At 41.4% G+C, this 288,358-nt stretch overlaps 1 protein-coding gene and 1 long non-coding RNA gene across 9 annotated transcripts; both read left to right on the top strand.

Annotated features, from left to right (window-relative positions):
- Positions 1-122,806: 122,806 nt before the first annotated feature.
- On the top strand, positions 122,807-183,928 carry PIK3R1 (phosphoinositide-3-kinase regulatory subunit 1). 6 transcript variants are annotated; one of them, XR_005101829.1, is made up of 17 exons: positions 122,807-122,901; positions 127,449-128,208; positions 156,219-156,311; positions 158,025-158,099; positions 160,965-161,096; positions 161,982-162,174; positions 162,375-162,454; positions 172,696-172,798; positions 173,479-173,577; positions 173,701-173,881; positions 174,357-174,482; positions 175,547-175,689; positions 175,967-176,143; positions 176,254-176,322; positions 178,675-178,845; positions 179,303-179,689; positions 179,792-183,928. XR_005101829.1 is itself a non-coding variant. In XM_037372871.1 (16 exons), exons 2-16 carry the CDS (start codon positions 127,875-127,877, stop codon positions 179,490-179,492), a joined length of 2,166 nt encoding a protein of 721 aa, XP_037228768.1. In that variant the 5' UTR covers positions 122,807-122,901; positions 127,449-127,874; the 3' UTR covers positions 179,493-183,928. The 6 variants fall into 6 exon arrangements, 5 of the variants coding, with proteins under 5 accessions (XP_037228768.1, XP_037228773.1, XP_037228772.1 ...); XM_037372871.1 differs by having other exon boundaries at positions 179,303-183,928; XM_037372876.1 differs by lacking the exons at positions 122,807-122,901; positions 127,449-128,208; positions 156,219-156,311; ... (2 more) ...; positions 161,982-162,174; positions 162,375-162,454 and adding an exon at positions 163,254-163,276 and having other exon boundaries at positions 179,303-183,928.
- A 3,781-nt stretch (positions 183,929-187,709) lies between these two features.
- LOC119141092 lies at positions 187,710-211,693 on the top strand. Of its 3 annotated transcripts, none has more exons than XR_005101832.1 (7): positions 187,710-188,744; positions 193,389-193,482; positions 194,256-194,457; positions 204,841-205,348; positions 208,833-209,352; positions 211,040-211,176; positions 211,319-211,693. It is a non-coding gene; the product is annotated as an uncharacterized LOC119141092 (long non-coding RNA). The 3 variants fall into 3 exon arrangements; XR_005101831.1 differs by lacking the exon at positions 211,040-211,176 and adding an exon at positions 190,075-190,171; XR_005101830.1 differs by lacking the exon at positions 211,040-211,176.
- The last annotated feature ends 76,665 nt before the right edge of the window (positions 211,694-288,358 follow it).

Here is a 288,358-nt window from a genome sequence, read left to right as displayed (position 1 = left end):
TGCATCTATAAACTAAGCCCCTGTAACTGTTTCAGTTTCAGCTCACAGGAATAAAGTATAGTCTGCTCCAAGTGTGCAGGGCTTTTACCACTCGGTTTATCGCAGTTGCAGATCTCTTACCCTTGTTCAAAACTCTGTGCCTCACAAAGCTCTCCATGATGGTTTCCACTCCTTCAGGGTGACAGACCTTGGAAACTGCATCCCTTGTCACCAACTGTCCAGCACATCCTTGTATCTACTTCCTGCCTTCCTGGGTCTTGGAGCTTCAAAGCTACACTTTAGGAACAAGAAATAATCCAGAATATAACTGATTGTTTCCTGTTCCATGGTATTTTGGGGGTTGTTATCCTAACTACATTTAAATAACATTACTTTTTAATCAGGAATAAAAAAAAGAAAAGTGGTGATTTGCTGCCTTCTTGGGAATGGGGCCCTTTTGCAATTTTACTTGTTTTCTTCTCTCCTCATTCTGATATACTTACAATGAGGAATACACTTCTTCCTCATTAAATTCACATAATCTCAAACACATGCCTGTAGCTTACTTTTTGTGCTAGTAAATCAGTTCCTTTATACATGTTTGCAACAAAAAAAAAAGTATTTGGAAATATAAAATAATTCATAACAAATATTAAATAATCTTGCAACTGTTCTGTGAACATGCCAGCAAAACAGCTGTACTGTATCAGTCCACAGATCTATTTAGTCCACTGCTTTGTTTGTAACAGTACTGGATGCTTATAAAAGTATGAACAATGGAGTACCTGTCCCTAGTATTTGAGAGCTTGAAGACCTCCTGAGATTAAGATTGCATTGTCTTTGATGTCTCCTTTGTCTAACACTTTCTTACTGTATTTCTGCTTTTTGGCAGAATATCCTCCAACAATGCATTTCAGGATTTGACTCTGTGCTGAGCGGAAGGGGATTTGCTCCATGGTTTTCGCTTTTCCTGTCTCCTAGTGCTTGTGCTATGAGCCATAATGAATTAAGTGATCCCTATTCTCCTTCTTTGCTATTTTGGAGGCCTCTGCCACACTGTCTCTGTGCTGCTTCTTTTCCAGGATGGAAAGCCCTTCATTGAACTTCTCTTTATGTGCAAGCCACTCCTCACCTCTGACTACCTCAGCTCCTTTCATCTGTGCTGACTCCAGGGTGCAAATGAACCCTCCCTGATTTGTACTGCTGCATCCCCTGCTGCTGCTTTAAAAATTCATTGGGCACAAAGTGCAGGCAGTGAGGCCGAGTCGCGTGATGTGCCAGGAGAACAGGCTGCACCTTTGTGTCCAAGCCCATCCCAGTTCAAATAAAGCTCCTTTCCAAAAGGGCCTGGGAGGCTGGGTGTGCATATGGATCTGAGCAGGCAGGACAGCTGGCTGCTGGAAAAGGCTGTTGCTGAGGCATATGCTCTTTTGATGTCCTTCCACACTTTGTGGGTCCAAGGCAGTGCGGCGCCACATCTGCACTGCAGAAGCCCAGCACCTCCGTGACGTGCTGTGGCATCCACAGCTGCAGGGAGCTGCAGACACTAGGGCAGGATGGGGTCAGAAGGACCCCTCCAGGGCAAAGCCCATTTCACTCCCACCCAGGTGCCTGCTCCCAGTGGTGGGAGACCCCAGATCCTTGCATGCCCCACCCTGCCCACAGCATGGTTCCTCCAATTTTCTGAAAATCCTCCAGACCAACAGACAGCAACAGGACACCCATTTGCTCCCCACAGAGACCTGGCTGGTCACTCAGAGATGACAGACAGAAGCAAGGTGCTGGCATTGTTTCAGAGGAGGAGAAGCAAGTTTCTGAACTACTTCATGCAGCCACCTAAGAAAGAAAAGGGTACTCCTTAAAAGCTGGGGAAATTGGTGCTGGGCACATCTCTGCCTCTGTGGCTCCAGCCCGAGCATTGTTCCCAGCTAGGGGCAGCAAGGCTTGGTGTGGGACAGCACTTCTGGTGCTCAGGGGTTTCTCTGTGTGGCTTCCCACAGTACTACCTGTTGCCTAACAGCAGGGTAGGTATTTTCTTTTCTAGGTCTGTTTTTACAGCAGACAAGGACTGAAAGTCTGTAGCACATGTCTCTGTTGCCATCCAGGCAGGTTCCAAGGCTGGGTGGATGCTCCTGACCAGGTGGCATCAGCACCTAGTTCTGTGTCATGCTGCAGTATTGCCTCAGCCCCAGCAAGCTATGGCCTGAGCTGGGCTGGAGCACAGCAGAAACACCCTATTGGCCTCCTTGCACTACTACAAATTGAGATTTTAAGAGTTTCCTCTGTCCTGCACACAGTACAGGCTAGCTCAGCCTAGGCAGAGATTTTCCTTCGCCATTTTTCATTATCTCTGACATGTACAACAGAAAAGAAAAAATAAATTGAGCCTTTCAGAGCTGAAACATAGAAAGTCTTGAAATGTTTTTGAATAAGAAACAGTGTAAGTCAGCCTTATGTGTGTGCAATTATCAAATTATCCACTGAAGTCCAAGCTACAAAGTCGCTGTGCACTGCAGATGTGGTCACCCACCCCACTCTGAATGCACTGATATGCAAGCAGCTATAGTTAACTAATGAAAAACAGCATTTCAGTGTTACTGGAAGATGCAAAAAAAGGTGGAGTCTAAGACAAAAAAAAACTTGTACAAAAACGTTGAGAATGAGACACATTACTTACCAGCTGCTTTATTTTTTTTAATTCACAGTGTGATGCAGTAGCACACATTTTAAAGATTTTAAAATTTTGTTTACAAGTAGCAGGAAAATATGTTCAGCAAAGCACTATCTAGAAAATAAGAGATTAAAAGCAATTTCTAACTGAGGATCAGGATCCGTATTCTATTTAAAGCAACACTTTCATTATTATTCATAAGAAATCACATGAGAATCAAGCTGGTATGAACACAATAATAAGCCATGTGGCTTGACATTTTAATTCATAAATATATATATTTCTAAAAAAGCCCTACTGAACAACCAGGAAGTGTCCTTTGTAGTTCTAAACACAAACACATTTATGAGCTGAAAGTGTGTTTCAGATTTTATTACAAAGTGGGATTCCATATGGCAGCAGAGGTCCAGAACTGGGATGACTCAGGAAATTGAGAAGATGAAAAGATCAGCACAGTTTATTAAACAGGTCTGACAGTTCCTGAAGCACCCTCAGCTTCATGGGTTGAACAGGCAGGCTACTAACTGGAAGAGCTGGAGATAGATTTTGCAGTAGCTGGAAGTCATGACTACATTTTTCAAAGATCAGCTTCTTAGTAAATAAGCACATACTTCAGTCCAGCTCCTATTAAGGTGGTTTTGTATATGGGATTTTATATAGGGAAATAGTCAATAGGACATCTAATTGATTACAGCTGTAAAATGTTTCTGTAGAAAGCAGGTAATAAAAAAGGCCAGAAAATGGGCATGAAGCAAACAAGTTTATGAAACTTAGGAGCCTGGAAGCAACTTTTTGAACAGAGGTTTTTTAGGTGATAAAGAAAGCAGTAACCTCACCTGCTCCACATAAATGAAAAACAGATAAACACAGCACTGCCCAAACTTGTATTTACTCTTGACAATATTCTACTTTGACCGTTACTTTCCTGCCTTTGCTTGCTGAAGTAAAGGCCAACTTCTTCGCAAACCACCTGCAGTAATGGCACACAGAGGCTGTGCCTCCCTCCAAAAGCCCTCTGTGATGGGGCCTGGGGCATGGGACTTCATCCCTTGAAAAGGCAGTCATGCAGGCCAGGTGGAGAGTCCCACCTGCCCCTGCATGAGGGAAGCTCTTCCTAGAAGTGCCCAGCTCTGCCCACAGTGGCATCCCATCCAAAGCTGCCCAAGAGAAATCAATGACTGCCTTGCAGCTACGTACTGGTGAATGAGAAGGCACCTGCTTTAATTTAAGGTGTTATGTGGAAAAAACCATGATGATTCTTTGTCTGCTTATTCTTGTGAATTTCTCTTTCTGTGGTGATTTGGATTTTTTTTTTTTTTTTTGAAAATTTGAAGAATGTAATACAAGGTACCTTTATTTTCCCAAAGCAGCTCTGATCTCTGCCTCTTCTTTCACAGTCCCTGTACACAAAAGTTCCTCCCCAGGTTTCTCTGTGAAGTTGAGAGGCAATCTTATTCCATGCCAAGGCTGGATGATAGGATCTAAAAGAAATCAGCCTTTACAAATATACAAAAGTTTAGCCAGGAAGAGATGTCAGACTATCAAGCAAAACAGCAAACAAAGGTAGGTCTGTGGAAGGTGTGTTTGACTGAGGGCCTGTTTATTGCTGTCCTCAGATTGCTAGTGAGCCATGACAAGGATCAGTCTGAACTTGAGTGAGGTCTTTGGATATTTCTGAGCATGACTACGGATTGCATTACCTTCCCCATGCAGCATCCAGGGCAAAGAGAGCTTTCTGGAAGAGGCAAAGGCTTCTTCTGACCACCTCTGCAATCTTCATTTCCTAGACTGCCAACACATGGTTCCTCTGGCTGCCCCACTCCCCAGCACCCTCCTACGATGAAGCATGCTGCCTTTCTCCTCTGCTCAGCACAGGTACAGCGTGTCCTCCATGGCACTTGAGGGATGGTTGTGCAAGCCTGCTAACTAAGGCACAGAAAGCTCTGCCTGCAGCCAGCGCGTTGACAAATGCCATCCTCAGCCTCAGGCACAGAGCAGACAGAACCCCCCAGCAATGGGGAGAGCTGCTCGCTGAGCCTTGCAAGAGCTGCAGCAGCTGCCAGCGGCCAGTCTGTCACCACCCCGCTCGCCATTTTCTGCACCACGTGGGAATGGAGGGGGTGAGATGGCCGAGCTCCGCGGGTGGTGGCATCAGCTCAGCAGGCAGGCTTTGAGAGGGGAGCACAGAAAATGCTTCAGCAAACAAAGGGAAATCATGTACAGATCAGCAGAACAAATGAAGAAACAAAAGAGCACAGACATAAGGACCTACTCCCTCTCTGGGAGCCAAGAGATGAATGCAGAGGGGGGAGGCAGAGTGAAAACCCAAGAGCCTGCAGGATGCCTAAGCCAAAGCAAAGCAGAAGAAAAGGAGCTCTGGGGAAGCCACCAGCCCATCTCAGGCAGGGTCAAGCCTCAGGGAGTAAAGAGGGAGCTCTCAGGGAGCTTGTTTAAGCTTTGGCTGTATCGTGCTAGAAAAGCAGAAAGTGTGACCCTCGGTAAGGGTGGGGCGGTGTGAGTGACAGTCCAAAACTCAACAGAGACACTGTGTCTGCCCTGCCATGTGTGAATCCATAGTATTCCCCAGAAGCTCCCTCTGGCAAGATGATTCGACCAGAATAGATACGTGATGATGAGTGCTTGCATTTCTGCTTCACTGTGGGGAATCCAGATGGGGGTGGTAATAGCTTGAGCTTTAAGGGCATTTTAAAATATCTATATTTTTACAGTAGGTACAAAGAGCTGTTGATGTGAAAGCCCTTGACTTTTTGACATTAAAACTAAGCTTCAAGATTCAGCAGAATATATGTCTCTGTGTGTTCATATGGTTTCTGATGCCAAAACACACAGAAAATTAATAGGCTGTCACTGAAAAGTCCAAAACTGAGTCTATCAGGAAGAAAGGAAAATGTACTCTGTTTCCTCTCATTTTCACAGTTGTTGCTTTATTTCATATTGCTTTTGGCATTTTAGCTGGTGATCGAGATAATCCAAAACCCATTCCTGATTCTTTGTTCAGTTCCACAATTCTTATGTGCACTACATCATCCTCTTCTTTGAGTCCTCTTCCCAGCAAGCTCTGATCAGAAGATTTCCTTGTGGGCTTTCTTTTATACCACTAAGCTTGAAAGCAAAGACAGCCCTCGGTACACAAATCCTCATGGAAACATGCGGGTGGTGGAAGAGAAAGACAGAAGGGGGTCCTAAGTCCACAGAGCAAGGAGCTGCAGTTACTACCTGCTGTGAGCCTGTTCCTCCTCTCTTGGTAAGGTGTTTACAAGAACAAGAAGGGCAGGAAAAAACCCAAGTGATGGCAAGAGCAACATGAAATAAGCAGGCTCCAAAGCAGCAGAGCTTTTGGTAGAATTAGGAAGCTCAGACAGACATCTGCAGCCTTCAGCATGCCAAAAGCTATCTTCCTACCTATGGCTGTATCTGTGCCCCTGTGAGTGTATAATGTCTGGGAATCACAGCAAGTGTTTGCATTTCTTCCAGTTTTCCATTTGGACCAGCTCACTGAATGCTTTCCATATCCTTTCCACCTCTGCATTCCTGCCTGGGTCTGGGGGACACACTCTTCCATCAGCTTTGAGAAAGGGAGAAAGAGATGAGGGGAACCTGGTTCCAGATTTGGCACGGTCCCTTTGTATGTCATAGATGGAGAAGGATATGATTTCAATGAGCTGCTCTTTTCACACTTTCTGTTTTTCTCTTTTCCTGTCTTGTTTTCTGGCTGAACGAGGTCCAGATCTTCAGCTGAAGTGAATCCACAGAGCTCTCAAACTGTGGCAAAGCTACCAAAATGCCTATTTGTATCACCAGGATCTTAATTACCACCTTCTTCTGCCCTGTTTCTCCAAGATAAGCAGATTGCACTCTGCAGAGTCACTGTGCGTGGGAAAGCACCCCTGGAAATCATGGCAGTCATTGCAGTGGTTTTTGTTTAACTGCCTGACATTGGGCCTACAATTACGGTGTCTTAATATAACAACATATAGAGAGTAGTATATAACAACAGTGTGACAATGTGTAGGCGAAGCAACAATAGATAAAAGAGCCTATGAGAAGGGGTGGGAGGTCCCCTTACTGGGGCTGTGGGGATCTGGGCAGACGAAGGCATGTACAGTGTTCATTCTCCTTCACCTGCTACAAGTGTGTGCTCCTGCCCAGTGCAACCACAAAGCCACTGCCAGGACATGCTGGTGCTGGAGATCTCAGTGCAAACTGAGTCAATAGTGAACCAGTCCAAAAAAGGCCACAGCAGTGATGCAAGGGGTATGCCTGTTTGCTCAGGGAGCACTGCTGCCATGCTGAACACCCTGTCCTGCACCTGGAGGGCAGCGGGGCAGCCAGGGGCAGCCAGGCTGGGTACAAACCTTGCAGGTGCTGGGCAGCTGGTGGGCTCTGGTCCGCTCCAGAAGGTACCTTTTAGCTCCTAATGTCTGAGAAATTTGCAGTTAGTGGATGCCCTTTTTAGGTTTTGTCCCAAGGGGTTTCTCCTCAAATAAAGATCAGAGGCTGCTAATTCATCTTCACTCCTCTTAAATTTGGCAAGATAGATTTATTGCTCAGTTTGTGGTGCAGATACTATCTGAAAAACTACATTATTACTGTTCTTGTCTTTTTTATAAAGACAGGATTACCTTCTAGCACTTTTTATTAGCTTACTGTACTTTGTTTTATATTATTTAATCTTATTTATGTTATTTTTTGCCTGTGTATAGTGTTACTCTGTATTGAATATAGCAAGGACCTTGCCTGGCTTTCTATTTTTATTTATATTTTCCTTTCCATTTTCCTTTTAGCAGTCAGACAGTGCTCAGCAGGAAGCTGTTACCAGTGTAATCACTGCTGCAAATGGAAGGGTGTCCCCAAAAAGGGATCAAAGAGAGTATTCCTGTCACAGCAACCATGGCACAGGAAGTCTGGATGGCTGAGATGGCAGAATATTTTGAAACCAGATTAGGAAAGAGATGCAGCTTTGATATCGTTGCTCATGTCTGGGTGCTAATTACAGGGATGAAGGACTAGCCAGAGGGTGCTGGCCACATATAGGACACAGAGAAGTTCTCCTGGTTTCATCCGGTCTGTGAGGGCATCTCTTGTCACAAGGCCGGGTTCAGTTCTGAATTGTTAAAACATCCCAGGAATATCTTTCCTAACATAGTGTTTTCCAGCATCTTTCTGGACATCCAGAACCTCTCTCCTCAGTTTTATCTTCCTTTTCCCTCACAAAAAAACCCAGAAACCATCACAGTGCAAACCTAACCTTCCCTGATGAGCCACGCCTGTCTTGCTGTCTAAACAGCTGACTGTCTATTACAGTTTACACAAAGTCTATACATTAAGCCACTTACTCAGACCTTTATGTATAATATATCAATGTTTGATGGTATTCTCCCAGTTTGCTGCTTTCATCAAGGCTATCAAACTGAAATTATTCTTATCATAGACAACTTAAGGCCTGATCTTACAGAAGAGAGGGGACATAGTCATAAGCAGATGCCATAGCCTGAAATGGTAGCTAGCAGGTAAAGTATTCCTCGTGGAAATTATACCTTTTTAGTGTGCTGAAAGGTAGCACAAAATGCACACTGCCCACATATTTGCACAAGACAGGCATCCAAATCTCCATCCAAAGCCAGGTCGAAGGTGGATCTCAGAAATCTAAATCCAAAGCCAGATTTGCACAGCTCTACGTTTAATTCACAATACCAGCAAATGCTCCCAAAAGCTCAGACACCTTGAATGCACTGCTGTAGATTTGAATTCGAGGGTACCACACTGCTTTTCCCACATAGCTCTCCAGGAACTGAGTGATGAAGTTGTGCATCTTTGTAATTTTTTTTAACTATAAAGTTACTCTTTCTGAGGGAGAGGCTTTGTGATGCTGGTGATTAGAGTAAAGGGAGTCATATTTACCTGGCTACGTGATGATCTATAAAGGTAGTAGAGAGAGCTCAACAAAAGCCATCACAATCAAACCAGAAGGAGGATATGTCTAGCATGTGGGAAGCTTGGATAACCAAGGTACAGCACAGAAACCAAATGTATGTGGAGCTCTTGCCAGGTAGACAAACACTGTAAGAAAAACACTGTATGACATCCAGTCCTTGTGTTCCTCCGCTATTCGGTTAAGGGTTTTTGACTCCAACAGCTTCTGCTGCTGTTATGAAGCTGCAAGAATTTCCTGTATGATGAGAGAGTTAGATGATTCAGGACATTACTAATGGATTATGGAGTCTTTCACCTTGTAAATCACTGGCTTAAATATAAGGACATTGCTAGCTAACTATTAAGCTTTGCCTTGAATTTTCACAAGTGACTACCAAGGATCTGGCGGTTCTATGTAGTACTAGTTTGTAGCACACTTTGCTGAGCCCAGTATTCCTTCATCCACGTACAAAGGCAATGGGACCCCAGCTAGGAAGATCCCAGCTGCAGACAGAAATGTGATGCAGAGAAGAGGATCCTAGCTTGCATTTTTTGGCATGGGAAAGATGGGAAAAAGGTCACGTATGAAAACTCTGCACTGCTCAACAAGTGGAAAGTCCAGGGCTCAGATGCTGGGGGATACTGTTATTGGAGATCTATTGCAAAGGAATTGCAGTCTTTTGGGGTATCACAGACATGTCACCTTATTTTTTCCATTGAGTGCTGCATTCAGTGGGGATTGTCAAAATCAGAACTTCTTACACATGTCAGTTTTGATACTGCATCTGGACTGGTTTTTTTTTCATTTTTCATGGATCTCGACAAGAAGTCAAATTATTAAACTCCTTAATAGAATTGGAAGTGCCAAAATAGCTGGTGCCAAAATAGCAAAATATTTTGTTCAAACTTCTCAAGCTAAATGAAATTATTCAGAAAATCTGAGCCAAAACATCTCTGCTTTATTTTAAATGTCTTTTAATCTGTGATCTCAAGCTAGTGAGCCCTGACTCCTCCACATTATTAATCATGGCCCTTCCTGAGGGCTGAAATCTCTCTTGGCACAAGCCTGGCCACGGAAAAAAGGCAGTGCAAGGTGCACCTTGGCCCCTGCCATCACTTCACTCCCTAGTCATCCCCAAAAAGGGGAAAAGCAATCCCAAGCCTCACCTCCCTGGCTTTAACTTTGGTCTCGGCTAGCATTTCCATAAATGATGAGTGCTCAAGAAATTGGACCTGCCTTGCAACAGCCTTAGCAGTCAAGCACTCCCTTCTGATGAAATATTAAAGTTAGCAGGACATCACTGCTTAGATGGGAGCAGTTCCATTTTTCCTTTACAAGGCATAAAATGATTTTATTGATCCAACCTTATGCACAGAGGTCCCACTTTGACAGATCTGATTCCAACTAGGGAGCATGCAAGGAAAATCTTGCCCCCTCTCCATGCTGGGTAGGCAGGACAGGTGTCTTCCCCCAAAGGTGCTCTGAGTGCAGGAAAAAAGAGATTTATCATGAAAATCAGACAACCTTTGCCCATGATCTCTGAAATACTGAACATGTGGATGCTGCTGAAGTCTTTACAAAATGGGATTACAAAGAGATAGAAATCTGGTAAGAATAAGTCTAGGAAAAAAATGGAAAAACAAGTTTCTGTATAGCCTATATCTGATCATCTGACTGCTCTTCTCATAGATGTTGTCCCACCCTTCAACTGGGGTATAAATATAATTGATTCTGATAAAATCTGATGTGTTCATTTTGTGTTGCTAGAAGATAATGCGCTATATGAGTCACAGGAGAGTGGACGGTAAACACAGTGGATTTTCCTAGTATTTCTCGTCAACAACTTACTAATACTGCAGGTTATAATTAAGAACACTACCATTTTATTGTGCAAGAAGGTTGCTTGAACTCCTGTCCCTCTGAGTGTGGGGTTTTTTTTGCTAATTGCAATTATATGTTCTTGATAACTACCTAATTCCATTATTATTCAGCAGTGAAGTATTTGCAATTTTCTACTAACCCTGAAAGTATGAAGGAAATTTGCAAATGTCTTTTGGCTTTTGTAAGGTGAAATGTTACTGTCTACAGAAAAAATAGTCAGTTGTAATTACATCTTTGCTGTAACGTGTGAGTTTTTGTTCTTTCCTTCACTTCAGACTTGTCCCTCATTTGTTGATTTTGCTGCTCCCAGACCTCAGACGAACTACTTTTCTTTAAATATTTGTATTAGAGTAAATAGTTGAATCCATACTGTAAGAGGGAGGAAAGAGAGAGAAATTAAGAGATGCAATAAATGCCTCTAAAGGGCAAGTGAATAGCCCTGAGAGATTGGAAGTACTGTGGTTTCTGTGTTTAGATGAGGCACTGATGTCCAACAGTTTGTAAACAGCACAGATTTTTCTGCAATCAAAAGGGCAAAAGATAACAGACAACAGGCTCTGAAATTTGAATAATGAAAATTAACCAGTCCCCTAGAGCCTCTGTAAGGAGAAGATGATGACTTCCAGAGGACTTTGTGGTTACCCTTTATTGACTAAAGTAACAATATCATTCAGTCCCTGCACACTTCTTGACCTAACACAAAATTTGGTAAAAATTCTTGTTTGGGAACACAAAACTGACTTCACCTCTGTGGCTGCTGAGCACAGACAGCCTGCCACAGCTGGTGTCCATGCTCTCAAGCACCTTCATTCTGCAGAAAAACTTCTCGGTCCGGGTACTCACAGGGTGAGGTGTCGTTTCACCACGTACATTATGTGCGTGGCCTTACAGCTATTTCGGGCTGTGGGACAAACCAAAGCCATGGGAACCAGCACTGCTGTAAAAGAAATCAAACGACTCAGCACTGCAGATGCTGACTCTTCAGCATCTGTGACATTTCACCCTGGTGGGTGTCACTGAGGAGGAGCAGGGACATCCACGAGGTTCTGGGAGACCATCCAGCTGTTGCAGAGGAGCTACAGGCTTAGTTCCTGAGGGCCATGGGGAGCAGGAAGGGACACTGAAGTAAAGCACTGGCAGGAGGTCACTGGGGATGGACAACACAGGTGAGGGGTGGGTGAGCTCTGGTACAAAAGGTCATTTGACACAGGGACTGTCCTGCTGCATGGTCACAAGAGAAGTTGCCCCTTTCCTAGCTCTCTTTTGTTGTCCCCATCCCCTTATTCTAGATTTATTTCCATTAATTTCACACTCGGCTCCAGAAGGACTGGGCACGGGATGGAGGAGGGTTCTGGCAGGAAATGGCAGCTCTCAAGCCCTCTGTGTGGACACACACATTGGCCTTCTGCCCCACAGGGCTGAGGAACACCACTGGCAGAGTATCTTCCTCTGTGGCACTTCTGATTTTGGTCAACAAGCATCTCTCTCAAATCTCCACAGACCCCTCTGTAAGTACCATCTGGCCAGGCCTGATGATTTTAACCAAAGCCCAAGGATTTCCATTGTATTCCAGACATTTTAGGATTATGCTAAAGAATTTTTTCTTTCCTTAATTTTTCTTCAAGAAGTTCTTCAAGTTCTTGAAGAAACAATTCAGGCACAACTCTGATGTCCTACATAAGCATCAGATTACTGACCCATTGCCCCCACAATTTCCAGAAGGTCCTAATCACATCTTGAAGGACTGGTACACCCAGGTATGATGGGGAAGGCTGCATCGGAGATGCAGTCAGCTCTGAACAGGAGACACAACACTGCCTGCAACCACCAACATCCATAATAGCCTATGGACTGCACTACAGATTAGTTTCTGCTTCAGTCTGTTGCACCTCAAATTTAGACAAATCATTCCAGGAAATATCCACTTTTTCACTGATCTGGGGTTATTTCAGTATTTCCAGTCACCCTCCATAGCTATGCAAAAGATAACAAGGTACAAAGTAGCTTAAGTAGATGTTCAGTTTACCAAAGGATAATTTTAATCTAAACAATCCCAATTATTATTTTAAAACCTATATACCCAAATGTGATTGGACTTACTCTTGACAGCAAGAATCTACAATATTTTCAGTCATACCTGAGGGGTTTTCTTGCCAGATTTCATACAGAAACCAAGTGACATAGTTATTATGTTGCTCTTAATAAAAATAATCTCAAAACTCATCAGCTACTGATTTCCTAAAAATTTACTATGAAGTTTCTATTTGAATGTGGATAGATGTTAAATAGCAGTGTTCTGAAATATGGCACTTGGCTAAGGAAAATTTCAGTTTTATGACAACAGCAAATTTAAAACTTGCATTTGTCTTTTCCTTTTTTATGAAGGCAACCATAATATTATTCAGAATCAATGTCTTTCTACCACGTTATTTGGCTGTTCCTGTTTCTCTGAGCACACAGAAATTAGACTTTGGGGGTGAGATGTGAAGTACTGACCCAGTCTTCTTTGGAAGGTGGGCATAATTCCATTGAAGCTTATTCTTCCTTAATTCCTATATCAGATTTATTTCCTTGGGTATAGCTGTTGCTAATAAATGGTAAGAATGGTAAAAGAATCTAAGACTCATTTCCCAGTAGTTCTTAGCACTGTTCATGACTTCTACTGTATTTATTGCTTTTTATTATTATTATTATTATTATTATTGTGGATCCTAAAGTCTCTGTTCAGGTGACATTTTGGCTCTGGAGAAGTAAGCCTTGGGGTGAGCCAAGAACTAGTCACTAAATAATTATTCCTGCACATACAGAAGGTAAAGTTCCTGATCAAGGTCTGAAAAGACAACAGGGAACATGTGAATCATGAAGAAGAGAACTATTCCAAAACAGAGACAGATGTTGTATTCAAAAAAAGGACAATCTCTTTTTTAAACTTTAATTTCATAATACATGAATGAATCTCAGTTTGCTCAAAATGTCACTATTACAGGCTAGTCATTCTTTTGCAGACATAAATGGAAAAATTTCACATATACTATGTATTAATTATTTCTGTGTGTAAAGAGTCTGGAGGAAAAAGAGGAAACAGCTGCATGGGACAAGTTTTCAGAGTCTTTTCAAATAGTATAAGAGGAGAGACAAGAAGAAGTATAAATAAATACAGACATTTTGAGGCAAATGGCTATCTCAGGGCTGTTTATATAAATAATGATGATGCAGGCCCTCAACTGCAATGGTGCTGCAAATCCTAGCTGGAGGGAAAGTATATTCTGAGGAGAATATAAGCAAAGAACAGCTCCAAGGGGGAAAAAATATGTATGGTTTGAGTTTAAAACCAGAGCTCATTTACATTAAGAGATCAATCAGTGGGAAAATCCATTCTGCAGTGCTAGCCCATCAGTGAGCAAGCTAATTGAACACAGAGCAAGGAAGAGCATGGGTGGCCTCTTTCCTCTTTTATCTGCACAGAAAAGTTTGCAGCAGCTCCAAGATCCCCCTCTCTGCAAATGAAGTGCCTTCAAACAGGGCAACCATCCGACTGAGCTGGAGGAATTTTATCTGTGAGTACATAGCATCTTTGAAAATGATTTGCCTGCTTCTGAGCAGGGCTCGGCAGCATGCTGTAAAAGCGGCTGTGGTTCACAGCCACCCACCCACTCACTACTGTGCGGGTCCGGTCCGCTGGCCATGCGGGGTGGGAGTCGGGTGGCTGTGCTGGAGCTGGAGCAGAGGTGGCTGCATTCAACGCAGGGTGCTGTGAGCTCCCGAAATAAACACACTTACATAACATGCAGAATCATCCCATCTTTCCCCTAGGTTCTCTTGGCAGGAACACTCACAGAAAATATCCTGCTAGTGGAGATAAAAGAGGCTTGATTTACTTTGTTTCTGATAATGCATAATTGCTTAATCACAAGCACATAATTAAACTCCATTGGGAAGGTTACAGTGACAATGATTGCTAAGCAAAGATGAGCTCCCCTAGAGAGGCAATATTTGCATCAGCTGAATTTTTTTATAATGGGAAAGAGGGGAAATGCACTAAAAAGCCTGCATGTTTGGCAACAGCTGTGGAGGCACAGGGCAAGGGAGGCTGGACACAGCCTGAGCGGCACCAACAGAGATAAGCTTCTAAATGAATCCCTTCAGTAACTGAGCTGCTGGTGGAAGCAACCCCTCTAGGGAAGCACTTTTTGTGTGCTGTGGAGGCCACCAAGCTCAGCAAGCTCTAGAGAAGACTGCTCTGAGGGTGCTGAGAACTCTTCCAGCTCATGCCAATGCAAAGGCTTACCTGCCTCCCCCACCCCCCACCCCCCGAAGCTGTGCTGACCCTGCTGAGGGTGGTTTGTGCAGATAGCACAGGGCCACTAAGCCCAGAGGGCCAAGGGACGGACACCCAGTGGGCATGGCAACTGTAGCAGACCCACATCTGAAACAGATCCAGTGGGGAGCCACAGCTTCTCAACACAGAGACCACCAGCTCCTATAGTGCCCAGTCTGTCCCCTGGTGTAGGAAACAGCCTGCAAGGAGGGAACAGAAAGCTGTTCCTCCCAGCAACAGGAGGCAATTTTGCAAACTGGTGCATGAGTCATGACTCCTTTTATTGAAACCTGCTCTTCAGTCATCTGGAAGCCAGTGCTAAAGATATTTTTTAATTCCTTTGTCATGTAAATTCTGTGTCACTACTGCGTTAGGCACCACCACAAAGGAACAGTAGTTTGCTGAGGCCATCAGAGCCTTGTGTGCATGTCCACAGCTCCAAGGTTTCCTTGATAACTACATAAATGAATGAAGTCCTGCTTGCACATGGGAGAGCACTGTATTCATTTTCATCAGTGATGATGAAGGAAGTCTGAGAAGCTAAAAAAAAAAACAACCCACAAAAAACCTTCAGTACACAAGAGCTGCTGTGTTCCTAACAGGGAGGGGAGAGTCAGTTCCAGTTTGGGGTTCTAGTCTGTAAGCGCAAGTAAAAAGCACCACTTTGCAGCCTGCAGATCAAAAGAAGAAAAATCTCTGCTTCAGAAAATGGTGCTTGCTTTGAGCTAGCAAGATGTATTTCACTAACAGGTTGTGGAGAATGTAACTTCAGTTTTGAAGTTGATGGAGTTTTGGAAGCAGTTGCTGAAATTTGTATCCAAAAGTGATTTAACTTCCCCAGTAAGTGATGTGTACAAATGGCACACACCGCTAAACCACATATGCACGCAATGTATGAATTCCCACATTCTTGACTTCCCATTCCAGCTTTAAAATTTTTTCCAGTGCAAAAAGAAATGAATCAAGCTTGCAATAGGATACGTGTATAAATGCCAAAGAAAAAATCAAAATCAGCTGTTATTTGAAAATTACGGGCCTGTAGTACTTTGTTTAGATACTTAATGCCCTCGTAAATCCTGTACACCATTGTGGGTAACTGCTAAAGGCAGAGCTCTTTAAGCCAAAGCTATTTTGTGTTTGTTTGGCTTTTTTGGTAGTATGACCTTTTATAGTGACCCAGATGGCTATAAAATCATCAGATCCATGGGGCAAACTGTTCTGTGAACTGTTTTCTTGTGGTGTGGTAATTCATCCATTTTAAAAGCATTTTCATTGCTCCTGCCAGAGAAGAAATGTTGTGGCCAAAAAAGAGAAAATGCAGGGACATGCTGGAGAATATATTGCCCAATATTTTTCTTTGCCCCAACTTGCTCTGCTAAGAAAGTGAGAATTGCTGGGACCATATGGAAGCAGAACGGAACAGCCTGCAGTATATGAAAGATTTCTGCAGCAAAGCAGAATTCCTCTCACTCAGCTTAAAAGTACAATCAAAGCATCTCACTCAGAGTTTTTAGAAGAGATCTTTCTTTTGAGGGCTTGTCAGCATAATTATGGCAGGAGCAAATTTACCAAAACAAATCTTCTCTTAATGAATGTTGGTAGCTGTCATCTTTTAAATTGTTTAGATACAATACAGGAAAAGAATGAGACAGAGAAGTGTTACATTTTGTTTAAGGCCCTAAAAATAACACCATTACCCTGATAAATAAGACGGGACATAGTGGAACACTTGGAAGAAAAACAGGCAGTCATATTTTTCTTGATACATTTTAGAGTGAGTTCATCTGTACCTGTTACAAGGAGATTAAATTGTAGTGCAGGATGTAGAGGCTTGAGCCTCATCTCAGCTAGCAGGGAATTCTCTGTTTTTCCCCTCTGTTCCCTGCCTTCCACAACCCCCACCTCCCTCTCTGGTTTGGTTTGTCATTTTTGTTTTTGTTTTTTTTTTCTGAATAGCATCCTATCTTCCTTGATCATGTGAGAAGGTGCATGTGTCCAAACACCATGAAACATGAAGTCAGGAAGGTAAGAGTCAACCTAAAAGCAGCGCTGTATGTCACCTTCTGCACTGCAAGAGTAGCATAGCCATCTGCTGCGTTTCACTTGCATGACCACATCCGGAATTCTTTCTTCCAAGGGGAAAGGCAGGGCTAAGGGCAAATACAGGCTGGCGACTCTTAATTTGCATCAGGATTTAATATTTTTAATTTGCTTCAGCACTCATCCCAGCAGTGAGGTGAGGAAAGCAGCATGTGCTAGAACCAGTGTTTACCTGGCCTCTGCCTATTACAGGGCAGGAAAGTGGATCTGTGTGTGTCACAGTGGGAATGGGGAGGAAGACACATTTTTCAAGCCAAACTGCATGTATTTTGCTCCCTCTCTAGTTCCTTCACAACCGCATTCCTGCAGGCTGCTACCAAATATTGCAACGTCGATAGCAGCGAGCAAGACAAGTATGTTAGAGGTTTTGGACCCAGTAAGCATACCACTGGAAAACAGGGATCCTGTTATTCAGAGACTTAAACCATATGATGATGGGCATGGACCTTGAACCTACCTGCAGCCTGCTAGACATCTTTATGATGATACCCCCACAGAGTAATCACATGCAATTTTAAGGTAATGAGACCTTCCTGGTGAAAATGCAACTGTGCTGCAGTCAGCTGCAATCGTTTACTGCAACTAGAGTTTTGCTCCTAGGGGGAAGGGAACAGGATCTGGAGTATCAGGACCCACTGAAATACCTCATGGTGAATGTCAATGATGTAAATTCAATTAATACTTCTGCCTGGTCTATAACAGCTCTGCTCCCCTAATGCAGTGGAGTGGCTAGAAAGAGCAGCCTCTCTAATGGCACATAAACACTTTCCAAGTGCTGTCCTATTAAGGTTATGCAAGACCCAGGGCAGTCCTCTGCAATGTGATGTCAGCTCTGGCTCCTGGCCTGACACATGGTTACACAACAGGACAAGGCGAGGGGAGAAAATGGAGATGCTCTGAAGCTGTCAGTTTTTTGAAATACAGTTCAAGCATATGGTTTGTTGCCATCACTGACAAAACGTCATACAGGTGAACAGCAGTAGAGCAAATTAAGGTTGATCTAAGACTTGCTGGGTTTTTTCCTTTTCTTTATATCATTTATTCTTCTTTTCATGTATCTGTCCTGATTTCCCCTCTCTTAGAGTCTTGGCAGGGGAGCAAATGAAGCTCAGAAGTACATAGCTTATGACTGAGTAATGCTCTGATGAAGGAAGGGAATCTTTTTTTTTTCAGTTTTTCATGGTTTTTCTTACTTTGTGCATGAGGTGTTAGCCTAGAAGCCCTCCTGATATTTGGCATCCCTTGCACACTGGTTAATTCATGCTGGTTGCAAGAGTAATGGTCCTCTTTCCCATGTTACCCAGCCTTTCTGAAGACTTTTTTGTCCTCCCTCTATTTAAAACCATGCAGATGATCTTGGCTGAGCAGAAAATTGCCCAGGATGAGTGGAGTCTATGTGCATTTCAGGGCACAGATGAAGCCTTGCAGAAGGATCTCCTGTGGTTGCTCAGAGGACCAAGGGTGCATGGAGGAACTATGGATTCTCTTTGCTGGTGTTAGTGAGCGAGGAGCAGCTCTCCAAGCAGCAAGTGCAAGCCCGGCCCTCCACATGAGTGGGCACATGGGCCCTGGCCTTGCCGGCAGGTCTCCACGCCACAAGCTGGGCAGAGGAGTGGGCTGACAGCATGGCCATGGGCAGAAGAACTGGGTCCCACAACACATGCCATATGAGCATGGGGAAAGACACAGAGAGAAAAGGTGTAGCATACGCTGGACTCCGGGGTCCCTCTCTTGGGCTTGCTACCCAAAGGGAAGATCTCTTCCCAGCCAAGCTTGCTGGGAAACTCCTGCTAGCCAAGAGCCACTTGAAGCCCAGGGCTACCCTGTTCTTCCTCAAAATGCTCCCAGTCTTCTACTTCATTTCCTTATTCTTCCATTAGCCTATATAAAGAGCTTGACTGTTCACTCCATCGCTTGATCAGGACACTGCACTTGGCTGACATGTCAGAGTCCCATCTACTCATACATGTAGCTGTCCTCTGCTCTTATGCCCAGATTAGGACTTGTCAGAATAAAGCTGCTTAACTTCTCAGAGAAAACCAGTACTGGTAACGAATGTTTAAATGGTAAGCACTGATAAAGTTCACTCTGAATTAAATCTTTTGTCTAGAAATATTTCCTACAGTTTTCTCTCTTCTTTTATCTCTGATACATGCCAGCTTGCATTAATTTCTTTTGGTGGTATCTTGGAAGAAGACACCACAGGAAAAATCACCCAGCCAAAGATTTCCCTGTAGATTAAGAAAGTCAGACCTGGAACCCAAATCTAACTATTCTGTATGAAATGGGAGAGAGCAAAGCCTTGGATTAGAAAATCCCTGGAGTTTTGTGGAACGTTTGATCCTGCTCCGACCCATATGGCTCAAGACTTCGTGGCTCATTGTATGTCTTTTTATGATGAAGAAAATATGCAGTAAAACTGGGCCTGTATGGTCAGGATCCCTGGAAGTAAATGCATTAAAATAAACCAATTCAGAAAACTGGCTGCCTTCCTTTTTGCTCTAAGTTACTTCCTCAACATCTGCCTTAACTGCCCTTGGTAACAGAATTTTTCTGCAGGGTGTTTATTTTATACTTTGACAATTTGGTTCCAATATTTTATTGTCAGAATTGGGACACAGTTATGCTTGCAATCCAGCTACCTATTCTGAACAGCATGTGTCTGAACTTGTGCATGTCTATAAAAATAATTAAGGTTTTCTGCTCCTCCTCTAGTCTTCAAAATTCACTTGGAACCAGCAGTATCATCCAGCCAAAACAGACATTCTCAGAGAAAAGCATCTGGATTTCTCCTACTTTATAAAAAGAACTGGATTTCTCTGAAGCAATAAAAAATAATTAACATTTTGCATGAATGTTAATGCTACCTCCAAATGACATGTGCATGTGTGGAGTGTGTTTGAAAGAAAACCTGTTTGCATCAGGGGATGTAACTGGTGGACTACCATCTGAGTGTTGCTATTGTTCTATTCTCTGTCACATCTGCTTTTCTAGTCAGTTTCAGATGTAACTTCCCAGCCACAAGAGATTGTTTTGAGTTACTGGCAGTCTAATTCATCTAGATTTTCTTTGTTTACAGGAAGATTTTAATATCCAATGAGAGGAAGGGATTTTATTGTCAGCTCTTGTCATGGTCCACTCAGTGGACTTGTGATGGTTTGTTTACTATGATCTCGAAGCGCAAAAAAAATCAAGGTGAGCACGCTAAGGGGTTATGCTTCAATCAAACAGCATAATTTTATTGTTTGCCCATAAAGTGGTGTGCGATAGGTAGAAAAGACAGAAAGTGAAGGAAAGACAAAGTAATAAGAAAAGGAAAGAGGATTATAGCTACCGCCACAGGTCCAAGGCGTCCCTATGGTCCCAAGTCCAAGCAGCATCCTGCCTGTCCTTCCGATCATTGTGATCCTTGGTGGGGAAGATCTCCAAAGTTCGGTTGCTAGGGAGCCATCTTTTATGCCAAGCAACACATGTTGCTCCTCCTCTGGCCCATGGATTGTTGTCAGTCTCTTCCTTCAAGGCAAGGTTATCACACATCTTCTGGTTCATTGTTATGACAACAGTTGTGATTCATCTGGACAGCTGCTATGTGGCCTTATCGTAGTTGTTCCTTCCAGTGCCGGATGTCAGGAAGCGGCATAGCACTCCTCATACCATGCAGTTCTCCTTCAGGATCACTGGATCTCAGTGTCCATGAGGACCACGTTCTATCTCCAGGTCTCTGATAGCAATGCTGAGACAATATTGTTCTTTTTAGACCAACTCTTACAGCTCTTAGTCACTGCAGGACAAAACACAGGCAAGAGAGTAGATTTCCACAGGTTGAAATCCATAGGAGAGGAAAACTTTTTGTTCAGATTACTGGCTTTAGCCTAGCAATAACTTTGGCATAAAGTATCCATGCTGAGCTTGGAAAGAGCGGGACTGAAGACATCTGGTGCTAAACTAGGCCTCCGTGTCCTCAGCCCCATTTGTATCCCATTGCTTCAAATTACATGAGCAGAAATGTCTGTCCAGCCTCCTGTCCCATGGCAGGCTAAGCCACACCTGTATCTGACAATCCTGGCACTAGTTGGTCTTACCTGTTCTTTAAGATCTCTGAAGTTGCAGTGGCCACAGCTCACCACGACAAGCTATTCCAGCTTTTGTCTGTCCTCACAGTCTCCACCTTCTAACCTACATCTCTTCTAGGCAGTCTAAGATCCTCAGCTTGTTGGAAATAAGATGAGCTCTGCTGACATCAGTGAAGTTTCACCATTAAACATACTTTGAAGATATGACCTAGTACTGTCAAAACTCAGTCATTTCACTTCCCTCTTAATTTTACTCTGTTCCTACTTTTTATCTCTTGATAGATTCACAGTGTTCTTCCACTCACTTTAACATCTAAGCAGTGTGAAAGTGCTGACGCTCACTCCTACATACCGTCATCAACATTCAGCTCTTCTTGTGTTTGTATTTCTAAAACTTTCAGATCTTCATCTTCACACATGCCCACTACAGCATGCTGCTGGGGATCTAAAAAACACATCAGACATATAAAAAAGCTTCTGAGATCATCTTCCAGCCTTGTCTTTCTGAGCAAATAAATCTTTTTGTGACCCTCACCTGGCTTCTCAAGTTCAAGTTTTCAGACGTTACTGTTAATTCCACTCATAGTGCAAGAGCTCAGCCAATTTCTCTGTTACTATGTGTATCCTCCCACCTTTGTAATGACATCAGTCTCCAGCATCCATTTGACCTGTTGCCCAAAAGATACCTGCACGTTTCCTTGTTTTGTCCTTTTTGAAGGCACAGCTTTCCAGAGGTGTCCTTTAAGGCTATTCTTCTATATGATTTCAGACCTTTCCTTAAAGCCCACTCTCACTGCAAATGTCTAATTGGAAGACACGAGGTACTACTACCTTCTTTAATTAACTTATTTGACAAGTTTAAATACAATTAAACCAGAGATCATTGTCAAATGCCCAGGTGCACACATGCTAACCTTTGCAAGAATTACTTCCTTATCACTGCTGCTTTAATCTTCCCTCTGCTTCTTGTAATTCCTTTGCTCACTCATTTATTAGGTCTTGTCTTGAATTAGCAGCATGTAGGTAATATCATGTAGCTAATATTAACTGTTTGTACAGATGCTTACATGTCTGCATTATTTCCCACCTATGTCTGGGTTGTTAGCTGTATTACAAGTTCGGCATGGCCTAGCAGTTAGCTAAGAGCCCCATACGTCAGCCTGCATCTTGTCATGACGCCTCTGGGGTGTTCTTGCTATGTGTTCCTAGATTCAACAGTGCAGAGCACAGCAAAGGTCTCTTAGTCATGGTTCAAATTTTGTGCACGAGCAGGGGTGCACAGGCAGACAATGCTGGCAGCGGCAAAGGACTCTCCTTGGGGAAAAGGCTGCCTTTATATCTTGGATGGTAGGTAGGATACAGACACGATGAGCAAGTCTTCCTTAGGTTTTCCCTGAAGACAGCTGACAGTGGGGTCTTGCCCCCTGACAAAGGAAGCTCTGAACCTGTACAATTGAAGAGCAAGGGTGGAAAGCATTAAGAAAAGAGCCCCAAATGAATTTGCATTTGGTAGAGGTTCTTGCAGCCTATGTTATTCTATCTTGGAGGCCTGCTATGAAAAATGTTCACTTCATTGTTGTTTGGCTGATTGTTTACTTTGAACTTTGATTAAATAAAAATATATGAACATTTAGCACTCATACAGAATGGCTTACAGGTTTGCAAAAGATTTAAATACAGCAAAATTAAAAGCTTGTCCAAAAATCTCATTGGTCATGATCCACATATGGCTTTCCAGGTATTTTTAGGTTTTGTTGTTGCTGATTTCACTGTTTACTTTTGTCCTAGCTATAGCTCTACATAGTCTTGCTTTGCCCATGGGCTCTGCATCTATTGTTATATACATCTATTGTAAATCTGCTGTACCTGTACCTCTGCATGCCTTCACCTGCTTTCCTGCTTCAGTTTCCTATGCCTTCCTCTGATATTATTAATCACTTCATGAAAAGAAACCTGATACTGATATCCTACATAAACAAGTACCCTAACCCAGAGAAAATACTAGACTTGTTGAGAAGGCACCCACAGTGACAGGGTTGCTTCAGCAGCAATATTTGCCTTCAGGGGCTACTGGAATGACAAAAGATTGCAGAATGGGCCAATGTTGGCAAGCACCATGTTGGAATAGCAGATATGCTTACTTATCTCTACTAAAGATGCAGTCAGCCTCACATTGCTTCCTCTATCCACCTGAAAAATCATCTCTGCAGGGCAGGCACAAGTGGTTAAACATCAATGAAAGCCAGGCTTGTCTAGTCCTTTCAAGTCTTGCAGGGAAGAAACATTCAGAAGGCTACTGAAAAACTAAGGAAAACACTTCTGCTTTGGGACATGAGCAAAGAAACCTGGAATCAAAGCAAAAAAGCTTCTTTCTGTTTTGTTCTCCACCTGCAGAATCAGTGGACATCTGAACAATATGTACTGGCAGCACGGCCTGAGTGCAGGCATGGCTCAGGGCAGAGCCAAGCCTGGCTGCCATGCCAAGCAGCCTCATACACCAGTGATTTCTGAGATCTGCTCCTCACACAGAGCTGAAGGCCATACAAACCTCCTCCCCACCACCCTCCCCACGTTTCTCAAGAGCAGGCCAGATCCAGGTAATGAAACAGACTGTCTTCCAGGAACTTCAGTGTTTACCCTGAAAACAGAGGAAACTGGAACTGCCACAAATACCTTGTTATTGTTAGCATTGCTGACCAAACAATAATGCACATTAAAAAGCAAAGCAAAATGTAAACATTTTTGTGCACCATCTGAGTGCACCTCAACATGCTGGTAGCCTTGGCATTTTCTTGTCATGGTAGGAGAAAAATACTTGGCAAGCAAACTAAGCTTGCCTCAATGTCAGTGGAAGTCTTATTACGAGAACAAATAGAGATAAGAAGGTTTTTACCTCCTGACATTAGCTTCAAGAAGCTCTGGCAATAAATAAATAAATAAATAAAAATAAAGCTCTATGTGGCCGGTGCCTGATATTCAAAGAATAATATTTGACATGTTAACGCAGGTAGCTGGAGCGTTATGAAAGAGCCTTGGGCACAGTTAGATGGATTTTGCTGAATTCAGGTGGTGTGTAGGGGCTGCAAGTCACTTGCTGGTAAGAAGACATGAATCAAAGGAGTCTGATCCTCCATGTAAGAAAGCCAAGGTAAACTTGGTTGTTTCAAACATACCTTTGGGTTTGGTCCACTGTGTTGATTTACTTTGACTCTTTTCTCAGGATAATTTCAAGACTCATCATGTATTGTAGCAGGGCTTTGTTTGTGATGTATTAGACTGAGAAGGCCAGCTAAGTTGGCGTAACACCTTGAAGTTCCTCTCTCGGCTCTTTTCTTAATGCTTTCCACCCCTGTTCTTCAGTTGTACAGGCAATTTGTTCAGGCCTTTAAAGAAGCAATTACATGATTGTTTAGCAAAAGCACAATGCCAGAAGTGAGTAATAAGCTAAACAATACCACCTCTTTATTCCAATGGAATATGCACTTATGCCATTTCAAATTTCTGACTTCTAATTTTCCATTTTTGCAGTGTTGCAAAGCTTTGGAAAGTGTACTGTAGCTTCTGAGGCCTATGTGCTACAGAAAGCTTTTGCAGTAAAACCACTTTCTTTGGCAGTAGGTTCATTTTCCTAAAAACTCAAAGCACTCACCAAAAGGAGACCCTTTCAGAAATGTGCTTACCCTGCTGTCACACAGACCATAAACCTTATCACTCCTTGCCATGCCAACTGCCTGCATGCCTATCATGCTTTCTAATGAGCTCTTAAATAAGAAACACTTTATGGTTATTACCTACAAAATCAGAGTCCCAGATCCTCTGCGGTGCAAAGAAATATACTGAATCCTCACTGTGGGCTCCACCGATCACTGTGGCACACAATGAGACTTAGACTGCTTGGTTTCAACCTTCTCCATCGTGGTTTTCAAATGCTTCAAGAAAATGTGGTACAAATTTCCTGTGGTTCTTTCACAGCTTCTGCATTTGCATTCATCTCATTTTTAAGAACAAGCTACATAGCTGAAAATATTAAGCTGTTGAGTAATAAAAGTACAAAGTCATCAGCAGGTTGGGTCAAGGGTCCTCCAAAAGGATTGCATTAGTGAGGAAAGTGACAGCCAGGCACCACAGAGGAGGTCAAAACAGGCAAATTAGAATCACCAGCCTTGCCTTCTTAAAGCTTTTCATCCTAAGAGACACAAGTGCATCTGGTCTGTGTTTGGGTATTGGAGTACTGCCTACAGATGTGAGCAGATACACCTTGAAATGCATTAAGGAACCAGGACCAGTGAGAGGTTATAAAAAATTTTTACGTGGTGTATGGATCTTAGACCTAAATCAGAGGACATTTTCATTTCCTCTTGTCTTGTCTATCCATCTCTTTTTAACCTATACTTTCCATGGAGGCTAAACCTTGCTGAGACTGAAACGCTGACAGAAATATTCTCAATTTCATGTAATGCAGAAGCTGGTCTGTTATGCCAGCTCCGACTGACACCATAGCCTTTTTTTCTGGAGGAAATGACAATGAATGGAAAGACTTGTTTGCCCTTGTGCTTTTGGCCTTTGTCTGGAAGGAGAGAGACAGGCCACTTCTTTTGATCTTTCCAATGCACAAGGATGAAGAGAAACATTAGAGTTTAATAAGATAAAGAGCCCTGAAGGTAATAGGCTGTGACCTCCAGCGATAGCCTTCTGAGTGCTGAGACAAAGAAGAGAAAGAAGAAGCAGCTGAGTTACCTCCTAAGATCTGGGGTGGTTTGGGAGCAAGAAGAAAAGAAGTATTGACAAATAAGATGCAAAGTTTTGAGGCCTGGGGAAAGAGGACAGGACTGAAGAGAGGACTGGGAGTGGTCAAGGTTTCCTTGCTGTATGGAACAAGTTTTGATGCTATAGATTTGTGACTTACTTGAACTACAGCCTTTCTCTATACTTCTGCCAGACTTGATCTTGGGCTTGAATGGGAGAAATTACTGCAAATCTTGACAACCAACAGTCATACTGCTCAGATATTTTGATGTGTTTGGGCTGTGACCTCTAGTGCTTGAAGAGCTACTGCCTTCACTCCTGGAACCAGATAATATTATTGCAGAGTTGGGAGAAGGACACTGGTCTAGTGCATGCAAAGAAATAGGATATTACTCATAGCCACTGTGAAGCAGAGACATTTTTAGGAAAAAAGTGGTAGATACTGTGAGCTACTCAATTCCCCTGAGTCTTAGGGCAAGAAGTAATCCAAGGATGACAGAATAGTAGAATAATTTTTGCCCTTCATTACTATCACACAATGTTTTGAAGAGATGCAGATGACCATTAAATCATGAATGGATTTCCCTTTTTCTGCCCTCAGAACTGAAATCTTTATACAATATAGACAATATGCCTATCAAGCACTGATTTCCCTCCTCCCTGCCATCTTCCTCCACCACATTTCTTATTTGTTTATAAGAACAGATTGTCCTTGTGAGATGTCTTTGAACCTGCTTAAGAAACACGCTGTTCAGTTATACAAGTGACAGTCATGAACACCAAAGCTGGCTGGATATATTACACACCCAGTTTATCCAAAATGTAATTCAAGACAGGCTATTTATTCAGTTCAATTACATGTAAAGCAGAGCGACTTTTTGCAGGAATGCACGAGATCAGGAAGAAGGCCTTAAGTGGTGTTCATTCATGTTTGCACATGTCTTCTCCACCTGTGGAGAAGTACAACATGCTGGGGATTTTCTTGGCCAACTGCTTTAAGCTGCTTCAACTTACTATCTGCTAGATAAACACAATAAATCACAAGCTCGTTTAAAGGCAGAGCAAGCCAGTTTCTCTGATAAGCAAACCAACATCTGCAAAATCATTTCCTTTTGGTTCAGTCTTGTTTGCCCATTGCAAAATGAAGTCATGTGGCATTCAAGAATAGAACAGGATTAGAAGTGAATAGTACAGCAGTTTAATATTTCTTCCATTGCCCATAGATGTGGGCAAAAAAAGCAGGTGTTGAGATGTGTGCTCAGCTACCCATAGTTTGTATGTTAGCTCTTTCTCCTTGCTCTCACCTTATTTATGTTCTTACCTACCTTGTTTTAGCATGTACCAGCACATTGGTCTGTAGGGCAGGAACCATCATTTAGGAGCTACTGATCTTGCATAGATAACAACCTCCATTGACTAAAAATAGCCAAGGAAAAAAAGACACCCCCCATGCAGGGAAGAATGGGGCCTCAAGGCAATGTGGAAGGAGACCTTCCATGTCCCCAGGCAGCAGAAATGATCAGGTAAGTCTGAGGGGGCGCTCAGGCCACAGCACATGGGGGAGACCCACCCATGACAGGGAGTCTGTGCAGCTCCTTTGCAGAGATGCAGAAACAGCCCCTCCCCACACTGTCTACTCAGGTACAGGGACTCAAAGAGACAGGGGCCTCAAGACTGCCAAACACAACCCTCAGGACCTGCCACCTACCAAACCTTCTCAGCCTTTGCTGCCAGGTATTGGATCCCCCGCAACTGAAGAGCTTAGGTTGATAATTAATGAGAATGAAGCCATGAAGAAGGCATAAACCCCCACATTAGAAAGCTAGTTTATGACACTGTTCATTAGACAATTGTTCAACATCAAAAAAAAAGACAGCCTAATTTGGCATTTCCATTACCTGGTTTTATTATACTGAAGGATTTTACAGAGCATGTAGTCCCTGATTGGAACTGTGGCTTCTGAATGGCTTCTTCACCCTCCAAAGGTGTTACCATTCTCTTAGGTTTCTGGAAATGAGTCTTGCATTCAGAGCACCTCCAAAAAGACTTTGCCTCATGCACCTACACAGGATAAGAAGAGTTTTCACATAGGAGAGGAAAAGTTGTCCTGAGCCCTCACATGATTTTGGAGGAAAAAAAATCCTAACAGTTCCCTTTAGCATGGAGTTCCTTAAGATGCCAACACTCATATTCATTTCCATACTCCCACCATGATATCTTGGATGCTTTCCTAGAGGCAGCGTGAGAGCCAAGGAAGAATTCACGCTTGCTGTCATCACCCACTAAAAAGGAAGAAGTGGACAAAAACATACTGTGATGTTTGAGCCACTTGTGAGCTCAATAGATCACTGCTGTTCTCCTGGGAGGAAGGGGCATGGCCCAACAGCAACACCGAGCATGCACATCATACATGAAACCATTTAAATCCTTAGGCATATGTATATGTATAGACATGTGCTTCAAAACATGAGCTACAGCTTAAAAGACTTGAAAGCAGAGGAACAGACTATGAGGAAGGAGAACAGGGAAAGGAAAACTTTGAAAGGAGCAAAAAGGCCCTTATTTAGGCTATTTGAGCTCTATAAAAATGTCTAATTTTGGCGCTTTGCTGGAGGGAGGAGGATAAGAAGGCAAGTGTTATATTATTCAATCGATAACAGTTGGAAATGTGAAACAGATTAAAGAATGAGTCATTCTCATGGTCAGCTACCAAAGTCTGCTGAGGCAGCTCATACTAGAAGTTTTGTCGGTGCAATGTCACGAACCATAGTCCTTAGGGCGACACGAGGTATGAGCAGCCAGACCTCAGCCCACCATATGCAGAAGCTGGAAAGGGATTTCCTTCCCTTGCCCAGCTGAGGGGCTGGGGGTGAGTGTGGTGCCACTGCCTTGGTACCGTCCCTGTGCCAGGGCAGGGGAAATGCTGGCCCATCAAGAAAACCCAGTGCTGTAACGAAGTATCAGCAACACTCTCCATCCTGTATTTTTGGAGGAGGGGGATGGAAAAGAGATGGAGCACAATCCCATCTCAGCTTCGAACCCTTGTCTTCCTAGATTTGGATGCTTTTGAGTGTTCAGGTTTTATGTTTTCCAGAGCAAGATAAGGGAAGGGATGGGCAGGAACCAGGATTTGCCTTCTCATCTTTCTTGCCTCCCATTGGTAAATACAGGGACATTTGGGTGAGTTTCTCAGTAGGAACAGAAATCAAGATAAACATCTCAGAATATTCCCCTGTGGTCACATGGGTATTTAAAGCAGCCTTGATTTCTTGAAAGAGCACAAAGGCAATTTCATCTCTCAGAAAAAACCCAGTTGTGACTTCACTGTGCCTCTCACGGAGGAGCAGTTCCACTCAGTCATGTCTATTCAAGGGCAGCTGCTTACAGCACACTTCCCCTTCCTTACCCAGACTCTTGAGGTTGCTGCTAGCTCACAGTCCAGCAGCTAAACACAGAGGCTTGGATCCTTTTTCTACAGCTGCCCTGGACCAGAGGAATCAAAGAAAGATTGGATAGCACAGACAATGCAAAGGGAGTGTTTGCAGATACACAGTACCTCTACCAACTAGGAAGTCTGGTTGCCCTTTGGCAGCTTTGACTCCTTGACCAGAAAGTTTCATCACAGGTGCTTTTTTTCACCCTTGAAGTGAAACACAGTGACACTTGTGAACAAGTCATATTACCACAACATCTCCTATGAATAGCCATAAGCCCTTATCATGACCGTCCTACCATTTTATTCTAATAAGGCAGTGCCCATGTATTCCTTTTGCACATTTTGGCAGGGATGGGATCTGTTAATTAGGCAGACATTGCATTTTTAGTGGAAGTCTGCTGCAAAAGTCTTGTTTTCCTAAATCTGACCTGTTGAGTGATTCATGAGATCCATATTAATACATGTCACAGTACATCTCCATTGGTTAGCATCCGAAATCTGACAGATGGCTCAGTAAAATATAAGCAGCAGGAGAAAATTCACTCTCAAAAATAGCACTGTGACAGCAGCATTCATTAGTCTGAAGTTCACAACATAAAGCTACTATGCCACGGCATTTTTGAGTACACTGCACTCTCAACCAGGATGCAGGAGAAGATCAAATTTAGAAAAGAAGAGCTTTAAATAGAAGCTCAGTTAAAAAATAAAGTGTACCCTTGGAAGTTATGTTCCTGTAATAAATTTAGAAACAAGAGTAGAATAAAAATTTTACTAGCATTCTCAGGTGACAGGCAGTGTAGTCAGGTGGACATCCCTGAATATGACATACTGTTTCAAATACAGCCTTCCAGGAAAAACAGGGGCAGGACCATGTCTTCTTTTTCTGTTTATTACACAGCGCTAAGAACATTGGAGATGTGTGAAAAACTATAAATCTTCATATGTAGGCCATCTGGCTCGAATGGCATGACAGCTTATATCAATAGTTTTGTGTACTCAATGGTTGCCTCCTGGTTTCCAAGTAATGAGTATCTCTGTGGCCAAATTTTCAAACCTCTGCTTCCAATGAGGCACACGAATAAGTGCCTATTCAGATGTGCTCTGTCCATAACAGCTTCTAGTCTGAGATGCCTGGACAGATTTTTAAATGCACTTGGCAATAATAGTCCATCAATAGCCTGAAGAAAACTGGGTGAGATTGTGGCCAAAACTTTTCTGGTAGAAAATGTACAATATTTCCAACATTAAAATTAATTTCAAAGAGGCGAACTTTTTTATATCAGAATCCAGGGAACAAGGAACTGAGCATGGAAAGAGAAATAAAAAAGGGTGTTTATATTTATTTTTCCTGCAGAAGGGATTTATTTTTCTGTTCACTGATATTTTACTGGGAAATTCCATCCGATGTTTTGTTTTATTCTGAGAAATATTCATAATCAAAATGCAGTATTGTGTGAAATATTAGCAACACATTAGCTCCTGTGAGTTTAAACTACAAATATTTTCTGCAATCTTTCAGCTTTTTGAAGATGTTAAAAAATATATATTTGTTGTTGACCTAGGCTGATTTTTTTCCCCAGCTCTTGGAAGAACGACCACAAACCAGAAAATCAGTTATTCAGATGGTTTGAATACTGTTTTGTTTGGTGGGGTTTTTTAAACCCATTGCCACTTTTATATTAGTTTATGATGAAACAGGAAAAATCGAGCCCTATGTGTTTCCCTGAAAACACAATTCGCTGGATGAGCTGGAAAGAAAGAACGTTCCACCCCTGAGGGTGATTATCTCTGTCAGGAAACATGGACAGACTGCCGTTTTTATGCAGATAATGGAAATATAATGGAGACGTTACTTAAAGACGTCCTGTTTTTCCTACTGTATTTAAAGAATTTGTTTAAGGAAAAGAGGCAGGGTGGGTTTCTAGATTGCACTTGTCATATTATGCAACAAGATATATAATACTGCATTACTCATATTCCTTACTGGTGACTTTTTCACCAGTTCATCTCACTGATTTTTTAGATTATTCTTACAGTTAAAAAATAAAAACTTTCCATGTATATGCTCTTTTCAGGAAGAGAGAGTAACAATGTAATGAAGTTTCTTTTGGTAACAGAAATGTGAAATTTGCCAATGACTAACTAAAGTAGGAAGATCTGTGGACTCCCTTAAGGGTAGACAGACCTCACAAAGAGATTTAGATAAACTAGAGAGCTGGGCCAACATCACCAACAGTACGAAATGTAACAAGAGCAAGAACCAAATTCTCCACCTGGGACAGGGTAATCCTGGTTATACATACACACTGGGGGATGAGAGGCTGGAGAGCAGCCCCACACAAAGAGATCTGGGGAGTTGGGTTGATGGCAAGTTCAACATGAGTCATCAGTGTGTCCCGGCAGCCAGAAGGGCCAACCATGTCCTGGGGTGCATGAAGCACAGCACGGCCAACCAGTCCAGGGAGGTGACTGTCCCACTTTACACTGCACTGGTGTGGCCCCACCTTGAGTACTGTGTGCAGTTTTTGGCACCTCAATACAAGGAGGACATCAAACTGCTACAGTGTGTCCAGAGAAGGGTGACCAAGATGGTGAAAGGTCTCGAGGGCAAGACTTAGGAGAAGTGGCTGTGATCACTGGGCTTGTTCAGCTTGGAGAAGGCTGAGGGGTGACCTCATCACAGCCTGCAACTTCCTCAAGGGGGGCAGAGGAGGGGAGGTGCTGATCTCCTCTCTCTGGTGACCAGTGACAGGACACAAGGAGAAGGAATGAAGCTGCGTCAGGAGAAGTTCAGACTGGGCATTAAGAAAAGTTGTTCACTGAGATGCTGGTCAGTCACTGGGACAGGCTGCCCAGGGAAATGATACTGGCACCAAGCCTGTCACAGTTCAAGGAGCATCTAGACAATGTTCTTAGCCGTATGGTTTAGTTTCAGGTAGTTCTGCAAGGAGCAGGGAGTTGGACTCAATGATCCTTATGGGTCCTTTCTAACTTGAGATATTCTATGATTCTATCATGATATCTCACCTATTGTAAAAGCATATACTGGATTACAAGTAAGGCAGACATTTGGAAAAAAAATCTGTATAAAAAGGGGAAATAATAATGGAGTTGCAGAAAGAGGAAACAGTAATATGACAGCTTGCATCTCCAGCTTTTGATATTCTTCAGGATTAAGCAGACAATCCACTATGAAAAATAACATAATCATAAATCTGTTTAATCTATACATATGCCAACATCTTTGACTAAAATTAGACTTCAGCTTTTGGTGAAAGTACATGTTTGAGTGCTAGTTGAAAATCCCATTCAAAGACAATTTTGCTGTCTTTTGGAAAAGTTGGGCATCTTCAAAGTCACATAATTTTCATTGGGTGATGTGGCTTCTCAGCACATTTGAAAAATTAAACAGGCTGTGTATCGAGATAAGGAACTCATCAGAAATCAAGGAGGTTATTTACACAAGCCTTTCCATGGAAACAGGCAGTTGAAAGAAGAAGCAGCAGTCATGCTACACAAGAGTGAGAGGTAAAAGCTGATCTACTTAGCAGTAAAACTAAAATGACACAGAGATAGCATCAAGGGAATTACATCTGTCCAAAACAAGAAGGCAACATGTAAAGCATCTGGGTTTGGGCAGGTACATTAAGTATTAGAGGAGACACTGGCTAGTTACTCTGCAGTTCTTTGAGTGTGAATAGTCCAGATGAGGTTTATTCAGTAAGTGCTGGAGTGCATCTCCCTGTGAGCCAGCAACTTTGCCTGAGAAAGGGACCACAAAGTACAGAAGATGCACAGAAAGCAACAGCAAACATACAGATGGTGTACCGTCATATAAGCCAACCATACTTGAAAATCAGCTTGTGCATGACAGAATTTTGCTTTTACAAAGGACAATTTGCATGTGGAGTGGGCAAGGCAAAAAGCACACATTCTGGAAGAAGTGTGGAGATCAGGACTTGGAAGCAAAACAGAGTATAAGCCAACCTGACATTATGAACACAGTCCAGCCAAGTACTGTCTCCAAAAAAACAGGCAGCACCTGAGTACTGTTCCAGAAAACACAGAGACATGAAGGATTTCCTTGCCTTTTCACAATGCTAGCAGCTTCCCCTTTGTATAACACTTGAAAATAAAGGCAGAAAAGAAGGGGAGAGAGAAAAAGAGAGAAAGAAAAGCCCAAAGAGAAAAAGCAGAAAGGCTTTGTAAGAAAGCAAAGTCAAGACTACACACGTTGCCTGGCTAAAAAGAGAACTCAGGATGGCACAAGAAAGTCCTGATAGCTTTCCAAAAGCAAGGGTAAAAAAAGGTGTTAAAACATGCAGAGATGAATAGAGCAAGCAAAGAACTCATGACAAGCACAGACAAAGAGAAACACATTGCCAGTACATCCTGCCTTCTCTTCAGGGGCTTTCAAGGACACCAAAAAAAGAGAATAAACAAGTTCATTGAGGAAGAAAAAGTTCCACCAATACCCCATTGATCCAGGATGACTGCTGGTGGCAAAATGCCTTTGAATCATACCAGTCGGTATGAAAACTGTCCCAAGCATGGTACCTTGGCCCCACTACTGACACTGCTGGGCAAAGAAGCTTTTGTATGGAGTCAAAATATGGGGATGTTAACAGGTTTCACATCTGCTGTGGAGATGGTACCTTGCAAAGCATGGTATTAGGGAGGTCCATGTACAGCTCCGCTGCTGGATCTGTGAAGCAGGGAATGGAGGACATTTCTGGAAAAGCAGCAAGAACTGGCTTATGCTAATCTTCATGAACACTTCAGATACATTCCCTAAGCTCCTTCTTCTCTTTTGCCATCTGAGCTGTTATGAACCTATCCCAAAGCAAACCCTGACTGACCCCTGCAGCTTCTTTCCCCTGCATTACACACTGTGATCATAGCCCAGGAGAAACTCCCTGCCTGAACACAGGGCTGCTGCTCTGCAGACAGGTGAAATGGGTCACATGCCTTGAACAATGCCCCAGTCATCAGGGCTTGTCCTTGCCAGATGTGGAGAAGAGAGGTATTTAACTGTTCCTGCTTCAATAGCTGCCTGGAGACATGCTCCTGACAAATCTAGCTGAGGGGATGATACTGTAACTGGGACACCACCTTGCAGACTGGTGTTAGTTAGCTAAGCCATTGCCAGCCTTGTGACATCTCCCAGAGATGGGGTACTCAGGCCAGCCTTTCCTTGTACGTAGGGCCAGGGTGTGTGAGATCTGAGACAGGGTGCGCTGTGAGCAGCAAGCCCAAAAGAGACCAAAGCACCCTGTGTAAGCAGCTGCTGGGTCTTTCATGGGTTGCATTCTGGTCGTTTTGCCTGTAATCCGGAAGAGTGTAATGCAATTGGGAACCAGCATTATATGCATTTTAGAGGGACAAAGAATACAGTGATCATTTTAATTACATTAAAAGCTATGTGTCAGACATCTAACCATGGGCATCCGCTTTTGCAGCTTGGCTGGACTGGGATGGATTCAACTTGCACTCAGATTCAAATCTAGGATTACCCCTTAATTCTCCATCTCTTCATCATTTCACGTAATTTAATTCCATGCAACCTACTCAGCAAGAGCCCCTGACATGACATAGAACAGACTGGATGTCATTGTGCCATTCGCTTAACCGGGGCTTTCCCCCAAGATCAAGGATACACAGTTTGTTTGTTTGTTTGTTTGTTTATATATTTGGCCAGGCTGTGAAATCCAGTTTTTAGGAGGGACACAAAGAGCCTTTGATCTTTAGCAACAATCAGCAATAAGCCTTGGATTCCTCCAACTGCTTACATTTATTTGCCATGGCTCACAAACTCAGGGCTGCCTTCCCAAGGATAAGGACAAGAAACATCACTTTTGTCCTTGTTGTTCCATTTGTTTGTTTGTTTCTTAGATTTTAAGATTAAAGTTTAGCCTTTCTTTTTTATTTTCTGTTCCCCACAGCTGGTGAGTAGGAGCTGAGGAGGCAGGGAGGCTGGGGGAGTCAAGGGCAGGAAACAGAAGATGTTGCAGCCTGGAAAGGATGCAAAGACTGGTTTACTACTTATGATGGGTCTCTATGGAAAAGCTGAGACCAAAAGATTATTCATTGCTACAGTTTTGATGATACACTTTTGGATGTCCCCTGACTTCCGCATGTCAGGATATTACCAGGGACTTCTTCCCCTCACTATCTGATTTTTACTTTAAAATGCAGACTACATTAGGTGTTAAGAAGTGTTTAAAGCTTGAATAATCACTTGTCAAATACCCTATCCTAAAAGAAGCTGAGAAACAGTCTATTCCAAAGCCCTACATCATGTGTTTTCTTAGAAGATAATTTAGAAATTTCCAGACTAAGACTGTGCTCAACTCAAGAGATACTAAAGTAGCAGCAAACTGTAGACTGTGACCCACTGCCTGTCACGTTACCTTGTTAAATAGAAAACAAAAAGCAGTCACACCGTATGTTTTAGTATCACTTCTTCACTGTGGGATTGCATGAAAGCACTAGTTCCTTGGAGCATTATAGTGCATGAAGCAAATGCCAGGCAGCTAAGTGATTTCCACAGTTGTTGAAGTATAGAGATTGCACTTCTTTCTTGCAGCTGTGATGAAAATAGAGTGCTTTGTTTATTCATCAATGGAACAACAGAACAGGAAGGAATGGGGAAACACCACTGAAGGATTAGCCAAAGCAATGATTTCTCCACTTCTTAAGAGAGACACCATGGAGTTAGAGAGAATCACAGAGTTAACAGCACAAATCAGCCTTCCTGCCCCAACAAACAGCACGACATTGATTCAGTGAGTCTTATTTGCAAGGGCTGTCCTGTGACTGTGTAACTGTTACCCACACGGTGAGACTCTTTTCTCCAGGCTGTCCTCAGGTGTCCTTCTCCAGAGGCTGCTACACTGCCCTGTTTCCTAGAGTTTTAACTCCAGTCTTAAGGCTTTTGTTTTAGCTCCACACTCAGCCTCTTTTCCTGCTTTACAGCAATGACTGCTCTCAGTTATCAGACTTTATTTCCTAACTAGAGAGGAGGTAGGCAGTACAACACGTACAATGTCAATAATGTGGTATTATCTATGTCTTACGGATGTTTATCTAGTATCTGCCGAAACTGTAACTTTTTTTTTCCTGCCTGGCATAATATTTTGGTAGTCTTTTGACATCAGAAGAGAGATAGCTAAGCCTCATCTATGCCTCAGTGAAAATCAAAAGATAACACTCCTCTGTAAACTTGGAAAGCCATTACCACTCAATGCTGCACAGAAATTACAATGCAAAAAATGGGGCAAAGCAGAGATGGGATGCGATTTGAAAGCCCTGCCTTTAGTCCCCAAATCTCATTCCATCCATGCATGTGAATGTGATGGAAAAGTTTTAGCAAGAACATGTTTTGCTAAGTAAACAATAGCAAGTTAAGACAGAAGAAAAGTATTTCCGTTCCACTGATGTCTAAACAGCAGTAAGTTATGCCTAGCCATAAGTTATCAATAGCTTTCACGTTCTGAAACTTCACAATGCTCTTAAATTTTGTTGCCTATATTTAAGATTCTTTTAAAAACCCAAGTGAAACTAAGAAAGCTGCAGAAGTGACCTCAAGCTTTTCACTACATCTACAAAAATATTACTGTTCTGTTTTTGAATCACCTAGCAGTTTAGCTTTGCTAGCAAATGTTAGTTTCATGAATTCACATACAAAAACCTATTCTATAAGAATTTCTACTTGATTAATATCTTGCAGTTCTAAAAAGTTCAGTTTCAGATTTATTTTTTTTTCATCCAGCAATATTGTTTAAAACCAAAGTCTCAGATAAATTCCTAATGAGAATACTGGAAAAGAGAAATAGAAGCAATAGAGAAACTAGTTATGTCTGCTTGACAAACTGGTTTCAATTTTGAATATATATACAGAAGGCAACACTCAAAATTTTCCAGTAGTGCTTTTTACAAATGTGCCTGAATTTTTCAGAATAGAGTGGGGAAGGTCATACAGATGCCCCATTTTGCTGTCTTGCTTTTAGTGAAAAGCAGTGGAAATCTTCTGGACCTGTATACAACAGGATTTAGGATCGTATATGCAAAGTATTATCCCTGTACTTCAAAAAATATGCATGGCAGATCCTAGGTAATAGTATAAATACATGCCATAACAAACTTAACAAGCACTATGACAAAAATCTGCTCATTCAGGGCAGGGTATCAGAATAAGGGAGTTTCAGCCAAATTGTATCCTCATTAAGCACCTAAATCTGCAGCAACATTGAAGTAGGTGAAGATCATAGGACACTTATAGAAATTGTCTCCTACTTAGCATGCTGCTGCACAGCTCCTCCAGAGCTACCACTTGTGGGACTGCATGAAGAAAAAGAAAGGGATTGTGGATTCTATAAAGAGACCTCCCTTGCACACAAATAAGCCTAATTCCAGCCAAAAGAATCCCTGGGAGACACAACAGCAAAAGAAAAAATACCACAGAGAGCATACCAGCATGCATAACCTGAGGTTGTCTCAAGAAAACTTCTGAAGATGTTAGGTATTTAATAGCCATATTTTCATTAAATAATGAAAATATTGACAACCCCAGCCTTTCACGATCCTATAATGACTCCACTTGCGTGGCTTTGCAAGCCCACACTGCAGATGCTCCTTACCTGATTTGCAGTGGTGCTACCCTATTTCATTGGTGCAAGCACAAAGAACAGGGAATTCACATGGCTGTGGTATTTCCACAAGCTCCCTGATGCCTTTTCAGGGCCGTGAAGTACTCTTGCCATGATTTTTTAAAGAGTTGCTACTTGAGACCTGCAAACCTATGTCCCAAACAAGGACATGCTTTGAGCATATTTTGAGAACCGGCAGGAAGCATCCTATGATTATACTGCTTTCAGCTGCTCGCCCTCCCTGGCATTCAGCTTTCTAGCAAATTACTTTCCACTAATATTTCTGTGTGAAACTTCTATTATCTTATATAGAAAATTTCATTTCTGTCTGAGGGCATAGGAATCTTGAAAACTAGATATAGTGGATAAAGACAAAAGAAACGTATCCAATCAAGCACACAGCAGAGGGACAAGAGGCAACAGGCACAAGCTGCAGCAAGGGAAATTCCAGTTGGATCAAAGGGGAGAAAAATATTGCAATGTGAATGGTTTAAAGACAGGACAGATTGCCCAGAACTGTTGTGCAATCTGTATCCTTGGACATAGCCAAGTTGTGATTGAAGAAATTCCTGAGCAAAGTGAGCTGGCTTTGAATTCAGACCTCCTTGAATGCAAGAGAATGAACCAGATGATCTGCAGAGCCCCTTCCACGCTCAGCTACCCTGTGGTGCAGTGGCCCCACGTCCTTCCCACAGCATCACCCCTCAGTGCAGCTGGTGTGCCAGGCTACATCCCAGAGCAAAAATCAAGAATGAGCTTACTGTGTGGCACAGCTCAATTCATGGTATGAAGAATTCACTATTCAGGCAAAACACTTGCTACCTTGATTTCACCCTGTTATTTCATGAAAGCTTTCATGTGATGTTTATAAATTCATTCAAACTTGAGCTTCACAACTTTTAAATATATGAAGTATTCCCTTTTTTTATCTTTAAAATAATCATTCATATTTAAAGCTTAATCTTCTCTCTTAAATCACATCTAAACCCCAAAATGATTTTAGGTTTTCTTCTATTATTTTAACTGCTGTCCAAAAACAGATGGTAAGGGTAAAATCTTGACCCCTTTGGATCCAGTAGGACTTTTAAAAATTGATTTAAATTAAATTAAATTTTAGAAACTATTTTATCCTACGTCTCAGGGCTCTGTAAAAATTTTCTTCCCCCCACAGTTTACAAGACAACACTGTGTACTTAGTACTAAACCTGTAGAGGAATTTCTTGCAGAACAAGAGCATGCTGTACTCCTGCAGGAGTTGGGCAACCCTGGCCTGCTGATTACAAAGTTACTTTGAAAATCTTGTACTGTCCTTGAATAGGCAGAATAAAGAATAATGAGCATTGTACAAGAACAAAGCTGGATACCAAGCAAGACATGAAAACCGCTAAGGTAGCACATCCTTATTAGGCGCTTGCAACATGAATACATAATTGACAACCAATCAACAAGTAACCTGAATACGTAATTGCAGTCCAATCAACAAGTAATATGAAGACGTAATTGCAATCAGCTAACCAATGATTGTTACCACATGAACAGTGCATTAGAAGTATAAATATGACTAAGTTGCTGAATAAAGTAGGATGACATGTAGCCTCATTGGTGTTACTGTCGTTACTCGGCTGACTCTCTGATTTGGGACCCTCTTCATGAACCAGCTAATTTTTAGGCAGTAGCACTTGCTTAATGTCATGCCTGCATTTTGATCTGCCATACTACCTGCAGAATTAATATCTGTATCTGAGATTATTGTTTCTCACATTTTAGTTAATATTTTTTGAAATTATGTTGATTTATTATTTTATAACTAAGATTGCAAACAGACAGTGTTTCCATGTCTCTGTATGCATCTCTGATTTCTCAGTGTAATTCTGTTCACATTTCATTTGTCTCTCTGGAAACGCTGTGCGACATGTCCTCAACCTCTGCATGTCTATTAACTAAGACCGGACCTAACCCTGTTCCCAGAATCCAGTTCTAGTTTTATCTATATTCTGTGTCTTGAGTCCCAATTATATGACCTATTCACCACTCATGTCAGTTAATTATTTGCTGGCAAAAGTTCTGTATGTCCTTAATTGTGACTCTTCTTCGTTCTTTCTATTAGGGAAAATGCCAGTGCAGAACATAAGCTAAAATATATTCTGACAGTATATGACTTCCCAAAAGGAAAAGAGGCCACAAGGCCAGTCTGACTTCCTTGGTGATCTGCATTTACCACATCCGACTTTCTTTTATTAGATATATGTAAAATTAGTTCCATAATTATGGCTCCTATTATCCCACCCTTTCTAATCTAGTGACAGATATTCCCTCTGGCATTTCGTAGTTCTTAGGTACAAGATAAGAAAGATAAGTTTAGGAAGGTAAAGTATTAACTTGGATTTTCAACACACCATTGCCTGATAAGAAGTAGAAAGGCTAGATGATCAGTAGAAGTGGAAAAAGAAATTGTTACAAACACTACGATTCTAGCAGAGATGAAACAGTACATGTGAGCACATATATGGAAAACCAGCAGAGAGCTGCCTGACAGGTAGAGGTATGTGCTCAGCAACATTTTTCAGAAAAATCAAATTGGCTGGGAGAAAAAAAGGAAAAAAGCTTACAGTGAGGGAATTGGAAGTAAGCATGGAATCTGCTCTTCACATCCACCAGCTTGGTGTTTCAGGGTTTTTCCCTCCTTTCCAGACTTTTTTCAAGCTTACTTGACACAAACTGGAAGATAAGAGGTTTGGTTGAGGTTGCCAGGAGGCATGAGTACCCCCTCATTTTAGGAAACAAGGTTCTGTCTTCAACACAGGCCGTTTAGGTCATTCTGTAGGGTGCATGTTTAGGATCATAGAGAAACACCCAAAGAAATTATAAGAAGCTGTAGAAGACTCAAAGGAGAACATCTCAAAGGAGAGGTTCTTAATATGTTATTATTCTAGAAAATGTGGAAACAAGGTTCCACTTCCAAGAACAGTCAGAGGCAGAAAAGAACCGAGCAGGAGGATCTGGATACATGCAGTCACCTGTTCAGCCCTAGCAATAACAGTGAGGCAAACCTCACACATCAGTTTTTCATATTGAAGGTGGAGGGCTGGTTTCAGTATAAGAGGAGAATGAGCAGGGAAGAGAATAAGTATTACAAATATTTTTTTCCGGTATTAACACTCCATAGAAACTGAAACAATTCATAACGATTCCTATTTAATGAAACAGTACACAACTAACATAAAACCCCCCAGAATTAAGTCAAGCCTTATGTGAACTGAGACTCTAGGCTAAACTGCATCTTCCATGGTCAGTACAGATTTCTGTCTGAAATGTGCTTCTCCAGCTGGCCTAAATTTTCTGTGCCAGAGTATGTTTCTGAGTAGATTAAGGAAGGGCTTTACAGGCTCACCAGACTGACATCCAGGCCAGACTTCACGTTTAAACTCCCTCAAAGCTGGGGCAAATAACGTAGCTCTTTCACCCCACCAACATCAGTTCACCAGTCACCTGCAGCAGCAAACCACACTAACACACTAGTTCTGGGCAAAATAAGAAAGCATAGGATGGCTTAAAGCAGAGAGGCTGCTGTAGACCTGCTGGTCCCATCTATGCTGTTTTTGAACTTACTCTCCAGGTCCACTCTGGGGCTGTAATACCCTTACTCCTACTGCAGGCTCTTGGGGCACATCCATAGCATCCAAGGCATGTCTGTGCTGCAAGCAGCTTTCCCACTTTTGTCCCACAAGCCACTGTGGGTTGTTTCTAACCAACCATACAAAAAAAAAAAAAAAAAAAAATAAGGAGGGGGTGGGGGTGTTGAAAGAAGGAGGGGGAATGTGAGTCACAGACCAGTTCTCCAGGCCGTCAACCACTCATTCCCATAGCCCCTCCTGAGCAGCAGCAGTACCTGCTTGTGCCCACACCTGGTATCCCACACAGGTCTGGTAAGCTGGCATACCGTCCCAAGGCTACGTACTGTACATGTGAGTGCCTTTGTGCACATATGCCTATGTATATATGCATAGGTGAAATGCTAATTTTAGACAGAAGGTGCCTGCATGGGTGCTGAGTCAGGAAACAAGCAGCTCATTGTCAGGTAAAGCATGCTTCATCCCCAGTGGAAGGCAAAATCAGTCTGCTCTCCAGGACAGCCCATGTTTAATTTCCACACTTGCAGAGGCCATTGGCAGAGAAGAGCCACAGCTAGCCCCTTCACAGCCCCCCCCATTCCCACAGCTGTGAGGAGCACCAGGCAGGCAAGCTCATGCCCTGAGTGCCTGACTCCTGTGTGTTCTGGAGCTGGCACCTAACGGGAAGCTAGGTCCAAATGCATGGGGTGGAGATGGGAATGGAAGAGAAGCAGTATTTAAAAAGCTGCTTACCTAGTGCTGGACACCTCCAAGTGAACATGTGTTGGAACTAGCAGTGTATTGGCCAAGGAAGCAAAAGCCCCTCAGAAAGCCATGTGTCATTGTGTCCCTTCAAATCAGCCTCCAGGTCAAAATGACAGCTCTCTGCCTGGGAGATGCCAGCATGTGACCTAGAAAGATGGAAGATGGTGTAGTTGCTACAGGGAAATTCTGGGGAAAAAAGAATGACATAAAGGCACTGCAAGTTCCCTGTGGCTGTCCTGCCTTCCTGCAGCTGCCACCATCATATGCCTAGTGTTCCTATCCTTGGGGCTCCTAGGCCACCATACATCCAAGCCGATGGGAGACCTGACTCCAGATGTGATCCAGGGAAAGATGGGAAGGACTTTTCATGAACACAGCCCTCATTCTAACACTGATGAATCGCTATGTCCTCTGAATCCAGCTGACTGAGAAAAAGAGGTGCATCCCCCATCTCCAGAAGGGTGAAGAATCAAATGAAAGTAAACATCAAGCATCTTGTGACAAAGTGGTTTGGGTGGAAGTCCCTAGTTGTGGCCCCATGGTCTAGCATGGCTGCCTGAGCATGGAACAGGTGCGGACAGGGGGACAGGTGCTACTTGCAGAGCTGCTGGTCATCCATGCAGTTGTGTCCTCCAGCTCATGCCACAAATGCACACCGCAGCGTGTCAGCTCAGGGAGTGCCGACAAGAAAAAAGGAACTAGGGCACAGCACAAAAGCAGGGAGAGTTTGTGTCTGTGTGAGATGGTACATACCTGGTTTTGATTTTGAAGTGCAGAGGTAGTTTTCCAAGGTAAGGCCAGTGTAATGTCATCGCCTCTCTGCCTTAACTGGAGACCTGGCAGGCTGACCTCCATGACAAACCAGAGCAGCAAGAGTTGTACACTCCTGAGCTGTTCCATCCCTCCAGCAAAGCAGCTCTGCCAAGCAAAGGGGTGAGGAGCGAAAGGGTGTCCAAGGGGTGGCCTTGTAGGGATGATAAGGACTGTGCATCCTGAAGGATGTTTGATATCCTTGACAAAACCACTGGTGCCTGGCTTTCCTCCACATGCAGGCATGTCCGTTTTTGTGCAGCAGCTGCTGGCAGCTGTGTTTCTCGTTCCCAGCTGGTGCAGCAGGGTCTGCCCCACAATGCTGCTCAGCAGAGCAAGGGCAGACAAGCGGGATGCCAGATGGCTCTGTAGCAGCAGCCCCAGTGGTGACAGCATCTGGAGGGAGAAAACGGAGTGCCATGATCATGGACATAGCCAGCAGTGACTGTTTAAGACTGCTGTGAATGGCCTGTGCTTTAAAGCTGAGCAGAGCTGAGTATCCCAGTCACAACAGACTACATGAACTCTGCTTCTTTGTTCCATGGAGACTTCAAGGAGGGCATTGAGATGCTCTGGTGTGGAACTAAAGGCTGCGTTGACCTGTTCTGTTGGATGTGTTGTTAACTCACAGACACTCTGACATGGCTGTTCCCAGGGGTGGTGCTCAGGGGGACTCCACAAGCCTGGAGGTTTCTGCCCAGAGTTGCATTTGGGTGCTTCCTTGATGCACTGGGTGTAACCAGAGCTGCCAGATTAAATTGTGAAGCTGTGGTAAAGCATCAGGGCCTCACCACCACTTTAGTGACCTTGAGCCACTTTGCTCCTTTTGCCTCAGGTTCTTGGCTATAAAAGAAAAATAAATATGCCTTATGTATCAAGGGTACTTTTAAGTTAAGCCTGTTAATTACTAAAACATGTACAGTTATTATGGTAAGGGAGACCATATAAGCAGATAAATTCTGCTGTGCTTAAGCAGGGGAAAACATCATTAAAGAGTGGAAACTGTAAATATCTTGGTTTCTTCACAGAGCAAGATGTCCAGTGCTGTGACCTAAGTAAGTGTATCCCACATGAGCTCAGTCCACATTGCATGGAAATAAGGCCTTTTGCAAGACTGTGTGTTTATACAATACAGTGTGGGCAAATGAGAGCTCTGTCTGCTCCTACTCCAAGCTAAAAAAACAATGAGGCTGTATTAGTGCAGATAACACAAGGTAAGCACTGCAGGTGAACTCCTAGAGCAAACTGCCTGCACAAACCGATGGCTGAACCACTCTCGGGTCCCCCATACCCACTGTACAACAGCTTTCTGCAGAAAGCACCTGCATTCCCTTCTACTCCAATGCAACAACAACCCATCTGGAGAAAGTGGTTTGAAGCAGAAAAAAATGTAGCAAGTGAGAAGAGGGAGGAAGTGTAGCTCTCCTATGCCTATGATGGCTGTTTGCTAACTCTTCATAGAAATATTGCACTGCTTTTTACTGAAGTCAGAGAAAGTCAGCTCTAAAAGAAGAAAATGTTTAAAGAAAGGTTGTTTGCCTCCACACCAGACTGATTTTTCACAGTCCATTTCTAATTATCTGAAGCCAGGCATTGATAGTAGGAGCCCTGGCACTGAGTGCCTCTCTTGAGTGAGCGGCACTGGCAGCTGCTGCTTCTGTGGACTCCACAAACAGGGGAGCAAATCCTGCAGCCTCTGTGCAGCCACAGCTCCATCGCCACAGACCACTCGATTTGTCCTAACTTGCTTTTGCACTTTCCTCCAGTGTTTCAAAGTTCCAAATGCTCCTCAAAAGATTTCCACTTTTGAAAAGATGGTACTAACCTGATCGATAGAAGTCTTTAACTGATAATTTCTGATTTTCTGTTTTTCTGAATAATCTGCTGGCATTTGTACAAGAAGAAACATGATCTGATGTAACAAAGTGGCTAAGGAGGTTCTCTAAAAGTATTTTTTCTTTTCCAAAATACCTCCTGTCAGTGCATTTTATGAGGGAAAAAATTCCTTACTCTTATTAAAGCAAGACCTGTGGTTTGAGCTCCCCTTTTAATCCAAAAGATTTCTGACATAGGGACATTTTCTTGTTTAATGCATTGTTAAAGTATGCTGTTGACAGATAATCTGCCAGTAGTGATTTCCCCTGGGAAAGTGAAGTAGTATAGACTTCCTTCCTCATCTGAGAAAAAAAAAAAAACAAAAACCAACAGTGAAATGTGTTTTTCCAGGCAGCTGGTCAAGGAAGCAGGTGTCGGGCTCATAAGAAAGTCTGTAAGTTCTTCATCATAGCCCCCTTCTTCCCCTGCTCAGCTGATGGCAACACTCGACTCACACTGAGACCATTCCTTGTGTGAGTAAGAAAATACTTCCTTGTTGCCCTAAGGCGCATTTAGCCTATGCTATATATAATGTGACAGTCATTTCTACTGCAAGTTATAAAAACAACTTCCACTTCCTGTTGTCTCTATTTCCTGCCACAGCTATCTGTCATTCGTGGAAGCTAATGTCTCTCTGCAAGTTGTCTGGCTGCTTGGTTTGGATGCTTGGCAGGCTTGGTTGTATTTTCTAATTTTGTAAATCTTTGCAGCCTTCCTCCTCTCCTTTCTTGCCTGCAGCGTTTATATCTATCCTTCAACAAACCCACTAGTTTTCCCCTTTCCTTTCCAAATCAGCATGAAAATCTCCATCCGTCCGTGCATTTAAACCTTCTGAGGACTTGCTTGCCTTACACACTGGGCTCTGTTATGCTTGCCCTCGCCCCACACCTCCCGCTCATGTGGTACCAGCCTCCTCTCCGCACTGAAGCACAATCTCTCCTTGTTGAAGCAGTCACTGCCGGCTCACCCAGCCGAGCCATCTGGACCCCCAGCCTTCTGCTCCACCAACTCCTGTGGCACTCAGCTCTAGGAGCTTATCTGCACACCCTTCCCTTGACAATTAATTTCTTTCCTCCCTCCCGCTGCTTTTCAGGCTGTAAATCAAGGATTACTATTACACTCTGTGAAGCATTTCAGAAAGCAAGCTTAATCGGGCACTCTGCAGATTGAGAGGAGATCATGCTGTATTTGATTGTCTTAAGAAGGGTTTGGTGGGTGGGTACTACATTGTGTACCATCACAGCAGCTGATGGAAGGGAAGATGTTATAAATACAGGCATTGCACATAAGTCACTTGAAAAGCTGGTATTTGCAAGGGTCACCTTCACAGTGCTATATAAGACATCATTATTTACTTCCTTTTATTATTTACTTCTTTTATATACTTTTATATACTCCAGCTTTGCAAAGAGGAAATAAATGTCAGCTTCCCAAATTCAGGTAAATTTTGGCATAATTTGTATGCAGGTGCTTTCCTTCAGTAAGGGTTCAAAATGCCTTTTGTTTTTCAGTAGACAGTGTAAAGTAAATCCCTAAGAAGATAACAAAAGGAAATAAAGCTGAAGGGAGAACGCAGAAACAAGTGGCCCACAAACATGAAGAAACAGATTTACTGCCATAAACAAAGCACCAAAATCCTGTTAGTGACCATGGGAGGTGCCAGCAATAAAATAAGAGCTCAGCTTGTCATTTTACCATTAGTTCTTTTTTTGAAGGTATATTGCTCAAGGACCTGCTTTAGTCTGTTTTCTTATAGGTCTGTTGTTTTTGTCTCCCAAATCTTCACCTACTACCAAAGAAAATCAGCTGCCCCCAGGCTTGCTGGCATCCTCACCAGGTAAGAGCCTGAGCAGCACTTGGTCCAGGCTGGCCCGGCTACACGCCAATGCGTGCCAGTCAGAGTGGCACTGGAGGCTGGCCACTCTGATAACAGGCTGCTAGCAAATGCTTAAAGGGACTTCCTATGCTTTAACTCCCACATGAATCACTAATTTTGTTCTTCTATCTGGCTACTCACTTCCATAAAACTTAAAAGAATTTATCTCTAGACTTCTGCTCCTCTTCTAAATATGGCTGGAACTGACCCACAGGCTTAAAACTTACTAGTGGGAAGCTGGCACGAAAATGAACAGAAAGGGAGTTAAGAAGAACTCTGGGGCCTTGCTCTGGCAGGAGGCCATGCTGCTGCTCTGATGGCACCACCACTTCACATTAATTTTAGCACTCCTCACTGAGCAGGTCTGACACCCCAGCAGTTGCACCCTCCTGGTACAGCCCGAGCCCGTGTCAGGAAGAGAAGGCAGATGATCTTAGTTCATGCAGTGAAGCAAGATACTCAAAACCACATCTGGGTCTTTGCTGTAGGGCTCGATCTGAAAAATTCCTTGCATTTTTTAAAAGATGTAGGAGGATTTTTCTCCCACACTGCAGCCCAGAGCCTGCCTGGTCAGTTTAAACTTGACAGGATCACCTTGACCAAGCTGCTATTTGCACAGACGCCAGGAAGTCTATCTGCAGAGCATTTCTCAATCCAACTGACCTGAATATCAACAGCTACATCTGTTCTATGAAAACTTCCCAATTCTAGGACACCAATGGATGACCCAGCTATGTCCCTTGTGGTATCAGGGTGAGACCTGGTCACCCCTGAGCCCCACAAGGAGAAGCAGCTTGTGTACCATGGCTGTGAGATACAGTACTCCTTGGCTAGGTGCCCAGAGCTGGGATCTGAGTCCCACTCCAGGAATACAGTGTGGCAAAAAGCTGGAGACACTGTATGCTTCTTTTGATGAGCATTTGGACCCCTATGTTCCTCATACCACCCTTTACAAAATGCAGATGGTAATAACACTTCTGACTTGCCGGTAATTTCCCACACGAAAAGCAGCAGAGACTGCCTCTAAGCCTGTTTTGACTGTGCCCAGCACAACTGTACCTTGACACCATTTCAGACTTTTGCATGCTACTTGAATAAAAAAGCATAGTAGTATTACATGTTGCCAGTGACAGAAAAATATCTGTGTGCTTGACGAGTGGTGATTCAAAACCTAGTTTCAGCTTTGAAACCCATTGGCCTAACTGTGCCTTGCATTATTTCCAGGCAACAGCACTTTCCTGACATTGGTAAGAAGGGGAGGATACTTGCCCAAGTCAGATGGTAAAGTGGGATAAACCCTGCTGAAAAGCCAGGCAGACTCTCTGCTGGTGCCTTTCAGCTACAGTCAAGGAAAATCTGCTGAGCTAGGTAAATTGCTAGTGACAAGAACATGTGTTCATCCCCCAGAACTGGTTCATACATGTGACAAAAGAACCAGGAAGCAGACGGTGATATTCTTCTGCTGCATGGGAGTCAGTACTTGCCACTTCTTTGCAGCTTGAGTACATATAGTAAGCATAGCTGGTGTGTACTTGGTCTTCTTCCAGGACCCTCTAGAGAGTGGCAGAATCAGATCTCCAGTGAGCTAAGAACACCACCTTCAGCCAGTATTTTGTGAGACTGTTGGCCTGTCGCAGTTTATATCTGAACAAAATCCTGCCAATAACCTGGACAGAGGTTTAGCATGTCACGAAAGTGGTCTGCATGACATCTGCACAAAAACAAGAGCGGGTTTCTTATTTTGAAAGAAAGCTCATGAAATTTTCCATCAGTATTGCCTTTTATGGGATATTTTCAATGACAATCTTAGGCTCCTTGTTATGTTGCTGATTAGTGTGTGAGTAACAAGTCCTCCAAGAGATTAGAGCATTCATTTGAATCCATAGCTGCAAGTGTGAGTGAGAGCTAGCAGCCCGATAGAGGAGACACAGAGATATCTCACATTTTCTTCTGTTATTTTCCCTGCAATTAAAATAGTCATTCTAGTTAATAAGCTTTGAGTCAAACTTCCCTTTAGCCATGATGACAGAACACTGCTATTAATTAGCTACGCATGTAACCACCAGTGAAATCCTGGGAATTACAGCTGAAAGAAGGAACGACCCTATCTGAGAGCAGCTGTATTTTGCTTTCCTGCAATGTAAATGCATTTTTTACAAATATGTTCCTGTATAATGCAAGTTTTACTTGTAAGGACTTAGTTTTGATGTAATCAAACTTACATTCAAAGCAGATTCAAAAGCCTTCCAGTACACAAGCTGAGAAAATATGAGCGAGATTAAAGCAGAAAGTATATACATCCTCTAAAATGATTTGAGGAAATGAAATGAGCTGTGCTATGAAAACTAGAACTAAGCAAGCTTCATCTTCTAAAGATTTGTATGCATTGCCCCATAACCTTCCCCTCAAGCAGTTTTCTTGAAATAAACGCAGCTCCCTAGCACCCACTCCTCCTCTGCCTTTTCTGCCACGCCATGAAGGGCAGTGTGTGTTGTAACCAGACAGCAACTGCCAAAAGCACTATATAACAGTGAAGCTCTGCCCATCATTTCCTCCATGGGGTACTCATTTGATTCTCTCTCTTCCACCCAGGATCTGAGTTTCAAAAAACTTGTAGAACTGCCCTTGCTCACTTTTTACAACATCTCTTCCTGTACTGTACTTGCTTGAAATCCACAAATGGTCATTGGGATAGAGAGGAGGAGAAATGCCAGCAAAAACAGACAGGCAGGCATATGGTCAATCAGACTGGAAATGTCTTCTTCCATTAGAAGGTCTGGCTAAAACCCAGCAAAAGGTAAGTTATTCACGAGCCATCACAGTGGAGGCACTCCCTGAGGTAAGGGAGGTATTTTTTAACTACATGGAGAACAAGATCCGTATTGCTGCTTAGCCCGTGATTTTATCCTTCACTATATGCTGACCCCTCTTGTTTTCCTTTCCCTGACCTGCCGCCTGGAAAATTGGGGTGTTGATCAAGAACTTTTAATGTAATGTAGCTTTTAAGGTTAGTGAGAAAGGAAGCAGGGTTATTTCCATATCTTTAACAGCTACAATAGTCTAATAATTTGCTGTTAATAATAGACCTTAATTTATAGGCTTACCTTAGCAGAGTATTTCTGATGTGTATTTCCATGTCTTATGAGCTACTTGCAGCTGTTACAGTCTTAAGTTAAAGATGGGCCAGAAGTATTCTATTCCTGAGAAATAGCCCCTGTGATATTTTGCAGTCAGGATATCTGTGTTGCCAGGCATGCTCCATATCCATGAAGTGATAGGCATGTAACAAGCTCGTTGTCTGGCTGCTGCATACCACAAATTAGTTGTCATGCCTCGGTCAAAACAATGAAGCATGAAATACTTTTCCCTTTACTGAGAAATACAGCATGTCATAATAAAAGACAGGCTCCTCTTCATTCTTACAGAAGCAACTTCTATTATCCATATTTCTTAGGAAACTGTCTGAACAATCAGGTAAAATGAAGAATATCTGCAGTATCTGGTGTCCATAATTTGTCTTGAGTTACGTGGAATTAAGAATATCACTTGTGTGTCTTTTGTCATAAGATAAAAATCACCACAGACAAATGCAAACCATTCATTGTTATGGACTCCATGTTCAAGAGAGTTTCATCCATGTCACCACATGTTGGATATATTTCAGTTGAAACAGGGCTACAACCACAAGTAACTAGGCAACTCCTGCTCATATTCTGGGGGTTTGTGATATTCCAGCACACATATAGAAAGTGTTGGGATCGTGAATGCTGGTAATAGGAGCCCAACTGTAATAGAAAGACAGCTAACACCTTTTAAGATTTCTTGAATGTGGCATTTCCTAATCCACCCTCAGAAACACTGGATACTCTGCACCTTTTGCCCAGATTTTTAGAAATGTTAATTAGGTGCATAACCAATCTGTGGGAGAATTCTCAAAGACCATTTAAAGGACAAGTTTGACCGGAACAAAAATTATACAGTACTAAAGAGCCTGTTTACATTGGTCTAAAAAAAAGTTCAAAACTTTTTCTTCATCTCACAGAAACACAAGCATTTTGCCTTTCTTAGTACATCACACATGAACTGTAAGATTAGAACAAAACCCAGCCTGAGATGAATCTGCAACAAGGAAAGCACTAAACAAGTCTTTCACAAGCACACAAAAAAAAATGTACAATCCAGAGGACAATTTACAGTTAATTGAATCAGTTCGGTGGGTAATTTGTGAGCCACTTTTTATACTACATCTGGCATAACATGCTTAATTATTTTTTTTTAATCATTATTGTGCCAATTTTCATGTGTATTCTCCTGTCCATTTACTGTGTAATTGTACCACAAATTGTTCTGCTATGCCATTTGAACAATGCCATAGGGTGATGGTAGGCTTGCTTTGGGCATCTTACAGTAATTGTCACTTCTTGTCTAGAATAATTTTCCAGGTTATTAAAAGGTGACAGCCACCAAGGAATGCCTTGTAAAATCTTGCCTTCTCTGTCATTGTCTGAAAGCCATTTCAAATACCTGTCACAGTGGTAACTGCAGTGTTGCAGCAGCTGTGATGGTCTGAGGACACAGATGAAGAGACGTCAGTGGGAAGCGAGATAATTTCTTTTAACAGGCCAACTAGTACAGCTGGAAAAAGTAGATCAAACTTGCAAGGCCCATATCCTTCTCTTCAGGTCAGAAACATTAGGAGCAAAATTTAAATCTAAATACAGGTCAGACAGAAGGAAAATGATTCTTAGGGAGTAGCGAAGGTTAAAATTCTCACTGGTCTTACCCTCGCACTTGACAGAGGTAAAAAGAAGCAACCCCAGCACTACGAATATCTTACTCTGGTTCCTGTTAGGTTTTTCATACACACTTCCCTAGGACTAGCTCTTTTAATTGAGCAGATACCCGTGGTCCAGTTCAAAGCTGAATTCATACCTGAGCACACCACTAGCTGCATCTCCCCATCTTCCAGCAGGAGACCATCTTCTTTTCCATATACGTACATACATATATATATTCTTAATATTGCATTTCCACTTAGTTTTATGCATCTTTTTCTTGAGCTTTGTTGCTAACTTGCAAGGAACTTTTGTTACATAGTGAACAGTGAGCATGCATCACAACGGACCACTAAAAAATCACAAGCAGTGGCTTAAATGGGAAGCGGCACATTTTAACATTACTGCGTATGTGGAGATTTTGGCAGTTGATTTGAAAAGAGAACAGAAATAGAATTATGTATGAAGCAGCAAAGAAAGCCCTCAGTGTGAAGGAAGGCTGATGGTACAAATTTTGGCTAATACAGAAGAAAAAGCAGAGTTCTCTGTAGTTGCCTTTAATTCTCCCCCTCCATGGGCTTAGCTGTCATTTATATTTATGTCAACAATCTCCTGCCTGTTTCAAAGATATGTTTGATTTTGTGATCCATATACTCGTATAACACCAAAGGCTCTTCAGACACTGGTAAGGAACCATGAGCTAGGAAAGCTCAGGCACTTATCCATGTGCCAGGGTGAGGGACATCCCAGGGTGGAGCTGTGGCAGTCACTGCACCTTATGGAACTGGCTTTTGCAAGAGGGACAATGAATGTGGAACTACTTTCAGAACAAGACACAAAACTTATGTTCATCTTGGCTTTTCACACCCTCAAAGCTAAACAACGCAGCTACTCCCTCATACAAAGACAGACTACGAAGCTCACAACAAGAAATATACTCACAGGCACTTTTCCACCTAACCAAACTGTTCTTAAAAAAGTTGGGAAGCTGACCAGGTGAGAGACACATTAAGGTGATGGGGTGAGATGCTGCCCTTGACAGAAACAAAACAGACAGAGTAGATGCAACACAAGTCTTTGAAGAAATCCCATGCACACATCTCATAAGAGACTACCCAAGGCATCTCCATCCTTCATGACAAAGAAGTAAGTTCAACCACTTTTTGGGTGGTCCTGGCATTCTCCATCTCCTCAGTTTTCTATGCCAGTTCACATACCATTTGGGACCAGTGGGGATGAAGTGATTCTTTTCTCTCAGATCCACTGGCTCTTGGTTTTTGGTTTGGGGTTGTTTTTTTTTTGGGGGGGGGGGTCAGAAATAAACAAAGAGTAAGAGAGTGCAGAAAACCCTCAAAACATGCCCAAGCCTTCAGAATCATTTTACTCAAAGTTGAGAGCTGGCTGGTCCATGGACAAGGGTGTTTGCTTAAGCACATCAGATTCACCAATCCATACAAATGAAAGTGGCCAGTGTTGGAGTATTCTTCAGCAACATAAAATCCCAGAGAAAGGATATTTTTGCCCCCAGCACACATACACCAGCTTCTTAGTTTCTGTTTCTGATGATGATGTGATGATGGAAAGTGCATAAAAAACCAGCAAGCACAACTGCCTCTTCAAATTCTCATGTTGTGATGACATAAAATTCTTCCTGGATTGTGAAATGAAATTGGAAGATGCTATTGCTGTAGGTAACAGACAAAGAGGCATGAGTTTCAGATAATGTGCAAAGAAGCCTATGAAATATGTAGCTCCAAAATGAAAAGTTTTGGATTAAAACAGAGAATTGTTAAAGGACTGATGACAGTTTAGTTGCTAAAAGAAATAAAAATCTGACATTTTATAAATTGTGTTCAAGCCTGTCTCCAGCCCGTAAATCTAATATGTGTACTATAAGATCACTGCAAAAACTTTTGAACACTACTCCTGCTAGTGCAAATCTCCTTGAAATGGCAGCTCTCCCTGGCCAGTGAGTCCTGTGAATAGCTACAGACTTCTTCCAATTCGCAGGATTTGAAGAATCTGTGGCAGGGCTTTGGGAAGAACTGCTGAGGGACTTTGGTTTTCAACAAGTGCAAAGGATGGAACTTTTTCCCTAGTGTGAGAGGTACTTGCAGTGTGATTAGAAAGAGATTCTGCACAGTACGTGGTTTTCTGTTCACTAAGAACACCAGAAAGAAAGAAGGTACTGTCCTGTATTAAGCAGTGAGGTCTGGAAAGTGCAGCATTCAAGTAGCATAATTTGATGATGTCAAATTTCACAACAGGCACATCTAACTTAAAAGTGATCATCCACTGGAAACAAACAAAATCAATTTGATATTTACCAGCTGCACACTAAAATTGACTGTTTCTGGGACATTTCACTTAAGTTAACCATCAACAGATTCCTATATCTAAGAGCACTAAGTACAGACAGTAATGTGCCTTTATTGTATCTTTTCACTTGTAACTTAAAGTGTCATAAGAGCCATGAGTTTTAAATGTAGGTTAAGGCAGAGAAAAGTGGATGACTTCTTTTTAAGGAAAAAATGTTTTATCATTAACATGATATGTAATTGAATTACATTGTTTTCTCCTCTTAAAAATAAGTGTAACTAAAATTAAATGTGAAATTATGGCAACCTACACTAAAGCTTAAATATATTGTGACTTAAGAACATACATTAAGATTCAGGAAGCACATAATTATTACCAATATTTTAAAGAAAGTAAAAAAAAAAAACAACAACAAAAAAAACCCCACCAAGCAAGCAAACAAACTAAGGAAAACCAACGGGAGTTAGAACCAGTTTGCTAAAGTGATAATCTGACTTTGGACAGATTCAATCTCAGAAAATGAAGAAAGACTGTTTCCTTCATTTTATTTTTCCAGTGTGGGTCATGTCAATGAGGTATTCTTTCAAAGCTGAGAAACTGCAAGTTAAAAGGAAACTGTGCTTTCCCCAAAACAAGGTGTGGGAGCCAGGAATCTATTAATTCTACCATCTGAAAGAACATAGGTCCTATGCCAGCAAATGTCCAGATCAACAAAGTATTTATGTCTTCCAGAAGGAAGTTAGAAACCTGGAAAGGAGTTAAAAGTTTAAATATTTAATCAATTCAGTTCTATGATGTTTCCTGTATTTAAAAAATTGTTCTGCTTTACATGCAGAAACAAAATAACATTCAAAATGAAAACTCAATGTGCAAAGAAATGCTGAATGGCTCAGACGACAGTGTTGACAAAGCCTGTCCAGAGAGTCTTCAGAGCGGTCCTGGGAAAATGGAAGGGCCACAGTTCTGAAATCCTGGATGGGCCATTAACATGTTTGTTCTTAATAAAGAACTGTCCCTAAAAAGAACAGGGTTAAATATATTAGAGAAGCAGGCATACTAGAGGAAAAGCCAAGAGGAGGTGAAGGGCCAGCACCTCTACCCCTTGGGTACCATTTGAGATGGTACTGGAAGACGTGTCTCATGGTAAGGCTGCTTGGCTATGCAGAGACCTGCCTAAATATTTGGTTAAAATTGAAGACATAACTTTTCTTCTGAGTAATACAGCTGAGATAGAATGAGTTTCTTTTCACCTTCTCCCTAAACCTTGTCCCACCTTACGTTGTAGTACAAAGCTGTGTGACAGCATAGTGTAATTTTGATGCAGTACAGTCTGCCACATAAATGTAAGTGGGGCATAAAGGACCTACAAGACATGCTATGATTCAGAACCTTTGGAGACATTCAAGGAGCAGGTCAGCTGTGATCAAGGTTGCCCTCCATCATTTTCTTTTAGTTGTGGACTTCGATCGTTCATTTCTCGGACAATGTAAGTTTGATTTGCCTTATGTACTTTACAACAGAGAATAAGTTGCATATTCCATGACCCAGGCCATGAGTCTAAGTATAGTAAACCCATCACCCTTAATTAGTTAATTAATTAATTACCTCACCCATCAGAAAAGGAAAGAGATGCAGAGTGGAATGAAGTTAACTGGTGCTCATTTGGCAATAGTTACAATCTTACATCTCTAAACACTCAACTAACATGATGATGAATGCAGGGAAGTGGTTTATGAATATTCCATATTTTACAACTTCAAAAAATACATATAGTGCAATGCTGTTTCTAGTATAGAAATAACCATTACTGAAACATATGAACAATTCCCAAGTCTCCAGTGTCAACATGCCATAGGAAAAAAACGCTGAGAACAAGTACAAGTATGGCTTGCATCAGCAAAGTTTCAGTCTCCTTTTATTTGCTTTATCAGAATTAACAGATCTAATCAAACAGATTTTTAAAAAGTGAAACAGATCAGAAATATGCAGTTTCTGTTCCTTGTGAAGCTGAATACGTTTTCATTGCTACATTCAGATGACAAGCTGCTTTGATTTTCCCCTGATAAGCAAATGGCCATCTCTTGGAAAGAACATGTTTTGAGAGATGAATAGCTCATGTGCATATTTTATCTACTTTGAATTGATTCAGTGTGGTTTCTTCAAAGCAGATTTAAAGCTGAGCAAATGTTAAGGTGACCTAGTTGTACAAGCCAGGAGCAATTAATTTTGTTCGGCAAAGTCTCAGCAAAAATACTTTGAGCCTCTTCAGTCTATTTTGAAAAAGTGAAGTGAGTCACCCTGATAGAAGCGGTGTTTTCAACACTGTTGAAACAGAGTTGATTGAACATCTCTGTGTTTTGAACATGGGTGGAGCTACCCTAACTCTGTATCTAACTTTAATGCATTAAGATTATCTTCATTCATACTCATCAACAAAAAGAAAGCAGCTGTCAATCAGAAATCCCCAGCAGAACAGGGAGAAAGCTGATCAAAACCAGACTTACGTCCCTTGAAACTAAACAAGAACAACAGCAACCTGCTCCGAATGGCTCTGAAAGGATGAGGCATACAACAAAAATCCAATTTTTTTTCCAAATAAACAGCACTTTATGCCATGTGAACTCTAAATTATATTAAGCAGTGACTTAATAAAAATAAAACTATCTGTGGAGAGTTATGTAAACATCCTACTACAATTAGCCATCATCATTTTCCATTGTAAATGTTCATAAGAATATTCATTCTTACCACACTGGCTGGAGGCCAGCTACAGAAAGTTATAAAAATGCATTCAAGACAAGGAAATCCTAAACTATTACTTCTCAGTAGTGCCCATTCCCATCGCATTTGATGACACCAGGACTCTGGCTCCGTAGCAATGAGGCCACATAAATATAACACTCACTAGCAGCCATCATTTTCCTCAGAAAATCCTGCTTCCTCATCTTTCCTAGCAGCAGCAGCAGCACAGAGTTAGCACATTAGGGCAATCTGGACTTTGTAGACTTCCTATATGCTGAACTTTTGCTACAGGAATATGAGAAAACACCAGATACTGCTTAGCAAAAAAAAAGGAACCTGTTCTTTCCAGACCGTTGTTCTGACAAACTCTCCATCCCTTCTCTTTTTTTTTTTTTTTGTTTGTTTTGTTTTGTTTTGTCAAGTTATAAAAAGACATTCTTCACCTTTCCCTTTGTTCATTTTGCCTGAGACAAAGACCTCTGTGACTATTATCCCCTTACCGACATGCTTCTTCAAGGATGTCCAGACTCTACCAGCTATGCAGTTTGGACCATCCATACTTAAGATCAGGAAATTATTTCCTGTGGCAATGATGGATTTGAAACAGAGTCAAGCAGCACATACTCACCCATCACTGACAACCTTTCCTTAGTGTTGGCAACCAGTGCTGCCAATTCCCTCCCAAATTATTTGCTACCCTGCATTTCCCTCTCCTTTTCTATGTCTGCCACCAAGACAATGCTCCCTTGTTTCCAGTCTTCTCTCTCGCACTTCCCTACTTAAGTCTGTCCCAGTGTTGCCACCTTTCTATTTCCCATGCTACTGAATACCTTCTTTAATTTCTTCACTTGCTTTTTTTTCTCCTTTCTATATGTTTGAGGCATCCTCCCCACCTGCACAGTTCTCTGTCTCTTCATGTCCTGTTTCCCTTCATGGTTAGTAGAATGTTTTATCTGTTACAATGTACCACAAACACTCAAGCTGCCATGTAAATTACACAATGTGCCAATGAAAATAAAGAAAATACTGCAGCCCAGGTACCCACTGCTCAGCTGCCAGAGCTTTCCTTGTTCTTTTAGAGCTGCCTCAGATGCCGATTCCCATTTATACCCACTTGATTGACCTGCTGGCACTGCCAAAATGGTATAATGTGGTTTAGACATAAATCTGAGTCCGGCCATAATTCTGCAGTGCAATGCTCTCCCTGAACAAAGTCCTATTCAGTGGACTTGGGGACATATGGGATTGATGAAAGGGTTATCCACAGAAACAGAGGTGCCACACCAGGACCTTGGTGTCGCAGCTGCAGTTGCAAGGACAGGATGGGTGTGTGAGGTCTGGGCCAGAAGCCTTTCCCCTGCACACGCTCATAAGCTCTCTTCCTCATCTTGGTGATGGCAAAATGAGATTTCAGCCACCGTACTGCAGCATACAGCAGTAACAAGGAGCAAGACCTCAAACATGTGGATCTTTCTGTTTCATAACTTCCAGCTCACTACCATAGGTAATCATACTTGTGCCTGCCTCTCCATCTTGAATAGTGAATGCTGTACCACTTATCTAAAGGATGACACAGCTATGTTTAGTTAAAAGTCAGGAAGGGTCCAAGGACCCTTACTGCCACATGACGGATGTACAGACTGCTAAGTCCTTGGGTTGGTTATCTTTAGAAGGGACATTTTGTCTTAGATCCCTGTTGTACATGCAACATGGTGAAGATGAAGGCTTTAAACATGGCAGCTGAGGAATAGAGTCTGCGTAGAGACAACTCCTCAAGGACATTGCGCAGGTGCAAAATACGTAAATGAATTCTCAGAATTGTAATGAATAAACAATTTCTTGGAAAACTAATGAATAGGTATGAGTCGCTTGTATAAAGGGGGGACTGAAAAGTCCCCTCGGGGTGCATGACTTCGGTGGGGCGATCCCCCATGCACCCAGCGCTGCCGAATAAAGATAACCTCCACTCGCCTGCATATTGCTGACTGATTCTTCAAATCAATTTGGCACCCCAGATGGGACCTCCTCTGCTCGGCTGCGGGACCCATTGAGAGTGGGTACTCCCTAGGGTACCCCTGGGGATTTTCCCGGAGGGGCTCCTCATCTCATCTGGATCACCGCAGGAGCAGACACAGACTCCATTTTACAGAGCGAAGGTACTATCTTTGTTCAAATATATATTAATTGTAGATATTATATTAACCTTATACTTTAAACAGTACTGATTCGGATTCTGTTCTGGGACCGGTCCATCTGTAAAGCTGTCTGTAAGGCGTAAGATCATTGTATACTTATGCAGGATGGCGTATACCGGGTAGCTAGCATCCCAGGTATACATCTGATTCTGTTTTGGTACCTGTTCTGATATTAAGAAAATATCAGAACTCTGATTCTGTTCCGTTGTTGGTACCTGTTCTGAAATATCGGAACTCTGATTCTGTTCTGTTTTTGGTACCTGTTCTGGTATTGAAGAACTCTGATTCTGTTTTGGTCAGAAGACTAAAAAATATATATATATATATATATATTTTATATACAGGATTAATAATTATAAGGTTACTAATAATTGTTATACTCATTTATGCTGGAAATGTGAGAACATCTCTGTATTAAGTATATTGTAAATGTTGGCATATGGTTATTTTCATGAACATCCGAGGGGTGAATGTGAACCCCTATATGTTTTAAAGTGTATATGGTGTAAAGAATTATTGTATGTATGGTGGGGACAAGAAATTGAATGCCCTAACTGTAAGGTTTGGACGCCTTAGGATAAGAGAGAGTGAGCTGTAAGTGAAATTAAAGTGGTCTGCTGTAAGTGAAATTAGAGTCATCTGTGGCTGGGATAGCGATTGAGGTAATATGGGGGGAAAACAAAGTGGTGGAATAGTAAGAAAGCGTCCGTTGGGATGTGTTCTAAGTCACTGGAAGGAAACAGGAGGGCAACCTGGAGGAAGTGTGAATAAGAGGACTTTGGTTAAGTACTGCAATCAGTGGTGGCCCCTGTATAAGTTAAGGGATGGAGAAATGGCCCTTAAATGAGACACTGAATTATAATGTTTTGTTACAGTTAATGTTATTCTTGAGGCGAGAGGAAAAATGGGATGAAGTAATGTGTGCAGATATGTTTGTGTGACAGAAGGAGTGTGGGAAAAACTGAGACCTAAACTAGAAAGTGTTCTTGTTGAATTTTTTGCTTTAAAAAAAAAAAAAAAAAAAAAGAGAGAGAGAGCTCAGGTTGTGGTTCCTTCTGTGGAGCAACCAGAATGAAACACGTTGTAAGATAAAACTTGTACTACTATATGTAAGATCTGAAGCTGGGGGTGGGGGTAGGGGTGTGGAGAATCAAAGACCCTGTGAAAAGTGTTAAAGTATTCCCGTACCTGCTCGAAAGTGCGGCTGAGTCCGCTGGACGCATGGCAGGGTGTTTGCTGTTTGCCTGCGGAGGCTGATAGGTAAGAACGCAGACTTAAAGCAACAAGGAGCAGATTTGCATTCAGGGTCAGAAAGAGTTAAACCAGAAGTGCTGTAGCAGAGGCAGGCTTGTGTAACCTGCAGAGCAGGAAGAGCATCTCCTGCCCCGAACCCTTCTGCTGGTGGGGAGGAGGGGGTTGCTCTTGCTGACAATTGAGCAGAAGGACCTGACAATGTCACCCCGAGTGCTGCAGCATTTGCAGCACAACAGGACCGGTAACGGCCCCTTTAGGGCAGGCAGTGGGTCTGAGGAGAGTAAAGGTGAATCTCTGATGGGAAATTTAGGAGAGTTGGTTGTGAAAGACTTATCAGGATCATCTAATAGGACTAGATAAAGGTTCGAGTTGATTGTTACTAGATAATCGTGATGTAGAAAAGTTGATAGAAGGAACAGGGAACACGTATAGAAGGTAAGAGAAGAAGAGCTGGGCAGAAGTGAAAGAGTGAATCCCTCTCCTATGGGATCGGATCACTGTGCATATTGTAGGGAAAGTGGACACTGGAAGCGAGATTGCCCTGAGCTAAAGAACCAGCAAGGCGTTCTGGCGAACTAGGGACTAGGAAAAATGAGGTGGAATTTTTAGTGAATGCAAAACCAACTTATTTGATGTTAAACTTCAGTGAAAAGTATTTGTTACAGTTGTGGGGGAGCTGCTGGCCACCAGGAAAACATTCTGAAACCTTTAAAATACAAACTAAGAAAACAATAAGAATGCTAAATTCACCAAAATCTTTGTTGGGATGAGATTTATTAGAAGATCTGGACGTTTAAAGAAGGAGAAATGAAACTAAAGGCTAAAAATAATCAATTAATTGAAATCTTGAGCTTATCTTTAATTCAACAGAAAAGTGGAAAAGAAGACCTCCCTGAAGTAAAAAAAATCTATAACCAGGTATATCTGGAAATAAATTCCAGGTAAGGCAAAAAAAATGCTTTACCTGCTACAGTAAAAATGATAAGGGGAAGGCCTGTCTAGTTCAGGTAAAACAATATCCCTTGGTCAGCAGGGCTGTAGGGGATATTGGCATGAAAACTGAAATAAAATACACTCTGTAGTAGTTCTACTAATGTAAATCTGTGTGTTTTGCCATGACAGTGACTTGTTATGGGATGTGCAGATGAAACTCTGCATTGACAACGAAGTACAAGGAATAAGGTTGGTCAGGTGCCTCCTACCATAGTCAAGGGCAAGACTGGGTTGGCCTCTGTGTTTGCCACCAAGAAGAATCTTGAGCTCCGCTGTTGGCTGCAACCCAGTAGGCGTTGAGCGGTGGGAACATGTGCCATGCCAGACCTTGATGTGAGGAATGGCCCCCGCTGTTATAAGAGGGTCATCCAGGAAGGAAGAACGTAAGATGACCCATTGAGGCACTGATTTGGAGATTGGAAACTGCCTGGCTGACCACGAGGCCAGACGAGCAGCAGAGAAAGTAGGAAAAGAGGAATTACCCTTAATGCCAGACGGTAAATTCCAAACTGTAAGTGCAGATCAGGAACCAAACTATTCTAAAGAAGACCTAAAGCTAATTCAGGACATGAATCGTAAAATAAAATTAAATAAGTGGGCTTATTTGGCAGATGGCCGTATAGTGGTACCATCCAATTTAATATGGACCACAGCCCTAACAGAATATAATAAGACTCATTGGGGAGCTGATACTTTATATAAAAGGCTAAATCAAAAATTGATAGGGCAAAACTTATACCGTACAATAAAGCAGGTGACTCAGCAATGCGAAGTGTGTTTACATAATAATCCCAATGTAACAAATAGAATAAAACTAGTGAACATTAGTAGACGAAATTATCCAGGATAACAGTGGCAAGTTGATTTTTCTGAACTCCCAAGAAAAAGGGGGTGCCAATATTTATTAGTTATGACTGATACATTTTCAGGTTGGCCAGAAGCTTTTCCTTGTCAAACAAAGCAAGAGAGGTAATGAAGGGATTGTTGAATGAGATTATTCCCCGTTTTGGGGTACTGGCAACAATCTCTTCTGACAGAGGCTCACACTTTTGTGACAAAACAATACAAGTGAGTACAGTGTTAGGAATAGATTGGCAATTACACACTCCTTATAGGCCTCAAGCAAGTGGACAAGTGGAAAAAATGAACCGTTTAATTAAAAACAAATAGCAAAAATAAGGCAAGAAACAAATCTAACTTGGCTACAATCTCTCCCTTTAGCATTATTAAGAATCCGAACTAAGCCAAGGACAAAGGAAAATTTAAGCCCTTTCGAAATAGTATACAGGAGACCATATCAGTTACAATTTGCTGAACAAGATCTGAGACAGCTGGGAGAGGGATATTTGTGTGAATATGTGAAGGCCCTCCAGGGACAATTAAAGGTTATAAATAAACAGATATTGGGAGCAAGGGCCAGGGGGTTAGATCAACCAATCCACTCCTTTAAAACTGGTGACTATATGTATATAAAGACTTCTTCAGGGAAACCTTTAGAAGAAAAGTGGGAAGGACCCTATCAGGTGCTGCTGACAACCTTCACCGCCGTCAAGATAAGAGAACAACCAGCCTGGATTCACTACTCTTGACAAAGAAGGCTTCTGAGAAATCACGGGCTGTCACCTCAGCAGGACCCATGAAACTACGATTTATTAGATCATAATTGTAATAGTAATAATTTTTTAAATTTAATAACTTCTAGAAACACAATGGACTGTCAAAGGATCAGGGATATTTGTGTAGAGTTATTCTGATCTTAATTGTAATAGCTGTAGAGATGTTAGAAACTGAAACATGGATAAACAATACCCGTCTTCAACACTCCAAAGAATTGTTAATGCTATGAAAGCTAAGGAATGCTGGATATGTACCTCTCTTCCTAAAGGAGGCTTGATAACACCCCTATATGGGGTGGCGTCTCAAAACTGGAATTATGTCAATGACAAATGGCCTACCTGGCCAGACTTTTGGAAAAAGTCAAACAATGGTGGAGGATATTGCCTATTTGATAACAAAACATTTAATTTGGCTCCCAGATTTGATTTACTAGTATTAAACCTAACCACCACAGTAGTTATGAAAAGTGATAGTAACTGTCATCAGAAAGCTCAAACAAGACAGGAGGAGCATGTCCTGGAAACCCAGAGCAAAATACTTGTTCCCAATCTGATGGATGGAATGATTAAACAGACATCCATAAGATATGGAACATGGTGCAGATCCTGCATGAAATTACTAAAGACAATTTATCATGGAGTTTTGAAACTATATGGAACAAACTGACTTCATGGTTACCTCATTTAGAATGGTTAAAACATGCTTTTGTTATAATACTTATTGTAGTAGTTTTAGGAATATTAATATGTATATTACTTCAGTGTTTTGTTTGGTGCTGTCGAAGAATGATCATAAGGCATAATAATTTTTTTGTAGTTGCAAAAGAATTTGCAAAAGTTATTAGAAAAGGAGGGAATGAATAGTGAATGCTGTACCACTTATCTAAAGGATGACACAGCTATGTTTAGTTAAAAGTCAGGAAGGGTCCAAGGACCCTTACTGCCACATGACGGATGTACAGACTGCTAAGTCCTTGGGTTGGTTATCTTTAGAAGGGACATTTTGTCTTAGATCCCTGTTGTACATGCAACATGGTGAAGATGAAGACTTTAAACATGGCAGCTGAGGAATAGAGTCTGCGTAGAGACAACTCCTCAAGGACATTGCGCAGGTGCAAAATACGTAAATGAATTCTCAGAATTGTAATGAATAAACAATTTCTTGGAAAACTAATGAATAGGTATGAGTTGCTTGTATAAAGGGGGGACTGAAAAGTCCCCTCGGGGTGCATGACTTCGGTGGGGCGATCCCCCATGCACCCAGCGCTGCCGAATAAAGATAACCTCCACTCGCCTGCATATTGCTGACTGATTCTTCAAATCAATCTCGAGCCTTAACATTTCCTCAGACAAAAGCACTTATGACTCCATCCTCCCAGTGTCTGGCAGCAGCACCTTACCACACTGTAGCAACACAAGGCACTTGTGTAGGATAAAACACTTTGGTGGATAGTGTTAGTAACTCCTCAAAACATAGCCAACAGAACCACAACGAAACAGCATGTGGCTCTGACCAATAAAAACATGCTTGCAATTTACATTCTCTTTGAAATGTATCCAAAAACTCTCAAAAGCAAGTATGCCATACAAAAAAATACACATTTTTGCTATGCAAAATGGTATGCTCCACTTCCTATTTTAATACTATTGAAAATCATCCCAGCTTAACAACACATCTCACAGGGTACAGATAGTGGGAAGAAATCTTTGCCATGTGATTGCTTCTGAGGCCGGCTTTGTAAGCTTCAGAAAAGGATTAGGTATTTGAATGGGAAATAAGGGTCTCCACAGCTGAGGTATCTAATGCTCTAGATCTAACAGTCCCAGGGAGTCCAGGAATGGAAGCTTCCTCTGAGCTTTGTTCTTGGTGTGCCCCTCCTGATTCAGCATGTAATACCATGCCTTATCCTTTCCTAGTTCAAGCTCCTCTTCCAGACATGTATTCTTTCTGTGCACCACTGACTACTATTTACTTGACTCTGAGGCTCATTCACTTGGTTTCACAATAAAACAAACCCACTGTATCTTAAAGTGTGTGTTTAATCATAAAACAAAGGGAGAATTGCCATGGTTTTATGATAAGGTGCAAAATCCTTATTTTACAAGCACCACTTGAGGGGGAGTTGTTTTTGTTGTTTCAGTTTTCTGCCACATACAACTATTTCGTTGTTCCTTTCAATGGCCATTTAGAGTATGCATATTTACTGGATACATCATGCATTTTCACCTCTTGAGAGACATCTAGAAAGCTCTTGTGTCTTCATGATTACTAGTAACTAAACACCATATACCCATCTGCCTGCGAATGAATCTCATTCACACCTACTGTTATCTTGCCCATTTCAGAACACATTGTGAATCCTAAAAATAGCCAGAAATAAATGTCAGCACAATAAAGGCTTCTACCTCATGTTTACGGAACCTGTATCTGTTGGTACACTAAAGCTTGCTGTCAGTATTTTGCTATAATTTAACCCTGTATTTTACTATCTTATTTATGACATTATTTCTAGATCTCTAAAAACCTAAGCTAAAATAATTCTTAAGGCAACTGCATAACTCTGCAGTACATCCCAGATCAGCCTTCTTGTAAATCTGTAGTTACTGAGATTCGCCCTGCAGAAGTTACTTTTCCCCTAGGACAGAAACTACCCTTGCAGCTCTGCCAGAACTGGCTGGATGTGGGCTATTGCTTGAACCATCAGCTGCTAGTTATCACTGCTCAGCTGAAGCAGTTAGCATAAGCACTTTCCTGTTTCAGTCCAAAGTCAAAGAGATTAGCTTACCCACAAGAGGGAGGTGGTATGAATTAACCTGACTGCCCTGCTCCAAAATGGATTAAGCTTGCTCACACGATCAGCTGTAGAGACTAGGCAGTGTATGAGATGGTCTCTCCCCTTCTGCTCTCTGCCTCTGAGCTGTTAGCCGCCACATCTTAGCTTGAGACTCTGTGTGATTTGCATAGACCCCATCTGCCGTCTAGACAGCACCCAGGAACTCACAGTTGCCCAGCAGGGTGGTCTCTATCCTAGCCCTTGGCTCCAAGAAAGTCTCAGAAATTGGAAAGGGTGAGCATCAGAGGAGCATCAAAGCCATGCATGGCTGATAAGTTAGAAATCCAGGCTGGATGCAAGCTGTGCTTAACAAGGTGAATAAACTTGATGGGGGATATTGTCACATATTCACATTGAGTTCTTTATAATCTTTTCTTGTAAAAGCTCTGTAAAATGTGACTTTACAATAACACCCATGGAAGTGCTTAATTTCAGTATTCATCAAACAGTGAGCTAAGACTTCCAGAGGGTTCATGGTAGCTTCCCAGTAGCAGACTAGGAACATTTCAGTGTTCAAAATAAATCGCAGCTGAACACTAAGTTGCATGCAAACATCACAGTGCTGTGGTAGTGCCACCATTTGTATCCGTATCTGTCATGGGAGATGCTGATACCTAGGGGCCTGCCTACATTTAAAATTTCTAATTCACATCAAATATGATAACTGCAAACAGAGACCTGCACAGTCACTTCAGCTTGTTAGGCCAAGCACAGAAAATACACCTGTTTCCAGGACTGCATTTGTTAACTGAACAGGTATCTTTTCTCAGCACAGAACTGCTTGCACAGCTTCCATTGCACTGGCAGACATGCCCCAAACAATACTTGTAGTAACTGCTGCTGTGTGGACATTTTAGTGAAGATTGATGTGACCCCTGCATTAAGGAGGGTCTATAGCAGGTGCATCAACACAAATGACACCAAATTCCATGACATCATCAATGCGCTGTAGCAGCCATCACTGTCACAATCCTGTCCCCAATGATGGCACTAGCACTCCCCTGGTGATACCACACTTTAGCTTGATGCTGTTCCTGCTGGGTGACAAAACTTCTATTCACACAGATGGATTCAGAGTTGGGTTTGTGCTGAATAACAACCCAAATTCATGAGATTCGAATTTCAACCTGCCACTGGTGAAATGGAGGGTTCTGCTGGAGTCAGAAGCAGGACATCTACTGCTCTTACCAAGGTTTGCTCACCTAGTGTTCCCAATGGAGCCAGAGAAAGGGTCAATCACATACTTATTCAGAAGCTATGCTGTCTTGCAAAGAGGTTAGTTATCTGTCTGAATTATCCCACGTTCAGCTGGATCCTGAAAGCTACTCTGTACCCCAGTGATGCCAGCATTACTAAATTCAGCCGAGTATTCACTCTAGTGGGAATATAGCAAGTCACATGGTGATATTGTCAGCCATCTAGACAAGAATAATGCAGGGATTTTAGTCGCAATCATCACATCTTACCTTCCTGAGCTAAGACATTTCATAAGATGTTAAAAAAACACAAGATGGTTAATTCCCTAGTTTTTACACAGACTTTAATTTTCACTAAGGTTCAGCCCTCACAGAACAAGTCATCTAGGAAGGATAAATCTCTGAATCTGCTTCTGTGCTTGAGGAAGTGTAGGGTCCGCTCCATCAGTCTGTTGCTGTGGGACATGTAGCAGGACTACAGCCCTGCTGCTGTCCAGGTAGAACAGCCTGGCAACATCAGGCATTAAGGAAAGGATGGTTTCTCTTTCACTTCAAGGAAAAATCCTTGCCTGATTGCTCATGAGTAAGTGCCATCTGTCCTTTCCCCCTCCCTAATGCCACAGCTCCATGCTGTGTCAAATAGAGCAGTGCTCAGTTGCTTCTTCACAGCAAGAACATCAATATCATTAAAAGGTCTGCAATGGTCCTTTAAGCTCAATGCCAGACCGGCAAACTATACCCTGAATTAAAAGCATGCACAGACTTCACCATATGTCAACAGGTGGAAGATTTTACTGTTTCCAGACCTTCCTCATGATGGAGAGTTATTATTATGATTACATGGCAGAGATACAGCAGCACAGAGAGACACGGTCATTCACAGCAGTACAGTTAGCAGAGGCACAAGCTGGGTAAGGGGATTAACAAGGTAAAATAGATACATGCCTTGGGAGTGCGCACATGTGTGTGTGCTCAGTAGGTGTCAAAATAGATAATTAAGGATTACATTGTATTAAGAAGATCAAGTAGGACTTAGGGCACATTCATGTCAGCTGCACTGATAAGTTGATCACAGCACCTACGAAGTACTTTCTTCCCTCCTCCCCACCATGCATTTTCCCTGTTGTTTAGTTAACTGAAAAGCCTCAATGCCAAAAATAGAAGCTTAAGCAAAAGAATTTATGCCAGTACATTTCTAAATTGTATAGAAGTATTCAAGACTGTTCCAGTGTATTAACACCGGAACAAATAAGAAAGTGCTATGTATTACTCCTCTTCTGTTTCCTAGAAGCCAGAATGATAAAATTTTCTTCCTTCTTCTGTCCTGGGACAGTTTTTCTCTATTAATAATTGTATGCCCACATTGGGAGGGAATCAATGTGACTGAGGTGTCAGGTATCCCTTATGGCAACTGCAGACTGGAATCACTAACCATGCAAAGCAAATTCCTGAGAGAGGGACAGGCATATGCATCACAGTGCTTACTTTTTTGATATACACACCAAATGGCAGCTACAACAGGGAACTCAAAAATCTTTCTTCTCTATTTCATTTTTGCTGTTCTTTGAGTATGGCTGTGTATTGCACAGGCTGTGTATTGGAATTGAGCAACAAGTCCCCTCAGGTGTTTCTCCAGTTCTGTTTTATAAAAGTCTTCTTTACGTAAACTATGCTCATACATCACATTTGTTATATTCTCCTCTTGCCATTAGAAGCAAGGTGGTAAATCCAAGGCTGTCTCTGCAGGGATATTCATATCACACAACAAAATAACTGCTGTATTGTGGCCAAACCAAGTATTCGTAAACAGTTTGCATCTCCCTAATTTCATTGTATTTTCTATTTGCTACATGTTATGCTGCTGTGTTCAGCTATAGTTCAGCAGTCATGCAATGGAAGCAGCAATGGTCAGAGATGGTGCCTGTGTGGCAGAAGAACAGGGAGTTTGAATAAAATCAAATAAGATCAGAATCCAGTAATGCTCTGCACTGAACCTGAGAGCACGATTCTTTGTGCTTTCTCCTAGCAGTTTTAAAAATGTATGATGGCGTTACTGGGTACATACAGTAGTCTCTCAGCTAAGCACCCATAAAGCTTTCACATCACCCTAGCATGCATTTCCTGTGTGCTCTGTCTTGAACTGAGAAACAAGCAGTGCTCGTACCAGTAAGGAGGATATGGCTGTTGGTGCCCCTAGCACAAAGCAATCTCACTACCTTTCCATGCTCATCAAAAATTGCTCTGCACTCAACTACCTTCTCTAATATGAACAAATCCAGTACCTCTGATTCTAATCAGAAACATAAAAAGAAGAGACAAGCTTTTTTCTTCCCAGTGCAGGAGGTGAGCAAATACAGCCTCTCAAGAGTCTGTGGGGATATACAAGAAGGTTGCTCCCCTTCTGTGGACCATCTTAAGCCTGACACAGTGTAATCCACCGAGTGGAATCTGAGAGATAAATTCAGCATTTGTGCTCTCTTTCATTTACAGGGATACGAACTAGGAATGACTCCACTGGAGAAATGTAGTTACAGAAGTGTAACTAAGAGAAGAACTATGTCCTGGGCCTCCACACTGACGTGTATCCCCAGTGGGAGAAACTGCTGGCCTGAACAGTCATGCCAAAATGGAATGCAAGCCTGCCTGGCTGCAGGGAAGGTTTTGCTGTCTGCCTGCAGCACAGGGAAGGCACTCCTCAGCTGCACCCCCATCACCACGGCCTCATGCATGTGAGGGAGGGAGGGTGGGCCTTTGCACACAGCCTTTTTAAAATGTCACTGAGTAGGTTTCAACTGAAGTGCACAAAAATAATCTAATTCCACTCCTACTCTAAGAGGATAGCATATATTGTCTTTCTCTTCATCTATTTTCCCTGAAAGCTTTCTGCACCCAATTGCATTAACAAACGCTGCAGTGATGATGACAGAGATCAGATCAATATGGATGCATGCAGAATTAGGTTATTCTGATGGAGAGCAGGCCTAGCTGCTCCAAAGCTCTCTGTCAGAAGAGAGGCATGGAGCAGAGCCCTTGTCCCTCACTTTCTCTTTTCTTATATGATATGCATGATGGCCAAACCCAGCATCCTAGTGCTGCATTTTACAGAGACAGAAACTTGCTCTGAATGTGAGTTTAAAACATGAGTACCTTGCACACCAAAGTACCAACACTTGGCCCCTGTCTCCAGTTATTGAGGCCTCTAACAGCTAGATAGGAGCCGCTCTTTACAAGCAAGGAAGCAGGACAGTTTGGGAAGGGGAGATAAGGATCTGTTCATATACTTTGCATGGGGAAGTTACAAGTATTCAAGACTAGGAGAAAGCAAGAGTGAAGCCAATGGGATCTGTTGCGGGGCAGATTCACTGTTACGTCCCATCTTCTGCCATCAGAGAGGTGGGTAGGGCAAACTGGAAAGTGCAAATGAGTCCCAGAAGGTCAGGTATGTTGTTCTAGACAGAGCCACTTTAGAACAGAGCCATTGGGAGCAGGCAGGGGTTGAAGAGCAGGTCTGAGGCAAACCTTGTTGCTTCATGGTTTTTCTGTGCCGGTGTCTGAACGTTCCAGAGTGCTGTCCACATGTTTATATTAAAGGTTATAAGCTTTATTTCTGAGCAAGCTAGAAGAGCAATGTTCCTGAGCTTTACCTTAAAGAGTTACACTAAAAACTCCAGGAAGTTATCTTGTAATGAGGGTATGATATACTTCATTAATAATAAAAAAAGATACAAAGCCTGAAACCGTTACCCAGCAACACTGCAAATGTATCAGGTATTATGGCATGTAAAGCTACTGTTATGCTGCTGCAGCCACCTCCTCATACCTTACATTAGCAGTACTGAAAAGAAGTAGGTAGCTTCTTGAAGCATTACGGGCCCCACAAGCTAAGGGACCTTAGAGGATGGTGGCAGTAATGCACCTCTGTTGCCCTGACCATGGTCCCACCATAAACTGCACAGACTGTGAATGAAGGGCATGCCAGTGTTTGGGACCTCCACCCTGTCTAAGCTCTCAGCAGTGTAGACCAAATGGGAAGTTGATACAGACTACAAACACTACCAGGAGGTCACCACCTATTCAGGCCCTAAACTATGATCTTACAAAAGTAAGCAATGAAATTTGAAAGACTTGGTTACTCTTATGAAATGTTAATTACCACGATAATATTTCAGTTCCTATATGATCTACTATTTAAACAAACCAGACAGAGTTTTCCTGATGTGAAGAATGAGAATATGAACTGCATACTGGTGTATGATGACTAGATGCTGCCAGCAGAGGCATGCATGCTGGCTGTAAAGACAAACAGCAAAACATTCCTGCCTGTCTGGAGCAAGAAACACAGCCCATGCAGTATTAAGTGGCCAGTATGAGAATGAAATTTGGTTCTAAAAAAGCCTGTGCTAAGGAAGAATGAGGGGGCTGGGATTTTTCATTTTAAAATAGATCCTTTCCCCATTGTAGGTTGGTCTCATTTTGCAGCAGCTATATTCTGCACCAACATGTGGTAGACCAAAGATTAAGTCTCAAATTCCCAGACACTGGGTTAGGAGAGGCCAAGAATGTCACAGAAGTGACAAGCTTAGTGTCAGGAGACGAGGATTTGGTTGCCATACTTTTCAGCACCTCTTGTTACTCGAACCTTCCAAGAACCTTGACATTTGTGATTGAAGTGTCTAATTCCCGCCTTTGTCTTTCCTAGCAATCAGCAATCAGTGGGAGGCTTAGCTAAAAAGAGCCATATAGTTTTTTTCCAAATGGCTGTGGCTTACATCCTCCCCCCGGCAATATTAATGCCACTCTGCTTTTTATGAAGTGGTCAGGACTTCATCGGAGTGCACAGACTTGGAAGCAGGAAAATATCAAAATAAATACTATAGTTTTCAGCCACAGTTCAAATATGTGCCAAGTACTTATTCAACTGCTTTATGAAATGAACACCTTTATTTAAAATCATTTGTGGCATGTGTGTCTGAACTCCTTTTGACTATAAAGAAAATCATTAAGGGTGTTTTCAAGGACAAAATCTTGCCTGAAGTTAGCAAATACAAACTATGTGCATAAAAATATAAGAAAAAACAAAAGGATACAGCTACACTACAGTGTGAAGGGCATTTCTAGGACATCCTGCAGTCCATCTACCCTCTCCAGACATTCAATCAGAATCACAGCCAAAAGTATGGGTGTAGGCTGCTGTCGAAGGCACGTGGCTCTATTGGTGCCTGAGCTCATCTAGTGGCTTAGTATATTGCAGCTACTTTTTTAGGTGCTTAAACAAATTTCCTGTTGCCTGCAAGGTATCAAAGTGTACAGGACACATGTTGACTTGGGGATCAGACTGTTCTTCTGTATGTTCCTGAGAGCATTCCACCATAGCAAGGTAGGCACTGACCTCCAGCATAGTTTGACGCTTTTTAAAGACCTCATTAAAACAAGAGTCTGATTCTCAACATCAGCCTTGTTCTTTAATCCACATACTTCATCCTTAGCTCAATTATTCTAAACTTCAAATTTTTTGCTGTCTATATGGAATCACAAAACTCCAAACTCACCCATTTTTATCTGCCAGTGCCCCAGGATGGAATGTTCTTTTGGTTCAGTTCAGGGATTTCTGATTATGTGCTTCATGCTCAGAAGCAAAGGGTTGAGCTATGCACTGGCTAAGAGCCTACTTCAACCACTTCAGCAGAAAACCAAGCTAAGTTCTCGAAAAGGAATGTAGAATAGTTTTCAAATATGCTTTTCCTGGATTGACATACTCTAGAGTATCTGGAGGACAAAAAGCCACCTTCAGATCTCATAGGAGATGGCAGAGGAATGAGCCCAGAGCATCTCAGTCTTTGACAAGCTATCATACCTTTTCCTTTTACAATCCAAATGCAACAGCTGTCAATAACATTTAATTTCACTCACATCTCTGAAAAGGAATTTTCATTTTTTCAAAAGAAATGCTCATCTATACCCCAATAAGCGATCAACAGTGCCTTGAAAAGCCAAACCTATGGAAGTCACAGCAATCTTCACCCACCTTTCAGACCCTAACCCTAACCTTAATTTTCCCCAATCATTAAACTAATTACTGACACATCAGCCTTTTCTACTGATACTCACCACTGCTCTCTTCCATCTGCAACATCTATGCCAGTCCATATAATTTATCCTACTGTTCAGGTGTCGCCTGTGTGCTCAGTAGCACACTGTGCTGCTGGTTTCCAGCAAGGCTCGGGGTATTGCAATTATTTCAGGCTACTGTTAGCATCAGACTTGCAGAGTATTCCTTAAGCCACATTTTGGGATGCTCTGATGTTTACTGAAGACTACAGGAAGCAGAAATGGGGTAAAGCAGCTCTGATGTCTCCCTGTAACAAGTCATAGCATGACAACCTCCATTTCAAAGTAGAGTTGCCAGTAAAAGGTACATTTCCCAGCTGCTACAGCTGCTACCTTAAGGTCTAGTCTAAAGACCAGCAAAGGTAATGGAAAACCTCTCATTGACCTTAGCATTTGTCCAAATTAAGGAACCACTTTCCATAACTACCCATAAGTGTCTCACTGTTCTTGTATTGACTATGCACTAGCTGACATAAAAGTGACCAGTACACCTCTCCACTGTACATTTATATTTCACTTGTTAATTGTCTGTGAACAAACTTAAACTTCCCTAAATTAATTTCCTCTTCAGCATTCTTCTTTGTTTTCACAGCCCTTGTGTTAGCATATAGATATTTGTTGTTTGCATCTTTGTGGATAGCTGCCATAAAAATCTCAGGCTGCTTTGTTTTAACATGTAGGTCATGTTCATTGATGTAATAATAATAACAATGATATTTTTGTTAACAACCATATTTTAAGTGCAGATTATCATTACCATGAATCTGAAATCTATTCTTTCTGAATATTCTCAATCATCATTTTAAATTCACTACTTTCAAGAGTATTCCTCTGTGCAGTTTTGGAATTAATGGAAACTGGATAGAAAAGAGGTATAAAGTAAGCTGAAGCACACATTAGCAATTGAAAAGATTATCTATGAATATGTTTTTTGTTATATTTGTTTAAATTTATTGGTACACAAAGGTGTATTTGACCCAAACTGCCATCCAACTTATTCAGGGAATAATGTCATCTTTTACTTTTTTAATGAGTTACTAGTATAAATCATGAATTGTGAGTATCAAGGAAATATAAATATGGCAATGCATGTATTTTATATCATGTGTGATTTCTTGGTTTTGTTGTTGTTGTTTTTTTACCTTTTCCTACTCCCAGATCACAACTGAGTTTTGAGCATATGGAGAAGCAGATGTGTCAGAAGTATCCCAGGGTGTACTAAAAGAAAGAGGAAAAAAGATTATGCAGTCCTGCATGGTTTAATAAGGTTGATGTGAGCATGAATATCCACTAGCTTAACAGCTTTAACTAAAAGCTGAGCATCATAGTTCCTTTTGTCTCCTGTGCTGACTTGCCCTTTTGCATAGTTTTACTGAAGTTGCACTAAGTTTTGTATTTCAGCACATTCCAACTGCATATTAAAAAGTGGAGATGCGCCATGTGAAGATATCTGATATACGGCTAGAGCTGGGCAAAACTTTTTTGACCATAATGTTTTTACTGAATAATAGTGATTCAATGATGTCCATTTCTGGTAAGTTGCTTAAAGAAGAAAAAAAATAAATCTTAAACCTAGAAAAATGTCAGCATTTTAATTTTGAGAAACTTTTGATTTTTAGTTCAAAGCTTTTGGAAATCAACTTCAGTTTTATGAAAGAATGCACAAGGAAACAAGTAACCCCTCCCAAACTCCAAAACATTTTCCCAGTTGAAAATTAATATTTTTCCTACGTTTCATTTGTGTGAACACTTCATTCCAGGTTGATGCAAAATGAATTCTTGTAGATCTACCAGTGAGCCCCCCAAATCAGTTATTTGCCTAGCTCTGGATACAGAATTGTAGTTAGGAGCATTTCTTTGGCAAAAACACCAGCTGTAAATTTTGTGTGTGTCAAACTCTAAAGTAATTTTGAGATAGATGAACAGTATGCTTTCAAGTGGCTGTTCTTCCAAACACTATCTCTGTTTGTGCTTATCATGCACCAGTAGTTTTGCTTTCACATTTCAAATGTATAAAGATACAACTCATGGTCATGAAATCATGCAAGAACGATGCCAATATGAGGCCAAAAAGGAATATCTGGCTTTGAATCTACAGCAATGCAAATATGAAGGCCCTAGTGGTTTAAAGGGTATGCTGTTTTGAACCCTGGATCCAGCTCCTCATGACATGAAGGGAGAACAGAAGAATTTGCAAATAAAATTTGTTGGGATTATCATCATAATATTGGTTGAAATAAAAATCATGGACAATTAGGTGCCTGAGGCAAGATATGTACTAATGTCTCTGTTACATAAAAGCCTTGCCCTCCTGTCAGATGGCAGTAGGAGATATGAATGCTTTCCTCGTCTGGAAATCAGGACAAACCCTTGCAGAATGATACCAGCATGCCATGGGCCTATGCAAAGCCCTTTCAGGTTTCCAGGACAGCACGGGGAGTTCATGAACAGTGAAGGGGGAAAGACCACCTACCTACACCTACACCAGACATGAAGTCAGCATTTGTGAGAGGCAAGTCACTTTATGAAAGGTAAGAACCTTGACCATTTGTGAGAGGTGAGAAAAGTCTGGACAATTTCCAAAGTCACTTTTTCACAAAGGAGTGTTTTCAATAATGCTTTGAGCATTACTTCATGGGAGCACAGATCTGAATCTACTGCTCTTTGCCCAGCCAGAGAAGATAGTAAAGCCTGCTGAGGTACTAGGGATGGAAGAAAAACGGGAAGTTCAGATGGAGGTTCTGCTATTCAGTGCAAATCGTGGCAAAAATCCAGTCCTGAATTCAAACCCAGAGTATTTTCACACTGTGATTGTTTTCCCATTTCTCCAAGGTTTTCATGTTTGTAGTGAAAAAAACCCCACCAAAACCAAATAACATTTTTACAGATTTGGCTTCACAATTCCATCTCTTTGGTGTGCATGAAACAAAACGAGGAGGATACCAAGTCACACATGAAATACAAATGATCTGAGGCTGAAGTGTCAGGTGCTGTTTTACTGGTTCCCTGTGTGCTCCCCATTACGGGAGAAGTTCACAGCCACACAACTCATCTCCATGCCAGAAAAGCACCAGCTTAATGGAAGCAATTCAAAGAGGGGCACAGGTGGTTATTAGAGTGGTAACAGAGATGATGTGCAAAGTGTGTTGAGGACCGCCGGAGCAGGCATGTCCAACAAACAAGGGTGAAGTGCCGGAGGAGGCTGCAGGCCGCAGCGGCCCACGCGCAGCAGTGCAGGGTGAGGCGCATGCCAGATCCAGGCAGCCAGGCTCTGCCTCTGGCCCGGCCACCTCCACCAGCTCCCCGCTCCCCTCACTCTCACACCGGGCAAACAGCGCCATTGCAAGTGGTTTCTGCACACCATGACAGGAAAGGATCCTCGCTCTTTGGACCCTCATACACAGGCCTATGTGGACAAGTAAGTACCCAACACGTTCCTCAAGTACCATCCACACAGACCCTACACAGCAATACATAATTAGGGTCCTTTTCCCATTAAAGGACTGAGTAACTGAGTCTTCCCTCCCTTCATACCTTTTTTGTTTGCTTTCCTTTTTGTGAATTAATGCAGATTTATTGCCTTGGGTGAGTTTTTCAAAGCACTCACAGTTGGCCTAATCTTGTTGCTGTTGAAGGCACTGGGAGTTTTGCCAATGCTTTTAATGAGAACTGAGTTAGGCCGGTGCTGTCAGCTTTGAAGCCCCCGCTTTGTGTGTACTTATGTGAAGGTGGGGAACAGGGTGCAGATAAAATGAGAACCAGTCTAAACCTGGATCCAGCAAGGGAAAATAACACAAACAAACCTTTCCTGTGGTTCAAAGGAATCTCTTCGGCCATTTCTTGCACCATTCCCAAAAAGCATGAAACTGATTTTGTAACCAGCATGCAGTCTGTGGGGATGCTCCACTCTGTAGGGTTATAGCTTGGTTTAGTGGTGATTCAATTACCTTTTGAGGCTAGCTGTGGTTTACTTTGGAAAAGTGTGCAGAATCCACCTTTTTTCTCCAAGTGCACCCATGAACAGTCTGCCAGTAATCCACATTCAGTCAGGAATTTCAAAACCAGAAGGGACCATCATGATCATATAGTTACATCTTCAGCATAGTAACAGTTTGTAGAGTTAAGACCAATAATTTCAATATTCACCCACAACTTCTGACTGAGTTATAACAACATATAGGAAATTTAAATGTGTGTGTTTTCAGTACTATAAATAGGGAAATATACATATAATCTACCTGGGCTGGGTGTGCCATGAAAGGAGAAAGCATTATCCAGACTGAAAGAGGCAAATGGTTGTGAAAGATGAACTAAAACAAAACAGGGATTTTTTGTTGTTATTTCTGTGTTGCAGTAATATTTTCTTGTTGCCCTTAAATATAAAAATTGTATTGATTTTGATTGGCTTTGCCTGTTTTAGATTGCTAGATTGGACAAAGGTAATACTCATCAACAAAAAATGTTTTCAGAAGTTCCATTTCTTCATCTGTATCCAAGAGTAATACTAAGAACAGCATTTCTCCAGAATAGATTACTACCTTGCCCTGACTTAGGCATTGCCAAGAGAGACAATAAACAAGCTTCAACTTGCTTGAAATATTCTTCCCAGTGTTAGCATTTCATGCAAGAAAGCAATGACAGTTTTTGCAGATTATAGTATTTTTCATAAGCTATCAAAGGCAGCTGATTGTAAGACCTTATTGCCTTGAAAACCCTCAAGCCCTAGAGAATCTTTGCTAAAAAAATTGCAGAAAAAGTACAGTGCTGGAATAAGGAACCCTTGAATTTGAATCCTGGTCCTATAGCCAGATACTCTGCGGCCTTCTCGGTATGGCCAAGTCTCATAACAGCTCAGTTAACTTGCTACAGTCTTTGCTGCTAGTGCCAAGTGATTGCATCAGAAATAAAACTTCTGTGTCAATAAAACAAAAAACTGTGGCCTTCATGGTAGTGGAGGGTATCTTCAAAACTATCTCTCAAGGCTCAACACTGTACAAGCATTTAAAAACTCTCTCTCCTTTTTTCCTCTTTTCCCCCCCCAAATTCCAGTAAGGTTGTGGAGTAGGCTGGAGTATCATTTGCACATATTTAGGCAAATCAAACTTAATGCTCAGTTTCTTATAATTATAGACAAGTATTTGTGTTGTAGATGCTATTAAACAGAAGTAAACAATCTCCACTTCAGAAAATCCTTGAGAACAAAGTATCACAGTATAAGAAGGGAAGTATTACTTTCTGATTGGTTTGCATGTTTTTATACTCCTGCTCCTATGTTCTTAGACAAAGAAGTTGCGTGCAATGGTCCTGATGGATATTGGGCTGTATGGACCTTCACCTGACCTATTTGATATATCTGTGCAACTGAACACAAGAGGCCCAGGGAACAATGTCAAGGTTTCTAGAAAGAGGGCCAGGGACTGTGTGAAGTAATGTGAAGAAAATGCCAGAGTGGATTTTTATTGACTGAAATTCAGGATAATGACTGCATGCACCTGGGTGTAGAAAAGAGGTACAAAAGGACATTAGGGGATGCAAAGGCTGACAGGATTGCTTTCTTTGGAGGACTGTGTATTGTGAAGGAATGAATATTGGTGCAACACCTACACTACCAATTTGTGGGGAATGGCCCCTGAAGATACCTGTCTCCAGAATCAAGAATAGTTTCATCTTGGACAAAGCTAGTCAAGCGGCTCAAATACAGCAAAGGAGAGAGTTAGTAATCGATTTGTCTTAATCCCTCTCTCCTCTGTGACGAACCCAACACTCTTGTTTGCTTCCTGGACTCTGTTTATTTAGCAGTGTAAAGGTAGCCAGTGTGGCTATTACAAGTTTAGGGAACAACGTTTAATTAGTAATTACATTGTCCTTTAGCACTGTACAGAAGTACTTATGTTATGCAAAATCAGGGAAAAAATGGTTTCTAAAAATGGTTCTTAGAATTACTCTTATAATAATTGATTGTTCAACTTGCAGGTATCTTCTCTAGCATAACTCAAGAGCTTGGAATGGTGTCTCTTTGGAAAGTGTTTCCTAGTCTATTTTAAACCATGTTTTCATTTCTGCTTTAAATGCAATAGTTGACTGTGCTTCTTTTAATGTTTTTAATGTACTCTTACTGTAAGGGCTTTGAATGTCCCTCTGAAAACCACTAAACAACAAAATTGTTGTTTGCCATTGCTGCTTGATTTTTCTGGGAGGCCAGTCCCACACAAACGTCCTTCTCTCCCCAGAATACTGCATATTGTAAATACAACAACAACCTTCAGTTTAGTCAGAGGAGAAAAATGCAGTAGCTTTCTGTTCTTTCAGATCATGAATTAATTGTTTCATGAATACCAGTTTCAATAGCTGCACAGCCATTTATGTTAATCAAAAGACCTCAGATATAATGAAAAGCATGAATGATGTGGTAAGATGCCATTTCAAATTTGCCGTTCTGGGACCGAACAGAGCATTATATTTAGATGTGCTGCCAGATTTTAATTCCTTTTTACACTATTAGAGCTCTACATGTGCTTTAATCACATGTATTCTGTTGAGAAATCACATAAAAAGGTTATTATCATCATATAGCAGGAAGATGTATGCTTTCTGTCTGAGTCAGCTAACTCTGACACTTCATACTGTGATAGCTCTAGCCCTATTCATGGGACTGAAGAGAAACTAAGGGAAAGGCAAAGTAAAAGAAGAGGAAATAACAATATTATTCATGTTATATCTGCTCTCCAAATCTAAATAGAAAAGTATTATTCCATTCCCTAAGAGATTTTGAGATTTGGCAACTTTTTTCCCTGTGCTGAGATGAGAGAAAGAATTGAAGGGTAGGAAAATATCATAAACTGATACACTGGGGAAAAATAATTTGGATCAGATTAACTGTATAATTTTATTTAGGCATGTTAGAAATCTTTCATCTTGATTGTGGCCTTTTTATTAATGTGATTATTTATTATTGTAAGTGAGTTAAAGGTTTCAAGGAAAGACATAAAATTCAGGGGCAAATTGAAACTTGTGTGTGTTTGAAATGTTTGCAAATTGTGTTAATAGCTTCCAATAAAATTGGAAATTCCAGGTAGTTTTTAAAGCAGAAGACTTGTTGAAATAGCTGCCTTCTCTCTGGCAGCTTCATTTTGACTAGTTGACATGAAAAATATAGTTTTTAACTTTCTACCCATATCATGTGCCTGTCCTCTTTTCTGCCATTTGCCACCTCTGGTCATTTTGGCTACAGAAAAGGTGATCGTTTGCAAAATGGTTCTAAGCATGATAGTTGTGCTGTTCCTTTGAGCATCACTCTGCCTGCCCTGCTGTTGCACCTACAACACTTCCTGGCAGCCAGGGAGAGGAAACACTGGCATGCAGCTGAGATCTGGATGGGCACAAGATGGCAGTAAGCCCAGCAAGTGGACATGGAGGCATGGGGCAAGGAGAGAGCCACAGGAAACATTCCTGTTTCACTTGTCTATTTTGACACTGCATCCAAGCTACAGATAGGGAAATGGAAAACACAGGAGGAGGTTAAAGTGGTATAGGAGATGGGGTGGTGACTAATCTAGGACAGTCAACAAAAATATAGATAATTGGATCAGAGGTTTGAAACAGTTTGCAGAAGACAGCTAAGAATGAATCCAAATCTCAAAACAGAAATGGGCAGGCAATTCTGATTGTATCTCATCTCCCAGTCTAATTTTACTGCACAATCCTGCTCAGCTAACTGTTGTTGCCTGTCCTAATGTACTTTTAAAAGCTAACAATTTTTTAGCATGAAAGATGGATAACAAGCTATGAGCTGTTATTTCAGTTTTTTTAGCTCCAACTCAACTAAATAATTGAGCATGTTTTCAATACGTTAAGATTATCTGTACAAGCCAGAAAGGGCTGCAAACCTCAGACCAGAACTGCCCCATGTACTTCACCACATAATGTAAGTGAATATATCTTACTCTTACACCAAAGCCAAAGCTGGCATTCTGACAAGGGCAGAAGAAAGTCTGTGTTTGTGGAGGCAGTGGGAACCTGACTATGAGGAAGGAAGGAAGGAGAAAAAAACTACAGTTATGTAGTTTGTGTAATATGTTATTGCTTTAGGCTGTACATTAGGGCATCCTGATGCCCTTCCAATAAAATGGAGAAATACCTTTTGAATTACACTGTTGTCAGGAAAGGTTTCAACCCAAGACATTTTATAGAATTGTAGAATGGATACAATTCATAGGTAGGATTTTCAAAGAATTCAGATTTTCAAAAGATCTCCTTCCAGCAAATTGAGTTGGATTCTGAAGACCTGGGCTTCTGCTGACAGAATAGATAGCATGCCCATCACCCAGCATGTGCCTGGGGACTGGTGCTGCAGGGCAGTTGGACAGCCTTGAGCTTCCTTGAGACCAGGAATTTCAGGGCCTAGAGAGTCTGACTCAGAGCCAAAAGTGTAGAAAGCCAAAGCTTCTAGTGTTAGAAGCTGTAGGGCAGCCCAAATGTTTGGACTGCACATATGTCCATACCTCTAAAAGTCTGGTTTGGACCTATCCCATACGCTACTCCATTTATCACTGTTGGAAGAGTTCTTTAGTCTTTCAGATTAAAGTGGAATAAAATGCCTTTTAAAACAAGAAAGGAAAAAGAGTCAGATCCCCTGAACTAAAACAGACTTTTTACATCCCAAAAAATAGCTTTTAGTAATAACACTGTCAGCATTATTCCTTCCTCTGTGAGGGGCAGCCTTCCCTTATGAAGGGAAGTCTCTATGTATGTTGCCTTTCTTACTCTATTTTTTTTTTTTTAATAGATTTCTAAACCTGTTAGCTCTGTCAGCTACTGTGCTTCTGATTTTAGTTATTTTCTGAAGGCTGAGTATTGAGTACCCTATCATCACTGATCAAATCCCTGCAACACAAAGATTTTGGTGTCACCTGATTCTTCCACATGTCTTGGCATAGAGTCCGAATGAAGCAGAAAAGGTTTACTTGCTATTACAGAGGATATGCAAAGCTCTGCAAAGTGCTCTACTTACTGGGAAGTAGAATGAAGATCTTGTAGAGCAAATGGAATAGAAGTGTAAATCAGCACCTCTCAGTACAGTCAGGCAATGTGTAAGTATGGTTGCTAACAAACCCCCAAAGCAAAGAGGTTTCCTTTCTCACAAGAAAATGCTTATCCTCAATCAAAGCAAAACCTAAATCTTGGGGGGGGGAAGAAAAAAAGAATTGAAAGTTTCAGAGTAAAAAGAAATTCCAAATCAGAATGGATTTTTTTTTTTATAAATTGGAATTTCCCACAAGAAACAGATTGCACTAAAAAACCAAATCTCAATCAACTCCTGTTTCCCTGTTTGGTTTTCACAGCAGCACATACTGGATTTGACCTCCAAAGTGCTGAAGCCCAGACTTCTATTACTGTACGCACTGTAGTGATCACCAGTTTAAGGATTAGTGTTCTGGATGAAAGGAGCCCTTAATTTAACAGCTATCAGCCATGGCTACACTTGTGGTTCTGCCAGTGTAATCTGCTGTTATATATAACTGTTATTCCTCCCTGCTTAAGGAAATGATGTATTCCTTCATTGTTTGTGATTTAAGATGTAAAGCAAACCAGGCTCTTCTAAGTGTCTTGTGCCCTCCTCTAATCTCCTCTCTCCATTCCTCCCTCTATTATAGTCTGAATGGATCTTCCTCAAATATGACACCAAGTTTGAATTTAATGGTATACAAGAAGTTTCATGCATTCTTGGTAATCTGACTGTATTTCTGTTCGAAGTACTTCTAAAACACACTAGTGTCATGTTTGCCTTTCTTTCTGATGGCATCATATGTGCAGCTTATAGCTGTTCTTCACTCAACTTCATACCAAGCTCTTACTCCTCACAAGTAATTTCCAACTGATATTTTTGTTATGAGTCACTACAGGGTCAAATCTGCCATAATACAAGTACAAAGAATTTCCACTGCACAAAAAATTATTTTTCTCTTAAAAATGTGGAGTAGTTTCACTGCAGTGTTTGTGATAGCATGAGGTGCTAAGAAGTTTTAGCTTGGACTGATAGTGCTCTGAAGAGTACTCTGTGGCTTCCCCATGCACAGAAAAATGCTGAACAGCTGTGCCAATAAAAAGTCTATTGCATATCACATCATTGATATTACTAATCATATATCATTCATTTGGATCTTTTTAAACCTGAGTCAGCACAAAAACTATGAATGATATTCTGAAAGAAAACCCAACAATTTAAAATAACAATGAATTTAAGGAATTTCATAAGACTCTTGAAGTTTAGCTTTCTACATGTAAAAACCTTAAAATAAATTCCAAAACCATTTTTTGCCCTCACCATTGATCGTTCACTCTATCCAATTCTGATGATTGACATGAGACTTGCTAACAACTGCATCTGCATAGAGCTGCATTAGACATAAGTTTTACAAAAATCTTAATGGTAATGCAGAGAAAATGTGGTATATTTCTTCTTCCACATCGAGGAACAACCTGTACAATTGTATTTTTAATATCATAGCACTGAGAGGTCACTTTGCCAAAGGAGAATAACTGCAGTATTCGCCTAATTTTCAGAATTGCCCATAGTAAACCAATTTTATTTTAAACTAAAAATCCCATGCCAAGGAAAATGGCAGTACCTGACATTATGCATATAGAAAGACTGCAAACATAGATGTATTTTGTAAGCAGAAATTGAAATTTCATTATTGAAACTTTTTGCATTTGTCTTGAAAATGAAAATTGCTTGTAAGTACATCTGATACCTTCCGTTCCAGGTATTTGTACCCCTATGTGTTTAATTACAAAAATCCATCTGTACTTATCAGCTTCTATCTCTCCATCCAATATAAAAAAAGATAATGAATCTCAAGCAGTAAAATGTTAAGAGTTCTAGAAACAGGCTTATACACAAGTTACATGGACATCTAAATCTTACTAGTGGATTACATTTTTTCAGTGATAAAACTACTGAGATGGAACATTTTTAGAATTTCTTGCTATGGAGCAGTATGGTGTGTTTGTCAGCCTTAAGTGTTCAAAAAAGGAAGAAAAAAAAGATCCAGGTCATAAAACATTGACGATGTTGGTTTAAAAACAATGAGATTTTAAATAAAAATACATGCTGGGGTTTGTTTATTTACCTAAAGATGTTTGAACCAATTGTGTTCCTTTTTCACGTTTTGCTCAACTGGCCAGTTTGTGAAGTGTTATTTACTTATGTATCTATTTTTTTAGTGAAAGATGAGATTCCAATGTAGTCGTTAACTGCTTAGGAGAGATGTTAAACTGTGACAGCTGTCAAAACGGTAAGTAATTATCACTGACTTGAGAATATTTTATCCAATTTTGAGGTACTTCTGTCATTTAGAGTAGATTTTTGAAAGTACAGTAAGAACTGTCTCTGAAACTTGTGGTGCCAGAATTAGAAAGACATGTACGCAAATATACCCACTAAGTAGCACACTGTCACTGCTGTGTAATGCAAGGCTACTAGAAATTATGCACTTAGTGGCTCAATATGATGCCGGACTTTTTCTTTTAGTATCAGTATAGTTATAGTGCATATGGGCAATTGACTTGGCATTAGAAGACAGACGACCTCAGCTAATGACACAAAAGACTTACTGAGATTAGAAAGCTCTTGAAGGAAGTAGAGTCTCTGAAATAAGCAGAGTAGTCCAACACAATCGAAAGTTATGAGTCTTGGTAACAGAAAAGCTAATCAACAATACTGGTACAACAGCAGTGAAAGAACACAAAAATGTTGGCGTTTGTCTGCTTCCAGACAGCCAGGTAGCAGTGTCTCAAGATTGCCTCGCATTGTTTGTGGAAAGCAATGAGTCTGCCAGTTTGTCCCCGAGTTGCAGGTCTCATCACATCTCAACATACCTTTGTCACATCTAAATGGGTCCTAAATGCTGGATGATAGGTTTCCAAGAGGCTCACATGCACCAGGACAAATCCTGGGAATATCCAGGAAATTATTCTTGGTGGTAGAAACTACCAGAAACTGATTTTGCCACCCTGATTGTCACATTACAGAGCATAAGCCGTGTCAGCCCAGTGATTTTAAGCAGATATTTTAAATATTAATTTGGATATTAGCCTTAAAATTGTTTATATCCTTACTATAGAAGAAGTCCTTCCCATTTCTTAGATCAGTTGAATTCGTGTTGATTTATGTCCACTCATCTGACAGCTTTGTTCAGTTTCATCCTCCTCCCTCTTATTGCAATTTGACAAAAATTTTGAAATGGAAAACAATTCTAAACAAAAAACTCACTCTCTTTTAACTTCATTCTGACACCAGAGGATGTTTTCGCTGATTTGTGAATCAGGGTATTTTTTAAAAAACACTTCTACTATAGTTTTGGTTTGAATGAACAGGTATTTTGACATATGGGAATGGGAGTTTCCCAGCTAGCTACTTCTGTGCGATTTGTATTTTTAGATCTAAAGCTACTGAACTGCAGTGTTAGTGTAAATGTAGAGAAACCATAATAAGTGACCAATTATAACCAACCATGACTAATCAGTAATGGAGGGATTTTAGAACCAGACCCCTTGTAAGACAAGAATGACCAAGGACAGAATGTGTTATATTTTGTTATATTGGTCAGTGATAACATAAAATGTATGCAAATCTCTAAGCATGCTTTATCAATATAAGGCCATAAAGAGGGAGTAATAGTTTACCTTTTTTCTTCTACAGCAGCATGGTTTAGTAATTCCAAGATGTATTTCAAGTGATTCAGAGGCACATCAAGAAATGAGAATAACTGTCTTCCTGAATAATTATCATTCATTCTGGACATGTTAGGTAAAATATATTCACCTAGATCTACTCTACTGTGTAAAAGAGGACCATCTTAGATTTAAAACTTAAAATTGTGGCAAGAACTACTTAAAAATATCAGCATAGTTAGTCTGCTCAGAGACAAGCTACTGCATAGTACTGATAGTACAGGATATTCAAATTATACTGGGTACTGGCACTTTGCCAATATGTAATTATGTCGGTTGCAACACAACCACATATATATTTTATGTGTTGTATATAGCCAATTGGACATGGTTATATTAGTCTCACATGCAAAATACAAAAATAAAGATTTGCTGCCTACGTTTCTTCTGAATCCTGCCTGAGGGACAGAACAAGGAGTGGTGCGCAGGCAAGCCTTTTTCAGCCCTCACTCTCAAGCTCGTTGACACTAATCAAGGAAGGGCACCAAGGAGGTAGATGATGAAAGTTGTTCCCAGGCTCTTTCAAGCTGATTTGGTTCAGAAACCACTTCAAAGGATGTGGTCAGGTGCACACCTCTTGGTTTTACGTCTGTGGAGCTGCATCTGCAAGGAGTCTCTCTTCCTTACCTTCTCCAAACACTCTCTCCTGGGCTGGCTGGTGCACACTGGAATCTGGCTGCATGGCTTTTTACACATGAATCTTTTACAGAAAAGACATAATTATACCATTTTTTTTTTCCCTAGGTACCATCTTAAGAATATTCTAACCAGCATTACATACAGTATCCAAAATACAGAGCCAGCCAATCACAGCAAATAAATCAAAACTTGTACCACGCGTCTTTTAAAAAAGAATTCCCATCCATTACAGTTAATGGATGGGAACCACAATCTTTCAGTAGCTTGAGCTATATCTGGTTCTACTTCGTAAACTTCCAGTTGTCTGCAGGCTTCTCCTCATTCATGTCTATCTTCTGCATTTGGAATAAAAAGCCAAGTATGAATCTGAATATGTTAGCCTTTTGGGACATGTGAGACAGCCTAAATCACCTGCTGCAGTTTCACTCTGTCTGCAGGGTCTGTGTTGCTCACAGTCTCTGGATTTTCATAACCTATGAAAGACTTAAGTCTTCAGGGTTGCTACTATTTCAAATTCATCTGGAGCCTGATATAGCTCTGCAGTTAAATGCTAAGCATTTTTGTCAGTCTATGGGAAGGGTGGGTCTGAGAATATTGACAAAGATGAGAAAGGATAAACTGAGATTCATTCATAGACTTCTATTTTAATGGAAGACCATAAGGATTCTGTATTTCACCTTCTTTACATTAGTTCATTTCTAGGACATGGAAAGTAAAACATAAGACCTGAAAGCACAGGATCATGCTCTACCTTCAGTTCCTGACAGTTTTGCCTGAGCAAGAACAGCAAGGCATGGTGCGCAGTAACAACAGATACTTCTGTCAGAGCTAGTCAGATTTCTGCATGCATGGACATTAACCGGAATTACATGCACAGAGTGTTTAATTGTTGCTTTGCTGCATGGTGACAGCTGATGCTGCTCAACCTTTCCCCTCTTCTTTTTTGAAATTTCCCTCGAGTGCACAGTGTCTAATGAAATGGCCAAATACGGCTTAACTGGTCTAACTCTGGTGTGGGTTGGTGACAGTAATATTCAGGCTATAAATACCCTAATTCTGGCTTAACCTTGGGCCACCAGACTGCATGACAAATATGCAGAGGACCAAATATGTGCTTGGAGGACTATAACTTATAGCTGCCACAGTTGACAGGCATTCCTGTTCAGAAGACCCCAAAGGATTCACACATAGCCAACACACCACACCCTGAAATCTTGCTGGCAAAGACTTATATAATTTTAGGACAACTGATCTTTCTCAGGACAGTTGCACGTCTGTCATTTCTTCCCACCAGTACTTGCCCTTTTTATTGCATAGTACTTAATAGTGTCAGTATTGATAGTCCTTTAAAATTCACCTATAATTTGTAGTAGAACAAAGGAGCTTTGTGCAGGGTTATTGACTTGAAAACAGTTAATCAACCTCATTAATAACTATCTGGAAAGTAACCCTGATATTATTGGTTGATTCCAGAAGAAAAGAGAAATCATATTTGTGCTTCTTTGTTAGGAAGCTAGATAGAACTAATAGGAAAATTACAGAGTTCCATAAATATCTATAATTTAATTTGAGAAAAAATATCAGCAGCACTCAGATATCTATGAGGGAGCCTAAAGTGTCAGAACAGGATTTAGAAAATGGATCACTTTCACATTACTCGTTTTAGACCCACTAATAACTAACTCACTCTCACTACCTGCAGCTAACACACTGTAGCAAGGAGGAATATCCTGTGAATGCTAGAGAGCAGAAACTGTTTTAGCTCTAGGAACAGCAGCAGCTGAAATGCACTGTGTGAATATGGCCAACACACGCAAATCAAACACTATAAATTAGACTGAATATAAATGGCACTTAAGAAATGGCACACACATAGACTCTTCAGAAGTACTCCTCTAATTCCGGAAACTCCTCAAGGACTTGCACAAAAAACACACTGAATGATTAATAGGGAAAACTCATCTGTCAATGGATTTATTTGCAAACATTGTGTTTCATTGTCTCTGTCTTACAAATCTACACATTACTTTATCCTGCTAATAAGGTTGCATAGTATTGACCAAGGTTAAATAGCACTCACTTTATTTCAATCTATAAAGTGAAGCCAATCAACATGCCTTGATATCAACTACTCCAAATTCTCAATAGGACTGAATAATAGAGAGGAGGTAAATCAAAGCTAACTACTTTAGCTCCCGCCAGTCTGTCTCCACTCAAAGCATCCATTCAGCTGGGAAGTACATCAGAATTTATAGCATAGACATTTACTGTGAAAGGCTTTAACACTATGAGGAATCCTATACTCGTGCCTTGAAAGCCAATAATATGACACACAGCCTATATTTGCACTGTCCTACAGGAGCGCTCAGTGGCTGACTTCAACAGCAAACAAAAGCATTTATTAGCCTGTGAATCTTATTTCATCTGTGTACACTGACACTGGCTTGTTTTTCTTGAAGCTGAAATCAACAAAAGATTAGAAATTATAATAGCTTCAGCCTTTTTCTTCCACTTCCAACTAAGAGTACAGAATCACAGAATTTTTATATAATTCTCCATCAAAAATCTGGGCAGTGCAGCGCTGTGTTTCCAGTGTCATAACTAAACAACACAGAACATAAAAGTCCTTGCACAGGCAATACACAGCAAATCTATTTTCCTACTCAGTGAAACTAATGTTGTGTCAGGCTCCTGAAAAGAACAAAGATAGCAAACATTTATATTGCTGGCAACTTCATGCCTTAGTTCTCCATATTGCCAGTGATGATGTGAAAGAGATGAGCATATGAATTACTCTATTAGGGTGAAATGATAATCATCTCGTTTGGATGAACTCTCACAGCTTTTAAGAAAGACCCTTGAGTGGATCAGATAGCAGAAGTATATTCTTGCTTTGTTTTTAACTGTAGGTTTGATTTCATTGCATATTCCTCATGAGAAACATACATGGCTAAAGCAATGCACAGGGTATATATGTTCCACTGTGTTCCCCTTTATTTTGGACAAGTGGAAATCAGGTGAATTAGGTCCCACACTGTTTTTCCACATTGAGGTCCAGCCAGATGTAAAAGGTAGTTGCACAGCTCTTGGAGTGAGTACCCTTTGCAACATTTATGTTGTTTACAATAAGTTTGACAAAGCCTGAATGTTAGTACAAGAGATTATTCTTTCCCTCATCAATGTAACAAGGTGTTGTTTGGCAAAGAGGAAGGACATGAGAGGGGCTGACCTTGAAAGGCTCTTGATTTCATCATGACCTATGATTTCTTCTTGCTTTGAAAAAGATTTCTTTCAGATCTGTGATCTTCAGACTGTCTTAACATTCTTTACACCTGAGAGGATGAAAAGCCATTGCAGCTGTGATCTACATTTTGTAGAGGAGTGAAATGCGTTGCTGCTTGCAGAACATTGATTGTTTAAGATTACAACCCAGAAGCAAAGAAGGATTTTTGTTGGCACTTTGATATATCCCCAAGTACCAATTTTATCAAACATGCCAAATCAGAAGTCCAGCCTAGCAGAGGGATGCCTAAATGATAGGGACTTCCTGAGGTCCTCAGTGGACAGGCAAATGGGAAAACAACCTTGCGTTAATGTAGGAGGAACCTTCATGCATTCATGAGTAATCAACTCACAGTATGTTATAATATAGATTCTATGATTTCACCAAAGAGAACTATGATAGTTTTCAAAGGTTTCTGCTGTCCTAGCCATAAAAGGATAATGTGCCTGATTACATGATGCATGTAGGGGAGAGTTTCCGGCTATAATTATGTTTACTTAGCAATTCATTTGCTTTGTTTCTTTGTTTAAAGGTTCACATTTAGAACTGTGGGACTCTTCTGTGTTTTGTTTGGGTTTTTTTATAACTGATTTGGTAATAATACTTACCCCTTTCCTCTTCCCATCCAGAAAAGTTCAGTGGTTCAATCTCCCCTTACCTTTTTCTCTCTGAAGTTTTCTTAAGCAAATCTAGGGAAGGAAGTTGTGGTTAGAACTTAAAAAATGTAATAGCTGGTAAGGGATAGAAAGTTTAAGTTTGATAAACCATCATAGTATCCTTTCAAAAGCAACTTCCCTTCCTGACCTACATTTACTCTGAATAAGTCACCTTTCCCCCATTCTGGTGCCTTTGTCTTTTCTTGTGTTTGCTAATTGCTTGCCAATGGCTATGCATCCACTTTTCAGCAAGAAGGTTTTCAGTTTCACATGACAAATGCATATTATGGAAAAAACAAAGTAACAAATGGAAAAAAAAATACCATAAGGCATACTATGAGAAGTCAAGCATGGCCTGTATTGCTTGCCCTGAGAAGTTTATCTTCTGATATAACTCCACTTTGCTGCTAAAGTAAGTATAGGGGGGAGTGCTGGCCATCCTGTTATAAAACTGCTAGATCTGATGAAACGAAGAATTTCCTTTCCATTAGGTATTACAAAACTGGAAGAGAAAGGTATTCTACATCGTTCCAAAATGTCTTCAGAAATTACACACTTCTTTGGAAAGGGAAAATTCACACCACCTTTCATTTTGAAATCACAAGTATTTCATTTCAGATATTTCAAATCAAACTTCTACCAACCACAGAAGCAACCACAGCTCTTCGTTGCCACTTACCTGCATTTAGCAAATCTGAAAAATCCTGGATTGCTGATCTCTAGGGCAACACACAGGATGGGAGCTTCCAGAGATGCCAACAGATTAAAACTTAGGTCGTGAACCTGAGGCTGCATTATAGGTGGGTGTCCAGGCATACAGCTGAGCAAACCTCTAACAGAAATCTGTCTGGAAGGCAACTTCTGCAGTTGTAGAAGTTCCCAGTCTGTCCCCAGATTCCCAGATCAGTATTTTGCTGTAAACTGATTTCATGCTATTTATTTCATATTTTATAATAGAAAAAGAAGATCAATTTGGACATTTCTCTCCACACTAGTTACATAAAATCATGCATTATTCCCATTGCTTTCTATCTCAGATTCCCTTGATTTTCTTTTAGGTGAATTCATTTTCACTGTAGACAACCTATTAGATCCCGTTACCCGTCACATCCTTTAGCCCACAGCTCCTGTTGAGCTTGAGTTCCAAGCTGGGTCCTTCATACCACATTCGTCGGCTTGGTCTTTACCGACTAATGCTCTTTCCCTTGCTAAACTTCCAAATTAATTCTGCTGCTTCTTGAAAGTACTAACCACCCTTCCTGTTGTGAAGAAGTTTTTGATATTCTCTAGGAAAGGAACATTTACCACACAGTAGTATGTTAGGGAAGCTAGTTTAACATACATGATGTGCAAGCAATGCTAAAACATTCAGAGACACCTCATTAGGGAAGATGTAGCTCTCAGCTGACTATTGTGCACTGTGCTATATAGGATCGTGCTCTGAACTGACCAGCATTACTAAAAGCCTGAGGCCCCCTTGGAGTCCTGATAAACTGTTTCTGGTTATCAACAGGTTGTCAATGACTGACAGCATATGCCGTCTTTCCATGTTAATGTGGCTTTTCTAGTAATCCCTTACCTTGTATCAGCAATGGCACCATTTCCCAACACACCTCATACTGAATACATGTGAAACACCAAACACAGATTGATGTCAGATATGCAGTTTTCCATGTGATGTGTGTTTTGAGCTGAAGATTTTACCTCATTCTCACTGAAATTCCTTCCTACTCTGAAATATATTTAAGGCCAGATGTGCACACCTCCCATCATTTGTCATGGATGACCTCAGAAAACCAGTAAGATTTGCTCAAACATATGCTTCCTCAGAGGCTGCATCACATACACCTTTTCTGTTTTCTGAAAACATTAACTGGAGATACTTTCAAGACTATATGTTATTCAAGAAATTGTATTTTCACTCAAGATACATCAGCCTTCACTCTCTGTTAACACCTGCAACTCAGATACTTAATGTTTTTGGATGATCCCTGAATGAATCTGTTTCCATAGGGTAAAGCTAGGCTACATTTAGTCTAAATTCTGTATGTTTTCTGACAATACTACTTCAAGAGAAATTTTTCTCACATGTCTTAGAGTAATGTTTCAGAAGCAGCTCCACAGGAATCCATAAGATCAGGAGAATAAGTTGTTGTCACCTTGAGAGCTGTCAAGCACAAAGGTTAACAAAAACAGACACAGCTCTCTTCCAGCACATTGTGGTTACTGTGTGTGATATAGGAAGTATAATATTCCATGACAATGTCTAGTAGAGCACAAACAACAGGAACTTTCCTCACCAATTATTACAACCCATTAACTAATTTCTCCCTGTTTGCAACCCTTGCATGTTCTCACTCCATGAATAATCAAATTCTTTCCTTTAAGAGCACAGAAGTTAATTAAAAGTGAATCTATAGCTAATTTTCTGAAAGTATTTGCTGTTGGTGCCAGTTTTAATGCTGTTATCTAATAATAGGGTTTCAAATATGGTATAAGGTTGATGAGTTAACTGCATGTAGCAAAGTCTATTGCCAGGGCATGACCAGGGTGAAAGGTCTTAGGGCTACAGGCTGGAGAGGCAAAGGTCACAGTCACCTGTGGCTTATTAGCCTCCTAGGAAGCAGCCTGCAGCTGCAGCAAAGAAGAGAAAGGGAAAGGCAGCTTCTAAGCAAAATGCAAAGGGTAGGGTTTGATCTTATGTTGTAATGAAGGGTTTCTACAGATCTTTTGTTTCATACTATTCCTAGATGCAAAGTATATTCAAGCAGTGTTCTTATCTTGCTGTGGCTTTCTAAGAACCCAGTGGCGAAGAACTCCCAGAACTGTTTTTTCAGACAGTAAAGTATATCGTATGTTACTCTTTCCAAATTGGATGGAAGAAGACACAAAAATATTTATAGCTATGATTAAACAGATAGGGGGTGTAGCATGTAACAATCATACCTTCAAGACTGGTTTGTTGCAGTGGAGATTCTGTGGTTCTTCAAAGCAGCAGACTGTTTCTTTTCCCCAGACTGAAAGTACTAGTGGACTATAACCAGATTTGTCATTGTAGGCTGAGTTCTTGGGATGATTTCTTAAAAGAAGAATGGATGAAGGCATTTCCTAAGAACAGCAGGTGAAGGTACCTGCATTCTGCCTGAGTCACAGGTAACGCAAAGATCAGAGATCATAATCCCCTGAAAGAATTCCATTAATTAGCAGCAACTTGCTTTTAGCTAGTGTGTAGCACAGGTCTGTAGCAAGTTGTATCATGCTATCATTACAAGCAGGAGCCTGATAAACTCCTCTAGCATGATGGTTGTATTCATTCAGCAATTTCACAGTTTGCTTCTGCTAACTCTGTACCCAGCTGGAGGAAAGGCATGTCATGCTTGTCATTCAATCACATCATGCCACCAAGTAAATGACAAGGAACACTTACTTTGATAAATGCCAGAGGCTGGCATCTACCAGGAGCATAGCATAACTCCTACCTGAAGCAAGTTTTAAGAATGGGAAGAGGGAAGAAAAAGAGTTGTCCCCATCAAAGTCTGTGTCTTGCCTTGACATGGGATTAAAATAGGGCTGAGAGGCATGAACTGGAAATTGTTCCCAACTGTTTCAGTATAGATGCAGTTGTAGAAAATATCTGCAACCATTCCCATAAAATGTATTATAATATTGCTGGAACTATGACTTCATTGCAGTTCTGCCTGGAATAACTACAGCAGAACTAGTGTGCAACCTCTTTATGAAAGACAAAATATTTTACATAGACAGCCTGCACACACCTCCACAAATACCCATCGTTCTTACTCACCCTCCTTGTAAATTAGGCTGGTTTTCTGGCTTTAAACTCACTATTGCTAAACAAAGAATTCAGTAAAAGCTTCAGTGGCCATCTCGAGTCTTCAGCAAGTTCTTCTGCAAGCACATGAAACAAGATCAGAGCCTACGCAGAGAGCAAGCTGGGGGATATAGATGAAAGATGAAAAGAAAGAACCAAAAGTTTTTGTTATTTTGCTGGGAGACTAGGAAAGACTCTGAACTGCCTGAGGCTCTGCTACCAGCTCTGAGCCTATGGCAGAGACAATGTAGGTGTCTGTCTGTGTACTGTGATCCTGGACAGAAGGGTAGTACAGAACGACTCACAAAATTCTTGTGAAACCAAAAATGAAAGACAAATTTTAGTCAGGTAAAGACAACCTGATCTCTACGTCTGACTTCAAAGATGTTAAGGGCTTCTTATTTAAAGATCAGGTTGTTTGGGAAACTAATTACTCCCCCTTATAGAACAGACTGAGAAAAATATATTCAATCCTACAGGAAGCTTTCAAAGAACAAAGACAGCTGAGGAAAAGGATCAAGAACTCTTACTGGTGGGAACAAGAGCGAAAGTAAGCTGGGGAAGAAGGAAGATCCGGAGGGCAGATGGATGGCCAGGGAAGCAGCAGGAAACACAGAAAGCAGCATGGAGCTGTATGTGGGGGTTCACAGTGTTTGGGAGAAAAAAATCACCTTGTTCTATGGCACAGCTAACAAAGGAGGAAAAAAGCAGTAGCATCTGCAGGGTCTGTCAGCCATTAACTGCCATATTTGTGATTATAATACCTGATCAACAACCCATTTGATTGCAACTGGATTGGGAAACCAGCTGCCGTTGCTGCCAGCTGAGATAAGCCGCAGCATTCATGTGGAGACATGCGGCTGAGTACTGGTGAGGTGTGTTCTGAGGCCAGTGGGCAACGGCTGGCTGTTGATAGGAAACCCGCAAAATGAGAAGTGTTGCTGTTCAGATATCATCATAGCTGGCACACAGGGAGTTCCCTTCTGTGTCGAGCAGCAGTGCAGTGTGAACCATGATCACAGCAAAACATCAAAACATGTTGGAGAGGAGGGTATTTCTTTAGGTTCTGTGCAGTATGTTGTCAAAGATCGAACTGAAGTTTAGCAGGAATGATTAAATCCAGAACTGCCTTAGCTTTGGGGGATACACCTGGGGTGAGTTCCAGCTCTCTGTAGAGGCTTTCATCCTACATGTCCAAGTACCTGATGAAGGAACTTAGTGTAATTCATGTACTTTAATTACATGGAGACTGATTCCTGTATTTTTAAGTCCCATCTCAAGTTGTCTCCTTAGCTACGCTGCATGTAATTAGCATTATCAGTTCAACAGTAGTAAGGAAAATACCAGGCGAAGTAAGGTACTGAACTTAACAATCACCAACTTGAGCATGGAAGACATTTGCTAGTTCAGGACAAAAGCACCAATGGTGCAGTATCAAATGCTTTTTACACTCTGCTTTGCAAGTGCTGCTGGGTACACTGCCAGCTTGGGAAGCCTTATCCCACAGCAGCCTTCTGCTCAACTACATGGTTCTGTCACTTTGGTCGCTGAAGTGACTGATAGCCATACTAGGTCAGCATTTGTCCACATCCAGGATGACAAGGAGTAATGATGCACACTGTACTAGTGTTTAGCACAAGTGGCTGCTGATGGTAGAGAAACAGCAATATACCTTTCCCCTTCAGATATTTTTGCAGGGTGGGGAGGAGAAGGGAGCTGGAAAGGGTAGTTTATGATTTAGCTGAAAGTTCAGGATTAGGGCATGGTTTTTACTTCCTGAATTGTGTACTGAGGTGGGTACTGGAATCAACATTATGCAATATAGAACAGACTGGAGAACTTGGGTCATTCTTCAAAGCAAGGAACTTCATCATACATGCAATCAACTGGTGGCAAAAGCCCTCTGTTTTGACAGCTAAGGCCCTTACTGTGGACTGCATAGAAGGAAAGTATTAGAAAAAAATATGTCTTCTTGCATTAACAGGAGATGACTCAGGGAGAGATGTTAAAAATTTATGTGACATGAAGTGAGGAAGAACACTTTATACTCCATCCATTTCTACTCCCTGCTAAAACAAATGGTAAGCGTTTCTAATGTCCAATAAACTTCAATGCATTGTTCAGAGCGTTTCTGAAATCCAGGTTGCACTTATATCATTTATATCAAGAAGTGATGTTGCATTTTTTCCTAGAAAAATTCCAATGGTTTTCACCAAAAGAACAACCCAAATCCTGTTTAACTACTGTTACTACAAAGAAAAAAAGGCTAAGGAATGTATGTTGGTAATTGTGTTAATAAGTCACCAAGGATTATAAAGCAATGACTAGCTGATGCAATGCATCATTCATGCTGCTTCTGCAATTCTACATTAAAAACTACACTGAGCAGACAAGGAATGGTGAGAAGCTGAAAATACTGGGTTACTAAAGGTTTATTAACTTCTTTAACAGAAATGAAAAGGAGTGAAATACTTGGAAGAAGGACTAGAAAGAGCTGTGTTGTCTTAGACGTATGATAAACAAATTGCATTTTGTGGTTGGCCTTATTTTATAATCGAAGATCAATCTAAAATGCAATAGCATGAAAAACAAAACATTTAAAAGTTTCAAGTATACTTTCTATTAGCTAGCTTTCAATAGGTTCTTGAAGAGAAGTTGGGTAAATTGTATTTTCCAAAATATCTTTTTAATTAAGAGACAGTGAGGAAAGCAGGTGAAAGCAATATGAATAGGAAACATCAAACCTTGTCTTCTTTTCGTCAACACATCTTTGGGCTTTGAGAACTTAAGACCCTCTCTTTTTTTTTAGGCAATAAGCAACTTTGATTGATGGTTCTAATGGAAGATCTAAAAGTGTTTCAAAGTACTTTGCCTTTGAGTATTCAAAAAAAAAAATACTCACTTCAGCTCAAGCCACTTACAGCACAAAAACACCCAAGCACATAGAAAGTCTAATGTCTGCACTGGGGCAAAGGTGGTATTTAAAAGGAAACTAGCTAAGGACCTCATACCTGGATCTCAGAGGTATTTTGATGCTTAACTAGCATTGTCTCTGCCCAGGGAAAAAGAAGTTGATGTGGATTTGCCCTGTGTCAACAAAGTAATTCATAAGTCATCCTGCTAGCTGGATTCAGTTATCTCCATGCAGCTTAGAAAAAGTGTCTCTTTTGATTTCCATCAGGGGAAAGATGTGCAAATACTGAAGTCAGCTGTACTAAAGATGAAAGCTTAAATAACTGTCTTGGTGTAGGATCTGTGCCTTAGCTACATATGCAGAGCTTGCTGCAACTCCCAAGTTCAGGTGACTCGGGACCAGATACCCAGAGCTGTAAGTACGTCATACTGACAGAGGTCATGGGAATTTATGTAAGTATCCATAGTCCGGGATTTCTCTCAAGATGTATAGCCAGACTCATCCAATCAGCCCTGTAGGTCCTGTAGATTCAATCACTGAGGAATTGATCATGGCGACCAAAACTGATGTAGCTGTTCTTTGATTATCTATGGACAGGCAGGAAGATCAAGCTAATTTTGGACATTACCTCAGAACTGACAGCCAGAGACTCAAGCCATTCATTGTTACTCAGTCAGCTGGGAAAGTTAAATATAATACAAAGTGTGCTAGATGGTGTCTAGCTGTACTCTCTGCAACCAGAATGGTATACTTGCAAATTACTTCAGTGGGTGGGGACTGGACTCCGAATCTCCACTACCCAGCTCCAATTTCTGCAGTTTCACTTATGAGCTCTACCTACAATTGAACAAGCCAGGTTCTTACTGACAATTCTTTTCTCCAAATAATGGAGATTATACAATTTGTCTCCACCACTCTGATTAATTTGCAAAGGGAAGACAAATGTATCATACCTTGCAGATAATGGGAGTTGTCTTGCCTTTACAAACAGGGTTTCAGGCACTGGAAGCATCCAGAAGTATTAAGAGATAATTGTTGTAGAACGGCTTAACCATTCTGGAAGCAATTGCTTCTGATAGTTGATGCTACACAGGGCAACTACACTGCTACAAAAGTCATTGCAGTTGGGAAAGCCCAGTGCTTGGTATTATTGAGGGAACTTCTCACTTTCTGCATCAGTTTGCTGTTGCACTAGTGACATGAGTTATAGCTCAGTGGAAGACCTTTTAAAAGCCTAAATAGATTAACTTCCAAAAGTTACTCCAGCTAAGCTAGAAACCAATTTCTAAAATGAAGTTAAAGAAGTTCTGCTTTCGGAGCTTACTATTCATTGATGCAAACACATCCAAGTAGTCTGATCCAGAAAAAAAGGAGACATGTTAACCAGGAGGCCACATTTGTGCCTTCTGGCTTTTAGGGTACATATGACGAAAATGGTTACTAGTACAGTAGCTATTACAGAAGATGTGAAACTTCCTCACTGATTTATGTTCTGTCAAAACATGCCGATTCAATGAAAGAAAAATACTTAATTTGGGGTTTGCATTTCTGCAGTTTTCTATCATAACAACCGGATTTTGTATTAAGTAGCCTGTTTTCTGTTCAGGCAAAAAAAAATCAAAATTATAATGAAACATTGTGATAACACTGAAATTAACACGGTAATAAAAGCAACTATTTAGGGTTTAAAATGTTTTTTCTTATTTCATTCTACTGGCTGATTCCTACCCCTCTTGATGAGCCATTCTTCTGGCCTCTGGCCGTCATATTTTTATTGGGAATATTTCCAAACTCAATTAGAGAGTCAGTATGTAAAAAGACATCTTCTAGTTAGTTGGTTAGTACATCCTGACTTGTCATATATTTCTTTAGTGGATAAAACTCCATAAACTTACAGTTGTCCTTTTGCAGAAAGGAATAGGCAATAATCCACTTTGCTTTGAAATTCTAATTCTACATTAATATTTTTTCAGTGCCTGTAAAGCACAGACATGTTTCAAACAAACTTTTTAAACAGGAGCAGCCTTTTTTTATAAGTAGTATTTATAGCATCTATTTAAACCTATCAAAGCCCCATTCTTCCACCTAACAAGCTCGATGGATTCACACATTCTACGTGTCCTGAAAGCTGAACATATTTTGTGGCAGCCTTCTGCTACAGGCTGAAAATGGAAACTCCTGGTAATGGGATAAACGCCAGAGGAAAAAAATCTAAACAGAGAAGTATCTACTCAAGAAACAGTAGCAAATCACAGGCAGAAATATGCTCTGCAGTAGCCTGAGTTGTACAATGCCCTGAAGTGGGAGCTGAGATTCAGTGTCCATCCACTGCTGAAGAAATTTAAGGAAGGCCCTACTCTTCGAAGGTGTGATAAGGTGCATTGAACAATTCCGATTACAGCAAACATCTGGTTCTAATGAAAACCCACCCCTCTGTGCACAAAGACTAATTGAATAGGCATGGGATTTACATCATGTACAGCTTGGAACCTGCCCGGCACACAACCTGCACAGTGGGGCATGCGTACAGCTCACCACCCTCTCATATCCAAGGCTTCATTCTGCCCTACCTATGTCCTGTAATGCAAGGATCACAGAGTCCTGCTATAGTAGAATCTATAATCATGTTTTAAAAAAGCAAACTAAATTGAGTAGACTGGTCATTTGACATTTCTGACTTAAAACAGCTGACTTAGAAGAGTTATCCTCTACCAGAAAAAGAGAGGCTTTCTCTTTGTCCAACCTACAGTGCATTTAAAAAATCTGCTTATTCACTTAGTGATTATTATATCTGCAGTTTGACCTCTTATTTTTTTCCATTTTCAAAGCCATAAACTGGCTTTTAAGTAGCTGTGAGACAGCAATTAGCAAATGAGGAATATAACAGTTCCTAAATGACAGTTCCTGTTGCACAGTTGGAAGATTCCCATAGATTTAAGTGAAGATGCTTGACTGGGATTGGATATGTGAATTTCTTTCAGTTCTTTTTTACTAATATACTTTTAAAACTGGACATAGGGCAGTGAAAGTAACATTTGACTCTTTTCCCACCAGAAAGTTGTCAGACTCTTTGGGAAATGTTGAAGTCTACTGTAGGAATTTTCTCACCCATGTGGCTCCAAGAGCATTTGGGATTCCAAATGCTGTTTGCTAAACTGCAGAGCAATGCATGCTGTGAACAAAGAAAGTTTTACATTACTGGCTTATTCATGTATACTAGTGGGTGGATCAACTGTTTAAAGTCAAAAAGATGGTAAGGGGTAATGTGTCCATGCATGCCTACAGTTAGTGTTCTTAAATACCCTTCTAAGCATTTTAGAGTATTTTGTTTTATTTATAAACCTCACATACTCTGGAATTTTATTAGTCTGCATTCCACTCCCAGGAACAAGTTCGAAAGAGCTCCAGGAGTACAGAAAAACATGAAGAAGACTGCTGTTTTGGGACTGAATATAGAGGCTGCCACTGAATGAGGAGTGATACCCCCTGAAAGAGAAAACAGTGCCAGGTACAGGACAAAGCTGTTCACTTTGCAATTAGAGGCATAATGCAGCAAAACATGTAGACAGAAAGGTGAAGGCCTAAGCAATTCTTAAAACTAGGGTCTGAATATGAGAGATACAAGTCACAGAAGTCAGGTAGCAAAAATATATGCTAAGAATTTAGGAAGTGGCATTTGCAGTCACTCTTACTATGGAGTGAGACTGATCCCAGTAAAAACTTAAACGTTCTGGTTGTTGGCCTCTCTCAACTCTGTGCTGAAATTCACATAACAATTCAAAGACAAAACATGATGTCTGTCTTGTACCTCCAGACATATTGGAAAGACAGAAGAAAAGAAAGAATTCTCTAAAGTCTGCTCTATCACATTTCTATGCCTGAATTTCTCTCTCAGCCAACTGTAAAATTTCCATACCTGCATTTACTTCTTAGTATACACTTCAAGGAGTAGAACAGTAGAATTCCTTACTCACCAATGAAAAAGTAACAGCTGCTCATTTTGCTCAGCTCAAATTTTCAGGCTACTTTATAATTTTCTTTTTCATATTTGAAAGGTGGTGACAAGGATGTTGTAACTGTTGTTTGAATGAACAATCTATAGACCCATACCTTCTTCAGGAGCTATGTCACATTTACCTTGGAATGTCATTCTTCCATACTTCACTACAAATGTTTCACTCTGAAACTGTCCTGAAGCCATTAATAGCCACCTGTGAGTCAAAGAACTTAAATTCAAGAAATGTGGACAGTAATTACTGATCTAGGCTACCTGCCATTTCAAGAGCTGTCTATAAGAAACCTGGCACTCTGCAGCATGTGGAAAGGCAATGCACATTGAAATGTCACTGAGGCTTCAGTGTTCTTATAGCCACCATATGCAGCAACAGCACTGGAAAGAGGAGGAGTAGCCTTTGCTCTCTAGTAACATGTATGCCTGCTGAATGCTGTCTGGTTTGTGTCTACCACATGTATTAAGCATCCAGTACATTTGGCAGGACTTAAAATAACTTCTCCTGGCATTTGGTGACTTCAAGATGAATTCATGTTTGTTTATTGTCCCTTCTGAATAGCTGTCAGTTCTTGGATATAGTTCCATCTTTTGTAGATACTTTGCAAGAGGATGCCTATATTCCATAAGTGAAGGGTAGACTAAATAAACCAAAATGAGTCTTTTATCTTGGAAATTATACTCTCAGCACAGAATTCAGACCTGCTGCACAGTTCCACGTTACAGTGCAAACTGGTCTTCAACGTACTTAGCTGCAAATATATCAAATATCAATTCTGCAATGACCTGTCACTGGCAAGGGAGAGCAAAAGAGACCTGAACTAGGATTTGCACTAGAGAAAAAAGAAACTGCATGTCTACATCTAGGAATGAATTTGTTGGTAATAGAGTGATACTGATCCAAGGAGACAGGAACCATTTTCTTTCCAACTGCAGTTTACTTTCTGAGTAGTGAAATTCTGACTTACATTTAGACAGGACTTTGATTTTAATTAATTGTCATTTTGCTTTTCTGCTATTCAAAGAAAACTGTATGATCACTGGGAAGTTGCCTGCAACAATACAATCAATGAAAATGAGATAGGAAAGGGATCTCAAGAGAGTATCTGGTCCGATACTTTGCTCTGAAGCAGGAGAAACATGTTTTCATTGTTCATGTCAGATGTTTGTCTTCCATGTTCAGTAAAATGCATGGTGGGATAAGACTTTAGGGACAATGGCAAAAAGAAAGACTCTTCCCAGACACTGTCTAAGAACTGAATTACAGGCTGCACACCACTACAAATTCCACTCTTTGGAGATGACTATGTAGTGAAATATGAAGCTTATGTCCTAACACTAATTATCCTGCAGTGCTTCTTTGGGCCATTTCTTTCCTACTCAAAATTATTCATTACTAAAGATGAGGCCTAGTTTCCCCACTTCTTTGCACTTTTCTGAGCAAAGATTATGTGATATTCGTTATACAGATGGCTACAGAAATTGAAAGACAGAAAAAACAAGCCTTGAAGATTTAAGTTCAAAGAGGAAGAAGAAAGTCCCAAGGCCCTTTTTTCTGAATCTATTTGTGGGGAGAAGGACAGGAAGGAAATGTTCACTTTATTTATTTCATCCCTTTCTTTCAGAAGACAAACAGATGTGTTAGATATTGCTATATCCAGCTTGATAGCAGCACACTGCATTGGCTGGCATGTTACTACCTCTAGGAAAACTTTACTTACTGTCTACTATTTTGGGTCTTCTGGTCACTCTCCCTGGGCTCAGAAATATGTTTCCTTCAGTGTCTTCCACACCCTACATTGTTTAAGCCCTACAATTTCATCAATATATACACACACACACATATATATATATAAAATACTGCACCAAGCCTTCTGAAACTTGTCTCTCTGGCATTATCTTTTCTAATTTAGCCATGCACATGCAAAGATCTAAAACCAGTAAAAACAATTGTGTTGCCTTTAATCAGAAAGCTAATACTTATCTGAGTTGTTCTCCCACAGAATCCAAACAAAAGTTGCACTCAATTCTTCTTCATTGGTGATTCTGTATGTTCTTAATTGTTTATACATCTGAAGACCAACAAATATGTGCATGGCTCACTAGCCAAATGCAAGACTATAACAGCTGGATAGCTTACCTTTTACTATAAGGTTTACCTTTACTTAGAAGACAAAGTGTGCCATGATAAGTCCCCCCTTGTCATATGACCAGACTGGCAGAGAACTTACTAAGCTGTCTGGTTTTTTGAAATATGATACTTTCCATGAAGTTTATTACACTTGTGTTAACATTATTGGCGTCAAATAGCCAGAAAATTAACTAATAAGGCACAAGTAACTCAGTACCTTAAAAAAAAATACCAAGAATATTGAAGCCAGGCTAACAATAAATATAAAAACTTAAAACTTTATGTTCTGCCTCCTTTTTCTCATCATGGAAACAGTTGTGTTAAGACAGAGAAAAGGTTTGTGACATTTTCCATTGAAATATAAACACTAAGTAAAATCAGTCAAGCAAAAGGGAATTTATTGCATGTTACGCATTTAAAGTGATACTATTTGAAGAACTTCTGCTAGTCCCAGTAAGAGTGAAACATTAGTACTTCTCTACTGCTCAGTGAAGCAGTGATAAAACTTTCAATGTGATATCTGATGCATGTCCAGCTAACAGATTTGTAGTTGCACATCTATATATAGCAGCCTATTAGCAGTTTAACACTATTCCAAATTACTGTGAGACTCAATGAAGCTGTTTATTTTCAGTTTATGACTGAGTAATCAGTATAGAAGCCAATGGAATGAGTTCAGATTTGCTGAGACCCTGGTCCAAAGTTTCTTAGTCCTAGCTATTCTGGTAAGAAATCTATTCTCACGAATAAAAGAGATGGGGGGGGGGGGGGGGGGGGGGGGGGGAAACAACAACCAAAAAAAAGACCCCCAAAAAACAACAACACCACAACTTACATCACACGGTAACTATAATCAGAAGTACAAATCAGGTCACTTCCCAGCCAAGGATCCATCATTAATGACATAATGACGGATTAAAGACAAGGATAAATGTTTTTAAATAATCCAATCTCCTAATATGGACGCAGCGTATTTTCCTTCTGCCAATTTTTGTGCAGAAGTAAGTGGGTGATTACTGACAGCCCATGCCAGTATTAATTTAAAAAGCTGTCTTCATTTCTGCAGTGCAAAGCCTCACCAAACGCTATCAGATCTTTGGAAAATGGGGTAACAAGAGCATACCAAGAGGATGAAAAAAATTCTCTTCATAAAAATTGTAGGAATAATTGTTTACCTCAGCAGCTCTATGTTGCTAGGAGTTGACAAACCCAGAGACCACCTTTCTAAAGGGGTTTGTAGTTTGCCTTTCTTTAAAGAAATGTAATTCACACCTTATCTGTCCATCTGTAGCATAATGCCAAAAGCTGATCTGTGCTTCATGTGCAAATGCAAGGTCTATCATTTGCATGCACAAGTGATATGCAGGGACCCATTTGCACTGACATATGTAGACGATGACATTTGAAAAACTGGCTCCTAGAACTATTCCTTCTGTGAATGTTACACAGCCATCTGTACAAAAGTTGCAACCAAATACTCTGCCATCAGCTGAGTGTTAGCCTTTCAGATATGACTGGTCGAGAGGCTTTTTTTGTCCACACTTCATTTCAACAGAAAACTGCTTTTTCAACTAATACAATTTTTCACCATCATGTTAAATATGCTGTTGGTTTTCAGCTGAATCCATCCTTTTGTCACCATTTCCAAATTTGATTGATCCGATAGATGCTAAGCGTGTTCGTGCCCTGGGACTTCAGTTTTCTCTGTGGTACTATGATCAGGGATTCTTCTGACACATCATAGCAACTCAGTGAGGGAAGTGTGAACTCCTGAGGGACTGTAGCTTGTGAAAAGAAACATTACCTCAGATAACACCACAGCATTTTTGGGGAAAAAAATCAAGGTTCTTTTTCTTATGCCACTTCCAAAAGCATTAAAAAAATGCAGCCAGGAAAGTATTTTTTCTTCAGTTCGTTCCAGTGCACCATTGTTCCAGGTGGGAACTGTCCTAGGACAAAGGTCTTTTTCAGAGAAAATTACTGTGACAAATTGTCAAAAAGATTTCTTTGCATTAAAATCAAAGTAAAGTCAGCTCCTCAAACCAGGTACAAACTGATCAGTGCTCTGTTTTCAATGAAGTACGTTGCCACTGGATCAATGGAGTGGGTAGACAAAGTATGCAATGAGGGAGGCATGAAGGGCTGGACCTTGGATGATGAGAAGCACATATGGAATCCATGGGTCATGCACTATGGAAAATGCTCAGTATGCTAAATCTATCAGGGGCTGCACTGCTGAGACTCTGCAGTGTGCCCAGTTACAGATATCAAAGACTCATGCTGCATGTTAGATTACATCTGACTCACATAATCTAAACACAGGTGATGTCCAATGGGAGAACCCATCAGAGTCATGAAAACACAAGTGTGGCAATTTTCCAAAATCTGCTGAAATGGCACACATGCCAGGACAGGTGTTCTCTGCCTCCGCACACTGTGCCAAAGAAGTTAATCAGACAGGTGGAAGAGTGATTGCTATTTGTCATATTAATCTGTGTAAATACTCATTCCATGATATCCTTCCTCAGTGTTTTATATGAAACAAAGATCATGCACACATATACACAGATCAGAGACATGGACGTGATTTTTTTTAGCAAAGTGTAATCAGTTTCATATTCTTTCAATCTTCTGCTAGGGGTAAAAAAAAAAGTCTTTTACACTTTACCTCTATATTTAGGACAAATTTTGATCTCAGCTACATAAATACTGTGATCTGCTGAACGAAACAATTTTATCCATGAATCAGGAAAAAAAAATTAAAAAAATAAATCACTCTTCCTAAGGAAATGTTGCTGGAAGCCAAGATCTTTTAGAAAGACATGTTGTATTAGACTTTACTTGCAAAACCACGCTGGAGAGCCAAGGTGCCTGACAATCACTGTGCTGCCTTTAGGAGGAGATACTTAAATTTTGCCTTTTCTCTCCCCTTTCCTGCACATCTTGCCTTGTTCTTTACAAGAACACTGAATGCAGGAACAAAGCAATTTTCCCACTTCAGTGATGCTTTATTCTCCCATCCTACTTTCATGGCATTTTATACATGCTTTCTGATACAGTGAGTTATTGCACAGGATGCAAGACAATGACAAATCAGGATCTAGAATCCACTGGAATTGGGATTTTCTTTTGTGTATGACTGAAAAATTCATTTAGCCTGGTCCTCAGCTAGCAGCTGAAACCAGTGAGCAGAGCATTGTTTTTGCTACCAGAAACCTTTCTAAGTCAGGTTTTAGTGAAAAAGGACATGAGGTAGGTGACAGCTTTCATGAAGTATATGTTTAAAATCGTTCTCCCCTCTCCAAGGCTGACATCCACTTCCATAGAAACAGAGGTGAAAATACACCATAGCACCCATGAGTTAATTTAAGCTACTAGCATCCATTTCTATCACTGGGAAAAGAGCCTGATTTAGTGAAAATAGGAGTTCTAAAATGACCCTTAAAAAAAAGTTTTAATGTATTTTTCTGCACTTGCCACACTAGGTCTCTGTGGAACACAGTCACAAAGGCACTCTGAGCCAGCAGGGAAGCAGAGGAGGATGATGACAACTCCAGATCACAGGCAACTGCTGGAAGTAAAAACCAAAACAAAAGGCAGATGAAACTTCGGGGTTCTAAAGCCCCCAGAATAAAACACTAACATAAGATTGTATAGACTTGTTTTTTAAACAGTAATTTTTTAATATATTTGCTTGAAAATCTCATTCTCAGGTGTCCTTAACAACTGCAATGATACTCTTCAGAAACTCACTTTCCCTGGAAAGGTGCAATTACAGGAGAGAAGCAGCTATCTAGGTCATGGGGATATTTAGTTACTAATCACATATACTGTGATATGTTGTTTTAACAGTGCAGTCGACCCCCAAAGACATGAAATAAGGAATTCCAAAGTATCTTTTGTTATGTAATTACAGAATGCTAAGGTGCAAGAGCTAGACTTGAGGTCCCTTGAGATTATGGTTTAACAGCATGGTACAGATACTGAACCTCACATTTCTTTTATTGTGGTGAAGCTCCATTGCCATTAATGACATTACTCCTGCTTTCTAAGCATGAGAAACTTCCTTTGTGGGAAATCAGGGCGATCAAAACCAGTTTTGCAGTGGCTGCTTTCAAGCCCAAGTGTGCATGTGCTGTGCTCTATTTGCACATTACACCAACCACAATATTTAACTGCCATTTTTGCTCTTGTGTCTTTATATGCAGTTAAAAGTCTACATGTTCTTTCTGAAGTTTGTGCCTGCTGCACAAAGCTTTAAAAGGACCAAGTACGAGTCTGTGCAGCAAAATCGTACTTCTACTTAGAGACAGAGCAGCAACATTTCTGCACAGCAGTTTGGATGCCTAGGGCTCTGCAGCTTCTCCTCTCTTTGGATGAGTTTCCCTCCCCTCACAGATGGTTAAAGGATGAAAATTACATGCTTAGTTTTGTTGGGTTTTTTTCAGGAATTCTGCTTGATTTCTACAGAGCATTGATATAAAGGTCAAATTCCATCAGCTTCTGCCAGAGAATTCTTTGAATTTTGTTCTTTTTTCCGGGACACACAATGAAACAGTACACTTGGCTTAAAAATATTTCAGCTGGGGGGGGCGGGGGTTCGTTAATTTCTTTTCTTCCAAAAGAAGTGTTACCTTTATAAAGTATTTGTTGATTTCTGTATTTAGCTCCATTATTTCAGCATTTACTCTTCAGCACTGGGTTGAGTCCTTCTTTTCAGCCTCTAAAGCTCTCAGAAGTGAAAAAGAACATCGTGTTCTTGTGGACTGCCCAGGACACATGCTTCACATCTGTGCCAAATTTGCAGCTGACCAATTGGCCTACGTTGCAAGAAGACTCATTTTCAAAATTTACAATCGGGTTTTTTTTAATGTGTGCCAGATAGGCCACTTCACTGTGAGACTTCTTTGATTTTATTGATGTTTAGAGACTCATCCTGTTCCCAATGAAGTCAATGGGTGTCTTTCCCGTCCTTATAGCAGGACTTGAAAGAATCTCTAAGTGGACAGAACTGTTTCTATCACCTATTTTGCCCACTGAGACATTCAAAAGATCACCGACCCTCATTCTGCAATGTCATGTAATGGCATTTATCCTGGAATGTAAAGAAATTGCGTGATCTTTAAAGGTAGCTACTAAATTAAAGGCAGCAACTTTAACAAATTGCCCAACGTCAAGTCCTTTGTGGACATGGTAATACTAATGGCATTATTTTGTTTGATTTGTTCCAGAAATAATGTGTGCCTTTTAGAGTCTTAAGTCCTGCTTGCCTGAATATGGTGGCTTCTCTGGGTGAAGGTAGTGCACGAACAAGCAAGCGTTAGGCATCTAGCCTAAAATGTTATGATGTGATTTTACTAGGAGAATTTTTAAAACAGTGGAAGCAGGCATAATTCAACCATAAAATGTTTTGATTAGTGTTTAATGTCTGAAACTATTTTAGACTGAACATTTCAGTTTACAGTGCATACAAACAGACTTCTGAAAATGAAAATCAGCATTTGCAAAGATGAAATCATAAGCTGGAAGAAGCCAAATGCAGATGACATTTGAGTCTGTAGCCAACAATAGCATCCACTCTGCAGTGTAAAATCAACAGGGCAGCAGCAATGTTTGTATATGTACTTGTATGTGTATGTTAGTATACAAGCACAAAAAGCTTGTATACTGTACATGCTCTGATGCTATTTTTCTGGTGCGTACAAAAAGAAGGAAACAAACAAACAACTGGACAGTTTAGGACTTTTTTATCCAATTATTCACCAAACTATTGTGGGGAAATTCAAGAAAATGAAGCTGAATAATTCCTCTCCCCAGTTCCTAAGGCAATTCTTCTCAGTAGCTTGAAGCAGCACAGTATCAGTATGGTGTACACAAGGAGGAATGAAGGCAACAAGATAGACTATTTGTTGAAGAACTGGACTTTTTTGTACCCTACTTTTCTCTCCGTATCTCAGTGTCATCCTCCATCTCTGATTCAGTACAAGGAAGCACAGAGAAGAGTCAGAAATTTAGAAGATAAATTGTTACACGAAAACAGATGAATAATTGTCCTATAGAAGAGTTGGCATACACCACTTCTATCCATCTGGTAAAAGCTCACAAACACCTAATAATTCCAGCACAGCTGAAGTTGTCACTCTCACAACTTTCTGGTATCTGAATTCAGGATTGCTTAGGACTCTAGATTTCTTGAATTGGCAGATCTTCACACATGTTATTTGGCACTGGTCTCTTCACTCCAGAAAGTTATTGGAGTAAGTCTCCTGAAAACAAAAAGGGAAAGTTGCCTATTGTAGGCACAAAGCGATATGACTTGTCTGAAGTGGAGCTAAATTAGGGTGACATATCAAGAAAAGTTTTTAGTACTGATGTCTACAGGAACATGAAATGGTATACCAAATGGAAGAGTGGAAGAAAAACTTGAAATGCTGTTGCTCAAGGCACTTGAGAACAAGCTATACGGAATGATTTTGGAATGAAGAGGACGAACTAGAAGTATAATGGGTCCTTTCCAACCCTATTTTCACCACAATCTAACATAATTGAAAGTGTACTGTTAGTAAAACTGGTAAAAGGTACAGAATGGTTTTCTACATTTCTGTTAAGAGATGTGAAATGCTATGAAATCGGTTAAGAGAAGCACTAAATCTAAACCAAGCAATTATGGAAAAAGTTACATTAAACTGCAAGAAGAAAGGAAGAACAGACTTTCCTCCAGAAAACACGACAGGAAAGAATAAAACCCTATGCCACTGCAAACATTAACATTTGATAGATTTCTTTCTGAAATTGTTTTAATTTCCAGTCATATAGTTTCCCAAAAACAAAACACAGAAGGCAGACAAAGCTGCTGAGATCATGCCAGCTCAGATAAAACGAGAAGGCCAAAACTAAGGAAAGCAATAGCCTAAAGCCCCTGGACAAGTTTCTTCCAAGGCAGCTTAGAGTCACATAAGGATGTTAAATCTATTTTTCCTTTCCTTTCCTTTCCTTTGCTTTTGTTTTCCTCACTCTCAACACACTTATCTCCATTCCCACCCTTGCCCCACCTGGACAAAAAAAGATGACCGCAGTGAGAAGGACCAGAAATTACTTTTCTTAAACCACTACATCTGGGGACCTGTGAAGTCTGGATTTTGTCACTATATCAGGAATGCAAAATATGAAAAGGGTGGAAATCTGCCTCAGCTCCTGGAATTAGTCCAGTGGCTAGCTAAGGTAGCAGTCTTTATTTACATATCATTCAGCAGATTTGTGTGGACTGAAGTTTTGTAATCTTAGGTGCTATGTAAGCATGAAGAAAGGCATCCTCTCCTTGGGGCAGGAATTGTAAGGTAAAATGAGTGTCTTGAGGATGTGGTAACCCGTAAGGTGAAACAGAAGAACAGGGAGGCAGCAGCTAAAGCACACACCAAAGAAAGGGGCTGAGAAACAGTTCTCAAGTCACTATTTCTACCTAAGACACTAATGACCACTTCGCTTAGACAGTTGATACTGCCCATGGGCTTAGCAGCACATTTAGTCATTTCACATCCTTGCCTGGACAAAAGAGTGGCTTATACAGGTAGAGAATCTGATCATGAAAACTGCTGAATGTGAAAGTGATGCAGGTAGTGAGCGTGTGTGTGCATGTGTGTGAGGGCTAGGTCATGCCATCTTCCTTGGTTTTTGCTTGGAAGATTTCTTTGCTGTTCCCTGCATTTCTTTACTGACCACTATATATCACCAAAGCAGTACCAAAAGTCTATGATGAGCAGTACTTTAAATTAATTAGCCTCTGTATGCTGTGTTTTACTGAGTGAGTTAGTGGATTCAATGTCAATAGGCTTTACCTATTTCTTGGAAATACACATGTGAGAAAGTGGTTCTGGACTGCACACCTGCTGAACAAAGAGCTTGGACTGCTGGAGGTGACCAGGGCTTCATTATTCTTTTCTGCCTACCAACCACACCCATGAAAAGGGAGGCTACATAAAAATATCCTTAGGGCACTGTACCAGGGAGTGCTAGTGATGAGGAAAGAGCATTGATTTGCCCCTGCAGTCACGAAGTCTGCACTTACAGTCATGCTGCTGATCTTTAAATGGAAGCATGAACCTAACTGCAGAACAAAGGGAAATGGTTCCAGAATGCAACAAGACAACCAGCTTCTCTGGAGTCCTAACTGAAGTAGCAGTAACATGCTGATTGTCAAATCCCCATTTTAGGACTAGTTATTACAAATGAGCCAAACTTCTCTCTTAGCTTATTTGTAACAATAGTCTTTTGAATCTTGTAACAGAAGCAGATAAATACTCAATTAAAAAATGAATTGTTACGGTTCTGAAATAATACTTGGTTCCACACAGGCTAACAATTTGCTTGGAAAGCAGCTGATAAAAATCTTAGACACAGTAGAGGAAATTGTTGCTAGTTCCTTGCTCAATTATTTTTACTTTCAACACTGCCTCAGATAATATTCATACATTGCCCACTGAAGAATTCCAGCTCTCTTTCTCAGAGATAAGCATACCCACAACCAAGATGTTCTCATAAAAGATTAAAATTCCTTCCCATATCAAGAACAAATTAGTCATTCATTTTCACACTGTTGCACTCTGGAATCAGAAAAATATAAATTATTAACTATTCTTATACTCCACTTACAAAAGCAACTATTTTAGCAAATTTCTAATTTGAGCATGGTTTAAAAATGAATGAGAAAATGTACTGTAAATGTTAGCACTCAAGGATATAAAGTGGATTCTAGCAGGAACAATATTAGCACTTAGTAAGGAGATTTGGGGAATAATTCTTCATAGGAATAGCTTCTAATACAGAAAAGATTTGCTGAAGACTTCATTTTACTACACAGTAGTGTAAAAAAGGATCAGAGTATTTAGAATACTATTCCTGTGTTATGTATCACTTATAACTAAGACTGTATTTTTTCCTGCTCTATAGTGGAGACTACTTTTATTGGTAGATACAGGAATGTGGTTACAGGCACTTGTGACTATTTAAGAAACCTGTGTGGTAACCTAATGGTAAAATCCAATGAAATCTTATCTATTAACAAGATGAATAATTGCAACAAGAATATTTAACACTTTAACTTAATAACATTCCACAAAGTGGATCCTTTAAACAGATCTGTCTGCATTACACCCTTTTACTAGCAACAACCCAGATACATACATAAATAACCCGGTGGCATAAATAAATACATGCTGGTTCACCTCAGGTGAGGATTGACAAGCAGGCTTCAACAGGGCTCAACACAAGGACATGGGACTATGTGAGTTGGTTCCTTTGTCACAGTAGATAAGACAATGGTTTTCTAAGGAGTAAAATATCTTTTCACACAGGTAGGGTGTCCTGAAATTGTCAGGAACTTTCAGTGGAATGTTCAGTGAAACCTCCATCTGGGGTATCATGCAAGGTAGTGACCATATGTAGATAAAATATGTCAACAATTTTCTGGCATGACAGAAGGCTGTACCTGCCTCTTAAAGCTTCAGTTCTATGAATTAAAAATTATATTCAAACATTAAACCAATCCCAAAGAATGTTAATTTCTCTTTCCTACTCATGAATCAAGCTCCCATTGGACTAAGTTGGTGATCCATCACAGTGCCCCACCAGAACCTTGTCCAGTTCTTCTGCAGATGAGAAGGCTCCAGCACACAGGCTATGGCCAGGTGACTTGGACAGAACTCTGTCTGTCTGCTCATTATGGTATGGCCAAAAGCTGGTGAGAAGCCAGGACTGTTTAATGGGCAAAGATGATGACCTAAAAACCTAGGCCTATGTTCCATGGGCTTATATGGGAAGAACAAAGTCGCACACTTATTCTGCTCCTATAGACCAAGTGATAAAGTTAATACGCAAAGTGTGAGCTCACCTGCCACAGACCTGACTATGCAGGTCTCTCATCTTTGCATTTGCTCTCCTCCAGTGGATCTGTGTGTTGCTTGGTGAATTACAGAAGAGGAGTTACTGCCACTAGCTGGAGTTGAACTCCAGGGACAGCACTAAGAATCAGGCTCTTGATTCCAGAAGTCTTCAGCTTGATCCTAAGCCTGACTCTCCACCCCTAGCAACAAACATCTTTGAGGCCACCACACTTCCCTGCTCTATCATGTTGCACCATTGAATCAAGGTCACATGCCAAAGTCCACCCCAACAGCAGTTTTCAGGGAGAACAAAGCCTCCGACAGACACAGCACTGCAATAGTACTGAGAACAGAGGGAGGCACTGGCTGACCTAAGCCCTGTACCTACCTCTCACCACACAGCTCTCCAGGGTGGGCCTCTTTTTGCAGTGCCTGCTCCAAAGATAAGCACAGCTGGGGCTTGGATCCCACTGATGCATCTATCCACTGAGGGGATCTGTCTTTTTACCTGAACATGGTAACAGAAAGTTCTCCTTTAAGACAGCCAGGGCAACACGCTGAATATCATGGAGGGAGGGAGGATTCTTCAAGAAATACTGAGGCTTCAGGGGAAGTGAAATCTATTACAGAGTACCTCCAAAAATTGTCTCCCTTCAGCTTTTTATTGCCAAGGCTCACTAAGATTCCATGCAGTGCTGACATGATATGAAATATAGCACTGTGCAGAAAACAAGCTCACCAGGCTTACTGGAATTACTTAACTCCCATTTTACCCATTACTGTATGGGACCCAGATACATAGATCAGGCATCCATCCAGCCTGGTCATGTTCCCACTAAAAGTAGTGGAAGAAATTCAGGCTCATATTATATGATTACAGTTCTTACAGAGAATTGTAATGCTTTACTAAAAATCCAGAACACATGATACTTTCCAGCTAGAAATAAGGTAGGACTCTCAGCCCACAGTGAAGACTATCTGTAGACTATAAAGCCTTTGGCTTTTCTTTTGAAAAAGAATTTGGTTTTTTTTCAGTTCACTACTCCATTGCTGAAATGCTATTCTAAGCATTCCCTGTGTTATTTTGTAGACCGTTAGCAACCACAAAAAAAAAAAAAAAAAAAAAAGACATAGGGGAAACTTTCAGTGATTTTCAACTGAGATACTGGGCTGTGAATTCAACAGGCCCTGTGTCCCCCCAGCTCTTCTGAGTGTAGCACCATGGGCAGCATGTGCAACACAACACACACTGTTCACCCAGACCTCCCTCTGCCTCTCTACTGAAAGCAGAAACACTCTCTAAGGACAACCGCTTACAACTTTTTTCACAGGTGAATCTACCACACCCTATAACTCACTTCCCGTGTGTCTTATACTAGCCACATTTCTGCTCTCTGGTTTCTTCCATCTTGATATTACTTCAAGCAACTCCAAGTCTAAGTTGTCCAAGTCCAAGTCTACACTAAGCCACATAACTCAGGCAAGGCACATCATAGGCTCACCCAGCTCGGAGTTTCCCCTGGGTGACACTTTAGTTGTGAATATCTAAATCATGTTTATTAACTAAATATCTAAAGGCCTCTGTGCTGAGTACTGTACAAGCATTGAGAGAAGCCAACCTTGCAGGGGTAACAGCCCCCCCTGGACCACCATTTTCTGCCTCCTGGCCTTCCAGAAAAGACAGATTGTAGTCCTCAGGTGCTGCAGGGCAATCCGAGACAGGGGATTTGCTTCCCACATTTCAGCCCCGTGGCAGTTTTGAGTTCAGTCACATACAAGAACAGCCACAGTTTCAGAACATGTTGCACTGCTTTAATAGCACTTCCTCTCATCACCTTCCAAGAAAATGTTTTGCTGTAGCAGCAGTTCTGTCCTACATTTAAGCATGTTATTTCTTACAGTGCACCTCACCATATCACTCTGTTCCCACAGTCTATACATTTTGCATTTTCCCCCCTATACTCAAGCCATCAGCATCTTCTGCTTCTTTTAAGACCTTCTCTCTAGAAGGACTCACGAAAGTCAAACAATTTTTTTTCCCTGTCACATTCAAGACTTTTTATGCTGGCTACTGTCTCAGTCCATTTCTGTAGTGAGTTCAGGTATTTCTTACATCTTCAAGGCTGTCACAAGATCCCTCTGAGATCTGACTTATGATATGATACAGCTGATGAACTATGAGTTCCCTCAGTTCCTTTAATTAAAAAGTGATGCTTCAGGAAGCAGGCCAGAGGGCAGTCCTGTCCCTTAATAGGCTGGTGACCCTACTATAAACACAGTTGCATCACATCAAGGGATCTCTTTCCAGCAGCAAGTTGCATTAATAAATTGTGCTCCATAATGTAGTTTCTGCTTCAGGTAGCTGGCACGCTCCAACAAGGGCAGTGAGAGACCAAACCCCACTCCAGCCAACACAGCTTACTTTCATCATTGTCTGAGGGGTATCTTTGTACCAGCTACTGATTATTGTTTGCCATCCAAACCTATGCCTGCACAAAAACAACCCAAACAACACCCTACACCACTTACAAATACTGCTGGAGGCTACATGGCTCTGTTCTAGGTCCATTCTCCTCTCTTGTAAAGGTCATTGGGAGGCATTAATTTTCCAAAATGCATTTAATTTCCAACATCATACAGAAATGAAATGCTTGTTCTCATATGAAACATGCAACAACAATGTACAAATTTATGGGTAACAGGAAGACACCACCATCCTTACCTTTGAATTTCCATTGTTTTCCTTAGAACCCAAACCCTTACTTTAAAACTGTGGTTTTCTCCCCCTCCCCGCCTTTTCTTTGTGGTTTAACAGATAGTCAGAACGGGAGGAGGTTTCACCGCTTTTGCTGCGTGTAAAAACATTAAATTATTCTGTTATTCTGAGGCTCACTGATAGTATGAAGATGACAACTGAACACAAGGATAGCATTTTCTTGTTCTGCTAGTAACAGAGGTCGTCTTTGGCTGGGTTTTTCAGTTTAGCAAATTCCTGATGCAATATTCTTGATACGAGCTTTTCAAGTTTCTGCCTCAGTTTCTTCCCCAAAATAACATTCTTCTTTTCCCTATTTTTTAGTTTTGCAAAGAAAGTAATTTCTAAACAACTTTTCAGTTTGGAGAGAAATACTAGCTTACATGCATTTGTCAAAGCTTATTTGATCAGCCTTTCCAATTTGCTCCAAGGAAGGCTAGCTTCAAAGTTAGACCATGTAAACAAAAAAAGAGTTCCAAACACGAATTGCTCACATAATTGCTTGTTTTACGCTGACATTCATTTAATAGTTTTGTAACATTTTTACAATAAGACCTACCCTCTTGTAGTGCAGCAACTACATTGTTGCCACAAACCACCCTAGTCAGATGACAGGCACAGTTAATGTTTAATTACATGTGCATATGTGTTGTTATACATGTGCATTGAGGAGATCCATGATGCATCACCCTGCTCCATAGCTGCAAGGTGGAACTGGCACTGTTGGTTCCACTTGCTGCTCCTACTAAGGAAGAGTAGTAGACAGGAATAATAAAGGCAATTTGCTGTCATGCATTTCCCCTTGAAAAAGTGAGAGGCAAATGTTCTCAGCCGTCTCAGCTGACTGGGATCTAGGGAAGCCTGACATTCTAAGGTGCAGCTCACACTACCTATATTATCATTTTGAGCTTGCTAGAATGACAGCTGTCCTATCATGTAATAATATGTGCAACAAACACGTGGAAGCCTTGTTGCTGTGCCATTAGTTATCAACAGACTACTATGATACAGCTGGTTAAGCATGCTGCAAATCTATCTCAAAGTTTAAAAAAATTATAGCTCTGGCCCATCAGATTAAACAGCAAAGATTATTTCATTTATTGATGTAATAAAAAAGAACTACTTTCCTAGCACAGGCAGCAAAAGGAAACTGAATACGCTTTTCCTCTGGCCCTGAACTCCTACTAGCTTCACAGGATGAGCCCTACTTTTGTATTTGCTTCCTAGTAACGTAATTGTTAGAGATGTCACTCAAGATGTATTTTATGTAGGAGCAACAGCACATGTTCCTGCCTGGCAGAATCTGGATTATTCACGCCCATATTGCAGTGGATTTCGCAGGCTGTACAAAAACACATCTAAATTGGCAAGATTTCCAAGGCTTGGTCTTGCATCTTATGCACTTTGCAAGAGAAAGGAAGGTGCCATCTATCAAGTACCCATATTGAGACTTAACTGTGATGAGTGACTCCTATGAATAATTGAATTAAGGGTCCAGAATATCTCAAACAATTGGTACTAAGATGTGACATCTTCCACCCCAATGTTATTGGAAGAAACTAGACAACTCTTACTCTATACAAATGGATAGGAAATGGCTAAATGGTATCAATGTAAATTAAACTGCATCTGCTTCTCAGACCAAGCTCACTATTGCCGGACGCAAATTTCCCTGTGATCAGATGTCAATACCAAAACCTACAAATGGCATCTTCAGGAAAACAGTCTCAGTACAAAAAACATCTACAGATGGCCCTCGAAGTTTAGACACATTATTACTCATGGTGGTCTTATTACTCCTGGTGGTCTTGTTTAAAGGTGCTGATAGACATCAATATAGAAATGACAGTGCACGTGAAAACTTCCAAGATCTCTGTTCACACTGCACCACTTGTCTACACAGAAGACATGAGTCTTGCACGGCTGTCAAACCCAGACTTTTCCATCACTTAGCGTATGAGCATTGAAAGAGCAGAGGAGGAATTACTCATAGATTTCATAAAAAGCAGAATCTATGTTTATGTAATTTTATATAGTTGAAAGATAAACACAGATGTTGCATGTGCAGATATGATATTTATAACACTATTTTATCAATTATGCTGTGCTTCAGACATGGAAAAACATTGTCTATATTTGTCTTAATAGTCTGTAGATAAAAAAAATTCTTACAGATTTCAAAAGGTTTCTTGACAAAATGTAAATTTTCGTAGTCAAAATTATGAGACTAGTGAAAAATGCATAAAAAGTCAACTTTCGGATGACTAAAAATAGTTTGAGTTTATTAAGCGAAATATTTTGAAGACTTTTCATGAACACAACGTATTTTCTGGCCATGATTTGTACACAGAAATCTTGTTTCTCATTAGTTTTGTGTTTTAGGTATGTGCTCCAAAGCAAACTGGAGAAACTCCTTGCTAACAGATCATATTGCACAGGGAAGGCCTTCTGCTTTTACAACTACAGTCATTTAGTTTTCAGATATCAGGTAGGTGCAGGGGAGCAATTTTTGGGCCACTTTGCTTCTGGTGGGAATATTTAATTAAGCAAGAGTATGATTTCTCAGGGTTTCTGTCTTCTTCTGATAATTCATATATATGTGCACTTAAAGAACCATAAAAACACCTCCAGTGGTCATCTATACCACGTCTCTGGCCGAGGCAGGACAACCAGTTATCTCTGCCATGCAGCTGTTTGACTAGCTTTCCTAAAAACCTCCACTGATGGAGATTCCAGCACCTCCTCAGTTGGCTCTGTATCTTGAAGAATGGAAAAAAGCCTTAGATGTCCACCATAGCATGAAATGAATCATACACTGGAAATGTCTACAAAGGCAGATTTGTCTCATTAGCTGAAACACTGACATTTACTGCTGATGTCAGGATTTTAGCCAGATAGAAGCCATCCTATCCTTCCCACAGAACTGAAATAAATTCAAATCAAACCATGCTGTGATGCCCAGCACAACTGGCACACTGCTCATCAGCTTCCTTCCAGTTTTAACATGAAGGCTGCCAGGCTTACTTCTCTGATTTTTAATATGATAGCAAGCTCTGTTTCCTTTTTCCCCATCTTATTTTATGCCCATTCTTTTCCTTTTTATGTTAAAATGTTTTTACGAAGTGAAGAAACTTGCCTTTTATGCCGCTGTTTTGTCTTCTGCAACACACTTAAACCCACGTTTGAACAGCAATATATTCTTTGTCCTGGCTATGACAGGAAAACATCACCATTCACGGTCTTTGATGCTTGTCCTTCTTGTGATCCATTTTATTTATTTTGTATTTAATTCATGTCTACAATAACTATGGACAGTTTTTCCTGTTGCTTTCCTGACTTGACTAAGGTCACTCCTTCGGGAATTTTACGTGAGTCAATCAGCAATATGTGCTAGTAGAACTGCATAGTTACACTGTATGAATTCATTTTCGTCTTTGGGAGTAAGAAAGAATGTAAGTGTTGATTCTTTTTCAGCTTCAACCTTCAAATCAGCTGGCTGAAAAAACCACTGCTGCAGGATGGTACAATTATTATGTCAGAAATCACAGGACTCTCTTCTGAACTTAGAAATGACATGTGCCATTAGCATTCATCACACCTAAAGTATATTCCAATAGAACTCCCTTGCATGGAATCTTCAACCTTTGCTCACGCTGTCCCAGGGGATCACATTCAGCACTTAAAAAATCTGCTAATCTAGGTATCTTTACTTTACAAATGGATTTGCCTTGGTATCTTAGAAGAAACAGAAGGAAATATCCCTGCTTAAAATGTGCCAGTAAAGAAGAGAAATTGAGTTTGCCAGTCACAGCGGATGAGATCTGATACTCTGGGAACTCTGCTTTCCCCACAGATCCTCTGATGAGTGTGTTTTTTTCCTCTCAGTTTTCATACTTTAAAATTTCCTTTCTAAGATCAAGCTGAACTCTTTGTGCCAGAGGAAAGGGAACCTCCAGAGTAGATTCTCTCCAGTGCTGCATAACCTTTATGAAATAAAGTTTACCCAGAGGTAAGATGCGAAGGCTCAATTCATACTAGTACTGAACAAGAGACCTGCTTACTTTTTTTATTGTCTTCCCCTGAGCAGCCTCTGGCAGAAATGCTCGAGGACTCCTGACAGATGGAGACTACAGTTGTCTTCCTTAGCAAGAACAAATGTGTATGACTTGTACCTTGATAATCTTGCCCTCTACCCATATTTCACCCTTCTGTCTTTTCTTCTCTTCACCAACCTTTGCCTTGACAAACCCTCCTGTTTACATGTTGCCTCAATGACTTCACCTTTCAATTGGTCAAGAATTCCTTCTCAACAAATACAGACCTAATCAACACATCTACGTGCATTATGCCCACCATAAGCTTTATATGCAAAACTTTATGTAGTACTTAAGACCTTCTGAAAAGTAGCTGATTGAAGAAAAAACCCAGGTTTTCAACTTGCACATCCTTGCCCTTATTAGGACAAGCTTTACACTAGAGTAGTGCCTTGTAATGTTCCTAGAGCAACCTTATTGCATAGCCTTCCCCTACCGTGTTTAGACATAGCAAATTATTCCTGGAGAGACTGGGATAATGCTGGGGTCTGCGGGGAAAGGGATGTAAGGAAGCCATTGTGACAAGTGACCTTGAGACAGAAGTCACAATAGGTATGACAATAAATCCGGCAAGGGGTGCAACAAAGCAACCTGCTGCTGTTGACTACTTTCCCTCTTTTGTGTCCCTTTCCTCCTTGATTGACAGAGAAAGCAGCAAGTGAAGTGCTCAAAGTGAACTCAAAAGTCAAGTTCAGGGACAAAAACTGGTAAAGAAAGCAGAGACTGAGATGCTCAGCTACTAGACAGGAAAGGCAAGAAGGAGGTCCTGGACCTGTCCTGGTCCAGGAGACCTGGTCTCCAGGTCCCCCTACCCTGGAGACTTTCCTCTCAGGGACAAACACCAGCCATTGACTGTAGCCCTGCATTTCACCTGTGGGAGAAGTCTAGTTTCACCAATTGGGAACCATTACTGGAGAGGTTTTTAGTTCCTCTAAATACCCATTGTCAGGCCGGTGCCCAGGACTGGCATTCCAACCAGCCAGTCTGTCTAATCCCCTTCAAAATCCATGCTGTTTTTGCCCTCAGCAACAGCAAACGCCACAGACAGCAGTCTGGACAGAAGAAATGTAACATTCTTTCTTAACTCTGCTTCTGCCTGTATTTTCAATCCCACAAAAAACTGTATGAGACAAAAGCTGTTACTCCCCTCAACAATTTTACTATTTAGTATTTAAATTACAGCAATGCTTTTGCTTAGGTACAAACACCAGTCTCTGTTTCAAAATAAGTGTTTAGCTTAAAGGTCATTCTGTGTGTTTAGATTGCTAGTTAGGCTAATGAAGGCATTTTTACCATTTTCCAGGGACTGAATCCAGTGAGTCCACAGCTGCAGCCTTCCAGCCCCCATATGGTGTCAGATCAATGCTGTCACCCTAGCAGCCTTAGGAGCTGTCATCTTCTCTCATCTGCAGTCCTGAAGTGGACTGAGTCCTAATGAATCAATGCAGAAATGACTAATGGGTGAATGGTGTCAGGAAACATCCTTCCAGTGTCTCTTGGAAGCTTGCAAAGTTAGGAACTCAATGAGGAAAAAAGTAAAATCCCCTCCAAAGCATAAGAGGCCATGGAAGATCACATTTTAAAGACATTATGGCTGATGAGAGATTTCCACTTTCCCCCCATACTCAGGAGAACCAGGTTTCTTAGCTTAGAACATTTTTCAGGAAAAAAAAATGGTTCCAAAACCATGCACACTGATCTACCGAACATGGCAAAAACTAATTACACCTATTTGTACTAAAATCATTCCACTTCTCCTGTCTGTTGTCCACGATCAGACCATATGGTAATTCTCAGTTTCAGAATGCCCAACTGCCAAATTAAAGCAAGGCGGATTTCCCCACACACACACCACCACCACCACCACTGTCCCCATCCCCAGCAACATATAGTCTTTCAATCATAAGGCTTCAGGCTGTCTTACTTTATGGGTCCTACAGTCTTGCACAGGGCATTTCCTCGCATTCTGTCTGCGGCAAACATTTTTGATGTTCTACCTGTCTCTCATTTGGCAGCTTTTAATCAGGTCAACCCCTAGCGCCTGTATTCACAGCACAGGCCTCAATGAACCCTTAGCTCACTTCTTGCATAGCTGCCCTTGCATCCATTCCTTGACAGCCTGGATTTGTTATATCTCTGTTTAAACCACTTTCTCCTCTTTCACAGTGACACCTACAAGGACTGAGTCACGGTAACATATGTACGCATATTTAGTATCTAAAGATAAACAGAGACCTGTTCAAACACAGCAGTACCTCAGCAGCACAGCTCTCCCGCTGCAACCTGGCGGTGGTGTGTCACACCCCCGCGTTGCCAGATGCACCAGAGGCTCTGCACTCCGTGAGGCAGGGCATATGACATTTTTTTCTGCCCCGCACGGAGCCCAGCAAACTCGGGCACCCTGTGAGGGTCATTAAGGGCACCAAGTGATGATCTCTGCTGCCGCATACAGCTCCCACCTCCACCCGTTCCACGGTGCCCGCTGCAGGGCAGCTCTGGCTACTTCGGGGCCGAGGGGCTCTGGCATGGCACGGCGGTGGGCAGGGCCCAGGGGCGGGTGGACCGCGGTTCCCCGGCGTGTCGCCCCGGGCGGGCCACCACCAGCCCGACGAGGCACGGCAGCCCGGCACGGCTCCGAACCTGCTGGGGAGCAGAGCCGCCGTGCAGCTCACACCGCCAGCGTAATTCGGGCGGGAGGGCAGGAGAAAAGGGGAGAAAAATCCCCGAAGAGGGACTAGGAGCAGCACGTGCTCCGCTCACCGCCGCTGCCGGCCTGGCCTGGCCGGGCCCGGCCTGCCGCGAGGGCGCCCGGGCCTCGCCGGCACCGCGCCTGGGGGCGGCCGCGCCGGTCCCCGTCGGCCGCGGGCGAGTACCGCGGGCAACGCAACACCGCCGCCGGCTGTCAGCCCCGCGGGCCTGCCTGCGGCGGGCGGGGGTAAGGCACCGCCCCTCGGCCGCCGCCAGCCAGCGGGCGGGGCGGCGCGGGGCGGGGCGGCGGCGGCAGAGGCGCGGATTGGCGGGAGCGCCGGGGGCGGGGCGGGGGCGGGGCCGACGGCGGGCACGGCGCTGCTGAGACATCGGGGCGGCGAGCGCGGCCGGGAGAAGCGCGGGCTGAGCGCGCGGCGGGACGGACGCGCGGCGGAGGAGCGCAGGGCGACGCGGCGGCGGCTCCCCGGCGGCGGACGGTGGCGGTGCCGCCGCCGCTGCGGCTGAGTGAAGGTAAAGAGAGTTGCCGCCGCGGCCGCCTCATCTGGCGATGTTTCGCGAGCGGCCGCCGAGGCAGGGGAGTGGGGCCGGGCGGCGCGGGACCGGGCGGCCGCCCGGGACCCGGGCACCGGCCGCCCCGGCGGGGTGACAGGTCCAGCGGGAGTGCCGCCGCCGCGTGCAACTTCCCCCCCAGTCCGGGCCGGCTGCCGCACCGCCGAGCCCTCCGGCGCGGCAGGCCCGGGCGGGCCGCCCGCTGCTGCCGAGGCCGAGCCCCGCGGCCGGCCGTGCTTCTCTTCGCCCCCCGCGGCCGGGGGCGGCCCGGCTCGGCGCTTCCTGGTCGGGCAGGGCGGGCGGCGCGCCGTGCCGGGGGCGAGGCCCGGCCACCGCGGGGCTGCCTGGGAGCCCCGATCCTGCCGTGCGGCGCGGGGACCCGTGCTGCTGCCCCGGCCGGCTGGCGGCCGCGGTGCGGGGAGCGCCGTCTGCGCGCACCCCTGCCCGGCGCCGCGGGGTAGCGCCCCCCGGACGCGGCCCGACTGCGGCCCCTGGAGAGCGGCTGCCCGGCGGCGGGGGCCGCAGACCGGGTGCGTGTCGGTGCAGGGCTCCCAGAGGGCGTAACTGGCGGGCCTCTTAACAGGAGTGGGGCTCAGTCTGTACCGTCTTCCTTGGTTTTTTTAATTATGGTTTAAGCTTCTTTTCTAAAACTGTCATGACGCCCCCCTACCTTCTTCCATAGCTTTGCAGCCCGTATGAAGTCTTTGAGACGTTTCGGAATGGGATGCGTTTTACAGTGTCCACAGTGAAGTTAATGTACTTCTTCCGTGTGTATGTGTTTGGATTTGTTCAGCCTGTTCTCCACAGGCTCGAAATCACTCTTCCAAAGACTGGAAGTGGTATAAAGGTGTAATAAGTATGCATCTCCTTCTTCATGATATATCATGGAGCTCCCTTTCTTGCAGAAAATAGTGTTCTCACGTGTAACTTACCTTGGTCATCTCCCTTTGAAGAGCAGCAGCATCTTACTTCAGAGATGACTGCGGTTGGTGTTACAGGTGTGTAGACACCTAGTGGGGAGAAGAGTCAGTCTCCAAGCAAATTCTCCACTTATACTTCAGTTCTCGTTATTTCAGTGCCTCACTAAGTACATCCATCCACTCTTCTATTGATGAAGTTTATAATTGCAGTAGCAGGAAAATTCATGTTAGGCACTGTTTCCCTAGGGATTTTTTTGAATATTAGAGAGGTGGCTGTACAAGGAGAAATGGTTATTAAATGTGTTAATATAAAGCTGAAGAAAATCTTTGCTGTCTTGTATAGGGCTGCCGTATAAACAGCACACATGCACGCCTGTGGCTGGGCTGGTAGTTGGGAGTTGTGGAGTTGAAGTTTTCATTCTCTGTTGCCAAAGGAATGCTAGCTAGCGTGGGAGGAAATGCTTGGGTACCAGTGGAGTGGGAGCCAAACATCATTTTTGACAGAGGGAGAAGAGGGGAGCGGAGGGAAAGCTTTTGTGTCCCCTTCCTTTTCCACCTAAGTTTACAAGAATCTGTTGTTGAATTTTTCTGTTGAATTTTAAATGTTAAAACTGTTAAAGTGCCTACCATAAACCATTCTGCTGAGAGGCGAGAGTTCTGCCTGAACTCAGGAATCTTTCACTGGGATCAAGCTCTTAGACAGTAAATAAAAAACAAATGAGCGTTCGATTCCCTGCAATACTCCTTCCTCCTTTTCCATTCCACCGGCCAAATGGAAATCCAGTAATACATCATCTCAAATGTAACAATGTTTCTTGCCTTAAATGTTTGGTTTGTTTTTTCCTCTCTGCTTAAGATGGTCTCAGAGCTATTTATTTTAAGACTGCTCAGCTTAAGTCAATTTGAGTCAAAATGTCGTGAGTGCAGAGCCCATGTAACTTCACTTGGAGTAAAGGGAATTTGTCTATATGGGATCTTAACAAAACAGTAAGTAAAGAACTGTCAAACAGGGCTCTTTGGATGCGCTGCAGTGTTACCAGGCTGGTGTGGAGAATTGGTATCTGTCCCTGTGCTAGGGCTCTCTGCAAGGTTCTTGGAGTCTGAGTCTCTGACAGATAGTGAGAATAGAAAAAGGCATAAATCCAAGAAATTCAGCATGGCTCACCCATGGGAGTGTCTCCTGGTTAACTTCAGGATCAGTTAGAGGATAGGATGCTGAGGGCCCTGTACTGAGAGCAGTGCTGAGGAGTGAGTATGAGCCAGTGGTAACTGGATTTAGAGAAACTTTGCTACCGTAACTGCATTGCGTTATTCTAACACACAGTAAATCAGACCTTTTGTCCTATCTGATTCAGGTTTTGAGTTTTTAAAATAGACTTTAAAACTGTCATAAGCAGATTTTATGTTATTACGACATTTCCAGTTCCGTATTGTCAGACCAAGCATAAGAGACACTCATTTTAAATATCTGGCCGTAAAGTTGCTGTGACACATTTGATAATAAAAGATCAGAGGAGTAGGTAAAGTTAGTTAAATCATGCCGTGTTTAGAAGACCGACTTCATTGACTGCCAAAATGCCCGTAGGCAGTAGGAGTGAAGTAAGTTGTAGCAGAGTACTTGTTGAACCTTTCTTAAAAAGAAAATATTTCGGAATACTTAATGCAGTCAAAGTGGTAATTTTCTAGCAGGTTTTGCTGTGCGTAGTTGGTTTTGACTGGAAACATTTAGGTTAGCTCCAACACTTAGATCTAAGGTGTGTTAGTGCATTTTGTTCCCTTGCTATATGAAATGGGAGGAACCCATACTTTTGAAAAGGCTTCTGTGCAGTTTAATTGATACTTGTGCTTTAGTTTTTTGTTTCCTTTTATTTCCCTCTAATTTTTGTCTCTACGCTTTCTGGTAGACGAGGCACAATGAAATATCAGTGAAACTCTTCATGCTAATTGCAACATCTGATATTTGGTAGTGTGAGCTATGCAGCATAGTTTGGTTTTTCAGAAGTGGCTGCAGAAATTTCTCATTAAAATTTTGGTAGGAGCTGGATGCCTAATCCACGTGGATAGATTTGCAAATTATTAAAATAAATACTTGTGTGTAGGCTTTTTGAAATGAGAAGTCTAATTCAGACTCAGATAATTCTTTCCTACAGCAAAAACTGGTTGCAAGGGATGATAAGCAAGTTCTTTCAGAATTTACAAGATTTTTCTTCTTTGTTCTGTTACAAGAGATGTTGCGCAACAAGCCGCAGGGAATTATAACTAGACCTGATGGACTGAAGAGGAGCTGCATACAAATTAGGGATTGGGGTCATTCATTGGCAAATGAAGCCTATATACATTCTTATTAACACTTTTTAGTTTGTCCATTAGTATGTTCCAGCAACTTGATGACTAGACATCAGAGAAAATGGTGTGGAAAAGAGCTGTCAGAGGTTCCCTGTTCCAGCCGTGTCTACTGGTGTTTCTACAATGTAAAAGGAAGTGTTTCTCAAAAAAATCAGCTTTCTGTATATTACACAGACAATATTTCACCTACTGATATGACATAGTCCCCTTGGGTCTTTTATTCTATTCTAAACTACACAAAGTTAGCACTTTCTGGTTCCCAGTGTAGCATTTCAAATTATGATTGGGCTTGTCTTTTTAAGTAGATAAAAATGAGTAACAGTTGAAATAATGTTTAGAAAACTTTCACTTTTCTGTATGTCTTTAAGCTACTGTTTTCTAAAATAATTTTATTTTAGTCATATCTTTCCTTTTTACTTCATGGTTGGGCAACCTTGAGTTGAATGTTCAGGCCTGTATTCTCTTGCCTTTAGCATAATTTAAACATAAAGCTTGATGCTTTCGTCCCGCTAGTGTGCTTAGGTGGTCTGGGTGTGCCTGTTTCAGTTGCTGATTGTTTTTCTAGTGTTAATACCACAAACACATTAAAAAACATCTGTAAGATGGGGGAGTCGGGAAGCTTCTCTTTTTAAGAAAAAAGAAATATGGTACTCATCAAGTAAAAGCACTTAGGATCTTTTGGTTCTGCAGATTTTTGAAAAGACCCCTCCCTCCAATATGTTTTTGGAATATAGGCCTTGGGCTGGAGTTTGTTGCCCAGCCTCACCCTCTGAACAAACAGCAGGAGATTGGATACCCCGGTGGGGAGCATCAGCACTAATTACAGTGAGCCCCTCCTCTGTCCGGGCCAGACCTCTTATAGGGAAGGGTTGTGGCTGTGTGTGTCTTCAGGGACATAACATGTGAAGTCTTGCCATCAGACTAGATATTGCAATACAGGTATCTCTCCAGGGCCTAGCCCTCTTACTCTGAGACTTCAGTAGCCATAAGCCACAGAGAAAGAAGCATGCCTCATACTGCAGGGGTGCAAATTTGTTTCAAGTATTTAGACATACATCCATTATAAAAATGCAAACATTAGGTGGCAGATGTTTTTGTGAAGTCACTTTATTGTTATTTAGGGCTCTGCCAGGGTTGCAGAAAATCCGTCATAAATGGATTCCCAAGTGCATGATTATCAAGAGAATGATTTCACCAGTTTTCTCTCTTTTTTTTTTTTTTTTTTTTTTCTTCTTTTTCCAGGAAAAGCACGTGTGTAGAGTTCAGTGGCAGGATATTTGAGGTTCGTGGGCAGTCTGTGGCAAGTGCATCTGAAGAAGGTGTGACCAGCTACAAGAGTCAGCTGAAGTTGAGCATGGACATCCAGAAGAGCCAGCAAGCCCAGAAAAGGAACTAATTGGAAGAATATTGCTAGACATAGAAGTGGAACACACTTCTGCGACAGTCACTGTCTCAGAATAAATACATTAGTAAAAACATCAGCAGTGAAATGACAGATCCTGGTGCTTTTTGATTCTCTGGTGGATTTTATTACTCTAGATGTTGCTATTGACATTTTTACTATCCCATTTAATGCATCTTGAATCTCTCTGTATATAAAAATATAACTGGACAATCACATTTTGATACTGTTTAATAACACTTTTGAATGTTAAATTGTTTGCCAAGATGAGTGCCGAAGGATATCAATACAGAGCTTTATATGACTACAAAAAAGAGCGAGAGGAGGACATTGACTTGCACTTAGGAGATATATTAACTGTGAATAAGGGTACCTTACTAGCACTTGGATTCAATGAAGGAGAAGAAGCAAAGCCTGAGGAAATTGGTTGGTTAAATGGCTTTAATGAAACCACAGGAGAAAGGGGGGATTTTCCAGGAACTTACGTAGAGTACATTGGAAGAAAAAAAATATCTCCCCCAACTCCGAAGCCTCGTCCTCCTCGGCCCCTTCCTGTAGCACCAAGTCCTGCAAAAGTTGAAGCAGAGAGTGAGCAACAAGGTCAGTAGTATTCTCAGAAGTTGTGTGTGTGTTCCATGTTTTTCAGCTATTTTTGTTTCATAGACTTGTCTGACTGTACATTTATGTGTATAACACCTGCTGGTTAGCTTTTTTAGTGCATGGCTCATTTCAGTCAAGAATTGTTTCTACTTCATAATAGTTACCTCACATGCTTTATAATTTTGTGTCCTTTGTCTCAGGCACCACAGAGACCAATAACTAGCTGTGAGGTACATCTCACAGGTTGGAAAGTATGCTTCTAATTCCCAACTGTAAAGACACAGTGAATAAGCAGGATAGCATTTATTTTAGGTTTCTAAGAAGCTGGCAGAAATTTTTCCCTCTGTCATTTATGAGACTCAATATTGAGAAACTCCTTGGTGAATCTGACAGTACGAATTCCAAATAAACAGTATGTTCCCATCAGAAATCTCTTGTTAACAGAAAAAACCTTGTACTTTGTCATGGGGGCTTAGCTTTAATGTCACAGGTAAGAGCAGGTACTTAAAAATGAACAGTGGGATGATGATAAAGAGGAATTCAGATTAATGTTTTTTGGGGGTAGGCATGCAGTAGAAAAAATAGCATTTGTATAAACAGAGGAAGATATTTCCTTTGTTTAAACATAAATTGCTTTCTAAACCTACATTTGCAGCAGTATGTTAGGCAGAACTCAGAATCTGATCAGAACTCTTCTGTTAGCAGAAGAGCCTTCTCTTTTTTAATTGGAGGAACTTTAGGGTAAAAAAACCCCAACTTTCTTCCAAGTTATTTGTCTCCTTTACCTACTGACATTAAGGTAGTTGGAGTTAATGTACAGCAAGCCAAGTCCATCTTAGGGTAGATTTTATGTTGGTACTTATATTGCTTCAGGACGTAAAACTTCTTAAATTCTCAATGTTTGTATCTGTAGGAAGTACAGGTTGTATGTAGTATGTGATCCTGGTTCTCACATAGATGTGAATAGTCTCATCACCCTCTGCCTCCACAGAAATCTTTGTACCATCACTTGCAAAGTTGTGGTATCAGTTTATCAGCTTCCATGCCACCATGTTGATAAGCAGCAAAGATAACAGAAATACAGAAATTGTATGTGGAGACCTGGCAGAAGCATTTCTAGGTTGGTGGGGACTTAATAAAGAGTAAATCTGAACTGGTTTAAGTAGTAACGTCCTTAAACACTCAAGAATTGCTTGCAAGTGTATAATGCCTAGGTGAACGTCATTGCTAGAATGAAGGTGGGGGGCAGATGGGAGTATAGTGGCATTGTAGTTCATACTGTCCCTGTTCCTCAAGTCCTCAGACTCTCAGTCTCTATTCATTAAAGTCTCATGGCTTCTTATTAGATTAATTCTGAAATTGGGGTATTTGCTTTTGGAAGAAAACACCATTACTTCTTCGATCATTCCTTGTATTGGATATTAATGTGCTGATGAGGTAACAGTGACTTTTTTTCTTAACCCACCTGCAGAGATGGTTGTCTGGATAGTATGTAGCAGCAGAATAAACATGACTCTTTGGATAGACACCTCAGTGCTGACGGGTCATTTTAGGAGGCGGAGGATAGAAAGAAAATGTCATTCTTTACATGTGTGTGCTGTGGTAAAGTAACTGGCATCCCAGGCTTTCAGGTATTTGTTGCTTTAAACGTCAAGTGGTGCTTTATTAAGTTGCTTGGTCTCTGAACTCATGCTTACTTGATGCTCCTGTTCACAGCTTCACGATGTGAGCTGGCCACAAGGCTGTGCTGGGAGGCCCCTGTGTTAATGTTGCCGTTTCCGAGCCTGCCCAGGCGCTGTGTTTCTAACAGATGTTTAAGGGAGTTTCAGCTGCAGGGAGTTACTCTGGGAAATTCTGCTGCAGATCTGGGTGCTCTGATTAAATAAAGGCTTTCCTACTTCCTTGGAATGAGACGGTGCCCTGAGCATTAGCGACTAGAGGTCTCTTAAACTGAAGTTTATTGCCTCTGGACAGAGTACTATTTACATACAATGCATTTATTTTTAATACCTTGAGAGTGTGGGATTTGAAACAAGATGTGCTAATTTAACTGGGAATCTTAATCTCAAAGTCTTCACAAGTGATCCTGTCACGCTCCAAAATGTTTAAGAATCAGGTTGCAATCCAGCCTTATATTTTTCTGATTAAAAAAACCCCCAAAACCCTAAGTTCCCAAAACTCCTTTTTGAATTGAAGATTGTAAGCATCATGTGAAAGGCTAGGCAACTTCAGTAATGCCCTAGGATCAGGGATTAGACCTTCAACATAATTAGGGAGGGGAAACACTGAATTTTGAACTCCGAATAGCTCAAGAGTTAGGTTTAATTACTTCTAAAACAATGTGTGTTAACTTAAACAAAATTGTGAAAAGTAATAATAAGTGATCTCTTTACAGATCTTATAACTGTAAAGAACTAAGGCAGAGGGCGCTTTAAATCATAGAAACACATTTGGGAAATGTATTGAAAGAGTATTATTAAAAAAACAAAAGGAAGGTGAAATTAAGTGAGCAGAATGATACAATAATGATACCTATGGTGAAACCAGAGGTGCAGGTGGAAATACAGTTCAGATAAAGAATAATATAACAATGTTTGTTTGACTTTCAGGTGGCTTTATTATTTTGTATATGGGATTTGGTGCAGGGGATAGCACACTTACTGTCCATCAGCCAATGTGATGGCCAGTGGGCCAGAAGATTCTTTCGAGGGTGACACTACACCCCTAGAGTGTATTTGAAATAAATTAATGGGTACTATGAAACTTGCTTGACCAAACACAGTCACACTTACATTTTCAATACTTCATCATTTGAAACTCCTGTGGATCAAAATGACAAATCAATGGGGAACTGGAAGCACACTTCTTAAATATACCTCAGTTATTTGTAATCCGTATACTTTTTTCATTCTGTGAAGAGTCAGTTCTGTATGTACCTCTGTTGTGTTTGTGTTGAATAAGAATATTGGAAACTTAACTGGAGATTTTAAAGAATACCTATAATCATATGAATTATTTAAATTTTACCTCTGTGTAACCTGCTGTAGGTGAACCTACTTTAGCAGGGGACTGGACTAGATGTTTTCCAGAGGTCCCTTCTAACCCCAACCAGTCTGTGAAACCACATACATAGATTTACATTTTTTTTAAGAAAATACTTTCTAATGATTTCAATACTCTTTAATACTTAATTATTTGTTATGATTTTTTTTCCCCTGGCCTTGTTAAGCTTGATCACTTGCTCACTGATGTCCAGATTGTTTTGTATTAGGTCAAAATTGCAATGTTTAGGTAATGCTGCCAGTATTCACACTCTTCAGTACTCATACACAAATAATCACAGACATCTGAACAGACTTTGCAGTCAGTGAGGCTAGTAACATGGGCAGAGTTGTTCATCGGGCCGGTGTCTTATGCAATCACAGTCTTACTTTTAAATAGGGAACTCTTTAAATATTAAAAGCCAATCTGAAAACAAATAACTGCTGGTGGTATCAAATTCTATTAAAGCATTAATTTATCCATTACCACACGTAGGTCAAATATTTCCCCAGATGTGTATTTTATCAATGATCCATTTACGTTTCTAGAACCACTGGTCAAGACTAGAACTGAGGCTCCTTGACTGAAATTTTAGGGTTGTTGCGTTTTGCCTGTCTTCACCTTACGTATGTTATAGGTAGATTTAGTCTGAATTTGGGGAGGGAGGCAGGTGTTACTGCCTCTGAAGAGAGATGAAAACTAAGGGGATACAAGAGCCCCAGGAAGTCTTTAGCAGCTTTTAGTTTCAGGCCTGCTGCATCAGAGCTATGGCAAGGAAGGTTTAGTTCATCTTCCTGTTGCAGAGCTCTCACGGGTACAACATGCCTTTTTCCCAGGTTTAAATCTCCTACCGGGCAAGGTGGCTGGCTGCTGCTGGAGGAATCGAGGCACTTGCAACAATGCAGACCCACTGTAGGGGTTATCTTTATGCCCTCCACTAGACACCTGAAGTTTATGTGAAGTAGTAAAGATTTTATATGATTTTTTTTTTTGGCTTAAAATGTTTTTGTTTTTTAAATTGGAGCTACGTAAGGCTGGTTCCCCTTACTTAGCTCCATCTCGCCCAACCCTTTGCAAATGAAAAGTGCATAAGCTGTACTGAGTCCAACTGAGTTTTGTGAACTTTGATTCAGCTCATTTGATACAGCTGCATATCTTTAGAGTGGGTTCATACAGTATTATTTTCCTACCTGGTTTGTGAAGGCTGAACTGAAGCAGACTTTGAAGCATAAAGCTTTGATTGATTGACAGAAACACTTTCAGCTTTAACTTGGAATGCCAAATTCCCACTTTGAAATTAAGGTCAGATTGCAGAAGGGCAGACTAGGTCTTTGTATGAATAATTTGGCTGTTTTCATGTTTTGGAGCTTCCTGCAACTTCCTGTGTAACTTCAAAGGGTTGTGATGTTGACACTTCATACAGTTTCAGCTGGTTTGGAGCCTAAAAATAATCCAAAGCTCTTCCTTCTTGTGATGAAACCAGAACATAGATTTAAAAAAAAAATAATGCAAACCCCCCCCCCCCAAAAGAGACCTCCTTTCTTTACACTTTTTCCCTAGAACAGATACAGATCAGCAAATTAGACAAAGATAATGGCACGGAACGTTTGGAAACTTTCCTTTCAGAGACCAGATTGTGCAATGTCTGACAAAGATCCAAACTGACGGAGAGCATAAAACCGTGTGTGCATGCTTGAACTGAATATGCTGTAGGATTTTTTTTCTTTAATTTTGCTATAAAGCCAGTAGAGCACTTGCGTTTCTGAAAATTGTTTACATTTGTAAATTAGGGGACATAAGAGTGAGTGGAATGAAGTGAGCCTGGAGCCTCTGCTGGGAATAAACCAGTCATCATCCCTCCTGATTGAGGCAAATGGAAAAAGGAAATTATGGGGTGAAGTGATGAGTCACTATCTCATTTGGTAAATGTATTTGCCATTCAAGCCAGAGCCCCTGGATTCATTCAAAAAAACCTAGTTTGCGTGTAAGCCTTTGTCAGAACTGCCCTGCAGTCACAAACTTCAATTTGGTTGCTTTTGACTTGCACCGACGAGTTGGCAGACTCCTGCCATAGAGCTTCGCCAGCTGCTAGAGCTCACTTTTCTTGGTGTACAAGGCAAATTTCTAGCTGCCACAATGAGCGCATGCATCTGAAAACAAAGTTCATGCCACCTGCTAAAGAAAGCAGAGATTTTTGCAGGCTGCGATAAAGTGAGGCAGAGCACTTTTCCACAGTGATAAAATCGGGATGATAGCAACTAAAAAAGTCTTATGTAAGCACCACAGAAAGCACAGGGACATGCTTGCAAGTACTAGTACAAACTGCACGTTAACGGTGGACCTGAGCAAGTTCATGGTTGATGTGTGGCCCCACCTGCTGGTAGAGGAGGAAGGAAACGAAGAGGGAGGAAGGCGGTTAAAACCACGGTCTTCCACGTTGTGTTATAATCGTTGCAGGATAAGAATAAAAGTGAGACAGACCTTTTGAAAGTAATATTTTAATTGAAAAATTGTTATTTTTTGGAAAAAATATATTACTTGGGGCACACAGAACTCCCTTTTGAGCCTCAAAGATAATCTTAGACCTGAAAAAGCTTCTGTGGCTGAAATGCATCTTTTTCCCTCAGCTGTGTCAATTAAGCTAGAAAAGTGTTGCTTTTTATTACATATTTTGCTTTAAGAAACTGAATAAGACATTCCTATTTTGAAGCTGTAGAAATATTTTTCTGTTTTGTATTGCACCAATTTTTATATGCCTTTTTATAGTTACAACAGTGACATTATGTTGAGTGACTTGGTTTACTTTTCTTTAGCCTTCTGTAATACTGGTTCAGTCTGTTAATACCTCCTGCTGACATGAATGCTCCTGGGGCATGTTTAAAAAAGGCAAAGATGAAGTAGCCTACTCCTCTCCCTTGGAATCATCTTGATCTGTTCCTGTACCGGTAATCCAGGAACATCTGAAAAAAACCCCACAGGGTAGCAAACAGTTCTTACTTTAAGCTTGCATATAACATCAATTTGTGAGTTTCAGCAACACATGATGCTAAGTATTTGCCAAGAATGGATCATGCTGCACCCCAAGCAAATGACTGTGCCCACATAAATAGTTGTGTGATGCCATGTACGCATCCAGATTTTCTTGTGTGAAAGAACACAGGTGGTGTAACTGCAGCTGGCTGTGCACTGTTTCACATCTGCGTCTTGTTCCAAAGCTGCTTTCCATGATAAACTTCCATGAAATCAATCTGAAGGCTAGAATACAAAGAACTACTTTATATTCATAGCTAAGAATGATGAAGGGAATTACAGGATTTTAAAGAAATACTTTTAACTAGAGAAGGAATTAAATCCTGAGAATACTTTGGTGTAAATCTAGGTACTTAGGAGAATTTTAAGAGAATTTTTTTTTGTTAAAAAAAAATTAACTGTGGTTATGTATGTCTAAAATACAGTCCTATTTTGTGGTTTCATGAATAGAAGAGATTTTTTTTTTCTGTTATGTGTTACATTTTTTGCACTTTGTTATAGAAGTGCTTGTATCCTTGGACATTGCCTGAAGTCGTCTGGTAAAGTGTTAACAGGTGTAACTTTGTACTAACTTGACTGCTTTTTGTTCACTCTTTTATGAATGCTGTATGCAGCAGTCCATCAGAACAGCACCCATTTTCCTTGTTTTCACATATTGATCCACTTCATAAGCCAGTTTGCATATAAGACAACTTTTAAAAAACAATGTTTAAGCTGACAGCTTTTCAGGTAATAAGGATCTATAGTCAAAAGCCTCAGGACAGAGTTTCAAAAACATGCTACTGCCCTGAGCTAGGGAAAGGTGTAATCATATATGATTTCTACACTTTAAAAATATCTTTTAACACAATCTTGTACTTCAAAACTACTGTGTAAACTGTGACATGAATGATGAAAAAGGTCTTTAACAGTTCATTTAGCTATCAGACAATTTACTTGCATAATCCGCTGGATCTCTTTGTATATGCTTGGCATCATTTGCTGCATTAAGAGTTATTTCACAGAGGTTAATGTCTGAGATAGGTTCTTTACTAGAGATTGTAGGTGTTGAGGGCAAGAAGTGAGATCTGCCCTTGGCAGGTCTGAACATGCCAGTTTCCATTTCTATCCATGCTGACAGATCACTCCATGGTATCCAGGATGGGAAGGTGCTCCAGCAGAAGGCAGACCTTGTACAGGAAGAGCAGTTACTTCTGGTCCACTCAGCTTCCAGAAGCTCTCAAGTAGCTATAGTATTTTTCATTAAATAGGCAAAGCATAGATGAGGCTAATTTTTTCTCTGTGGTTTCTTTGATCTTTTTTTTTTTTTTTTTTTTTTAAATTGAGTTTCTGCATGTTGGGAAACCAGATGAACTCTGCTTTCCTGTAAAGTTTTGGTGCTTCCTTCTAAAAAAACATGTATACTTGAAAATGTAAAGATACTGGCCAGAAGCCAAACTGTTCCACTTAAAACGCATCAGACTGGTGTAATTCAAGGGGTCTCTTCCTTGCTCTTTCTCCACTGTGGGAGTCGATTTGTTGGATGTGGCACGTCTGAGCACTAGTGTGCTGTAGCCTCCTGCTCACCAGCTGGGAAGGAGGGGAGAGGAGTGCAACTTGAGATCTGTAGTCCGAGGAGGGAATGCACCTCCCAGGAGGCATGGCTGCGCCAGTGTTGTATGTCTTGTTTACAGATATGACAGTGGAATCTGTTTGTTGGGGTTAGAAGAGAAAACTAAGTGCTGTCACAGATTTCTTCCTAGATTTCCTCATTTCTCATGGACAAGATTGGTAGGTAGCAGATAAGCATGGAGAATTATTTTTGGTGAAGAAACTTTTAAATGGTATCAGACGCTGCAGATTCATGTTTCAAAGCATGTTGTAGCTTCTCCAGTAGTGTGTCTCAAAGGAAGGGCTTTTAGTTTGTGAGGTTACCTTTTAATTTCCAAGCCCTCTTCCTAAGCTGTTTTTTGCTGGAGGTAGACCAAAGCACTTAAATTAGGGAATTAATGAAAGAAACAACTAATTACGTGCAGTGGTTGATAAGGCTACACAGCTGTGTCTGGTTTTGTTATCTTTCTATCCAGGGACATTCCAGAAATGAACAGTTAAGGGCAAAGATTTGCAGTCCTTTTCCTACTTCCACATGATGTTCAAGCCTGTGACCACACATGCCAGCCCTCTGTTGCTAATTCTCAGTTTTTCATGTGCAGTGCTTAGATGGAGGCATGAAAATGTCTGTTGTGTTTATGAACTTAAACTTGAATTGTCTCCTCGCCAAGACCACAGCTTTTTAGCACAGGTGAGGAGCAACAGAGGCCATAGCAAAGCCCTCCGTCATTTATTTCTTTCCTTCTAGTTGACTGATGCACGCTTGAGGGGCATCTGCCTCGCCAGAATCTGCAAAAGACTGTGAGGCTCCAGGGCAGTATGGGATGCAGCAAGGTGTGATCTGCTCCCATGGTCTTCCCATTTCTTCATGGGTCTTCTGTGAGGGGTCGACACCTTTTGAGAGCTCCTCTGAAATGGGGTGGCTGACCAGTCTTTCACTCTTCATTTGGTATTTATTGCATTGTTTGCAATATATCCATTCCCTTAAGAGAAAGGGCAAAAAATGTCATCCCTTGACATTTTGAAGCAAGTTATTTTGTGTACTTTGGAGTCAAATCTGTACTGATGTTTCAGCATAATTTAGAATATGTTCTTGCAGTCCAAATTACTCCATTATTCTGAGGCCAGAATAGCGTAGCTAGTCATTAGCCTACATAAGCAATTTTCTTATGGAGACAAAGGTTTAGGGAGGGAGGCCTTTTGTTCCAGTGCAAGCCAGTTCTGAGGATAAAGGTTTGTTTTAGTGGTCCTTGCAATCTGGCCTGGTCAGTAGAGAAAGGGTTATAGAACACATATTCAAAACAGTAAGAAGCAAAAACTTCATCTCAGATATCTGGAAATAAAGGACCCCTGTTCACTCAGTGAGGGGTCCTCATGGGCACAGAGGAATGAGCGTTTGTATTGTCTTTGCTCTGCTGCATTAATAATTTATTACCATTGGTTGAAAGATTAGCGTGCATTCCCCACCACTTTCATGTTTTTCTAACTTCCTCTTAGGTCAAACTTAGTGCTGACAACTCCAAAACTCTTTTTGTAGTCTGTGTAAGCTGCAGCCCCCTACATGAAATGAGAGATTTTCACAATCCCACTGTTATCAGGACACTTTTGGGGGGTGATATTAAATCAGTGGTTTAACAATGTTTACTACAGCATGAACTAGCATGAAGTCTCACTTCTTTTGAGCTGCCTTCTGGCTTTTGGGAGCATTCCAACTGCTAGAGGAACATTTGGTGTTCATCTGTGGTGTGTAATACTGATCATTGCTTTGGACTACTTTTGTAGTGGTAGTTAAAAGTCTCTTATATCTTTGATATTGAAACTTGCACTGAAAACGATAGTGGATGCGGGTGCCTTCCCTAGTGATTTAAGATGCAGGACTTTGCGTTGCATGTACAGTTTAGCAAAAAAGGGGAAGACAGTTACCAACTGTTAAGCTTTTTCTCCAGATGTTTCCTCTAAGACAAATATCTAGAGTTTTATTATAACACAGTAAGATCACACCAATAAGATGAGAATGGTTAGGGGTTTTTTGTTGTTGTTGTTTTCCTTGTCTGTTTGATTGATCTAAATAGCTAGTCAATCAAATACTGTGGTACATTGTCTGTTAGTTTAGATGGAACATGTCCATGCTTGTTAATGTGAGCTGCTTTAAAGAGAATATTAAAATGCCTTATTCAAGATCCTTTGGATGCAAACTAAAAATGAGATTATTTTGAAGTGCTGATGTTCTTGAAAATATTGTGTATGGTTGGGGTTTTTTTGTATACTTAAAGGACTTGTCCACACAAGAAGCAGCAGGCTTCTATTCAACTTTCCCTTAAATTGGTGGCAAACCCCATTCTGACTTCAGAAGGAACAGGATCAGACCTATAGTCAAGCTTTAGCAGCATTGGGACAAATACCATAGCTCTTACTCTCACTTCTCACAACTGCCATTGCCTTGAGGGTTTGGAGCACAAATACTAGCCATGTTCTGAAGAGATTCCAGTATACCAGACTGCATATAATATGAATATGCATGAAATACTACACGATAAACACTGATGTAAAGAACAGTGACTGTCCTTTCACGGTTTTCAAAGACATGGAAGGGAAACACAATCATCTCTTCTGAGGACCAGAGCTAATGCAGGGCATGGAATTTCACTGGGTACTTCCTATATTGAGCTTATAACTTATAGACAGATTAAAGCATGTTTCTAATTAGTCCACACTCCTCCATTTAGTACATACTTAATGTAGATGACTTAACGTTTTAGCTGTTTGTATAGTCCATTATATAGTAGGAATTGGAAATTTACTAGTATTTGTGTATTTGGTGATGACAGGATATAGATTATTTTCACCAAATTATTTTCTTCCATTTTATTCAGTCCTTTTCACTAATGCATATGAAAAAATTTGTTCCATGCTGCTAGATACTTTGGCAAGGCTGTTTTTTTTTTCCTTACAGCTGCCTGTTTGGGTAACTAAAGCGATGGTAATGAGTGTTTCATATAATTGAGGAAATGATATGGTGACAGTTTTAATTGTATAGTCTGTTACTGTACAAATTATTACTTTTATGATAAATATAGACTTTTATTACCTTGATACATGTGCAAATACACAGTGAATTAAATTGCACACTTTACTAGGGTTAACATTGTTAAGATTGCAAAGCTATGTATCTAAAACTTTTGTTTGTACATGTAAGTACACCTTCTTGTAGTGTATGCCATCTGATAGTTTTTAATTACAGTCGTCTGACCCCTCTTCCCACTTGTCCTTGCTTTGCTCCTTGTCAAGGCCTTCACTGAATGAGAACTGCTTCATTCTGGTTGTTCAGTTTGTGGTCTTAAGCCACCTTTTCTTCACAGCCTTCAGGCTTGTCTCTGGAAACAGGTTTCTTCATTGCCTCTTCTGCGCTTTCCAGTGATGTGGCTGATAACAGCTTCATAGAGCTTCATATTCACAAATATTAAGTCATCTTCTGGACACTGTTGTGAGCAAAGGTGGTATCATGATTCCTGTGAAGAATGAGGTAGACCAAAAAAGACAATTAAAAGAGTAACTACTGTTTTAAGATACTTAAAGGTTGATCTCTTTGTAGTAGGGAGGTCATGTTTCAAAAAGCTGAATCGGGGGGTGGAACTGTTAACTTAGAGATCTCTATACTCTTAACACTTAAATGTTCATTGGGATAACCAAAACCAGGAACCAGAACTGCATTAGGTTTGACAGTGTAAGGCTTCATTTGTCACAAGGAGCAAGTACCATCTGCTCACTCCACAGCTGGCTTCAGTTACTGATTACTGGGTGTCCAAGATGATTGCTTGCAGAACAGATCTTCCTGGCATACCTCTGCCTGCATCATCCAGCTTCACCAGCTGGAATCCAAATACAAGCATCAAAAGCAAAAGAATTATTAGAATGTGAGTGCACGTATTCTACATTTGTGACATAATTTAATGTCATCTCATTTGTTTCCTGATTCTGACAATTCTAAGTTTAAGTTCTCAGTACTTCATGTAAAGCATGTCTTCCAATAGAAATCCACATTTCAGGGACACACGTGTTTTAAGTACCTTTTGCTTTAGGTTTTTATAGTGCGTCTCTAGTAGTTTCGCTTTTTTTCACCATGTCATAGTTGAGATTCACAATGCAGGAATTTTTGCAAATGATGACATTATATAGTAAATTCAGTTCTTGAATCTTCATTTTGGTTTTCTAATACCAATCAGTAACTTGCTTACTTGAAAGATGCTTTTGCTACTGTCTTTATTGTGCCATGCTGTAAACTGCAACATTGTGTAATCAAGAGGTTTGGCAGTGCAGCTTCATCCTAGCATGACAAATTTTTTTCCTGGATTACTCTGTTGCTAGTATCATACATTAAATTTCTCTTTTGAGAAATACTAGTTTAGAAAGTGGAAAACAAGGCAGCTTCGGTGTGCATGATAGATGACTAATAGGGGAGGTATGAGAAATACTCTTGACACCTGGAATGATTATTCGTTGACTTTCTAGACACACTAGAAACATGGGAAGAGTGTTCTGCTGTGGAGGACTCTGTGCTGTCTTGCACCAGACTTCTATGCCAAGTTAAAGAAATTGAAGGATATGCTTTCTCTATATGAAGTTGTCTGCACAGCCTTTGTGTTTTTAGGTTTTTCATATTTTGTGTCTTCTAGATACTGATAGAGGAATTGCAGGGTCATTGGGCTTGTATGTACAAACAAGACACAGGACTATGAAGAACCATGGCATTTGATCTTTGAAAACCAAGGGTGTATGAATGCATGCTCCCGTGAAAACCCTGAATTGCAAAAATCGTTTGTAGTGGGCTAGAGAGGCATTTGACAGATTATGTGCAAGTACATACATGTGTGTTTCATTATTCCATTGCCTTAGGAGACTGGTGTTTAAGTTGGCAGATCCGCTTATTAAAAGCAAAGCTTTTTGGCTGGCAGGATTACAGAATGCCTGAAGGAGGAAGAGGCCAAATGCTGAGAGAAGGAGAGAGAACATGTAATGTGCAGAAAGCATGGCGAAGCTATAAAGCGAGCAGGAGAAAGTAGACTTAAATCTGATTCCAATTTGTTCTGTTGGGCTGAAGTGGATAGTCATGCAGAAGTAAAAGCATGACATTCTCTCATTTCAATATGAATTTAATATTCCAGAGAATATGGACTTTTATGTCATATTAAGTATGATTTTGTCAGCTGTTTGCAGTCTGTCAGAAATATTTAATCCATGCTTATTTTTCTGACTCAAAAGAAAACAAAAACCAAAAACCCAGCACAAAAAAACCCAAAACAAAACAGCTTGCTTTGAAGCTTTACAAAGCACTGTCAGACCATGGCGTAAGTGGATCGGATCATAGCATAAGTGGACCCTCTAATAGGATCTAGAACTTTGTTCTTTGTCTCCATTTGACGTAAGACTACAGTATGTAGTCTCCCAGTGTATGCTAAGTTTCTGCATGTTAGTTTGGTGATATGTAATTTGTAGCTCTTTTTTGGGGGGGGAATAAAACCCAACAAAACAAAAACCAACCCAGTCTTTATACATTGTAGTTTGAACTATCCTGCAAGGTTTTGGAAACAGCAGTCAAACAAGTTGAGTATGTGTATCTGGAGACACCTGTAGCCTTGCACTTTCTTGCTCAGTTTGGGTTCCTTTGCAACCGCAGGCAGCACAGATTAGAATATTCACTTGGTCTTTTACATTATTTATTCCTAGTTGAATGCCATTGGAATAAACAGCTGCTCTGTCTCCTAAGACTTCTCAGATTGAGAGCAAGGTTTGAAATGTGGGAAGCTGACTGGTGGAAAGCTGACAGAATTAGTGAAACAGAAGGAAGAGAGAAGCAGAAGTGCTGCCTCCCTTGAGAGTTCAAGAAATACACTATTAAAAACAAACCAAACAACAAAACCAAAACAAAAAGCATTTCCCTTAAAACAAGACCTAGATTTATATGATTGCTCATACTGATACCTCTGAAAGAGGCTGTTAGTGGCACATTTACCATAAAATATTAGAACCCTTTGGGAGGTGACAGGCTCCTGTTTAGCAGTTCTGACTCCTGTAAGAACTAGGTACCTAGTGGTAATGTAGCAGAGGTTAGGCGAGTTAGCCAGCTGTCTGCTGCATATAGCATTTTGAAGAGCTTTATCTTGTAAAAGCCTCAGGAAATTTCTGTGAAGATGCCAGGCTGAGCTAATTAGGATACATCTTTTCCAGCTTCATGCACAAGTTTGGAAGGGTAAATTAGGAGAAGTAAGTAGAAAGGTGCTTGTTCTGATGTAGCAGGCAGGTCATGTGAACATTTGAAAACTAGGAGTCATAAAAAATGACAGAAATCAGGTTAGTTTAAAATTAATGTCTTCTTGTTCCTTCTGTCCTCAACAGGGAACTGTTTTTTTGGATGGATTCTCCATCTGGGAGTCAACTGAGACATCCTTTTGTTTCTTGGCATGGCACCTATTTAAATAAATAAATAAATTCCTTTTAAAAAGTAAAATTAAATGAGAAAGAGGTGTTCCCTTCTGGTAGGGTCAAATAAAGGTAACTCTGGTTCTTTCTCTTGGCAAGATGACCAAGGGATTCCTCTGGGGCATAATAACAAAACCAGACATATAAGACTTACATAAGACTTCCTTTTTTTTTTTTTTTTTTACACCCTCCACCCCCCAACCCTCCCCGCCAAGGATAGCAGGAAAACAACCAGGATATACCTGGCCTTTTGACAGAACAGCAGCCAATTCCCAGTCCTTGCTGGCCAGTGTGGAAGAAACCTTACGCCTTCCAGCCAGCAGCCTTTCAGCCTCACAAACCTCCACCCATTTTGTAGTGAGTCATAGCTGGAAGACCTTTTCACATGTTTGATCACATCTTGTGCAAGTCAGGGATATATATATTTACTCTGTTATTGTGTCCTATAATCAACATTCTGAAACATCTGAGTGACTGTAGCTTTAAGGTCTGTTTGTGTATATGTGGAAATAGAGATACATGTATAGATAGATAGTGCAATTATATTTGCAGATGTGGGTGGGTTGGTTAGAAGTCTAACTGTCTTGGCAGGAGCAGGCTGGTGGAAAGACTTGGGGATTTTGTGTGCGTGACCTGTAGAAGCTCTGTACAGTTGCAGCACTTAAATATTCAACAGATTAGTATTTCTTGGCATGCTCTTTTATACACTCAGTACTCCCCTAAGTGCAGAGGCAGGCAGTCAGCTTGAGCATTGATCCTGTTCCCTGTGAATTTTCTACAGGAAAGTCGGAGAATGTCCACAGCATGTTCCCCTGTGCTGGAGTAGGGCAGCTGCCTGGTGGCAGAGGCAAGGAAGGGAAGCAGTAGGTTACAGTGCTCCTTGCTCATCTCGTGAGTCTTTGAGAAGACATAAAAATAGTTTCTGCCCCTCCAGCTTCTTCCCTGTAAGAGCAGCTTTCATTTAATCCACCTGAGTTAAAAATCAAGGAAATATGTTGTCAGTTCTTAACCAGATGCATGTTTATTTAGTTTGCACAGCCCCTCTGCAGTTTAGGCTTTTCAAGGCCACTTACAAATTAATTTTTGCAGGAATTTCAGCTTCTGCTCAGTCTCACTTCTTCTCAACATACCGCTTGTTTTCAAGAGGGACACATCTTTCTTTGTTTTAGCCTCCGAGAAACTCTTTCACTGTAGGGTTGCATGGACATTGCAAAAGGATTTCCCCAAGTTGAAGTGCTTAGAATTATGCTTGTGCTTTCTTAAAGAGAGACTTTGCCTCTTCCTTTTAGTTGCTTTGCAAATGAATACACTCCCAATGCAGACTGAAATCCTGTTCCATACCTCCCTACCCTGACTTCAGTTAATCTTTGGCTTGCAGACAGTGATGTAAAAACATCAACAGTTTTTCATGCTAGCTTTTCATTGGCACCAACTTTGTTGTTATTTTCAATTCTTTTTTTATACCTCTTATAAACAGTTTTGCACAGCATGAATTTCTGCAGTGCATTGTGCTAGACCGTGCACGACTGAAGGTCCTTCGTCCAGGTGCAGTTAGCCAGCCACTTGAGACCCTGACTGCTTTAGTAAAGGTCCATGAAATTCATTCATCCCTTTAACTGCTGAAGTCTAAGTTACAGTTACTTCAGCAGCAGAGTGTGAACAGTGATTTATGGAAGAGAGGTTCATGCATTAAGTACATGTACTTCATATTCTGTGGCATCCTTTTTGTGTAGCACCTTAACAGTATGAAGCATACTGGAATGAGAAATCGACACTGACATTACTATGCAGAGGAATCTTGACAGATGTATGGATGTATGGTACAGGTCAAAATATCTTACTAGATACAGATTTTGAGCTTTCTTCTTCATCTGAAATTAAAGACAATGGTGGGATAAACTCTCTGTAGATCTGGTTCAGGTATTTCCTAGTAATGTTTCTGTATCTATGTCGGATCAGCCCATGGTTTAAGGGCTGTAAGGATTAACCCAGTTTTACTTTCTTATAATGTTGTTTTTCAGCATTGCTATATTTCTGTTGCTACAGCTAGAGTCCTAGCCCAAAGGTATTTCTTCTTTTTTTTTTTCCTTTTGGTAAGAGGAGGCAAAAGTCCTGATTTGAAATACATTAGTCTCCAGTATAAAAAAGTCCTGATTCTGGATTGCTGTTACCACTGTTGGCATTTTTTTTTCTGGGTGACGGCTATACACTTAGTATTTTTAACTTTCTGTGTACTTACAAATGTTTCCCATAATTCCCAAAAGATAAAGGAGCTGTTTTGGTTTTTATCTGTCAGCAGCTTCTGCCATTACTTTTATGTAAATCTTCCAGATCTAAACAACTTGGTTTCTCAAAGCACAGTAATACACATCTTTTTCTTGGAGTAGTGAAGAGCTTATTCTTTTCCCTTAGATTGCTTGCCTCTGGATAGTTTAATGGGGATTTGTTGGCTTTTTTTCCCCTATTAGTTTCTCTACAGCAAAAAGGTAGCAAACCAAAGTATTCTTTCAGAGCAGAACAACATACTGGCCTGAATTTTTATGTATTATGATTATTGAATAAAAGAAGAATGTTTTAATATATGCTTCTGAAGCATACTTATTATCACAAACCAGTGATGGTCTTGCATAAGAAACAACTGTGTGGTACCAGAAAAAAATGAAACACCATTAAGGAACAGGGATCCTCTACAAGAGTGACAGGTCATTCTGGAAGAGAGTTCCAGCATCCCCAGTATCTCACAGTGAACAACCATCCAGCAGCTCTGTCTCAGTTACAAAAAGCAGATCCTGCTGGAGCACTATTACTAGTCATCACCATGGTTATATGGAAAGGGAAGTGAGGTTATCAATCTTGTAGGTTAGTGCCAAACTATTCAGAAGAAAGTACAGGTCACTGCTTTTTAGGTAAAATGGGTCCAGCATGGGAAGTTGCTCTATATGTGAAGTTTTACCTGATGGAGGTCATTGAAATCATCTCACCTTGACTCTCCACTGGCTGGCCAGAACCAAAATTTTCAAGTGCCTCTTGAGATAGACCTGAGCATTCCTTCCCTTAACAGATAGGCAGCTGCCTCTCTGTCATGTGACAAAGGTTTCCAGGAGCAGCAGAATACATACTTCCTTCCCCACTTGCTATGAACAACTTGAGAACAAGCTGAGGAGCAAAGTATTCTTGTATGTGAAGCCAAGTTGAGCTGAGATAATAGAAAATATAGGTTTGAAGAGGAAGGTAAACAGGAGAATGTGAGCCTACTGGATGTGTCCTTGTACAGTCTGGATAATGCTCCATGTAATATATACTTCAGCTTTTCACTGGGTTCTGTCCCTTGAGAGCACTAGGCTTTGTGCGCTGAAATGAGCAGGATAGTTTTATGGGAACAATGCTATGTCATTATGTGGAAAGAGAAAAACAAGAACTGAAATTGCACATGCAGCCTTACTTCTTTGTGGTCCTAAGTTTTGGGTGCTTGACCTTGTGCTCTTGGTCTTTTAATGTAGTTTTGTTTATGTGTCTGTGTATTATAGCAGGCATCAGACACAAGGAGCTTTGCTGCTGATTCCTTGTAGAATTGCTGTAGTAAAATACTGTGTAAATGTATTATTAACTTACATATTTAAAATAAATTATGCTTTTGCTAGAGTTTCACTGATCCTTTTTTAAAAAAAGTCTGTAGTGCAGAACTTAATAGAATATCATGTCTTTAATACCCTTGCGGAATGATGAAGTAGAGTTTGAGGGAAGGCAGCTGGCATCAATTCCAAGAGATGGCTTAGTTAATTATAAGACCAGTAAGGGATGTTTTGTTTGTAGAGAACTCTTACAAGTTTGTTCTGATTCTGATAAGGGCTTCTAGGTACTACTACTGCAGTCTGGATGTTTAATGGCAATCAACTCTGAAGGTTGCACTGGGAAACTGCTAAGCAGGTCACATGATGCAGCTGCCAGTGGAACATGCTGTTGTCCTCTCACACCTACACTATCCACATTACATTTGAATATTCAGTGACACGTATTTTCCTTCTTGGTATCATGTACGCCGGAAGCTGGAATGGTAAGTTTTCCATTGTCAGTATCTCTGAGGAGAACTGGGTGAAATCACTCAAATTCTTACATAGCTCAGCTCTTTTCTATCCCTGGAGCAGCAATTCTGAAGGAGGAGGAGGGAGTATAACAAGACTCCCTTGACAAAAAAGGCAATACATCTAGCTTCTTGGTTGACCCTGTCCTATCCCTCCCTTACTGTCACCTCTGTCATCATTTCCTTGCTTGTGGAGATGCAGTAACTTGGTATCCACACCACATTTTACCTCTCATCTGCTAATATCTCTGACTGAAAACTGCTGGCAGGGACCCTGCAGACATCAATAAGACAGAAAAATAGGTGTTGGCTTATTAAAATACTTTCTTTGTGCTAGCTCGTTTTGTTTAGAGACATTAAGCTGCTTTTCCGTTTAAAGTGATGCTCTTCGGGACTGTGAGAACACTACCATCCACTGTACTTCCTACATGACACAGGGCTTGGGGTGATACCTGAGAATGAGGTAAAGAGGGAATCATGCATCGGTCTGCCACCCCTGAGAAGAGCGTGGGAAGCCTCTAGCAATGCCCTGTGCTCCAGACAGTAGGAAGGAGGTGGGACGCACCTCTCCCAGAGACTGGCAGTGTCAAAGCCCTGGTGCCAGCCTGCTTGGGGTTCAGCTCCAGCAGTGCCTGTCTTGGGCCCTCTCTGTGCTCCTCAGCTTGTTGAGTGCCTTCCTCTACATAGAAGCAGAAAGGCATCTTTTACTGCATTCTTGCTTATTTCTTATTTTACTGTTTCAGCTTATCTCACAGCTCTTTGAGCAAACAGTTGAATAAGCAGGTGGTTTTCCCATCTCTTCTGTGGGTTTTGGGGGGGTTCTTTTGCAAAACAGTTTGTGTTAAGTACAGCGTTATAACGCAGTGTACTGCATGCCAGAATATTGCACTGAGTTTTGTTTTTTTTTTTCATAAGCCTTGCAATTTTTCCTCTGAACAGGGCTGCTTTTTCTTGAATTATACTAGTACCAACTGTAAATAGTTGCAGCTATTTCAAATCCTAAGTTCAGTTCTGGTTTGAAAAGGAGTAATGTAAAAGCTCACACATAGAGGGAAGTAGAATACTGTCTTTACAACAATCTTAACTACAGGATGCTTTTTAAAATTTATCTGTGTTTCAGTTGAAGCCAACAAAGAACATCTGTTGTCTTATTTATAGCTCCTATTTCTAAGAAGTATATTCTGTAGCAGATAAGAAAAGTGCCTGACAGCTCATAATTCATGAAGTTACTGAGGTTTAATCTGATAGAATATTATGTACAGAATTCCTTCCCAGTACAGGCAGTATCACTTCCCTTTCAACAGATGATAGAAATAGGGCTTTACGAAACACTAATAAGTGTGAAACATGATTAGCAGCTACTATTAAAAGTACTAAACTATTATAAAGGAATATAGGACTCCACACTATGTTGCCTGGTGGTTTTATTTTTCTGCTTATTTGTGCAGCTAAACTTCCCTCAAGCCAGACAACATCTTCTCTTTTTTTCTTCCTCTCCACACTTTCATTTTCTTTTGTCTTAGAGGAATTGTTTGTTGATTAAGGCAGCAGCTCTGTGACAAGTGTTCATTTTTGTGTCAGGGAAGGGTAGAGACCCCAGATTTCTTTCAGGAGAATTGGTATATTATAAAATATGACTTTCTATATGAAATCAAAGCCTTCTTCTGTCTAGTTCTGCCATATGTTGTTTATAGGTGATTTTCTTGCACTAATCTCTATTTGCCTGAGCTTGTTTCCCCACTGTTCCCATAGCTGCCCCTTATTCTCCTTACCCCTGAGAGTGCAGAGTGCAGCTGGTGCAACTTTCTAAGTGGGGATGAGGAGAGGAATTAGGTCTCTAAGCCCCCCAAACTTCCTGCATAATCACCATGCACATTATTTCTATCAGTCAGATCATTGCTTGCATATATGTGCTGATAACCCTGGAAAGTATCTAGGCAAAGTATTTGACTTGTCTCAGTTACAGCATTGATTTATACAGGTAACTATGTCTTTTTGACACATTATGTGTAGCCAGGATAAAATGAAATGACATTCAGGTTGTATTCCAACCCTCTTAGATTTAATGAGCTTGACTATAAATGTCCCAATCTTAATACAGATGTATTTGGCCTCCTGGAAAAATGACCGCCTGGCTTTATTCTGTGAAGTGCCACAGATATTACAACAGGTTTTGTACATTTTTCTACAAAAGTCAGTTTGAAATGCCCTTTTTCAAGCTTATAGATGATGTTGTCAGTACCTACCTCATGCAGAGGATTCCGGAGATGCATTTTGGGCAATACACTCAGACTGACCATTCAGAAGGTCATGCTGGTGAGAACTTCTGCGATGGTCATCCTTTGGAATAAGTCCCTTGGAAAAGTTCTTGTCACTCTCTGTTACTGATGTGGGATCACAGCAGAAATATGGAAGCTTTAAAAAGCTATTTGAAGTGCAGAGGTGTATTAGCAGAGTACTGTTTATCCGTGAAGGGTAAATGTATTCTTTGAGATGCCCTAGGAAGGGTGTTCTGCTTTATTCAGGTGTTTCTCCATTGAAGACAAAGGAAAAAGAGGAGTGACAGCTGATGTAGCAAAACATTTTTTTCGGTACAGATCTGTATTTCCTTCTGTGGCTAAAATCTTCAATGCACATTAACAGACAAATCTAAATGAAGTTGTCACTTTGTCCTCTAGTTCATATCCAACACCTGCTGATCGATGGAAGAAGTAGGCTGTGCTGGCTGCATGGTACTGAAGGATTTTAGAATTGGTGGTATTTCCATCCAGCTTCCCAGTTCTACTCCAGTCATGTAAGGTCACCAGCAGGCATCTTTTCCTATTCCTTCTCATAGCTCTGGGGTCATTCATATCGCTATAAATCTTGACTTGCAGACATTTTTCTGCTTCCATAAAAATGGGCTTCTTGTGAGCCCCGGGGCTGATAGTGTTGGTGGGGCAGACCATTCCTTTTTCTAGTGCTGGGATAATCTTTACCTCTCTGCATTTCTTCCGGATTTAGTCTCCCTTGGCTGCCAAGGCTTCTGTGGTATTCCAAGTCCACAGTCTGCCTGATTGACGACATCTCATAAAAATAAAAGACAAGTAATAGTAGACAGACTTATTAAGCCACTTGTAATGACGTGTCAAATTCACTGAAGCTTAAATCTCTTTCATATTTTTCCATGAATAGTGTTGTCTTTTAAAAATCTTCCTAATGAAACCAGTACTGGAGAAGGTGGTTGAGCCCTGAACAGCTCTTTCTCCTGCCATTTTCAGTGATGCTTTCAGCTTCTAGAAGAATTTAACTGTAGCCAAACTGAATGATCTCAGGTCAGTAGGGTCTAAGGAGAGGTATTTTCTTTCCCAATAGTTGCAGCTGAATTTACTATCTATTGCAGTCCTTCATTTATCTGAGACATAGAGGGACATCAGCTTCTTTGTCTTTGCTCTCACCTTCTTGTCTTTCATTCTTGTGCAGTAAAAACCTTTCACTAATAGCGGCTGGGTAGTTCTGAACACTGCTTGCCTGTCCTTTTGGTAAATGATGTTAGGCTGTCTGAAATTACAAATGCCAGGGCAAGGTTTCAGTTCTCAAATCTGAGTGAATTTTTCTCTGGTATGTATTTGTAATACCATACTCCTTATCTTCTCTCTTGGTCTGGCTTTGAACCCCAAGCACAGATACCTGTGGAAACTTTCTCCATAAGGTTTGGGATTTCTTTAATCTTCATACTGTTCTGCTGAAAGTTTCTGCAGGAACTTGCCACTTCTTATGGCTATAAAGAAACATATAATGGTCCATGAAATTCCCTCTCACTGAAAGTTAGGAGTTTTGTGTCAGTAAGAGTTGTTTCGCTCTGACGGGTTGTGAGGCTCGTGTGGCCTTTCTTCCCCAGCAGATGAAAGCAGGTGCTGAGGGGGCAGCAGCAGCTGAGACTCTGCATCTGGACCAGCTGCCACTGCAGGGCCATGAGATGCATCGGGCCATGCTGTCACCCATGCAGAGGCACCTCATGGTGCTTTCCAGTTCGACAGGATCTGAACTCATGTTTCCATATGCATGGCTTTCGGTGTGTTCTCCGTGCAGCCTCCTGAAGTGCTGATGTCTCTCTCTGGTCTGGTCGTCACTATTGGTCAGCACACAGGGGTACGCAGGGCTGCCTCAGTTCATGCCACTGCCTTAAAAAAGGCTGCACAGGAATGCCAGACTGCACAATTGTGTCTTCACTTGAATTTGACATTGTATACTGACAAGTGATTAAATTCAGCCATTATGAATCCTTACTGAAATTCAGTTTCTGTTTCAAGGAAGATGGGTGGTAATAGGGGAAGGTTTTTTGAATTCCATTTCCCATACATAGTATACTATATAACTGCTAAAATAACAGCATTTCAATTAACAAAGCAAGCTCCCACATTTCCCAGAATTTTCAATAGCAAGCATGGGTGTTGAACTTTGTGGAAAAACCTTGGTTGTCCACAACTTGTCATGCATTATCCCACTTGGTGGTGCCACTGGCAAAAGTATTTTAGGTGCTCAATCAGCCATCATTTCTTTATAGTTTGCTGGCCGGTCTTGTTGGAGACATTATCACAAGTTGCTTGACAATGACCCTTATCTTTAATTTCTTCTTCTGTTCTGGTGTTTATTACAGTTAATTTCAGCGCTGGTCAAACCATTCACATTTGGACATACTGTATGACTTTCAGACGTGTAAAACTATGAATGCATAGTTCACTGTGTTAGTGGATGCAGTTGCATGCCTAAAGAGTATATCTGCATGCACGTAAGACAGTTATGATCATCTTAAGACCTGAGCTCTCAAATATTAAGACTTTTATGTAGTACTGTTTTGTCATCAAATGCAATATGAATGCCTTTCTGAAAACAGAACATACATGGAGTAATCTTGACTCAAAGCTACATTCAAAAAACGTTAGTATCTAGTTCTTGTAAAATAATCAGATATTTAAACTTTCCATGGTGTGTATTGCTTCATTTTAAGTTGTATTCATTTTTTTTTAATACTCATTTCATTCTTCTTCAGGCAGTAATGAAAGATTTGGCTCAGAAGTGTCTGAAGCCAAATTCCAGCTTTAAATTTCCACTTGTCGTTGCCAGGTACTAACTCTAAAGTATCTCTTTTTACTGAGAACCCTTCCAAAAGGTGCAGCTGTGTGCTGGTTTCATCTTGCACTTCGAGGCTGTGTTGGCAACCCTTGAACATAAGGTATGCTCTCATCTCCCACACGTTGCCATTGCCTTAGAGCTGTTTAGGCCTGTCTGTATCAGGGATAGGGAAGAGTTTGCAGATTAAAGCGAATGCCGGCTTGTGGTTCATCTCATTGGTTCTCACTGTGGCAAGGTAAAAATAGAGCTAGTGGAAAATCCAGCCTTTATCATGTGTCATCAGAAGCTTCCTTACTATCTAGAGATCCACTACCAGACTTGTGACTAGAAAGAAGACGTGAAAACTATATGGCAGCTTTTCAGAACTCTTCAGAACCTTAATATTTTGGAGAAGGTGGAACTTAAAAAATAAAAAATAAAGAGGAATTTGGGGGGAAAATGATTCCTTTAAGTGAAAAGCTGGTACTGGATTGTAGCAAAGGGATCTACAAAGTTGCTCAGATTCCTAAGAGTGTATTTGGTTCTCCAAACTTTCGTGCTGTGCTAGAGCATGCTTCAAAGCAGAAGATGCTTCTGAAATCAGGTACTAAATGCAGGTTGCATGTGAGCTTTTGTTCATTTCTCTTTTACTAAAACTAACCTGTCTGGGAAGTTTTCCTTTCCTTCCCTCTGTAGATCTTAATATGCATGCTGAATTTTCTTCTGGATCACCTAATTTAGAATCAGGACTTCTTTAAAGTTAACTTGTATTCTGGCTCAGGAAGTCAAATTCTTTCTTTCCAACTTTAGTTGTAGTTCTCTTCAGTTTAGACTCTGCCATTTTCTCTCAGCATTTTGAAACTGAAGAGCACAGTTCCCAAATCGGCTGTCTTCTGTATAAGTATCATAAACTAGCTTCAGTTCTGTAAGTACCATTGTCTTTTCTTTTTCCTGACAGATGTGTGTTTCATGAGGCCTTTTGCCTCTAAATTAACATAATTTTCTATTTTGTGCAAAAGTTGGAAAGTTTAAAGTATGACGCTATTCATCAATTATATTGGAGGTGGTGCAATGAGCAGGAAATCCTAGAACAGGTGGGAGGCTAAGTGATTTTAATTTGTTGATACCATCTCCTACATGCTGATGAAGTGAATGTTTTTTTTAATGTTGCTGAGCACTGTAACTGTGTGTGTCTTAGATGTATTCTTCTTCATGGCTGTGAAGGTAACTGCAGGTTTTGTACCTGCCATTGTGTGTATATATGTTTGTGTCTTTTAACTGTAGAGCTTATACACACCAGTGTGTGCATAGTATTAAAAGAGGTGAGTATCTTGAGTTTTCAGTCAAATACAGAACTGTTTTATGTATCGTCTTCATATCTAAAAGTTCAGCAGTGTCTTTAGTAGATAGAAATTTCAGGTCTTGGAGAAAAGGAATGGGATATAAGGAGAAAGAGACATCAGAAATTATCTGATTTCCTAAAATTCTAATATTTTTCCAATTGCGTATTTTAGGGTAGCAGAGGAGTGTTGAACATCTTTCCTTTTAACCAGCGTTACATTTGCTTTACATACATATGTCCAGTAGACATGTTATAGATTTTGCATAAATATGAAGGTAAATGCGTAGCTTCCAAAAGCCTTTCATTTTCACTAAGAATATTATCGATCCAGGAATACAGTACAACAAAGAGATCCAGTGACAGAATATGATACTAACCTAAACTATAAACTAAGATCCTGCTTAAAGTGTGAATGAGAAGCCTGGAGCATCAGGTAGGTTGCAGGAAGAGGCACTCTAGGTAAAAGTCTACATCCACGCCATTTCTTATGTTCCAGAGAGACAAACTGGTTTCTGCAGTGTCTTTCTTCACCCTGCAAGGGCTTTTGCCCGTGAACTGAAATCTTCACCTGACATTGGGTTCTCCTTTTTCCTTTGCTTGGACACTTATCTCTCATGCAGAAAATCTAAATCTAGTGGGAAGTTTAGTTATTTTTCTAAATACACCTTGTTTGTAGGTATTTGGAGTATATCTCTCGCCATCATTTCAAGGCACAGTTTTGTTAATCCAAGAAAGCATAGTTCTCTCTGCTGCACAGTAGCTTGAATGGACTGTCCTTGAACTGCTGATCTGTCACCTGAAATGTTTCAAATGTCTGTCAGGTTTGACATCCATCCTCTGTCTATTTCTCCTTCACCTCTCCTTTCTTTCCTCAGTTTCAGTTTAAATTGTTCATTGTTACTGCATGCTGTGTCCAGCTAGAATGATGAGATGAGCATCTTTGCTCAGAGATGATACAATTCCATTGCTGTTACACAAGAGGGAGAGAGGTCCTTAATGTAACTGGCCACCTAAGGGAGCAGAAAGTTTTCATAAGTAAAACTAAGTAAACTCTGTTCTTAAAATCTGTTCTTCCTGTGCTACTATGTAAGGGATGCATTTTATGCCCTTAGCATTCTGTGAGTCTATGAGTGTGTCATAGTCTTATTTTCATAGCATATCCTTTGATCTGACTCTGATCAGATCTTTCATTTGTTCTTTCATTAGATTTGCCCTCATGGTAAAAGAGATACATAGTTTGGAGTTGAAAGGAACTATTTGATCTGAGTATTACAAACCAAATGCTCTGTATTTCAGCATGCCTCAGATGTTAAGCTAGAAGAGGTGTTCCAGATGGAACCTGAAAGTGATTTAAAGAGACAAAAAGTCCATTCCTTCCCTGAGTAGCTTGTTCTGCATTAATAACTACACTCAGAGATCTGCTGTCACCTATAGCCATGTAACACCAGCTTTCTTTGAATTTAGCTTTTAATCACAGTGTTATACTAAGTTAGCTATCTGATTTACATTTTTCAGCTAACTAATGTGCCCCAAGGAAGGAAGTGGTGTGGTTTTTAACAGAACCTATCCTCTAAAAAGCTATGCAGACAATCCTTAGTTACAGTGCTATCATTTATTGCTTTATCATACGAGTCTAGTTGCCAGGTTTTCCTTTATTTTGCCCAGGATTGATAATGTCACTAGCATATAGTCACCTTACTTGTCCTTTCAAAGTGTGGATCAGGCATTAGAATGCCTTTGATCCCCAGGAATTGCTCTGATTTTCTACAAGTCATTAAAAAGTAACATCAGCAGACCAGAGATCTGCTTAGTTCTTTTGGAACTTCTGAACACTCATTTTCTGAGCTTCTTAAGTTAAACTGTTACGACTGAGAGGTGATTTTCTAATGTCCTCAGTTATGAATGGATTAGAAAGTATCCCATCATTATCGTAGCATCATTTGCTTCTTTTTGCGAAGGACATGTCTCGATGTCCTAGTGTGCTCCACTTCCATTACTAGTTCATAAGTAATTGTTATTTATTGTGTTTCATTTCTCTCCTCAGTGTTCTGCATTTCCAGACTTATGTACCTTCCTTGCTGTGTTGCCACTTCTAAATTGTTGGCATTTTTAGAAGATTATGTAATTGTTGCTTCCAAAATAGGATGAATTCTCAGCCAAAATTGTCTGCTTTCTGTTTCTCAGTTCTGGTGTATTTTACTTTTTGGCTATCTCAAAGTTTTCATTAAAAACTTTATTCATATTTTAATCTTGTGGGTTTTTTTTTTCTTTTTCTTCTTCTACTTAGTAATCTTCATAATTTGTTCAGTTTCAGTCTTCTAAAAATACAGTATGTGCATGTGCATGCATGTATGTATACATATGCATGCAGGTACATAAGTGCATGTGTGTTTAACAGTTTCTCTCTGTTTGATGAGTTTAATCAGGCAGAGATCACCATTACTTAGTCAACTGGCAACTTTTGCTTCAGTCATTAAGCTTTGTTTATCAATCATAATCTATCAAACTGTGCCAGATGTTTCTTGCAGTAGTTTAATAATATCTTTACGTAAACATTCTTGCCTTCCAAGCGTTAAATAGGACCGCTCTAAAACTTTTGAATTATTTTTTGGCAAAAATTGTGTGTTTAGAGATAGATAATCCCTCACATCACAGAGCCAGAACATTCCTCTATACAGTATGTTCTCTCTGTGAAGCAACAGGATTGCGTGAAAAGTGACTTTGTATAAAATTCGTATACAGGTTTGTTTGAATCTGCAAAATGTCCCTTTCTGATTATACTATTATTTATTCTTAATCAGTCATTGTAGAAAAGAAAATTCTTATTCAAGAAGACTGTACTGTTAATGGTATTATGCTTGAAAATTGAAAGCAAACAGAAGTTACTGAACTTTTGCATGAGTGTGAAATACTTGTTTCTACCGCTATTTCAGCCCTCTGTAAGTCTGTTTTACTCAGGGGATCAGCAGCTCCCCGATGGTGATGTGTTTAGCTCCCTCATCTGGCACACACTGGATGTAAATGTTTCAGACCAATAGATTTTTTCTTTTCTTCTTTACATTGTGTTTCTGCCCATCCGTGGACTGCAAACTTTTATTGTGTTTTCTTTTCCTAGGCAATATGGAGGATGATTCTAGGACAGACTGAGGTCCCTAAAAGAAAACACTATAAAACTGCAGTTATCATTTTTATTCAGTTTTCTGATTACGTGTGGAGTGCTCTCATTTAGGCCTGACAAATGGGATGATTGTTCTGTACTTAAAAAGTAACTGGTTGCATTATGTGTCATAGTTTTCATAAACAGAAATTGCATTTATCTGTAGCTTGGTTTATTTTTCCTCTTTTTCTTTACAGCTTTTTCGCTTCCAGATCTTACAGAGCAGTTCGCACCTCCTGATGTTGCTCCACCAATTCTTATAAAGATAATGGAGGCCATTGAAAAGAAAGGTAGGCTGAAGAATGATCTATGAAGGTTTTCTGTTACTTGCATGAGCCAAGACTGCAGAATCAGATCCAGACCTGGCATCTCCTCTTTTTAGAGCTGCTAATGCATCACATTACTTAACAGATATGAAACAATCTCATTTAAGGTTTGTTGCATTCATTTCTGCTTAGTAGAGGCAACTTGGACTGTAGGAGCAAAACCAAAGCTTACCTCAAATGACATTTAATAAGTAACACAAGTATTATTAAAGGTAAGGTAGAAGGGTTTGGTGTTGCTTTATTTTTTCTAACCAATAGAAGGTTGGTTATGGAAACGTCATTATAATACTGAATTGGATACACAGGCAAACGTAATGTTTTGCCCCAAAGTGTGGAAGGAAAAGAAAAAAATATAATTAAATATGGAAAAGTTAAAAAAACCTGGTTTTATGCTTCAGGAGCCACTTCTTTACTGCTGCTGTATGCTGAGCCAGCCAGTGTTATTTTTATGATTTTTTGCTCTCCTGCTTTCCCATGTTGAAATCTCTTCATCTTTTTGAGGCTTTCCCCTTTCCTCTGCTATGTCTTGCCTCTTCTGCCCAATGTCTTTCCTCCTGGCTCTTCCTCTGATGTCACTTTCCTAGTCCTGGTGAAGTATGGAGCAGCTCAGCAGGTCCTGCTCATTCAGTGGCCTTACAGCCAGGGAGTGAGAGGAAAAGTGGTGTTCTGATCGTACTCAGGTTGTTGTCCTTGGGGACAGAGGTGCTCACATACAGCTCTGACACTAAGAGAGCTCAAGCCTTTCCTGAATGAGTAGGAGCTTGCTTATATCAATGAGAATGGCCAGTATTTAGCAATAGTTTGCATAAGCAACTACTGCTTCCAGGAAACACCACTGATACTCCTAAATTGTCAGTGCTCTGCATCCCTGGGCATGGTCTCTTTCCCTGTGTCTTTTCTCTTTTCACTGAGATAGGGAAGTTGTAAACAGTATCTTTCACTTGAAAACACTCTGTTGGTGTCTTTTATTCAGGAGGATCATCAGACATGTGACATACACAGACATTTTCTCTCACACTAATGATGTGACACTCATCTTACGTATACTGTGAGGTTGCGGGCTTTGTGGATGGTCAAAGGTGGTCTAAGGGCTACCTGTCCTGTAGAAGGGACTCTGTCCCTGTTGACTGCATAGGGTGCCAAAGGTTAGGCACAGTTTTAACTTAGAAGTCTCAGTTAAATCCTTAAAGCTAATTAGGATGTGTCAGAACTTTTGTCATGTACCTGTCCCATTACTGTGGGGTGACCTGACTCAGACCACTCACTTATTACTCACCTGAAAGACCTGGTCTTTCTAACTGCCATATAGGGTGTAAAGGAAGATCTGGCTGCCATGTTGCTGTTGCAAACTGTTTTCTTCACTGGGGTATGTGAATCTGTTTCCTGGTCCTGGCCTTCTGAAGCCAGCCCATGGAGAGCTGAACAAAATACGTGGGATTGCTGGCATCTCTGATCTTCCTTGGCCAGCTCTTTCTGCAGACACAGCAGCTGGCATGTACAGAGAGATTTCTTACAGCCTTAAAAAACAATCACATTCCATGGTTTGGTGGGTGGATAGTGGTGGGAGAATGTTGCAAATTTATACTGTAAGTACTTACTTGAAGAAAACAGCAAGTATGTTGTGTCATGGCAGCAGTCACTGGAAAATTGATGTATCCCTTCGATTTTGTTTTGAAGGTCTGGAGTGCTCGACGTTGTATGGAACACAAGGCTCAAGCAGCTCATCAGAATTAAGACAAATCCTTGAAAGTGGCAAGTACAGTTCTCTTAGACAAACTTTGTAGTCAGACTGCTTCTCTTTTCTGTGCTTCCCTATTCAGCTTGTATATATGTGCTGGTTCTGAATAATACAGTATTAAAAAGACAAACATAAGTAAAAAAGTTTTCTAACTTTACATTTAATATGAAAGGTATTTTTTACTTTTAGAGGTTGCCTTTTTTTCATGGCTGCACTGCATGGGTTTTTCCAGGAATAATTATTTTGATAATTTCTTGGTCACTTGCTTATTCAAGGACTGTCAGTCTAGTTGTACAGAATAAAACAAGGTGTTCTATAATAAAATAATTTATATATATATATATAAAATAATAAAATAATTTTAAAAAGCAAGATAGAGATACACTACAAATGGCCATTTGTTTGCATACATCTGTGTGCGTTTTTTCAGTCCTGTAGGTGGGGAGGCAATAGCTGCACATTACCTACTTGCTACAGAGATGATGCTGAAAGGGAAAGAGAGAATTGAATTAATGTTGCTGCAGTAGGCAGGGTTCTCAGGTTTCAGATAGTAAAATGCAGCTACACCACTAATACCACATACCTGTTCAAGTTTCCTGAAATAAATTTCCTGCTCTTTTTGGTACTCTTGATTTCTATTTCAGGCCAGAATATACTGGCATGTCAACACCCAGTTGCAGTATGAGAGATCAGGAGCTATTGTAGAAGGAGTGCTTGCCCAGGCCTTTGTAAGCTGCAGTGCAAAGTGGGTGTGAGCTTGCACTTGCATGAGGGAGCACAAAAATGTGCTAGAAAATGGCTAGAAAATGAAACTGGTTACACGCCATGTTGCCAAAGGGGCAAAGGAAGCAAACTCAAAACTGTGAATTAGCTCTCTTCATTTTTAGTAATTGCAAATACTAACAGAATGAATAGGAGATGATGCAATGAGTTGTCTGTTCCTTCAAATCAAAAGAGCATCCTGTCCTCTTGTGATTGTGGTGGGAGTGAAGTAGTATATGAGTGCAAGCAGGGAGAGGAAAAATGCATGTGGTGCTAGCAGCCTAAGCTGTATTTTTACTATTGTAATTATATTTTTCAGTCCAGATAAATATAGATTTTCTGTGGCACCAATATGAATGTATCCCTTTTTAAATCTCTGCACTGAGGTGTACTTTTATGAAAGGTTCATCTGCCTCCTGAGATCAAGAACTTGTAGTCTACATGTATTCTTACTTAAAATGTAACTAGGTTTGAGAAAACAAGACTTTACCCTTTAGTAAAAATGTATCTTTCTGAGTTCTCTTTAAGATAGGATCACAATCTTCCAGTACAGAGCTGGTACAGTGGGTGTCCAGATACATGGATACAGACAGATCTCACCTCCTCTGCCTACTCTCTGAGTTAGCACTCTGCTTTGGTCTCAAAATCATGAACTGTATTAGTGTGCTGAACTGCATTAGTGTGCTGTTCTGCTTATGTGTTATTCCATATGAACTGGGTAACTGCCTGTTAGCTTCAGCTCAGTGCTATCTAGCTCTAAAATCAAAGCTGACTTCCATCTGGCCAGCTTGGCTGATGAAAGAGTTCAGGTCTGTTTATGACATTACACCCAAACAGTTGCAGAGTACCACAAGTTTATTCTTGCTCATGTATCCATTATAATAATTTGGAATATACTTCAGAGTATGGGTCAACACTGAAAGAACGAGGATTTAACTTGGGTTATGAAATAGAAAACATCCTGTGAGCAACAAAACTAATGAAAACTATTTCTCATGAATTTGGGATTGGATTCTCTGACACATAATTGCTCATGTAGAATTCATAACCACACTGCAAGTTTTTGTCATCTGAGCCATTCATAATGTCTCTTTTCCCATGCAAATTTTTTTAGTGCCTGGTAGGAATTAAGCTCATACTGTAAACTTTCTTTTGGGGAAAACAGAAAGGAGGTGGAGGAGCACTGAGTTTCTCACTACCCCCTCTTGGCTGCCTTTTTTCATACCACTTACCTGATTCCTTTAATCTTCCTGTTGAATTCGATTTAAACTGGCTGGATGGGTTCAGGAGTTATTTTACAGTGGCCTTGACTAGCCTAGGAAGTTGGTCAGCAGTAATACCTCTAAATCCTTGTACCAAATGTGGATCTTACTATAAACATCCAGGACGTTACTGTGCCAGAGTTTTCGTGTTTTAAGATGAACCCTAATCCTGCTTCCACTAGGTAAGCATTTCTCTGTTTTCCTAGTTTTGCTGCTGATATTCCTTGCTCCAACACTATCAAGTAGTTCTTCGTGTGATGCTCCCAAAACTTAGCCCAAGCCATATCTATCCTGGAAGGATATCAGATTTTGCAAGATAAATCCTAACAGCTGCATAAAACAGCAAGCACCCAGTTTTGCACATGCATATTTGTTTTGACTTACATAAATATTTACAGACTTGGAGCCCCAAGTTGTTAATCAAACTTGCAGTCATAATAGAAGTAACTGCCAGTAAAGAAGCTGCATTTGCCCAAACCCCTGTTTAATGCTTACTTTTACACAAAATATTTACAGGTAAAACAGAGACCTGTTAAAAATACTCTGGCGTTCCATAACATTGGCAACATGCAGCAAGTCTCTACTGTTATTCTGAGTTCAGCCCTGTCTTGTATGTGACAGAAGGCCACACACAGCAGTGGAAGCCATTTGGTTCATCAGATGCCAAAGGCCTGAGCATGGTGTTGAGCACTGTAAAAGATTTTTCTTGGTGTCTTACCTTCTTTCTTGCATGTTGTTCCATGTAAACCAAATAAAAGTTAGGAGGTTTGGCTTGGCATAAAGACCTAATACCATGAACTTGTGTATTTTTTCCAGTTTCTAATGTCTAAAAAGTATGTTGCTCTTTCCCTTTAGATCCCTCTTCATTGGACTTAGAGACATTTGATGTGCACACTTTATCAGATGCTCTCAAAAGGTATCTCCTGGACCTGCCAAATCCCATCATTCCAGCAGCTATTTACAGTGATATGATTTCTGTAACTCAAGGTAGGATTATCACATTGTTTCAAATGTCAGACAAAAAAATCTTTTATTAGAATTCTGAATATTTGATGTTCCAGCTGTCACCCACCAAATAGTAAAGATTGTGCAAAACCTGGCAGCATCTCAGAAAACATATATGCCTTCACCATGTTTGATGAAAACTGTTTCAATTAAGATCTAGACATGCATTATTTAGCTACCTATTTAGGTAAACATAATGGGAGATATGGAGGATAGCACAGTTCTCTTCATTTTAGTAAGTAGAATGACTGTAGAAAAACCGGGGTGAAAAATCAAGGACCTATCTGTATGTAGAAGGCTAATTTTTAACTTTTTATCAGTGCTGACAAAGTAAATGTATTGGAGGTCATGCTGTTCTGCAGTACCTTGGGAGCTGCAGGGTATGAAGTGCGAAATACATGCATGTAAGATTCGGCATCTACAGTGGTCATTTCAAACAAGTACAGCTTATAGGCTTTCAGTACATGGGCCAAGTATTCTGTTATGTATCTTAGGACAGGATATTGTTACTGGTAACCTTGAAAGTTAGAACAGCACCTGTGAGACTTATCTAGTGCATCTCAGAATTACCCAATCATGTGTGATGCTAAACACAAGACAGACTTCTACCAGTACACTCTGAACACATTGTGGTTTTTACCAAAATGCATATCTGTTTCCATTTGACTTTTAAATACTTGTTCTTTACTCTTCCTTGAGCATTTCACTTTTTTCAAAAGAAGGAGGAAGTCTTAGGGCACTAATGAAGGACAGAATTATTTTTTTTTCTGTAAAATTGATACTTCTAAAGGAGTCATATATAGTTTTATTTTATTTGTTGAATGTTCCTGTGCTGGTATCAAGAGCCTTGTATCTGTTTGCTTGCAGAAGTGCAGAGCTCAGAGGAATATGCTCAGTTGCTGAAGAAACTCATCAGATCTCCAAATATACCTCCCCAGTATTGGCTCACACTCCAGTATTTGCTCAAACATTTCCTCAGAGTTTGTCAAGCCTCCAGCAAAAATGCAAGGTCTCTGGCTGAAATTTTCAGCCCTCTGCTTTTCAAGTTCCAGATAGCAAGGTATTTGGGTCCTCTTTATTATTTTTGATACTGTAAATATAGCTTAGTTATATACAAAAGTAAATTTAGTGAATTAATTTCCTGATCTTAGTTGTAATGTGGAGGGCATTGTTGTAATTTTTTCCAATGATTTTTTTAATAATTCTAATGTAAACTTTTGCAATTTTCCTAGTTCTTACTGCCTAATCCATCTTTTGCAGCTCTGATAATACTGAACACCACATAAAAATCCTAGAGGTTTTAATCACAAGTGAATGGAACGAGAGACAGCCTGTACCAGGTAAAAACTATTTTTAATTTTAGAAGTTATAGAACTTTGTTTTCTTAAATACTAAAATTCAACTTAAGGACAGTAAATGCTTTTTTTTTTTTTAATCAAACTTATGCAATGTTTCATAATTACAGAACTAAGTAGAAATGCAGTCTTTGTTTTTTAAGGAATTGTCTTTTTCATTAAAATCAGTTTAGTACCTATAGTTTGTACAGCCTTAGGAGTTTTATTTCTTCTTCAGTAAAGAGTGTAAAGGAACTTCGGAATTTTTAAGACCTGTAAACCAGTAGTATGCTTCTCATACCCGGGGCGGGTGGGGGTGCGGGGTAGGGCAGTAAATTCTGGAGATTTTATTTAACTTTCACTTTACTCTCAGGCAAATTTTCTTAGAACTACTACACCCAATAGAGATTATCAGAAGAAAGTAAGATTTCCCCCTTTATTTACATATATGTATTCTTTAATCCAGAGACTCAAAAGATTTACTTATCAGTATCGATAAACAACATGGAAAATATTAAAACCCCATTCAGGAAAGCTAGATTACACTTCTATTGATTCTGTGAGTTAGCATCTAATTTACTCAACAAACAGTAAACCCCACCTCTACTTTATGCAAAAATCCCTGGTTTAAAATTAAATATTCGGTAGGAGCAAGGCAGAGTTGCTAACTATGTGCAAAGGAAATAATTAACAAAGGGGGACTTTAGATGTTAGCTTAAAGTAATTCCTTGTACAGCTTATTAACACAGAATATCCAAAGGATGAGGTGATGGTGAGCAGAACATTGGGCAGGCTGTAGCTTTACTGCCTCTCTATTCAAAGTACAAGGTAAAGTTCATAGTGGTAGGATTTGTAGGGTTGCTTAAGATTTCAACATCTAGAACGCAGCAGCAGAAAAATGCATTATTTCTTGTATTTCAGGTAGGTGTTTTGTAAAATCCCCTACATCAACTAGTGAAAATTAATTTAAAATGGCTAAGATTTTTGTTCCTGATGCTTTGACTGGGAGGCTTCTCCAGCCTTGCCATCTCTATTAGTTAGGAACCTTTCCCTAACATCTAGTGTACGTCTTTTTTCAGCTAGTTCCTGTTTGGTTTTGTTCAATTTTGTCAAGATACTTAACCAGGCATTTCGAGAACCACTATGTATTTTCCTCCTAATGCTTCATAAGAAATAGAAGAGTTCAAACTTTTAAAGACTGTTTGTCCTATTTTACTAAGAATTAGCAAGTAACTGCTAACTGTTAAAAATTATTTTCTTTGCCATCTGTTACAAGCCTTAAAAAGCAAAATATATTTTTGAATCCTCTAATATTCTAAAGAGTTTGCTCATAGCTTTTCTTTAAATGCTATGTTTGCAAGTGCTTTAGAGTATGTAAATGTATATGGGTAGAGGCACTGACTGGGAGGTTACAAATTTAGGGTCAACAGTAAGAGTTACTTAAGCTGCACTTAAGAGATCACTTAGCATATCGTCCTGAATTGCTTCATGTGAGGAAAGTATACAAGTGAAAGGTGTTAATGTTAGAACTTTAATGAGGACAAGGAGTCTAGACATCTTTAAAGTATCATTGGGGTGCTTGAAGAAATGGGACTGTATCCATCAGATTTATAGGGTTTAACACTACATTAATAATTATAATCTAACATCCACTTGCCTTTAATATTGCTTCTGCATTAATTAATAATTTGTAATGCAGTAGCTTATGTTGAGGGTCCTCCTGGGATCTTTCATAGGATCTGTTAGGAAAATAGAGCCCCTTCCCTGGGAATTCCAAAGTCCATCCTGGGCAATGGAATTTTTTTTGGTAGAACATTTGCACAGGTATTAATATGCTGAAAAAAACCCTCAGATACAAATCTTCAAGCTTTGTAGTCTGTGGTTAGCTAGCCTCTGCTTTCAGGCCTGTAATGAGCCTGAATAATTTCCAAAAGTTGAACATTAATAGAATGTTACGTACATTTACAGGACAAGGCCACAAGTCTGGTTTCCATACCAAAATCATTTAGTGGCCTGATCATCTGAAGTGCTCTGTTCTTATAGTTCTTATAAAATGTATTTTTCTAAATTATCATCTTAGAGATTATTGTATGTAGGGGCTTGAGTTTCCATAAAAATTGTTTAGAGACATTGTAATAAAAGGAAGCTTCCTAGAAAATACAATTTTTTTGTCGTGTAATTGTTTTGAGAATACAGTCTGTAATAGAATTTTAAAAGTGCAGAAGTTAAGAGGTTTTAAACAGGAAGAATCTTACTTGTTGAAAATAGTGTGATGACAACTAAGCAGTAAGAAGGAAGCAATGCTACCAGATTTCTTCACTTTTCCGCAGGCTGGAGTGATACTTTCTTCCTTTCTTTTTTCTTTCTGTTATTTTCAAACCTGGATGAAAATACTGTCTCTAAATCAAGCTGTGCATGAAGTTTTAGTGGCATCTTACACAGTGCATATATACGTTAAATGTGGTGTTGGAGATAACTGATCTGAATAGGGAGGAGGTCTTTGCACAGCTGTGGGGTTTTTCTTATCCCTTCACCCACTAATTATCTTTCTTGCCTTACAGCAATAGAAAGTATGCGATTGGACCTTCTATCTTACTATATATTAAAATTAGTATCTTAAATTGGGCATCTTTAGTTGGGCATCCTATAGCTAGAGTGATGCTTTGGACACCGTAAAGCAGAAACAGGAGTTACTCCTGAGCCATTACTTGATCTTTTTTACCACAGAACAGCTCTGGACTGATTTATTTTTTCCTCTGTCACAGTGTTCAGCAGCAAACTATGCATTTTAGTTTGTGAATTAGAATAGTGCTTAGCCCTCCACAAAAGTCAAAGTACTAAAGTTACAATATTTGTTGTGCCTATGCATGTATTAGGGGGAGACAAAGTAATGTTGCGGGAGAAGTAAAACTGGAGAAATGGTTGGTGTTTTGAATGGTTGGTAACTAGATAAATTTTCTGATTCCTGTCTCATTCTTCAAGTTTATCATGAGTAGGAGAGCCAAAAGATAGTGTTAGCCCGCAAGCTAGGTGACTTAGCATCCCGCTTGAACACCCTAACTTGGTGAACTGCTTTAATTTGAAGAGTAATACTGATCTCACAGTCAGAAACAAAGTGCATGTCTCTATGCTATTCAAAACTAGTATTAGAAGAAAATATCTTAATTGTAGATTATAGCTAACAGTGCTGCTTATGTCTGATAGAATCTCACTCATCATACAGAGGTGTGAAGGCATGTGTGCTTTCAGACATAGAAGAAAAATAGGCTATGTTTTTAGATATAGAAGATTGGATTTTTATTTTTTTCCCCCGGTTAATTTTCAGGGATTGTAAAGGCTTCTGGCTTTATGTCTGGTGGAGGCCTGTGCTGGATGCAGGTCCCAGAGCTATCAGTGGGGCCCAGTGTGTGCTCAGGACAGCACAGTCATTTTGGAGGTAGTAGGTGGGGAGGCAGGTTGTACAGAGGAGGCTGGGGCAATGGGAGACTGGGAGGTGATTTTCAGGGGGAACTCAGGGAAATCGGCGGCCTCTCAGGTTTGAAGGGTATCAAGCAGCACGGAGTGGCTTTGAATGCATGAGATTAAGGTGTTCCTTATGGCAGGGAGGGAGAGAGGAAGGGGGTCGTGGTGGAAGAGTGAGAGGACGTGGGGAGCTGGGGGCATTGCGGGCAGACAGGCTGGTGAGGAGCAGAGGAAGAGCTACTGCAGCAGCAGGAAGGAATTGCCATCCTGTATGGATGAATTGAAGCCTCTAATGGCCTGTGCACTTATGCAAGTTGAGCTGCTTTGTCTAGACTATCTATCCCAGTTTATTCCTGCTTCCCAGACTTACAAATAACTTTGTAAATAGTGGCTCAAACTGTGAAATACTGCAGTTTTAAGCATGAAGAGGAACTCACAGGGTCGTAGCTAAGAGTGAGTGAGGTAATGAGGCTGCCTTACACTTAACTCCTCATGTGCTTGGGATGGGGTAAGAGTCCTGGCAGTATCACCAAGATGCAGACACTTTGATTTTAGCTGCACAAAATATTAGGAAGCATGGTGGCATAACATCCAGAGCAGGAGAATGTGAAGGCTGTGTGTTCCTCTTGGAATTAGACACAAAGCTCCGCTGATCTGCTGCGGTGGTCAGGCTCAGCCCACAGTCCTGTCGTTAGTGTCTTGGGGACACAAACAAATATGCAGGAATACTGTCCCTTGTCAGGACTTTTCAGCATCATGTCACAGGCTTGGCTGGCCTGTCAGCAGTGCGGAGTGTGGTTTGAAGCGTGCAGAAGGCCGTCCGTCCCGCGGAGAGCTGGTGCCGCGCAGGCGGGATGTTGCGCATCTGCACATCACCCGGCAGAGGGCTCCCCTTCTAAGCTAATAAAGACCGGGCTTTGTACCTGACCAGCGGAGAGCAAAAGGCTTTGTTAATCGCGCATGCTTAAAATTAATGTTTAATGTAAAAATTAAAAAGAATGCTGTATTCTTGGTTTAGGTATCGACTGTAGTTATGCTTTATGTTTCTCAGTACCTAATGGAAAGTATTTGGTAAACCGGAAACAACATGTACGCCATTATTACAATGTTTTACAAGTGGATACATGAGAGCGTGTGTGTATTTGTATTTAAGTATGTGTAACACACACATGCAGGCCTGCCAAACCTGATCAGTTCTCTTCCTGTTTCATACATCTTTTTTTTCAGGGGAAAAAAACTTTATCGATAGAAGAACACTGTGAGTATGACTGCAAAAAATAGTAGGCTGCTGACTTTCTGCAAATACAAATCTATAGATTCAATGGGCACCACTTAAGATTTTGAAATTTAAATAATAGTCAAGATAGGGCAATTGTGTAAAAATGCAGTTGTGTGCCTGCCAGTATCTTCTTTTGACAAGAGACTTGATTCCTTTCTGCAGGATGATTAGAAATGCAAATTTGCCCAAGGCACTGGAATCCCCCCCAAAAAAATTTTTACAGATTGACTCAGAACAGAGCCTTATCTTTTATCTCTGCGTGGTTACCTATGCTTTCTAAAATGATAACCAATTCAATGGTGGTCTTTTCTCGTTTGAGAATATGCTTCTGTACTGTGGCCCTATTAACCAAGAAGTCTTATCATCCCCTTCTGTAACTTTTAATAGTAAATAGGAGACATGAATTACTGTCAGATGAAGTTGGGTAAGTTCAGAAACACAGGTTGCCATCTGCATTTGAAGTATGTTGTATCTTTATGAATGTGCTGCTTTATATATAGAACTGACAATTGTTCAAGCAGGCAAAGGCTGGCATTAGAAAAGCAGGGGATTGTTACAGGTGAAGCTGATCAATCGACTGTAAAACATAAAAAATGTAGTGCAGATGTTTGGGATTTCATTATTAGGTACAATGGTATTGTGTAGCATAGTTGGATTTTGGGAGATGGTGTGTTCTGGAGGTGAGAACTTTTCAGTGCCATTTGACCGCCATAAGGAGCGCAAGCAGATCTCAAGAAATGCAGCTACTAGAAGTTCTCACAATTTCCAACACATGGGAGGAAAATATGAATCCCCTTCTCTTCTTTCTCTGAATTATACCCTGTGATCCACTTCTCCTTCCACTTTGAATTTTTTCCTTGTAGAAGTATAGCAGGCAATAAGGTTAACCACTACAGGCAAAGGGGAGCAGGCTCTTCAGTTGCTGCTCAGTTCCTTTAGCAAGTCTGATCTCCACCAAACACTAAGGCAAGGAAAATAAATTTGAACTAGTTTCCTCTCAGTGCAGTCCCTTCTCCCACCTGCCTGCCCAAGAAATGAATTATCCTGATGTACTGGAAAACACCATGCATATGGACTGGTGTTTTTTCTATTATTTTCAGTTTATAGGAAACAGATAAAATGCTTCACAGCATCATGCTAAGGGTCTTCAAGCTGCACCTGTATTTGTGATACAGCGTGTGTAGGAGGTGATGCTGTGTTTGCAAGCAGGCTATTTTTATTTTGCTTGCACAGAGCTGCTCTGAGAGATGCAGCTCTTCTCAAGGAAGGTTTTGATTCTGTTTGGTTTTTTGCAGTAAGTTAGTCAGCCACTTCCTGTATTTGCCTGTTCGTGGTGCTTTTCTCAACTTCACTACTGCATTCAGCAATCAGTCAGTGACAGAGACTATTTTAAGGCCTCTTACAATGCCCTTCTCATTTACTTAGCTAAAATGAGAAAGTTAGTCCTGCATTGGCCACTTGTTAGCTGATGACAACTTTTACTTTGAATCTGGCTCCCCCTCCCCCACCTGAAATCCCTGGCTCAGCAAATATTTGAACCTGCCCAAGTTAATCATGAAACTGAGATCTTTATCTGAGAGAGACATGCAAGCTCCAAGGGTGGTGGGTATTTTGGTTTTTTCTTTTTTCACAGTACTAAAGTCAGGTTCACTTTTTAATGATGAACCAGTAAGTGGATACCTTCTGCACAGCACAGAGCTTTAAGCAGTTAAGAGAGAGAAGACTTGGGTTTTCTTACTGCATGTTACAGCTCATTTAGAGATTTTTATGCAACATTGGTTGGAAAGCAGAGAAATCTCTTTTTCAGATCTTTTTTCTTCATTGCTTCAGAGAAGCTTCCTAGTAAAAGAAGTTTTGGGTTGTTTTTTTTTTAAGCAAGATTTCTATAAGAGGAAAACAATTTTTCAGGTTATTGGATTGTATTTTCAGGCTGTATTACAAGGGTGATCATTTGTGATGCATAATTTACAAAGTAAGTGATTTTTAATTTCTGTGTGTGTTCTCTTCATCACTTCATTGAAGTATTGTACTATAACTGACTATCAGGTCTTAAGATACATGAATGAAAGTCAACTACCTGAGTGCCTCTTCAGGTTATATAGGGAATGGGGGATCACCTATCTGCCTCCTGTACTTTTTGCCTGCAAGCTAGGCTGGTCTGAGCTGAGCTAACCTGATTATAGAAGAATGGGCAGTCCAGAATCTGGCCACCAGTGAAACCCTGGAGAAGTACTTTTTCTTGAAAGCCTTTATTGAACAGAATAAAAAATCTGACTGATCCCACATGAGTCCTAAATGCAGCAGTGTAGTCTTTGTAGGAAATCTTTATAACTTAATCTAAATAATTACCTTGGCAACTCAATTGTTTGGGTAGCAGGTGGTCTAAACTGCCAAGTTCAGTGTTTGGACTTGTGTCTGGGGTGATTTTAAATATCCTGTTTCATTTTGGAAATGAAGGAATCTTTGGAGGTTCCCTAAACAGGGAGACAAGAGTTTACTTCAGAATGAATTTAAGGTTATCTAATGTGTAAAGTAAACTAGCATGCATTTCTTGGTAACTGTTGCTACTCCAGACATGTTCTTGTATGTTAATTCTTGTCTAGAAGGGGTAAGCTGCTCAGGGGCACACAGTGGGGGTAGATATGTGTGAAATACTTGGGAAGGATAGAAATTGTGTTAATTTTTTTAATGAGTATTTCTGAGGTAGAGCTTATTTCAGCCACACCAGGATTTCTTATGATGCAGGCACAGATAGCTGCTACAGCTACTCTTTGTTGTGGTTATTTTTGGTATCTGGTTTTCTGCCCCTGTAGATTATAGCAAGTGTAAAGCAGTGACATTGCTTTACATAGCATTCTGCTCTGGAATTGATAGTCTGTTCTGTGCGTGTTTCTTCCGAGAGGTCCGAGAGAGTTACAGTCAGCAGTGGGGGAGAGTTAAGAAGGAATATTTCTAAATGATAGGAGGATACTGATGACATAAAGTCAAGTGAGGAAGGAGATACTAACAAGGGACTCCTGCTTTTAAAAACAATTATCTTGATAAATATCTCAATGAGAACAGAGTAGAGAAACAGTGTGAAAAGGCAGACTAAACCTTGTTGTATCCTGACAGACTGGCTTTTTATGTTCAGCAAAATCACTTTTCAAGATCTTGCTCACTTTTGACTTTCTTCCATGGTTTAAGGCAAGTCTGCTGAATATAAGATCTTTAGCTTTTTAGATTTCAAAATGAGTTAATCTAGATCTGTTTGAATTGTATTTTATCAGAAAATAAGGGGGGAAGACATCTCTGCAGTAAGCACATTTTATATAATAATTTCAAGTATATCAGACCTGTGTGTCCATTAAAATAACAGAAATCTGCACAGTTTAAAAACGTAATCCATATTTCATTATATGGAGATACATATCTCTGTTTATATGTATGTGTAAAATGAGTGTGTAATGGACACACGCACACACACACAGAGTCATGCTGTTTTCTCTTTTGCATCTTTACTATGTAGTAGGTCCAGAAGCCTTTTAAAGCTTTTTGAATGGTAAACTTCAGGCATCCAAGCAGGAGAATGCAACTGAGATGTGACCGACCTACTTCTAAAGTGTGTTGTGTGCGCGTGTGTGTAAGAGCTACGTGCTGCAGCATATCAGCCTTTTGTCATCCTGCCAGGATTGGACTGTACCATGCTGCAAAGTCAGGAAAGCAAGCTGGGAACACGGGCAAGGAGAGTCCGCTTGCTCCTTTTGTTTGTAATACTGGATTTATATTGCAGTTCTGCTAAATGTAGATTCTTTCCGAAACTGGAATTGTTTTAAGATTAATGTAGAACAAAATGAGAAAACAGGAGTGGTCTGGTGACATTATTTTGAGATGATTGGCTGAGGATTATGATGTAATAGGTTACAGTGCAGCCCCTTATAGGTTTTAAAATGAATTCCAAGACACCATTACAAAGAGAGCCTGACTCTTTTCTTGTATCTGAGCTTACTCAGTGAAACTCATACAAATGTACAATACTGTTTGGAATATGGAAGAACTGGATATAGAATATCCTAAGACAGATATAAATTGTGGCACAGACTTGATGTTTTACATAGAAATGGACCCACCAGGTAAAACTGCAGTCTTATTATGGAAGACTTAATTAATTTTGGTCTTTACAATAGCTGCTGAAAAATTCTTAGTGATTATGTGGGATTTCTTTACTTTGTCATTGATACAAATAGTTTTTCTTTTTCCTTTTTTTCATAAATTAGAATTAAATTGTGGTTTGGTGCATGGTTATAATAACTAGAATCTTAACCTGTAGAAATACCTGCTTCCTTCAGTGAATTTTTACTGAATTGACCTGTTTCTGTTTTGATTTTATTCTGTCAGATATAGTTCTAGTTCTGCTATTATATCATTTAAAAAAATTATTTCTTTCATTATTATTTTTGTTGTCTCTGTTCCACACTGTGACTAAAAGGAGATGCTGTAGTAACACTTCTATTTCCTGAAACAGTGATTGCAAATCATTATTTTGGGTTGTTTGAGGAAAAACAGATTTTAAAGTCTAGCAATATTAATTGAATACCTGATATCGCATCATTTTTTCATATAATATAAAAATATTCTGTTATCTTGATATTCACTGCAACTTTAAAAACATTTTCTTTTGTAGCTGGTTGTAATATACAGGACAGGGACATCCGTAAGGAATGATGTACTTACTGGAGAACTAAATGAGCTGAATTGATTTTTAATTCTGATTCTGTTGTAGTCACCCTAGCTACTAAGTCAGTAGTGCTGCAGTATCTTCTCTGGCACCCACTGGTATACATATGCAGCTTTGACATTGAGAAAAGGGGGATGTGGTTTTTAATCAGTCCTGGCATTTGGAACACAATTTATTCTGCAGAATACTAAGATTAAAACAAGTATATTTGGATCTTGGATGGGTTTCTTAAAGTGTTTTTTGGCAAATCATCGCACAGAAAGCTGAGGATTACAAAAAATTCTTCTTCAAATATACAGTATTGCTGTGGGTTTGCATCTTTTATTACTCAGCTTGTAGGTGAAGAAGCAGCAACATTCCTCTAAGATCATTATGCAGGAGGGAGAAAAAAAGACATTTTACATGTTTTATTATTTATATTCACCTGAAGATAGTGGAAGAGGATAAAAGCAAACTTCAGATTTTTTTGTTCTCCAATGCCAATGTGATTTCTCAATGAAGAAATGACAGGGAGAGAAGATGAGTGTGGTATTATATTTTGCTTAAAATACATTATTGCAACAGTAACATACTCCTCTGAAACAGTACATCTTTCTTGTTGAACTGTATTGTTTTCAGTAAAATAGCTTGATTCCTCTAATGTCTTTTAAAGACTAGTGATGGGAAACTATTTTGTAGCTTTTCTTTTTTTTTTTCCTCATTCAGGTAGTAATGTATATTTTCAGAGAATATACAGTCAGGTTTTCAGTGAGTTATAATCACTTCTTTTTTTTCCCCTTTCATCTGCAGCACTGCCTCCTAAGCCACCGAAACCTAATACTGTAACTAACAACAGCATGAATAACAACATGTCATTACAAGATGCTGAGTGGTACTGGGGAGATATCTCACGGTAAATCAGCTCAAGACATGTATTTCTTGTGTTTGGCTTTATGTTCTTGCTATGCTATTCTGTGTATATGTATTATGCTTAAATATAGAAAAATTACAGTTCTAAGAGCCATTTTTAGGACATCTTCCATCAGAAACATATTATGGTTGATTTTTTTTCCAAACATGACTAAAAAGTTACTGTCAGTTAGAATGTAGAATGTGAAATAATTGTTCTGGTACTTCAAGACAGCTCTATGAAATGGTAGCATGAAAGGACAACACCAAGAAATCAGTATTTTCTTCTTGTCTTTCATACAGAACCTCGGCTGTAGGCACAATAGTTAACAAGCCAGACTAACAAGTGCCATATATTAGCAACATTTTTAACTGTACTATATATAGATACATTAGACCAGCACTGGCTGCTCCAATTGTGCAGGCTTGTATGAACAAGCAGAAAGACCTTTGCATGAATATAATTTTGTCCAGCAGTGAGAGGACATAGAATATACCATTTTTATATCCCAGTTGTTCTCCAGCAATTTTACATAAGCTATTAAATAACTGTATTTATTAAGATAGCGATCAAGAAGGCTTCTAAAAGGCACTTGTTTTAAAACAGAAGAATTTAGAGCACAGGGAGAGCATAAATGAGTGAGAAGTAGCTGAAATGATTGGTTACTTTTGCTTTCATTTTAGAGAAGAAGTAAATGAGAAGCTCCGAGACACTGCTGATGGTACCTTTTTGGTACGAGATGCTTCAACCAAAATGCATGGGGACTACACACTTACACTAAGGTAAGATTAGTTACACTAGGTCTGTAGTACTTGACAGTAAAATGCAATACTGCATTTAAAATATGGTGTTCTTTAGGGAACAGTTCTTGAAGTATCCTAACTTTTCACAAACTTTATTTGCAGGAAAGGAGGAAATAACAAATTGATCAAAATATTTCATCGAGATGGAAAATATGGCTTTTCTGACCCATTAACTTTCAACTCTGTGGTAGAGCTAATAAACCACTACCGGAATGAATCTCTAGCCCAGTATAATCCTAAACTGGATGTAAAATTACTGTATCCGGTATCTAAGTACCAGCAGGTAATTTGGTCTATTTATTTCGTGTTTCACTTAAATACAGAGAAGTTACTGCAGACTGGGGAGTCATTTATCTTTAGTAACTCAGCTCCATTAATATTTAAAAAAATAAAATGCATATAAACCCAGATATTTTTGTTTAAAACCAACTTCAGAGTTCGCATGTAAATAACAAAAACTTTAAATAGTGCCAATACATTATTAAGAAATAAACTTAGGTTAATAAATATCCTTCTCATTAATGATGAAATATATAATTTTCAATATAAAGCTGAACATGTACAATTCAAAATTGCTTTTTGACATTAATTTCTCATTTGCATGTTATGCATATAATATAGTATATCTCCATACTGATGACAGAGGTGTCACATTTACCATGTAACTATCTAGGCATTTTTAAGTAGTTTTATCCTGAAAATCTGTGCAATATAGTTGTTTCTTTATGGAATAATTTGCCTTCTGTTCATCATTCCAGGATCAAGTTGTGAAAGAGGATAGCATTGAAGCAGTGGGAAAGAAATTACATGAATATAATACCCAGTTCCAAGAAAAAAGCCGAGAATATGACAGACTGTATGAAGACTACACAAGAACATCTCAGGTGAGCTAGATATGAAACCAAAGGGAGAGTGGAAGACTTCTGTGGATTTAAAAGAATATTATTGTAAATTCATACTGCCGTCTTCTTCCACCTTTTGCCTTCTTTCGTTCTGCCACCACTGCCATTGCCTGAAAGAGGAAACATATCTGATGTGTTTGCTCAGTACAGTAGAATCACTTACTCATGTTTGAACAGTTACCAACTGTAACCTAACCCACCCTGTACCCAAGCCTCACACTTACATAAAAAAGCAAGTAAAGAACTATCTTGATTTACCAGCACTTCTGCACACTGACCTCATCAAGCCGAGTTACGGTTTTCAAGGCACATTTGCAGGGGAGCATTGTATTTTATTACTAGTTTTTGTTTGAAGGGTCTGGTTTCATCTGTGCAGGGTAGAGCTGTGACATGTGTAGATACAGAATGAAGAATGCAAGAATGAAAAACTGCCTCTGTCCTTCTTTCAACTTAACCAATTATTAGCAAGGTCTTGAAGTGCCAATGAATTAGTGCAGTTTTACAGACCCAGAATCAAGACTGCTTCTTAAAATGTGCAGGAAATACACCTAAAATAATGGAAGAAAGGTGGGGAAGTGCAGGCAACTTGAACTGATGCCTTAAAAGACCTGGCTATCGACTAGCTGTGCAGAGGCAGGAGGATGGACTAAATGACCTCCTGAAACCTGTCCAGGCCAGTATCTTACACTTTTATTTCAGAAAGCCAGATGTGTCTCTAAGGTCATTAATTGGTACAAAGGGCAGAGTGCATTGCCATAAGGCTCTAATCATCACAAATAAAACTTACTTATACAAAACAAAGATTGTAGCTAGCTCTTTGCCTAGCAGTTTTCTGTTCTTGGAAAACCTAATCATGGAAAGCCTAATCATGGCAGCCTTTTGCACAGGCCTGTTCTCTCTGTTACAGGGCTCTGCAGACAGAATGCGTTCCGGTAAGGGGATATTAAAACCTTCTTCTGCAATATACTGAAGTGTTCCTGGGTGCATGCCAATAAGTCATCCATGCTGTCAGATAACAACTATAATAACAATTATTTTATTTTCAGGAAATTCAAATGAAAAGAACAGCTATTGAAGCATTTAATGAAACAATAAAAATATTTGAAGAGCAGTGCCAGACACAAGAAAGATACAGTAAGGAGTACATTGAAAAATTTAAACGGGAAGGAAATGAAAAAGAAATACAAAGGTCAGTATTTGTATTTGCATTTCAAATTGTATAATTTTGAAGAAAGAAACAATGCCAAGTGTAGATCTGCCTAAAACTAAAGCAAGATGTCAAGTTTAAAGTTGTTCAGTTATAAGCAAAGAAGCCTCAAAATGGGGTAGATGTGAATTTGCAAAATGTATAGCTATATCTAGAGAAATTACTTCGTTCTCTTAAGTGTCTGCACCGCTAAACAGCAGATTATGAAGTTATGAATCAGACATCATCAGAATATAACCTACCACATTATTCCATTCAGGATCATGCACAACTATGAAAAACTGAAGTCTCGAATAAGTGAAATTGTGGACAGCAGACGTAGATTAGAAGAGGATTTAAAGAAGCAAGCAGCTGAGTATAGAGAGATAGACAAACGTATGAACAGCATTAAGCCAGACCTCATACAGCTGAGGAAGACAAGAGACCAGTACTTGATGTGAGTATCATTATGAATTAACAAAATTATTTTTTTAAAAAGTTGGGGTTTTTTTATGGGTAACCAACTTCTGTGACTAAAAATTAATTTTATTTGTAATTATTGTCCAGGTGGCTGACTCAAAAAGGTGTTCGGCAAAAGAAGCTAAATGAATGGCTTGGAAATGAAAATACAGAAGAGTGAGTATTAAAAGATTTAAGTATTTCTGGTATTTCAGATCATCTTAGGCAAAAGTGAGATAAACCATATTTACTTCCTCGACCACACAGAGGAAATCTCAAGCCTAGGTCTCCAGTAACAACGCACACTGTTAACACATGGCAGCCTATGTAATGCAAGTATTACAAAGGACTCTGTTACGCACCCTGCTCTCCATTATTCTGGGAGGTTCATAATCAAGTTACTATAGCAAAGCACAGCAATGTAATGTGTGTCTTTATTCTTACCTGAAAATGCAGATGATAAGGTGTTAGTATCTTACAGAGATGCCATATGGATGGATAAGTTGTTCAGAAGGTCTCTTAGGCATGGGCAGGCTTTTTCTAAATTTCAAGCATTGGTACTATGGTGCCATCTAGTATAGTGGTACCCATGTCAGCATATCACACTGCTGTTGGAGATGATAAAATCATATATGCTGGAGTGGTCCTTCTCTGGTTTTGTGGTCTATTTAATTTCTGAGGGAAATGGCAGTATAGTATTCTGTCATTTCAAGCAATTCAGTTTACTATAGGTTCTGACGCGGGCTTGGCTAATGAATACATTTCACTTCATTCCTGGGGAAAAAGCAAAAAGCACAAAGCACCTTGGTATTGTGAATGTCGACCAAATTTAAACAAAAGCAAGCCACACAATATTATCGAAAGAGTAGTAAGAGTGTAGAATGAACAAATAGAAAGTTGTCTGAGTAATACTCATTTCAACATTTTCTGCGTATGTAGTTTCTTGTGCATGCCTTTTACACTGCCTGGCTGAACATACAGCGAAAGCAGCAGAGTGACAACTGTTTAGTGGATTTACATTCTAGCCGTGTCCACATATGTTTTCATTTGGCTTGGTTTATTGAGTCTCCTACTGTTATCCTGGAAATTGTGCATCTCTGCTGTGGCTGCACTGATGGAAGCAGGGGATAAAAATGGCATACACTTTTTAAAGCCATGTTGTTTACTCAGTCTTAGCACAGCTCAAAGATGATATGATGGAGAATGTGTAGGCACCTGTTTCCAGTAGTATTTCCATCACTTAAACAGTAGACAAAGAACAACACCAGGCCGTGGTTGTAGTGTGGCATCAAAATAGTAAGTGAAACTTTAAAGAAAATCTTCCTTTTCCCTTACTCTGTTACTCTCCTTGCCAGCAAGTATGGCAAAAGTGCTTGTGTTTCTGCTGAAAAATTAAACTTTCAGAATATGACTTTTTTCCTAAAGTTGTAATGCAGAAAAGAAATCACTATAATGAGCAGCAGGAAAAACAGGAATCACTTTCTCTAGGTGCTCGTTGCAAATAGAGCCACTGCTAAATGTATTTGAGTATCATGTAGAACAAAGGAGTACAGTGGGATAAGGGACCTAGAAAGAGCGTCATCTGAAACAAAAGAACCCATCTTCTTTTCTGAAAATTTTAATTCTTTTTGAGATGGCTGATTTCTGTAGAGTACTTTGAGAATCTTCAGAAAGACAGAACTGTGGATGAGTGAGAAGTCATGTGTTCTTAGACCAAGGAGAAGTGATTAAAAACCTATTACAGAGACAATAGATACATTAGCTAAACAGAGGCTGATTGCAATCTCAGCAGGAGAGGCAGGACCCACCAGTTCACGCTGTTGGAGGAGTGGGGGGCTCTGGAACTGCAGAACATCAAAGTGGTGTCCACGTAGCTGACCCAGAGACATCTTTCATGGTGGGCTTTAGCTCAGAGGGTTCTCTATAACTCTGAATTGGCTTTAGAGTTGGTAGCTGTTTTGGTGGAGATGGCCCTGTATTTTATGCTCTTCTTATAATCTGGTCATAAGGAGGGAGAGAGTGAGAGTGCTCAACTATTCCACCTTTTCCACAAAGCCATCTCACCTGTAAATAATTAGTCTACCTGCACAACTGCTCATAGCTTTCCCAAGCAACAGCTGTAGCTGATATGTTGCATGGTTTTTCACTGCTGACCAAGTGTTCTGATCTTTGGAAATGAAGCTGAATCAGAGGGTATTTTGTTGGTCTTGCTATTTACCAAAACAGTGAGCAACAGTGTAAGTACTCAAGCATCACAGCAGATTCTGAAGAATAACACAACATCCTTTTATATTCTTCTTCAGATTTACAGGAGTGTTTTTGAAAGAATCAAGAACCAGAGCTTATATTTTATTTTTATTAAGTGGTTTGAACAGTGCAGTATTACATGGTTTACATCCCTAGTTTTACCAGGGAAGTATCCTACTAACCACTGATTATTTTTTTAACTAATATGAAATGGGGACTACTTAATTCATGGATTTTGTTCTGCTGTGTGTTTCACAAAGACATTTTGTCCTATTTCAACAGCCAATACTCTATGGTAGAAGATGATGAGGACTTGCCCCATCATGATGAGAGAACATGGAATGTGGGAAATATCAATAGAAGCCAAGCTGAAAATCTGCTGCGGGGAAAACGAGATGGAACATTCCTTGTTCGAGAAAGCAGCAAACAAGGCTGCTATGCCTGCTCTGTTGTGTACGTACCCTAATTTGCAAATGATGTAACCAAAATTTGAGGCACCTACCTCGAGCCAGGGGCAGCTAGACACTTGCATATACACAGATCCTATTGGACCTTTGTGCGTAGAAGCAGACCAACAAGACCTGAGGCCATCCTTATTGCTGCTCCATTTCCTACACAGCTCAGATCTGTGCCACTCCCACAGATGAGCCTCACACAGAAGAAGGGAAACCAAAGTATGAACGCACTCCTTTCTGCGCATCTGCTAAGTTCTGCCTGTCTCCTGCCTCTCTAAGCTAACACAACATCTGGGAATTTGGGTTAAACTTAGGCTTTTACCATTATCCCACCTCAGAAGACAGGAATTCTAGGTAGTGACTAGCATGTTAAGATTTATTGCCAATACCTTATTTTCTAGTAATTTTACTGTACTGACAAACTAAAAACTGATGGGTTTTTTTTTCCTTTTTAGGGTGGATGGAGAAGTAAAGCACTGTGTGATAAACAAAACACCTACTGGGTATGGATTTGCAGAGCCATATAACTTGTACAACTCGCTCAAAGAACTGGTGCTACATTATCAACACACATCACTTGTGCAGCACAATGACTCTCTCAATGTCACACTAGCCTACCCAGTATACGCGCAGCAGAGGCGATGAAGATCTTAATACTCTGCATTGTTTGTTTTTTTTTCTAAAGAGAAGATTTGACAACATTGAGGCCTCTGGAGAGAAAAGGCTCCTTTCAGCCTTACTCAAGAATCTGAGCTGCAGTATCAAAGCTATCTGTCTTCAGATGGGACTAGAGCTTTCCTTCACAACTGCAGTGGGAGAGATCACAGTATTAAGCTGTGAACGTATGTTTCTAATCTGAAGTGCTTTTTTTTTTTTTTTTTTTTTTTTGTAACTAAGAAAATTAAAACACAAGAGAGAGAAATCTGAACCTGATCTCCCTGCAGGGACATAGAGGCCTTTAAGCATGGTGCTTGTTTACGACCACTTCTGAAGCTTTACCAGCTAGAACATTGGATTCTCCACACACAAGGTATAAGAGGTCTTTGTCATTCAGTTATTGGAATTCTGTCATCATGACCTGGCTTGGACTTGGTGTTGCTGCACTCAGTGGATCCAGACACACAGCATTGTGGATTCTTTTGGTTTCTGGTGAATGATATGTAGCAGAATGGCACTTTCATTTCTAAGGGACACTTTAAAAGGACTACAGTTACAGTATGTTTTTCAGAGTGTTTGTAATAGCAAAGTGCCAGGAAGCGTTTTGTTTAGACATTTAAAAATCCATTTTAAGAATATATTTAAGACTGAAGAAAACAGGACTTTCAGTGGCATACAGTATATAATAATGTACATAGTACTGGATGACTAACTATCACTGATGGAAACTATCAATACCAAACTGCTTCTCTTTTCCCGTTTCTGTTTGCTGAAAGCTTAGACCATGCTATGCAATACTGAATTTTCTTTAGGCTGTAGTCTTCTCTCAAGCATATCTACAGGTTAAGCTTGGTTTTCTTTCCTGTTTCCTTGTCTTCTTTTTTCTTTCTTTCTTTTGGCTGAGAATATTTTTCCTGATGATTATTTTTTATTATTCATTTTGTTGGTTGGTTGGTGGTTGTTTGTTGTAGGGTTTTGGGGTTTTTTTTCAAATGTACAGGAGGCCAGCATGAGTTGGCTTCAGAATTAAAACTATGAAATACTTTACAATTTTCTATGTACAGAATATTGGGCTACTAGCTCAAAGTTTTAAAAGTTCATAATTTTTTTGACAAAATATTTTGTTGGGGCAGTGCCTGATAAGCTTCAAAGCTGCTTTATTCAATAATAATTAAAAAAAAAAGAACATTACAAAATATCACTGAGTCAAACAACATCGTTTCAGAGATATCTTTAGAATACGGTACCACGCTGTTTGCTTCTTGAAGCATTTTGAACTTCTATCATGATTGCCTTGTATTTGGAACATGAAAAATTGTCTATCCTCTAATACTGATTGCAGAAAAATGAGAAGTTTGGCTACTGGCGTGGATAGTTTCGATCCCAGAATGAATCCACTCTTCACAGTAAATAAATCACTTCTTGACCTACTGTGGCAGAACTTTTGTCAGCATGTAAAGGTATTTTCATTTCATATGAAGGAAGTTTCTCTGACCTGTTGCCTAGGGGTTGGGTTTTTTTCTATTAGTATTGCAAAAAGAAAGCTCCCACCTGTACTGAGAATGTTTAGATATAGCATAGAGCTAAGACTGGAAAATGTCTTTTTTGAAAATGATTAGACTATCATATTAAACATCTTTGATTTATTTTCAGAAGTTGGTAGACTGGGGCAGTATCATAAGTGAACACTTTTATAATTTCAGGCACCAGAGACTTACAGAATTACGGTTTAGTTAAGGGAAACAAATACATGAATCCCACTAAAGCAAACAACAGGAATTGTGGGATAATTCACTGTCAATGGTTTGCAATGGTTATTTATTGTCCTGACTGCTCAGGAAATTCACACATTGCAAATCAATAAAGTAATGAAGTTAAGAGAAATCTTGGAAAAGTTTTCACTAAGTGCACATACAAATTTATTCTTCCCCCAAGACACAAAGGCAAGATCCATTACTATTAAAGAGAGCTGCACACACAATCAAAAGGGCAAAATCCATGGAGTTTTCTTGTAATAGCTTTGTTTTAGAGATATACGTACTTTAATTCCAGGTATGCAGCGCTTATTAGGCTATTGGAAATAATAGCCTAATCTCCAGTAGTTTTTATATTATCTTTTAATTTTTACCTTCCTTCATTTCTGAGACTGTAAGGCTTTTGATTTTATTTTGATTTTGTGCTCTTTATTTTTGGTAGGTCGTCTTTGTTTTCCTGTAGATGTATTTTCTTACTAGAATTTATATCAGGAAACGTGATTCAACCAACATTAATTTTGCAGGATAGTCACCACGTACAAAATTATTCTTAGTATTTTTTCTGAATAGAAGTTTAGTCTTCAACCTTTCCCTTCCTCATTCCACACTCTTTTCAGGCCTGTAGGACCATGTAAATTTGGTTTACTAATAACTGGTTTTTACTATGAAAAGCACCAACAGTTACTCTAGCATGCCAGTTACACTACTGGGCTTGAAATTATGAATTAGTTCAGTATACAACAATTTAACATTTGTAGCAATCCAAGATATTCTTTGGACATATATTAATTTTTGAATGTTAAATAGTTTAAGAGTAAAATTGTATTTTTTTCTCTATAAGCAAAATACATGTAATCTGGATTGATGTTTCACGTAGCATTTGTCAAGAAATTTTATCATAGTTAAGGCATTTGGATCTAGTTTTACTCATATTAAGAAAACTTCTGCTATGTTGGTGGGCCATATCCTTAGCATGCCCAGCCGAGTATGGGATATTATTTGTTCCTGTCGTGGTGTACAACTTCTCTTCATCTGTGTAGCAGGGAAAAAGAATAGTGTGTGTACAAATTTGGCACTTGCTTTTCTTGCACAAGCAACAGTGAGAAATAAGCACTATGTTGTGACAATGATTGCTTAGGGCTTTTTAAGGGGATGTTCTACCTACACAGGGTCTGTGCAATTTGCAAGGATCACTTATGCCCTCAAACTGGCATGAGTGGGTTTTCTTTGGTACTTATGTATTGTGTGGCCTCTGCATTTCTCTCGCTCCTTAATGCACAGAGCTAAGTCCTGCCAAAGGCCCTATTCACTGCAGACTTGTACTCAATGTACCATATCGTTCACTCCAGTTTTGATTTGGTCTCAGACAGACTAATGTAGGCAGAAAGAAAGCATGTGGATATAACTGAAGAAACACAGTGCTTTTCTGTATTTCTATTGACATGTAGTTTTTCCATTTAATGTAATTCAAGGTTGATAGTTGTTTGTTATCTTTTTTGGTTTGGGGAATTTTTTTTGTTTTGTTTTAAATCCCTGAGTTATGCTGCAGAGCAGCAGCACTTTCACAACACCTTTGAAAGGTATGAGACATAACACAGAGAACCAAAACCCACAAGCAAAATCAGGAGTTTCTGATTTCCTTAAGGAGAAATTTGAATTTGCAGGTTTGGAGATGTGTATCTGTGCGTATGCGTGCACACTTGCTGTGTTCATGTATGAATAGATCCCCGTGTAGGTACATATTCACCAAACATGAATATTTTGCTGAATTTAGTATTTAAGTATATATCATTAACTTTGTTTAAAGACACACACACATACACATTAGACCTTTGTGGGTGCAGCATGTTTCCAAATACTGAGTTTCTGTGTTGTTAAATATTTTCTTTAAAAAACAAAAAAACCCAAAAAAACCAAAAAAAAAACCAAAAAAAAAAAAAAAAAACAAAAAACAAAAAAAACACCACCTTGTCTGTATGGTTCAGTTATCTGAGAAATCTTGTCAAGCAATCTGTAAAACCAAATCTTCAATTTTTTCTATTTGGTGTCACCTGTTCTGTAGTGAAGAAATGGCTTTGTCTTGTAATTGGCAATGAAATAATAACGCTTGGGAAAACATTCAGATGCTTCTAATGGGGAATACTTCTGCCGATTTTCACACAGTGCTTTTGCTATGCATGGTATTAAGTTGGGAAGGTGAATCCTGATGATATTTTTTTTCAGGGTCACTTTAGAAATGGGCAGCTCAAAGCAAAATGCCTCCCATGGGACAAGGTTTCAAAATACAACATGTTATGTAGAATCATGTTGTATTTACTGCAGTTGAAGACTCAACTGGGCTGTGGGGATTATTAACATATATTGCACTTGTCCTAATGAGATTGCATTAGCTGCCCAAGATGCTGCTATTTTTTTTATTCTTGTTTTTAGAAATAAAGCTCTGTTCTGTTAAATGTCTTTAAAACATTAAGATTACTTTGTTTTAAAATGGTCTTTGAGGAGGTAGAGGGTAAAGTGGGTTGTAAGTTGCCTTTACAAGACAACAGAGGAAACATGCCTCCTTGAAATTTTGTTAAAGCTATAGAGTTGATGGAGCTGTGTCTTGTTTTTAAGTTGCTTTAAAAATTGTAATAAGTCTTCAAGCAGAATAAAGTTTGTTTTGAAAACACATTTCAGTTGTTGAGGCTTCAGTAAGGACTGAGATGTCTATTTACCATCATCCTTGGCCAACTCTTCCTGTCTATATGTGGCCTACTTTGACATGAGACACAAATGTGCATAATATTAGAGGGTACTGGGGAGCAAATGATTCCAGCTGACTCACAGCCATCCTATGTATTGAACTGAATGGAATAGTTGAGTAGCTCCAAAATAGCCTTGTGTCAAACAGTAGCAAAATGACAGTTCTGCTCACCTCATACTCTTGTGAAAGCAGTACTGTATACATGATCTGTGATCTACCTTTTACACTAAAGATGAAGTTCTGGTTCTTCTGAAAGTGGTGTGAGTTTTGTCACTGATTTCCATTAAGACAGCCTGTCAGCTGTTGCAGCTTGAAGTCATTTACCATCTTCATGGCTGCATCTAATGTGAAAACCAATAGAATGAAGAAGAAGGAGGAAGTAAGGGGAGGACTGGGCAAGACCGATTCTGAGCATTGTTTTCTTCCCCTCATTATTGGTATGTGGGTATGTGGTATCTGACTTCTCTGAGCCCATCCGTATCTTGCCCCAGAACAGGTTCTCCGGGGAAGTTGGCCAGCCACTCTGGAAGTGGAAGAGGTTCCTATTCCCATTCTATCCCAGGTTTCCACTCCAGAATCTACCCATATTTTGGTTGCAGTGGTCACATAACTGCCCCTGACTGAGGTACTCAGGTAGCACAGGCTTGAAATAATTCTTAATGATCACAACATTGTCATTGGATCCTAGAGGTTCTTAGAAGAAACTTAGAGTAAACGCTGTTGTCATATTTTTACCCAGCTTAATAGAAAACGGGGCTACATCTCCAATGAGCGTGTCTGTTGCAGGTTTTCTGTTAGTAAGCTGATTCTTTGAAAGAGACATTGAGTTTATCTTGTTCCCACTCCCTGAGCCGATGTTGAGCAGCACAAGTACTTCTGCGACCATGGAGCTCACATCTGAAAATAGGGTTAGCTAGATCATGAGTCACGCATTGTCCATCATCAGCTATTGGGAGGAATTAAGACTGGCTGATCATAATCTGCAGAAATCTATGCACCAGCAGATTTCTTGCCTGTGTCATACGTTGTATAGAATGGCAGACTGGAAAAATAGTTTGCCAAAATGTCATTCTATTTTTGCTATCTGCAGACAAACACACCCCCACTTTCCCTCTCTGCTTTCCTGCTAAGGCTTGATGGTCATTTCTCATAGGGAATATGAAAAACTGCTTAAATCTATCTCTGTGCAGCTACAAGTGGGTGTGATATTTTTAAAGGCCTTGGGAATGCTTGTCGTGGGGGTTTTTCCTCCCCAAGCTGCTGGACTCGTGCAAAGTCACGTGCGAGTAACTTCATACAAATCCCTTTGTCTGAGCTGCAAAGCCAAAAAGGGAAGAGATTTTAAAACGTTTCACTTGCCTTCTCGGGGCTTCACTGAAGGGACAGGTGGCATCTCCTCCCCTCAGCCTCCAGCATCTCGCCCATCCCCACACCCAGCACCCGGCTTTCCCACTGCCCGACAGGAAACTTCCTTCAGCCACTGGGCCCCCTGTAAATGATACACCAGTGCTCATCAGCTGGCCGGTGAACAAGGGTGGCTTTGGCAGACAGAGGTCCCTGTCAAGCAAACAGGCCAGGCAGGGGGTCAGGCAGAGCCCCAGTGAGTGCCTGTGGGCGGCTCTGCACAGGCAGACACACGCGCTCCCACGGCTGCAGGTGGGGGCAGCCAGGGGCACAATGGCAGCGTGAGGAGAGCCCTGTGGCACAGCGCTGCTGAGGCCCTGGGCCACCTCTTGCTGCCCGTCACAGCCTCTCATGGAGGCAGCCCTCACTTGCACCACGGGGAAGAGCCCCTCTTGTTCGCACAGGGACCCGTTTGAGACAGCTGTGTTTAGGATATCTAACATTTACCTCAGGGGCCTGACACCCCATGGGGACCCTGGGTGAAACCTGAAGAAATGCCAAACAGTGACTGAGGTCCTGCCAGTGTCCCAGGCTGGTAAGAAGGCTAAAAATAAGCAGTTCTGCTTTCACTGCGGGATGGCACGTGGGACACCGGGGTCAGACGTGGGCACGTGGGACACCGGGGTCAGACGTGCTTCCCACCACACGTGGGCTGTACAGAAGGTGCTAGGCCTTCTCTATTGCCTCTGAAACAGCAAAAAGCACAAACTGTGGGAGTGCTGCCGAGGCCATGGTTCTGGTGTCTCTTTTTTTTTTTTTTTAAAGTCCCTTTGAGGACCCATGTCTTCAAATACATGGACTACCAAAAATAGAAATTCTGTCAGGACCTTCTGGGTCAACAGATAGAAATTGATCAGCCTCTGTTCAAACTCTGGCTAATCTTTGCAGGAAACAGCACTTCAATGTCTGAAAAGCAATCAGATAACCAGAAACGTTTTGATAGCTCTTTGAAAAACTGGGGTTTTATCCTGTGCCAGGCCATGTTTCCTGCCAGAACAGCATTGCAAGGACACATCTTGTTGTGCCATTCTTTCCTCTATGAAGAAACTACCTTTGCATACTAAAAAGGAGGAGTTTAGGCCACTGATTTAAAACATGTGCAAATATTGATAGGATAAAAATTTAGCAGGTAGCATGCAAAAAGGTCTAAAACGTGCCATCCTCGGGTCTTTGAACAAACGATATTGACAAAATTGGATATGAATATACTTAATTCAGATGATGTCTGTCTGACTGTCGTGTGTCTGGTATTCCTAACTCGTTAGAAGACCCTAGCCTGAGAGGAAAGGTAATGAATTAATATCTGAGAGCATTTCTCCCTCTATAAATGTTTATTTCCTGCATGGGTTACTTCACTTTTCCACAAATCTTGTGCTTGGTGTAAAACAAATGTTCTGTGAAGGTTGCTGGATTATTCCTTTCCTATAAATATATATATATATATTTTATGTTGCAACTACCCGAAGTGCTTCAGCAAAGTTATTGATGGGGTGTTAGGTGAAACAGACACACCAAGAGTCAACATTTGGTGACCTTCCTGCAGGGAATCGTGTGGCTGGTTTGTGTGACCAGGTGGTTCATCACACCTGCCTGTCCAGTACCCACAGCAGTGTTTCATACCGATGCTGGCTTTCGTGTGCCCTCGGGCCTGTCACTGCACTCAGGGGAATGAGGTGTAAGCTTTACCTTCCTAAAGGGTGAGTATAGCAACTCTTAGCAGCTTGTATGTGTGTGTGAGGCTGAATGAGCGTACAGACCTGAAAGAGTATGAAGTGGAAATATGAGAGGAATGCAAACCCAGCAGCTGTCTGAGCTGGAGCCAGCTGTGCCATGCCACTGAGCAGAGATGAAGGGAACAGTCTCCCACCTCTCACTGCATCCTCTGGGCAAGGATGCTGACCGCATTGTGCTAGGGCTCCAGGCACCTTCCACCTTCCCTGTGACATCCATGCAGGATTATTAATTCTGTTGGGTAAAGGCTGCCACTTACTAACAGCAGCTGTTCGCACGCTCATGCAATTAGCAGCTCTTCTGTGTTTCAGGAAGACAGTGCATTTGAACATTTTGAGGTGGGATTCATCTCATCTAATTTTAAGCACCCAAAAGAAGGGCTTTCCATCAAAGCCATCTGGCAAAACTGTCTTCACAGAGAGAGCCAGGCAATTCCCCACGGTGATTCACTTCACCTACCTCAGGCACTATTCTTAGGATGTGGTGAATCACACTCTGGAGTCACTCCATTGACTGGAGAGGGAGACCGCGCAAATGGTTTTTGCTAGACACGCAACTTTAAGGTGGCTAAAGTTAGATGAACTGTCTCTTCCCTGCTGATGGGCAGTTTCCTTTTAATCTTTCCAGTACCAGTGGTGATATCTTCTGCTCTTAGTCATAATGATAAGGGGCAATTAATTTGGGGCTGGAAGTTCAGTTGGTTTATAGAATTCCGGTCTTTCATAATAATTGTAAAGGTGGCAAACAAGTTCAAAAAGATGCTGGGCCATATCTTCCTTGGAGCTGTAATGCTGGACTCCATGCAGAGCAATGTGGATAAGCAATGCCAGGATACTGTCAGCTGCTTTGTCTGCTCCAGGGCAAAACCTTGCACTGCCTCAGGCCTGGCTTACTGGTGCCTTCCAATGGCCTGTTATGAGAAAGTCACAGACCTGTCTTTTGGGGAATAATTTGGTCTCTCACTAGCCATGTGGTCAGCTGAGAAGACATGGATGAAGAAGATGCTGCTGTTTTGTCCAAGTGAGATCAGTTTGTTAGTCACACCTGTATTTCCTTTCTTACCCAGAGGAAACTTAGGGACCTTGACTTTCTTTCCTTCCAGCTGATCCCTGGCCAAGAACACAGGGTCAGATACTGCGACAGTAAAACTAAGATAGAAAAGACTTCAGTCAAATTACCTCCCGGTCACACTGAGCTCTACCACAGAACAAGAGAGCTTTGTGAAATTCCCTATGCATCTACTACACGGAAAATTCAAGAAGGTGGCAGGCCCTACGATATTTTTTGGTACAGGAGTATATGCATAACTAGCCCAGTTAAACCAAACCTTTCAGTGGAGAATGCTTTACTCAGAAGGGCTTGCAGACTGCATGGGGATTTTCCCTGTCCAGTGAAATGGAAGATCTGGCCTTGCATAGCCTCAGTGGCTAGAGCAGATGCAGTGACAAGTCAAAGGCAAGAACAACATTTTGGGGAGAAGCTTCAGGAGACTTGAGATGAGAGAAAGCTGTTATGCAAACAGCTGTTGCTCTACTGATAACAGGCAATGTAAACAAGAAAGCCATGGACTGTCAAGCAACCCATGAGCACCAGGAGTCCTCAGGATATGTGAGTAAGATCCTTAGAATGGGTTCACAGCATTGCACCTCTTTATGTCAGGCACTGTAGGGTTCCAGACAGAAGAACAATGCTCCTAGTTGAAGACAGGCAGACCTAACAGGTTAATGAATTTGCATAATCACTGTTCTGCAGGGCTGTGAGTGTTTCAAAGAGGATGAGAAGTCAAACTGATTAAAAAAATACCAAATGGCCAACTGGTGTACAAATACACACAATTAAATGATGTTGAAGTTTCAAAATGTCTTGATTCTTGTTACCAATAACAGCATTACTAAAACTGAAATCTTGTCATGGTCTGTCCGTTTCCCACTGTAATCTTGTCAGGCACAGATGAGCAAGGTCTCATACATGGTTCTCCACTGGAGAAAATGCTCTTATCTGGCTGGGCCACATGGGCTTCCAGGAACGTGCAGCCAGAGACTGGAACCAAGTTTGTCTTCCATTAGTGCAAGTCACTTGGGGGTGTGTGCACTCTTCTGGCCAGCTGTGTGTGACAGGTCCTGGCTAATGCTGGCTCAAAACACCCATATTTAGAGTATGGGAGCAGAGGGGAAGGGAAAGGGATTGCTAGTAAAGTCTTGGTAAGAATTTCTTTCACAAGAATCTTGCTTTTGGTGTCACATCCTCTGTTAAGATGGTTCAAGAAAGCTGTTTTTACTGGGGAAGGTGGTTAGCTGTGTCAATTAAATGAACAGTTTTCCCTCCTTTATTTTTGGAACCTCTGTAGCAATGTGAATGCACATGCTTCCTCAGCATGTCTATGCTGCAGACACTGACTACAATACCTGCGGGCACACTTGGGCTCACCTGGCATTTCTTAGCTGAACACAACCAGCCACATGGCCTCAGGTCTGCAGACAAGCTGACTGAGAATGTATTCAGCTTCTTAGTAAGGCTGTGCCAATTAGTAGTCTTCATTTCAAAATGCCACACTCCCCCCATTTTTAAAATTTATTTATGCCTTGAAAATATATAAAATTGGTGAAAAGCCTCTTGAGAATCCTGAAAAAGTCCATGTCAATATCTCAGTAAAGAAGTAACCACGCTGCACAGAGTGAAACAGACTGCTCGAGGTGACAAGACACTGGAGCGTGGAAAGTGAGTCTACCACAGCTCCATCACTGCATCCCAATCCTTTTTGGCTGTATCTATGATTTCTGTATCAAGTTTGATGGATTCATCTTCAGTCAAAAAACAAAGACTGGGGTTTTTTTGACTGTCTTCAAATCTTAGTATTCCAGCCACTGAGAGGGCCAAACAACAGCTGAAGCAAGCCAAAGCTGCTCCTACCCATGCACCTGTTTTTTTTCTTTGGCAGTGGAGATGCAAGGGAAGTGGTGGCTAGCTGATACAAAATCAGGATGCATCTGAGGAACATGCCTCGCAGAACCTCAAAGAAAGTACTCCCATACCTGGTAATACATATGGAGGCCTTGGCTGATGCAAGTCCGTGCCCAATTCAACATGTATCAACGTCTTCTTTGAGCTGTCATCTTCATAGCTTTTTAGATCACAAAAAGCATCAGCACAAGTTAGGCAGCTGGTTTCTTCTGATATTTTATTTAAAGTCAGCTATACTCTGTACAGTTCTGACACTGAAATAGCTGACTGTATGGTCCCCATGAGAAAGTAATGGGTACCTATGGGTATCAGTCCCATCAGATACTGCACATCTGAAGTCTCTCTACACTTTTACCTCTGTACCTTCAGAAGCAAACCTGGTTCTGGAGCTCTGAGAACTGGCTCTCACTGAGAAAGAGGGACTGTGGACCTGGAAAAAAGCTTTTCTTCCTGTATTTTTCTAAGCTAACCATTTTCAGTGGATCAATATCCTGGGAGATCTACTTGAATGCAAGGAGAAGGATCAAGGATGGAGAAATATGACAAGATTGTTAATGTCTATCTGTTCTATTCATGTAGTCTTCTAAAACCTCAGATTTACTTATCTTTTTAATTTTGCTCTGCAGATCATTAAGGCCAAAATTTTAGAGCCCAACATCTTTATCAGTTTAAAGTGGTTGATGTATTTGTTAGTGCTGATGCATTTAATAATCCAAGGCTACATTCCTGTGTCAGAGTGAGGCCCACTCAGCAGCAAGATATTGTCATTCTCCATCCTTTCTAGAAATTAATCTAGTTGTGGGCCTTGAAGTAGACTAGGAATGTAAGACTCAGCATGCATATATTGGAGTTGATCAAGGCTAGTTCTGCAAGGACAATTCTTATTAAAAAAAACCTTACTTGTTTGATATGAACCCCTCACAAGGGTTATGGATTCAGCTGAACTTTTTCAGTGTTCAAAATTAAAATCAGGAGTCCATTTTCCATCTAATACAGCCTGTTAGCCAACAGTGAACATGTTAATAGACATTTAGCATACGAGAGGTCTAGGAGAGTCTTTGGTAAGCAGTGGCTGAAGTCAGAGATAAGGCATCCTAAGTGAATGCTTTTTGCACAAGACTAAAGAGTTAGCTTTAAACTACTGCTTGTTTCACCCCATATAAATAAAAATATTCATTAGGATAAAGAAAAATTTTTATAGTGCCTAGTCATTAGGACACTCATCAGAGACAAGGGAAGACTGAATTCACATCCCAGCTTCAGTGGTTACTCCATGTGTACAGCATGAAGCCTAAAGCTTCTTGAAAATTAAGCAGTCTTAGGCTGAGACAGGTAATCATATAGTTATAAAGATGGTGTGGTTTTCTGTAAGTAGTTTGATTTCTTGGTTCTTTACTGAGTATTACAGATCAAAAAGTGACACCTAGATCAGAACTACTTTTAGATCAATAGTCACATTTCAAGTCCTAATTTCAAGGTCTGCAATGTGAGTCTGGCTTTGGATTCTAAAGGACCAAAGTCTGGGAGCTTTTTCCACCATAAGAAACGATCTCATGTAATCACAAACCTTCTGGTTTGAACAGATACAACTTAAAAACAGAACAGGAAACCAAACCCAGCCAGATCTGACTATGACACACAAACCAGGCTGGCCTGGTGTTTTCATAGCTGTACTTTATCCACTCAGAAATCAAAGGTATTTTAGATCCTCAGTTTTGGTTTGGCTCCTTTTTACTGAAAAGCTCAATAGTGCCTAGTCTTTTGGATCAGAAACATGACTATTTGAACACAGCAGTAACAAAAAAGCCAATGAATGTGTCAGAAGCTTTTATGACTCTAAAAATATATCACAGTGTAACTAACTGTTAACTGATTGGAAACTTCAAGCAAGAAAAGACCCTTGGGTCTTTGTTTCAAGCCCCTTCCCTCCAGACTACTCCAATCCCAGCACAAATTCATGTGAACTAGAAAACGACAAATATGCATGATGGGGCTGTGTGTGCCAAAAATCTCTTTAGGTTCACTGACTCCATCTAATCCCAGCACAAGAATCTCCCCAGAATTATCTTCATTCCCTATAGATAGATTTGGCTGCCATTCAGGTTACTATCTTTATTGTTAAATTAAAGTGATTAGCCCTGCCTACTTGCTAAGCTAAAATATTTTTAAATGGTTTCTGCTTTCTTTACCAGCATTTTTAAATGTGACTGAACAGCAGTCACTGGTCAGGCCTCCTGGTCTTGAAGACATGCATGATCTAGTAAAGTAGAAAGCTTTCTCCTATCATTTGCATGGGAGCAGTATCAAAGTGCAAAAATGCTGAGTGGGTGATAGAATCACACCCGGGTATTCATTAAAGAAAGTTTAGTAGAAGAAGAGTCATATTAAAACTTCACTCAAATAATCCGTTTTGGACTGTATTGGAGGAACACCTGTTCAAATGCTGTTCAACCAGCAAAATGGCTATCATATCCAATAGGCAATTTATTTGACATCTTTTTCAATAATTTATCTAGCCCTGATGATACTGCATTCATAAGTGAGATAATTTAAATTATAAGTGTTATTTAATTTTTCTGCCACAAGTTTCAGTGGGGTGATTTTGTACTTGTGTTGTAGAAACCTGTTCCCACTGCGTGCCTCACTGCATGTACCCACTGTACCTGAATGCTATTTGCAGTGGAAAATAGAACTTGTATTTCCCAATGAGAGAGTTTGACTATTCTTACAGGTGCCTGAGTTTCTTGAGCTCTTTGTTTATTGAATCTGAACTACAAACTTTGTTTAAATATTGTTCCCACACGGGGGATTTCTTTTTTTAGTGTTCTTCTGCATGTTCACCTCCCTGCCTAAAAAATAAGCTGGTAGAAGGGAGGGCAAATTGGCAGTCTGATCAAATGCTTGGCTTACCTGGTCATCAGCAGTCACTTTCAGAATGGGACAAACAGTTGATATGAGAGTAAATTCACAGGAGCTGGTGAAAAGATATTCTTGTGGCAGTCATCTGAATCGGGAAGGTTCAACTTTTTCTGTCTCTGTTTTATTGTGGAGATAGCTGGGAGGGGCAGGGGAGGAAGTGGGTTTTCGTTAGTGGTAAGGGCAAAGGGAGGTGTACATTTCCTCTCCTAAAAGTGCCATGTATAAAGCTGCTTGGTGTTTGTGTGTGTGTGTGTGTGTGTGTGTGTGTGTAGACAGGCATACAGGACAAGTCAGTAATTTTGACTACCGCAGTACCAGCTTGCACCATAAGAACAATCAGTCAGAAGTCCCATACCTACCATTTCTTCTCAGGCTGGCTGTGGAAATTCACATCTCAGTCTATTGCCATATCAAACCTGAATCTGTGAGAAAGTCCCTGACCCAAAGAAGATAAGTTCATAAATTGGTAAGCAACTCAGCTGTTTCAAAGATATTGGAAATCCTAGACTACATACAGTCCTTCATCCAGAAAAGCAAATGAAAAAAACTAGCAAAAGTACCAGGCAGGACAACAATGATGGTTGAAGGTGTGGAGTAGATTCAATGAGAGAGGACATATGCTAGACTAGGGTGCTTTAGTCTGGTGAAAGAGGCTGATGAGATGGTGTGATAGGCACAACCACTTCTGAAAGACAGAGAAGACAAACAGAAAATTCAGTTAGTGATTCTCAGAACATAAGGTCCAAGGGCAACAGATGAACTTAGCAGGTGGTTGATTTAAAATACATGAATATAAATAATACATAGGTGAACTGTATAATTCTTTGACCTGAGAATACCAAAGAGTGAACAGACAAATTCCTGACAGTCAAATCCATCAGTACTGCTGAACAAAAAACTGTTGCTACAACTGCTAGGCAGTAAAACCCTCAGACTGCAATGATAAACTGAAAGATAGAACTGAAGCAAGGATAAACCAAGCAAGATGTTATAGGAGCACTAATCCAGTATCTGAAAAAAAGTTGCTGAAATAATTCAGGCCTGGTTTCCAAATTTGTTAAGGATTTGGGGGTTAGGCTCATTATAACTTCAGCTGCAATGTTCAGCTCCACATAGTTATTTAAATGTCTACATTCAGAAATATGGGGTGGTGTTCTGCTTTGGCTTTTTTCCAGAATTTTGTTTCAAACCAGTGTCTCATGAATATTGCTTTTCTCTTTTTTTTTTTTAAATCTCCAGGATTTCATGACTGATCTAATACAATTTTTGGGAAAAAAAATCCATTCAGAATTCCAATTCCACAAGAAGATGTGAGACCCACTTTCAGACTCTGGGGTGTACAGTACCATAGCTACACATACTAAAATTACATTAAGTATTTATCAATATAAACAAATAAGGGGATATTCTTACTGTGTTCTTGTGACCTTTTGCTTCAAAGGTAAATACAAGATTAATTTCTAGTATTTCTCAGCTTTTGCAGAGGCAGTCGAAGAGGCTCAATTTTAAACAAGATTGAACATGTTCACAGCTGAAATCTAAATGGGTTCTGCATCCCTGTTGAAATGTTCTGCTTAAATGTTTGATCCTTAATGCAGTCCACACTCTGCCCACAGCAAATGTTCCTCCCAGCTGCTGTTCTTCCCATTAACAGAAAGGGGAAGAAGAATTAAGGTACTGCTCTATACAAACATGTTGAAGCCAAGAGTTCAGTAGCTGCCATCCAATATGCAGTGGCCTATAATAGATTGGGTAATTGCCTGCCCATGTATTCAGAACTCATACTGCATGAAAATAACATTTGCTTTGTTAGAAATATTTTCCTAACCGTTTAGTCCTTTTGATTTCCAGTCACTCAAATGGGGTTTCCTCCTTTACATTCTGGAAAACTCTCCCCCCCAAAAAAAACAACCCATAAAATCAGCTTTTTTATTTCATTATTACCCATTGTTTAGCCATAAGGGGAAGGCTTATCTTGGAGTGGAAGGAGGGAAACCTAAAGCTTTAGGATTGTGCCAGATTCAGCCTTGTCATCCCTGAATTATCATGTCAGTCATTGTACTTCCTTGTGATGCATTTCTAAATTTGTATTCCTTCCTGCCATTTCCGTACCTCGTTGCTCTTCATTACTTGAACAAGTACTAGTAAAATGGACTCTCCTATTTCCAAACATTGCGAATACAAAACCCAAACCAAAACAAAGGAAAAAAAACTCCTTTAGATTAAGACAATGACAAACCAATTTTTCCCTCCAGCTTTTTAGATGAAGGGTCATGCTGGTACAAAACTATGTAATTCTGAATAATTTTCAAGGCAAACATTCTGGTTTCTCCTATTCATTGGTACATGAAGAAACATCTGGAATTCACTCACTCCAAGCACTAGATGAAGCTCTGTCATAGGAGAGACTAGGTAACATGGGTCTGATAAACTTTGTCCTGTTCTTTGATTCCTCAGTTTCATTCAGTAGTCTCACAGCTATTTTACTTCATTTTTGGCCTTGTGTGAGAATAGGAGTTAATTGGCAGGAGGCTATGCAAAAGGTTTTTGTCTATCAGACCAAGCTGTTCATGGGAACCCCACCGATGACTCTCATCAGCTTGCTTTTGATCCAGATAGCCCTGGGAAGAAGTGGACACAATTCACCTAAAACATAAGTGTACCAAAAGTCTATTCATCCCTCCCTGGGAATATGGATGTGTTCTTCCCGCCTCAGATTCTTTCTTTCTCCTTTTGTTCTGTCTTTTCTTGTGGCCATCTGACTACTACACTGATTAATACAGTGTATTAGGCAAGCAGGAATTCATTTGAGTAGGTATTAAATTACGCAGCGCAAGCTTGTCATTGCAATTGGTCACATTTCTTCTTTTTCTCCATTTCAGCAAAGCCTTATCTCTTAGCTTTCTGCCACAAGCTTTTTTGAAGTGGCAAGGAAAGGCATGGCAGAACACTCAATCCATACAAAATGAAAAGTGAAAAACTAGACACACACACAAAAAAGAAAAAAACTCTGAAAGTTAACAGAAGCAATTTCCACAGGCTCTGTAATTGCCAAGCTTCCGCTTTCAGTGTCTGGGAGAAATGACCAAGGACAATGCACTTCTGGAAGAGCAGTGTGATACAACCACACACTAAGTTCAGCAAACCAATATCACAACCAAACTGCATCAATATCAATCTCTTTTGGGGACTTATTCTTCCCTATAGAAATAATTAAGCATTCACAGGCCCAGAGCCTGTGAAGGATAGACAGTTAGGAGGGACGTGATGGTCCAGTTGCTAGATTTCTCCCTGGGGGATATAGGAGAACAAGGTTTAAGATCCCACCCCATTTAATTATTTATATACCCTAATAGATGTTACTTATATACTGTAATAGCACTAACAAGAAATCTCACTTAAAAAAGTCTTCTTCCAAGTACCTATTAGCATCATAGTGAGAGTGCTCCACTACATTGTGAAAAAGACGCTTTTTTGTTCTTAAACTGACTCAGAGACAGAAGCTCATTAGCAATTAGCCATTCTAATGAGGAGAAGACAGGCCTCCCTTCCCCTTGGGTTTTCTCCCTCCTAACAACAGTAATATTATTTATATTTCATTTAATTTTGTGAAAGAAGCAAACTGTTGCCTGCCACTGATGTGGAAAAAAACCTGCATCCCCACTTGTGTGTTGCCCCAGCTCAGCTGATATTTTTCCAGTGATTTCTGGAGCACAGAATGAAGCTGAGGACCATTGCAAATGGACTTTGAAGTCACATGAAACAGGCTTTGCTTGTGGAGCTCTTCAGCAGTGTGGCATCACCTCATGTCATCTACGTCCAGGCATAACAACCCCGACAGGAAATGTTCCAGACTTTAAAAGCTCAGGGTCAGGGTGGAGGAACCAAGAGCTCTGGCCCCAGAATTGAGCTTGTGGAGGAGACTTGTTACAAATCAGCTTAGCTGAGAAACAATTTCTTGAGGATTACTGAGAGAACAGCTAACAGCGGGATAATTTGATTAGAGACATGGAATTAGATGAAGGAGTGGCTTAAAATAAACTGCTTAGATATTTTAAAGCTATGAGTAATAGGAAGTACTGGGAGAGTGCTCTGGGTACTTTTTGGTTAGATTTTCAAAGAAAGCAGTCAAGAAGATTTGCTAGCGGAGGCTGAGTGGCGGAGAAAGTCATCCAAGCACAAGTGTACAGTGCAGGGCAGAGATAACTGACCCCAAAGGGCTGATGCAGAAGAATCGCTCTCATGGGAGAGGGTGTTTGGTGGGGCATGGTTTAAAAACTGCCCTGTACACATGGGATATTTTTCCAGTGTGGAGTAGGAAATATATTCTTAGTTTTATTAATGTATTATGGTTGCTGTTTACCTCAAACAGAAAGTGAACCACTGCGACAGCAAACATTGTCATCTGCCAGAAGGTTTTGGGAGGCAGAAAATCTGTACTGTGCTGTATGCTTGGGATGGGCAGTTCACCTGTGTGTTTAGATACCCTGGGTATGACTCAGTAGTGATCCACAATGCTTTCATCTTTTTCTTTAACTGATTCTAAGTCCTTGGAAAAGCTGAGGCTTGATTCTTAGTCTGGGTTTGAAATCAGCAGCCAGGAAGCAAACCCCTGATTGAATTTACTTGTATCAAGTTTCCATGTGCATTAGAAACAATGGGAGAATGCATTTCCTCTACAAACTTACTCAAGTAAAACAGAATTATCATGCTGATTTAGCTTGACTATTCAGTCAGATAAGTCTCATTCACCACAAGTCAGGGATACAGGAAAAGTATCTTTCATCATGGGTCTTTGATCCTTCTTTAGGAGCAGAAAAGGTGCAGCCAGCTTAACTTAAGATGATTGAAAAGCCCAATACAGTGCATAGCTGCAACTTGCAAAGATTTTAGTAACGCCAATATGCAGTAGCTTTTGTGTAGGCTTTCATTTCACCATTGTGAATGCCACTGAAAACCTGCTAGAGAAGTTAGATAGTGAAGCTGTAAGTGTATCTATCTGCATACATATCAGTGATGGATGTATCTCTTTGGAATCCAGTTATATTCATATGGGTTCCCACCTTTATTTATATTACATAAAGAGCAAAGCAACGTTTGAAAGGGTATTACTCAATGCATTGTAGCCTAGACTGCCCCCTGGGCCAAATACAGGCAGCTAACTAGTTTTTGAGCATATTAGCCTGCAGCCTAATGAAGTTTTTGATCTGCATGAGTTGCATTGCTTGAGATAACCTGAGTGAAAAATGATGCTTTTTAGCCTACTGAGACAGGATCTCTGAGGAAGCAGGAACAGACTTCAAAATAAAAGGATAAGTTTATGCTGCAGTTTGTTTTTTCTGCCCAGCAAAATAATCAGGGAAAATCCTGAATGGTCATGAATATTGTCATAGCAGTGGTATAGGTGTGGTGCAAAAGCTATTTGCAGTTTGCTCTTCCCAGGGGGGTTTCTAGTCTTGAATGGAACCATATCCTTGCACAGCCAGTGAAGCACAACACACTTGGCAGTGCTGCAGTGCCGGAAAGCACAGAAAACTGCTGTTTTGCAGCTGACATGCATAGGACCACCATGGATGAATGGGACTCCATCAGACACTCCTTGTCCAGCCATGTCCAGATGTTACACAAAGCCAAACTGCAACGTTATCCCAGGACTGCCTCTGAGCCTGACTGGGCTGATGCAGATCAGGGGTTACAGACCTTTTAACCCTTGCCCACTGACAGAGCTACACACTTCCCTACCTGCACTGCTCTGGGACCTGATTTGCAATGAGCCTTTTGCTCAGTCCTCACAGCAGAAAGGTGCTGAGCACCTACTGATCCTTTTGACTGCTTGGGATTCAAAGACATTCATCACCGCTGCGAGTTACACAACAGCTGTTAAGCCCTAAAAGAAGAAACACTGAATGGGATGTATTTCTCTGTTATATCTCTGCTAATAGCTGTGCATAATGTCAGGCCAAGCACAGGTTTGCTGTACAGTTAGTGACTCAAAAACACAGCCAGTTTTCAGAACCCCTCCCCTGTATAGTTGTCAGCTCTCTGCTTCCTCACGGCACTCAGAATTCCTTACCCACAATACAGGCAATGCTTCCACTTGACATTTCCTCTTGAAGAAGGAAAATCTTCACATTTCAAATTCTGTAAATAAGAAATTTTATGAGACATTTCAGAGCTGTAACCCCTTGAGGTTGCTTCCCATTATATCAAGAATAATGTGGATAAAAAAAAGAGATGATGAAAGTTGCTACTCTGTTATGGCCAATCTGTTCTGTAGGCCTCATTAGGCCTTGGGTACACTGATCCTCATCACAACATCAAGTCTAACTGCGAACTATGAAGTCCAAGGACTAAGTACAAGTAAGTAAGTACAAGTCTAAGATTAAGTACAAGTCTAACTGCCCACTGACTGTGGACCATTACACCTTTGCAGGCAACACTGGTGTGTACTTTCAGCTTTCTCTTCTCCCATCCAGACTCCACCCTGATCCCTTGAGAATGACAGCACACATCTGCACAGAAACAAAAGACTGAGATATTTTAAAAATTTTTAATGCAAGATCTTACTTATTTTTTCTGGAAAAGAACTGTAATCCTACTGTTCATTATTGTACCTAATTTCCCCTGCCCTCAGGTCTGTAGAGCATAAGACACCAGACAGCCTGCTTAATCTGAAAGTCCAGGGAGAACCAACACTTCCTCATGAACAGTTTGGAGATTTTTAAAGGCCTCTCTCAGATGTTCAGCAGAATGATAATTAAAATAATAATCCTTCCCTCCATCTTTAGCTTCAGAAATAGTCTCATAAGCAATAAGCAGTGAGCATTAAGTTATACTCTCAATAAAACCAACAGTGTAAGTACTGCTCTCTCCCAAGTCACAGCTTGCCTTCACATACTGCTTTTTCTCTCTGGTCCTCATCCAGTGAGGAAACACTAAGAGTTATTGAGCCAGGTATTGGAAGAACCAGCTCACTGGGGAAGAGATTTTTGGGTTTTCAGATTAGGAGCAGAAAAGCCTCCAGAAGTTTTTCTGTGTACATTTTTGTATTACTATACTTATCTTTTTGCCCACTTTCCAATTTTTCCCTTCAACATAGCCTAGCAATTTGTGGGCTGGATTGCTTTATCTTGCAGCTGTAGCAGATCTGAAAAGCCTAGTTCCTGTAGGCAGGAATAATGTCTGGGTCCCCCAGTAACATTTCTGATCTGTACTCTTTTTATTTCGAGTCCCTCAAGACCTCACATCTCTACCAGCTCCTACAGGGGGTACTTGCTGTTCCTGACGAGCTTCTTAACCTTCACTAGGCAGAGTGCTGTGCTGCGCTTGGAGGAAGGGGTGCCTTTTGACATAATTTCTCAGTGGTGCTGGGACAGCAGTACTGGGGCCCCCCATGAGCTGCTTGAACCAGCAGAATGATTTTAAATCTTCTGGGGTGTGGAACTTGGAAATTAGGAAACCAAAATGTGCTAAGATTATACTAATCCACACTCAGAAAGATCATGTTTGATTTATTTAGCAAGGCATACATAATTTTAAATCAGGTCTTTCTATTCTAATTTGTCTTCATTAATCTCCAGGAAGGTCACACTATTGCAAGCTTTTCACTGATTTCTCCTTTATGATATAAATCTAAGAGAATGTAGAACAGGATGAAACACATTAAATAATTAAGGCTCAGCTCTTAGAGACATTTTATGCATATGGTTAACCAAATGCAATGAATTTTTTATTGAATATATGTAAGTATTTGTAAAACCAGATGTAGTTTTGTAAGGTTATGATCTAATTTATGCACTGCACTGTCACTGATACAACAAATCTTCTTTATGTAATTTCACTGGAGTGCAGTGTGACAGAGCCTGGGCTGGTCCTCGGAAGAACCAAGAGAGAATTAGACATCTCTGGGATGGCGGGACAGAAGGACTGTCTATGCCATATAACATATTGTGCATGCAGGTGATCCTGCTGGTCTTTCCTCCCTTGCTGTGCTGATAAACAATGTCTCAATTTGCAGTTTAGGTGAAAGATTAAAGTTCACAGATCAAAACCCTTATATTTCTAGAACCAGACAGTCAGAGCTGGAAGGTCAACAGTTAAACAAAAGACTAAATGCTCATAAGTACAGGGAGTCCACAGACACCAGACTTCCCTGTTCTGAAATACTGTCTTCCTGTTTAGATTGCATAGAAATACAACGCAGCGCAAATTAGCACTTCTCTCAGATAACACTCCTTTGAGAGCAGGGATACTGTGTCAAGAATTAGCTGTTCAGTGTCCAAATGTTCTTCCCAAGACCTTCCAGGGATTTCAATCTTTCCAAACCTGTGTGGAGAATATAGGTATTTCATTAACCTTTGCTTGTTCTGCTGAAGATAAAACGCAACACAGAAAGAACAGAAAGAAGCTGGGTTTGTCATCAGTTGAGGATTAAGTCATTAGCCAGAACATCCCCGAGCTCTGTTACTGCCCAGGCCCATGGGTTTCAGTGTTGTCTGGGGATCTGTTATGGCTCATTCCTACACCATAAACCTCTGTACCTACTGATCTCTCTACCATTTGTTAAAGCTGTGGAGCAAAGCTTGAAGCAATCCCATGCAGCCTGAGAAGTGTGACACACAGAGGGGCAAAAGAGAAAGAACCCAGCAAAATCTGCATTTGTCCTGCCTACCATGTGAGCAGCAGCCATAAGACGGAACCTAGACCAGCCTCAAAATCATGACATGGAAATTCCATGAACCCCAAGAAATTAAATGGCTCCTTCTCGTGTGCTTTTCCTCTCTTGTTCTTTGTTCAGTACTAGGAAACTTTTGTCAGGAAAATAACCTAATAAAAACCTCATTGCTTGTTCTTCTACTCCATTAAAGTACTAGTTTTCCAACTCCAAAGCCGGGCCTCAGGGCTTTTTTGGTTCTGACCCTCGGTCTTCAACTGTAATTCCTGTAGCAAATTTCAGACATTAGAACAGGCCACATTATTCAATTGATGGGCTTTGTCACCCATTTTCCCAAACAGCTTTTACAGTAACTGGTTTTACTTGCATAGTAAAAATCTAAAATAAAAGGTTGCATTTATAGCTCATTGCATCACCAACCACAGCAGCAGGCCCCATTAACAACTACCTAGCTCAGAGAGAGCTGCAGCCCCGAATGCAAATCAGTTAAATGAGAAGGACTGGAACCTAACAGTAGATAGAATTATTTGACATTGTTGAGGTCACAATTGCCTGTCTGTTTCTGAAAGACACTGCTATCAAATTTGAAAGATGTAAAAGGTCAAGTGTATAATTTTAGGAAATACAAGGTTAAGGGGAGAACAAGAGCAGGTGATTTAGCTGAGTCCTCCTTAGGTTATGATTTTCATAATTATGCTACTATAAACTCACAGAACAGATGAGAAAGAACAATACCTGTTTGTTTCCCTGTTACATCTGCCTCTCTCTACTGCATAAACTCCGCAGGCTGTAATTCAGCTTCAAGTAAGGGAAATTGGCAGGCTTCTGGTGGGACCAGAATTGTATAGAACTCTGTGGTGATGCAGACAAAGTTTAGAGATTTCTCATTGGGAATGAGTCAGATGCGGAAATCTTTTTCCCTAGACACCTGAAGCTTGATTTGAACCATTATCAGACAACAATGCCAATGTCATATTTCAAGTGCAGAACAACAGCTAATCTCTTATCAGAGAATTACAGCACTTGCAAAAACAGGGAGCCACCAAGTGAGGTTAGAGTGCTTCTCAAAAGTAGGGAACCAAAAAATTATTCTCTTACATATTCCACCTTTCAGTGTGAAATGGGAGGCTGAAAAGCTGTCTGTAGATGTATTTCTTTTCAATTAGATGAAAATTTAAGATGTTTTTAAGCGAGTCTCACACAACATGCTTTCTGAGGCAGGGGTTTGTCTGTGTTCTTTTGGTTTTTAGGTATTAAGATTCAAAATCATCCATGCAGTTCATGTTTGCTTTATTTTGGGGAAAAATCAAGGCATGAACAACAGAACAGTAGCTACACCAGTGGATAAATTAGGCCACTGGAAAAAAAGATTGTTCCTTTTTCAGAGATGCCTTGTGGTAGGGACAGTATGATTAGCTGATTTACATTCCTATCTGTAGCAACATAACGTAAACATTTTTCCTCCAACTTCAAGTTTGTGATCATATTTTGTAGCTATGTGGCTGGATCTCTGCTGAAGATACCGATTTTTAAGATGGAGAGTGCTGAACTCCCTCAGAACTATCTATTAGGTATAGGCTGTTGGGGGATCAGCCAGCTTCTAGCAGACATGTAGAGGCCAGATCCAGTCTTCAAAGGCATCTTGAATCCATTCCCACTAGTGACAGAGCTCTGATCTCTGTAACATGACGGATGTGCTCAGGACAGTGCTGATCACAGAGCCTGTATTGATGTGTTTGAGATGTGTTGTATGCTCACAGCTGGGTGAGAACAAGCTGTCAGAGCACATTAGGCACAATAATAAGTAGGACATAGTTTAGACACTTTCAAAAGGCCCTACCCCAAAGCACGTGGCCCTTCTGTCTCACCAGCATCCTTCAACCCAACCAGCTAAGCAAAAATAAAATTAAAAAAGCACATACAAATGCAATTAAGACAGGAAAAAGAAAACTAATTTAAAAAATCTACACACAAACAAGAAAGTAAACACTTCTACCCACAAAAGAAAAAACTGAGTTCTGCAAGATTTCACTGTTGCCATTGATTTTACCTGATAGGCATTCAGGTACTCTGCTAATGGATGGCTACAGAAAATCCCAAGACAAAGAGTTGTAGATCTATCAGCAAAGAAATTGCTTTGTCCTGAACTCTTGCATTGTTCTCCACATCACAAAACTCTAAAGTATGAAATTACCAAACCTGTAGGTATCTGTAGTCCAATAAAGTGGGCATAGCTTCTCTCAGGAGCATTGCCTTGAACTAGAAATATTTCAACATAAAGTGCAGTAAGGGCTTGTGATGGCAGCTCTTTCCTTTTCCTTCAAAAACTCGACTCCTTTACATAACAAATACTTCAGTTTCACTCTAGTAAAGCTATATGCTATGTATTGGCTTCTATTTTTCTATTACAATAACCAAAACAGCTGCATGAGGCAAAAGAAAGAATTTTTCTGGCTTTGTCTTATTCAAAACAGATACAAAAAATTGCTATGAAAATCATCCCTCAATGGCTGATAAAAATAGAACTGCAATTTATGCTCCCAAATACTACCTTTATCTTAAGGCTCTTAAGGAGCATTTTCAGTAATAATGGCTGATTTAGATGGATTCCCAGGGTGCTGGATCATTGCCGATGACATTAATGGTTTAAGGCTCCCTGAATTTTGATTGATTGCTGTAATCTGCAGAAACTATTTCAGGACATAGATTTATTATTATTAAGCCTATAAAATGGTGTCAGGGTCAAAGCAAGCTGATGATTTGTGTTGTGATGCAAACATTGCACAGGAGAAGATGAAATCTTTTAATAAACGTGAAATTCAGGAGAGAACAGTGTTTCATTTCCTTTGAAGAATCCGTGGCCAACCAATACCGATTACAGCAGCAGGGAGAGTGTATTTAAGCTAAGGCTGCACTGCAAAAAATAACCTTCAACAGCATGCTGAGTCCATTGAGTGTCATTCCACCTACCGACTATGACCTTTCAAGGTGTTTCACCAAGTTAAACCATGCTTACCTCCCCTTCCTCAATCTCTATCAATATAATATGATCTCATATTCTTGATTTCATGAAACATTGTGGACCTAAATCCACCCAATAACACGCAGAATTAAAAAAATGTTTTTCATTTTGCATTTTTTCACCCATAGCACTCCTAGCTAAAGAAGTAAGAGGCTCCAGCTCCAGAACGTAATGGGAGAGGCCTTAACTGAATCTCAAGATCATTGGATTTTTTCCTAACTTCATGTGTGTTCACAAGCAGAATCAGAGCAGCTGGTTTCTTGTACAAAGGAGAACCAGGGTTACAGCAAAGTAATTCAGAGCATGGAAGAGATGCAAAAATATTGTTTGCTCTTCCTTTTTTGACTGGATTAAAAAAAAAAAAAAAAAGTTGTCAGATCCAGGACTAATGGTACATCCAAGAAGAATGGGAGAAAGACATACTTTCAAAAATAGCATTGCATGGATGTTTTGCCTTATCCCTGCCTGCATGCTGATGAGTTAATATGTTATTTATACAACTGAATACCTTCAGGAAAAAAATTATTTTCTGCAGTTGACAGGACATCTACTGAAACACTGAGAGGTGCACAAGATCTGATAATTCATTTATTCTGATGGTTCAGATCAATTAATGACTTGGATAAGAGACTACTGGTAAGTTTAACAAAAAATATGAAGCTTATTTCAGGCTGGCACAGCTTAACTAGTTGTTTCCTACTATGTCCAAAACCATTGCCACATTGCTATAACTTATTATGTTATTGTTGAACACAGGCATCTATGATCAACAAGATGCAAAACCAGATTAAAAAAGCCATCTTGGTCCCTCTAAGCTTACAAAAGTAATTTAAAAAGTAGAAAGAACTAAAGAAATATGACACATGGGCTTTCCAATGGTCATACTGTTCCACAGTAGATTGTGCTTTTATGTGAATAGTTGTAACTGTTATGTTTTATGCCATTAGACAGACAGTGTTCACTGGAGTTGAGACAGGCTAGTGAAGGAGTAGGAAAGGAAAGAAACAGGCAGGGCAAGGAGCACAAAGGCTGCTACAACAGGGTATAGATGTGACCAAAAGCCAGTGCCTGCACATCATGTAAGCAACCTCCTAGAATATCAGCAGTGCCAGCACATGGGGTTTAGTAAATGGTCATGTCAGGAGGCTGCAAAGGCTATCTCTTATTTCTGGAAATGTGGCTGCTGAGCAAGAAGCCCTGCAAGATTAAACTGTATTTGATAATGGGGGGCACAGAGGTGGAGTGGAGAGAGGAAAGGAAGGGAACTCAGGTCTGGGTGGGACTTAAAAGAACCTTTTGCACTGGTTCCAGCAGCTCAGGTGTCACAAGAAATGGGAACCTGTCAAAAATGGCTGTAAGTACTCTCAACCTCTGATCACCCAAAAAATGTTACACAAAACTGATGGATTCTGAGAAAAAAAAAAAATCTGATGTATATGTAAACTTTTGAGAGGCTATTTGAAATTATAAAATTCTTCCAAAGCAACATGTTTCCCAGCTTTCCTGACTGAAAGCAGTCAAAATTAACTGATCCACCCAAAGACAATGAAGACTTTATTTGGGCCTAATCCTACATATACACAGTGCTGAATTCCTTCAATTTTCTCTAATATCACTAGAGTCAGACTGGAGCCCCTGGTAGGATAATGCTCAGGAGTACCTGGAGATCATAATCAGTCTGTCTGCAGAAGTCAGTCCTGGATCTTTGGCCACATTTGGGAGTCCTGCCCATAAAATCTTCTGTAGTGTGGAGAAGTAACAGTCCTGGAACTCTATTTAGTGAGAATGTTCCCTAAATATATTGTCAGCCCTGTGACCACTGCTGAAAATGTTTGGTCAGGATTTGCTAGCAGTCTGGGGTTCGACAGCTTAGGGAACAGCTCTGATTCCTTTCATAGGGAGTCTGAGCAAGACTTTGGAGAAGCTTCCTGAGTGATAAGCACCAATGTGTCCACATTCTTCTTCAGAACAGGCAAGCTTCATATGCCATGTAGATAATAATGCAAAATTCTTCTGTAATTAAGTTAATGAGAAGGAATAAACACTCTGAGTCAAAACTAAACGGTGGATAATATAAACAGTTGGTGTTTTTGCCATTTTCTCACTTTCTTCATGGTTTCCAAATCTCTCTTGATGTTTCTCCATGTGCCCAAATTCTGTAGTACTTTTTGGTGGACTTTTGCAGTGATGGGAGGAAAGGAACAAGAGCCTTTTTGTCTGTTGGCTGAAAAACAACTGAGGAGTTGTTCTTTTAAAGATGAGTCCTGTGTCAGCCAGTTTTTCCAAAACTGAGATGTCAGTTTTGGGGCCATGCTGTGGGCTGGTCAGTTGGATACAACAATGGTTGAGGGACTGAGGACACATGCATAGAGTCAATGACAGTTGAGGGACTCAGGGCACAGGCATGCATCGACACAAAAGGAAACACTTGAAGTCATTTGGGAGCTGGACATAATCAGCTTACCGGATGGGTACAGTCACTGATCAGCCAGATGGACAACCCTAATTTTAAAATTAGTTGTAGGCCAAAGTAAAGCTGCTAAGGAAGGAGCTGATCCAAGGTATCACTAGCCTAAGTCTGAGGCTATGCAGAGTTCTGCCTGGCTCTTTTACAATTTTACAACTTGTTTTCAACAAGGAAAAGGATAAGGGCAGAAAATGGGATGCAAGTCTGAGAAACACAGCAAACAATCCAGTAAAATTAAAGTTTAAAAAATAAACAAATAGATAAAACAGTTTTTCTGTAAGGACACTTGAAAAAAATTATTTCTGCTTGTTCAAGTGGTAGAGTATGAGGACTACAGAAATCTTTGAAAATGCTTAGCTTGATTTCTGGCCTAGATTTTTAAGGCAATGAAGACTATGTTGTTGATCTGCTGTCTCGCCCCTATCTTTTGAATAGATTGATTTCTACCATGTTTAGAAGGGCAGAGAGATAGACCTGAGCTGATTCTGTGTTTGGTGTTTTTTCAGGAGAGACCCTTGTTACACTGGGAGTGGTCTTCACTCTTTGTTTAAACCAGAAAAACCCCATATTTACTGTAAATGTGTGTGATAATCTGGTTATGTATGTGTAGAGTTATATATAAAAACTATCTAACTTTATCTATGCAACTTTAACCTACATTTATAATTACAACTATATAACTGTACAACTACATATATAAATACATACACGCATGCATAGGTTTTTTTGTATAAACTCAAATATTAGCCTGATAAAACTTCCTGATCTGGTAAATGCTAAAACATATCCAGAGGCTCCAGGTAGCTGTAGGACTGGCTGGAACTTTCTTCTTCCTTTTCTCTGCTCTCCAGTGCTACACTGAAACAGGGCAGACTTCACTCACTGCCTTCCTTCTAGACATGTTATGTGGCCATGACAATTCCTTCACCTGAACAAGCTAAACATCAGATAATTAAATGCCCCCACTTTGCTGATAATTCACCCCTCTGTGTTACAGCCAGAAGAAGGGATCTGCTTATGGCCACAGATGAACTTAGTAGCAGAGCACTGAACAGATGCCAGATCTTTTGAGTCACAGCCCAACTAAATAGCTGTTTTGGCAATTTAGCACAATGCAAAAACCATTCAGCATTGCTGATAAGATTCTTGAAGAATGTTTGGAAGCAAAAAGTAATATTTGCAAAATTGAAATGTATCTGCAAGGTTACATTCCTAACTTCATAAACAGGAAACGCAAAGCAAGAAGGCTGCAGTTATATCTCTTTAAGGAGATGGATGGCCCCACACCCTTATTCTTCCTGGTGTCTGCTAGCTGTGATTTCCTGAGTGGCGCTTACCTGGAGCATTGTTGGTGCCATCTCCTAGCAGTACCACCTCACACTGCACCACAGAAATCTGGAGGTATTGTGGTGTGGAGGGGTCAGAACTGAGCTGCTGTCAGTGACAAGAGAGACAGCTCTAAAAACTGCTTCTGAAATGCGGGGATGAGCAGGACTGTCTCTGTAAGTGGGTAACTCCTTTGTCAAAAGACCCAAAGGATTTCCAGAAAACAAGCCACACAGTTTGCAAAAGAGTCAACCAAAAATGCCTTCAGATATACCTTACCTCACTCCACTGTATTCCTTCTTTGCCATTTTCCTATACAAATTTCAGGTCATGGAAGAAAGCCAGAGCTTGGGTCTGAGAATCTTCTAAGCAAAAGGCCTGCCCCTGGCTCCCAAAGCCATGTGCAAGGCACGACAATTCAGGGTGACCTAGAGAGCCAGAAGCAACCTTACTCTGGGCACCCACCGGACCCACTGCAGGACAACTCTTCCCTGCAGGACAGGCTCTGAGCCATGCATGTCAAAGAAGTTCACATTCCCCTAAAACAGTGCAGAGTCCAGATCTGAAGGTAAGCATTGCATCTGTGCAAGACTAAGTGGGAAGCGAGCTCCTGAGCGTGGACATCAGCCTTCCTCCCTGCAGTGCCTGGACACCTGCACCTTCCTCCTAAGGAAGCTGGGGGACAATTGACCTGAAAAGAATCCCTGGTGTATGAAACAAGTGTTTAACAGGAAGACAGGCATAGAGCAAGCGCTGGAGAGGCTGGGAAGCAGAGGAGCTATCATCAATCACCCACCCTCATCTCTCATATGTCAAGAATCTTTGGTACCAGACCCAAAATATTCTGGTAAGCAAATACAAAATTTATCACTGTTGGTGATGGGACCTACATAGTGAATGAGCCATTCTATGTAGGCTGCAGGAACAAACAAATCACATCTGGAGCAGAGCTGTGATAATGGAGGGAGGACTAGCATGAGCTGTGCAGGCTGTAAGGCCATGTGGATTGCCTCAAGCACTGTCTGATCTTAAGAGGTGTTTCTGGGTGAGTTGTGTGCTCACAGAGTTACAGGCAGGTCTAGCAGGCCCGGAGCAGGTGACCATGGTAATCAGACCGAAAGCAGAGCTTTATCCTCGTTTTCTCTCTCAGAACCAGCAAACTGCTCTGAGTGCCCCGGCTTACGGGCAAAAAGTCTGTCACATTTGCTGTGACCATACTTTACTGGAAAGTTAGATGGGGCAAAAAGCAAAGCTTTCTCAAACTGTTCAAAGAGGAACTGAATTTTACTGTTGTGCCTTTTTTTCTGACCAAGCTTGCCTTGACTGTTTCCTAGCACCAGAAAGGTAGGGTTCTCACAGGACAGCAGTTCTCTTTCCATGCAATATCTGAAGATAAACAAATTATCCAGTAAGGCAGTTCCTGCTTTCCTTTGCTGGTGTGGAAGGACACCATCACTTAACAGCTCTCTAGAGTTCAGATCAACCTTTCCAAAACAGCTTTCCCGATAAAAGTATATCTGCTTTACTTGGTCTAAACTCGGACTTTTCTGAGCAAAGTTCAAGGAGAATTGAACTGGCTCTATTCAGGCCAGAATGAGGTACAGACTTCTTAACTGTACATTTAAACAATTAAAAAGGTTTCTAATAAAGGTTCAGTGCAAGTCATGTGGTTGTTTCAGAGTCACACCTGAACTATTTCTTTGTGTGATGTGATCTGTGTCAAGTGCCTTTGGGCAGGAAGCCTCTGCAGGGAAGTTGACTAGTTTTCCTTGTTCCTTTATCAAAATGCCTTACCTAAGTAATCAGTTCTGCATTTACCTGTGAGATCTGTAAGGAAACACAAGACGTGCTATAAGAATAAGCAGGCTTCCTAATCATCCAAGTGGAAAGAATAATTCATGGTTAATAACTTATCCAATTAAGTCAGCCTATTTGTCTGCTCCCAGAATATCCCTAAGCAGACCACAATTCCCCCTCATTTACTCTTTATTTGCATTTTCCTAATGACTATGTTGCAAGACTTACTATATACTCGGTGACCTGCTCCCTCCTCCTCCTCCTCCTGCCAGCAGGACTCCTTTAAACAGTTATTCTTTCCCTGAGAGTCTCTGCCCCTCTCTTGTCCTCAGCGACCCCCCTTTGCACATTGAAATCCCTCAGTGTCCTTTCCTGAGCTCCTTCAGGAATTTAAGAAGAGCATTCAGTAGCTAGCTGCTACTGGCTTCAGGATATTTTTTCCTGTTTTCTGACTGAGTGGTCCATAGTGAGAGCAGAGGTGAGTCTGAAGGAGCTCTGAAGCAGCTGTAATGAAGAATTACAGCATCTTATAAAATTTTTGTTTAAAGCCACACAGGCTTCTAGCTCAAAAAGTCTTCCCTGAGAGCAAGCTCTGTTTAACTGTGTAAAGCCCTGACGGTCATCATCTCCCTCTTCCTTCTCTACAAGACCGAATGCTTTCCTGGAGGGTGTACCTCATTTAGGAGGGTGTCATTGGAAGCTTCCTGACAGATTTAATCCAAAAATTATGTCCATAGGCAAACTTCTGAGCCCATACAGACTTCTGCAACAGTCAATCCACGCAGAAGTGTCTCCTTATGCACATGCAAGACCACCTCCATGCCCTAATGACAACCAAAAGCTCTGGAAACCTTTTCCTTCCTTGTTTCCAAATGTCAGTTTGATTCATTTAAAGTATTCCAGCTGTGTATTACAGATTGTGCTGGAATTTTCTGTCATCGTTTCTGTCAGTGACACAAAATAAACAAGTGTGTATAAACCCATTGTTGCCACTTTATCTTATTTGTCTATCAAAGAAAGGAGGAGTTTGGAAGCCTTCTGCTCCAGGAACCTGCATCCCAAGCCTGCTGCCTCACACAGACTTCATGCACATACAAGTTTTCATTGAAGGCAAGTAAAACAAATACCCACAGGAAAATTGTTGTGTTCCCATTAAGCTGTAGTACTGTCCAGAGTAAAAACTATCATTCATTACAATGCTTGTATCACCCCAGAAAGCAAAGAGAACCACATGGCAGCTGGCATGTGAAGTCAGTGCTATGTGCATGGCCTAGTGGAAGTGCAGAAATGCACACATAATGCAAAGGTGGATGGATAGACAAATACACAGACTTATTTTCCATGTGTCTGAGATTTGTTTTAAGACTGTGGTGTTCATTTGTACTCTTTGCACTGTTCTAATACATTTTTTCCATAGGACTACAAGATAAAGTTTGGTGCCACCAACAACCAAGCTGAAGAGACAACAATGCAATAAAGTTTATTGTGATATGAATGCTAAGAAAGAAGAGATCTGACTAGCTGGTGAAGATTTGTACTGGGGAGATATCCACCTTCAGATATCTACCAGATTTTATGTTTCCCTGCTTAAAATGCACCTAACCTGAAACTGGAGTCTGTTAGTGAGAACTATTACATACATTTGCATAACTGTCCTCTGCCCCATTCTACTGCACTTTTTTTCCTGCTCTGTTTCCATGGAAATGGGACTGACGTCAGACATACAGTATAGGCAATTGTTTTAAAGGTGCTTGAAAGGCTTTGCTCTTCACAGATTTCATTTTTCTCTGAGAATGGAAGTGGAAATGAAAGGGAGACACTCACTTTTTCTTATTTTTTATGTATTTTATTAGAATCTGTAGTCCCAGAAAACCAGGAAAGGCTGTTTTATTTCCTTCTACACCTAGGAAGAAGACTGTTCTTGGGGGAAAGTAATGTGATGGTCTGCCGTGGGGTCTGTTCCTGAACACATTAGCATGGTCGTGCCATGTCACATGCTATGTGACACTACTATGCAGTGCCAAAAAGGCACAGTCTCAAACAAGGACTCTATGTACCTGGCAAGGTGTGGTGGTGCATTTCCCCCCTCCTCTGGGCCGCTCTGTGATCTCAGGAATTCCCATTAGGCCTTGGCCTCTTTGCAATGAGTTGGGCGGTTGAGTGTCCCTTGACCACCCCAGGAACTCTTGTATGGCTACAGTGGGAACAGCACTGACTGTACCAGGAACTCCGGTTGCCTGGCCAGGGTGATGAACAAGAGAATCAGTCATCCCCTGACAGCCTTGGAACATTCCTTGCCTGGGTCATAGGCAGGCAAGTGGAACAGTACCATTGCTACTGGAGTTTTGAGAATTCCGACCTGGATTGTGGCCAGGTTAGAAATGTACAGATTACTAAAGCAAATAATCTCATAACCCTATAAACAGTGGTCATAAGTGAGACCCTTTGAACTCTCCTGGACCACAGCGGGCTGTGACCAGCATCTCCTGAGCAGGACACCTCTCAGAGCTTGCAAACTCTTCAGTTTGTGAAGTTTGGAAGACCATCACTGAAAGCTGATGACAGGGCCTGGGCCAAAATCTTTTACTCCTCGAGGCTCAACCCTCACCTGCTGAGAAATTCCAAGACTCAATCCTATTTACTTACTTTGTAAATGTTAGATTAGAAAATTATTAAATGCTACTGAAAGCTTGTGATCTATGTTAGATATAAACCATTGCCCAAGTCTGAGACTAAGACCAGACCTAGTCTCACCTAAGCTCTATCACGTGTTTAGAAAGCAAGGGGGTCTGCTCTGAACCTCACGACATAATGGGAGGCCCTCCCTTACCCTTTTGCATCTTTATTCTCTGCATAAATCCTTCTAGCACAATTCTAACTTGATTTTCCTTTGTATCTTTCATCCATGTACTAAGTATTAGAGTGAACCTTGTCACTGAACTTTGTTGTCACACTTCCATAAGTTCATATTAAAATTATTTTGCTAATACCTTTGATGGTGATTCCTTAAGTGACCTAAACCACTCACTCACAACACAAGGGAGCTTCAAGGCTAAGCAGCTTATTTGCCCGTTATGAAATGGGAGCACTGTTTACCTCAGGGATGTTTTGCAGCTAACTACAGTTAAGTTTGGAAAGCACTTTGATATCCTGAAGTTCACTGGACCACTTTGATCACTGGAAATGGCTGTAGATAGAAAGGATTTGCCTTGTTGCTACTACTAACTAGAAGTAAGATAAAGGTATTAGACTGCTCTCTTGATTTTCTCCTATTTTATTGTCATGCTGCTAGCTTCCATTTCCATGGAAACAGGGCTAGATAAGCAGTTTGTAGCAATGTGTAAGCTATGGTTGGGAATGACATGTAGATTTTAGCTGCTGGACATCAGCTGATAGCTATAAAAATGAAGGCACAATACAAGATGAATGACAAGAGGAAAAGGGATGGATAAAGAGAAGGAGGCTCAAAGATTTCAAAGCCAATGAGAACATCTCCTTCCCAGTAAAGGTTATCGACATTTTGTGTTTTCCCTCTGTGTCATTACCTTCCTTTTCCAGGCCTGTACATGGATCTAGCCTCCTTTCCATTATTTCTGTTACAGTTAGGTAATATTTTGTTGCCATGGTGTCTGAAAGCCACAGAAAACCTAAGGCCCTCCTGTGCTAGAACCAGAGCAGGAGACATTTCTATAGTGGGAAGAACAAAAAAACTACAGGAAAGGTAAAATGATTTGGCTGTTGTCACACACACAGGCTGGTGACAGAGCCAAAAATGGTCTTTATCCAGGGTTCATGGCAGAGCTCCTCTACACTTGCTCACTGCTTGCTGTACCAGTGCTGAGGGAGATGTGCCTTTGCCATGTCTTTCTCCAGTGCTTTTTATGCTCCTCCTGAACCTGGGATTTCCTTCCAGAAACTGCCTCTCCTGCCTAAATATTTATTTCATGTTGGTTTTCTAAACCTCATGCCTACAGAAGTCGTTATTGGCTCTTTTACATGTTTTACTGCATTCCTCTCCTCAACACTGCTCTGACAGCACAGGCTCTGCTAAACCTGGTGTAAAACAGTCATCTTTCCCTCTTCCCAGTGTATGCTAAACCCTCACCCATGTGCCCAAGCCACCTGTAGTCCTTCAGAGAGATATTTTGCTTGTAAATTTATTTTTTCTTGGAAGCTCCTCATCAAACCGTTCCTCTTCTTAAAAGTAGTGATGCATTGTAATAACGGGGCAGTTCTCTAATCTCCAACTCAGAGTTATGGATATTTCACCTTTGAATTGCTGATAACATTCAGACTACTCCACCTTTCCACTGAATTCTGTGATTTGTCATCCTCTTTCCTATCAAAGATGTTGTCTTGGTTTTCTTCTTCGTTATGTGCTCTGGCTAGGGTCCACGAGTCTCCTAGGACACCACTCTTTCTGAATGGAAATTTGTGACAGAATTATTACATTTTAATTAATTTTAAATAAGTCTTCTGTCTAAAATATGTGATACTGAATGAACAAGTCTTTTATTGTTCACAGGGCAACAGGTGCATCACCTTATTGACAGATATTGATTACTGGGGGAGGTACTTGGCACTGGTTACGCTGGGTCACTGAGCTACATGACCTTTAACTCACCTGCACTGCAGGAAGCAAAGTGCTGTGGCAGGGAGACAAGACACAGGATGAACAGCCCAAAGGCAAATCCTCCCAAGGAGGACTGAGCTAATCTTTCTGATGATATGGGAAAGGGCTACCTACATGTGGACCAAGTACAAGAGGAATTGTGTTTTAGAAGCTTTAGTGTATATGCTAAAGGCTTGATCAGGCCCAAGAGAGATGAGCTATGAATTATTGCATTACTGCAGCTGACTAGAGACTGCTACAAAAGCACAGGAACAGGAGGATGAGTGACATTACTTTGAAAGCCACTTTTTAGTGAAAGGTGTATTAAAGCCTGTGTTTATGAGAAGAAACACAAACCCATTAACTGCAATCAGTGTGCTTGTTCAGCTTTTCTGTTTGGATACTATCAAGCCTAAGTAAGATCCAAATCTTATTTGCAATGTGTGTGGCCCTGCCACCAGTTAAATTTTCATTGAACTCTCAGGGTCTATGCGTGACTCTTTTCAGTCTAAGAATAGGACAAGTAAAGCGCCCTAGGTAACTCTTCCTCTGGGTGCTCAGGAAGGACTGGTATTCTTAATGTTGGGGCAGGAAGAATAAAATCTCCCAACAACAGATAAGCTAAGAACCTTACACATTAATGCATCACACTAAAGAATTAATTTGGTTTATCACAGAAAAAAATCCAGTGTGCTAAATTTTCCTTTTTTTGTCATTGTTTGTTTTTGTGTTGTTTATTTAGTGTACCAGGCTTCTTTTAATCATTTGCTGTTCTTCTTTACATATTTTTCAATAAGAAGAGAAGCACAAAGACATTTAGGACATTTTAAACTAAATGGAGAATGAACGAAGGGATGTAAATTCATTCTATGATAGAGACTACTCTCTTTGTAACAACAGAGTAACCCTTCTTTTCTGTGTGTTAACTTCTTCTTCCACCTTCAGCTTACTACAAACCCCTTCATTGCTTCACAGCTGAAGTGCACCTTGTGCAAATGTTGCCCCCTCCTTGGAGCACCTAAAAGCTGATAACAAGTTATAGCTAAATACCAGCAAGGACTGCTATCACTGGAATTCAAGCTGTCCCAAAAATACTCCTGCAGAAAAAAATCAGGTTTAAACTTGAAAAAGGAAAATGAAGCAGAAAGCATGAGAGAGTTTATCACATTCGGACATCACCCAAATCCTCCATCACGGATGTGTCAAAGGCAAGGATATGTATCAGTTCTGCCTTTGCTGCAGCTAAATTCCTTCCCACGCTCCAGACTGTCCTGACCTCTACATCCACTTGTCCGCCCTCCAGAGCTCCCCAGTCTCTCCAGAAAGCAGTGTCAGGGACTGGCAGACATATGTGTCAGGCATCCCTGGCACTGCAGAAGCCCTTTCCATGTGGGAGCAACCACACAAGAGGGTATGTTTCCCCTTCGTCCAGATTTCAGCACATTAACAGAGTTAGGCATCAGAGAAGTGCTGCAAGAAATCAGTCACCACATGTAAGTCAAACCCATTCCAGCCATAGCTAATAAAGAATACCTACAAGCCCCATTAATGACAGAGTTTGTCAACACTACCATGAAGAAGATGGCTCACTGGTTCTTCTAAACCAGGGCTTGGCATCTCCTGGGAACATTTTTGGACTTGACTGATCCTATAAATTGTGCTTGGCTGCAAAGCAATTCTGATTAATGGGATTATGAAATAATCACAGAAGTATTTTTCTTTTAAATCTTTTGACCACCAGGCAAGCCCCTGTGATTAACTCATGGTATTGCAACATGTTTGATTAACACTTACACATTAGCATCTACCTATAGTCTATTGAAAAACATCAGTGCTTGCTCATGGGATCTGATACTCCGTTCAGAAATCATTCAAGGTATTCAAGAAGAAACTTCTGAAAGAGATTTCTTTTGATTAACACCAAAACAACAGGAAGGAGGTGAACTCTGAGCAAAGACCAAATGGAAATAATAAAAAATACCTGAGTAACAAACACTGTATAAGCAAACAACCTCATGACATGCCTCTACATCAAAGGAGTTTGCTCCTGCAGCATCAGAACAGGCTACAATTCAGCTGACTGTCTGGGTACTCCAGGCTGTTTTGCCTGAGCGAAAGACTGAGCATTTAGATAAACACCAGATTCAGCTGAAAAGTTGCAAGTGCTGAGTGCTTAGCTTCAAATGGCAACCCCAAAATGCACTTAATACCCCACATCTGGAAGCAGACAAACACAAACAATCCTATGGCAGGACACAAGAGGCTTTTATTCCACTTGTGCCAACTGTTCTTAACTGTCTAACCATGCAGTGGATGTGCCACAGGGTGGTGAAGCACAAAGTTCAGGGAAATGCAGAAGACTTCATCCCCCAAAACAGCTGAACACAGAAGAAAATTTCAGCAAGCAAAGAAGGCTCCTGAATACAGTGGTTACCAAAAAAAAATGCATTATATTTGACAAATGAGTTATTTCTTTTATGCTTCCTTAAAATCTTTTCCCTTATAGTCTCAAGACTAGAAGAACCTACAGGAAGTTGTAAGAGGAAAGAAAACCCTTCCTCCAGGAAAACTATACTTTCTTCTGATCATTTTCCACCAATTGTCCCAATGGTACAAAGCTATGGTATTGCACTGCCTTCACTAGCTTGGGGCCTTGACCAAGTTTCTTTTTCTTACACTGCAGAAACCACCAAGGCTCATGTGTGTATGTATGAATAAAAGGTATTATTTACAACTGAGCCATGTTCAAATGTTTTCCTTCTTAGCACACTCAATGAGAAATGAAAACAAAACATAAAGAAAAAAGCACATCCCAGAAATGGAAGGGCCATTACTGTTGCTTCACATGCCAGTGAATTCTCAGACTGCAACCTCTCACAGCCAAATTAGCCTTGATGACTTTTGCTATGGCCTCTTCTGCAGGGTGAGTCTACCCTCTGGACCACATACACATCCTGGAAATGAACATCCCCTCTTTGTGGTGGAAGGAGGAGGAACAGTGATCCTTTTGTCATTCTCTCATTCCTTGCCCGCTTCTGATCTGAATAGCTAAGTGTGCAGGGAGATTTCCACAGCATTTGGGGAGCAATCAGGCATAGCTGTATGCATCAAGCCAGAAAGGTGCTTGCAGCTCCCCAGACTGTAACCTGGCTCCATAATCTGCTTCCACTGAGTACAAGATAACTGCCCTAATATTGTTCCCTTAGGAGTCCAGGGGAGCTGCTATGAGTTTCGAAGACTGGAGTTTCGGAACCTGAAATGGCACTGCTCTCTCTGTCTCTCAGAAATAATAGAGAAGGGGAGGAAAACTAAGAGTGGGGAAAAAAGAGAAAACCCAAAGATCAAATAAAAGGCAGGAGGTCAGTTTACAAGACCTAAAGCGATCTTTCTTCACTGTGAAAATTAGGTATCTATCACCTCACAGATAAACATTTAGCACAGTTCTGGCCAGCTCATCCAAGGAAAACACCAACATGTCCCTGCAGCATTCCTTGTGTCCTCTCTGTCTGGGAGGTGATGCTTTCCTCCAGAAAGTGATCTGGCTCCCTGGTGCCATTCCATATGCTGATACTTCCCTGAAGGCTGGACTGCTTCTGTCACCTCCATAGCCCCCTTGACCCAGCATGCTCACTCCTAGCACAGCTGGCAACAGAATTAGAAAGAAGCTGGATCCAGGACACGATAGGAAGCACTGGCCCAGAAAATAACCAGGAGCCTACTATGCATCCCTTACTGTCCTGTGTTTGAATACTTCCAGCTTTCCATCACACACATCTCTGGTCATGTTTGTTTTTTGAAAAAAATTAATTAATTATCTGAAATGTTTCCTACAGAAGATTTCTTAGTTTAAATATTATTAAATCAATTAAATTTCTTTCTACTTGAAGAACTGGATCCCTGCATTATTAAAAACTTTCTTTGCTCTACCCATTTCTCATTATTTCCTTATTTAGGTCATGGGTTTGGGATTTTTTTCTTTATTCCCCCCACCTTCTCTATTTCAAATCTGAAACAAATTGAGCACTTAAGGAAAGAAAGATGATACCATATTCTGTTGCAGTCTCCCTCAAAGTTTATCAAAGAACTTCATTAGTCAAATCTTGGTCTTTGTCAGGAGTTAGCACACTACCATGCTGACTTACAGCAGATTCTGGAAGCACATATATAGGGAATAAGATTTAATCACTGCATTTATTCTCTAAGACCCCTCACAAATTCATTTATCTAAAATAGCAAAATCTATCTACAAACCCTGTGGGAGAAGTCCTTAGAGTAAGAAGAGGGAGAAAAATAGCATGGTTACCAGAAAGGCACAGAGAATCACAGTACTAACGCCAGCACCAACAAGAACAGAGACTGGAAAAATCATTCCATAAAGATTTCACATTTTATTAACCTCTTTAAATGGTGTCCTTAGTCATTGGAAACACCATGCACAATGGCCTTACAATCTTCCCTGTGGTGGAGCAATTACCACCTACTATTGAAAAAGTTTTTCACTCGTTTTCTTCAGCCATCTGAAGATTCGAGCCAGGAAGATGGATTAGGTGTTCCTGTGGTCTGTTTCCAACTGTGTATGACTGAGGGAAAATCATTTGACCTCTCTGTGATGCAATTTCCTCATCCGTGGAAACAGGAAAATTCCTGCTAATATGGAGAAACACTGTGGATGCAAGTTTTGCAAAGTGCAGTGCAAACAGCAGAACAGTGAGCTGCAGTGCATGAATGTGAAGATTAATTCTGCACGGCTGTGATTAACTTAACCATTAACCAGCCACGTTTACCAAGTCCTCAAGTCTATCACCCTAAACTTTGGTGTCCATAAATGCTTTCCTTAGGCTTACAAGCACAGGGCATGCTTCTGGACCTATTAGAGACAAACTCAGCTTCAACTGCATGTCCCAGATCTATCTTTTTAGGTCTCTTGCTGGCTGTTTTCGCTTGAGGACTTTGTCTTGGGAAGGAGTATGTATTGGGTTGTGTACGCTGTAATCCAGGGTGACACGCTGACCTTCAAACCCCACCTTTCAGCAGCAGAGCTGTAAGTGTGGCTCACACTTCAGATACGGCTACACAGTTAAAAGCTGGGGCTGCCTGCTAGGAGGTTAATTGTGTTAGAGGCAGTTGTGCGTGGTCATGAAGATAAACCAGACTTTATACTTTGTGGCAAAGAAGGAAGCTTGTGGGACTCGGTTTCAAAAAACTTCTCGAGGAATCGGTCGCCTTCAGGGGCAATGCTGGCACTTGCTGGCAGTGCATACTGAGCTGTGTAGGAAAGGAGCATGTCGTCCTCGACATACAAAATGAAGGCAGCCGGTTTGGTGTAAAATAAGCACAGAGGAGATTAGTATCATTTACTTTGTGTACTGAGGGCCTGTGTTAACATCTTCTTTTGGTTTAAGAGAACACCTCCTCAAACAGATGAAGGCATATCAAGTCCTGCAAATAATCTCTCTAAGGCTTTCTCCATGGGAAGATACACATCCAGGGAGGGATAAACCAGACAGTCCTCACTGCCCCTGTATGGGTGTCTGGCTCACATAGCAGCAAGTAGGGGATCTTGGCTGGTTTATTCAGCAATTTTCCCCCATCAGCACTGCAGCTTGCATCTACCCCTAGTGTCCCGTGTCTTCTAACTGCTGACAGCAACTGACAGTTTTAACTGTTATTGCTAGGACCTCTTTAATCTGAAACAGCAATCCTGAAGAGGAAAGCAGCCACAAAAGAGAAGGTGAAAAGTTTTCATGCAGAAAGGAAATGAATAATTGCTCTTGCATAAAAACAAAGCAAGCTATAAATCATACCTACAAGTCAAAAGAAAGAAATTGCAAAACAAAAAATACTCCCTGAAACAAACCAACCAAAATCTTGTGATCACCTGGAAGTACAGCCAACTCAAAGAACAGCTCACAATGCGGCTCTTTACATCATCACCAATGGTTACCATGCAGGAGGCACAAGTCAGAGGTAAGTCAACCTGCCCATGCTGCAAGGGCATGAAGAAATTCATTACCTTTTATTGGCTTGGCCAGCTGATTGGAAGTCTGAAAGCAACACTGCTGTTTTTCTAGAGCTCATTCTGGCTACTGTAAAGCAGATAACATGTATTATATACTCTGTAGTGTACACTTTATAGCTGTATATAACATGCATGCATATAACAAATGCATATAGCAACATATCGTGTAGCTTCAGACAGGTTCATCTTAAAAGTTACATCTTTGTGAAAATCTGTTGAGAGAAGGGGATCAGTGTACCAAGGCACTGAAAATCAGGAAATGTTTCTTACACAGCTCTGCAGAGGAAAACCCACCCAGTTCCATACAACCTTGGCAGTACTTTATCAGACTTCCCCCTTTCACTTGTCCTTCTTTCTCTCTTTCTTTTTCTTGTGACTTTGTCTGTGGTACTTTACTGACACTGGCTAACCCGTTAGCTCCTTTGCATCTGCTATTTTCTTCCACCAAACTGCATTTAGTGCTGTTCTCTGCCCCTAAGAACATAACAGTCTGACCCTTTGTGCTGATACTTGAGTTTGAGTTTTCATTAATTCAAATAAAAGATATATTTTCTTTTCCAGTTTATTGATCAGTTGTGTACAGTTCTTAGTCTGGGATAAAAAGATGTTTAATGAAAGCTGTTCTGCCTCCTCCCACGTGGAGAGGGATGAAGTCTGTAATTGCACATGACACGATATGCTTCTGCTATCCCTCAGTGACCACAGGGGTAAATCTAAACAGTTACAGATATTTATAAGGTTGCAGCTTATACATACTAAATGTTTTTCAGACAAACCAGCCTCCATCCACAGGCTTCTCCTTTTCACCAGCCTTCTTGGAAAGGCAGTTTTGGGCAATGTAGTCATGCTTTTCTGCTTCATGTGGAAGTGATAGGCAGCTAAACCAGGTTGTCCCTTCACCACTAGGTTCATGGGAAATCTTCCACAGATGGGTCACTATATAATGGCTTTACTGCAAAGTAATGTATGATTACTATTCCTGAGACACTAAAAAAAAAATCAGATAATACTGCTTAGTCCTAAGCAGTTATCAGGCTTTGTTTCAGTATGTTGGAAATCCTTTGCACAGCAGAAGCCTAGGACACATGTAAATATAATTTAGATTGTATCTGACATCAAACATGGTAAAATAAATCTGTTCATGAGGGTAGTGATTCACAGGGGATTTACAAGTAAAGCTGTATATCATTTCTTAACAGGAAATTATTTTCCCACTCTCTTAAATGAGCACAGAAAGACCCCAGAGAGAAGCCGACCCACCTTGGTGAGATGATACAGGCTGAAGGAAGGCTTCCTAGAGGTCCAGATGGAAGAATGCTCAGGAGAGAGCTAGTTTTAGTAGGGCCATGACAGGAGGGGGGACACTGAAGGACTACAGTACATCTGGGAAAAATCTCAGCAGAGGTGGCATGTTAGGGCCAGAAAGGCAGCTGAGCAGGGCAGCAGCAGACTCTGCTCCAAGGCTCTGCTCCCTCCTGCACCCCACAGGGCTGAGTTTGTTCCATCATGATTCATACCTGAAACAGGTCCACACAGAATCAGCTTATTACCAACATGCAGCAAACACTGTGCCTCAATGGCATGGTGCACACATGAAGCATGTGGAGAGAGAGGGGAGGTTTCTGCATTACTGCTTTTCATTGCATGAGTCTAAAATTTAGATCCTCAGGCAAGAGCTGTGGTTACTGAGAGCTGTTGGAGAGCTCATCCTGGCCACAGCTGTAAGGCAACCAGAAAACGTATCTTTATCTGTGCCCAAATCCAAAGCTAATGTAATCACTGGTGTCGCATTTTTAAGGTGGGGCTGTTTGATCCTGTACTGTGCTATTGTCCCTTTGTGGTTTAATGTCAGAGCACGCCTGGAGCTGTACAACTGGAAGAATAAATATAATCCCTGTGTTGATGATCTTACATTCACAGAACTGATTTGCAGTACTGTAAGGACCTCTACAAAAGGTTTACTGCCATAGATTGCATGTAAGAACAACTAATTTACCCAGGAACTTTTGCATGAAGGCTGCAGTAAGACCACAAGGCAGTCTCAGTTATCGCCCTGAGCTCTCACCTTTTGTGAGTCAGAAAAACATTCACTTTTTGAGCTTAAAATGTTCATCTCTGCTTTCTGACTAGAAATAAATTATTTTAGTAAGCTTTATCCCTTCAATTGTTATTGAGTTATGGCAGAGTATAAAAAATAGAACTTTTTCATGTTGTAAAATAAATTCTTGCAATGCTGTTGTTTGGTTTTTTTAAGCTAAAAACCAGGAAAACCAGCTGGGCTCTAAAAAATAAAATCTGGCAAGGCCCCAGTTCAGCTCAGGATTGATCCTTTTGCCAGTCCTTGCTCAGGAAAATATTTTAGCGTGGACAGCAAACTGAGTATGTTCCCACATCTCCTTCAGGTCAGTGCTAAAGTTACAGTTAAGTCTGTGATGAAGTGTTGTGTGGGAAAGGGATGGTTTACTGAATTGTGACCTAACTATATTTCTTGTCTGGAAAATAAAATGTCTAAGCACAACTTCAGGAAAAGCATTTCAAAACTAGGTTGTCAGGACACAGAAGAGACAGGCTAAGTCTGCAGCAGCACACTTAAACACAGAGGGTCAGAGCCCCAATACCCAGGATACTGAGTGTAAGACTTGCCCCATGTATTGCTGCAGCTCAGCAAGTCCCGGAGCTGCAGAATTTTTGAGGGAAAGAGGAACATGGCTCTGTTGTGCACAGGACGCTGGCCCAGCACTGCCCACAAAGCACTCCCACAATCCAGGTAGGCCAGAACAGACAGAGAATATTACGAGCTGCTTTTTCCTCTTCAGATCCTCCGGTCTTCCTCACCTCCCTCTGCTGAACGGGCTTCATGTCAGACCAGGGAGCCACCAAACTGCTCTGCAAGAACATTTTACCCTAGCACTCTGCATTCTGGCCTGCAACCAGTTTAACTGCATCAGCTCTGCACTACTGAGAAATCACAAAACAATCCTGAATTACCAAAATGAAATTTCAACCTGCACTGTGCAAATCTAACATTTCTGCTGCTATTATGCATCTTCTATTCCTTTTTTTAATACTTTGGTACTGACGAATTACAACACTGAGCTAATATTTCTCTCTCATTTACATTTTACAAATAGACCACACTGGATATATTATATTCAGAAACCCCAAAATTTCTAGTTTTCTCTTGATTTTTTTTCATGGAACAGACTCTTGTGGGCTTGCAGGTGTTCTATGGGCAGAGTTTGCTTTCCCAGGCAAGCAACTCTCTTTTCAAGTTTGCTTCCCCTCCAGTACAGGATTTGGAAATATTTTTGTCCATCTAATGTGAATTTCCACAATCATGGTGCTTTCTCTGTCTGTAAAGTCTAACTTTCAGGATGGTGTGCTTCATTTGGAAACCATCAAGTCATGTTTAACAAGATAAAACGGGACTGACATGAACTTGTAACTAACGTGACCTAAGCCAGAGGCAGCAGAGGTTGCCTCCTGAGCTGGCAGCAGGAGGTCTCACATTTTAATGTCTGCAGAGCCCAAGCGATGTGACCAAGCTTTCTGTAAACATAGACACATTCACTCAAGGTTCAGAGTCACACAGCAGTCGTATGAATGGAAACCTCTGATTAGGGATTGCAAAAAAGGTTAACATTTAGCCAGCTTATCTGCTGACAAACACTTGCCAAAGATCTTCCTTAGGTTCTGATTTGTCAATGGTACATAGCACAAGTTGGGTATTATGGGCAATTTTGGTTAGGTCTTTCTGAGCTGACAAGAGCATAACAGATACACAGCCCAGTATATTTTGTTTAGCTTAGCTTGTCTGTTTTTCAATTCTGTCTCGATCTTCAGTGTTCAATAATGCATACGAGGTACCTGTTCTTTCCAACACCAGAATGAAAAGGGGAGGTGGGAAGTGGTTTAAAACATGTTAAATTCCTGAACCTTGTATGTATGAGGTTTAAAAATGGTATATAAATATTTGGAGCAACTAAATTAAAACTCTGCTGAAGGCTGAGCTGAGAGATGAAAGTGTGCACTGCTGCAGTCAGCCCAGCAGCCTTGCTTGCTAACACTGGAGCTCCCTTTTGTGTTTGAAGTGGTAACAGCCCAACATTGCCAGGAGATGCACAGTACCCTAACACTGAATTCTACTACCATCCATCCTGAAGGCAGTGGAGGAGCTGGAAGAGTGTGGAGTGATGCTGAAGGAGTGTTAATCTGTCTTGGCCCCATCCGTCGCTCTAGTGAAACAGCATGTTGTATATCTATGGTACTTGTATTGTGTGTCCCTGCTGGGAGCCGCCACAGCATCAGGTCTGGCAAGGGGCCCCCACTGCCATGCCTGTGCCATTGTTCCTCTACAGATCTTCAGGGATTTCTTCACATCAGGGGCTGATCTGGGCCAGAGCCAGGGATGCATGGCTAAGCCCTTTCCCCTGCTGTCTGCTAAGACACAGCACCAAGCCAAGGCACCAGAAACACTACACAAAGCTCTTTTGTGTCTAACAGGTTTTTACTGAGTCTCCAGTTACTGTCTTTTTTACTTTGCTGTCACCCCTTTTGCCTATTACATGTTGCAGTTTCAGTCTGCTAGAATTCTTGCAGAAATGGAGCTGGCTTGAAAACTTATCCATGTTGATTTGTAAAAATCACTGCTTGCTTCTGGATCAACTGATGGGGCCTGTCATTGCAGGGCTAAACAAAAAAGCAGGGTCATTCTGCTTGTGGGCACTGGAAATAAATAAATGCTATTACCTGAAGTGGAAGTAGGTTGATTCCATCTGTGTTCATTTACCTGAAATTGCATCAGTGTGAAATTTCACAGAACAAATGTCAATGAATCAGGTCTCTTTTGGAACTGCTATTTCTGATGTCACTGACAAAATTTTCTAGGGCAGTGGCCATGCCTGGTAGCTGCACACTCAGGAGGCCAGAAGACTTTTTAGGACTGTGGTTATTTTCTCTGTATATTTTTTTGAGCAGGGTTCCTGATGACAAGGTGCCTGGGGCCTCAGGGAGCTCAGCACATCCCTGGATACCAGTCCTGCTCAGCTGCTCCCATCTCTGCATCTGTAAAGAGGGATTTAAGCAGACTTCTGGTCTGCTCTACCTGCTGCTTGATTTTTGTGTAGTCAGGCACTGGGCAACCTGACCTGTTAGACTGCCTGTGTGCTGTTGTGGGCATGAATACTCTATTAATGTAGCCAGTGCCCTCCTATTGCTTTTCTGTACTCTCCATCTGCCCAAACCCTCCTCTCTCTGCTATGCTGCAGTCTCCCAAGGGGGAACTGCCTTTACTCTATGGTTGCTCCCTGCTTGGTGCTGTAGTTCCCACTGCACAAACAAAGACTACCAGCTCCTGCAAATAACAACATTAACTGACTATTACTGATGCCATTGCTGGGACAAGAGAAGGGACAGCCTAGGCATCTTAACTGGACTGAATGGCCCAGCCTGCTGTGTCCTGTCATTAAAGAAACATAATGAGAGGAAAGATATAAGGTATGGCACTGTGGAGTTACTATGCTTATCTGGACCAGGAACAGCAGTATGGTGAGCCTTGACCAAGGTTTGTAGATGTCACAGCAATACAAAGTCAGGGTAGTTGTAACCGTGCACAAAAGCACTCAAGACAAAGACATGTTGGCTATCTCGTGGAAAGGGGTCCCTTACAATCTGCTTCAAATGCAAAGGGACTGTAAGGGCAAGAAGAAGGAGGCAACTCATTAAGGGAATGCCATTTGAACCACAGCTAACTTATGCACACCGCAACTGGTTGTATGAGATCCCTTATTGATGTCAGGTATTTGTATTCATGCAGATGTATATACAATTTTGGCATTAAAGTTATGAGCAAAAAGAGGGTATGTCAGGAGCTGTTAAGCTTGACAACATATTTTTCTGAATAAAATTGCTCTGCCTCTTTGTGTGGGACACATTATCTTGCTTTACTATGATCGGTATAAGCCCACAACCGACATCACTATACTCACTGCTTGGTGCTGGAAGTAAACCAGAAGAAACGGTTTTGCCCCTTTTTCTTGAGTAGAGCTGAGCTTATGAACTTAAATGACGTTGATTCAAAATTAAACAAATCAACGGAAAAATATCAAGGAAAGTCAAGAAAAGAGATAAATACAGAGGACAGGCATAGCAGAACCCAGAAAAATCCAAAAGGTGCTCTGAAAAGCAGCTTACAGCAGCACAGATCCCTACACAACATAGCCACAATCCAATGAAAATCAATACTAGCCTAGCTATTTCAATTGCCATCTTGGTGAAGGCTGTACATGTAGGTGTCTGTAGGTGACAGGATTTACTCTGTCCTAGGGAAACACTGAACACAAACATTTGTGTTTGAAGCTAGATCCGGATCTCTGCTTGAGTCCCTGAATAACAAGGTTTTACTTTCAAAAGTGCTGAGCCTCATTTGGACCTACTAGAGTCCTACTAGAGCTTTGGAAAATGAGGCCAGTTCCCTCTAGAGTCAGTTGTGCTGTAGGGTGCAAAAGCTCAGCTCCTGTTTCTCTCTTATAAATGTAGGTCCTGGTATTTCACTGAAATTTACCTGGGAGGCAGCCAGCCATTAAAACAGAGCTTTACCTAAACTTAATGACCATAGCAATAGATGCAGTGGAAGAACTTCATGCCTTGAAGTGTTTGGAAAAGACTTTTCTCATTTGAAACGTCTCACTTAAGTAATTTTTAGATTAAAAATATTAACCATTTACTATGTTATGTTGGGTAGGTGCTATAGCAGCAGTTCTAGGAGAGTGCTGAGGACCTCTACACCAGCTCGGCCCCGCTGTTCACAGAGAGGTGGTAAGAGGGCACAGCCAGAAGTGTGGGCACTTACTGCCAAGTGGGTGCCTTCTGGAGGGCAGTGGCAGAGGGAGAGCAGGTCAGAGATGATCTATGACTTCTTCCCAAGACAAAAATAGAAGAAAGGGAAAATACATTTGAAATTGAAAGACACTTTGAAGAGGATCCAGAGTGAAGGAGCAGGAAGGATCTGGCTTGGCTTCAGTGTTTCCGTTTTCTGCCTTGACGTGAGATACAGAAAAATACTGAAAGCTTAAAAATTCCCACAGGTTGAGGAAAAAAAAATCTGCCCCTGTCTAGTTATTAATATCTCTGTGTCATGAACTGAGATCAACACCACTTGTCTGCAATGGCAGCCAGTTCTGGCTTTTTAACTCTTAATGTCAGGCCTATCTCTCTTCTGGTCAAAACCTGTCCCCAAGCTTTTCCTGGGAGAAGAGGGCACAAGTGGTGGCAAGTTGGGCAGCGTGGAGAAGAGCATGCCCTGCCAGTGGACGGCTCAGCCCAGACCCACTCTGGATATAAATGAAGGAGATATTAGAGCTTCCTATAGGCGATCTTAGGAAGGAGCTTTATATGTTATGGATGATGAGTGGTGGTCGGTGCAGATGCTTCCCCCTCAGTAGTGTTCAGAACTTCTCAGAAAAATGCGTGTGAAGCTCACGTCCAGGAGAAAAATGACTTGAAGAAGTTCATAAGGACGATATTACTGTCACTTAATTATTACATCCTGTTGACTGTCTGCTTCTGTTCTGTAGCTAAAGTTTTAACAGTATCTTTAGTGGGGATAGGACCTAAATTGGAAGTGATGCTGCTGGTATAATGATCTGCTAAAATGAAAAATTAGAGTGTTTTATTTTTCTTTGTCTTCAAGAAGGACTTTTCTATAAATTTATGTAGCTACAGACCATGAGCGTTGTGCCACTTCAAGATTTCTTTACTGAAGAGGCTGTTTTATAACTCCCCACACAGAGCAATCAAGCAAAGCTTCAAGGAGCTGGTTGTGCTCAGTGTACAAGCATAAAATAAGAGCATGACAAAGCGGGTAACTACTGAAGGTTAACGGGGGCTCAAGGGGACACTGTACAAGTATCCAGAAAAAAAGCAAATAAGCAGAGGCACATCAAGTCAAGATATCCCCTGAGCTGAAGTATTCAAGGATGAGAGAGTGCTTGAGGGAATATCATATGGCCTGCCACTCACCCATGGACACTGCTCCCATTGATTTTCTGCAGCCTATCCTTAACAAAGATTCTTGTTTCCTCCTCTCATTTCCCCCTGCCAAAAACCCACAGAAATAGGGAGAATTAAGGAAAAGAAACTTAGGAGAAAAAACCAAGTAATCTCAGCATAGACTATGTTTCTGGTTAAAGATATTCTCCTGCAATATGGAGCTTTTTAGCTACATACATACAGCATACATTACATACATACATACAGCTAAAAATCCTTCCACATTGTTGGGTAAAGAACTTGAACGCTGCATCCACCACAGTCAAGAACAGGAGCCCTATCTTTGGATTACAAATTCCCTCTTTTACACGTGTTTCTCTCCTATGGTTTTCACAATGAACATCAAATGCATTCAGTAAATTTTGCTGCAGAAGTGGCAGATCATGGTAATCACAAAACTCTCTGCTGGGCATGAAAAAAACATTTCTAGCCCTCTTCCACTAGTGGTGATCTGATACAACTGACCTCCCAGACACAGGTAACTACAATGAAGCTTTGTGTAACCTGGATTCCCCTGTGAAACCACACCATGAGACTGAAGGCCTGCTGCATCTTCCTTGCATTACGGTTGCTGTGACTACATTGTCCATGTCTCTGGTCCTAGGAGTCTGAGCAGCAGTTTTTATTGGAAGCACACTTGATGATTGCAGTGAATATCTACACTGCAATGCTGCCAGATCTCTTAGGAAGTCTTTTATTTTAATTGCCTTTGAATCTTCCCACACATATCAGAGTGACCACAAGGTCTTATGGTCAGCTGTCTATGGCATCTCTGCTCTCCCAAATTTTCTTCCAGAAAGTTCAAATGTGTCCTGGCGAAAACTTTTGCTGATGCTGTCATGGTCCAATCATCCCATTTCACCAGTCACTGGAGTCAGATCATGCTTCACTCTGATTGTTTATGCCCCCGACAGAAAGACTGGCTGAACACTTGCAATTTGTTGTATGATAGCTCATCCTCAACTATTTCTAACCTCTGCCTTGAAAATGCCTCCTAACTACCTTGATTGTGTGTTCTGTGTCATTCAGTTGCCTGTATTTCTTTGAAGTTGATGATGTCATGTTTTTGGTGAACTGTCATGCTTCATGTTACAATGTCACTTTGGAAAAGAAGCCAGCCAGGTACATCTCAATCTCCTGAAGTGTGCATTTAAATGCCATCTATGCAATACCAGTAGCATGTGACGAAAGCTTCCAGAAGCTGACAGTAAAGGCTTTTTAAAAAGCTACCTAGTAACTTCAAGATTGCTTCTTTTTGAAGGTGTCCCTTGGACATGCTGGATGTATTTCTTATTACTTTTCCATGTACTGGTCCTGCAAGTCCCTGTGTCAATGTGGCCTTCAAAACAGAAGCCACCTACTGCCATTTCTGCAGCCTCTGTCACATCTTTCTGTATACATCCCATATCTTGGGATGAGTAGGCAGTCTCTGAGCTATGGGATAGCAATGCCGTGTTGCAATAGCCATATAGTACATTGTGTCACAGCAATCATGAAAGTCTACTTACATCTACAGGTTCAGGGGCGGGAGGGGAAAGTGTAGCTGGTTTACTAACGCTAATAGTCTGTAAACTGACTGAATCCCTTAGTGTGTATGTGTGTTTATTACTCCTGCCTTCCCTAAGGCCAGGTGGCAGATCTTTCATGGTCAGGGGACTCCTGCATGTGACAGCACTTCCAACGGCAGTCCTGCATCCCCAGGACCAGTTCCAGAAGACAGTGGGGCTTTCTGCATGATTTGCGGCAGCCTTCCCCAAGCTATCATCGTATCTGTGCCACCAGAACATCATCCACTATGATGCAATTTCCTAAGAATCTTGTTTGTACATCTTCTGGTAACACTGAAAGTCTTGCCCTTATTTTTTACCTCAAATGTCATTCTTTGCTATTTCTATCAACTTGATGACAACCCAAATAAGGTGAAGTAGCTCTGATGACATTTATTAATATCTGTTGTTGGCACTGTTTGCTAACATGTTTTGCTGATGTCAAGTCACTTTATACTCCTTATGCGGGTCTTTGATGTTGAGCTCTTTTTAGTGCTTTAAGTACTAAGGGTCTCTGGCAAATATCTTGCCTGGTTTTAAGCAAGTATGTTACTCACCCAGCTCCTGGCTTCTGTGACAATACGATCTCCTTTTCCATTCTCTTTGTGGCTCCTATTGGTAGTTGTTCTGCTCTTGTAATGGAATTGATTTTCGGGACTCAGCTCCTATAATAGCCGAACTGTTTATCTATTACACATGTAACAAATCCAGAAGACATCCTGGTCCATCACAAAAAAAATATGTAATGGTAATTAGTAGCCCTCTGGCTGCCTTGATGGAACAGAAGATTTAGTTGCTCCTGCTATGCCTTCAGTTTGCTGTTTGTCTATGGGAGGAACATTTCTTCGGGCTTCAGTGTTGTTAGGGTCATATATTTTTAATAAAAGCAGGGGCCTTGTTCTCTTTGCTCTCTACCTGAAATCCAGCCTTCCTCCTTTCCTGTACCCTGCTTTTAAGAAGTTACACTGTGTTGCCTGGTTTTGTGAGTGTGCCATCATATGATTTTATTTGCTTTCTTTTGCTGCAATTCACTTTATTTCCTTGCAAAAAGGCTCAGGGTTCCTTTGTGACACAAACTACAGAGACATGTCCCAGTGTCTGTTTGGCCTTTGTCTCTAGTTTTTCATGGCTTCAGCCCTTCTCTAGCATCTGATAGCTTTACAGATATCTCTGTTCATTTTTATGTTTTGTGGTTGGTGGTTGCCTTTGCTGTTTTGGTGCTGTGCTGAGCGCGTGTATGTGCAGTATTCACTCTGGATGCCTGCTTGTTTCTGTGATTTTGCTCCTTTGAGTCCCTTGTTTGTACACTTTTTTCATCATGACATTCAAAGTATTTTCTCTGTAGTTTGTCTCCTCTGTATTTGGGCATGTTTTCCCTGTTTATACAACCACATTTTCTGGCAGCAGCCCCTTTGCCTATCCCAATTTTCCTCTGTCTTCGAAAGGAAGATGCCATTAGCCTTGCCCAAGACTGTTAGTCTTGCTGGAGTTACGTGGCTCCTTGGGTTATTTTCCTTCAAATGCCATTGCTTTTCATCCTGATATGAATTCCAGCCCAAACTGCTTAGCTTTTATGAGCTGCTCCTTGCTTTAGTCAGTCCTTCTGCATGCATTGTGATTTGATCAGTCTCTTTTGTCAGTACTCACACTGAAAAGATTGTTTTATGTCTCTGGGGGAGCTGAGTACCTTTTTTGGGCATGTCTAGGATTTTGGATGGAGCCTCCTAGTCTGCCACTGATGGATGTGCTGATGCAGGTGAAGGCCTTTCCCACCATGCTAACTAATATTATAGCTAGCCCTTAATTTTACTTTCTTTTTTAACCAGCCTCTTGCAATCTTCTAGTTGTTCCAGCACAGTCAAAAGAAAATAGCTTGCCAAAAGAATGGTAAATTCATCCCTTTTCAAGAGCATCTGCTGGGATCAGGAAATTGGCCGTTACCACAACAACCCATTTTTCCTTTGAGGAGGGTTGCTTGCACTGTTGGGAGCAGTTTGGTGGTTTTGTCTTTTTCTGTCCTGATTTGTGTACTCTATTGGGAAGTCCTCTGTCATTGTCAGCTGTATTTTCTTGAAAAATGGCTGTGCCTGAATAAAGACCACAGTCCCCTTTTCCCTCAACTGAGGGACTAAGTGCCAAATTGCTATAGCTTTATCAAGAGAATGAATAATGACTGCACCATCTTCTCTTAGGACAAAATCTACAGGGAAAATTGCAAGTGTTATTCCAAAACTACAATATGCTCCAACCTGCTCATAAATGGGCAGTTCTACACTGTCAATAATTAACAGTGTTTCACAAGGTAACAGTTTTGCCTTTTTGCCTACAGTATAGTCCATGTACCAGCTGTCTGTACAATGTTACAAATGCGGGAAACATATACACAACACATTTATCCATCCACAGTGTTCTGCTAGAAGTGCTATGCATGGTGCTTAAAAATATGTTAACATAATAAAAAAAACCAGTACAAATCATGTTATGGTTAGAGTGATGTTCACATTCATGTAACACAGGGAATTCCTCCTACGTTTCATCTGGGTAGCAAAATGTTAAGGCTGCCACACTGTCATGCATGTGTGGTGTGACATTCCTAAGGTGCAGGATATGAACAGCTATTTAACAAGATATAATTCCTGGTGCTTAGGGCTTGAAGAGCTTGTTGTAGGGTGCTGCTGCTCCACTGAAGGCAGCAGGTTCAGAAGTCTCAAGGAATGAGACAAGTTCTATGGAATCAGCAACTCAACAGAGCCTTTCAGAAATACTTCAGCTCTTTTGCCAGTATGAAAAACCCCAGTACAGTATCTTTCATGTACCCACACACAACTCTGTGATAGCATCCATTTTATTGTTGGGCTGAACTCCGTAGCTTCTGACAACAGTCCTTTCAGCTTTAGCCTTTCAGCTAAATTTGATTGTAATCTGGTGTAATCTTGCTGGTTTCTTGTGAACCAGCCTGCTTGAGCAGGCTTCCTACACGCTACCGAAGGCTGGACAGAGGAGACAAAAAAACCGAGCAGAGGCTCGTTTGTGAGACTGCAGTGTGCAACTGCCTACTCCAACTGAGAAGTTTTCTAAGTTGGTTTCTGTTTTGTTTAAGCTCATGTTATTTGATTATTTATGCCATGGCACTGTTGGCACAGCCGCTCAAGAAGGAGAAGGTAGGACAACAGCTTCCCATCATCCTCCATCATCTTTGTCAGAGCAAGAAGTACTTGATGGAACAAATCTTACCCAGCCTCTGGAGACTGTTCATCTTATGATGGAGACTCTTGGCACTTCCCCTCTGCTTAACAGAGGAAAAACCATTGTGATAATCAGCACATGCACTTCTATGCCTGTAATTTTTCCTGTAGTCAATAGTCTGGATTAAAAATGCCAGGCAAATTACGATACCTCTACTGCTTTTAGATATTGATACCTCAATCTACCCTGTAAAGAAAATAACAATTACTGTAAAGAATATTGGAGATTACAGCTAAACCTCAGGAGCCTTTCAACTACAGCTGCAGACTGGGAGACGGGTTTATCTTCTGACTCATAACCAGACAAGCTCCGAATGTACATTGTACATGGGAATAGATGAGAATGCTCTGGAGGAACAGAGCCAGGAAGAACAGTACTGAAGGTAGATAAGGTCAGACCAATTCTGGTAATAAAGGCTAATTAGTAAATCGGCATTGGAGTGTTTCAATATGAAGGCTGCATGCATCAGAAAAAGGAAAGACAGAGTGTACCACGTGTCTGAGGGATGGAAAAACCCTGAAGGGATGAAGTCAGCATGACTTAAGAGCTACCTTTACTTAACCATTGAAGAGCTGGGTATGAGACCCATCTCAGACATTTTATTCACTCAGCATTTTTTCACTGCCGGAGACCAAGAGATTCCAGGTTGAGTGTACCTGGAAGAGAGGAGCTAATTAATGTTCAGCTTGAAAAGGACGTGGTTTGTCCTAGATGCAGGTTTAGATTGAAAGTTAATGTCCTAGCAAAAGCTCTAACCTCACTTTAAACAGGTTTTCAAGGGAGAAGTGGAAGTCCATTTAAGCATTTGAAAAGTAAGTATAATACATTCTGTTGCAATGAAGAGGAAATACTAATGTCATTATCTGAATAAAGTTGAAGTATGAATTACGTAAGTCATACCATAGGTCCATATCAGATTTGGCATCAAACATTATTGAGAGTAAAAATGTAGTACTATAAAAGTATTTCCAACAAAAGTAAAAGTGAACAAACGAATAATTAACAAGTTTATGTCATTTACACTTGCCTTTGCCTGTCAACAGGCCTGACTTTTGACAGTGAGAAGGAGTAGGAGTGAGAAGCAACATTTCTTTTGCTTTAGATTGCAGGGACGTTTTTATGAAGCCCCCGCATGTGAGACCCCCCCTGTGAGGGCTCAGATACAGCTGCTCAGACCTGTGTCTGTAAAGTAGAACAAAAGACAACATCTCGAAGACAAGGTGACGCCAGCACTTACAGAGACCTCAGTGAGAGGCTGACCTTGTGATGAGCTGCTGTGGGCACTTGCAGCAGTACAGACATGGCAGTGGTGCACAGCACCACACAGAGACCCCAGCCCAGAGGCAAGGGCAGCTCTTCTTACCCTTCATGTCATTGCCACTGGCAGTGGCTACACATCCTGCTTCTAGATCTGCATCCCACTAACCGAGCAAGGGTCTTCTCTAATGAATAGCAAAAGACTGTCCCTTCCCCTAGGATCTTCTATTTCTTTTTCATCGGAAATACAGGCTAAAAACCCTGCAGACTAGGGAGACCAGGATGAGTGAAGAGCGAAGGAAATGGTAAGGGAGATTATGTAAGGCAAAAAAGCTCAGTATGAACAGGTGGGAGTGACAGGATTTCAAATCAGCCTCACAAAGCTGTTTTGTCTTTGTTTGCTTTTATTAACACCTAGGTAACATCAATTATTAATTAACAGATGAAATAAGGAACCCTTTGTTAAAAAATCCACAGTCTTCATTCCTTTTCACTCAAACTGCTAGCCCCCGAGACTTTCCCTTCTTCGCCCAGTGAATCCAGAAGATGAGAATGCCACTTCCAGTATTTTAGTATGGTAAATCTGCAGGCCATTTTTAGCTACCTCCTGCCTCTCCTCCCTGCCTCTCCTCCCCTTTTACCTGCCTGTAACGATGCTACAAAACATGGCCTTTCCCCCGTTTAAAGAGCAGTTCAGACTGATATAAATCAAATAGATGCTATCTAGAGCAGTCTTGGTGTATTTCTGTTACAAAATGGGAACCGGTCAGACCCATATTTAATGGAGAAACATGAATTTGGAGGGGTTATTTTACAGTATTGTTCTGATGTTGATCTACAGTAGAGTTGGCAAGGAGAGGCTTTTGATTAAAGATTTTCAGGGGAAATTGATGATTTATTAACTCATTAACACTGTCCTGATCTTAGCAGTCTAAACTCTTCTTTCAAATAACTCTTGTCGAGAAAGTGTCATTCCTGTCTTGCAAGGGGACAAGCCAAGATCTTGACGGCAAACCCTTTCTTTCAAAGTATCCCGGGATGAGGATATTTGTCTGGGTAGCAACCGACCTAGCCAGCTACAGGTGATGACTGTGATGGGTGCTCCAGCCTGGACCCCAGGGCACTCCAGCTGTGAGCACACCCTGCTCTTGGGTTTTGCTGAGGCGGTGCTCAGCAGCAGATGAAAGTAGGTGATATGGTGACCCTTTCCTTATGTCCTTTTCATTCAGTAGGCTCAGGGTAGGCATGGGACAAAGAGCTTCAAAGTGGCGGTAGGAGGATTTAAATTTTGTGAATTCCAGTAAGACTTAGTCATGAGTTTCTCCCTGGACAGCACTATCATTTGGATGTCTACCCACCAGCAAAACAAATGCACAGATATAGAAGCTTTTTGGGAAATCAGATTCAGAACTGACCCTGTCAAAAGACAAGTTGTGAGTAATAGTGATGCCTGACAGTTGAGTTCTGATGCTTACAAAGACATTTAGGCTGTGTCTATGCAGCCTTTATGATCCATGAAGGGAGCCTGGGGCCTCCGATCAGCTGGTGAGGGATGACTCATGCTCATGCTTTTCATGATCAGCACCCCTGGAGCAGACTGACTGCAGCAAAAGTCAGAACAAACCTTGTCATAGTCCCAGTCCCAGGGCCATTCATATTCATTCACCAGCTGCTCCTTCAGCTTCGCTCCTCATTGTCTGTGCTGCATTCTGCACAGGGCCACAACAGAGCACGCCAAAACAAGGCAACACACCTTCATCGTTACTGCCTAGCAAATCTGACCCTCAGACTGTTCCCGCCCCACTTGCACCCACAAATTCTTCGCACATGATGGCAGAAGCCCTTCACTGGGATGGCCTCAGCCTGGGGGAGCCCAGCTGAGATGGGGCAGGCTTGGGTGAGGGGTACCACCAGATAGGTGCAACTCTGGTTCCTAGATCTGCACACCACACTTAATTTCAGCTTTCCCCAACACAGCCCACTTGCTAAACAACCTTATTTCAGTTGTAACCTATGGCAGTCCTTCCCTTGCATGGGGAAAGTTTGGGGTTATGGACATCGTTGTCTGTCACTGTTGGGACTAACCGTGTGATTTTGCCACCCCAGGATGCAAAATCTAGAAAAATGGAAGGCCACCTCTAAGGTGCCTAGCTAGGAACTGGGAGCCCCTTGGAGCCACATCACCACACTTCATCATAGCCACTTCCATAGAAAAGGTGTCAGACCTAATGGAGCTATTGATTTAAGGACTGGAAAAACCATTGTGGCACACAAGTAATAGGTGTTTGCAATGCCACTCTGCAGAGTCCGTGCACCCACATGGTCCACGTTGCACAGTCAGGATTGCCCATTTTTGGGGAGGAGCTGCTGATAAGTTCCACATCCATGTTCCAACCAGTGGGCTACAGTAGGAGAGTGCAAAGTGTCTGTCACAAGCTCTGTCACAAGGACCATCCATGGATCTGCCTCTTGGACAGGAGGCAAGTGCCTCCTGCCACCCGTGCACGTGTAACTGCCCTAGCAACGAATAACCCCTGAGACTGACACACCTAGTGTCAGCTCTCTCCTGGTCCCAGAGCTTTGGTCTCCCCCTGGAGCACCATCTCCTCAGGCTCATGAGGGATGAATAGCCAGTGGTGACGTGGCACTTCCTCTGGTTCCGCTTACTTAGCATTAAGACCTGAGGACACGGAGATGGCAGCTGGGTTCCTGGTTTACTGGGCTCAAGACAGAGCCCCAGTCCCAGACCAGAGGGGTGCTGAACATGGTAAAGCAGAGGTGGGTCAATGAAGACCTCCTCACCAAAGTCTCAGTCCTGTCTTGCACATTGATATGAAGTTTCACCAGACCTTTTGGTGGCATCTCTGGCCTTGGAAAAGGCTGGATTTGATTTCTGAATTGCAAGCTGCCACAACTCAGCACAGTGGTTGTATCTTTTTGTGCCAAGCTGCCATGCCATCCGGTCAGAACTGTGTGGCTGATGGAGTCTAGAGGGCATCTGGAATGCCTTTGATGTCTTCAGCCCCAGCTTGCCCCTCTGTGCCCCTGAAACATGCTAGTTGTTCTTAGTGCACCAATTAAAAATAAGACAGATATAGGGACAGAGCCTTGACAACCCATGAGCATGGTGTTTTTGTCTCAGGAAAGCAGCAGTATGTCATGCATGCACGGTATATGTGGGCTCAAGACTTATGTAGATAATGTTGAGAGACTGGTGGACTGAGCAGTGAACCCTTGCACAGCCCACACCCTCGCTGGCTCTGTGGAATAGGTCCTGGAGTGAAGTCCCCATCCACCAGTTCTAGGCTTCCTCTTGGGAGGAATTACCCGGTTCACAAGACAAAGCTCAGGAGCAAATAAATATGCTGGATGGGTAATAGTCACAGCAGGGCTGGAGGGACCAAGGTCCAGAGGAACCCTAGTGAAGTGCCTTCTTTAGTACCCTTCATCCACCTTGAAAATCAAGTTTCCAGTCCCTCGCAAGCTAGAAGTGCCTTAACTAGAAAAAAAATATAAAATTAGTTATTCCTGCTTTGAACATACTGCATGTGGAGTGGGATGGAAATATTCCTTTTAACAATGACCCCAAGACAATGTACATATATGATCACCTTGTCCTGGAGAGCAGAAGCACTGCTCCCCTCCTGCCCCCCCCCCCCCCCCCGCCCCCCCCCTTCCCTGCACCATGTTCCGCTGGGGATTTCCAGGAGGACAGAGATGTTTCCTTTCAGGCTCTCTGGTGAGTCCACCCAGTGAGTTCATGGTTTCCCCCTGACACAGCTGCATTCGTGCTGGGACCAGGGGCACTCATTGACCCCCACACTCTGTGGGTGCAGCTGGGGTGTACTCCTTAACTACTTAATTTAGGCTAATAGCCAGGCATTATTAACCAGGCACTTGCTTAAATTCCCAGAAATCCAGGTAGTCAGCATAGCCTGACTGAATGTGTCACTTACCACAGACCCTCCCAGGACCACTTCCCATCCCTGCCTTACTTTCCTGTAAATAAATCCTCTACCTAAATTCCTCTCGCTGTCTCACTCACGGCATGGAGAGCTGCTCTAGAGTCAAGCAGCTGTACCTGAAGACTAGAGCTGCGCAGCGAGGTGCCTTTCTCCCATGTTAACTAAAGCAGGCCCCTGCCCAACAAACCGTTTTCTGGCACTACACGCTTGGCTGTATTTGTTAACCTGGAGGATATTATTCAGAACCACATACTGTATGTGCCAACCATTACATTTTAAAACAAAGCAAGTACAAGGTATTCTAATGCAAGAACAATAACTTTTTTTTTAAAAGAAAGCCTAGCTGGAAAATTGTATTTCCAGTTAAAGGACTGGTAGTATAACTGAGGTGCTTGGCAGGAAGTGCAGGTGGCATTTTCTGAGTCATTATTGACCCAATTTACTAGCACGATATGAAGAAGTGATAGCACTTTATCATACAGAAAAGAGATAAAACTAAGGTCTTGATTACATGGTACTCATTAGTTAATGTATAAATGATAGCTGTTTTCTTAAAGTCAGTAGGTTTTTTTAATTACTTTTTCCTTTGTTTCTGGAAGAAACCACAACATGGTCTAGGCTGTAATTTTGACTGCGAATATACTAAGGTGAGGTAGTGCATGCAACGCTGTTGTGACCTGCAGCAGGCACCGCTTAACACACAACTTTCACCATGGGAAGGACAGTAAGGCAGGAATGCTGTTCTCTAGTACAATCACTGCAAAGTGGCAAATACTATTTTAATGATGCCCAGCTTGGTAGTTTCCCAAGGGTGAAATCAATATCTTGATGGTTAAACTGAAGCTACCATTATTACTGAGAACATATGTATGACCTCATTGACAATACTCAGAACATTGAGCTGAGAAGGGAAATTTCCCTGCTGAAAGGCTACAGACCTCCAAATTTATCTTCATATAGAAAAATATGTTCATTTAGATAATGCTAGAAAACAGCAACAAAGTACACATAGCTAAATGGTCATTATAGGTGAGGTTCCTTCTGCTGCTTTTGAACATAAGCAGTTAAAGGTCATGCTGTCCCTAATTGAATTGCTTTGTACTGTGCTGATCTACCTAATGTTCTGTTTACAAACATGGTGTCATCTTAAGCACATTGTGCCATGTGGGCTAACATTCAAATTGTGCCTTTTATTGCACTTCTGCATTTTGTAATTAAATGTGGTATCAGAAAACTGTTGGTCCATTTATAGCTTTACATTCCTATGAACTATTTGTTACTGAATTCTTTCCTGAAATCCTATATTTATTTGAGACTTCAGAATTTTTACTTGCAAAAACCTCGTTTCATTTGAATCTGGGGAGACCTCTTGCAGCTGATGCTAGGGACTTTACTTTGAGAATAAGAGTCCAATTTTGCTCCTTCAGCTCAAAACAGGGATTTATTTTCCAAAGTGTTTCAGAAAAGAAAGTGCACAAGCTGCACTTTGGCTGTCTGCCCCTGCTCTGCCCAGAGAACCGAGTGTCATGTTGTGGGTTGGAAGGGGGTTGTCTCTGTTTTATTTATAATTTTTACAAAAGATAACCTTAGGAACAGTTAAGGGCTGCAGATTTCGTCTGATTTGCTCCTTCTTGTTCTTTTTAAATTTTGCACTTCGCTCTTATGGAATTCCTTGGCATTGAGGATATGAAGGCAGCCAGGACTTCAGTAGTGAGGGAAACACAGGCTGACATCCATATGAAAGTCAGGGTCCCACAGAAGTTCTGTCCAGGTAGAACAGCATGGTAGGGTAGGGAAATCCTGCAGGAAATGTGTTGCTAACCTTGGTGTGTAACCTCTGAAGAATGGGGACTCATGGATTTTCTATGAGATGCACTCAACTTTGTTTTTAAGCTACCATTGTCACTTCAGCAGTCTCACCAACACTTTTTGCCCAAGCTTTTCCCTAAAGACCACCAGATTTTCAACATCACAAGGAAGAAGGAGGCTTCCAGCCATTGGTAATCTAACATGGTATCTTGTTCCAAGCCCATGTAAGTGAATGGCAATGCTCAATGGTTTGCCACCTTAGGGGAAATCAGTTTGGTCAGGTATGTTTTCAAGAAAATGTAGGAAACCTACAACTGAGACCAGCCAATGAGCATAAGTTGCTGCAAAATGGATAATAAGAACATTTTTACATTTGTTTGTATCTGTGCTACAGCACTTCATGTTAAAAGGTGGAACGCCTTTATAGTTCAGCAGAGAAAAACAAACCTACTCTACCATCCTTGATAGGAGTAGACAGACATCAACAATCTGTGGGTAAGGCCCTCCATCTGGGTGTTCATTACTTAGGTTAGACTGGGAGTAGCTCATTAAACTGGCTTTGGGTTTACACTCAAATTATTAAGGTCATGGCCAAGTCTTAAGGTTTTTGAAGTATTATTACATGGTCATTAAGTGCTGGGAAAAAATAACTTTGTCAGTACCTATACAATTACTCTTGTAGGGTGGAATATCCTAGCAATCAATTGCCATGCAATGCTTAGCAAACCAGCGCTCACCAAAAGGTAACGTATTTGTAGGAGTCCTTCATTTGCCACTAGAAATTCTGCTGTTGCCAGGGAGATGCTTGATTCAGAGCTGAGCATGGACAGTATGCTGTTCAAATAAGGAAGGTGAGAAGGTGATACAGACAATTGCCAGCTCACTATTCAGACAGGTAAGAAGGTATCATTTTATAACCATTTATTTCTAAAAATTGCAACTTGGATAAGAAACCCAGCCAACCAACCAAAAATTAACCCAGATCACCACCATCAACAACAAAAAAATCCACCCAAACCACACCAAAACAGACAGAGGAAAAAACAAATTACTCAGCCATGAAAGTTGCAGCACACAAATCTTGTGATTTAAGAATAAGCAATTTTGTTAGGAAACATGAGAAGGGATACATTATTTTACAAAGCTCTGCTTCATAACTGCATTACTGTACCTTTATTGGCTGAATAGTGACTGCTTTGAAGTCACAGCAATATCAGTTCAGCTCTAATGTACAGGACTTGGTAGGTGTTGTCTTTAGCTCATTGAAGTTGGTAGCATTTTGCTGCAATCCTCTTTGCAGCCAAAATCATGCTCTACAGTGTTAAGTTACAAACAATTGGCAAAAAAATTGCGTAAGCACCCAGATGAACTTTTTTAACTTCTTCATACAAAAACTTTTAAAAGAACATTGTCACAGGCAATAGCTGGTGAGGGTGCTGTTACATGAAGAATACTTGTAATATCATTTGCATTGCAACAACCTAAAATAATTCTAAAGAAGTTTTCTTTCATTGGAATTCACTGCTGCACCATGCTTAAAATGCATGTTTTTAAACAATTTCATCTAAAACTCTCGTCATCTAAAAAATACTGTCTGGTTAACAGTTAGGAGTTTGACATATGGAAGGTAATTCAGCCTAACTCAGTGAGAACTCAAATGCAAGTCACTACAGCTCAAAGTCAAAGAACTGTATTTGCGAGTGTGTTGTGTTCACTTTGTTGACTTCTCACAAAATGTAAGTAGCTGTTTTAATAAAAATAATAATTATAATACCGCATTCCCATAACAATGCCAATTGTTCTCTGAGTGACAAGGAAAGTAAATTATTTTTATTAAATGTTAATGGAGCAGAATCCAACCTGAATTACCCCATGGCCATAAGTTCATCACAAAAATTTGGAATACCATCTTCATACCATCTAGTGAACTTATTAACAACTGAACAGAGGCTGATATGTTCCCATTTGAAAGTGTCTTTTTTAAAATAAAATGCTTAAAGTGTAGCAAAATTCATCAGAAGGAAAAAATTTGAAACAAATTTGATAATCTTTCAAATAACATTTTCAAGACAGAATTTGTTTGGAATGCAATTCTTGTTAACAGAAGATTTTAAAACCTTTTTATTGCTTCTGTATTTCTTCACAAGACAGTAGTACATCATGTTATGCAACAAAGCGCATATGTAAAATTAAAAGATGGACAATTTAGAAAAAATAAATATTGTGACAAAAATATTTAATTTAGGATTCACATTTCAGAGGAAACTCGAGAATATTTGTATTTCTGAACAGAAATTAAAATAAATTTTGGATGTAGAAGTTTCTAAGAAAAGTCGAATTTCCATCAATCTTGGTTAAGCTGTTCCTGCAGTTCCAAGGTCAGCACATTCATTGACCTCTCTCCTTCTCAGCACTGCAAACCCACAGAGAGGAAAAGAGCAACGTCTGAAAACTTGTTCACGTTTGAAAACTCATGTATATTCAGTCACCTTTGACTTTCATACTCACTTTGCACAGGCAGTCACACATTTTTGGTGTTAGTGTCATGAATACTGAGGGAACCAGATGGTCACCTAACCATCAGTCAATCTCTGTAAATGTTAGAAATGTCAATTACAACTGAAGTACTTGCAAATAGGGAAATCACATGAAAAGAGCTTTTTCTTAGGACCCAGAAGGATTTTCTGTGGTCTGATGGCTTTGCAATTGGCAGTGTTTTGTGAGCAGTCGGGTCCTCACGTGGGGTCTGTGGGTTTGTTGGGCAGTGGCAAAATGGTTAATGAGCTGAGTGGGTGTCGGTGACAGGCAATAAATCTCTGTAGAGAAGTTGGGCACATGTGTAGCTAGCACTACCTACTGTAATTACTGTTAAAAAAAAAAATAATCACCAAACTGCTTAATCTATAAGGTAGTATGGGCAGGAAAAATCTGAAGTCTTTTCTTTCTCCCCCTCAGCTGAAGCCCCATTATAAGTACATTGTAACTACCACACGGAGAAGAAATATTTTAATTGAAATACATATTCACAACTTGAACAATCTGTTCTTGCTGCATATTTGAAGTTTAGCTTCTCTTCTCTGAAATTAATGAATTAAAAAATGGATCATCATGTATAAACTATTTTTGATGCGTAAGTGTGAACAGTTTTGCAGGGCTAAATAAGCCTGCTGAACTCCTGAACAAACAACTGAAAGTAATTTTCCATGTATTTCAGTACTTGCTGTCTGCTCCATTAATACAACGTTACGTTAAGCAAGGTGACTATTGAGATCTTGATGTATTAAGAACCACACGTAAAGAAAACCTATCACCACCTTAATGGGTTCACCCTGGCCAACAGCCAGACTCTCACCCAGATGCTCTCTCACTCCCCTCCCACAAAATGGGGAGAAAATAGAAGGTGAGGAGACTCATGAATCAAGGTAGTGACTTTTTATTAGGGAAAGCAAAAGCCAAGTGCACAAGCAAAGCAAAAAGAGGAATTCACTCACTACTTCCCACTGACAGAGAGATGTCCTGCCACTTCCCAGAAAGCAGGGCCTCAGCAGGCGTAGGGGTTGCTGGGGAAGACAAAAACATTAACCACAAACATCCCCCTTTCCTCTCTCTCTATTTGCTCAGCATGATGTCATATGATATGGAATTATCTCTTTGGTCAGTTGGGTCAGTTTGGTCTCTCCTGGCTGTGACCACCCCCCAGCCTCCGCCCACCCCAAGCTGCTCACGGGGCGGGGGGTGAGAGGGAGGAAGCCTTGGCACTGTGCGAGCACTGTTCAAGCAATAGTCAACACATTGGTGCACTGTCAACACGGGTTTAACTACAAATGTGGTGGGCTGCTATGAAGAAAGTTAACTCCACTCCCACCAGACCCAGTACAACCACAGCACAACACCACACATCTTGCCCGGAGCATGCAAATTGCTGGCTGTAATGGGCAACCTAGATGCAGGGAGTCTGCTGCAGAAGCTGTAGTGCCTTTATAACACCATTTCTTCCCTACCATTTACTTCCCACCTGTAGTACATGTAATAGTGCTGTAACAATTGCTTCATGTAAGAAGTCTGGCTTGAAAACAGCGTTCCTTACATTACTCTCTGGGTCTTCCAAAGCACAGTCATTCCTTGTGCATGCCAGAACCTCAGTCTTTACCTTAATATCAAACAGCACGCTTGGGGTTTCATGAACCTTTGTCAGCAGCATGTGATTAAGAAAGAAAATTTAGCTGGTGTTCTGGGGAGATGGAATATGTCTTGCAACAGAGCAGGGTCTCCAGCAGCTACGATGGCTCCGCAGTCAGGACTTATTAAATTCTAGCATGAAACAGTTGGCTGTCCTGCCCAGTGTGACATGGGAGGAAGACAGAGCCATTAGTCAAACTATTTTTTTACAGAATAATTTTCCACATTACAAGGAGACATTGACAAGTAAAATTTACCCAGACTGATGTGGAAATCAATGTAACACAATTATGCTATGGAAATTGTTCCCACAACAGTTACAAATGGTCACAGAACTACTCATTTCAGTGGTTTTCTCTTTCAGAACAATTTCAGACAGTACAAATACAAAATGCCTACCTGCTCTACTTGCACATACTCACATTCCCAAAGGTAGAAACCATCAGTCAATAACAAGGCAATATACAGAAAACTCATGAGCAATCCTGTCCATCTTTTTGCTTCCCTCCTGAGAAAATGTTTTTAACAGATTCAGGAAGGAACAGATTCAGATAAGAAGAGGCTAAATGCCTCTTACACCTCATCCAAAATGTTCTCTCAGGTTAAAAGGCTGAACCATAAAGCTGAAATTTTAGTGCCCACTATTTCTTGACACTGTCTGGCAGTCAGTGGTTGACTCCCAACTGTAAGTTTTGTTATTCTAGTATTTTTTTTCAATATGCTATCTCTCCGATTCACTGTACTCTGTGGTCTGTACCTATACTTATTCCTTATTGGACTCAACATGTGCACGATAATAATACATTGCACCCAGGAACAAAGCTGAACTTTTACCTCTCAAATAAGGTATATGCCAATTACCAATCTCATTAGAACTAAATAATAAATGAATGAGGAATTTTGTTCACCCTTTTCTCAACACTAAAACTATTTGACAAGAGATTATCACAAGGGAATAAGGCACTGATCAACTTGTCCAGCTGCCCCCAGTTAGCAATGGGTTCAAAACAGGTCTTCAAACCACAGACTTACATCTTACTATGTTTAGTGCCAGCTGACCCATTCTTAATGTTTTACTGTACTTTGCAACTTCTCAACTAAAACCCCAAATACAAGCTTTATCAGGTATTGAGAACAGTATCGCTTACAGACAGAAAAAGGTCATAGAAATGTTCAAATTGTCTTGACCCCAAGCAAAATTCACGGGTAGGGTTACAACTGAACTGAGAAGAAAGCAAGGAAGTTTAGGTGCAGTTCGTGTGTCCATACAGCCTAATTCTGCTTCACAGCAACCCAATGAGGAAAGTAGAAGACACTAGAAAACCCTTAAATCTACTGTTAGAAACTTCTTTCATCTGCTACTGCAGAATTTAAGCCTTAATGTCTATGGCAAGTTACACGAAGTTTAATAGCTGTGGAATCTCTTATAAATGTACTTCGCTGTAACTGTTGTACTGTATGTAGAATTGAAGACTAAAACCTGTTAAGAGTTAATTTTGCTCTTCATTACATCATGTGGGAAGAAATTAAGGTGAAATTGCATTCAGGAAGATCACCTATTTGAATGACCGGTATCATGGTTTTTGAGAGCTGAAGTAAACAACTTACTAAAGGAATTTCAGTTGCTGGATGAGAACAGGAACTAGGTAGCATGAGCTTCAGCAGGAACTAGGTGGTATGATGAATTTAGGCATCTTGATGAAAAACAGTTAACAAATAACTGCTAAGCTGGCAGAAAGAACAATACAGAAAAGAAAAAAGGTGCCCAGCACAAGCTTCAATCCAAAGAATTAATGAAACAAGAAATTAATGAAACTATAAAGAGCCAAGTAAATGCCCCAATGAAGAAAGTTATAGTAGCCATTACTCATTAACTCTCTTTTAATAAAAAATAGCAATAATCTGCTAATAACCTCTACAAGGGGTGGTGATTTTGTAGTTAAGGGACCTCTGTAGATCAGAATGGCTTTTTCTTGTGCAACTTCACACGCATACACAAAATCACAGTTAGTGGAAAATTTTCTAGTCATTTTCCACTCCACTAGACTTTGACATTTCTGAAGGAGGAACCACATCCTGTTTGCTGTACAGAGGGCTTGACACCTCCAGTGTGAGCAAGGTACCTCAACAACATTAGGGGCCAGACAATGCATCACACACAGGAGGGAAAAAACACTACCACCATTCCAGTGACAATGGTCCTCCCTAAATATCATGACTCTCCTGACAGTTCTATTCTTAAGCCAACATCATTCATTAGGGACAATCCAGAGAAGAACAGAGTGTTAGGACAGAACAAACATGTCTAATTGACCTTTAGAAGGTGAACGTGTTTGCCTAAGGCATCCCTGGACAGCCTTTGAGGCACTTAATTCTATTTCTAGATGGGAACAGTCAGGTTACTTCAAGAGGGCTGCTCTGCTTTCATGTGTAAACCTAGAAGGTCTGAACAATGCCTGCGTTGGGTGGACTGGAACTCCAGCCCAATGTGACCATGTGGGTTCTTTTCTGTGAGTTTTGAAGGTCATCTATCATGCACATTGCAGATCTTGTTTCAATATTGTATGGAAGGAATAAGTTGGTAACAGTACTCTGGGACCAATGTTCTAGCAAAAAAAAATATTTAAAAAGAACATGACTAGTTAAGGGTCTTGTCTATACTCTTGTATGTAGCAGCACACCTGAGAGAACAAGATGGCCCTCTGCAGTTCACAGTTTTTGACTGTCCTCCAGTACAGTCAACAGTTACAAATATTTTTATCAAGTGAAGCAACAGTCATGACTAGCTGAAAGCTCATAAATGCAAAACTGCCTTTGTGAGTGGACACTAAAGCTGCTGCTCCCTTCTGGTTGGACTGCCTGGGTGGGTGTCCAGCATGCAGCAGGCAAAAGGAGTTTCACAAGAGCCAGGATCATCAAGGCCTTCTGACTTTCCCTTTAGCCCCAAATGAGAGAGGCCTGGGGGACGAGGCAGGGAAAGTCAGCATTTCAAAACTCAGCAGCATGCTGGTAGGTGTCTGGGGATGCAGGTGGTCCTCTGTTGTGGCAGGCAGAGATGAGGAAAGGACTCTCCTGGATTAAATGTGCATTGCTGTGGGGTTGCACTGAGGTCCCTGTGGCACCAGGAGACAAATGTCCCCAAGCAGCTCTCTGCTTCCCAGCCGCAGCCGAGAACCCATTTCTGTGGCATCCTCCACATGGGAAACCTCTCAGTGCCCCCAAAGGCCAACTTTTCTGTTTTTCCCTGCTGTACGATGTCGCTCTCCAAATGGAGGTGCGGCAGTGACAGAATGACAGTTCTTTAACAGATGTCTTTCATTTATGATCTTTTTGATGGCTGCTGCTGTCATGGGGTTACCCACTGGGTGGGAGAGACCTCAGGTATAGCCAAGCTCCTGTGCTGAGGAAGTTCTTCTGCATCAGCTGAAGTACAGTGTGATCATGCACGCCTCTAGCTTCAAATGCATGGCATCAGATGTTTTTCACTGATGCTTAAATTACTGCCTCTTATCCTGCAAGACAACATAGTTCGTTATTGTGGCTCAGCTGACGCACATGAACTTGTTCCTCCCAAGGACTGAGATCTGTGTGAATCCTGAGTGGGCAGAGTGCAACCTCAGAGTGTCTAAATGTTTGAGATGATGCTTTATTGGTTTCCTCTCATGCAGCAGCTGTACAACTGGAGGGAAGTGACAGCAGTCAGTGCATTGAGCTGCATGACAGCTCTGGGTGAAGGGTACTGTTGCCGCCTTCTCACAGGCAATTGTTCTTGTGTTTACCCTGGACACGTAACACATGCTAGCTCCGTGGGTCAGCAGCAAATTTTTCTTTACAACAACTTGCAGGACAGAGCTATGGGTTCACCCACTGATGCTGCCTTTACAAATTCCTTAGCCTTTCTTGTCCTAAACTCAAACTGTTAGGTGCCCAACCTCCCCTTCAAAATGCTTGACAGCCAGTGGTTGATTCTCCAGGATTTTCTCCGTGAACCCTTCTTGCCACTGACCACAGCATAGTCCTACAGCCAGATAGCAAAGAGACCACTAACGAGGAGGACTCTAGCACCACCAGCAGCACCAGCAAGACACCAATGAGTCATCCCAGGAAACACCTCTTTGCTCAGTAGGATGCCTTCAGTCTCTTAGGTTGTCCAGTGTGTGGTCCCCATCCCTCAGGCTGAGCATGAAAGGGTTTTCCCATGCTGTTCCATAATGAGCAAGGGATGAGGAACAGGTTACAGAAAGTTGTAGGATTTTGTAAGCAACTTGAGTAAATGCTTGTGTCATTTCCTCTCCATCTTTATAGTAGAACACTTCATAGCATCTGAGTTTGGTCCACATCTTTAGACACAAGAATATGCATAGCAGACAGAAATTATATGTAATAAATTTAGATAAGGAAACAAGAAGCCAAGTTCCCCTGCTCACATCCATCTGTTGTACTGTACCTTTGATGTAAGACTAACCTCTTAAAAGTATTCCTTGCTTTCAGCTTACTGCTGGATTCAGCTCTTTTACTTCAAATATGAGAAGTACTCATTAAAAAATAATACAGTCCCGCAAACTTAAAAAGAACCTCCAAGCATCTTTGACAGTGATAATACATGTTCCTAATGAAGACAGGAATACAGCTGATCAGACTGACTAAAATAGCAAAGGATATACATTATCGTGACCTCACACAAGAAACATTTCTGTCATAAAGGGAAGGATTGTTTTGTGCTTGTCAGTGTATGTTCACATCTCCAAAGTCTTGTGTAGCAAGTTATATATGGGAGTTGTCTCATTATTTACGGTGAGAAAACCTCAGAGAAAGACTTGAAGGGTGAGCCACAAACTGTGCTATTTTTTGAAACTCCTGTAGTGTGTTGATTCCTACTTGACCTTTTCTTGAGGTACTCTTGACTTTAGGTCTATGCATTAGTCCTACTACCACTGTAATTCCTAGCTCCCCATCTATTCTTCTGAGGGTCCTCTTGGATTCTTAAAGATGTTTCAAAACTACCCAAAACTGTAGTCTCCTGGCTATACTTTCTTCGAAGAAATGCACATCTGTCTTGAATTTCAACTGGGGATGGAGTTCAAAATAATATGTGGCTTCCATGATACCTCTGTAAATACACGTATGTATGATACACATGACTGTACTGACTGTAAAACTTCCTGCTGCTAGTTAACATCTTGTGTTGAAATAAAAAGCAATTTGGAAGACCTGCCATTTTATTTCATTAGTAGAGAGGTTTTCATAAGCCAGGAAAGGCTGTGGTCACCAAGCTGAGGAGCTGACACCCGTGAGGTGAATATTTCAAGGCTCGCCAGTGTAAATCTCATTAGTTCCTTCCAACTGCCTCATGCTGCTCCTTGGTTAGTAGTTTTTCATGAGAAAGCAACAAGACACTATTGTTTCTGTAGACAGTACTTTGTTGGCTCCAGCCGCATGAATTGAGGGTTCATTACAAAGAAAGAATAGCTTGAGACTTGTGTTGTCCTCTGTCACTGTCAATGGCATGCACACACCAGAGAACATTCTGGTCAAACCCTACCTTCTTCAGCAGTGCCCAAACCTTAAAAGGAAATGAAACAGCTTTTTGCATCTGGCGACTGTATCATCCCAAACAAATGTTTCAGTTTCCAGGTCACTGGAAGACACAATGCTTTGGGTCACAAGCTTCCCAAGAAAATATCTGTGACTACGAAACTAGTCAAGCTCTATGATGGCAGGGGCTAGATTAGAAAAGACCAAGGTACTGGTAGTGATGGTACTGTTGCTGTCTTAATGAAAGCAGATTTTCAAAGCATTACCTAAAAGGTGGTGACTTAGTAATGAAGTCACTCATATCTATGTTTCTTAACAAAGGAAGTAGAAAGTATAGCTATATATCCAAAGGCAGAGGATGGTCTTGCAAAAAAAAAAAAAAAAAAAAAAAAAGGGAGAAAAAAGCTGAGACTGCAGCTGGAATGCATTTATGTGCATGCATGTGTCTGTTATATAGAGCTCCTACGTGTAGGTCCTGTGTGTGGCTCACTTACAGGTAGGATTTGTTCTTCCCAAATATCCAGGTTTTAATGAGGAACCTCTGGAGAAGTAAAAATAGACAGATCGCCTGTTTGCTACTCCTTAATCATTCCTTTGGAAATTATAGAACAGTTCTTTGGAGAGTAGGGAGCACTTCTTTTGGATGACACATTTTCCATACATAAATATTCAGGGGAGCAATCTGAGATGTAGAAGGAACAAGTGTGAATGAGTTCATTAAACTGAAATGCCACTGAGAATCGCAGTGATGACTTTATCCCCGTTAGAAGTAGGTCATTACAATTACTCTTACCACAGGATTGAACCTGATGGGGGACCTAGATTACTGCCCTCACAGAGCCAGGGACTGGAACTTCATTCCATGCCCCTTGACAATATGCAGGTGTAAATGTAAAAGTCAGAGGCAACATGCACTGGAATTGACACTACATTTAGCAAAAAACATGCCATGAAACAGTAAGATAATTTCTGTTCATTTTATTTCTTTTTTTTCGTAAAAGAAAAATAAAAGTGTACAACCATGAACCTAGATTTACAGGCCATACTACAACTAGTATGATCTAGAGATGACCCTTCAGCTGTACCTGTCGGAGAGGCTGACAACCATTCTTATGCAAAGTGGTTTGACCACACTGAAATTAAAACTTCCTTGGCAGGTCCCTTGCCCTCTCATATGATTCAGATGTGTTCACAGTCATGCTGTTGCTTTAGATGCAGACTCACACCACTATTTATTATAAAAAAACCTCCTGCAAACATGAAGACATACCAGCCTCAATCCAGAAGATTAATTCATCCTTCAAGAATAACAATCTAAGTGTGCTGTTAAGCATCCAAACATATTCCTTATAATGCCAATACCTGGACCATTTGTTGATCTTCATAATTCGGTGATGACTCAGTGACAATATTATATCTGTACACGGATTATAAAACACTTCATGATGATAACAGATGTATGAGGAATGTCACCAGAATCAGCCCTGTGCATGCTCTTTGAAGCTTCCCCAGTAACAACTGCATTTTGAGACACATCAATAAGATGATTATTAATCCATCTAGCATGATTCCCCATGAATTGCATAATTCAAGTGTTTTAATCAAATTGTCATGCAAGATGCATTGAAGATTTCAGCTATTGTATCAATACAGTTACCTATGTCAACCAGACCCATAATCATGTCAAACAAGATTGTTGCCTTTCTTTGACAAGACTTGAATTCCATGTAACATAATCTTTAATAATTTGTACATGTTAATTCAAAGTTAAGTAATATAAAATCAAAAGTGACTGTATTTTGACCTGATAAGGTAAAAAATCAATCCAAGCAATTAATTTTCATTTTTCTAAATGCAAGCTTATTGAAATAGACATATTTCACCTAATTGCATCCAATATTTCATCTAAACAGATCACAGTGTAATTCTTCAGTGTAAGATTATTTACTCTGAACTTTTTTGACCAGATGTGAAACCAAAGCTCTTAATATTTTCTGATGGATAAGAGACAAATCATTTTCCCCAAGTCAGTCATCACTACTGTTGATGCACCTTGCATGGTCTCTCTAGGAGGCTGGTAACACAGTATTGGTACTATTTAGTATGAAGTGTGTATGTAGATCCAACAGATGCCAGCATTAAATGGCTCATGTTGGGCAGCAGTAACTAAACAGCAAGCTAATGAAGATGCAACAGAGACTGGAGTTCTTAACCACCCAAGGAGCCCACCTTCTAATGGAGCCATCTATGACATTTGCATTTTTACATAAAACCCCTAGTGCCAGTGACTGCAGGGTGTGAAAATGAAGTGGAATTTTGTAGCAAAGTGGTAGTTCAGGAGAAGAGAGGGAAGTGGCTATTTAAAGGTAAGGAGCGGTACGTGGGACCCTGTGACATCAGAATATGGTCCACAGCGCTTCAAGCTGCTAACATGTAGCCTGCAGGGACGCGGCACAGAGAGTTCACCCAGCTTTACCTCCAGAAAGTGAGGCAAACACGCAGCTGCTGCTGTATCCCTGTCCCTGGGCTTCATGTTTGGGTCCTCTCACATAGCAAAGCCTGGGCACTAGAAAACAACATAGATTCTAACTGGAGTGTTGTTATTTACATTACCCTTTCTTGTAAGTTATTTCTAATCTTGCAATGAAAGCCTGACACTCAGCCTCAATTAATAAGAATCCTGTTTATTTTGCCCCTGAAGCCTATCCTGGGCTATAGGAACAAGGAAGAGGCGGAAGGAATTTTAGAGAGTTACTGAAGTGGGGTAGTGAATCCAAATAAACACATACACATCCCTCCAGACATATTTTAGAAACTGATGTGGTAGGATCACTTGTTGCCACACCACAACACACCGATTTAGGAGGAGAGTTTCCATCCTACGAGCATGAAGCAGCCTTGCAAGGCACAAGGGAAAGACCAGACAGTCCTGGGCAAACAAGTGGGACATCAGGCCTGGGTATAAAGCTGTCAGCACAAGACTGAAGCATTAGCACACAAAAGCATTCCTGCTTTTCTTAGCATCTTTCAGTTGTAGCTCTCAGTTCAAAAGAAAAGTTCCATTTCCCTCAGCCAGGGAAACTAATACATTGGCATATTAGCCAGCAAAAGGTTGATTCCTCCTAGATAAAGGGCTTTCATGTGTGTGTGTGTAGAGATATAGATATATATACGTGTGTGGGTGTGTATCTATTTGTGTATATATATATATATATATATATATATATATACAGATAACTGGCCTTCATGCCTTGTGGCCAGATGGGAATATGCAACCAAATACTTGTAAATGCTGAGCTCTGTAAAGGCATTTGTGATTGTGTCTGCCTACGACTAACCAGCAGTCACTGGCCCCAGAGTTTGAGGTGCTAAACCTGTTTTGCTGGCCCCTTACTTCAGATCAATCACCTTCACAGGGCTGTGGAGTTCTGAACTGGTACAGACTTGTTTTACCCACCTACGTTTGTTCAAAAAAAAAAAACAAAAAAACCACAATAAAAAAACCCACCTGTGAAAGAGTGGCTTGTCCCTGCAAGCTTGATACCAGCTCAGGACTGGTCTTCTCCACAGCCTGCACAAGCCCTGTGCAGGACATGACAGCAGTATTACTGCTGTGCTCTGTGCCTCTGGTGCTGGGTGGGAATGGGCTTTGTGTCCTCACACGTTGCTGGCGTGAGGTTTGAGTTGTGGGATGAGATGCTGGGGCACAGAGATGCATTCATAACTGCAGGCTCCCTGGGCCCTTCTTCAGATCGGTGGTGCTAGGTACTTTCAGCGTGACCAAAGGCAGCGTCCTGAGGGCTGCTCACCCCTGGCTCATGGGCTCACGCTGCTGCCAGCACTGGCACTGCACCAGTGGGGACTGCTGTCACTGTACAGTACCTACACTATCAGCATATGGAGGAGGTTAAGGAAGAGCGTAGGGTGGGATTCAGTAGCAGATATGACATCTTCCTCAAAGTGAGCATTTCTGCTGGGAGGGGTCTTTTAATTTCTTAGTCTTGTGTTGCAACTGATGCAAATATATTGTTTCCCTGTTACTCAGGCACCTTAATCTACTATGATTAAAGCAGCATTTTAGCAGAATATTTCACAGGTCTAAATTATGCTTCAGTTTAAACCAAATAGTCAACAGCAAAGGGCTCTTGGTCCATGCATGTGGACCTGGCAGCTGAACCCGGCAGTTCACTGTCAGGGCACAACTTGGCAATCTACCACTTTGCCCTTAAGACCTGGAGCTAAGAAAGACTGCTGATACTCAGCATAAACCCAGGGAAAGCGTATAAGCCCTGTCTCCCACTGTAGCAGAGAGGGAGCCCTGAAAATCTGCCAGAAAGGTGGGCAGGGTTTGCTGCCTGCTGCGGCTGGGTGCAGCTGAGTGGTGCCCAGCACGCAGGGCTGCCAAGGCCACCAGTGACTGGCTCCTTGGGAAGATGTGCCCCACTGCACCAGGCCACTGTGCTATTTAAGGTACATCCTGTGTAGCAACTCCTTTGTACCCGGTTTTGCAGACAAGACAGGCTAGCAATGTTTATCATAGTCATCATAGCCTATGCAGGGTTATATTCTGTTTAGCTTCTGTTAGCTTTAGATTTCATGTCCATGCTAAATAAACTTTGCCGATTTTGAAATAGCTGAAATTGCTGACTTACATAAGGGCATATTCATTGTCATACATCTCTGCCAATAAATAACCAGCCTGCTGACCTCAAAGGAGATGGACACAGCAGCACGAACATTGTTTCCAGTAACAGTGGCTGGAAATTTTCCAGGTTTTGGCTTGGGTTTGTTTTTTTTTTTTCCTTCAGAAAACACAGACCTAATAAAATAAAAAAGCCAACAGAGAAATTACTTGGTCACCAATTACAATTTTCAATAGAAAACTAGTGATGTCTTTTATATGTTATGTTATATATGATGGTTTTTATGTTGTGTTATGGCTTTACCTAGAAGTTAAACAATAAAGAAGTCAGACCAAGATGTCTTAGCCTCATCAAAATAATGCATAGGGGCCTTTTCCAAATAGAATATTTCATCTAAAGGTGTTCTTAGCATACCCAAAACAAAATACACTAAGAACTTAATTTCACAGTACATGCCAGCCTTTTGAGTCTTGATGTTGAACAAGGGCAAAAGGTAGGACTAAGGTGCTGAATTTTCATAAGGTGTAGTTTTGCTTCTGGATTGATATCAGCCCACATAACACAACAAAGCTGTAGAACAAATAATTACCCACAAAGATTTTGCAAAGACGACAACTAGGGCTTTCTCAGGGCTTGAGAAAGGTGAGGGCCGTGGGTCATGGGTACAAAATGGCTACTTAAAACATCTCATTGCACTATCTAGATAGCAGAGCAATGGGTAAAATAATTACTTTTCCTGTGAAAGGGAATTCTTGAGAGACAGGATCTCTCTCAGCACAGAGCATCCTAATTCCAGTAATGCTCAACCATCACTGGAGGACGGGAGTACTTCACAGTTCATTGTAAAACAGACCAGCAATCTCACGCTGACCTAGTTTCCACTTGTCCACTAAAGCATTAAAACACCCCCTCTTACTCTTTTTTTTTTTTTCCCCTCTATTTTTTTTTTCTCCAGCTTGCAGCACAGCTCAGCTGAGGGAAGAATCCAGCCTTGTCAGAATAAGGAATTCTTAAAGAATTTCTGCTTGCCTTGGAAAATGACTGGAGGCATTGAAATAAAAATATTCCAAAGGAATTCAGGCATTATTTCACTTTGATTTTTTTTCCTTCTTTTTTTGCTTAAGAATCTGTTGTTTCATTCTTTAGAAGACATCAAATACTGTGACACAGATATCCAACTGAAATCAATGTCTATCCTTTGGTTTCAATATCTGGTCAAACGTTTAAGATTATTACATTTCATTTTAAACAGACATTGAGGGCATTTAGGTATCTACTTCTCATATCCAGACAAAAAATTAGTCCCTAACTCCTACTGAAACACATGGCAAATGGAGGCCCCATGTCCTCACTCCTGGAAAGAACACAAAAAAATATTTTAGGAAGTTTAAAAACCTGGGCCACATTTGCGTGAGCTTCCGCTTCCCAGTATTTTGATATCAACAAAGTGGGGGGGCTTTCCTGGATCCTGCTTGGCTCCAGCCTGGTCTATCCAGAACTGGCTTTGTCTCCCTGGTGGTATTTGCTCCAGCCCTGCACCAGGTGAAGGAAGTTGACAGCCTTGAGCAACCAGCCATTCCTTGAAGCAGCATACTCTTCTCTCTGCATTTGTGGCACTGTTAATTCTCAAGCATTCATGGATTAATGAGTTTAATAACTACTTTAATTATGTAAACAGTTGATTTGCCTTCCTCTACTAACATTACCTACACTGGTGTCATTCAGGTGCCAACAGAGACCATCTGCTGGGACTTGAATTAGAACTGAAGTGCCATCACTGTGGTCAGTCTGGCCATCCCTTCCTCATTACCCAACAGCTCTCAGCAGGATGAAGGCACTGATGATGAAGCAACATGATAAAACAAAGAAAATCCCAGACAGATTCAATAGCCAAAAATATAAATGAGACAATACCTAGAGCCTAGAATGACTCTACATGTCCAAATTTAGATCTCTGTCTAAATGCCTGTGCTTTCCTTAGGCAAGTGCACCAGGGAGCATGTTTAAGCCCAAGATGTTCCTCACCTCTCACTCCAGGTGCCCCACATTGCTGGACATGGAACAGGGCTGGCTGGGACCCCAACTAATCCTGTGGCACAGCCCTTCCAAGAGGAACCTGGTGACCACTTTCTCTCTCAGGCCAGTAATGCAGCAAACTGCTGTTGGGTGTACCAAATCAGACAGAAGAGCACCTATGCCTGTGCCAACAGATAGTGGGATCCTAACATTCCCCTTTTTCCCATCTACTCTGTCTCAAAGTTTGCTAATGTCCATGACTATGTGCATCTCAGGTCCAAACCAACAATCTCAGACTCATCTCCAAAATACAGGATAGAGTTACCTGTGAAAATCTGACTCTGGATGCCTAAAAGTGGAGTATTCAAAACAGCGACAACTTCTGGAAGTGCTGATTATTTTATCAAAGCTTATACTCATTATGAGACTTAAAAAGTACTTGATACTTCAGGAAATAAAATTATAAAAGGTTAACAATTTAAAAAGAACTGAAAATTAGAAGGTTTTTGTTGTAGCCTGAGTCCAACTCAATCAGCCTTACACAGGGCACCAATTATCGCAGCACTCTCCAAACTATCAAGCTGCAACAAGGTCTTTTACCATCTCATACCAACACACTCTTCATGCCAGTCCCTCTGCTGCCTTCTCCTCATCCAGGGCATGTGCTCTCTCGTCTCTTGCTTCTTCCTCTCTACCTCGGCTGCTCTCCCTTCACTGGCTCTCAACCCGTTAACAGCCACAGCTGCACCTTATCTACATCTGCAAACCCGCTGCCCCTGAAGCCAACCCACAGCTGTATATTATCAATGTTAATTAACCCAGCTTCATTCCTCTACAGGTTTTGTGGTGCTGGTCTGTAATTCATTTATTTCACTGTGTGCATGTGGCACAATGAATCCACTTACATGTAAATGCAGAAGAAATAACTAGCTGCTTCTGATTTGCAAGGGCTTTTCTTTTGTAATTTGCATCTACTGTGTTACTCCCACAAGACTCCAGACCCATTTGTAATAATCTCTTCAAAAGGCCAGCTTGCTTTCTTAGTATTTGCCTCTGCCTACTCATTAAAGAGTAAAAGAGCTTGCCTATACTGCAAGATAAAACCATGTTGACCCTACAGATAAGTTCCAGGATGAAAAATACAAGAAGTATTGCAACTGAACTCAGTACAAGAGGGATGAGATTATTTATTTTAACAGTTTGTTGTCTTAAACTCCTCTCAAGATCTAGACATCATCTTCAGCTGTGCAAAATGAGTGGCTTTGCACTTGCTGAACACAGGCTTTCATTGCCTTTCACATTTCCTTTCTTTGACCCAAACCCCAATTAGCAATGCATAATAAATATTTGCACTTAAAATTAGTAACTCAGTATGCTGTTCTGAAGAAAGGAAAAAGTCACTAGCTGCACTGCTGTCTTTTAAAGGAAAATTATTTTCAAGTAACCTCAGTGCTGGCAATCTGAAAACTCAAAGCGTTATGTGAATTTGGCTCCACAGGGCCAATCCAAGTTGCGTTGAGAGCCAGAGGGGTTACACTTCATTGGACCTCAGTGTTTCCAAGCCATGTGGAGAAGAACAGTTCATGTCTGGTGAGGCCGATGTCCTCAGCTCCTGTCTTGCTGTGTCCCATGCCGCTGCAGGGGACCATGTTGGCACCCCTTGCAGAGCTGTGGACATTTCAAACCCAGTGGAGTGACTTTAGTTTGGCCATGTCTTCACCTTTGCTTTTTCCCTTTCTTTCTTCCTCAGTGATATTCCTGGAGAGAATGGACCAGATCTCCAACTTGTACCACAGAGAGGAACAAATGGCACAAAACTGATGTGCACTGTGAAATGCCCTGTGATGAAGTCTTGGCCCATCCGATCCAAAGTGGCCCCTCTGCCACTTTATCTAGGCAAAACCACAAATACCTCAAAGACAGAGCTTCATCCTTAGCTCTCAGCCACCTGGGTTTAAGGAAGCCCCATGCTATTACACTAGTCAATTATTTCTCTGTTTTAATTCTAGTGTGTCTGCACAAGCAGACAAAAAAATATGGGCAGAAGGAGCTGCAAGATGAGATAAGATAAAGGTTTGAACATTTTTCAAATTAACCCAATTGCTGTGTGTCATGTGAGGAGATAACACGCTTTTTCCTCTCGTGGCTAATGAAACTGAGGCCTCAGAAATCCCCAGAACAGGACGGTGGGCTCAGCCCCAGCCCTGTACCTTTTGCAATTGCCTGGGACAAACAGAGCATCCAAAACAGGGCCACCTATGCTCATCGGTGGGGAGCCAGGGCAGACATACCCATAGGCAGACACAGCCATTTCCACCACTCAGCCACAGTGTAAAGTACCAACCATCTTCCCTGACTGCATCCCAAGGGTAGAGGTGTCCACCCAGCAAAGCGAGCACTCCTTCAGCCCAGTGAAGCCCAGCCAGGCACTGAGTTCAACCAGAACCATCAGCCACGTGTGGCCACAAACTTTTCAATCCTTTAAGCTTTCCAAACACCCACATTTTTTTTTCCATCATGCTATTACTTCAGAAATATGGAAGTAGGCTCACTACATAAGGAAAGCAGGGACTAGGAAACCAGATATAATTCTACCTGAAGGCCCATTTTAAGCTGGCACCTGGATAAAATTTATCTGTTGTCTATGCAGAAGGCCCAGGTATCTGCACATACAGTTATCCAGACAATATGCATAAGTAGGAGCACCTGGAGACCGCACAGAACATTTTTGCAAGCTGTTTCTGAAACTCTTCTGTAAATAGAGCACATAGACCCTAATCCACCACAGGACAAAGCACACTGCTTAATTCTAAGCATGTGAGTAATTCCCATTGCCTTTGCACAATGTACCTGGGAAGATCAGCTGGCTATGCAGAGCCCCAGGCAACCTCCAGCCTCCCTCCTGGCAGCACAGACTGTCAGCTGGGGCCCTGAGGTCACTGAGGCACTGAGAGATCACTTCTTGTATTATACACATGTATATCATCTTGCGGTGACTCCAGATCCCAGCTCAGTGATTGCACATGAGGGAATAGTTTGCAAGGTCTCCGCCGACAAATGACACTTTCTTTAGGGCACAGATGTTGGCATTTGCTTTTCAACACCTCTCTGTAACTTTACACACATGCTTTGCGTTTATTTTGAAGCAACATATCACACCATATAGTTTATAGCTGTCCTCAGACCCACTTCCAGGAAAGAGCTCTGTGTCACACTGCCTCCACCTCTACTCTGTGCCTGCTAAGGTCACGGTGCCTCAACTCAAGCAGGAAGAGTATGTGTCTTCTTGGTGCTAGACCACTGTGAAAACCAGGCACACTCCCTGCAAAACTCCCCTAGAGCACATTCACTCACCTTCCTTTTAGTTAGAAAGGGCCTGAAATGCTGGATAAATTATTCTTGGCTTAGGCATAGTGCCTGCTCTCCCACCCCATCACCTCTCTACTGAGTTTTTCAAACTAGCTGACCTTTATGACTTTAAGACGTTGCTTTATTTAGACGAAATGGGTAGACCTACACCCATCTTTGAAACCAAACAAAACCACCTGAGGAATTCCACAGCAGCCTGACGATCCTCTGCCTGGAAAGAAGAGTACCAAGGTGGGGTAATACCCAGGTGTCCTTCCAGCTGCAGGCTTCTGCTCACCTCAGAGTAGCTATCTGCATACTTCAGACATTGGCCTCTGGCTGCACATAAGGTCAAGGTTTCGGCTTGTATTCTGGAAGGACATGGTGTCTGGTCTCAAAGACACTTGGTGGCCTTAAGGACACTTGGCGGTACCCCTCAAAACACAGTTTAAAAAAGTTGGCATTCCTATGTCTCCCAATCTGGCCACAGGTCTTTGCAGTATTTCGGTATATTGAGAAAAGCAATGTATACTGTAGTCAGAAATAAAGATATCTGTGTATCTCTACATTTCTTAGAAAAGGAAGGATGGGAAAGGAGAAAAAAGGTTCCAAGCATGCGCTCAGAATGCCTGAAATTTTTTAGAAACCCACTTTTTCTAAAAAGTAAATAAAGGAGACTGATTTTTGTTGTGGTAATTTCAAAGCAAACTGCATGATTTTGGCATCCTTTAGTCATATTTATGACGGCTTAGTACTGTCATGTTTATACAGAAGGTGGAACTATAGAAAAGAACCCCCAGTAGGACAAAAACACACTGAAGAATAGGACCAGCCCCTTGCCTTGTGAAGCAGCCCGCTCATCGGTTAGAGATGCTAGACCAACTCTTCATCACTTCCTAATCAGAACTACCAACATACCTACGCTCCTGCAAAAGTGAGGCAGCCCACTGAATTCAGCTTGACATCAACTCAGTAGCTGAGTGCAGTGCTACCTACAATAAACCATAAGGATAAAGTCATCAGTGGCAGTGCAGTACTCTGCAATGATTCAGGACATTCGATCTTTGTTTGGGCAAACTGTGGTCAACGACACTAGAGGGTGAAGGCACTTAGCACAGTCTGTGCATGCATCAGCCCTCAGGTCCGGGCAGGCTCCCTGCAACACTGGCACTCCAGCTGTCCTGTACTCTCGGGCTGGCGTGGAGTAATGGGAGGCCGAGCATCTGGCTCTCTACATTCATGCTGGGTTTCCATAGCTCTTTTCCATAAACAGTCCGATCACTATTTCAATAGTGCACATGTATTCCTGCCCAAGACCCCTGTTTGCATCTCTGGCTATCCACTCCACCCTTCCTCACACTGTATCGTCGTCCTTTTCTCTACCATCTGCTGCAAGGAGCTCATTTGTCAAGGGTATGAGATCTTCAAGGATGTAAAGGAAGAAGCCTGTCAACACGGCTTTTGTCCCACCGTGTTTGTTGGACAGGAGCCAGGCACTAGCCAGCCATGGAGAACTTTGCAGGGCTGGTTTGTTTAAATGCAGTTTTAAATAAATGTTTGTCAAGGGCACAGTGCCCTCATACCAATGGAAAGGGGCCCACCCTGAAAGGAAACCAGATATTTGAGAATGCCACTTCTCCCAGCCAAGGGCAGCCACCTGCCCAGGGTGCTGCAGGTGTGGGGGGACCACACTCAGCCCGTGGCCACCACTGGGAGCAGAAACAGTGCCAAATTGCTGCTGGTGTACATGACTCAAGCAGAAAACTGAGAGAGGCAGCGCATGGTGGGCTAACAGCAGCTGACCATGCTGGAGTCAACCCCATCCATTGCAGTGTCTGGGCATGCCACCAGCCAGCTCCCTGGCTTCATTGCCCAGCTTTGCATCTGGACTGCTGATCTTGGGAGACACTGAAAAAAATGAAAGATGGTGCTCCTCTTGATGTAAGGGCTGGGGTGCTTCACGGAGTTAAAAGCCAAACTCCCTCCCCTGAGCACAGGCCCCCACATGAGAGGTATCACAGACAAGCACCTGCAAACTCCAACACAACCACCTCCACAGGTGGTGTGCAGGGGGGAGGCAAAGGCTTATTTTCCAGCTGCAAACCACTGGATTGGTCTGCTGAGGTAGACCTGAGCACTCACCTCATCACTGCCTACTCTGAAGCAGTGATTTATTTTTTTTGTTCTTTTTGCCCCGAACTCCTCCAGTGCCTAGTGCCTTCCTGCAGCATCAAGGCAAGGCTGAAGGCTCAGAAAGAGGCATGTTTTAGAGGAGCACAGAACTGAGGCTGGCAGACCACACCAGAGGAGACCACACAGAGGAAAGCAAAGGCCTGCAGCGCACAGAGCTCATCAGCATGCACTGGCTGGGTGATTCACTGCTCTGGCCAAGTGACGGCCAGAACTACAGTCACACCACCACAGGCCAACAAGGACTGTATTTATACCACACCTTCAGGAAAATTATATATCAGCATGAATATTCACCATATATCTTTATGTTCACCCAAAGCTACGCTGCTTCAGTACTAAGGGGTTCTTAGTAGAGACATGAGGGAGGAGGAGAGATCTGGGGAAATTCAAGAGCTCTAGAAGTGATATAAACCAGCCTTCCTATAAACTGTGGTAGTGCAAGTCTAGGGTCCACACCCAGCAAGGACTTGGAATAAATGCCTTACATTAATCAAGGGAGAAGGCAGGAAGGCTCCCAGCTCTCCAGGAAGAGAAGGCATGAGTTTCCAGCCCTCATGGTTTCTGTAAACGGGTAATGCTCTGTTCTTCTGAACGGATATATTTCAGACCCAGAGATAAGATCAATGCACTTTTTCATGTTTTATGGTAAGCCAGAAATACTGTGGCAAATTCACAGTTCTGAGTCACTGGGGAATGGGCACAGGGGAATGGAGGGAATTTATGATAGGGGCGGTGGTCATATTCCCCACTAGTGTTCGGCGGAGCCCATGAGGAGATGAGACCTGGCTGGTATTTTGACAGCAACAAGGAGCCAGCGCATCAGCCACTGTCCCATGCTGTGCCCCACTCCCTGTCAGCAGTGACAACCATGCCACTGCCCAGCACCATTAAGAAAGGATCCTTCCCCCATCCTCTCCACGCAGCACTGAGCACGGCACGCACTGCCCGTTCTTTGCCCTCCCCAGCGCTGAAGAAGGATTATTTAGTTCTTATTGTCGACAGCTGAATGGAAAGGCTATGCAGTAGGTCTGAGTCACAGAGACGTGATGAAAACAAGCTGGAGAATTTAAAATGCCAGCTGCTGCCTGATGCCAAGTCAAAATTAATCAGGCCGCTTGATCACTATTGTGATTGCTAACAGAGAAGTGTGTGTTTATTAACTTGCTTTCCTCTCTATTGTCCAACCTGCCCTGGGGTTGTATAATTTACAGGTAATTAAGTTCAGCAGAGATTATTGAAAAACAGAAAAGGATGCCAACCTAACTCTCTTTTATTCACCTGCCAATGAGACTATGGTATAATATACCATTTAGCTTTGGAAATCTCTCCTATAGATTCACGCTAAAGGGAGCTTTAACTATGCCAAAACCTAAAGGGATCCTCCCCATCCCTTGGAAGGAATTGTATCAGACTAAAAATCACTTAGGAAAATCACTTCTGCCAGTAAAAAGCCATTTAAGTCTAAGACCTCACCCCTGTAAGTCTTTACAGAGGTCTAATTCCCAGGGAAGCCAAATAGGAGTGTGCCATTTTGGGTCCATGGAAAATCTGTCTAGTTAGGTCATTAGAAGGAGAGAGAAGGAATATTCTTCTTTATGGTACTAACCAGGATAACACAGAGTCTGAGCTAATGTTTAGATCCACACTGATCTGCAAGAGCTCTCCCCAAAGATGTTGTGATGTGGCATAACTATGGAGTAAGACTACCTGGGCATTTGGTGGCTTTAGGGCCAAAGCCCTAAAAGTTAGAATAGTTGTTTCCTTAATGAAAAAATTTAATTTAAAATATATTCTTTCACAGGAAAAACATATTCCAGACTGTTTAAGAAACATAACCATGAATGTGCTCCTGGATTTTGATGTTAGAGAGCTAAATGTATTTTTATGGGATTCTAAAAATCATTGATATTTTGGTTCTGAAAATTCATTTTAAATATTCAAAAACAGACATAATAATTTAAAGATAAATTAGTTAGCTCTGATACTATTAAAGTTTGCCACAAGGCATAAAGTGACACCACCTTTCCATCTGAATCTCCTTCTTTTTCTCAGGAGAATATAAAGTATCCACACTTACAATAGAGGTCCATCTACCCCAGTAATCTGTCTGCGAGTGGCTATTGGCAGCTGCTGAGGGAAAACATGATCCTTGTTGGGATTTCTACCCACAGTTCAGCCACCAGTGGTTTGATGATTCCTCAGCCAGAGGTCACACCCAGGCCATCAGCTTCAATGGCTCTTGGTGAAACCTTCTCCCACCTTATCCGGTGTTTTGGGTTTCTTTCACCTTTTATGCATCTGGGCCATAAAACATCCCATACCAATGAGTTCTGCTCATATACTGTGTGAAAAAATACTGCCTTGCCATTAATTTCATGGGTTTGGATTTTTTTTTCTTTCCACAATGGTTTCATTGATATTGTCTTTTGCAGAAGTGAAAAAGATTTTAGCTAGAAATGTGTTTTAAAGATTCTTCTTAGCAACATCAAGGGCTGGGTGAGATAGAATATGTTCACGTAACATGGACATCTGTCAATTTAAAAAATATTTTCCTCATTACTTTCACAATTATTCTTTTGTTTAGTTTGCCTTGTGCACAGAAAGACTACTGGCTTGCTGCCTCTCAAGCCATTCCTCACGGTCCAGTGCAGTTGCACAGACCTCCTGTGCTGCGGTGAATTGCACCTTCTGTGAACAAGAAATTCACTTCTAGGGCTGAAGTCCATATCCAAAATAAATTTTTTCATTCCTCTGCAGGCAAATCATTTCAGAATGATGCCATGAAAACCTATGGATCAGATCAGATTCTGTTAAGGTCAGGATCTGACCTAAATTCCCTCAGGGAGCACACTGCACGTTAAAAAAACGCATTAAGTTTTCTCTTGTTGCCTGCTGCATCTTGCTAGTGGGTGGCACAAAGCCATAGTGAGGGTTAGTACCAGGATGGAATAGCATTTTAAAATGTTCTGAACATAATTGACTCAGTAGTCAGCTTTTCGGGCAGCCCTAATGGGCTGGCTGTTTCAAATTAAATTGAGTTATAGCAGGGCCCCTAGTCCACATCAGAGGATAAGAACAGGCAAAATGGAATTGGAAAAATTGAGCCAGTTTGCATTCCTACTTATGAACATGCAGACAAATCAGCAACTCAGAAATCACCAGCTATTAGTTTATTGGCGGTTCATGCAGCTTAAAAATAGCCATGGAAATTTGTACCCAGACAACTACCCCCCCTTAAAATCAGCTAATCATGGCTGCAGTAACACCAGAGAGCCCAAGTGGTGAATTCCTGATGCAGCTTTTAAAATGGGGCTGGCGAGTGAAAGGCAAGGGGTTGAGGGCACAGAAAGAAGCTTACATACATTGTCAGCCCCCAAATATCTAGACCTTGTGAGTCAGAATCATGAGGCTGACTTGAAAATTCTCATAAATCTGATGTTTTGTTTACAGATTTTGAGCCTTTAGTTTGCACCATAGGGCCAACAAACAAACGTTTCCTTAATGAATTTGGGAGCCTCCTTCACTGCATATCCAGGGAGGCTTTGGAGAAAAAAATAAACACCAAAAACTGAAAACATGTTCTGTTCTAAATAGGGAATAGGTATCATATCAAAATGGGAGAGGTCCCACCACTAACTGACATGGAGGAGGGGGCAAAACCAGTATAAAACTTTCCTCCACCCTAGCTGAATGCATGCCTGGAGTTGCAGTGGTTCCATGAGAGATGGCATCAGGCCATGCCATAGCCAAGGGACACAGAGATCAAGGTGGTGCTGTGCCAGCTCCCACCTCAGAGCTGTGAGCTGTGGTGGGGGAAAGCAGAGGTGACTGACAAGGCTGCACGTAGTTCAGGTAAGATCAGTAGCACAGACACGCCTACATGGTGCCACACTGGAGCTAACAGGACTCCGCAGAGTTTGAGACCTTGACCTGGCCAATGGTCACTGCTTTATGCTGTGTGGAGGTACCACTGGCAGGTGGGTGCACATCAGCCTGGAGATCTTGAAGGAAAATAGCTAACCATCCACTTGCTTGTGCATTTTGTTTGACTTTGGTTTAGATTGCCTTTTTCAGTGTCGTGTTCAGTGGAAAGAGCCAGCAGGTTTCCTCAGCCCCTCTGCTCTAGGTCCTGAGGCTGAACTGCCAACCTTGCTGAGGGGACAGGGAGAGGAGGGAAAGGAAAAAAGCATCCTGCATTAACTACAATTTAGCCTCGTTAGGGAATTTGGACTATTACTTTGCCTCCTGGCTAGCAAATCACTGCTTTTACATATGAAGTATTGACTTGAATAGGGAGATGGACATCCACCAAAGAGGAGTAAACTGATTTAAGATCCTCTGGATGACCTTATTCTAGAAATGTCGCTACTTTTATAAACAAATGGCATTGTATTTGCACAGCTTCTGGACAAATACCTACTGAGTTCACCGCTGTGGAGGGCTGAGGCTTCCATATTTTGAAGGTGTTTTGGTGCACCCTTCCAGATGCACTGTAAAGTCAAAAAGACTCCAGCTTAAACCTCCTGTCACAGACTTCAGCCATTGCAGTGGTGCAAATTGGCACAGGCATCACATCAAGCAAAAAACCTCTGAACTCTGAATCTTGAGCCCCCCTACTGAGTCCTGTTCTTAGGACTTACAGTGTACCTACGTATGACATTTTTCCCAAGCCTGGAGGGACTTCTGGGCTTCTGGAAGTTCCAGTAGTGATGCAGTGAAAAGATTTCAGGGCCATTTCTCATTTCCGTAGGGGTATATTATTCTCTTGGTGGAAACATATGTAACAGCTATTAATAGTATGTGACTGGTGTGTTCACACAAAGAAGCAACATACCCCCTAGTGACTAGATAGAAAGGGTCTGTCCAGCAGACTGAAGCTTGTACATTCAGTGTGAGAAATCACTTTTTCAGGCTTGCAAGGTACTGCTTGCATGTTGCTTGGACATTTCTTCCCGGGTTGCTGCTGAGTGACCTGAGGGTCCAGCCCCACGCAGAGAACAACCCAGATGGGTGCAGAAGGAAGCGCTCATGTTATTTGTGTGCACTCTTCCACTCCACCCTGTTACACTGCACAGTCTGAATGCAGCTCCCTTACACCAGCTAATTAACAACACCTTAGGATTAAGCTCATATTTTCAAGCTGAGGAAGTAACTAATCTTCCCCAATTTCAGACACCACCATGGAAGTCGCTGCCCATCCAGCACCCTTCACCATGCTGGCAGCAGTGACGCTTAGTGGCAGGCACACCACGTTGGCCATACATGCTCAGGAAGATACCACAATCAACCCACCTTACGTCTATGTTACCACAGTAAAGTTCACACCAGCTAGATGGCAACAAGACAGCAGGCCTGATATCTTCACATAGCACAAGCAAAATCTCTGACTTATTTATGTATAAGTGGAAAGAAAGCAGAGAATTTATGTGTGTAACAAGCATGTACATCCATGTGCACACCCAACCGTACTGCCAGCCATCCCTCTCTTCTGACTGTTTCAGCTTCCCAGTGAAACATGGCCTTCTCCCAGCCTCCGTCTTTCTCTCTCTCATTTACTCTGCATTTTATCTCCACATACATCTTCAAAATTTTTTTGTGCTTCTTTCTAAATAAAGACAGGAGAGGAAAATCCCCTCTTCCCTGAGGGCAACAATCTGTATCTATTCCTTGCCAAACCATTGGTCCCAGGGAGCAGCAAGAACATTCCCGCTCACAGGAGTTCATATGCCAAAATACTCTGCGTTCATCATTGGGTCTGATGTGTAAGAAATGCAAAGGGCTGGAACCCTCCTGCTTTAGCGGAGCAGGTGGGAGTTTAATCTTGCACAGTAATGTCTTGTATGAAAAGAAGTCCTTGGCTACCAACTAGAAATTTTTCTTGTTTGCAACTAGTCCAGAGGTATTTTAGCAACCAAAACTTGATGTCCTTAGGAGGCAGGCAGTTCAGATCTTTGTGACCACAAGTGTCAAACTGCAGCAGAGTAATTGCACAGGGGAAATCAGATGCAGGGACACTAGCATGAAGGGGGCTTTCTGGACATCAGGACTAGCAGCTGCCTCAGACAGCTGAGACATATGAAGATGAAAACTAATGCAGAGGTTTGCCAGCGGCACTGACTACCTGTATGGCTGATGGTTGGGAAGCCATGGCCACCAGGGGCACTAAGTAGTTCTCCACCACCTTCGCAGGCTACTCCAGGCATCTTATATTTGTCACACACAGGATGGAGGGCATCAGAAGGGAAGAACTCTGCACACATGGGGCATAGATGTACCATCCCACTGCAGTTCATCTGGCCTGTCCTCTGTTAGATCAACTTTTTCAGGAGCAGACAGGTCATTGAGCACAGTGGTAAAACTACTAAACATTTGGGGTTTAGGTTTTCTCAAGGGTCTGGGCAGGCTGAACCAAGCAGGCCTCAAAGGCAAGAGAAGACCACCTGGTGAGGTCTACTGAACAAAAGAGGGGCCTGAACTTCGTCCACCTACTCGATCCTACAGCATCTGAGGAGGTGTCTGTGGGCAAGGCAAGGCCAGGAGAAGGGTCTGTTGCTGCTCTCCATCTTTTTCCTACTCACTGTAGAGGACATAATGAGTTGCAGTGCAGCTGACAGAAATAATTTCCACAATATTGAGTCCTACTGGGAAAAGTTTTTTCTTCCCTAAGCACAAAGAAATTACATGGGTTTGCAGATCAGGATGTCTTTTTTGGTTGCTGTGAAGTGTTGCTTTTTTGGAAGTGATGCCCCATCTTGCCATTGACAGAATATTCTTCTAAACAGGAATGGAAGATGTAGGTCCAGGTTCTGACATCCTCTTTACTGAAAATTCCCCTCAAGTTGCCACTCTCCATATGTGCTGCCCCACATTTTGTGGCCCACATACTCTAGAAGGATTTTCAGAGGCATGTGGCAGGCACTATACAGCCTTGAATGAGCTTTCCTGGAAACCTGGTCCCTTACCTAAGCATCTAATATGGCAGCAAAGCACTCTGGAATATTCAGCCACAAAAAAAGGGATAATGGAGAAAAGAGAAATAAGGATCAGCTCCCCAAACACATTAGCTGTAATGAGCAGCCTGAGCATTGCTAATCCTAGCCCAAAATCTGTGTGCTATTTTGGGCCACTGGAACTTGGGCTTTTGCATGGTCTCTGTGCTTTGATCTGTCTGCAAAGGAATTAAAGTGGCTTGCCATTGGCAGATCCTAATCTTCCAAACACTGGTGGAAACACTCACTTCACAGGAGGGGGAATCTCAGTCACATTTGGGAGCCTTTGATACAGACAGAAAACAATGTCATATGATGCTGATGATCAGACCATCTTGGGTATTGCCAGTCACATCCCCTACAGTTGCCAATATCCCATCTGGAGACTTTCATTTGAAACAATGCCCTGCTTTGCTATAATCTGTCCCAAAGTGGGATTTCCCAGTGTTTTGCCTGTTCAGCAGACTGGCTTATCTCAACCAGTCTGATTACCAGACAGTGCAATTTACAATAATAACGAGACAGCAGTTAACCCAATTTGACATGTCTTTAGGCAGTCACAATGACAACCTACTCCAGGACATGGAAGGCATTTAAATAAGTTGCCCTTGTTTGGTGAGGATGAAATAGAGCTGCAGCTCCTTTGTTGAAGCCTGAATGCTCTGTCGAGGGGGTGGGATTCATAAAACACGTTGAGTCAAGAAAGGGGCAAAGATTCCCGTTCAAGTAAAAAAACAACTTATGATACTAACAGTGAGGGGGTTTGTTCCAGTACAGCTCAATGCACTGCACAGATGAAACAGAGTGACATTCAACAGAAAGGATAAACAAGAAGACCTTTAACTCTGGGAATGGGTTGTTCCATTGGAGGTGAAAAGTTAAATGCACCCTGCAGCAATTGTTCAACTTGCAAAGATTAAAATTAATGCTTTGGTAAGATACTTTCAGGAGTATTATGGAGAGTGATTAATGCACAGCCTTTTTAGCTGATGTTACCTCCCCCACCGGCCCCCCAAAAAACTTGATCACCTGCATTTCTTCTTTTTATTTTTACTATTTTAAGATTACTATTGCTATACTGATTTGACTCCAGTTTCTGGCCAGTGAGAGAGCACAGCTATCATGCCCACTTTCAGGCAGACATGCCACTTAGCAGTAATGGATCAGCATGCGCCAAGCAGAGAGGACTGGAGTCAGTATGTGCTGGGCAATTAAAGTAACTATCTACTCAAGACAAAACCAGGCTTCATAGGCTTGTGTTTCCCTCTTGTACTCTCATTAGAACATGTGGCAGCAATAATGCTCACAAAACGAGGAGCTTTGTGGCTGCTTGTTACTTATAAGTGTGTGGGTGGGTGCTTCTTTCCCTAGGGTTTGGGCAGCAAGAGGTAAGCACACCAGCAATAGACACAGTCTAAGTGGATCCCACAGGGCATTTCACAATGGCGTATTGCTCTAGGAAACTTCCTCAAAAGCTTCAGATGTAGGACCAAACCCTCTAGTCTTCCACCACTCTGAGAGTGCCTGGTAGTTTCCAAGGGCTGCAGAAAGTCTCCTGTGGGCCATCTGGGAGAGATCTGTACCCCGACTGAAGAGCTGGACACTACGGTAGTAGGCAGGATTCTGGAATGAAGGATTTAAGCATGTGATGCTCCCCCAGAAATACAGCCTTCCAGGTATTTTGAGGGATGCCAATAGCAGAGACAGTCCTTTGGGAAAACACTGTTTAAAGGATATTTCTCTAGTTTTCTGTGGGTAAATGGCATTTGGTTTGTAACCAGTGCTTGCTTGAACACTTCCCAGAAGAAACCAGATCTGAATGTCCCCACAAAGATTTTCACCAACCCTTCCTGTGGTGGGAGCCAAGCAAACCCCTTGCTGGGCACCTGCAGGAGACCTAGATCACATCCACATAGCTTTGCTTGCCCCTGTGAGCCCCTGCCTTGCTCTGTGGAGCTTGGAGGAAACCCTCAGCTACCTCTTCATAAAATCCTCTTGTGCCAATAAGGTGGTGTTTAGCAGAGGGCAGGTGGCACCTTATAACCTTTGGTGAGGCTGTAAGCTTGCTGGGCCAGACTATGTCCACATGTACAGGCAGCCCTATCAGGCTTTGGAGTAAAAACATTAACACATGCATTACATACCTTCCCTAGGCATATGGCACTTTTACACATACAACACTGGAAAAGAGGCACTTGCTCCAGTCGATATTAACTTCAAATTTAGCCCTTTGCTTTCTACATCAATACAAAATCACCTGACCTTATACTCAATTGACTCAGATCCATTCAAACTCACTGGTATCAATGGCAACGTATGGGTACGAATCAGCTGCACAGTACCAGGTAATACAGTATATGGTGTTGGAGGACACCTTGGGCATAGAGATCATGAGATGATGGGATGATTGGAGAAGTCAGGAGCGAGGTCAGCCGAATGGCTACACTGAAATTCCAGAGGGCCAACTTTGCCTCTTTAAGAGCCTGGTTGACAGAGTCCCTTGGAGGACCGTTCTGAAGGGCCAAGGGGTCCAGGAAGGCTGGGCGTTCTTCAGGAAGGAACTCTTAAAGGTGCAGGAGCAGGCTATTCCCATGTGCTGAAAGACGAGCTGGTGGGGAAGACCAGCCTGGCTGAACAGAGCTTTGGCTAGAACTCAGGGAAAAAGGAGAGTTTAGCACCTTTGGAAGAAGCAACAGGCAACTCTGCAGGACTGTAAGGATGTCGTGAGGTTATGCAGGAAGAAGATTAGAGAGGTGAAAGCCCAGCCAGAACTCAGGCTGTCCACTGCTGTAAAAGATAGCAAAAAACATTTTTACAGATACATCAGAAACAAAAGGTGGGCCCAGGATAATCTCCACCCTTTATTGGATGTTGGGGGTAACACTGCCACAAAGGATGGGGAAAAGGCTGAGGTGCTTCATGCTGCCTTTGCCTCAGTCTTTAACAGCAAGACCAGCTGCCCTCAGGGTACCCAGCCCCCTGAGCTGGAAGACAGGGGTGAGGAGGAGCAGAACGAAGTCCCCACAGTCCAGGAGGAAAGTCAGTGACCTGATGCTCCACTTACACATCCACAAGTCTATGGGGCCAGATGGGACCCACCCCAGGGTACTGAGGGAGCTGGCAGAGGAGCTCGCCAAGCCGCTCTCCATCATTTACCAACAGTCCTGGCAAACTTGAGAGGTCCCGGAAGAGTCTGGCCCCAGCCAGTGTGATACCCATCTACAAGAAGGGCAGGAAGATCTGGGAAACTACAGCCCTGTCAGCCTGGCCTCAGTGCCAGGGAAGGTTACGGAGCAGATAAGCCTGAGTGCCATCATGTGGCATGTGCAGGACAGCCAGGGGATCAGGCCCAGCCAGCAGGGGGTTATGAAAGGCAGGTCCTCTTTGGCCAACTTGATCTACTTCTACGACAAGATGACCCACCCAGTGCATGAGGCAAAGGCTGTGGATGTTGTCTGCCTGGACATTAGTAAAGGCTTTGACACCATCTCCCACAGCATTCTCCTGGGGAAACTGGCTGCTCATGGCCTGGATGGATGTGCTTTGCGCAGGGTAAAAAGCTGGCTGGATGGCCGTGCCCAAAGAGTGGTGGGGAATGCAGTTACATCCAGCTGGTGGCCGGTCACCAGTGGTGTTCCCCAGGGCTCACTACTGGGGCCAGCTCTGTTCAGTATCTTTATCGGCGCTCTGGACGAGGGGATCGAGTGCACCCTCAGCAAGTTTGCAGATGACACCAAGCTGGGCAGCAGCGCTGATCTGTGGGAGGGCAGGAGGCTCTGCAGAGGGGTCTGGACATGCCAGACCGATGGGCCGAGGCCAGCTGGATGAGGTTCAAGAAGGCTCCGTGCCGGGTCCTGCACCTGGGTCACACCAGCCCCACACAGCGCTACAGGCTGGGGCAGAGCGGCTGGAAAGGGCCTGGTGGGAAAGGGCCTGGGGGTGCTGGTCGGCAGCCGGCTGGGCATGAGCCAGCAGTGTGCCCAGGTGGCCAAGGAGGCCAGCAGTACCCTGGCTTGTGTCAGGAGCAGTGTGGCCAGCAGGGCAAGGGAAGGGACTGTCCCCCTGTACCTGGCAGTGGTGAGGCTGCACCTCGAACCCTGTGTTCAGGTTTGGGCTCCTCACTGCAGGAGGGACATAGAGGGGCTGCAGCGTGTCCAGGGAAGGGCAACAGGGCTGGGGAAGTGTCTAGAGAACAAGTCTTAGGAGGAGGGGCTGAGGGAACTGGGATTGTCTACTCTGGAGAAGAGGAAACTTAGGTGGGATCTTACCACTCTCTACGAGTACCCGAAAGGAGGCTGTAGGCAGGTGCAGGTCAGTCTCTACTCGCAGATAACATGTGACAGGAGAAGAGGAAATGGCTTCAAGTTACACCAGGGGAAGTTTAGATTGGATATTAGGAAAAATTCTCATGGAAAGGCTGCCCAAGGAGGTGGTAAAATCACCATCCCTGGAGGTGTTCAAAAAACATGTAGATTTGGTGCTTATGGACATGGTTTAGTGATGGACTTGGCAGTCCTGGCTTAATGGTCAGACTTGATCTCAGAGGTCTTTTCCAAACTAAATGATTCTATGGTTCTATGATTCTTTTAAGTTGTAAAGTCTTGTTTTTCATGCTGTTAATGTTTCAGTCTGGAAAGGACTTTGATAAATATTACTGGAGGATTTCATGCTTTATCTAGGTATAAAGTTTTAGGACATTAAAGAAACCCGCACCTTACAACAATCTGAAAGAAATATTCATTGTTCTATTGATAAATCTACTAAATACAATGTGTTTTTCTGTTCTCAGTCCAGCCAGGACATCTGTTTTCTTGGCTTTATGGTACTTACCACAACAAATCATTTGCCTCGAGTCATTTGCTGTCCCAGCACATTACTCTGCCTAAATCTTAGGAAAATTCCACCTGGTCTCCTCCAGATAATCCACCCATGCTGCACTCCTTGCTCCCACAGTAACAGCAGTGGGATCTGCCTATGTCTTTCTCTCTCTGTAAAACTCCCAAGATCTGTAGTTCACAAAGACTCCCTTATTGCCTGCACAAATTGCCCCTTCCCAGACACAGGCAGCCTGTTTTGAAAGGTTGTCATGGGGCTCTTCCAGTCCCTACAGCTATGCCCCTATTAATAAATAAATAAAATAAATAAATAAACAAACAAAGAAATAAAATAAATAAAATCAGTCATTCTCTGATCCTCACAGCAGAGCTCACAAACGCTCTTCTCTGCAAAACAGAGTGGTCCAATTCAAACCCTCTCTAGGAACAGCCCTGACACAGGCTACACTTTGGGGCATGCCCCGGGATAGTGCTTGCTGGAGAAAAGGCACACAGTCAATTAAGGGGTTTCAGGCAGGTGGGGGCCACTTGTCTGAGTCTTCCTGAGTTTTCTAATCCATGTGGAGCAATATCTGATGGGATGTAGCCAGTGCACATCTTCGCAGGCCTTGCTGCTTGCAGGCAGGGTGGCTGGCTGAGTGTGCTGCCAGCAAGGTAGAGAGCCTGGACCAGGGCAAGGTGGGAGAGCCTGGCCAAAATGCATCTGCATGCATGGCTTGCTTTCTGCTGAATATTAACACTCATAAAAGATGTCTTTGTTTGAATTATCCAAAGCTCATCAATGGAATGCCAGTGAGTGATGGGATTGTGACCTATGGGTCTGGAAAATGCATTTGTGCAGGATCCATGTGGGCCAGGGCTGGGCCAGGGGCTTCAGGTCCCAGGAACAGCCGTGTCATAGGGCCAGAGCAGGCTCTTTTTCCCTTCACAAATACCCACATGGATCTGGAAAAAGGCCAGGACTCCCCAAGCTGAGGGACACCTACCCCATGCCCCTGCCCAGGAGCCCCTTGCATTCCATGAGCAAGGGAGGAGAAAGGACACAGCAAGGCAAAGTTTGGAGCCCAAAGCCAGCTACATGCATATTCACCCCAGCAAGACAAATGTGTCACTAGGTCTCCCTGCCGCAAATTTGCATCCCAAGCTATGGCCGGCTAGCCAGTTAGAAACACTACCGTAGTTTGATTTGTAAGTCGTCTTAGAAAAACACCAGAGCAGGAGACATGCATTTCAGAGAGTGCAGTGGGATGGATGCAATGCCCTGTCAGGAGAGAGGCTGCCATGCCTGTGAGGTAGGACTTGTCAGGAGCAGCCCATCCCAAAACAGCTGTAGAGGCTCAGTGAACTTCTCTCCCCCTGACCACAGAGGCAATAATTCAGGATTTCTGCAGCAGAAGTTTTTAGAGATCTTAAATATAAGCTTCTAGGGACTTCCCAGCTGTATGTTAGGCTGATCACAGGGCATGATGCTATTTATAATCTACGATATTAAGCAAGGGTAAATGTTACAGCACTGCTTAAGCAGCCTTCTTGTATCAGCTGACCTTGGGCTGATCTGGTAAAACCAGCCTTCAGGCCTCCAGCATCTATCCAAGCACCAGAAAATAAGCAAGGAATAGCAGGAACAAGAGCTCTTTGACAGGACTGCTGCTGCTTTCTGGCTTTAGCTGCATTTTCTTCCTTACACATGTCAAGAGCTCAGAGCTCTGACTTATAAAACAGAAAATACCAAATACCTGATGACAAAGGAAAACAGTAAATCTAACAGTTCTGATGCTTTTCTCAAGATGTTTGGGGAGTTTAATTCATTAAGTGGTAGAAATAGATAGTTCAGTATCTAGAACAGTATGAAAACTTGGAGTACCATCAACCAGAAATTGGAGAGGAAAATGAACTGAACTTTTTCACAGTCACACTCAAAAACAGTGAACTTCAGGCAAAAGTTCTCTTCTGCTTTATAAAAGCCTGTTCTCCAATGACTAAAAAACAGAGACACTTCAGATAATTTGTGCTTTAAGCAGTTAAGCGGTAATAATTCTTCTACAGTTACCCAGAGACCACTCCATTTTGATCTATTGAGTACAGGATTAAAATGTTTATATTAGAGGAGAGATGAGAAAGAGCAAGCTGCATCCCTGGGGACAACTTCTGCTCTTTTCAGCCTGTGTAGCTGAAAGATAGGAGTGTCTGACTGAAAGGACATATGACATTTTTTAAACTGCCCCAGGTCTCCTGACAGCGCTTGCCTGTTGGGAAAGGGTCTCTGGCTCCCAGGCAGTTGCAGAAGTACTGTGTGTTGCATGAGGGAGGTGCTCCATTACTGATTAAATAGCCAAATAAACAGTCACATAAATGCACTGTGAATGGTCAGAGCAAAAAAATGAGATTTTTGCCTTTGGGCAGAGTAGCCCTTCCACACATACCTGTGGTTTGACAGCTGGGGTTTTTTGCCTATTCCAAAACATCCTTGCATATTTAAACCATGATGGGACTTGCTGAACTCATCTATGGCAAGGCATTCATCCATCCCTTCTCCCAGTTAAAGTTCATAGAAAACATATGTAAGTCTTGCTATTAAATGTGAAACCTATTCCAAATGCACTAATAATACCTTGTTTGGTCAGTTCCCTTCCCTCAAGTAAAGTGTGCTCAGTGCTCAGCCACTGCCCTGGCCTAGGCTGTGAACATCAGGGAGATAGCCTGATGTACTGCTTCCCATTCAAACTAGAATTTTTTAGCCACTGCCCAGTTTTCCAAAGGCTATATTTCTAGGGAGTTTTATATAGGACCAAAGGCTCAGAAAAACCTTTCTGTCTTGCAGAATATGGTCCTCTTCCACCACAGGCAATGGCACTATACAAGCTCTTTCATAGATCGAAGGGGCAATGAATTCCCTCTATATACCTGCTGACAGGCTATTCCAGACCAGCACAGCAACAACTTGGAAGCTGGAAATTAAGAGGTGAAAGTGAAGGAGAAAAAAATATTGTAGTATAGTACTCTTACTGTTTAAAGCTACCTAAAGTTCCCAGCCAGCTTCTGCAGGTCACCATTTTTAATTCTCCTAGCTCAGTAGGATATTGCAAAGCTATTAGCCCAAACGCTTAACCTCAATTCTGGGTGCTGCAGATTGCTTCTACAAGGAGAAATTGATGTTTTAGTCAAGACATTCTCTAGCACAATATGACTTTTCTTACAAGGCACTGACCTGCTTCCCCCAGTGCCATGGGGCACTTCCCTGCTCACCTATCTAAGTCTCTCACTGGCAGAAACTGCTCAAAAAACACTTACTGCCCCTTGGTCTTTTCCTTCACCCGATACCACCTTGATTCTGTGGGTAGCACCTATGAGATCAATCGTTGTTTAACTTGAGGGTGAATTGAACTCTTCTCTCATTAATCCTTAGATATGGTATCTACCATCTTCAGTGAAGTATATGGTTGCTCACAGGTATAAGACAAACTGAAAGAATTGCTCCTTTTTCAGCATAAAGGTGTTAAATCTCATAAGCTCCAAATATCCACACCTCCCTGTGTCATCCCCCAGTTAACATACTTCACCACAAATAGTACCAAACCCTGGGATCTTTCCTTTTCTCGTTGTTTACCCAGATATTAATTGGCAAAGAACTTTCTATTTTGTCACATGGTCAGTTATTTGTTTCCATGTATCCTTGACTGGGATCTTATCAAAAGCTCACTGAGAAGCTGAGGAAATGATGGTGCTTTTGATCACCTCTTCTAGCAAACGCAACAGCTACCTTCTTCATAGAAAGAATGTTGGCTTGGTCGCATGCATTCGGCTGCACAAAGCGTAATACAAGTGAAATTTTGGTGGTTTCTCCATAGATAAGCTATCCTGGCCTGCAAGATTGTCCACTGTACCCCACCGCTGCAGGTATGCCCCACTGTCGTCTCCTCAGAAGAAAATCATGCACCTGATCCTCATTTACAAGAACATAGCCTTGAGAGTGTGCTGTCAGAATAACAGGATGTTAAAATAGTTTACAGCTGTTCTGGGGTCCTGTTACAGAGACAGGGTAGGACCAGTGAATATGAGAATTTCTATTTCTTTCAGTGTATCACCTACTTCATTTATTCTGGGGTTGCTGAATGAGTAATGTCTTGTCCCAGTGGAAACTGCTAGAGGAGATCTGGAGGATCTAACACCCATTCCATTTTTCAAGTAGCTCCACAATACATCAGCTGGTATCAGTCATCTAATCTCCTGTAAAAGAGCCCTGAAAGATGACTTTCCGTATCATCATCCTCAGTTCACCATGATACAGCTCCCTTCTCCCTTTGCTTTGCTTCTTAAATGGTTTTCTTGGCAGGGGCAACACACACTGCCTCTTGCTCCTAAGAGACTGAAGTAATTTGTAGCTATTATTTACCTTAATATCTCTTGCACTCTCACACTCATATCATTTAACCTTTTGATTTCATCTTTATGCCTAGCATGGCAATGCCTGCTCCATTCCAAGGCGCTTGTGCTGGGATGGGTGTTTCTTTTCATACACGAAGGAGATTTGAGGGGAAGAGGGTGGTTCAGGGCTTAATAAAACTTTGGGTTGCCACTTATTCGTGCCAATTTTGGTTTTTTTCCCACTTTCCCAACTGTACAGGGCAGCTGTGAGGGCGCTGAAGGCCCTCAGTACAGGAAAGACTGCAGCAGGACCAGAGGATGGCTGCAGAAATGATCAGAGGGCTGGAGCCCCTCTCCTATGAAGACAGGCTGAGAGCTTTGGGGTTATTCTGCCTGGAGAAGAGAAGGCTCTGGCAAGACCTTGTTGCAGACTTTAAACACTTCAAGAGGGCTTATAAGAAAACTGGGGACAAACTTTTCAGCAGGGCCTGTTGCGAAAGGACTAGGGATAATGTTTTCAAACTAAAGGAGGGTAGATTAAGACTAGATGTAAGGAAGAAATCTTTTACATGGGTGGTGGGGCACTGGAACAGGTTTCCCAGAGAGGTGGTAGATGCCCCATCCCTGGAAACATTCAAGGTCAGGTTGGACAGGGCTTCGAGTGACCTGGTCTAGTTGAAAATGTCCCTGCTCATTGCATGGGGGTTGGACTAGAACTTTAAAGATCAGTTCCAAACCCAAAGTATTCTATGATTCTATGAAAAGGAAGCCATATACAGAGTGAAAGATTATGCCATTATATCTGTCTGGTTTTCACGGGGAAAGATGAAGTCCAGTTTGAGGCAGGAAGATAAGAGGGGCTGAGCTCTGGAGGAAGAGAAGACATAAAACCAGGTAACTGGTGTACCTACACACTGCACACTCTCATCCTCCACATGGGAGACAAAAGCAAAGCAGAGAGGTACCTATTTTAGGATGTGCTTCTCACATTTCCAACAGAGCAAGATGCTGCTGGAATGCCAGCCATAGGACTGGGGGGGCAGTGCAGAGACAGAAACATTGTATAAATTAGGGCAATTCAAAGCCCACAAATCACTGAGACAAGCAAAGGAATTAACCCTGATTATTAGTGGAGACTAGGAATCAAATGTCAAAGCCAAGGGCATAGAGCCCCATTCAGGGCTGGAGATTTTCCAGCTGACTGTAAAAGCAAAGAAAATGTGGTGCAATCTCAGGCCTCCAGATGGAGAATGGGGTTAATCCACTTGAAAAAAGGTACATAAGTATCCAAAATCAGGAAAAGGAGAAATCAGATTTCTCCTACCCAATCAGAATAGGGAATAAAACATACAGAATTAAAGTCTGAAGCCTCATACGGCCTATTTTAGAGGTATTGTATATGGAGCAATTTTGTTGCTGGGTTCTGCCGACTTTAATACTCTAATCATTCAGTGAAATAGAGAGTTGTTGCAAAGGATCTGCAGCTCTCTTATCCCGTCCATTAGAGTATCCTGTTATAAGGTGGCAGATGCATCACTAGCTGCTACTGATCTTGCCCACCAGTGCTGAGGCCATATTCTGCTGGAGTTTTCTGTTGCTGGCAGCATCCCCACACTCCTGCCTCCTCTTCCCATGGCCACCTCACTGCACACAGGTCGCAATGTGAGGCAATGTCTCAGCAGCACAAGGAGCATGTGGTGTCCACGGAAAGAGATTGAAAACAGGTACAGGGGTTTTTAGACCAAAGGCAGCTGTTAGCTTGCACAACAGCTTGAGGGAGAAATTGAGCACAAATTAAAGATGGCTTATTCTTCCTTAAAATAAAAAAGTAGGCAAGTGGGCCAATCTCTTAATAGCTCAGCTGTGCACACCCTCACGTGTGCTCTCCCACAGACACGCACAAACAGAATTTTATGTGTGGTGTAATGGGATGCCTCTGCCAGTGAACTGGGAGTGAAAATTAATCTGCTCTGATGGCAAAACTACAAGTATATTAGGAACAAAACTGAACAGAAAGATCAGGCTGTTGTCATAAAAAGTTGGTCTGTGCTATTACTTGGATAGAAGATCACCAAAATAAAAGCAAGCTGTTCCAGAAAATAGTTTTGGTGATTTAGTATATAGTATTCTTCCAAGTCAATACTGAAGCAGCAAATGACTAGGAGGAGCTATGCTGTTAAGGCTCTGCAAGAGAAAGTGCTTTTTAAAAGGTCCTATGCCATCTTACCCGAGAGTAGGACATAGTAATCAGGGTGTCCAGAACAAAATCCGTATCTTGGCTATTATATTCAGAAGATACTTAAGAGTCCCCTGCAGTTTGTTGTCTTTATTTTCTTTTCTGCATTGTTTAGTACTGTTGCTGTGCTCTGTTTAGCACTTTCCTAGATTTCAACCCACAAGTGGCTGCATTCATTAATGAAAGCAAGCATGTTAAAGAATGCCCTCCCAATACTTGAGAGTGACTTATGCAACTATTCCAAATGTTACTTTTATTCCACAAGACTGTGGACACTAATGTTGACTAGAAAAGCTACTTTTCAAAGCTTTATCAAGTTTATGCAAAATGCTATTGGAATTCAATCTACATTCATCTTTCTGCAAAGTCTTAGCTCCTAACTCAGCAAAGCACTTCAAACAGGTTAATGATTGCACTGATTTCAACCCACAAGTAAAATTAAGGCTGTATTTCATTAATTGGCTACATCAGCACTTTATTCGTCTGAGTTCCAACTAAGCGTGCTTCAGAAGTGCCACTGGAATCTTTAAATGACTCATGTCAGTCTGAGTAAAGGCTGAAAATTGCATTTGTCCCATTTATTCATCAGAGACTTGCAAAAAATCCCAGCCTCAGCATGGTCAGTGCATGACTTGACTGTAGCAATGCCAAGATTTTGCTCCAGTGTTCAAGTTCCAATGTGCCTGGTTGTTCCTTCTGATTTGTAATATTGCCGGTGTAATCATTTATTTCAAATGCAGAGGAGGAAAGCTGAGTTTAGTCAGGCACCTTTACACAGGTTCCTGTTTGTTAGATGTATATTGAAATAGTATATTGCCTGTGAAAATACTGTTTAAACAAACCCGCCTTTTTTGACCTGTGTCATTATCTCAGGCTCTCTTTAATGTCACATTGAGGGGTAATAAGGAACCCTGTGATACTCTGCAAGGCAGATACTACTAGCAGCAGGAAGTTTGTACCAACAGTAAGGGTTAAAGCAGCTCTCATTGCATCAGCCTGGGAGAGTGGTTTATTCTTCCTCCCAGTCTCATCACTACCTATTCAGTACAGGTGCACTGACCTCTGCGGTGTCAGTAATGCTTGCCTTAATTACCTGCCCTGTAAGGGTTCAAAGAGGCATTTACATGCTTTCCTTCCTGCTGCACTTCACCTGGGCAGGAACACCCCATAAATATAGGTAAAGCTCACTTTTTATCCTTTAAACCTTCACTGAAGTTTTCCTCTGCAATGCTAAAAACAAAACTGAGCTCTTTAACCCCACTTTACAGCTGCTGCAGCTGCACAGACTGGCTGTGCCACACCATTACTCCCTCAAGCCCTTGCCAGTGTCCCTAGCAGTACTTCTCTGTAGGTCCCCACCCTGTGTATGGTCTAATTGTGGCTTCATCTGCACTTGGATGGTGCATGGGGCGATGCAATCCTGTTCAGTGCCTGGATTTGGGTGCTCATGTAGCATATCTGCCTGTAATGCCCTACACCTGAGAGGAAAGGAAGAGCTGTCCTCGCACTGAGCGTGCCAGTCCTGTACACCTTCAGCCTGCCTGCTGCAGGGAGGGTCAGGAGGAAGGGTACACAGGTCTCCTGCTCTGATATGAAGGTATGGCTTGCAAATTACACCATAATCTGTATTCCTGGTGCCGTGCCACCTTGGTTTATTGACACAGTATCACTAACACAGGGCTTCAAAAATCCAAGCCCCGCCAATGCTGGGCCTAGTTGCAGGTGTTTGGATGAGATGCTTGGGTGGTTTCCAGACATCCCCTGCAAGTGCAGCAGCTGGGAGGGATGCTGGGCAAGTCACACCAGCTACCTGTGCACGGTGGGCTCACTGAAAGTTTGATCACAGTATCCCCTTGTCTCCGTTGCAGCCAGTGCCTGGATGAGCCGTGGGAAGGGTTTTCTCCTGCACTGGGGAAGCAGCACCGCTCCCCACCCCTGCAGCAAATGGGCACTCTCAAGCATGGAAAGCTGCCACATCTTTATCCTCTTTCTTTCCCACCTAATGTATCTCCCCAGCACAGAGGGACATGCAGTTTATGGTCAAAGCTGGTCCAAAACACAGGTGCCAGCTGCCACCAGGCAAGATGCGGTGGTTAGCTGCTCTGTATCTGATGTGCAGGGCAGGGTGCTAGGAAGGGAGAAATGGAAAGTGAAGTTTGGCTTCTCACCAAATTAAGTGCAGTAGCAACAACAAAATGACCATCCCTACAGTTATCATTTAATGGCTCTGAAGTTGTAACCATGCTGCTGCTGTTAAAAAGGGCATAAATGGAAGATCAATTCCAGATTTATCACAGAAGGGAATTAAGTGTATTTCTTAGCTATAATGGCTTATGAGGTCATGATGGCTTATTCCATATTCTCCATTTTTTTCTTTCTTGAAGAGATGCTTTATTGTAAAAGAAAAGTGGCTAATGTGCAGAATTCTATGTGATTATGACTTTGCATATTTCCTGACAGAAATAAAGGGAACCTCTGTTCGCTTAGTCCTTGCACTATAGGGTTGCTGGTGTCCCCCACAGTATCATTAAAAAAAAATTACAGGAGTGGGCATTTTACTTCTCTAATCACCTCTCACTTGTACTGGAAGTAGCTTAGTCAGGACTACCCAGGCAGCATACATTCATCAGGGGTGCTTTACACGAGGCAGTGGAGGTCAGACTCCTCAGAAGATCAGATAAAAGCACGGTTTGCATTTCCTTCTTGCTGTTAGTTTTCTGAAGACTCTTGAGTCAGTTTCCCCTCCCTGATGCAACTACCCCCTTTTAAAATTTGGGGACTGCTGATGCTTTTATTTTCAAAAGGAGAGGTCTGCTACAAACCTAGACCTCATCTGCAGTGTAGCCTGACTTTTGCATTGTCTAAAAAATTACAAGGTATGATGTAAGCAACAACAGAAAACCATCTGCAATCGGTATGCTAATTAGTATGGTGATTATACCCACCACATGCACATGGACGTCTCATTCTTGCCGACTGAAGTAACTGATTACATGCACAAATCAAGTGAATGATTACCACAGAGATTTCCATCACCAGTAACACCAAACAGGGCCGTGGAGGGCGACAGGGCAATGGGGCAGGGCAGGGAGGGGCAGGGATCTCTGTGCCTTGTTGTGTTGCACCAGCCTCACCCCTGACAGGGTGGGAAGCAGCGCTGGAAAACCGAGTGCCTGGCAGAGCCCAGCAGGGCACATCACTTTTGGAAACCTGATTTGCACGTTGTAGCAGGACTGCTCTGGCAAAAGTTTCTCCACGGCTCAAAGGAGTCTCTCAAAACCGAACTTACTCCCAGCCTCATTACACTAATACTTATTAGGGAGTTACTAAGGCCAGGGGCACAAACACTCCTTGATTTCTCATCACATATTGGGACCATTTTACAGCTGTTTTCACTGGCTCCTTTTTGTGCACACTTTTTTTTTTTTTTTTTCCTTTAATTGATGTGCTGTTAAAGCAAAAATAATGGGGGCAGGATGCCTAGTGAGAAATCCTTGTACTGCCGATAGTCTGTCAGGCAGATATTTTGCTTTCCCGGCTGCACAAAGTGCTGTAGCAGTTGGGAGTGTGCGGATCCCCACGGTATTAAGGGAAGAGCAGGGAGAAGCTGCCTTCTCAGAGGCAAGTTAGGACCAATACAAGAATAACAACAGCAGCAAAGCAAATTTCCAAACACAAGATGCATCTAATTCCCTGGCAATAATAGTTTCTTCTTAAGCTATCAAGCACAGTAAATGTAATTTACATGAATTTTTACTGGGGAGCTACAGAGAAATGGGGATGACAGCTTAAAAGTCTTCTTGCTGCAGATTTCAGAGGGTAGCATTGCCCACATTTTCTTTTTAGACAGAAATAAAGGAAGAATTTCCTACAGGCAAAAAATATCATGTCCCCCTGAGAACCAGTTAAGCTCAACATTGGTGCTCATACCATGAGAGGTGGCTGGAAAGACCCGCTTGGTGGCTTTGGCTGGTTATGTGCTCCATATTGACTCACTGAAAGGTGTCCCACTTTGTACCAAGTTAAAGCTGGTATTATCCCAGAACTTGATATCTTCCAAGTCTTATTTACTGTCAAAGAGGTTAAACAAACTAAACTCCAGAGAAAGCCTGGCAATCTGCGCAGAGGCAGAAGCAGTCTGTCTTCCAGAAGAAATCCCATGCTATCCATGGCATTTCATCCTGGCTCGTGATACCAAAATCCAGCCCACCTCCCTCCCATGTGTTCACATGTGATGCTCTGGTGTGCAGCTGTTTACAGTAGCTACCGCAGACCTTACCCTTGATTTCTGACACACAAAAAGTAATTGCATATGCATTTTCATTGATGTTAATGCCTTCAAAGTTAGACACCCCATTCCCTTTCAACTTTCGCATCCCCAAATGGTTTCTCAGTGAGGTTCAAACCACGGCCCCATCGGCAATCATCATGGAAGGTGAAGTTTTTAAGGAAGGATGAAGCCTTGACTTTAGAAGAAGAATTTAAAAACACTTATATCTGAATAGCTGCCCAACCCCTCTCTCTCTGTGGTGTTTCACACCACAATTCCCTGATCGTCCTGCATGCTGGTCTACATTTTCCCTCTTTTATAGGTGTTTATGGTAGGATATGTGCTTTGCTTAGATGTGGCATGGGCATAATATCCCTCATGTGATATTGCAGTCCGAACTTCATACAGCAAACTGGTTATTATGTGACCTTTAGACACAATGGCATAAACCCAAGTGCTCCTCCTGCAAGGGGCGGGGAGGATGGAAGCAGTCGTGAAATGGTACAAAGGTACAAATGCTAAAGACTGGTACAAATACTAAAGACTGGCACTCCAGACACCAACCAACTTTACAATGGAAGAGGAATATGTCTGTAACATCAGCTTGAAACAATTTTAATCATATAGTCATGTTCAAGACTTATGAAAATACTCATGGTTTGTTCTGAGGAAAGACAGTCACAAGGATTGAACACTTCAAAGGGTTTCCACCAGGAAGCACAGCTCCCTGGGAATGTAATTTGAATGATCAGCTCCATGAGGGCCACACTGTGGAATGTAGGATCTAAGTTAAGTTCATGTTTGTGCATGCCTCTACAGCAACCATAAATCACATCTTCACCCCCAAGGTATCAAGTACAATTTAGAGCCTCAATGCACTCACACTGCCATCTCAACACAGGCACCCATCTTTAAACTGAAAAAAGAGGAACTGTTGGACCAAAAGGATGTTCTTCTCATGCCTCTACTTAGCACAGAGACTTTCCATCCAGAGATCTTTCATCAGAGAGCATTATCATCTCCCGTAAAAAAGATGTAGTAGAATCCAAATCCATCCGAACTTTGCTAAACCCCTGGATTACGAGTGTGATTTGTGTGGAAGTGACAAATCTCAGAAGCATGCCAGGATCTAATAGGAACAACTAGAATCAGTCAGCTAAACACGTTCTGCCAGGCCCTTGGCAAACCACCCTCTGCCCTAATGTGCAGAGAGAAGTAGATTAGAGAATCAAAAGGGGTGTATTCCAGTCCCAGAAGCTGGAGCTGGTTATAAGTCTATTAGCATAACAAAAAGGAATGTACCAGGGTGGGAGAGCTGCCATGGGGAGCACTGGTAATTGCAGTTGCAGGAAGAGCAAACAGAGCTCCTGCAGGGGCTGGCAGCAAAAGCCAGCAAGGGTTTCCAGGGGCTGTAGGGGAAATGGAAAACTCTTATCCTTTCTGGTTTGATCCTGTGCAGTTGTGCAGAAGGACAAAAAAAGCCCACTCAGCACTGACCAGAGGAAAAAGTCCTACATTTCCAAAGGACCAGCTGTTTGGGCAGGGGATGACTAGTAAAGCAGGTGTCTTGGAGCAACTAGTAAAGCAGCATGTCAATGAACCTGTCAAAGAGCATTTTCCTATCACATTTGGCTGACAACAGAGAAGTAAAGGCTGGTGTACTCCTCCTGGCCAGCAACTATGTGCTCCCCATCCACCCACACCTCCTTCAGGGAGATGCCCTGAGGCAGAGGCTGAGCCAGGTGACTGCAGATGGTGAGGGAGAGGGCACTCCTCCACTTAGAAGAGCAGCAGATATGTTGCTGATTAATTTTATAGGGAGGAAGAGCAAACACAATGAAAAATGGTTCAGCTGGGAAGGGGGGACCAAATTGTTCAAACAGAACCAGAGCAGAAGCTGAAGAGCAGGAGAGCAATGGGTAAAAGGCATTGCTCACAGGCAGATGCCCATCCTCGTGAGACAATCTTCTGGGGCTGACCAGCAGCTGTTTGTGCTCTACCTGTAATGAATAGTTCCATTCATTTCAGGACAAAGAAAACAACTTGTTCAATCAAACATATTTTTGGTTCAAAATGGGAAAAGCTGCTCCTGAAGGCCTGTTTTGCTTTTTTCCATACAGTAAAAAAAAATAAAATCACACTTTCAAAAATTCCTCACTGCCTACTCAGGATTATCTGTTTGGATAGAAGTATTTGCCAAACACGACCTGAATTTGTCATGTGTGTTATCCTACCTATAGCTGAATATTTTTGGAGAGTTCATAACTGAAGGGCAGAAGCAATGGCCCAGCCCCTTCCCATCAGACTTGCACGAGCCCTGGATACAGCTGCCTCCTGCAACAGCGCAAGTCTGGGACCCTGTCCCTCCTGCCAGAGCAGTCGGTCATCTCAAGCTCTCAGCAGCTAAGGAAGCCAGCAGCATTTTGCAGCACCTCTTGCAGGTTTGCACCCTGTCCACAGCCCTCAGTCCCCGCGGGCCCTTCCTGGAGGCACAGCACTCACAGAGGGCACGTGGGAAGAGATGTCTGAGCAGAAGCTAAGCTACAAAGACTCAGGCTACATACTATGCTTGCGGACAGTAGCACATGTTTGTCTGGGTGTCTGTAGCGGGAATAGCAGAAAAACAAGAGGGAAGATGGCAAGCGAGCACTTGATCTGACTGAAAGAAGAGGGGGAAATTTAGAGGTTGGGAACTGCTTAAAAAGTGGTGATGTCTCCTGCTGTTTGCTTTCACCCACGCCAAGAGTGGCAGGGCTGTGGTGAACAGCAATGGTTCAATAGCACCTGACCCCATTGCCTGTTTTCTCCGAGAGCAAACCACACATGTGGAGAGTCTTTGGCCACCCATCTGGGTCACGCTGGAATAACAACACAATGAGAATGGATGTCTTGTGATGTTATTTATTGGGCTAAACATGCCAAGTAGTGCAAAGAGGCTTACAT

Source organism: Falco rusticolus, chromosome Z (genome assembly GCF_015220075.1).
Source record: "Falco rusticolus isolate bFalRus1 chromosome Z, bFalRus1.pri, whole genome shotgun sequence".
In the NCBI taxonomy this organism is placed as follows: Eukaryota; Metazoa; Chordata; class Aves; order Falconiformes; family Falconidae; genus Falco; species Falco rusticolus.
The sequence above is the reverse complement of the archived record's forward strand: the minus strand, read 5'-3'. Positions and strand labels throughout refer to the sequence as shown.

Excerpts from the sequence above, each read along its gene's own strand:
- PIK3R1 (XM_037372871.1), top strand. The coding sequence starts at position 127,875 with ATGAGTGCCGAAGGATATCAATACAGAGCTTTATATGACTACAAAAAA. Across the intron at positions 156,312-158,024 it reads GGAGGCCATTGAAAAGAAAG|GTCTGGAGTGCTCGACGTTG; the intron begins GTAGGCTGAAGA and ends TTTGTTTTGAAG. Across the intron at positions 158,100-160,964 it reads AAGACAAATCCTTGAAAGTG|ATCCCTCTTCATTGGACTTA; the intron begins GCAAGTACAGTT and ends CTTTCCCTTTAG.